General features: G+C 53.4%; 6 protein-coding genes across 16 annotated transcripts in view; 3 read left to right on the top strand and 3 right to left on the bottom strand.

Annotated features, from left to right (window-relative positions):
* The window catches only part of SND1 (staphylococcal nuclease and tudor domain containing 1), a 140,839-nt gene extending 61,593 nt beyond the window's left edge, over positions 1 to 79,246 (bottom strand). Inside the window, exons 1-13 of one of the 2 annotated variants that reach the window (XM_072856477.1) lie at positions 79,084 to 79,245; positions 74,181 to 74,330; positions 72,783 to 72,903; positions 69,440 to 69,518; positions 66,491 to 66,651; positions 66,166 to 66,257; positions 65,097 to 65,255; positions 64,565 to 64,671; positions 64,201 to 64,291; positions 58,046 to 58,159; positions 30,199 to 30,288; positions 15,173 to 15,273; positions 2,790 to 2,900 (exon numbers count right to left, since the gene is read on the bottom strand). In XM_072856477.1, the coding sequence (XP_072712578.1) occupies positions 2,790 to 2,900; positions 15,173 to 15,273; positions 30,199 to 30,288; positions 58,046 to 58,159; positions 64,201 to 64,291; positions 64,565 to 64,671; positions 65,097 to 65,255; positions 66,166 to 66,257; positions 66,491 to 66,651; positions 69,440 to 69,518; positions 72,783 to 72,903; positions 74,181 to 74,330; positions 79,084 to 79,158 (1,451 nt within the window). In that variant the 5' untranslated portion in view covers positions 79,159 to 79,245. Of the gene's footprint in view, positions 1 to 2,789; positions 2,901 to 15,172; positions 15,274 to 30,198; positions 30,289 to 58,045; positions 58,160 to 64,200; positions 64,292 to 64,564; positions 64,672 to 65,096; positions 65,256 to 66,165; positions 66,258 to 66,490; positions 66,652 to 69,439; positions 69,519 to 72,782; positions 72,904 to 74,180; positions 74,331 to 79,083 lie in introns of both variants that reach the window. The other variant, XM_072856487.1, reaches the window with a different exon arrangement.
* A 28,251-nt stretch (positions 79,247 to 107,497) lies between these two features.
* On the bottom strand, positions 107,498 to 111,475 carry ARF5 (ARF GTPase 5). Its single transcript, XM_072862335.1, has 6 exons — positions 111,273 to 111,475; positions 111,088 to 111,168; positions 109,610 to 109,719; positions 109,134 to 109,205; positions 108,203 to 108,328; positions 107,498 to 108,071 (listed from the first exon to the last, which is right to left on the bottom strand). The coding sequence occupies exons 1-6, from the start codon at positions 111,337 to 111,339 to the stop codon at positions 107,985 to 107,987; spliced, it is 543 nt and encodes a 180-aa protein (XP_072718436.1). The 5' UTR covers positions 111,340 to 111,475; the 3' UTR covers positions 107,498 to 107,984.
* A 305-nt stretch (positions 111,476 to 111,780) lies between these two features.
* On the top strand, positions 111,781 to 116,821 carry GCC1 (GRIP and coiled-coil domain containing 1). 2 transcript variants are annotated; one of them, XM_072856400.1, is made up of 3 exons: positions 111,781 to 111,840; positions 112,697 to 113,755; positions 115,116 to 116,821. In XM_072856400.1, the coding sequence occupies exons 2-3, from the start codon at positions 112,709 to 112,711 to the stop codon at positions 116,418 to 116,420; spliced, it is 2,352 nt and encodes a 783-aa protein (XP_072712501.1). In that variant the 5' UTR covers positions 111,781 to 111,840; positions 112,697 to 112,708; the 3' UTR covers positions 116,421 to 116,821. The 2 variants fall into 2 exon arrangements, with proteins under 2 accessions (XP_072712501.1, XP_072712510.1); XM_072856409.1 differs by lacking the exon at positions 111,781 to 111,840 and adding an exon at positions 112,134 to 112,515.
* Positions 116,822 to 116,958: 137 nt separating this feature from the next.
* On the top strand, positions 116,959 to 129,872 carry LOC140649357 (transmembrane protein 116-like). 6 transcript variants are annotated; one of them, XM_072856444.1, is made up of 12 exons: positions 116,959 to 122,861; positions 123,675 to 123,718; positions 124,068 to 124,131; positions 124,423 to 124,563; positions 125,509 to 125,607; positions 125,830 to 125,885; positions 126,008 to 126,148; positions 126,324 to 126,366; positions 126,700 to 126,780; positions 126,890 to 127,029; positions 128,012 to 128,082; positions 128,672 to 129,872. In XM_072856444.1, exons 1-12 carry the CDS (start codon positions 122,817 to 122,819, stop codon positions 129,304 to 129,306), a joined length of 1,560 nt encoding a protein of 519 aa, XP_072712545.1. In that variant the 5' UTR covers positions 116,959 to 122,816; the 3' UTR covers positions 129,307 to 129,872. The 6 variants fall into 6 exon arrangements, with proteins under 6 accessions (XP_072712545.1, XP_072712552.1, XP_072712535.1 ...); XM_072856451.1 differs by having other exon boundaries at positions 116,959 to 123,718; positions 124,454 to 124,563; XM_072856434.1 differs by having other exon boundaries at positions 116,959 to 123,718; positions 128,693 to 129,872.
* Positions 129,873 to 131,916: 2,044 nt separating this feature from the next.
* On the bottom strand, positions 131,917 to 155,834 carry DENND6B (DENN domain containing 6B). The gene is made up of 20 exons (XM_072856386.1): positions 155,659 to 155,834; positions 149,285 to 149,323; positions 149,146 to 149,188; positions 147,666 to 147,778; positions 145,911 to 145,991; positions 143,998 to 144,103; positions 143,368 to 143,447; positions 143,049 to 143,111; positions 142,168 to 142,223; positions 141,433 to 141,555; positions 140,932 to 141,027; positions 140,739 to 140,833; positions 140,104 to 140,169; positions 139,373 to 139,437; positions 138,848 to 138,937; positions 137,840 to 137,893; positions 137,356 to 137,465; positions 135,168 to 135,270; positions 134,216 to 134,290; positions 131,917 to 133,867 (listed from the first exon to the last, which is right to left on the bottom strand). The coding sequence occupies exons 1-20, from the start codon at positions 155,794 to 155,796 to the stop codon at positions 133,745 to 133,747; spliced, it is 1,719 nt and encodes a 572-aa protein (XP_072712487.1). The 5' UTR covers positions 155,797 to 155,834; the 3' UTR covers positions 131,917 to 133,744.
* Positions 155,835 to 162,833: 6,999 nt separating this feature from the next.
* On the top strand, positions 162,834 to 270,143 carry PPP6R2 (protein phosphatase 6 regulatory subunit 2). Of its 4 annotated transcripts, none has more exons than XM_072856358.1 (25): positions 162,834 to 163,033; positions 192,530 to 192,664; positions 197,190 to 197,323; positions 211,417 to 211,662; positions 219,041 to 219,227; positions 219,979 to 220,116; positions 230,430 to 230,495; positions 231,870 to 231,982; positions 236,430 to 236,543; positions 237,773 to 237,899; positions 238,402 to 238,554; positions 239,286 to 239,489; positions 240,145 to 240,209; positions 243,722 to 243,837; positions 245,485 to 245,570; positions 245,909 to 245,989; positions 247,941 to 248,038; positions 250,654 to 250,711; positions 252,197 to 252,324; positions 253,268 to 253,443; positions 254,909 to 255,071; positions 255,488 to 255,576; positions 256,732 to 256,939; positions 268,251 to 268,406; positions 269,972 to 270,143. In XM_072856358.1, the coding sequence occupies exons 4-25, from the start codon at positions 211,436 to 211,438 to the stop codon at positions 270,021 to 270,023; spliced, it is 2,805 nt and encodes a 934-aa protein (XP_072712459.1). In that variant the 5' UTR covers positions 162,834 to 163,033; positions 192,530 to 192,664; positions 197,190 to 197,323; positions 211,417 to 211,435; the 3' UTR covers positions 270,024 to 270,143. The 4 variants fall into 4 exon arrangements, with proteins under 4 accessions (XP_072712459.1, XP_072712467.1, XP_072712450.1 ...); XM_072856366.1 differs by lacking the exon at positions 197,190 to 197,323 and adding an exon at positions 169,057 to 169,134; XM_072856349.1 differs by lacking the exon at positions 197,190 to 197,323.
* The last annotated feature ends 9,988 nt before the right edge of the window (positions 270,144 to 280,131 follow it).

Genomic DNA, 280,131 nt, shown 5'->3' with positions numbered 1-280,131 from the left:
GGATTTTGCAAACCCCAAGCAGCCAACACCCAAACTGCTCAAAGCCCACGTTCACGGGGAGCTCCGGGCCCTGCACCTCGATCTCGTCCCAAATCTCCTGTTCCCCTCGGGAGCTTGCTTCTGCCCCCGGCATCGCCCCGGCGCTGCCAGCTCCTCTGCCCGGTGGCAGGCAGCCAGCCCTGCGCCGGCGCAGCCACCGATCCGGGCTGTGCCACGGCTAACGGCAAGGCTGAGCCGGATCCGCCACCGGCACGACCCCCTCCACCGCAGGCAAGGGCAGCAGCGCTCAGGGCTGAACTGCAGCCCCATGCCTGGGAGTGAGCGGGGACATCTGAGTATCCCCACGTTCGGGATGTCCGAGCATCGGGATATTTGGCACAACCGAACTCGACCCCCCCACCACACCCAGAGCGTGGCTGTGGGCTCCATCCGCTACATCCAACCCCGGCTATCCCGGTGCCCGGCTGGAGAATCGCCCACGCCAGAGTGCTCCGAGATGCTGATTTAATGCCAGGCACATCTGCTTTCTAAAAGGCACATCCCCGTCGCTCAGCAATGAGGCCCCAAGCAATCTGCCGGCCGCCGATCCCACGCCGCGCGAGGTGTGGGGGGGAAAGGGAGCGCGAGAGCCCATTTATCAACCTTCCCCCTCAAAAGCGAGAGGCTTGCAGTAAAACTGAGCACAGTCTTGCACGGCGGACTGGCAGAAACCACGCTGCAACCCCCTCAAAGCTGCTCTCCCCTGCTGTCGGCACAGCGCCGTCAGCCGCTGCCAAAGGCGCTGCTGAGGAGGAGCTGAAATCCCACCGCCCCACTGGGCCCGGCCGTGCCACCGCCTCCGGTGCAGCTGGAGCCGGGCCAGCACCCACAGGGGCAGGGGAGCGGCGGTGGGGTGGGAACCGCAGGGTGGGTGGCAGCTCAGCCGGAGGGGAGCGGAGCCGGGAGAGGAAAGGGGTGCCCGTTGCTCATCCCCGTGCGACCCTTGGGTAGGATGGGACGCGGGAGGAGGGGTGGGGTGCAGCCTGCTCCGGGCTTCTCCCCGCGGAGCAGCACGGCTCGGGCACAGCTCGCCCTGCAGAGACGGGCAGGGACGCAGCCCTGGAGCAGGGGGCACTGGGCTGCAAGGGGGGGTTGAACAATGTGGTCACCCCCTGCAGGGAGCTGGGCCGTGCACAGCTGGACCGTACGTGCCTGGACCGTGCACAGCTGGACTGTGCGTGCCTGGACCGTGCACAGCTGGATCGCATGTGCCTGGGCCATGCGCCCCGGCCCGTGCACAGCTGGACCATGAATGCCTGGACCGCGCACAGCTGGATCACACCCACCTGGAACCATGCACACCTGGACCGTGCACGCCTGGATTGTGCACACCTGGAGCATGCAACCTTGACCACGCAACCTCAACTATGCACAGCTGGCCCATGCACAGCTGGACTGTGCACAGCTGGCCCACGCACAGCTGGCCCATGCATGCCTGGCCCACGCACAGCTGGAGCACACATTCCTGGACCGGGCACGCCTGGACCGTGCAACCACGACTGCGCACACCTGGACCATGCAGTCTCAGCCGTGCACATCTGGAGCACGCACACACCTGGAGCACGCACATCTGGAGCACGCACACCTGGACCGTGCACCCCAGGACAGCGACTTGGGAAGACGGGCACTGCCCAAGGAAGGCACCCCTCCCACCCCAGCGACGTACAAGCACCGGCCGGCTGCGGGGCACCGCCACGACCTGCTCGGGTGCGGTCCCTGCCCGCGCGTGAGGTGCAGGCAGGCGGCAGCGCCGGCAGGGCTGCCCGGTCAGGCAGAAAACGCAGCCCTTTCCGCTCCTCCCAGCTGGCAGAGGAGACGGCAGGCAGCGCGTCCCTGCCTGCATCAGCGTTTCTGCCGCCTCCGCCGAGGACGCGGTGCAGGGAACCATCCACACGCGTTTTTCTCACCACGATAACCTCAACCTAATTACAGGAGGCCAGAATGTGTCTCAAGTCCTTCGGATCGGCTCGGACGTCACGGGGTTTAAATGCAATTACTTCTCCGGCAGACGGGCCGGGGCAGGAAGGCTGCAGCAGTGCTCTGCTGGGCTCGCCGCCCCGAGGAGCGGAGCGGGGCCCTTTGAACCCTGGCGTGATGCACGCAATGGGCCGTGAGACTCCAAACAACCTCCCAGGCGTTTTGCAAATGTTATCTGCCTTCAGCTGCCTACAGGCAGCTCCGGCATTAACATGGAGAACCCGCCACGCAGCGCGATGTTTCCCACTGACTCACGGCGCGCCTGGCCCTCCGCCAGCGCCGAGCCCATCTGCGGCACCAGCGCCGCGCCAGCAGCATGGAGGAGGTCGGGGCTGGGGGGCACACGTAGCCCGGCCCTGCTCGAGGAGGATTTTGGCTGCCGGGGAGTCGGGGGGGGGGCTGGAACCAGGGTGAGCAGAGACCTTGCAGAGCGTGCGGAGGGGAAAAGATGCTCGCCTCGGCCAGGAGGGATGCGGGGCAGGGAGGCCACGCCAAGCAGTGGGGACAGACGGATGGACGGGGCCACCACGGGGATGGGATGGGATGGGATGGGGGGGATGGGATGGGATGGGATGGGGGGATGGGATGGGATGGGATGGGATGGGGGGGATGGGATGGGGGGGATGGGATGGGATGGGATGGGATGGGGGGGATGGGATGGGATGGGATGGGGGGGATGCGGTGCAGCTCTGCACCTCCCTGCGAGACACCCCGAGAGGCAGCACGGGCACCCCGCGGCTGGAGGAGCACCACCACCCCGGCATGGCACTCACCGAGCCTCCGCGGCCAAGAGCTCGTCGTAGTGCGAGGATCTTTGGTCGTCGTCTTGCCGGTAGCGGATGACGGTGGCCAGGCCCTTGCTCACCAGCGCTTCGGCAATGTTGCTGCAAGAGAGAAGAGCAGGGGGCTCAGCACCACCTCCCCCGTCACCCACCATAGCTGGACCCCGTGCATCGCGCCGGTCCCTGACACCGGAGGGGGTCAGACCTGCCGGGGGAGGGGGGGGGGGAGAGGAGCCCCCCACCCTGTTTCATGCCGCTGGCCAAGGGAAGGTGCTTGGAGCAACGTCTCACAGGGAACGGGGACTTCTGGGCATGGCCGAGGGGTCCCCGCGTGAGCGTGCAGGAGCCGGGCCACCATGGTGGGGGATCTCCCGGCAGCACCCCAAAACCCCCGCACCACCCCCCAAAGACACAGGGCTCAGTGCCCCCGGGCTGTGGGAACCTCCTCCTTGATTTTACCTTCTATTGCTTTTTTATCCCTGCCACCCCCTCATCGGAGAGGGGAGGTCGGGGCTGGCCGGGCTCGGGGGCCGGCTGCCAACAGGCGCCGCGTGCCGAGGCGGCGCGGTAAATTGGCTGCCATTACACTCTGCTGCTTTAAACAAATTCATAAATTCTACTTCGCTGAGCGCATCTGTAATTCTCCTCCAATTACACAGGCAGGGCATGGACCGCTAATTCACTACTTTAAAAAATAAAGCATATATATATATATATATATGTACAGGGGGGGCCTGATCCATTCGCAAGCCCCGGGAGCACCCCCTGCCCTGGAGAGGGGGAAGGGCAGAGCCATCACCGGGAGCTGAAAATAGGTCTCGCCTCGGAGCAGGGGAGAAAAAAAAAAAAATAAGGATTCGTAAACGAGGAAATAAGCTGCAGCAGGAGGCAGCTGCAGAGGTAACGCTCGAAATGCCAAGCAACCAGGAATAAGCACCTACAGCTATTTTGGGCACGAACAGGAGGCTGTGCCGGGGGGAGGCGAGCGCAGGGCTGGTGGCACCCGCGGCGTCCCAGCGGCCCCCTGATACCACGCTCTGCCCCGACGGGGGATGTCAAGGTTTGGGGCTGGGCAGAGCTGGGTGCGAGGCTCCGTCCCTGGGTCCCCAGCGCCCTGGGAGCAGCGGGGCACAGCCTGATGGCAACGGGCAAGAGGTGACCCCGTTAGGGACGAGCTGCGGGGACGCCCACCCTGGTCCCCACCCATGAGTTCCATGCAGAGCCACGGGGTGATTTGGAGGCGAGAGGCAGCAGCACCCCGAAGACACACAAATCCGCGAGAGGTGCCCGGTGAGCTCCTGCCCGCCGACGGGTGCTGGTAGATCCGGACCTCCCCAGCAGCTCGGTGCCAGCCTGGCTCTGCCCGTGAGGGCAATGTGTCCCGGCTCCCCCGTGCTGGGACGAGCAGCCGAGGTCGCTGCTGGAGGAAGCCCCCCAAGCGAGCTCTGGTCGGGACGGAGTTTGCAGCCCCCGAGTCGTCTGCGGCCAAGCCGAAGCGGCAAGGAGCTGCAGGACGCGGGGGGCAGCCGCAGCCCGTCTCAGCCATGCTTCCCACCCACCGTCGTGCCTCCGCGCCGTCCCACGGCCCCGAGCATCACTCGGTGCACGAGTGGGGACACGTGTCACCAGGAGACTTTTGCCCAACACGCACTGGGGCCAGAGACTCGGGCAATGGGCGCGCCGGGGAGAGCTGCCCACCCGGCTCCTGCCGCAGCAGCACCCTGTTCTGCGGGTGCTGCGCCCAGAAACGCCACCTCCATCCCACCCCCGTGTCGGGGAGCTGCTGCTGCATCCCCGGAGCAGCACATCTGCAGCACGTCCCCAACCCACTCCGCCAAGGGGACAAGCCCCGCATGGCAATCGTCACCAGCCCCGGGCAGGATGGCTCCTTCCCGTACGGTCGCATCCCACCCAAGCACGGGCTGACAGCCTGGGGCACCCCTTCGTGTCCCAGGTCCCCGCCCCAGCTCTCCAGGCAGCTCTCCAGCCCTGATGGGATTTCCATGCTCCTGCAAAGCCCGGCTGGATCTGGGCTGGGGGTCCCATCGGCCCCCCGGTTTGCAGCCTCCAGAGGAGATGCCCAGCCCTGCCTGCCCTGCACCCTGCACCCTGCACCGGCTGGGCCGCTCCATCCCTACCCATCGCCCGAGCCCCGTTCTGGGGAGGAGAGCAAGGGGGGAGGATCTGGGAAGAGCGAAGGAGATTAAAACCCAACATGGAAAGCATCAGGAAACAACTGTGCTAGCAAGCGCTCCGTCTGCTCGCTAAACGGACAATTTTATTCTGCCCCCAGCACTCGTGAAGTGTTGTAATCTTGTTGCCACCTCTGTTTGATGGCTTCATTTATTCAGCAATATCATGGTTATGGCTTTTTATAAGACAAGCAAAATTGCCAGCGTTTGCTCCCACCGCGCTGCCGGGTCCTAAAGGAGCCGGGACGGGCTGGGGCTGCGCACGGGGAGGGCGGTCGTGCTCCCCCCGGCTTTTCGGTCCCCAACGGGCTCTGGAAGAGGGGACGGACGCAGCCGGCGCAACCACCGATTTGCACCCAAAAGGTGCCGGTCCCGGCCGCTGCCACCCCCGAGCATCAGCCGCGGTGCAGGAGGTGCCCGGCCGGGGGGACCCCTCCTCAGCACCGGTGTCGCCTTCCCCGGGGGCTGCGCTCCCAGCGCGGGGCCACCGAGCCTCCGCTCCTGCTCTGCCGTGGCCCGGCTCCAATTAACGTTTCAGAGACGACGTTCCCAGGGCTGGTGGGGACTGAGAGCAAAAGGGAGGTGCTGGGCAGCCGCAGGGCTTGCGGGGATGCCGCAGTGCCGGCTGCCTCAGCTTACCTTCCCCGAGCACCCTCTCGGGCTGTGCCCCCCCGGGCACCCCTGCCTGCCCCGGCGCTGCCCGTGCTGGGTGCCCAGGCCCCTCTTTTCCCCTGGCAGCAGGTCCCGCAGCCCAGGACCAGCTCTCGCCCACGTTCGTGCTCCTCCAGCGGAAGGAAAAGCCACCTCCACCCCGGGAATGCCAAACCTGGAGCGAGCACATCGGCTCCCCGGCACGATGTGGCGCTTGCAGCGGGTCCCAGGTCGGCACAGCCCGCAGCCGGCCGGGCTGGGACCCCGTCAGGGCATGGGGGATGCCAGGGAGACCCCCCCCATCCCTGCCTCCATCCTCATTAACCTGAGAGCCCAAAGGGGTCTGGCAGGGTCAGAGGTACCCGGGACCTCTGCCTTGTGGGGTGATGGGGAGGAGAGAAGCCGCCTGCACCCCACCCGTGGGGCGAGGGCACCCTTCCTGCACCCTGCTGTGCTGTGCAGCGTAATTCAGGCTCTCACGTTCACCTGCTAGAGAGGAGGATGAGGGAGGACAGACCCCATGGGACCCTGTCCCCCCAGGGGCCATCAGCCCCCTCCCCGACGCACCCGCCCAGCCCGGGGCCCTGTGTCCTGCTCCCCATCCCAGCCGCCCGTCCCCACCCCCGCTCCCTCCCCCCGTGCTTTAATCCCCTCCGCTCCGAGCGGATAAGCAGCTATTCCTGGCACTAGACTCCAGAAGTATCCAATATGCATGAAATCAAAGTTTTCATCATTTCCACCGGTCAAAGGGCAGCAAGTATTAAATCCCAGAATACCGGGATTAATGGAGGGATCATTAAAAATCTAATGTTAAACCACCTCTGCAGCCAGAGCTCCGGGTGAGCCTGCCGTATATCACCGCCTGATGAGAAGGAAACAAATGCCAATTTTGGAGCAGGTTAGCCGAGCCTCCGAACGGGGAGAGCCGCGCATGCCATGGGGAGGGCGGCGGAGGCACCGGGCTCTGCCCCTTCATCCTCGCCGGGGCGGATGGGAGCATAGCGGGATGATGCCGATGGGACTTTATTTGGGAAGTTTGGCTAAATTATGCGAAGATGAGGTTTTTAAGCAGCATTATGTAAACCTGCACAATTTCAAATCAAACCCGCCACCCCAAAGCAAACGGGCTGGGACTGCTGGGCTGCGGCAGGCACCAATGCCTGTTGCCACGCCGGGGCTTGCCGGCTGCAGAGGTCTGCATCCACTGCGGCCGCTCCCCGGCAGCGCGGCAGCCCTTCCCCAGCACGGGCCAGCCATCGCAAGGGACCGGCGGCGGGTTGAACCGGTGGCCCTGTGTCTCTCCGAACCCTCGTGGGCTGCTCCGTGAGCCTCTCCTGGCACAGCAGCAGGCTGGCGCGGCGCTCGTGCCCCCCTGACACGCCGAGCTCTGCTCCTCAAAGGATGCCAGCTCCTTCTCGGTGCACGCACAAGCAGCTCGGCTTCAGCACGCGCCGGCGAGATAAGAGAGGGAGCTTCTCCTCCTCCCCCAGGTTCGACATGCGATCGGTGCAGAACGCGAAACTGCCTGCAGTTCCCTGGCAGCCGCACAGAATCAGCGAGGCGATCTTCCCACCGCCCCGGTCTGCACCAGCGGCAGCGAAATGGCCCGGCGGCTTGCTCTGATCTGGCCAAGGAGCTCACCCCGAGCAAACGTGTAACAACCGGGCTGTTTGCGGCCCAGGCGGAGGCTGGAAAGGTGCTAGGTCTGCTCGGCTGCTGCGGGCAGGGCGAAAGGGCCGGGCTCAGAAGAGGAGAACGGCTCAGCCCGGACCCAGCTGCAGCCTGCAACAGCCACCGGTGCTTTGGGGAGAGGGGAGAGCCCCGAGGAGGACGGGGAGCTTCAGCTTCAGACCCATCAGACGCAGGCCATGCCGCCCTCAGCAGCTTTGCAGCAACAGAACTGCGGGACGGTGCTTCGCCAGTGCTGAGCACAACGTCCTTCAACCCCTCGGTGCAACCAGGGCCCCGGGAGCCCCAGCTCCGGTGCTGGTTCACGCCGTCTCAGCACCGGTGCCTGCAAGAAGGCACTTCAGTCCTTCTGAAGGGACCCCCGGCGTGATCGGGAGCAAAGCCAACCGGGAGCAAACCTCCCCATGCACCGCGGCGTCCAGCCGCCTCCTGCGCCATCCTGCCCTTGGGAACGACAGAAATCTCCCCAGGACTGGCTGTATTGCACCAAAGCCGGGGTGAGGGTCAGGGACGGCAGCACGTGGTTGCACCGTTTAAGGGTGTGAGTGGCTTAACTCCAAGTTCCCGAGCTTGCAGCCGCCCCGCTCCCCGCCCAGCTGGGTCCCTGCCAGCACCCTGCCAGCGCCAGGACAGGCGCCGAGCTCTGCCAGCCCTCAGCCAGCCACCGGCAGCCTCGCAAAGCTCATCCTCCCGGCCGAGCTCCCGGGGACGAGGCTGGCGGCAGACACCTCCTCCCCGTAGGAGGGAGCAGCTTGTAAAGCAGCAGCGAAATCTGGTCCCTTTCCAGAGGCTCGGGCTGCAAAAACCTACACAGCTCCTGGGCGCGAGCCCAGCTTTACCCTGGCACCGCGGCCCACGCAGGTAGCTCGCTGCGCACATGGCTCCGCTGCGAACAGCAAAGTGCTGGCAGACGGTCCCCGCTCCAGCCCCGCGGGACCCCGGGGGGGTAAATACCCTGCGCCGCGCTGCCGGCTCCCCCGGCACGTCTGGCGATGAAGCCGCCCCAGGCTTGCAGCTGCCCCTCGCTCCGGAAAGCCAGGCTGGGTTTCCCGGTGGAGGGGAAAGCATGCGTCCCACGGCTTTTGGCTGCCACCCACCCCGGGGACAGCGTGGAGCTGGCAGCACGGCCACCAGCATCACCTGGCACCAGCAGTCCCCCCGCCTCCCGCTGACCCCTCTGCTTTGCAAAGGCTTTTACCTCCCCGTCACCCGCACAACAGCCCCCGGCTGGGTCCTCTCCCCATCGCTCGGTGGGTCCTTTCCCGAGCTCTGCACCGGTGCACGGGAGCACTTTGCAAAGGGCAGGATCACCACCCGGCTTTTTGGGTGAGGAGAGAGACGTGGGGAGGAACAGCAGCCCCGTGCCCACCCCCATGGCTGCAACCATCCCTCCATCCTGCCTCTTCTTCCCAGTGCTCGCGACCCCGACTCTGCGTGGGCAAGGAACGCCGCAGCTCTCCAGCACGCGGCCTTGATCCGCACGTCCCCGGCCAGGAGAAGGGCAGAGTCCGGCCCTGCAGGGACACGTCTGAGTGCTGTTAGGGGGCTCAGAGAGACGGGAGCGTGCGTATGGAAAAGCCCGTCTTGGAAATGTTCAGACACCCAAACCGGAGCGCCTTGGGCTTCGGCGAGCTGAGCACCATGCACTGCACGGCAAAAAGCCCTGGGATTGCACCAGGCAGGGAAACATCTACAGCCCCCGGTGCCCCCCCGGCTCGGAGCATCGCCTCCACGCCCGGCTCCTGCACAAAATGCTCCCAGGGGCTCAGGTCACGCTCCTCACGTGGCTGCAGCGGGATCCTGTCCCTCTGGAAAGGAGCATGATCCTGTCCCTCTGGGCTCCCCTGCTGTGGGAGCCCGTCCTGCACCCTGCAGCGGGCGGCTGCCCCTGGGCACCCTCATGCGAGCAGCTCCCTGCCTACCCCTGCAGCATCGAGGCCTCCCACCCTTGGCCGAGGACCCGCGTGGCCACGATGCTGCAAAGCCGCCGAGCACCGGGACAGTGGAGCAGCCGGAGCGGGTCAGAGCAGCTCGCCCAGCACCCCGTTCCCAGCGGCGGCAGGGAGCAGGACCGGCCCGTGCCGCTCGCCACCTTGGCCAGGCTGCCCCAGCCTCCAGTAGCCCCCGAACCCCAAACCACAGCTAGGGGAAGCAGTGCCACAGGCTGCATCGGAGAAACCCCTAATCCACCCTCCTGTGCTTCGACCCCAACTCTGAGCAGCTGCCTTGGATGCTCCTGCTTCATTCCTGGAAAGGGGAGTGAAAAAGTGTCCCCTTGTCACCCTCCCTGGGTCACTGGAGAGGCTGGATGCTCTGAGAGCAGCTGCTGGGGCTTGCAGAGCCGTGCCGGCATCCCAGCATCACCAACAGCCCCAGCCACGAAATCCTGAGCCGTGCCGGCATCCCAGCATCACCAACAGCCCCAGCCACGAAATCCTGAGCCGTGCCGGCATCCCAGCATCACCAACAGCCCCAGCCACGAAATCCTGAGCCGTGCCGGCATCCCAGCATCACCAACAGCCCCAGCCACGAAATCCTGAGCCGTGCCGGCATCCCAGCATCACCAACACCCCCAGCCACAAAATCCTGCTGCTTGAGTGTAAACCCCCCCCCCAGGGCTGCAAATCCTGGGAAGACCCCCGATTTTTTTCCAGGTTTAGAGCTTTTAAAGCTCAGAAATCCCAGCCCTGCTCACAGGGGCTTCCTCCCGGCACTCGGCTGGGTGCACCGTGATGGGTTCGCTGCAGCGGGTGCGTTGCAGCGGGTGCACTGAGGAGGGTTCAAGGGTGAGCGGTTCGGCTGCAATGCACCCGTTGCAGCGCACCCGCTGCAGCCACGACGATCCCTCTCCTGCTGCTAGACAGAGGACAGGGAAGAGGGGAGCACGGATAACAGCTTAAAGAAGAAATTTCCTGACCGTGAATTAAATCTCATGCTCCAGCCCCACTCCCTGCTCCTCTCCCCACAGCCCCTGCACGGGGAGGGGGGGGGACGACACCCACAGCCCCCCCGTGCTTCACATAAAAGCATCTGGGGAGAAGAGCTGGAGCTGCTGCACAGAGGGAAGATGCATTCCCCCAGTTAAGCCTAGATTAAAGAATGGGAATACGAAAACGCAGATGAAAAGCTCTTTGCTGTGGAAAAAATCTTATTAGGCCGTGAAATACAGTTTTTGCCACTTAAAGAACGGCAGAGTGAAAAATGGCCATTTGCAAGCTCCCCCCCCCCCCGCCTGCTCCCCCAGCAACACTGAAACTCATTTAAGTTTCCCCCCCCGAAAATCCAAAAAGGAAGTTTTTCAGCGGCGTTTTCACCCACCGAAACCTCTCCGGCTCTCGCTGCCTGGCACAGATTGGCAGTGCCAAAACCAGCCCCGCACGAGCCCCCTCCCCACCGAGCCCAGAGGTGGCACCACCAAAACTCGCCATTTGTGCCAAGTTAGCCCCAAAACGCAGCATCCCAGCCCTGCTGCCTGCAGGGAAAGTATCCCCCCTCCCGCCCCTGGCATGGATTTCTAGCTCAGGGCTTTCCTTAAATTAGTTTTTAATGATTTTTCAGCAGCCTTTTTTCCCAAAACCTTGTGCAATTGTGCGTTTGCATCGCGGCAGCCTCCGATTCCCCCCGGGGAAGGGCTGTGGGGAGGGGACCCCCAGACCAAGACCTGTCTGGGGTGTCGGACGGATCCAGCCCCCCGGAACCCCTAACAGGAGGATAAGGGCCCCCTCGCCGCTCGCTGCGCGGCGACAGCCAGGCTCTGCCTGTGAACCAGCTGAAAATCGGGGTGTAAGCAAAGGGGGTCCGAGGCCACCCCAAGGGACGTCCCCGCAGCAGCGGCCGGCTCCTGCCACGCCACGGCACGGGCTCCCGGCAGGCAGAGGAGAGCCAGCGCTTCCCAACCATCTCATTTAGCAGCCGCCTGTCACACGAGGGGCCGGGAGGGAGCAGGACGCGCTGACCACGGCAGCACGCCCCAGGGCTGCCAGGAGCCGCCGGCCCTGCATCAGTGGCCGCTCCGGCCCCCACCTCCGCGCCCGCAGCCGACCCGAGGACGGGCGACGGCGGCTGCAAAGGCTCAGCCGGGCCCGGTGTCGGGAGGCTGATTACGGGGTGCCTGCACGGCCAGCAGCCCCTGCTGCCCAGTTACAGCCTCGCCGGTGGGCTGGGGACAGCATCCCCTGCCTGCGTCCCAACACGTTCCCCGGGAGGGAGCCGGGCTCTCGGCAGCCTTCTGGGGAGCACCGAGCCCCGCAGCCGGGCACCCCGGGGCTCCCAGCCCACCCCACAGCCAGCACCCGCCATGCCTGCTGCCCACGAGCTGCCAGATGCTGCCGGGTGCCCGGGGATGCTGTGGGATGTGATGGGATGCTGTGGGATGCTGTGGGATGCTGCTGGATGTCATGGGATGCTGTGGGATGTGATGGGATGCTGCAGGATGCTGTGGGATGCTGCTGGATGTGATGGGATGCTGTGGGATGCTGTGGGATGCTGCTGGATGTGATGGGATGCTGTGGGATGCTGTGGGATGCTGCTTGATGCTGCGGGGTGCTGTGGGGCATTGCAGGATGCTGCTTGATGCTGCGGGGTGCTGTGAGGCATTGCAGGATGCTGCGGGATGCTGCGGGATGCTGTGGTTTGCTGCCAGCCACTGCAGGATACTGTGAGATGCAGCGGGATGCCATGGGATGCTGCGGGATGTCATGGAAGGCTGTGGGATGCTGTGGGATAGTCTGGGATGCTGCAGGATGCTATGGGATGCTGTGGGATGTTATGGGATGCTGTGGGATGCTGCAGGATGCTGTGGGACACTGTGGGATGCTGTCGGATGCTGTGGGATGCTGCAGGATGCTGCGGGATGTCATGGAAGGCTGTGGGATGCCGTGGGATAGTCTGGGATGCTGCAGGATGCTGCGGGATGCTGTGGGATGTTATGGGATGCTGTGGGATGCCACAGGCTTCCCAAAGAGCAAAGGCTGGTGTGAACCCAGCACCCTCACATGCACCCACTCCCGTTGGTCACAGCAGACCTGCCCCATCATCCCCGCGTCCTTCTGTCACCGCTTTGCAGGTGCCACCACATTAATCATGCCCGAGGGCACGAGCACCCTCCCGACAGCACCCGTGGTGGGATGAGCTGTCCCTGGGAGCCCAGACCGGCACAGGAGGTGCCCGCGGAGCTCCCGATGTCCCGGCAGCTGCTGCCTTCTCCACCAGCCGCAGCCCCTTCGCCCCATCTGTGTCCGCACAGCTTTGTTGTGACAGCCAAGCACAAACCTCTGACCTTACCTGTGCTCAGCAGGAAAACATGAGCCGGGAAGAGCAGTGCCGGCAGCGGCGGTAAACGCTGACAAGGCACACGGTGCACCAGGCACTGGCGGAGTGGGATGGGGAGGGCTGCGGCACATGGGCACCGGGCAGAGCCTTGCCAGGCAGCGGCACCAGCATTCCCCAGCCAGGGATCAAGCTGAAAACGCTGGGGAGCTGGAAGGGAGAAGCGTGATGGATCCAGCGAGGGCAGCCGGCGCTGCCAGTTTGGAGCCCCTCTGCGGGAGACACCGAGTCGGGCACTGCAGCTGGGGTCGGGCAGGGATACGGGCAGGGATACGGGCAGGGATACGGGCAGGTGAAGCTGGGTTTGTGCTCCAGCTCCCCAGGCTTGCAGTGCAGAGGGACGCACGGCACGGTGTTTGCTCTGAGCTGGAAGCAGGGGAAGCTGCACACCCGGCAGGAGAAGCTGCTCCGCTGCCCTCCACAAACCCACCCAGCACCCTGAGGAGAGCAGATGCTGGGGCACAGGTACCCGTCCCCCTCTGCCCACCGCTGAGGGTGGACCCTTTCCTCCCACCATGCTTGGAGAAGGAGAGGAGCCACCCCAGGGGTGCAGCCGATGGCTGGGCATGGCACCCCCCTGCCCACCCTGCTGCCAGCAGGGGCAGGGGGCTGCACGACCACCGCCTGCCTGCACCAAGAGCAACAACGGCTAGGCAGGAACCAGGGACCCGAAGGCTCCAGGAGTCAGGCAGGGGTTGGCCCCCTGCCCGGGCTGCCCGCCCCAGCGAGCTGCCGAGCAGGCTCAGCCCAGCCCCGGTGCCGAGCGGACAAGCCAGGCTTTCTTCCCCGCTCCATCCCCAGCGCAGCGCGGGCCGGAGGGCACAGACCCCGCTCTGGTACACCCACACCTTCACCGCGGCCGTGGCAGCCAAAGGACCCCGCACCTAGCACCGACCTGCACTGCCGCGGCGGGGCCGCGGGCAGCCAGGAGCGAGGGGGCTGCCCCACGCCATGCCCTGGAGGTTTGCACGCTGCAGAGACGCTCCGGCGCTCGCTCGCAGCGCTCACACGGCTCGCTCCGCTGACGCCTGATTATGGCAATGAAGTCAACGCGAGCAGCGGCCCTGCAAATTCACATCAGGTTTCCTCCCGAAACAGGGATGCGACTCGGGAGCTATTTGAAAGCAATTTGCAGCTGGAGACGCTAAGAGCAGGCGGCAGCACTCGGCAAGATGCTCCCGAGATGGGAAATCCTGCCCCTCCACCACGCCGGGCACGGCACAAGGGCTGCCGGGAGCCTCCCGGGGCCAGCAGCACCACAGCCACCGGACACGGGGAGAGGCCAGTGGGTTTCGCACCGCACGCTCTCCTCCTTGTGCACTGCCCGTGACCCAAGACCTCATTTTCCCACCAACAGCCCTAAAAACGCAACGGCCGGGCTGTCCCTCCCGAAAACCGGGCAAGACACGCTCGGCCGGAGAATGAGCTCCCTGGGGACGCGGTTAAAGCACCACTGAATAAACCGGGTGGGTTTAAAGATGGCGCAGGCAGCGCAGGAGAGCAGGGCTGCTCCGCTGGGCTCCACCGCCCCTGGCATCTCCGTCCAGGCAAGCCCTTTAGGCTTCCGCTGCCACGGTTGCATCCCGGGAGCAGCGTCCCGGCGCGGCCTGGCAGCAACCACGGTGCAGCCCCAGCCCCGGCACGGGCAGGGCTGGATCTCCTTTGCCACTGGAGTGGAAATTAAACCCACTTGTGAGATAAACATCACCGAAGGTCACTCCACGAGCACCTTAATTAGACCGGAGCGGGGTGACAGGAAGCTTTCCGGCTTCCCAGGCAGCACGGATCTGCGTCTCCCCGTGCAGCGTGACGCTCCACAGCTTTCCCAGACCTTGGATTAAGGGGAAGAAAAGCGCAGCGCTGCAGCACTTTGGTTGCTTTCCAAAATAGCTGCTACGGGGCTAAAAAAAAAGAAAAAGCAAGCAAACAACCTATGACAAATCATCCCTACGCAGCTCCTGGAGCTGCTGCCATCCGGACGCACGCCTCGCCGGCACAACCTTTCTATAGGGCCGCACCGGAGGATCCCGGTACCCCCGTGTCCCGGCGGAAAGCCACCGAACCTGCTCGCAGCATGGAAACGGGGGGCAGGGCTGGTGAGGGGGGGCTGCTCTGGCAGAGCCCACACCGCTGCATCACGCCACGGGGAGGGTGATGTTCCTTGGGAAAGGACGGACATCCCGGGGACATACAGCAGAGAGAGACGGTTCCTCCAAAGCAACCCGCTGGCCACGCTGCTCCCCGAGGCGGCCGGCTCGCTGGGGGGTCCTCCAGCTCAGCACCCCCAAACTGCTGGAGCTGGGGGCCGCAAGCGCAGGGGGTGCAGGTCTGTGGGGCTCTGGGCAAAGTGGAACAGCAGGCTCCTGCCATCCAGCCACTGGCACCAGGCAACCCCGCGACAAGGATGAGCCACCCTCCGTCCCCGGTGCCCCCACGGTGCGCGGTAGAACCCCGCGAAGCCCCGGCGAGCGCCAGGCTGGAGCGCTGTGCCCGGTTCCCCAGGGCCGCACTTACATTCCTCCGATGGAGACGGTGGCACACGTGCGCTCGGAGAAGGCGGGCACGGTCTCGGTGGCGCTGCTGGCCGGTCGGATGTAGTCCACCGTCACGTTCACCTAGGCAAGACAGACGGGCAACGGGGTCAGTCCAGCCCGGGGGCTCCCTGCACACCCCCATCCTCCCCCTGCCCAAAAACCCCGCTGCCAGCTGGCCGGGCCCTACACCTCCCCGTGCCCAGGTAAAGGAGCCGTTTGCCAGCCGGCTGCTGGCACCAGTGGTACCGCCAGCGAAGCAACATCTGACACACCAGCGTGCGAGCCAGCGCCGGCACGTTAAACCAGGAGCCTGCCATGGCAGACGAGCTGCCGCCCCGGGCTCCTGGTACAGGCACTTGCACTGCCGGGGGTACCGCGGCTCCTGCCAGGCGTGCCGGCGAGCTCCCCGTATGCTAGAGAGCCACGGCAGGGATCCCGAGCATGCAGCCAGCCCCGATGCCTCCTGGTTTACGGGTAATCGCATTTTGGCCTCTGGTAGGAGAGCTCGCCTGTACCTGCAGGTAGATGAAAGCTCAGCTCCCTGCTAAGCCGTAGCTGTCAGCTGGCATCAGCGTCGCCGGCACTGCGCCGAGCGGAACGCAGAGGCCGGTTTGCAAAACGTTTTGGCGAGGCAGGGAGCAGCCCCGGGCGCCCCAGAAACCCGGCCGTGCACCCAGCACGGAGCTGCACTGTCCCCATGTGCACTGTCCCCATGCCACCGCCACCCGCCCGCCCCACATGGCCCGGCTGGCACTCAGCCGTGCGAGGGACAAGCACCGCCATCGCTCCCGTCCTCGCACAGACAGGGGCAGCCGTGGCATCCGTGCGCATCAGCTAGCGGGGGTCCACCCTGGGGGGGCAATTCCTGCTGGATAACTGCATCTCCTGCTGCACCGAGGCTTGGGACAAGCTGGCGGGTGCAGAGGTGCTGATGGGTGAGATCGTGGCTCAGGTTCCCGGCACCGCGGCCCCAAAGGCATCACCCCCCCAGCAGCTCCTGGGCGTCACATCCCAGCGCCCGTTACAAGCAATGAGCGTTTCCATCCTGCACCGGGCTTTCGGGGTCCGGCTGCACCCCCGGACCAGGCCAGGGAGCTGTGCCGCCATATCCGCCCCCTCCCCAGCTCTCTCGTCCCCAAGAGCAGGGCTCGGTGACCAGGCCAGCGAAGGCCACAGGGGGCTCGCGCCAGCCCACTGCAGCAGCCAGGGCTTTGTCCCAGCAGGCGTGGGGCAGGAGGGCCGCAGAAGCCATCAGCGTTGGAAAGGCAGCGCTGCCCCACCTGCACATCCCGGTCCTCGGCACCGCTCCCTTCCCGGCCGCGCTGCCCACCCTCCTGCCCGCTCCCAGGATTCGGGGATCCCGGCTCCGGTGCGTGTCCTGCAACGCTGCCTGAACCGCTGGCCTCTCTCGCAGCTTCGCCGCCGGGTCGGGATACGCACGGCCGCGGGGCGGCAGCGTGCGGGGCAGAGAGCACCGGGGCTGGAAGCATCGGAAGCACCGGCAGCACCGGCACTTGCCCGCACAGCAACACGGAGCTGCAACTCCCGGCCACGACCATGCAACAAACGGCGGGGAAAAAGAAACCGGCGTGAAAGCCCAAATGCTCGAACACGTAACGCAATCCCACATCTGTATGCGCCGTTTCTATGCAAATCCAACCCAATCCCACCACCTTGCTTCCCCAGAAAAACACCTTCTTCACCGTTTCACCGGCACTTCAGCCGGAGGAGGCTGAGGCTGCCCTGGCCTGGGAGACATGGGGGGACACGGGGGTGACACGGGGCTCCCCGGGGAAGTCCTGGTGCTGCTCTAGCCGCCCCGGCCCAGCCGTGGGGCTGTATTTAGGCACTACAGACTTTTCCCAGGTGTGCCGCCGCACAGCACCGTGCCTGCCCCGTGTCACCGGCTCTCAGCGCCGGCAGCTTGAGTCAAAGGGAGACAGACAGGCTTCCAGCTCGGCGGTGCGAGGGAGCATCCGTAAACCCTTTCAAACTGTCGGCTCTTCCCAAGCCTCGCTTTTTAAATGAGCATAAAAATGCAAAAAAGGTACAATTGCCTGACAAACCCCCGCTGTCAGCTCGCTCACTTCAGCTCGCTCCATCGTACTGCCGAGCTAATCAAGGTTTGCGGCAGCAAAAAGAGGGGGCCCTGGCAGGAAAGAGCCAATTAAAGGGAGAGGTTAAAGCAATTCCTCCCAGCGAAACTATTGTCATAACAACTGTAGGGGAAAAAAAGACGACGATTACTCCGAGAGGCAGGTTAGGAAATTCAAGCTACTATAGGGCTTTTTAAATGTCATCCGGCTCGACAGCGAGGCACGGCTCCGTTTGGGAAACACCTTGCCTGGAATTAGGCAAAGCGTCCGGCAAAAGGCCGGCGAGAGGCCGGTGTCGGCTGGCGAGGAGCTCGCACGCAGCCGGGGGGGATGGGGCACGCGTGACCCCGCAGCTCGGGCTCGGATCCTGCATCGTCACGGGCAGGGGAAGAGCGAGGGGGGATCGGGCTGGGTGCCACACCTGGGCCTGCGGCGGGGAAGCGACGCGTTGCGTTGCATCGCGTTGCCAAGCGTTGCGCCGTGTTGCATCGCGTTGCGTCGCGCTGCGAAGCGTCGCTTTGCGTTGCATTGCCCTGCAAAGCGTTGCGCTGCATTGCACCGCCTCGTCCTGCTACGCGTTGCGTTGTGTCGCACCGCAAAGTGTTGCGTTGCAAAGCGCTGCGTCCCCTGGACAGACGCAGCTGGGGCTTGTTGCGGTGACAAAGCTGGCATGTCCCCCGCCTCGGGATGCCAGCACCGCTGCGTCTGACAAGTCACAAAAGCAAAACTCCCTCCCCCAGGGCAGGACAAGCACACTCGGAGCACCCTATGGCTTCAGCACGAAAGGACGCAAAACTGCCGTGTCCCCGCTGCCACCACCCCGGGCTGAGCGGGACTGTGGGAGGCCGGGATGTGACAGCCCCATCCCCACCTTTCCCAGCAGTGACAGCAAATGCGAGGTCCCCCCGAGGGCTGGTGCCCACAGGGGAGGGCTGGCAGGAGCTGGCCCCACAGACCCACCCAGCAAGAGCCACAGCATGGCGTGGCACGGCATGGCACAGCGCTGGCCACGTGCCCCGGTCCCCATGGGCTGCAGCGTGGCGCGGGCTCTCGCAGAGCTGGCATCTCGTTCTTGGCACCTCCGAGGACCCGCCAGCAGAGACGTGGACCCGGTCGTGCCAAGACTTGGGGTCAGCCTCCGACAGTCCCGTCTCTGCGGGGTGCTGAGCTCTGGCCGCAGCATTTACCCACCTCCTCCCAGGGTGCTCCCGAGATGAAAGGTGCCATGAAAGCACCCATGACCAAGCCCCCGGATATCGAAGGACCCAAACGGGGCTCCGGGAGCCGCCGTCAGCAGCATGACAGCAGCGGGAACCAGCTGCAAACCAGGAATTAAAACCTTCCCAAAATTAGCATCTAGGTCCCTCTCCTGCTAATGCCCCACGGCTCTGGGGCAGAGCTGCCCCCTAAGTGTCCCCTCCACGGCTGCCAGCTCGGAGCGATTACAGGCAGCAAACAGGCAGGAAAGCACACCCAAAGTGCGCATTTTGCTTCCTGCTTCCCTGCTCCTCCTGTCCCAGCAAGAAAAGGGACATCCCCGCCGTGCCAACCTCTGTGCCGTCCCCAGCGCCCGCTGGCAGCAGCTTCGTGCGCTGGCCCTGGGCAGAGAAGGGACACGCAGGGAGCACGGCGCGATCCCAGCTCGCCGCCTGTTCTCCCCCCGACTCAGGTCCCGGGTGTATTTTGCAGCACGTTGACGGAGCTAATGGCACCGTTGACCTGGGAAGGCGGCTTGGTGCATGCAAAGGTGCTCCCGTTCCCCCGTGCTTGCTCTCGGAGGGGTAACGCTCACCTTGGGCATGTTCTTTTCACCAGTGGAAAATCAGCTCCTGAGAGCATCCACAGCCCCGGCTCGGGCACCTCCTGCACCCCCAGCCTCGGCTTAGGCATTTCCTGCACCCCCAGTCCCATCTTGGGCATCTCCTCACCCCCAGCCCCGGCTCGGGCACCTCCTGCAGCCGCACACCCAAGCTCGGGGAGCTGCTCCTCCCAGCCCAGCCCCACTTGACCGCTTTTAGCCATGACAGAGCCAGACCCCCAGCTCAGAAGCACTTTCCAGCTCTGGGGCTCTGTTCCGGGCTCCCACAGCCGCCCCACAGAGCCGCGCTGCGCCCACGCTGAGCCCCGCTTTGTCCCTCTGCCACCCACAGGGACCCGAAGCTGCAGGGAAAGCGCCCTGGGGTGCCGCACCGCAGAGCCGGGTCCGTCCGACGCCGAGCACGCATCTAAGCGGCCATCCCTGCCGCCCTGCAGACCTGCAGCTCAGTCACTATTTCACAGGGGCATAAAAAGCAAAGCAGAAGTTCGGGCACAGAGAGCGATGTGCAGAGCTCCCCGTGGCTGCCAGCACCACTGAAGGGCCGGGAGGGCAGGGGGTGGCCGGCACCGGGGTGGGATGCGAGGTGCCCGGCCAATCATGCAGGGTCCCTGGCTGGCTCCTCCATCCCTCCTGCACCCATGGGACCCGTAGCGGGCTCTCGCTCCCTCCCGACACCAGCCAGCATCGATGGCGGCCGTCTATCGGCGGGTTTCCAAGGTCAGCTGCAGTCAGTGTGAATTAAATCACTCCGCCAGCTCTCCCCCTTGAGGAGATCCAGCCCCGAGAAGAATGGCACTACAGAGATTCACACGCCTTTGTACAGCCAACGCGTTCAATGTCACCCGCCCCGGCTCCCCTGCCACCAGCCGGGGCTGCACCGGACCTGCCAGCCCCTGCCTGCGCTCACCCATCACTGAGGTGCCCGGCGGCCTGGCACGGGGCGAGGGGAAAGGGTGGCCGAGCCAGGGCTGCCGAGCCGTGTCCCTGTCCCCGTCCCCACGTGCCCTATACCTCGCCACCGGCTCTCGTGCGAGGGTGTGCAGGGAGGGCACGGCCTCTGGGAAACGCGTGGCCATCGGTGCCAAAAACCCACGCTCACAGTCACGGCGGGAGGAGGAGGGACGGTGCCCGGGGTGCTGAGCACCGCGTCCTGAGCACTGGTACACGGTCCCCAGCGTGGGGTCACCGGCACGTGGTCCCTGTGATGTGGCCCTCAGCATGTGGTCCCTGGCATGCTGTCCCCAAAACATGGTCCCCAGGATGGGGCCGCCAGCATGTGGTCCCTGGCACATTGTCCCCAGCATCATGGACACACTGAAGTGGTCCCCAGGTTGTGGTCCCCAGGTTGTGGCCCCTGGCACGCTGTCCCCAGCATCACGATCCCACTGATGTGGTGCCCAGCACGCGGTCCCCAGGTTGTGGTCCCCAGCACGTGGTCCCTGGCACGCTGTCCCCAGCATCATGGTCCCAACAGTGTGGTCCCTGGCTCGCTGGCCAGGCTGGTGCTCGCAGGCAGGTTTTGGGAGCATCCTCCCGGCCTCGGAGGCAGGTCGGGGGCGGCCAGCTCCCCTTCACGGCCCTGACACATGGCACGAGCTCGCAGGGGAGGTAAAAATAGTCCCTGCGAGTTTGTGACGAAGAAGGGCTGGGAGATCCGCAGGCGTTTCAGACAGTAATTATAGCAGAGCAAGTCTGGTCTGCCACCCACCCCTGCCATATGCACCCACCCTGCGCCCGCCCGCCACAGCCTGGCCCCCTCCTCCCTGCTGCGCCCTGTGTCCCCGTGGCAGGGGACCGTCCCCTCTGAGCCCCCCAGGCCAGGCTGGAATGAGGGGAGCAGGGAGAGGCATCACCGGCACGGCACGGAGCCTGCCCCTGCACCCCTCCAACCCGCAGGCACCGAAACACGGGTGCTGCCCACGCAGCCCCGCACCCCGCGTCCTGGCCCCCACCTCTGCCCGTCCCTTGCCGGAGGGATGAGCCCCCTGCCTCTGCGGGGACAGAGAGCACCCCCAGGCAGGAGGGGCCCTGCGGACCCCGGGCGGGGAGCAGCTCCAGCTTGGGGAGGGCACCCATGGGTGCAGGCAGACACCCTGCCGGGGGATGCTCCGCCGTGGTCGGTGCCCAGCGCACCGTAACACGCCATTTCTCCCAGCACCAGCAAGGGCTGCTTGAGGGAGCTGGGGCAGTCCCACAGCCCCCATTTTTTGCCTATTTCATTTCTCCTCTCCCCTCCCCGGGGACAAGACCGGGGGCAGCGGGGACGTGGCTGATGCCGCCCGTGAACTGAACCCACATAGTCCATTTGCACCTCAGAGAGCCCAGAACCAGCCGCTCTCTTCCCTGGGGGGTGGGAAAGCATCCCCAGCCCTGACCCACGGCTGGTCCCGCAGCTCGCTCTCCCCTGCCCGGCGGATGCCGGGATGGGGTCCCGAGGCTTGAGCAAAGCTGCAGCCCCCCCACCTCCACGGGAGGGGATGTGCCGGGGACACCCGTGTCCTGCTCGCCCCAGCCTGGCACCAGGACCGACCGTGGGGTGCTGCAACCAGGGAAAACGCCGTGAGGGGAAAGCTCTGCGCCACAGTGCAGGACACGGCGGAGAGGCACCGGTGGACTCGAGACGTGCCACGTTCCGGCACGCCGGGTCCCGGAGCAGAGCGGTGACAGCGTCTGCTGCAAGTGAAGCAAGAGAGAAAGCAAAGCAGCGGGGGAGGCTGGGGCTGGACAGCAGGTCCTACATGCCTGGATGCTCTGCAACCCTCCTCCAGCTCTTCCACCCTGCCAGGCACGAGCCGGGGCCGATCACTCACTCGCAGCCCAACCCTTCCTCGCTGACACTGCTGAGCGGGTCGTGAACGATACCGGAGCAGCCGGCTGCAGCCGGCCGGCCCAAAGGCTCGCCCCATCCCTAACGGAGCCCAGCGGGACCAGCGCTTCCTCCGTGACTTGGCAGGACGCTAAACAGATGCCATGTTGTGGCCTCTCTTAGCAAGAGCTGCCGCCGTGCCCAGCGGAGCTGCAAATCCCGGCGGGGTGAGGGGATGCGGGGGGCACGGTGGGGGCAGCGGGAGCCGCGGGGGAAAGATCCAGCGTCACGTTTTCCCTCTGGACAGGCAGTTTCCTTCCTGAGGGCCGTGTGTGCCGGCTCAGCCCAGACTCACCGCCCGTCCCGCTGCAGGAAGGATGCTTTTTGCTGGGAAGAGCAAGCAGGAGGCAGCTCGGCTTCACCAAGCTCTTCGTTAACCCCCTCCGCCTCTCCTCACCAGATCCTCCCATCGCAGTCCCTCCTAGGAAGGCGTGTAAAGAGCCCGGGATGCGGCACGGGGATGCTCCGAGCCGCCACGCTGCAAAGCAGCCCCTGCGGAGCCTCAACCGTTGCCGAAAGCGGAGTTTGCAGCAGCCACGGGGCTCTGCATTCCCTTCTCCCCACCGGCTCTGGCAGCAGCGGGGCTACCGAGCGAGCCCCCTGGGTTGCAGCCCCGGGCAGCCGAGCCCAGCCGAGCCGAGCCGAGCCGAGCCGAGCCGAGCCGAACAAGCAGCCCCGGGGTAGGACTGACCTTGCTGGGGCAGGCTCTGCCAGGGCCGCAAATGACTCAGGGCTGCAGCCTGGCAATGGAAGTGCCATCTGAGGGACCACGCGAGGTCCCCCCGGGGCAGAGCCATTTGAGGAAGGGTCAGAAGGAGGAAAATAGATGCACGGAGAGGAAACGGCCCCGAATTTCTGGTCATTACGCCAAGAACAACCACATTTGCTCTCTTCACCCTCCCCTGCTGTCAGGGAGCCATTTCAGGCCGCTGCAGCGCCCGGAGCTGAGCGCGCCGACAGACTTCTCCCCCCTTGCTCATCTGCATCTGCATGCACTGTTTATTCCAAGCAGAACGCGGTGGGGAGAAGATCTCTCCTGAGTTCGGCACTGGGGAGCAGCCAGCTCTCCAGAAGGCTTTGAACAGCAAAATCTTCCCCAACTTCACACGCTGGAAAGCAGCGGCGATGACGTAGCACGTTCCCGTGAAGCTCGGGAGCCAGCGCCCTGCAAAGCCTCGCCGGCACCAGCACGCTCCTCGGCACAGGATCCCGGCTCCGGCACACGGCCGGCAAGACCGGGTGCGTGCGGTCGCAGCTTCCCCAGGGCCGGGTGTGGTTGTTTGCGGTGCGGGCGGCAGCGCCTGCATCCCCCCGCCAGCACCGGCAGTGGTTGGGGAGCAGCAGCCACCCCTTGCCGCGCACCGTCCCCATCCCATCCGGCCGCGCCGCTCTGCAGAAAGTGGGACCTTCCAAAAAACCCCCAGCTGCGCCCCGACCATCGCCGCGTGAGGCGGCTGCTACCGTGCTGCGCCGTGCTGCCAGCTCTCCTTGTGTTTGCAGGCTGCCAGTAACACACAGCGAAAATTGCCCGTCAGTGCAAAAATCTGCAAAAGTCTGCAAAAGCCTTCCCTCCTCCAGGGAGAGGGCTGATGCTCCGGGGGGAAACGTTTTCCCCAGTCAAACCCCGTCCCCTTTTTTTTCCAGCTCTGCCGGCGGTGCTGGCACTGGGAATGCTGCTTTGGGTAACCCCAAAAGGAGGGTCCGGGGAAGCATCCCAGCGCCTCTGAGCCACGTTATCGGATCAGACAGAGGCGGATGTACCGGAAAACTGCAGGGAAACCCCCAGCTGCTGCTTTCCAGGTACGCTGGGGGCTCGGGGTCGTACTCGCAGGCTCTCGCAGAGGAGAGGTGTTATCGGTTCGCTGTCAGCCTTCCCTTTGATGAGCCTCTGTCCCTGAGCCGCATCGCTAACAAATCCCCGGGCATTAAAAATAAGCTGAAGCTTTGCAGATAAATGGGCGCAGGCGTGGGGACGGAGGGCGAGGGCAGGCCACCCGCGCACCCCTCTGCCCGGGAGGGGGGAAGATGAGGCACGGCCGCGGTTCAGGCACGTTCCTCCTCCCGTCCCTCGGCATCAGCCACGCGCAGCCCACCGGTCTCCAATTATCGACCTCCCCATTGATCCGGGGACGACCGTGCATGGCACCACGGCAGGATTGCACCCCCTTCCAATCCAGGGACTGGTTACGGCACACACCGGTGAAGCCGCGCACCGCCGGTCCTTGTGCCGCGGGAGCGCCAGGGCCCTCTGTGCCAGCCTGGACCTGAGAGCCCCTTTGCCGCGGCAGGAGCAGGATGCTCGCGACCGTGGTGCCGGGCTTCGGCGCTGGGGCAGCGGCACCGGGCAGTGCTGCCAGGCAGGCACGTCTCCCCGGGGCTGGCTGAACGGGTGAAATTATCCCCGGGGCCAGAGGCATAAAATAAATTATCAGGAGCACGTGGCGGCTTTGGGGGTTCGCCCTGGCCCCGCGCAAGCCTCCGCTCATAGCCGCACGGTGGATGGGGTGCAGCGGGGTGAGAAATGGGCACCCCCGTCTCCAGCCTGGCAGCGGGGGGGCTGCTGCCTGCCTTTGCCCGCCGAAGCTGCCTCCCGCCCGGTGCCCGCTGCAGGGCAGGTAACGGGGTTCGCCCCGGTGTCACCGCCTCCCAGTGTCCCCAGGGACCTTACTGGGTCCCCACCAAACTCGCAGCCCCCGGCACCAAGGCCGGAGGCACCAAACATTGGCAACCCCACAGAGGGGATGGGTGCGGCGGTGCCAGGGATGCGAGGACCCCAGTGCACCGCAGAGCCCCACATCCTTACGGCTGCAGCCCGTCGGGCACCCATGGGTGCTCGGGTACTCCAGGGAGAGCCACCCCTCCGCCTGCCCTCCGCAGAGCAGCCCTTAAGCAAGGGACTGAATCGCTTCCGTGCACAGGGGATATTTTTCCCTGAGTTATCTCGTGCCGTCTCCCTCCACCCGAATGATTAATCCCCCCCAGCTAATTAGAGGAAAGGGCCAAGAGCACCCATTTAGACTCGATTCAATTGCCTGCACGATGGCATAATTAAAAAAAGCTGCTTAACGGCCGTGCATGCCCAGCGCTGAAATCGATGGGCAGTGTCTGTGCAGAGGGAGCCGTCCCCACCCCGACGCGCACCAGAGATTTATTCCACCGCGGGAGACAAATCCATACCGGGGCATGGCAGCCGAACGCCGGCGGGCGCTGTGGCGGGGCCGGGGCCGCGGCAGCCGGTTCATCCCGTGCCACCGGGCAAATTCCACCGCGTTGGGTCACTCCCGCGGCTGCTGGGAGGGTGCAGCTCCCTTGCAGGAGCCAAGGCAGCTCTTGCACTGGGCGCGTGCCGCGGCGGTGCGGGGAGCCGGCATCGGCACAGCGAAAGCCGGCAGAAGAGTCAAGAAAAACAAATCAGGTCTGTTAAAGGGAGAAGCAACGCGCCATAAGAATCCCAGCTTTAGAAACTTGATGCTGCTTTGATGAAAGGGCACGAGAGAAAATATATTATACTCCATCTATCTCCGGGGCCCTGGGAATTCAGATGCGGTTCCCCGCAGCCCGGCTCCTCTCCTAACATGATAAGTGCTGCACGAACCGAAAGCGAAGGGGCCGTGGCGGCCGCGGGGGTATTTCTTCCTCTTCTCCCTTTGGTGCTTTCTCCAGAGGGAGGGGGCACAGAGGGAATTATTTCTGGAAGCAGTCGCAGCGGTTTATTTTTACTGCAGGGGCCCTGGGGGAAGCTATCGCGCTGGCCCTGCGTTTCTGCAGGACAGGCAGCCGGCGGGCAGCGCGGGCAGCTCTGTGCCGTGGCGCGGGCAGGCGGCGCATCGGGGGGGGGACACGCGGTGTTACTGCCACAGGGCTGGTGGGCAGGGAGCGGGGGGCGAGCGGCCGGCGAAGGAGGCAGAAAAGGTGGTGGAAAACGGGCGGCAAGAGCAAAGGCCTCTGTCCGCTGCGCCAGGCTGGCAGCGTCCGGCAGCCCAGTGCCGGCAGCCCGGGGGAGCACGGCCGCCCATTTCCCAGTTTCAGGCTCTCCCAGCCATGAACTGGGGCTTGTGCTGGAGCTGGAAAGCCCTTAGGGACAGCAGGACAGACGGACGGGCGGTGGGACAGGCAGCAGGGTGCCTGGGAGCGCCGGGGGGGCTGGCTGCTCACCCAGCCCAGCAAACTTGCGTCCCTCAAGGCTGCTGCCAGCACCCACGGGCATCGGCGAGAGTCGGGCACGACCGCAGGGCAGGAGACCTGGGCTGCTGCCTGCCGGCTCACCGCAGCCCTTCCCCTGGCCACGGCTGCGCGCACCATCCGGCACCGCAGCCACCCCCTGGCCAAGCCGCCTGCAGGTCCCCGAGCCCCTGCTCCCCTCAAACGCCCACAGACACCCACAAAAGCAGCCGTGGCAAAGCCCGTCCCGCTGCCCACCCAGAGCCAGGGCCAGGCACGGTACCACGCGCCCGTGAGGGCTTCCCTGCCGGGCCCGGCAACGAGAGGGACATGCCACGGGAGCTGCCGTGCAGCCAGGAGCGTGATATACTGGGAGAGCAGTAGACAGCAGTAAGATTTATTAATTTCCAATTAATTTCATCTGCCTGGAGCTGGTAGGGGTGGCGATGACCCCCAAACCGGAGAGGGGATCATGGGACCTCATGGGATGCCATCATGCCAAGATGATGCTTTTGAGGTGTCTGACCCCAAACACGGCCCCTGCTGCCTTCACAGCACCGCTGCCCGCACCGGACGGCACGCTGCCCGCACCGGACGGCACGCTGCCTGCAGCACAGCCAGGGCACACGCACCGGGAGGCGTCAGGACGGGGACAGGAGGGCAGCTGAGGACAGATGGCTCGCTGCAGCTGGAGGACTTTTGTCCTTGCTGGTGAAACGTGTCCCCCCTGTGCCGGGACCGGAGCAGCCAGGGCTGGGCAGGGGCTGCCCTCCTGCATCTTACACACGCGCGTGCAAAGCCCGGCAGGTCCCTACCCGAGCGCACACCGCCCAGGAGCGAGGGATGGCTTGTTCCGACCCCGCTAGGCATCCATGGACCTGCTCCGGGTGGCAAAGGGACCGCGCTGCTGGCGAGGGGCAGGGGACAGCTACGGGGGTGACCAGGCTGCCAGGAGCAGGTCCCGCTCCCTGGAGTGGGTGCCACTTCCCTTGGGATGGGGTGGGATGGGGTGGGGTGGGGGGTACATCCAGCTCCCCAATTCCTAAAGTGCAGCTCCCTCTAGTGTCACACCAGCCCTCCAGAGCTGCCACCGCACACCCGCGAGGCAAGGTCACCGCCGTGCAAGGACAGCACCCACGAGGAGGGTCCCCAGGGTGCGGGGACAGCACCCACGAGGCAAGGTCACCGCCGTGCAAGGACAGCACCCACGAGGAGGGTCCCCAGGGTGCGGGGACAGCACCCACGAGGAGGGTCCCCACGGCACAGGGACAGCACCCACAAGGAGGATCCCCACCATGGAGGGACAGCACCCACAAGGAGAGTCCCCACGGCACAGGGACAGCACCCACGAGGAGGGTCCCCACGGCGCAGCGACAGCACCCATGAGACAAGCCCTAAGCCGCTTCCCGGCAGGCAGCCCCAGGGTGCAGGCAGCGGGCAGGGCACGGCCAAGCCCGACAGACACGCGGTGCTTGCGGCTGAGGAGGCGGCTGATGAAGCACCGGCAGCGAGACCAAAAACTCATCCTGGCCTAATTATTCCTAATATTCAATTCATCAATCTTGAAGGGGATGATCGCGCTCCGCCGGAGCAGCTGCCAGCGGCGATCCCTCCCGGGGCTCGTCACGCCGTCAAGCCGTGCCAGCTCTTCCCAGGCAAAGGAAAGGCAGCGGGAAGGCAGGATGCGGCTCCAAGCCGGGCAGGGGAGCACCGGCCCCGGGGGGACAGGCTGGGGCGGGCGCTGGGGGTGTGCAGGGCAGACCCCAAACCTCAAGTCCCCGCATCCACCGCTCCTTGGGGACGTGCCAGCACGGCCACAGCTGCTGGGCACCCACCACCCACCATGCCCATGCAGGAGAGGGGAGGAGAAGGGGGCCGGAAGGTACCAGCTCAAGGGGCTATGGCGGCACCAGCTCAAGGGGCCACGGCAGCCCACGGGGACTCACAGCCAGGGATGCCAAGAGCGAGGACGGAGGAGTCGGCACCGGTCTGACTACCAGACCTGCCCGAGGATCCGGGAGATCCAGATCTCCCAAGGACCCAGGAGATCAGCCGACCCCAGGGCTCTGCGGGAGGGGACACCCTTTGGAGGGTGGCAGGGCTCCCCGGAACGGGCAGGGCTCACGGGGCAAACACGCACGGAGCCGGAGCCGTGCTGACGCTGCGGGCAGCGCTGCGCATCGGTGCCAGCCCACCCCGTTTGATCTCCCCGCAAGCAGACAGCTCTCAGAAGTCGCTAGCTCCCTGCTGGGGTGGGCTTTAAAAGTATATTAAAAAAGGGGGTGGGAAAAGAGGGATTTTGCCGCAAAGATTGATGCTGACAGCGAGCCGCGAGAAGGCAAGGGCGAGCCACCCCGTGCAAGGCTGTCATTTCAAATCAGAACACGCCGCCAACCTCGAGGGACTGTTTTGATCATTAACGGAAAGGATTTTTTCATCGCTTTCCTCAATCAAATTAATCTGAAGTGAAAAACGTGGAGCTGACAAAGGAAATATTTATAAAGCAAACGAGGCGACATCAAAGGCAAGCGGGCGCCCGGCTCCCAAGGCTACCGAAACGGCGAAGGCAGGAGCCCGGCGCAGGCTGCGCAGCCCCAGCAGCGCGCTGCAAGGTTACGGGGAGCTTTAAACACGGAGGCTGGCGGCAGGCGCAGCCAAATGGCTTTCTGCTTCTATTTCTGGGGGTCACTGGCTCCTGACCAGACACTTTGGGCACGGGGACGGCGGCAGCTGGCTGCTGTCCCGCTTGCCTCCTCCCGCTGCTGACAGCAGTCCAACGGCAGCAGAGCAGCGAGGGTGCGCGCTGCCTGCTCCTGCCTGTCCCTCCGGCTGGCAGGACCCTGCCGCCCACCCCTCCGGGTGCACTGAGCGAGATGCCTCACGCCACAGCACCGTGCTGGGGGTCCCGGGAGGAAGGCAGGACCCTCATCCTCCTCCCCGGCACGGCAGCCTGCGCTGCCCGGACGCGGTGGTGGGGACACAGGGGGTGCAGAGAGCAGCCGCCAGCCTCAGGGACGGCCGGGGACGGCGGCCGCCCCGTATGGGGACAGCCCCCCCAGCACCTCGGGGCTGGGCGTGGGGGACACAGGACCGGCGCAGGCAGCGCCACGAGCACCAAGGGCTCTGGCAGGGCTGACCCCGTCCCCAGCCGCGGTGAGGACCCGGTGACCGGAGCTGGGGACTTTGGCCGGGCGTGCCTCAGCTCCTGCCTGCCAGCGTGCAAGGGTGAATGCAAACAGGTTTGGGGAGAAAAAGGCTGGTTTCGAGCAACAGCCAAGCATGGGAGAGTGGGAGAGAGCAAACCCCGCTCCGCTGCACTGCAGAGCGATGGCGGCTGAAGGAAAACCGGCACCGGTAACCCCTGGGGTGGCCGGCAGCGCTCAGACCGGGACACTGCCGAGGTGCAGCCCGGCACAGGGCCGGGACCCTCCCAGAAATGACTGGGTTTCCATTTCAGAGACTGGAGCTCTCTTCACAAGTCCCAGCAAGATCCTCACAGCCGCTTTTGACTACGACAAGTGACAGACTTCCCATTAGAAAAAGTCTCTCAAGCTGCTATTTTTTCCTTTTCTTTTTTTTTTTTTTTTTTAAATATATAAACAGGGCTCTGAAATGGAAAGATGCAATTAGGCATGGAAATAGTCCTCAATGAGCAGCAGCGAGCAGCCTCGCTATGAAGGAAATTGATTTTATTTGACCATTTTATGAGCATTTGAAAATTGCATCCTGAGCATGTGCTTGAGCAGTTAAGTGCACATTATATTCTTCATTCCCCTGAATTGCTCTAAACCAGCCTAGAAAAATATGCCGGGGAAACAAAGGGAAGTATAAAGTGACGCAGGTACACAGCATTCCTGGGAAACGGGCGCAGCCGAAAGCGTGACTGCAACCCCTCGGAGGGGCCAGCTCAAAGGGTGCTCCAGCTTTGGGTGCACCCCGCAATTCCCCACAGAGAGCCCCCGGGTCACCCATAAGGACCCACACGGCACCATGAGCCCCTCATGAGCCCCCGCCTGCGCCGGGGCCAAGCAAGGACCTCGCCACCGGTCTCGTCCCCTCCGTACCTTCTTCCCGATGAGCTTCTTGCGCAGGAACTCCCGGGCCTCGAACATGTAGGGAATGTCGTAGAGGGGCCTCAGCTTCCTGTTCTTGTCCTGCAGGGGGGGCAGAGAGGGGGACAGGTCAGGGGAGCCCCCCCAAAACCACCCTGTGACGAGCACCCCTGCCCGCTCCAGAGCGGACACCCCAAAGCTGGCGCACCCAGCAGCCCCCGGCTGCTCCCATGGGTGCCCTCCCACTCCTGCACCCCAAGGTGGGCTCCCTGAGCATCGCGGCAGCGCCGGCTGCACCGAAACCCCGAGGGGAGCCCCTGGTCGACACGAGCATCCTCCCACGAGGATGTGCCAGCAGTCACCTGGCAGCGCCAGGCCGAGCATCTCCTCCGAGTTTAAGTGGCAGCTCTATAAGGGGAAGGGATGGAGGGGAATTTGGCGGGGGGGGGAGGTAGCCAGGGTCCCTCCAACGAGCCGACCACCCCCACCGAGCACCCCGGCCTCTCTTGCCAGCCCCCCGGCCCCGCTCACCCCGTGCCAGGCAGCTCAGCACTGCCCGGGGATCTCCGCTCCCAGCGTGAAGCACCAAAGGTCTCGCCTCCCCAAAACGCCGCACACGGCACCCCCTCCCCGTGCCCACCGCCTGCCCTGCCCACGGGAGGGGAAAATAAAGCTCAAAGAGCTCTGTAATTAAGAGAGCCGTGCAAGCCGGGTACACGGCCTCTGCTCACGCAGGCTCCTGCACAAAAGTTGCTCGTTAGACAAGCTCGTTATCAGCCAGTGATTAACAGCACTTGCGGGACGAGATGCCCAGGAAAGGGAACCAGAAGGCATTTGGCTGCTTGCTGCCCATCAGCTGCTCGGGGCCTCCCGCGGCAATAAAATCCCTTCAAAGGCTGGGCAAAAAGGGGATTTTTCCAGTGGAAACGGCAGCGGGGATTTGGGAACGACGCAGGGATGAGACGGGGCTGGGGAAGGGTTCGAGCCGCACGGCACGGCTGCACCTGCGTGAGCTTTGTGGCAAGTCTCATGGAGCAGCATTGGCGGCAGTGAGCCCGGCGAGCTCTATAAGATAATATATAAGATGTACGAGATAATCCATATAGGGGGTATAGATACGGGGCGCTGCTCACCCTCCCCGGGCCACCCTCTGCACCCGGGAGCCCGCGGCATCCTGACGAGCTCCATGGCACGGCACGGCAGCGCATCGCCCGACGGCACGGGCAGGGGCTCGCATCCCAGCCAGAAGAGAGCTGGGGTGGGGACTGAGCTGCCACCAAGGCTGGCAATTCCCCGCTCAGGCGTGCCAGCGGCAGGAACAGCGTCCCCCAACCCCTGGCTTTGCTTAGGAGCTCCAGGCAGGGCTCCGTCCCCCGGTCACCGTCCCCGAGAGCGGCCGAAGCGGGTGCCTCGCAAGAGCACGGGGCAGGCGCGCAGCAGCGTCCCTGGTCGCCCTCCCCGTGACGAGGCTTCGGGGACTGAGCAATCCCCCGGCCAGAGATGGTGTCTTCGGAGCCACCACCCCCAAGGGCCTTGTCCCCCACCCCTGGACGCAGCACGCGGTGTGACGGCACAATGAACCTGGCGTTGAAAGCGACGCCGAGGGGCTGCTGCTGCTCGGCACCATCCCCGGAGGGAGCGACGCAGCCTTCCCCCGCAGATCCTGCTCCCTCGCTGGTGGTGCGCTGGACTTTGGACACGCTCTGTGGTTGGCTGCACCGGCACCGTTACGGTTACGGCACCTTCGGGCCCTGCCAGCACGTGAGGAGAGGAAGGAGGGAGGAGAAGCCAAGCCAACCCAACCCTGGGAGCTCCCCAGCCCACGCCGGTGGAGGATGGCCCTTGGCGCTTCGCTCTGCTCGCCGGCGCGGTTCTGTGAGGAATGGCCCCCCGCACGCCCCACCGAGCCGGGAGGGGAGGAATACACCGAAGAGAGGGAGATAAGGTGAAAGCAGCAGGAAATGAAGGAGAGGAATCAGATGGGAGAGGGAGCAAGCGGACAAAGACACGCCGGCACTCGTGCTCCGTGTTCTTCTGTAATGAATGAGGCTTTGATAGAGTTTATTATGTCCTCGACGCCGTTCCCAGGCTGCTCCTTGGAGCCGTTCCCTCCTCCACCCGCATCGCCGCTCGCCCAGCGCCGCAGCTCCCGCCAGCGCCGGCGATGGGAACGGGCCGGATCCCGTGAGGGCATCCCCACCCGCGGCAGCGAACCGGTGCCGCACCCAGCGCCAAACCCATCCCCGGAGAAGGCGCCTGCTCCCTGCAGCGGCTGAAAAACCCTTTGCAGGCAGGGCGAGGGCAGGTCCCAAGCCTGGCAGGGTGCGGGATCGGCAGAGACGGGATTTCTTTTGGAAACGAGCTTTTACGCTCATCAGGGATCAGCCCGATGTCACTCGTGGCACAGAAAAGCTTCCTGGCACCTAACGGGATGGGTTTGACGAGGCTGACATGGAGCCGTGGCGGGCAGCACGGGACACAGTGCCAGCTAGCCAGCCCCGAAGCCGGTTTTCCGGCAGGGAGAGAGCTTTCTCCTCATCCCATATAAAAGAAAACCGCAGCTGAGTGCATGGGGACTGCGCCCCTGGCCCGAGGGAAGCCCCAGCACGGGGGCTCGGGGAGCATGCTGCTGCCATAGGAAATGCCGGCACTGCTGCCGGCCCCGTCTCAGCCCCACGGTCAGGCTGGCTGCGCCTTGGCATGCCGCAGGACGATGCATTATTCACGCTGCTCCCCTCCCCGGCGAGGCGCGTGGGGACGGAGGTGTCTCCAGTATTTCGCTGGTGCCAGAAAAATTCCCAGCCCCACGCCAGAGCTGGAGTCGAGCCGCGTGATAAATCCTGAGCAGGGCTGCCGGGGGGGCTGCCCGCTCCTCCCGGGGCACCCCCCCACGGACCACGGGCATCCCCCCCGGGGCATCCCCCCAGGGCCCCGCAGCAGCACGCACGCATGAACCCGTCCCCGTCCCCTTGCGGCAGGGCCCCGGCTACGCAGAGCCGGAGGAGCAGAGATGACTAACTCCTCATTTCACAGTCCAGTGCTGCAAAGCGGTGCCATGCAGCCACGGCCGTTGCTTTGCTGAAAAATCACCGCGTGGAGATGGAGAAATAAGCCGAGGGGCTGAGACACGGGGCGGGCTCAGCCCTCTGACATGGCGCGTGCGGATGCTCCCCACCTTGTCACCTCCTGTCCCCCTGCCTGCACCCCAAAGCAGAGACCGGGCTCCGCTCCAGCCCCCGGAGGAGGCAGCGGCGAGGGGCAGCGTGCCGGCACAGCTGCCAGCCGTACGCCGGCAGAGAGGAGCAGGCGGGAGCTGCCGTTGGCCATGCTACCCACCGGCCTCCCCCTCCGCCCCTTCCCAAACACGGCCAAAGCAATGGGGAGCGCAACGCCAGCCCCCCGTCCCTGACTGCCAGCCCCTGCTCCCTGCGGGGCCAGGACGGCCCCCAAAATAAACGCTTGCGCTCAAACGCTGCCTCTCCCGTGCTTGCAAACCCGGGGTTGCTGCTCCCCAGCCCCATCCGCGCAGCTCTGCAATGCAAGGACGCCCGCTTCAGGGTCACGCAGCAGGCTGCTGCCTGCACTCGCTGCCTGCTCTGCCTGCAGGGCTCCCAGAGCATCCCCCGGCACCGAGTCCTCGGGTTGGCTCCCACCCCCAGACCCCGCAGCCAGGAGCGGGCTGAGCTTTCCTCTGCTCGCCTTCGCAAGCGCAGCCGTGGTGGGATCCGATGGGACCCGGGCGACGAGCCTCTCCCAGCCTCGACAAGGTCACGGCGAAGCTTCAAGATAAATAACGCTGCCCGGGCTCCTGTCTGCTGCTTTGCACAGGCAAAGCCCTGCGCAAACACTAATTAATCCTCGCTAACGAACTCGAAATTTATTGCTTATTTAAGTGTCTATCTGGCACAGGCTGTTAAGTCCCTAATCCTGTCCCGCACAGCGCTGGAGCACAGGAAAGGGGGATGGTGGGAGTGAGCAGCAAAGCCCCGGGCGGCCCCGGTATCACCCGGCCCACGGTGCGATGCCGGGGACTCAGGTGCCGGCAGCGATCGCATCGGCGGAGAAGCGACCCGAGAGCGGCTTGGCAGCCTTTGCACGAGGAGGGTTTGTGAGCAAAGATGCCCCAGCTTTGCTTCCAAAGCTCCCACGGGATGCACCCTCCGTCCCACCCGGCACGGCGCTGGCGTGGTGCAGCCATGGGTCCCGGCACGGCGCTGGCGTGAGGCTGGTGCTCTGGCCAGGCTCCTCTGCCACCGCTTAGCCAGGGATTTACCCGGCTCATGTAAAACCCTGCAGCTGCATTAATGCGAAGAGGGGACATGCCTGCCCTGGAAGCAGCGCTCAAGTGCTTAAAAGCCTCTTCTCCGAGCGCGGCGGCGGTGGCTCTCCCCGGCATCGCACAAAAGCAAATGTTTGCCTTGGAAAAAAAAACCAAACCACCAGCAACCTCAGAGCATCTCCCGGGTCTGCAGCCACGTGGGACCACCCCAAAAAGGGGACCACCGGCACAGGCACCCCAGCGATGGCACTGTCCCCGCCGCCAGAGCAGCCGCCCTCCCCGTGCCGTGCCGGGACCCACGGCCGCACCGCGCTGGCCCTGGAGGAGCCGGAGAGGCAGGGGCTGAGCCTTCACCAAGGCCACGTCGTCGTGATGCTGATGAAAAATGCAAACCCTTCTGCAATTCCCAGCGCAAGTAAAACGCAATGGGCTGTGCCAGGAGTCGGAAAATAGAAACGTTTAAGTGTCCAATACATATCGCCTTTAACCGCTGCCCTGTCAGCCACCATTAAATACCGTTTTGCTGGCCTGTAAAAATGATATTTCATATCGGAGGGGAAGCGGCCCAGCAGATGGGTCTGGGAAGCCATTCAAGAACTTGGACACACGTTTGAGGTTTTGCAAATAAACATTAAAAATCAATATAACAGCAAGGATGTTAACTAAATTCTACGACCGTCAAACATCCAGCAATTACAGACACATAGAAAGATATTGCTTTTTTTAAACTACTTTTCAAGCCAAGAGCTCAAACCGCAGCAGCATCCCTCTAAGCCGCCTTCCCTGCCCGTCGCCTTCCCGGACGCGGCATTTCACAGCGCACGGGGAAGCGACGTCCTCGGCCGCATCCTGCCGCGGGAGCGGGATGGGCGAGAGGGATGGCATAGCTCCGCGGGGAGCTGTGGATGCCAAAACACCGGCCCCGGCTTTCCCCAGCTGACAGAGAGAGTCATCAGCCATTCAAAAAATAATTTAAAAAAAAAGCAGCGTATTAGCCTCATTCAATTAAAGGTGTGCGACAAGGAAGTCGTTTTATTAGTGAGAAAGTCAATGCACGGAGCTTCTTCTGCGGGGAGTTGCTGGAGGAGGGGAGGGGGAAACTGCTCGCCCTCCTGGGACGCGGAGACAGGGATTTCAATCCAGAAATCGATGGGAAGATGCTGCTTCCTCGTGGGCTGCCTCCGGATATGTGCCGGGGAGCCCGGGGAAAGAAGCTGGCTTTTTGTTTAAAATGAAACACGGAGCATCTCAAAAGCGGGTGCTGCCCCCGGGGCTGGCACTGGCTGCGCTCCCCGGCAAGGGGCGGTGAGCGCCGGGTGCCGGCAGCCCCCCCCAGCCTCCCTCCTCCTTAAATAACCCCTGTGTGGCTTTAAATACTTAACAGGCCGATTGAATTACAGCTCTCTTGTCAAATTAACATCATTATGCCGTACAGTAGCCAATTAAAGTCTATTTTCAGGAAAGCAGCAGCCCATATCTGCCGCGAAGGATTGCATCCTGCCATGGCGGGGGGTTAAACACCGAGGACCCTCGGTTTCCTGCTGCCCGGGGGTCCCGTTCCCAGCCCCTGGCCCCCTTCCCAGGGACAGAAGATGGGGACGACAATGGATGCGGGCATATTCGGAGCAGCTGGAAATGCTCCAAGACCCTGGCTGGCGAAACGCAGCCCGGCGTGCCGGCGGCACGTCCCGACACCCCACCGGTCCCGGGGCGCTTGCCGGCTTGCAGAGCAGGGGAGAATGGCCCGATCCCCAGGGATGAGCCGTGGCTCCCGGCTCCCTGTGCACAGGATTTTGGGGTTTCTTCCAAGAATCTCGACGTGGGATGCTGTGGGTGCCAGCGCTCACGAGGGGACCCCAGAAGAGCTGAGGGGCCGGGACCCGCAGCCCGGTGGTGCCGCAGGACCGCAGGTGGGGAGAGCTCTCCCCTTCCCCGCCAGCGCAATTAGTGAAGCTTATTATTTGTAAAGCAATTAGCATAGCAAATCAACTCGAAGCGACACGCAAGAATAAGCCGAGGTAGAGACTACCAGCTGCCACCGAAAGCGGCTGGGAGCGGCACCGGCAGCGTGCCCGGCGTCCCCGGGGGCTGGTGGCTGCGGGGCTGCTCGGGGACGCAGCAGCCCCAGAGGGAGCCCAGGGTGGGGGAAATCTGCCCCGTTCAGGGGCTGCCTGGCTTGTACCGGGTGCCGGGGGAAGGATCCGATCGGGAGCAAGCGGGGCTCCCTCCCGCAGGCAGAGGAACCTTCGGGGAGGCAGCGGGGGCGACCGGCGCTGCGTGGTCAACGCCTGGAGTCAGCTCCTGCTCCCCCCCTGCGCGGGGAGCGCGGAGGCGAAGGAGGGAAGGGGAGACGGTTCATTAGCAGCGCCATGCCTGCGGTTCCCAGCCCTCCCGCCCCGGCGCATCCTCGGCTGAACCCGGCACGCTTGGCTCGCCAAGGGATGTGCCGAGTGGGAAATCCAACACGGAGGGCAGTGAGGCGGTGACAGCAAACACGGCGGCGTGCCGTGCTGGTGTAACAAGCAGACCCGGCGCAGGGCTGCAAGAGGAGCCTGCAGCTGGCGAGCAGAAGCGTGCTGCTGCTGAGCGTTCGGGGACGGGCTTTTCCATATCAAAGCCTCTGTAGCGCATCGAAGCTCTTGCTCTGCAAAGCCGGCAAGGCACGCATCTGGTTTAACAGCACGCACGTGGGCGATGCTCTTACAAACGGCATCAGCTCGTTCACGGCTCCGTCCCAGGAGCCGGGCAGCCCTTCTGCAAGGAAGGGGATGACACCAGGAGCAGAAACAGCTACAGGAAAGCAGCGGCCCTGAGGATTGCAGGCACGTGCTGCAGCGAGGAAACAAGGATGAGGGGCTCCCACCGCACCAGAGAAATAAGCAGCATCTCTGCTTGGGCGGCCCCGGCTCGCGCAAGCAGGTGCCGGTTCCTGGATGCACAGCGTGAAGTGCGTATTCAGCTTCTCCAGCGCTCTGCCCGCTCGGCCGCCTGCCCGCTCTCCCGCAGCAGCGTTCTCCGCTCCCTCATTGCCTGCAGAGCACCTCCCTGGCAGCAGGCACTCGATGCCAAGGCACCGCACGCCCCCGAACCACTCGGGTGATAAATGCCGGGTGGCCACGGCGGAGCTGGAGAGGGTTTTTAAATGGTAAGAAGGGAGAGAGCGCACACCCCGAGACCCCGCTGGAGTGACCGAGTGCTGGCTGACAGAGGGGAGGGCAGCCCTGCCCTGCCTTGCCTTGCCCTGCCGCCAGCGAGCCTGCGGCCAGCCCCAGGGGGTTGCACGGGTCGCCGGCCCCACTCGGTTGCATCCTCAGCTGCAGCAATGACCGAGGTGACGCCGCCACAGCCGCGCTCGGCGGGGCGACCGGACCGGCACAGGGATCAGTCGCAGCACGGCCGCGGCCAGGTCTCGGGCAGGGGCCGTGCAGCAGCGGAGTCGTTTGTGGCAGTGGCCGAGGTCTAACGGGTTTGAGGGGTGCAGGCAGACCTGGCAGCCCCCCGGCAGCCCCCCGGCAGCCCCCGGCAGGCTGGGCGAGCAGCTCTTTTCCAGCTGCTCTCGGAGAGGGCACAGGGAAGATCAGAGCATCTCGGCGGCCACTTGGCCAGAGTCACAGCCCTAAGAGGATTAAGGCCAGCGGCCGCTCTGGGAGCTCTCTGATACTCACACAAAGGGATGCCCCTGAACTAATGGGGGTCAGGAAGAAGCTTCCCCTGGCAGCCCGTTATCCTGCGGCTGCTGCTACAGAATGGCTCCCACCTTCTTCTAAATCGCCTGCCTGCGGTGAGAGAGCAGGCAGCTTCAAAAGCCCAGCCTGGTCGCTGCCATCATCCGAGCTCAGCGACACAGGTGCTCCAGCCAGCAGCGCCGGGTGCCCACCCCGATGCCAGCCCAAGGTCACCTTGCACCCATCCGAGTCATCCTTTTGGGCCAGCTCGGCCCAAAGCGGCACTGCCCGGGGGTGCCACGGCACGGGGCAGAGAGCACGGCGGCTCGCACGGCGAGGCAGGAGGGCAGCAGCGCCGGCGCGGTGCTCCCAGCACCAACCGTGCTGGAGCTGGGGGACGATGCCCCAGGGAGCAAGCACCGCGGCTGAATTGACCCCGTCCCGGCACCCTGGGGGTAGAGGGTTTTCCCCAAACCCCTGCTCAGCCCCCGGGTGGTATCAGAGCATCTCAGGCCCAGGAATTACTCAAACATCGCTAGCAGAGTCCAATTAAAGAGAGAAAAACAAACAACTTCTGAGCTGAGCATCCATACCCAAACCGGAAAGAGAGGCCCCCATTTTAATCACTTTCATTATCAAAACGGGCTCCCCGCTGGAGCCTTGTAATTGGAAGTCGACCATTTTAACGCGATTTGCATTGTATCAAAGCGTATTGAGAGGGCTCACAGGAGCGCTCTCCCCTCCGGCCCCCGGCCCTGCACGGCACCGGCACCGAGACCCAGGGTGGGCGCAGCCAGAGATGCCCCCGCACCCCGGCACCTGCTCGGCACTGCGGGTACGATGGTGTCCCCTCGGGAGCGGGGACTTTGCACGGTGGCAGTGACTTTGCCCACGGCGTCTTGGCACTGCAGCGATGCCGGCCGGGCTGAGCTTGCCGGCAGTTGCCCTTCACGGCGCACGCAGACGCGCTGAGCTCCGCGCCGTCCTTCCTTGCTTCCCAACACAACTCGCCGCAGCAGCCGCGCTGAGTCCTCCCCGCTCTGCCAAAGCTCTTCTGCTTCTTCTGCAGCAGCTTCCCCAGCGGCTGAGGGGCTCGGCACACCCAAAGCCAGCTCGGGAAGGCACGGGACAGCCAGGTTTTTGGTGGCCCCAAGCACAACCAGCCCAGCCCCAGTCGCTGGCACACTGCACAGGGCCACCGAAGGCTTTTCTCCGCCATCATCCTCAACACGGAGCCGGGTCTGCAGCCGGACGCGGGGCCAGGCTGAACCACGTACAGCACGGAGCAAGTTTTCCACACCCTCCGGTCCCCTTTCCAAAACCAGCCCAGGGCACGAGAGCAACCCAGAGAGCGCTGCCGGGAGAGGGAAAGGCTGCTCCATCCCAGCCGCTGTCTTTTGCTCTCTTATCCCGTATCCATCCTCCGCCTCCCCCATAAAACCCATCAGAGCCCAACCCTGGTATTGTATTGATGGTGTTGCTGCCGCACGCCGCTCCTGTCTCCTCCCCAGGGCGTCGGGGCTGTGCTCACCGCACGCCTGGGCTCACTCCTGCAGCCTCGCCAGCAACCATCAATCTCCATCAAGCCTGAAGGCACCTATTAATCACGTTAGAGAGAGGCCCTAATTTAAACCTTCTGCCTGCTGCCACTCGCTGCCTGCTCGTCTCCCTCTGCCAGCCCGTTTCAACGGTGAAGAGCGGGAGGACCCGCAGCCCGGGGTGACGGGGAGCATCCTGCAATGGGCCCGGGGTGTCCGTGCCGCTCCCAGCGATGCAGCGGCGAGGAACGGCACGGAGCAGTGGTAGCACCGGGAGGGTGGTGGCGAGAAGAGGTCTCCCACAAAGTGGGGTCCTGCCGAGCCACGGGCGTCCCTGGAGGGACCCTTACCCCAGGTTAAGGGGATCCCAAAGGAGGAACGGAAAGGTTTTCCTCCTCTCTGAACGCACCAGCAGCTGTGGGAGCTGGCAGCCCCTTGCACGGAGCGCAAGTTGGTGGCAGGGTGGATCTGACCCGAAACCCTCCACGTCTCCCTCCAGGAACCCACCGCCTGCTGCGGCAAGGGGCACCCAAGACTGGCACAGGGGAGACGCCGGCGGGTCCGCACGACGCAGGTGCCTCTCAGGATGCGGGCAGCACCGTGGGGCGGCTTTCGGCAGCAGAGACGCTTACCCGCTGCAGTGCTCGGAGCGTGGCACAGCCAGTCCCAGGTGCGCACAGGACAAACGCGGTGCCGTAACCGGTCACCTTGGAGCTCCCTCACCTGATGGAGCAGCAGATGAAGCAGGACACAGCATTTTCCGCAGGAATTTCCATCGCTGCAGTTAGCACCTTCCACCCGGCACATGCTGCAGCAGGTCCCCGGCAGTCCCCAGCCTTGTTCCCCCATCTTTCCACATCCCAGAGGGATGCAGCCGGGGCGTGTGCCGACACGAGAAGCGCACGTCCCACCGCGTGCTCAGCAGCCAGCGCTGCAGCATCCCCGGGGCAAACGGGGCATGCAATGCCGGCAACTCCCGCCTGCACTGGGAAACTGTCCCCGCTCCCTCTTTGGGCTCAAAACCAAGCCCAGGCGCAGCCAAGACCAAATAATTGGTCTTCTAATTGCTTTGCGAGAGCAGAGCCGTATCTCCGGTCGCCGCTGTGCTCAGTGCCTCTAACTCCTCAAAAGCGGGTACAAAAGCACATTTTGTTTGTGGCCCGTCATTCTCTGAAGGCTCCGCACCGGGGCTTTGCTCCTCACCCACAAGAACACGGTTTTATGAAGAGGAATAAAGCCCGCCGTGCCTGCCGGCTCCCCTGCCAGGGCGGCCACGCCGGCCGCAGCCGCTCCAGGCGGAGGATGCTCCATGCCCCCGCAACCCTCCTTTGCACGGCTGCTTGCAATCGCATTAGCAGCGGGCTTAAATTAATAAAGCTGTTTGTCCTGTCAGCATGGGCTACACGTTGAACAAGCACCCTCTCGGGAGCCGCGTTCCCACGGCACAGGGACAAGCCGGATCCTGCCCAGGACGAGCCAGCTCTGCCACCGGCGCTGCCCCATTACAGCATCCCTGCCGCCGCAAGCGGCCCCAGTCTCCTGCCTCCTGACGACCCTCCTCGTCCCCGGGGAGGGAGTTCGATGTCTTCAGCATCACGCAGGAGACCCCAATGTGGGGGCACACACCCCCCCGAGGCACCCCAGAGCGGTTCGCCCTCGGTTCATCGAGGGGCTGCTGCTCTCATGGGGGGTGCTTGCTCCCCGCTCGCTCCAAGACGGCGTTCGCGCGGCCATCAGCGTGGCCGGGGAAGGAGAGCCGGGCAGCATCGAGGACGGGGACGAGGCCAGCAGAAAGTTTGCGACACGCAGCCACGGCAAAGCCTCCGCTGCTCTGGTCTGCAGGGAAATAAAACAGCCCCAGCAGAAAAGCCACAGGACAACTGGAAACCACGCGATCGATACGATCATCATCTTTCTCCCGGCGTGAAAATAAAAAGCGAAGCTGCAGACGCTGTTTCGGCACAAAATATCAGCAGATGAGCACCGGCTCACAGGGCTCGGGGGTGAAACAGGCATTTTTGGGAAGGGCACGGGTAGAGGTGTTGCCCTGCGGGCTGGGGACACGCGCCCAGCGATGCCCCGGAAACCCCGAGGCACCCGGGGCAGCATCCCCTTGCAATCCCCCAAATCTGAGCCCGGAGGGGCATCACCGACAAGTGCCGTGGCCGAAGCACGGCGGTGCCGGCCCCGCAGTCGGGTGCCACGCAGCCCTGCTGCCGACACCAGACCCCCCGGAACCCCCTGCTTCCCTGAATCCCCCCCAAATCACCGGTACCCTTGGAGGTAGCGCTGATCACAGACGCTGAAATCAGCTGATGAAAGTTATTTATGAGGCGATTACCAAGTTGGCTGCGCCAGCGCCGAATTAAGATAATTTGTAATTACGTGCAACGCTTTTAGAATACAGCACGCTTATGTTTTTAGTCACTTGTTTTATTAAATTAAACGCTCAGGCTAATTACAGGCATCCTTTGGATATCTGCCTCTCAAGTCTCGACCCGCGGGAGCCTGTCACCAGCAGATAGCACGTTCATTGCTCCAGTGCGTTCGCTCGCAGAGGACCGGTCGGGGCTGTAATCAGCAATTATAAATTACCTCGTTACAAACGGGATTTACCCTTTGCAAGGAAAGCCTCTGCTTAAACCCATCAAGATTCTTGCGAAAAGTCATTTCTAAGCGATTGAAGTTTTTGTTTCGCCGGCATTAGAGGAGAATATTTCTGGCTGAGGAATATTTGGGGAATAAATCCTTAATTCAGGCTTTGGCGCTGGAGCGAGAGCGTCCGACGGGGCGTTTCACAGCTCCGCTGTAACCTCTGCGCGGCTGCAAACATCTCTGGGCAGCGGCAGGGAAGGCAGCGCCCTTTGCTAGGAACTCATCAGGGAAATCACCCGAGCACGGCGTTACCCGTCACTTCATTAAGCGGCGGCGCTCTGGCGACGCGCACAAAGAGCCACCTCTCCGCGGACGAGGAGATAATGAGGAAATTGAGATGTGTACAAATACTCGGTAATTTCAGAACGGTTTTGGTGTTTGGTTTTTTTTTTTAATTTTACACCACCGCAACGTTTGAATTCTATTGTAAATGAACCTGACTTTCCCCTGACGCCCTTGTCGAGCCAAGGGAGCACCAGAAAAGCAGCCCAGCGCGAGGCGCTCTGAACGTCTCACGGCCGAGACCCCTGGAAAAGCTGACCGAGCCCATTACCACGTTGCACCGTTAGGTGCTGGAGATGCACCAGTGGCGTCAGTGCCCCACGGGGAGCCGACAGCCCCGAGCACGGTCAAGGGCGGCCAGGAGCATCCCTCCCAGAGCACGCTGTTCCAGCCCAGGCTTTCCCTGAAAGGGATGGTTAAACCGGAGACAAGGCGTTTGCTTTCACAGCATTCTTCCTCCCAACACCAGATTTAGTCCACCCACAGCTCGTGAGTCTTCCCCAGGTATGCTTTTGTCCCCAAAAAATGGAGAAATCATACTTTTTAATTTGGTTTTATGCTGAATACCCATCTGCTTGCTGTAACGCAGACTCTCGTAGGGCTTGCGGAACATTTAAAAAAATATTTTCCTCTGTGGTTTCAACCTCTCATCTTTGCCGTAAAGCTCAGCAGCCCCCTGAACAGGCAGAGAGGATGCGCAGCCCCCGCGGGGGTTTCCTCTGCCCACCCACACTCGTGTCTCCAACACGCTGCAGCCACCACCGGAGGGGACGGGATCCGTCCGCTGCCGAGCTGCCACCGCAGGGACCGTGTGCCTCACCCGAGGCAGGGCAAATCCCGCACGCCCCCCGAGTCATCCCCCCCACGCGTCCCCGAGTCCCTGCCCTGCTCAGCTCCCACGGCGGGACACGGCGGTGGAGACCCCGGCCCGCTCCGTGCAGGATGGCAGCAGATAACCGGGCTGGTCCGAGCATCGCCCCGCATCCCCAGGGGCTCCGCTGGGCCAGCCGAGGACCAGCCGCCCACCCAGCAGCGTGCTGGCACCCTCCTGGGGGGCTGTCGGGGCTGCTCTGCCCCATCCGGGGAGTCCCCAGGAGACAGACCCCTGGGGACAGACCCCCGGGGTCCCCACTCTCAGCAATGCCAATGTCAAGTCCTGCCACGACCCAGCCCCAAGCAGAGTGACGCTCGGAGCACCGGACTGGAGCCGACACGGGAGGAGACAGTGCAGGTGCAGTGGCACGGCACGGCATGGCACGGCACGGCTCTCGCCCCGGCAAAGGAGGCCAGCCCTGCCCCTGCCTGCCCGCAAACTGGCAGCAAGGCTCGGTCAGGGCAGACGAGGCAACGTCCCCGTCCCCGCTGCCTGCTGGAGGAAATCTTTGGGATAGAGCGCCCGGCCAGAGCACGCCGACTCCGCTCCTTCCCACGTTGCTCTCCGAGCCAGAGGGAAACGAAGGAAGGGAGCTTGCGGTGCTGGAGGAGCACCCTCGCCAGCCTGGCTCACGTCAGCGATCCCTGGGGATTTGCAGGGGAGGACGATGGCAGCGGCACCCTGCGCCGCATCGCTCGCCCCGGCAGCGGGGCTCTGAGCCAGCCACGGGGTCCCCTCTGCAGGAGAGAACAGCAGCCGCAAAAATCACCCAAACATGGTGCTTTTGTGGAAAGAGACCCACATCTCGGTGCACCGTAGAGCACCCGACTTACCCCGGGCACCCCCCGACACCGTGCCGGGCAGCGGAGCCTGGAGCAGCCTCTTGCAAAGCTGCCCCACGCCAGTGGGCTCTGTGGGACCAACCTGGCTCCCTCCTTGCCGCAGCAGCCATCCCCGCCATGGGTCGCAGTGGGGGACCCCGGGGGTCCCTTCTGCCACCTCTCTGTCACCAAAGCGCTGAAGGGAGGTGGCAGGCACGGGCACAAAGCCGCAGCACCCATCCCACCCAGCCAATCCCACCCAGCCGATCCCAGATGCGTTAACAAGCCCAGAACCCCGGCAGAGCAGCAGCCCCGGCTCCACAAACGCCTCCAATCTGTGCAGAATGGGGCTTTTATATTGTTTTTGACCAAAAAGCAATTTATCATCCAAAACCTCACAGGAAAGTGATTCAATATGCTAATTGTCCGACGGCTGGCACGGCTAGCTCTGCCGGAGGAGGGATTCTTCCCTGCAGCCCTTGCGGGAAGGGGAGGGTGAGTGAAGGACGGACGCCCCCAGCCTGGATAACGCTTGCACCCCCCGACTGCTGGTGTCGCAGACCCCGCGCTGGGATATCCCCACACTGCATTTCCCCCTACACCCCAGCCAAAGCCCGGGGCTACCCTGGAGCATCGAGCCTACCACAGGCAGGGCTGGGGACCGAGCGGAGTTTGACAGATAATGGGCAAAACCATGTCAGTTAAGGAACGGTGATTTTGGGCCACCTCCGAACTAAGCCGGGCAGCCCAGAGGGGCACCCGGGGTCCCCTGTGCTGCCCACGCATCCCCGAGCCCCCCGGTGCTCCCAGCCAGACCCGCATTGCCTCCAGCTCCGCTGTCGCAGCAGCTCCCCGAGGCTCAGCGCTGGCATTTCACACCTTCCCCGGCATTTTGGGTGCAGCGGGTGCGATGCTGTGCCAGCAGCCGGGGACAGAACAGCCGGCAGCGCGTATGGGAGGCTCAGCGGCTTGAAATCCAGCCGAACATGCGTTGGGATGGGGCACCACCGCGGACACCGCACACCGACACCGTGGGGCATCGAGCAAGGGGTTGCGCGGCTTTTAGGTTTCGAGCAGCATTTTGGCTGATCTGCTCACGAGGAGCGTGAAAACAGGGTGACCGATCTCAGAACGGGGCTGATTCGGACCCAAAGCCTGGCTGTGGGACTCTGCAAAGCCGGGAGATCCTTCTGCCTCCGTTCAGCCCGGCCCTAAAACTGTCCCCGAGGTGACAGGGACAGGCTCCGCTCAGAGCGAAAGAGCCAGCAGCTGGTGGCAGGCTCCCCGTCTGGGGCGGCGGCAGCCATTTCAGGACTTAAGGAAAAACCTCCACGCTTTCGACACCATTAACCCAAATTTCACATGATAATTGCAAACCCCAAGGGATGAGTAACGGGGCTGTCGCTCGATGGATCTCACTGCCCTGGCTTTGGGGTCGCACGCCCTTTCGGATCACGGGAAGGGACACACGTGCCTCCCCTTTTGACCGCATCCCTGCTCCTGGGGAATTTAATGTCTGCTAATCCTCCAGCCTATGAATCTCAGCCCCACGATGCTCCGGCAGCCCTGGCTGCCAGGTCGAGGGAGGTGTTTCAAGCCATGGGAGCAGCTCAGAGCCCAGCTCGGAGCCGCTCGCAGAAGCCAGCAGAAGATGAAGCTGTATTCAAGTGCACCGTGCCGAACCCGCACGTGACGGAGGGGAAGAATAGCAGCCAGCGAAAACTAGGACAGCAGCGGCCGGGCCGGGCGGGAGGCAAAAAGCTTTTAAGGATGGAGCTGCCATCCCCTCTGCAGGGCCTGGGAGAGGGGACATCTTGAGCCGTCACTGTCCCCATCACCACCCTGTCCTGCTCGCGGGCCATCCCACGACCCCCTCGCCGGCCCCGGGGAAGCCGCTTCGTGCCAGTGGCTGCCATAAGGCTGGCAGCAGCGCAGGCAGGCAGGGTCCGTGGCGCAGGCAGGGTCCGTGGCGCAGGCAGGGTCCATCCTCAGACCCTGCAGCAGAGGGTCGGGGTAGGAAATGCCGAAGGGGGGCTGTCCTGCACTGTCCCTCGTCCTCGCTCTTTGTCCCTCGCCTAGCACCTTTAGCAGAGGGGGAGGCCGCGGAGCCGAGGCGCCAGGGCTGGCGCCGGCAGACGTCCGTCCAGCCCCACCGCTGCCCTTCATCCAGCACGCCGAGCACGACTCAGCAGCCCTCGGCCCGGCAGCCGGAGCCTCCGTGAAATTTAGCCGGTTCATCCTGCTGCGGACCCCGAGAGGTGGCTGTTTGCAGCAAACGAGGGGTGTGCACGCAGCGTGCAAACTGCCCGTGGGTGACACCCGGGCTACGCCGTGCCAAGGCAGCCCCGCACCGGGAGGGGACAAGCCCTGCCCTGGCACCAAGCCCTGCAGACCCAGGGCAGCTCCTCCATGGGAAGCTTGCTCCCAAGGGGCCCGACGGCTTTGCCCCTTGCACCAGCGATTTCAGGAGGTGCCAAGGCAGGAGCCGTTCACGTACAACGCGTCGGGGCGGTGACAACCACCTGAGCCCTCCTACCGCAGCCAGGCACCGGCAAAGCCTGCCCGTGCGCTGGTGCCCGTTGGGTCTGCACCAAAAGGAGCTCAGTGCAGGGGCAAAGCTTTGTCCCCTCCGCTCTGGGGCGTGGGAACAGGAGTGCAGCGTCCCTTGCAGTCCCCGTGGATGACCAGCACCAGCAAAGATCCACGAACGCATGCTGGAGCATCCCCTCCCTGCAGCCCGCCCGCGGGCAAAGGAGCTGGGTGGGCTGCGGGTGCCAGCGAGGGACGCACACCATCCCTTGCAGCACGTCTTCAAATGTCTAGCGACTAAATAGAGATCTCCAGCAGCCGGTGCTAATGGCAGGAGGAATATTCATGATTACTCGGAGCCAGGAGAGCGTTGCGCAGCGCTGGGAGAGGTGTGTGGAGGGAGGTGTTAACACAGCTGAAACGCCTGAGTGATGCAAGGGGGGCTGGGGGAGGCACCGAGCTCTCCGCTCCAGCAATCCCCCCGCTCTGCAGAGAGGGATGCCTCTGTCATGCTCCCGGCTGGAGGTATAAAAGCTGAGCCCTGACCCGCAGGCAGAAAGCAGGCAGCAGCGCGCTTTGCTGTAACCAGCTCTAAACCAAGCCGAGGGCAGGAGGAGGAGCGAGGCGGCGGGGCGAGGACGCGAGGTCGGTTCTCAGCAGGGGAGATTCCCGCTCCTGCCTCCAGCCCAACGCCGCAGCGGGTCCATGCGGTGATGGAGCTGCTGGTATCCCTTCACCGCCCCAGGGAGCTGGGGGGCAGGAACCCCATCAGCCGGCCGGAGCAAGCCAGCAAAGGCGATGCCAGCTCCGCGGCAGTGCCCTCAAGCCAACGTGTGCCCCAGCCGTGCCCTCCAGCGTCCCCTCGGTCACGCCAAGGCACCGAGGGGTGATCCCAGTGGTCACAGGGCAGGATGCGAGGTGATGCCACGGTGATGCCGGGTGCAGAGGCAGAGCCCTGCCGCAGCCGTGCCGGGCACCGAACTCAACCTCCTTGCAGGACGCGGTGGCTCCCCGCAGAGCCAAGCGCTGCCGGCGGGGACGGCTCTGGCTGCCTCCCAGATGGAGCAGAGAGGCTCCTAAAGCCTTATGCCGCTGGGAAAAAAAAATTAAGCCTTCGCAGAGGCAGGTTCATCACATACCTAAAATCACGGGCTTAAGTTTCCCGAGGCACAAGGGTGCTGTTGCTAGGCAGGACGTTAATTGCACAGTTCAGCAACGTGGCAGAATTGCACAGCTCCTCTCTAATTTAGTGCAATTTAACCATCAATAGAGGATTCACAGTAGCTTCCTGATGAGATCAAAAGGTCAAAGCTTCATTCTCCCATCAGCATTTTCACGCTCACCCAGCAGACCGAGAAACATTCGCCACAGCCTTCGCACGGCGTCAGACCCAGCCGCCCCGAGAAGCCGGGCGGCAGCGCGCGGAGGACGCCAGGTCTGCCCGTTTCTGCTTTAACTCTTCTGGACTGCAGGCGCTGAAGATGATTAAGCCTCTCCGAGCAGAGCAGCTCCCAGAGAGCACGATGCAAAGCCCAGCTGGAGCGTCGTCCTCCTAAATGCGAGCTGGCAGGTGCCTGGATCCTCCTCAAAGCATCGGTGTCAAAACACCAGGCACTTCTGCTGGGTCAGAAGAATTACAACACTGAAATGTAAGTTGTTTGGGAAGTATTTTAGCACAGCCCAATCTTTGGGGCTTATTACTTACACGGCATCGGTAAGACCAAGCACTTAAGCACCGCTGCTATTCCCAGAGCATATGGTTTGGAGCTGCGTCTTCCTCCCGGCTGCATCTTCCTCCCGGCGACACGGGCCCTGGAGCTGCGCTGTGCCAATTAGCTATTGCCTGCGGTCACGGAGCCGTTGCCTCGTAGAGGGGCTGCTCTGTAGTTGCCGGCAAGCTCCTGCCCGTCTCCCCAAACCAGCGTCAGCCACGGCTCCAGGGCCGGCCGGCTGCCCGCAGCCTGTCACCAGCCCGGCCCCGGCTCCTCCACGGTGCTGCTGCCTGCTTTAGTGCTTTGAGTTTTCTTTTCTTTTTTGCTGCTAAGCTTTTGCTCTCTAAGCCGTGAGCAATTTCCCGGGATGCCAGAGGCTGTAATCCATACAGGAACCCGCCTGTGCCAGCTCACAAATTAATCCAACCCGGATCAGGCCTCGTACCTGGCCCCGACAGATCCCCTGGGAGCCAGGCTCTGGCTGTGCCATCGCGTGTCTGTACGTCTGCTTTCAGCCGGGGGAGGAAAACCCTCCTGCGCCAAAGCAGTGGTATTTTACCAGGGGTCTGGATCAGCCCAAAGCCCCCCAAAAGCCCCCACCCCAGAATTTAGCACCCTGTGCTGCCGGGAGCTGTATCTCAGCAATCTGGAGTCCCAGATGAAATGCCAAACAATTGCTTTCCCGCTGTGGAAAGACTCAGGGAGAAGGGAGAGAGAAATGGTGGAGAGAGATGCAAGCTAATCATTTTTACACTAGAAAAAGCATGCTACCCAGAGGGCAGAAAACAGGTTGCAAGAACATGCTGACTTCATATGTCTTCTCCCTGGAAGCTATTGCAGCCCCTATTAAATATTGATCAGGGAACTCCAGTGCCCCCACTTTCTGCTCCCGCCTCTCCTCAGATGCACCTCTTCTCTGCCAATATTTAGAATACATTAAGGCCATATGCCCGAGCACTTAGCATTTTACGCCACGCTGCTCTGCCAGCGCGGCAGGGCTCACCGCACGCCCCATCCACGCCGGCAATCAGTTCTGTTACACAATACATGGATGAGCTACGATGATCCTTGTAACTGTAATTTAGCGGAGATGAGACACTGATGAGTTCATGGGTTTGTTTCTCATTAATCTTTTATGCTTGTTGAGTGCGGAGCACTTTTTGTAGTACAAACCCTGCTCAACAAATAGAGAAACAAGATCCGCTCTCCACGCGGACCCCGCCGCCCTCGCAGACGATCTGTCTGCCGCCGCGGAGCCGTACGGCATCCCTCACCAGGCAGGGCTCATCTCGGCTGCGGTAGCCTTGAATTCAACTCCGGCACAGACATCCCGGCCAGCTGGGCATGACCCGCAAGCTTTGAGCTGCTGCAGACAGGGACCATCCTCCTTGCGCCAACGGGGGACAATGACGACAAGCTGGACATGCCGGGGGAGCTTGGCTGAGCTGGGGGACCCCCAAGGTTCCTCCAAGGCTGGTTGCCTTGGGCCACCCATTACTAGAAGGGTGAAGGTACCAGGAACAGCCCAAAGCGATGGGAGAAGCCAGCAGACGGGCGTTAAGCCAAGGAAATGAGGGATCCTCCTTGGGAAGCGATGGAAACCCCTGCTGAGTTTGGGAGCAGCCTGGATGCCTCCCTGGGATGGACAACGGGAGATGAGTTTGGCACCAGAGACTTGAAGAAGGGACGTCCGACAGCATCAGCCCGGACACACTGCTGCTGCCCTAAAATTACCCAGAAAGGAAAGTCGAGGGCACGCATCCCATGTAATCAGTGCCCTCGGGGAGTCCCAGCATGGCTCCCCTTCCCCGCGGTCCTGTCTCAGCCCTTGGCTCTGGCTACCAGGGGGATTTCCAGGGAGCCAACCAACGAGCCTCCCGCAAGGCCGGCAGAGCCAGGCGCTCCGCCTTCCTTCCCAGCCACCAAATGGTCTTCAAAGACCGCGCTGACGGCCCGGGCAGGCTACAGCAAAGGAACCGCTGCACCGGAGACACCGGTGAGAGCTGCCGCCGCTCTGCCGAGGGCCACACGGGCAGGAGAGGGAAGGAGCGAGGCACAAAATAACCCTGTGGGAAAGGTACCGGAGAAGCCCAGACGGGACGCCGAGCTGTGTCCAAGGGTTTCGGCAGCGCAGGGGAGCTCCCAAGCAGGCAGAGCCCTCCGGACCGCCGGCTCGCCGCTGCCTGTGGCGAAGGACGTGCAGGCAGGGCAGGGCAGGAGGAGACGGCCCTGCCAGAGCTGCCTGTGCGGGATGCACGCTGGCAGGCACAGTGGGAGCCACGGAGGAAAACCACCCCTGCACCCCAGCTCCGGTGCTGCCCCGGGAAAGCTGGAGCTTGGCGGTGGAGCTGCTGCCAGCACCGAAACAGAGAGGGGCCAGAGGCGACAAGCCGGGGGAGCGAGCGGCTCCCCCGTTTTCGGCACCGAACAAGCCTGGGCTGCCGCGCCATCGGCATCATAACTACTGTTATTTGTGCCGTCACCCAAACAGCTCTGGGGGGGGCTTTACAAAGCTAACCGAGCACTTTGCTCGCCGGCCGATGCGCCACGTCCAAGCAGCCTCCACCAAACTCCCAACCGCCCCAGCAGCACAGGGGGGACGCAGCCAGCCGCGCCGTGCCGCAACGCCGCCTCTCCTGGCAGGGGCCACGGTCCCCAGCCCGCGCTCCCCAGAGCCTGCCGAGCCGAGGATGCCAGAAGAGCCTCTGCAGGGACAGGAGGAACCGATCCGCGTTCGCAGATAACGTTCAAACTTCTGCCAAGCCGAGCGCAGCCGCCCTCTCTCCAAAATCCGGCTTGCTGCAGAAAAGCACCAGGCGGACACCTGCAAACCATCTGTCGAGCAGCCCTCGCCTCACCGAGCACGGCACCGACCGCAGGCGGCTCCCACCGAGAGGGGCCGAGCAGGATGAGGCACCCACAGGCACCCGAGGCTCTGCCAGCGAGACCCGCGCACCATCGGGTACCCCAAAATGTCACAACACTGGAAGCAAAAGCTCTTTTCCAGGAATAAAGCAGCTGCGATTGCTAAAAACAAGTGTGACGGATCCTTCCTGAACAGCTCACTTCCCAAATCTCAAACAGAGTTATAAATCCATCCCAAACAGCGTCAAAACCAGCAGCTCGGGGGGAGCGGGCTGCCCTCGACCCCGAGGTCCATCCCCGGGGCCTCCCCAGCCGTGCAGCCCCCGGCAGCTCCTGCTCCAGCGGTGCCGGCCGGGGCTGGCAGCAAGCCGGGCAGGTCGTTTTTACAAAGGGCTTCCAGTTTCACATAAATATCCTGGCAATCAGCGAGCGTCAGGGAAAGGAGCAGAGAGAAAGTACCGCCGTTTGATGGGCTTTGGGTAAAATATGGCTCTTTCTAAAATCTGCTGGAGCGTGGCAGAGTTTGCGGGGCAGAATGATGAGGAGCGGGAGCAGCGGTGCTGCCGGGGGCCGGCGTCCATCACCCGCCCTCATACCGCACGGCCGATGCTCTGCCTTCATCCGGGCATTGCTCGTCGCTGCCCGGCGGCGAGGGGGTGATGAAGGTCACCGGGGTACGCCGCTGGAAGACAGATCGGACGCAAGATTCAAGGCAGACAAAAATCCTTGTCGGGACTTAAATACCGGCACCTCTGGGAGCCGGCGGCTCGCAGTCAAACACCACGTGAGGAGCCGAAGCCCAGCAGAGCTGCGCGGCATCTCCACACGGCTGCCCCGGCACCGACCTTCCGGTGTCATTGCTCTCTGCGGCAAGACACGCCGTGCCCGGCTGGGCGGACAGACGGACCGGGCCACTTGCGTTTTGCCCAGCATCACCCCTGCCATGAGGCGAGAGGGGAGGCGGTATCGTGAGCACCCTGCCCCACGGGACCGAGCCGAGCAGGGATGCTGAGACCACCTGGTGGGTCCAGCCTGATGGAGCCCTCCCCGCCGGCCCCAGTGCAGGGCTGATCCCTGGCCACGACGGTCCCCACCAGCCGGGAACAAGGACCCTTCATGGGTGCCAGCTCCTGCTCTCCGGAGGCTGGCGGGCGCGGGGGCTGGCTAATCCCTCATCTGCTCGCAGCCCAACGGGAGCCAGCAGTTCCCTGCCTTTGGAAACGTATCAGAAAGCCGAGTCACCCGCGCGCAAGCCCATTAGAGAGGGGAAAAAAACCATCCAAGCCCAAATCCGTCTGTTTTTTCTTTTTCTGAAGCCATTTCCAGTTTCCCTGCATTTCCAGCTTTCCACTGCTTTCTGTTTGCGGCAGCGCCTGCTCCTCTAACTTTGCCCGGTGCGGTGACAGCCCTGGCGCTCCTGTCAGCTTTGCAATTAGCTGCCGCCGCGTCAAACACGCTCCCGGCAGACGCGAGGCTTGCCGTCGCTCTGGCAGCCAGCGAACCCTGGCAGCCGGAGCGGGCACAGCGCCGGGGTCCTGCTCCTCCAGAGACCCACCACCCTGCACCCCGGCCGGAACGGGCTGGAGGCACCCAAAGGTGCCCAAGAGCCCTCCCCAGCACCCTACCACTGGCATCGGTGCAGGGCAGGCGGACAGGTGTGAGCCAGCGTCCAGGATAAACAAGAAAAATCAGACAGCTTTGGCTTTGTGTCCTCAGAAAATATGGCTGGAAGGTGCCGCAGGGCCGTCCAGACGATCCTTGAAGAAATCCCCCACCGCCAACGTCAACCTTATCTCCGCTGCACAGGCAGGAGCAGGGACCGTCGAGTCCCGGAGCAGCAGCACAGCCAGGAAAGGAGCCGGGACATCTCCGCTCCCGATTCCCTTTCCGCTCCGGTTCCCAGGGCCAAGGAGGGGCCCCAGCGCTGCCAAAACCCTGAGCCCCCAGCAGCAATCGCATCCCTCCCCGCAGCCCCGCTCTGGCCAGGGGAGACACTGCCCCACTTTCAGACTTCATAAAAACCCAACCCACCACCAGCAGGATGGGTTTTTTTCCCGTTTTTTCTCTTTGAATCAGGGTCCATGTGTTTGACTCCCCCACTCCAAGAGTATCACCAATTAAGATATCAATTTAGATAAATTGGGCGATTGGAGCAGATTTGTACTGTCGTTGCATCAATTGGGCAAATATAGCTTGCTAGAGCACAGAGCCGCTAACGAGATTCTGTAATTTAGCTGTCCAAGGGAATGAATTTCTCATTAAAAAAGCAAAGCTGAAACCTTCCGAACACCAGGAACGGTGGTGACACCGAGACCCAGGAAAGCCCCGGTCCCCGAGCCAGAATCAGCGCTTGCTGCCCGCAGCGGGCAGCGCCTGCACCAGCGGATCGGGCAGGTCAGAGCCGCGCGCAGCCACCGCTCCTCCGCGGGGTTTGCTCTTCCTCCCGTCCCACGGGCACAGACGCCAGCGGCGCTGCCGGACAGGGCTCTGCTGCCGGACAGGGCTCTGCTCCCACGCTCAGCCCGCCCGCCGGCACGCGGGCTGCTCTGCCTTCGGTCGGATCCGACGCACCCGCAACCTGCTTCGGTGGGGCCAAATCCATCAGCGAGGCGGACGGAGCGCAAACCCCACCACGGGCTACGAGGGTTGAGCAGCGCGGGACGCCGGAGCGATGGGCGTCAGCTGCAGCGATGGGGAAGGGCTTCCCTGTGCCCGGAGACGCCTTGCTCACCCCAAAGTTTGGAGCACCCCGCGTTTTGAGCCCCAGATGTGGACCACAGCTGTGAAATGACGTCCTGCTGCAAAACGAGCTCCTGCCTTAAGGCTGCAGGTTTAAACGCGGCAGAAACCGGCCCTGGCTCCAGCCCAGCCAGACAAGGATCAGGCGATTTCACCGGAGGCGAGCGCAGGACCAGCTGCGGTGAGCGCGGCGTACGGCTCGGCCTCCATCCCAGTGAGCCACTACGCCCATGGTGGTGGCAGGACACGGCCTGGGGAAGGATCGCCGGAGATGCTGCCCTGAACCAAGGGGGCTGGGCCGGCAAGGGTCTCCAGAAATCCCGGCAAGGGGGCTCCAGCCGTCCCCGTGCACCATGGCACCGGCACCGCACCTGCAGACCCAGCACCTGGGCAGCGGCAGGAGATGCATCTTCATCCGAATACGTTATGTTCCTCAACAGAGACAAGCGATAGAGATATTAAATGCTATCAGCTCCTGCTCTCAGGATTCATTTCGCGCTGGGTGGTGAAGGCGAGAGATGAAAGGCTGTAGGATTTTATTACGCTGAATTTTCAGTTTGTCATTTCCCATCTACTTGATCAGGTGCCTTGGGACCAATTTGCACTCGCCGGGACGGAGATGGATCTCCCCGGCGGAGCCACGCTAACTACGTGCTACCTGCTACAGTGGGTACACATCCAGCCCCAACCACAGGCAGAGCAGCTCGCAGCCAACGCTGCCGAGACCCGGCGCCCTGCCACGGAGCTGCCAGACCCACACCCAGCACCTCATGGGTAAAACCTTCCAGAACAGCCCCAAATCGACCCTAGTATATACATACGTGCGCGTGCCTTGAGCTCAGACCGCACCTTTGCGAGGGCAGCTAGGATCAGGGTCTCCCACGCTGAGTCCCCCAGTGCGGAAAGCTCCAGATCGTAGGAGCTGGAGCAAGGATTCACAGGGAGCAGCAGCACCCAAGGGTCCCCTGTGGGGCTGGGGATGCTTCCTGCCCCCAAGCTCCCCCCGGCAAGCAGCAAAGCACCGAGTCAGGGACGGGGGAGAGGGGCACGCAGCTGAGCAAGGTGCCCGGTTTGTCAGGATGGGGCTTTTTTTGCTGATTGTTGGTGTTTTTTGATTTTTTTTTCCCCCTTTTTTTTTTTAAACTAATGATCTGGAAGGGGACGGGGGTAAACATTTCATTAATTGCATTCACAGGTAATTAAGCAACCACATAAGCAGAGCCAGAGATGAAAATGCAGAAGGACCTAAAGAAGGACAAAACCCAGAAAGAAATAAATGAGGTTTAACTGGGGCACCCACAAGCCAGGGTGCTTGAACTTGCTCCCACACGGGGCAAGGGCACCCACAAGCAGCACTGGGGAGACCATGAAGGGCAAGGGAGCTCGCACTGGCACCGGGGCCTGAAACCCTCCCGTTTTGGGGATGCCCAAGCAGGAGGCTGGCACGACCGCAGCGAGCCAAGTACCCGAACGGGTATTTTCTGAATCTCATGGCTACAGCCGTCACGGCCCCGAGACCCGGGCAGGACGGGCTCCAGAGCACCGGCTGCCCCAGTTCTTGTAGGAGAAGGAAGGAGAGGAGGAAGGTGGAAGCAGCTCCTGCTCCGCAGCGGTGTTGCATGATCTGGGGTCGTGCCGGCCAGGCCACGCTCATGTGGACGGATAAGTTCACACCACCGGAGGGTCCGGCAGCGGGACCTGGCACCTGCAAACCCTGGATGCAATGTAAAGGTGCGGCTGTTTCCAAATACCGAGCCCACTCCATACAGCGAGCTCCCCAAACGAGAAGCCAGACGCAGACCAGTGACTTGGCTGCGATCCGGCAACTTCGGGGTGCCGGGGCATCTGCAGCGCGCTTGCGAGCGTGACCCCGATACGCTTCCCTGCGCCACTGCATTAAACACGCCCGAGCACGGGGAAAGAGGAGGGCAAACAGTGTGAGGGGCCGCAGCGAGACCCCAGGCTCAGTGGGGGGAAGAGCCCAGGTTCAGGGCAGCCCCTGGGCAGCACCGTGCGTGGCGGTGGGGCTGGCAGCGAACCCGGCAGCTCCCGGCAGGCAGGGAGAAGGCAACCGCCCACATGCCAGGGCCGCAACGCCGAAGCAAGTGAAGGATTTTGCCAAGGGAGCCGGCAGCGCGGTGGGGGGCAGTTGCCTTTCTGCAGTCTCCTTGGAGACCACGACCGCTCCGCAAAGAAACCACGCTCGTCCCGGCAGCACCGCACGGTGCCGGTGGGGCACGAGGGAGCAGGTCCCCCCCACCAGCATGGGTGGCCGCTTTGCAGCCGCCCCGTGCCCTCCCCGCTGTGCGTGCCGTTTAGCTCGCCGTGGCTCCCATCCACCCGGCGCTGACGCCAGAGAAACGGCAGGAGGAAGAGGCTAATCTGGGAAGTTATTCATAATTCAGTGTGTACAAAACAAGGCGGCATCCTAGGAGGGAGGAATTTCCAAATTACCGTTCCCACAGCAACCCGGGCTCTGCCCCTGCGCACACCAACAGCTCGGGGAGCCATGGCACGCGCTGCCATCGCGGCGAGGCCAGCCCGAGCCGGCGCTCAGCGCATCGGTGACGTTCGGGGGAAAAAACAGCCCTGGAAAAGGCGGCTTTCACGTAATCCTGGGTGAAGGCTGGCTTTCTGCTGCAGGCTGGAAAGCCCTCCTCTCGCTCGCGGGCGGGAGCGCTCCTCGCCCTCCCGAGAGGCACTGGATGAGGAGGAGGTTTCCGCTAGGAATAATGTGGGTGCTCGGCGGGTGTCTCTGCAGCTCTCGAGTGCGTCAACCATTAGGGGGGAGAAAAATAAAAGAAAGAAAAAAAAGCAGCAAGCAGATAAATCCCTGCCCTAAGGAGCTTTTGGATGGTTTCAGATCAGTTGCCGCCAGGCGAAGCCGGGAAGTGCCTGGCTCCTGGGCCCACACCGCGGGTCACGGCCCTGCCGGCAGGTACCAGCTGCCCCGCTGCCACCCGCTCTGCGCCGAGAGAGGGGCACGGGGATCAAACCGGCGTCCTGGCCCCCAGCCCAGCACAGGCACTTTGAGCGGAGGTGAAGGGGACTCAGCGTGCGACCCGCAGCCGCGCGGCAGAGCTTATTTTGGGCGCTTTCACGTCACTGCCGAGCGCACGGCTCGAGGTCCAGCGCATGCCGGCTTGCAAGATGCTCAAACGAAGCACAGCGGAGACCAAACTGCGCACGAATAATGCGGCGTTTTCCGAAGACTTCAGTCCCCGGGATTTCTCCATCGGATCCCGACGCTGCAGGTCTCCGCGAGTCAGACCCCAGCATCCATTTGAGCAGAGGAGAGAGGAGCCCGCTCCTCATAGAGGCGGGGAGGAAGGAGGGAAGCGCTCCCCGACCCCGGCCAGCCCCACGGCAGAGGGGAGAGATGTTCGGGGCAGCACGGCCAAACACCTCGCTGAACGACACGGCGGGGAGGAGAAGGAAAACCAAAGGGTTTCGCACATTTTGCATCATCTCCAGCAGCCCTGCAGCCTCCTGCTTCTCCCCCCAGCATCCCACCGCACGCCGTCCACAGCCCCACGCCCTGGAAAAGGGGCTCTCCCGCCTCCCCGGAGCAGAGAGCCGCAATACAGAGGGGGAAACTGAGGCAGGGGACGAGGGAGGCATCGGTCTGCTTACAGCCATCAGAGTGCACGCTCAGAACCTCCCCAAGACCTCCTGCATCCCGCGAGATGAGGCTCCCCCAGGAAGAAAAAGGGGGTACTTTGCAGGGGCGGTCAGGCCAGATAGAAGAGGAGCCTCACGGGGAGGGGACTCCATCCCAGGATGGCCACGGACGCCAGCGACTGCCGCCCAGCAGAGACGCTGCACTGCTGGGGAGCGGAGCAGAGCACCCTCCCCATCTCACCCCGCGGCCACCTCCCCACCGCACGTCCCCACGGTCACCTGCGTGCTGTCCCCCTCCAGCCGGGGGGGTCGAATGCTGGACAGGTGAATGGTTTTGTGGTCCCCAGAGTTCAGTTTCACCACGATGGCATCCGCGTTCAGCACCTGCATCACCTGGGGAGGGAGAGAGGCCGAGGTGAACACCATGCCTGCCGGCAGTGTGGCACCCAGGCGGCACGAGCCCCAGAGCCAGCCACCGCTGCGACACTGCCCAGGCTCTGGCACGGACCCTGACCCACCCCGGCTCCGGCCGCCGGCACAGGGTGAGCAGCTCCAAGCCCATCCCGGGTGCCCGGTGGGTCACTGGAGCGAATGCGGCTCGCCGGCGCGTCCGTGATCCTGCTCTCCGAGCCCGAGGAGCTCAGCGCTCGTCAGAGCCCTGCAAGGTCCCCGAACGGTGATGCCGTGGCACGCCAGCACATCGCCAGCCGTGTGCCATCCTGTGCCAGAGCTCAGCCCCCCAGGGTTTCACTCCAGAAACAAAACCGGAGAGGGGACTGGACCACAGGCATCGATACCGGACGATGGATGGGCGCACGTAGAGGAGGGAGCGAGCACAGCCCGCAGCAGAGACTCTTCCACCCCACGATCATACAACAGCGCGTCCTGGCTGGTGGTTCTCCACGCACCCGGGGAGCAAATTAATTAAAAAAACTGGTGGCAAAGGCAGGCAGGGCTGTGCAGGCAGGCAGAGGACAGCAGGGCTCGGGGCACGCTGTTTTAATCTTCTCAGTTTTCATTAAATGCTGCTCTCCAGCCCGGACCGAGCAGCAGCAGGCAGAGCAGGACAAGGCACCCGGGTATTCCCGCTGGCGGGGCACGTGCCTTCCCCTGCCCGCTCCCAGCACAAACCCAGTCCCCCCAGTCACACCAGGGCAAAAGATTCCTGTTGTTGCTCATCCACGACGAGCCCGGGGAGTGCAGCCCCACGCATCCCCCCAGAGCCGAGCCAGAGCTCGGGGGGAAGCGGAGGGAGGAGGGCACAGGCTTGTCCCCCTCGCAGCACTTTTTGCCCCAGCAAGCACATCAGTCCCTCAAAACGTGCTTAGCCAAAGGGATAACAGGATTATAGGAATTAAAATTAAAGCAGACACCGAGGATTGCTGGGGCTCTTCTCGGCACAGCAAACCCCCCCAGGGGACGTCCCTACCCAGGGACTCTGCCTCTCCCGGGACCCAGATCCCTTGTTTTTCATAGGCAGAACTGAGCCCAGAGCAGTTTGCATGCTAAGTGGAGTAATCAAATCTCATGCTTCAGGGCATCCTCACCGCTGGAGGGGTCAGGACGGGACCCCACGTTGGGTTTCTATCCCTTCCCTCGCACAGAACACTTCAAAAAAGCAAGACGCGAAGATAAGATACTGCAGCCAGGGGAGCTGCAGGTCAGATCCAGGGGCAAATCCTGCGGTACGTGACACATCCATCCCCCCGCTCCGCACTTCCATGTCGGAGCTGCGGTCAGATCTCATTTGTTCTCTGGCAAGAGGCGGCAGCAGGGCAGGTTCCCAAGAGCTCCCGGCACCCCGGCCTCCGGCGCAGCCCGGGTTACATGCAGGAGCTGACGACTGGCACCGGGGACTCGCCGAGCCCCTCCGGCCCCGAGCATCCCCTTCCTGGCAGGAATTAACTTGCAGGGCCCTTCGCCAGGCTGAGCCGGCCGCGATGGGTCTCTGCAGGGGCACGGGACGCCGCAGGACACGGCACCTGGGGCACGCAGGGGCTGCAAGTCCCAGGCAGGACAGGGCAGGGTGGCAGCAGGAGCCGAGGGCGATCCCCGGGTGCCCACCCCTCCTCGGGCACCCACTCCCCTCCTCCAGGCAGGAGCTGCAGCCCCAGCTCAGCAGCATCGCCCCACGCAGGGAAGCGGCAGCATCCACTTTGCAGCCCCCTCCCCAGGGACCCCGCGGGCAGGAGGGGGGCACGGTGACAGAGGTGACAGCAGCAGCAAAGCCAGAGACAGCACAGCCTCAGAGGCTGTGCCGTTCTTCTTGCTAACAATTTCTCAGCTTGCTCTGGCCAGCTTCCTTTATCCAATATTTATTGTGGCTTCACCTGCCTCAGAAAGGCGCTTTGATAAACGGATTGAAAGGATTTTCTTTTTTTTTTTCTTTTAAATCTCTGCAGCTGCTCCTTGCAGAGCCTGCATCCTCTGGTGCCACTTCCCTAAAAACCCCTTGGGACACATGGGGACACAGCCTTCACCCCCCGCCGAGGCTCCTCCAGCCGGGGTGCACGGAGGGGAGGGCTGGGTGATGGTCTTGCGGGCAGATGGGCTCCAGCGACCCACAGCCGAGCCCCGGCCAGGCTTGCCCCCCTCACCCCCACCACTGCTCCCCCGGGGCAAGAAGGTCAGAGCAGCGCCTCGTAAATATTTTTTCATGCGAGTTTTTCTCACTGAGAGCATTGATCCCAACAAGGTTTCCAATTTTCCACCCCAGGGCTTTGCTCGCCCTGCGTGCCTGCCCCTGCCACCGGCTTCGCCCCAGCAGCTCCCCTGGGTGCTCACGGGGCCGAGGACCCCCGTGCCTGGAGACCATGGGCCCATTCCCCAGCTGCCACCGTGCCCCACAGCTCCCCAGGGCAGCCGGCTCCTGCCTGCTGCGCTCCCTGCCCGGGGTAACGAGGGCAGCTCGTTAGATCTTCCGGGAGAGGGCTCAGGGACAGGCTGAGCACGGGGAGCATCGCTGAAGCCGGGAGCGACCTCCTGCACCTTGACCTGGCGTGACAGGGATAGTGGCACTTTGGGAGCCGGTGCCCAGCACGGAGAGAGGGGCCAGTGCTGCCCTCCAAAGAGAAAACTGCTTTTTGAGGGGTTTTGGCAGGGTCTGGCACTCAGCTCAGCAGGAGAGCAGTTCCCGGGCTGGCTTTGGCAGATGCCACTGAGATCTGAGATGATTTGGCCACGATGAAGGCTCCAAGCATTTTGCAAAGGGGGAAAAAAACACACACACACACACAAAAAGACAGAGGCACAGCTCATCCACAACAGCCTCCTCCAGCCTGCAAAGCGCTGGAGCCGGTGCGTGGCAGGAGGCGATGCACAGCCCAGCCAGCGAGCCTGGATGCGGCCGAGGGGCTGCCCAGAGCACCCCCCCAACCCCGAGGGCCTGATCCTGCCCCGCAGCAGGGAGATGGGAGGACACAGCCTCGCACGGCCCTCTGAGCTCCACGTACAAAGCTGTATTATAAACAGCTTTTGGCAGAGGATAGCTTTCAGCGCAATGTATTCAGCTCTAAGCAGCACTGTCCCAAATTCCTGGGTGCTCTAAGACAAGCTGACGTAGGGAATTCAGGAGAAAGCCTCCAGCCTCTTCACATTTTTATTCCACCGCTTTTCTTCTTGCCACTCACAGGCATCAAATCCACAATCGAGGCCAAACCTTAATTTCTCCCCAAACCAACCCCTCCGCTCAAAGCACTGGCAGCTGACCGCAACGGCAGTGGGATGCAAAATTAGCCGGAGCCGATTTACCGCGGTTGCTCAACGGTGCAAAGACAGGTTGGGATCTTCCTCCTCCTCCTCCTCCTCCCCCCACCGCCCCCTGGCAGCTCCTACGTCAGCTCTGCCGCTGCAAACGAGCACCTTGGCATTCTGCCGAGCACAGAGGCGGCTTCGGCACCGGAGCAATCGCTGCCTGCCCCTTGCCTGCCTGCCCGCTGCCTGCAGGTGCCCAGATCCATCTGCAGGGTGCTGGGAGGAGGGGGGGGGGGGCTCACGGGGCCCCTCGGGGAGGCCGGGCACGTGCCCAGCTCTGGGTTCAGCTCTGGCCCTCCGAGGCGTGCGGGCATTTGTCCTGATTTTCCCTGTCGCTTACAATTCCCAGGAAGGGAAAAGACAAAAAATTGACACTGCAAAACCGACAGCGCCCAGGGGGGCTTCGGCTGACAGCTCCCTAAATGCTGATTTGCACGGGCCTGCATAAAGAGCAGGTTTTAACCAAAGGCGGAGAAATTCTGTGTTTTCTCCCCAGGAAGCAGGACAGCACCGTGGTGTTCACTGCGTTTGGGGGCTCTTACTTCAGATCCAGAGCAGCCAAACCACGGCAGAGCGGAGCCCAGGCTGCAGCGAGCCGGGGGGCAAGTGTTCCCAGCCGGGGGGGACCCCAGCAGAGGGAGGGGCTGTGCCCGGATCCAGAGGGCCATCCTGCACGCTCGTCCCCGGGACCCTAAGCGGGATGCAGCCTGCACATCGGGGTCCCCTCTGCCCCACGGCACCGGGGGTGGACGGCTACCCCATGGCAATGCCCAGCACAAGGGCTGGAGACGCTGCTGAGCCCCAAACCTGCCGCAGCCACCTTTGCTGCCGTGCCGGGGGGCTCGGGACGAGAGACCTGCCTGCCGCAGCTCTCTGCCAGCGTCCCAGCCTGCACACGAGCTATTCAACAAAATAACGGGCATCTTCGAAATGCCAGGAGCGTCCACCCGCCCCCTCCACCAGCCCTCTGCAAGCTGCTGAGCAAAGCATGACTAACGGCCCCCGTGCCGGCTCCTGGCGCGGGCTCCGGCGGCAGTCTCTGCCAGCGGCAGGATGGTGCTTCCGAGCGTGCCAGCGCCTTCGCACGGCCATCCCCGTGCCCGCAGGGGCATCTGCCCAGGTGTTATTCCTCACCGCAACAGCAGCGCCTTGGGTGGGGACCAAACACGGTCCTTCTCCCCAAGGACGGGCTCTCACCTCTGGCCTTCTCAGATACCCTCTGGGCTTGGCATTCGGGCACGTTCATGCACCCCTCAAAGAGGAAAAGCCCAGCAAACCCTTCACCACCTGGGAAAGCTGGTGGGAACTTTTTGGGGACCTCCGCTGCCACCAGCCGTATCTGAGCTGACAAACAGGCAGTTGCAGAGAAGGGCACGATCTCGGAGTTAACGCACGAGCCAGCGCCTGCCCAGCCTCATCCCACGGGCCAGGAGCTGCCGCGCAGATCCCAGCGACAGCACCGCACGGATGAGCTAATTAAGCCGGATGCATCACGCGGCTCAGACCAGACCGGCCGCAAGAGCTCCCGGCTTTGCCCTGCCCGGCAGCTCCAGAGCTCCCCCGGCCAGCACCCAGCCAGGCATGCTCTGCCCCAGGTCCCGCTGCTGCGGCCCCCGTCTCCCCCGCAGCCGGCAGCACCGGGGCAGCCAGCGGCCCCCGAGGCGTGCAGGGAAGGAGCAGCCAGGCTCCCTCCCGTGCCCGCAAGGCAGGGATGTCCGGGCACGACCCTGGCAGGGACGGAGCAGCTGGAAGGATGCTCCGGGGCAGGATCCAACCCGGGCACGGGAGGAGCGCAGGGGTTAAGCTGACTTTCCAAGAAATCCGGCTGCTGCGCGTTTCCCAGGGTTTCCACCCGAACCGAAGCCCCCAGCGAGCCAGCAGCACCATCTAGCGGGCTGCTCCCCCCCCCCCCCCCAAGCGGTGCCCGGACCCCCGCAGCCCACCGCTGCTGCCCACCACCGTGCTCCCGGCCAGCGCTGCCCAGGCGAGCTGCTCCTCTGCAGGGATGCCCACCCGGGGCAGGGGCAGTGCCAGGTCAGCCCCACGCAGCTTCCCTCGCGTCCTCCCTTTTGCATGGGCTACGCTCTCCGAATCGTGCCAGGGCGGGGGTAGGCACGGTTTCCATCTGGCAGGAACAGGGGCACCGCTGCGGTGGGGCACCCCTGGAGCTGCTCTCACACGCGTGGGGCTAGCGAGGCCCCGGAGCTGGGCCAGCCGCGGCAGGGAGATGCCGACCACGGGCTCTGCCCCACGGCTGCACACCAGCAACCCCCAGGATCGGGGCAGGGGCTGCCACGGAGCTGCGCCCGACACCGCGCCGGAAATGCGGGCAGGAGAGGGAAGGAAAACTGCACCGAGCCCAAACGGCCCTCGGCAGGCAGGAGAGCAGCAGGCAGGGTGAGAGCATCTCCGCAGCACCCGGCCAGCTGGAGCGAGGCCCCAGGGCACCCACCGGCCCTTCCCCACACGCCGTGGACCCTTCCCCTCCCCTCCGCTTTGCCTTCCCACCCCAGGCCTGCCCGAGATGCCAGCGTGCGCCTGCGCGGTCGTGCATGGTGGCGGGGACGTAGCAGAGGCAAAACCCTTTGGGGTTTGTCCAAGCACATACGGAGGCCAGCAAGGGCAGCCGGGCACCCTGCCCTCCGCCCCCTGCCCCTTCCTTTGCTCTGCCAGCCACTCACCTTGGCTACAAACTGCTTGTCCTTCTGATCCAGGTTTGCTGTGGGGGCCACGTAGTCCCTCCAGATCCTCAGCTTGCGCTCCTTGGCAAACCTGGCGAGGGGGACAGACGTGATGCCCGGGCAGGAAACCCCAGCAGGGTCGGACGTGCCGTATGTTAAATCATCCAGCAAAGCCCCGGCAGAGGCAGTGGGGCTGGTGCAGACTTGCAAGGAGAGATTGCAGCTACCTCCCACCCAGGAGAGCACTGGGGGTGCCCCACATGTGGATGGGGAGATGGGGCTGGAGTCACCCCGGGCACCCCACGGGTGCTGGAAGCGTGCCCACCCCAGCACCCAGACCTGCGGCTCCCGGCGTCGGACTCACCTTTCGGCCGCACGCAGCTTGTCAGCGCCGCGGGTGTAGACAGCGATGGACCAGTCCACACAGCGGGCAAAGCCCTCCTTCAGCAAGAGCTCGGTGATGTTCCCGTTCTGCGGAGAAGGGGACGAGGCGCGCGCTTCAGCTGCGGGGGACGCGGCATCGGCATCCACCCCTGCGCCCCAGGAGAGCTGGCCTGTCCCTGTCCCTGCCCTGCTGCGAGGGGGGACCTCACTCGCCCTGCTCAGCCCCTTGGATGTCACAGGTCCCCAAAGAGCCCTGCAAGGCCTGGCCACAGCGCCGTGTGCCCCCAGGGCTATCGGAGACCACCCCAGCGATACCCACAGGGCTCTGCTCTCCTCGTGGGCTGCTCAGATGGACCATGGTCTCCAACATCCACCAGTAAAGAGCCCACGACTCCCAGCTGCCCCAAGCCCCCACCAGAGGCACCTGGACCTTGCAACCACCTTTAGCATCTCCAGCAAGTGACGACCAACAGTCCGACAGCCCGCCAGGACCCTCTCCCACCCCTACTTGCCGGGTGCAGGATGGTGCCCAGGATGTTCTGGTTGTGGCAGCTCTCCAGGACAATCTGCACGTCCCTCTGCAGCAGCCGTGACTCCGTGAAGAACTTCGCTTCAGCCGCAAACGGCTCGGGGACTTCGGGGGCGTCCGCCTCCCGCTTGAACGTGGGGCACTGCAGCAGAGGGGGGATGATCAGGGCACGGGCTGGCCCCTAAAACCTTGGCAAGGGGGTGGGAAACCTCCCTGGGGAGGAAGGCTGCACCTAGCCCCTGGGCTCCAGCTGTAGCTTCCGGGAGAGACAGACTGGGGGGCTGCACCTACCGATGCTTTCGTGCCATTTTGCACTGATGCAGCCCTTTACCCGCCCCAGCAAACACTGCCGGGAGCAAATCCGGGTACGGGGACCAACTCCCAGGGTAGTCCTGCCTAGGGCGGATCCACCCTGGGTCAGATGGGCAAGGGAAAAAAAAATAAAAAAAATGCTCTGGTGCTCCAGCAAGGGCACCGTGAGAGGGAGCCGAGACAGGAGGCTCCCAGCCCCGCTGGGGTAGCCCCCAGCCCAAGAGCCACCCTCCATGTCAGCCCCCTGCCACACTGGGTGGCCGAGCTCTCCAGCCCACGCGCCAGCAGCCACCCCGATGCCAGCAGAGCGGGGACGACCACTCCCCCGGCAAGCAGGGGATCCTGGCAGGGTGTCTGACAGCCCGCAGCTCGGGCTGCTGCCGGGCCTGGCAGCACAGAGCTGGTACCCACCTAACCCAAAACCTGTTCCCATGCCCGCGGCAACACCCCGCACCGGCACGCACACAACCACAGGCTGCGACCAGCCTGTTACTGGAAGGTGCACACATGCAGGATGACAACAAGGCAGCTGTACCCTGGCCTCCATCCCTCCCTGCCCCGGTCCCGCGAGCCCAGCAGCCGGGGCAGCAGGCAGGTACCGGTGCAACCCCCGCACGCTCGCACCAGTGCCAAAAGGCACCGAGGAGGATGCACAATGAATGACGGTGCAAATTCAAGAGGGAACTTGCTGCAAAGAGGACTGCTGAGCATGCCTGCCGGGGCCAGCAGCTGAGCCTCACCTTGATCCCCGAGAGCATGACGGTGACCAGGTAGTAATCGGGGAGGAGGAGGGCTCTCACCACGCTGCCATCCCGGACGTGCTCTATGATGGCTGCGGAGCAAAAGCAGAGAGGTTGGTCCTGCTGTGGAGGGGCTCGGCGGAAGCCGCGGACCTGGAGCCAGCCCTCCTCCTTCCTCCGCAGAGAGAGGGTGCCAGGAACGGCACCCAAGCAGCGCGGCGCAGGCAGTCGGCCCCTAAGGCCAGGTACAGGCAGGTGGCAGAGGACGGAGGGCAGGGGCGACCCCAGTGCCCAGCAGCGAGGGCCAGAGTCGGTGCCACCTTACCGTTGACCGGCTTCTGGTGCATGGAGTCCACGAAGTGCCGGGGGTTTTCAATCGTGTACTTGAGATCCCGGACGGTGTGGGAGCCTGTCCCCTCACTCCACATCCCCTTCTTGGCACTCTTGGCTTGCTCCTCCAGCTCCGCCAGCCTGCTCTGCTCGGGGCTGCAAGGACAGGACGAGACGGGGTGAGGCCAGGTCTGGGGCAGGCAGGACGCTGCCAGTTCCTGCATGTTTTATCACCGGGAACATCCATCTTCCAGGCACTTTCCTGGATGCTTTAGCAATTTGACCGCTCACATCTAGAAAAAGCACCACCTGGGTGAGCTGGTGAGCAATGCTTCGTGCTGCCGACAGCATCACACAGTCAAAGGAAGTTTCTCCGGCACCATGGCACAGAGGCTGCACCGTCGACATCTGAATACCCACCGCTGGAAGCCCCACCTCGGACAAACCGGGGAGGTTTAGGCCATGCAACCCTTTCAGAGGCTGCTTGGTACCCTGCGATGGAAAGGCAGCCCCGGGGAGACGGGGCAGCGGCAGCCCCAACTCCCGGTGCGGCAGAGCACGCTTTGGGAGAGGAGGGACGGCACGCCCAGGTACGCAGCCCACGTGCCGTACCAAACCACAGATCGTCCCCGGTCCTGCACACACAGGCAGCTGCCTAAGGCAGAGCACAGCAGCAGCCCCCTCCCAACGCCGATGGCCAACCCCGCCACGCGCCGTCCTAACCCGTTAAACAAATTCGGTCTTATTTGTGTTTTAGCATTCTTCAACTCAGGGCAAAGCTGCAACCTGAGGAATCCCGCGTTCACCACAGAAGCACCCGACCTGAGCAGCTGACGAGCGAGTGGCTGAGAGTCACCTCATGCACCCGTTAATTAATGCACCCTTTGAATTAGGAGAGCAAACGCAGAGCAGCGACGCGCTCCAGGTGATATTTAATCGCAGGAAGCTCAATCCTGTGCTAACTGCGCTGCACCAGCCCAGTCGCGCTGGTGATGGAGCTCGTGGCAGCGGCATCGCCCAGCCTGGTGGGCTGCACGTCCTGCTCCCGCACCATCATCGTCAGCCTTCACCAAGCATGCTGCCCGCTGGCTGCCCTCGCAGGAGGAGGTTGAAGGACCAGAACAGCAGACCCTCGTGAGCCCGAAGCCACCAAAAGGTCCCCGTGGGGCTGCCCAGGTCCCCCCAGCAGAAGCAGCGGACAACAGCACCCAACCTGCACCCCGATTTCCTTCCCTCTGGCACAACAGGCCAGTCCAAAAGTGCCTGAAAAGTCTCTGGCAGCAAATGCATGGGGGACCTCGGTCCCCTCTCCAGCCGGTCCCCGAGCAGCAGGCGTGGGGCTGCTCTGCTCTCCTTAGCTGAACCACCACGCAACCGTCCTCCGATGGGATCAGCAGCGCGGCCACAGCCGAGGTGCTCCTGCGGCAGGGAAGGCTGGCTGGAAAGCAGGGACGAGCGCAGAGGAACCAAGTCAGATCCGAGGTCCTGCCCGGCCCATCACCCTGGCTTCCAGGCGCCTGGGGGGAGCAGCAGCCCCGGTGGTCTCCGACGGCCGTCCCCACACCGTGCGAGCACAGCTTCCCACGGGCATCACATGGCCACTAGCCACGAGCGGTGGCAGCCGACACGGCCCAGCTGCTTGCGACCAGCCCCTGCTTGGGCTCACGGGCCCCCTTCGGCACAAGCCACCGCAGGGCCCCCGGGGACATTTCCAATGGGAAGCAGGAGAAAGTCAGCGCAAAAACGCCAGTGGGCTGGCAGGCGGAGGCTTTCCTCCCTCACTCCACCTCTGCAGCTCAAGAGCGATGCAGGAGGTGCAGAACCAGGACAGGGAGGCAAGAGCCGGCTCCGGCTGAACCCCACTCATCCTACGAACGCTGCCGGTCCTTGCCAGGCTCCACCACCGGTGCTGCACCCGCTCTCCTGGCAGCTCCTCACCCCTGGCACCAGCAGCCCCGCAGAGCCTGGCGGCTTCCGCAGCCCCTCCGGCATGGGCGCAGTGGCTTTTGTGCCTCTCCCAGGCATCACCGCCCTGCGGTGGTCCCCGACCGTGCCAAAGCAGAGCCATTGAACACCAGGCCAGCCAACAGCACCAGGCAGGGAGCACGTTCCCCAAGGGCTTGGGACGGGGACTGCGTTCTCAGGCAGGCAGCGAGCAGGACCCACTGGCGCTCAAGGCTTCAGCACTGGCAAGCCCAGGCATAAAATAACCTATCCACACCCTTGGCAATGCACGCTCTATTTACTCCACATACCTGTTTACAGGCTGCACGACCAAAAACACTGGGTGGAAAGCATCCAAGTGTGCCAGGAACAGTTTTAGGAAGCGACACGGGCAAGCTTCCAGCCCAGCAGGCGCGGGGATGGAAATAGCGTCTGACCGGTATTTATAGCAGTGCCACAGAAACAACTCGCACCCCTGGAACACGATAGCTGGGACCCGGGGCTGTGCGGGGGGATGCCGGCACACCGCAGCCGAGACCAGGCTTCTCCCTTGCTCCGGGGCCGCGGCTAAGCATCACCATCGGCTCCAGTCTGCCACCCGGACGTAGGACGAGGGGCAGGAACATCACCTCTCTAGCATGAATTAAAGCACCTCAACTCTCCGCCAGGCGTTGTTATCCAGTGATCAAGAGCTTCAGAAGATTTTCTGCTCTTCAGCCCAGGGCCACAGCTCTGGTGCTTCAGCATCCATGCCAAGGAGACACGCGGCTCCCCCTCCACACCCCTCACCACCCCAACCCTAAAAACGAGGGGTCACCATGCTGGGATACCGATGCCTGTGAAACCCAGGCACCGCAGAGAGCCCTGGAGCAGGGGCACGTGCCCAGCCAAAGCCGAGGAACGCAACAGCTCTGCGTCCGGATAAATAACGGCAGAGAATCGGTGCGGCCACGCAGGACGGGCTCACCGGGGCAGCGCAGGAACGCAGCCGCATACGTACTTGTTGGCTCGGATCCCTTCCCGGCGGGAGGCCAGCCCTTCGGCCACGAGGGACTCGGCAATGTTCTCGCCGCTCGTGTCTGCGGAGAGAGGAGAAGAGGAGTCAGTGAGACGAGTCACCAGCGCACGGGGTGGCCCAGAGGCACACAGATCTCGGTCCTGGAAAGCACTCCCAAGATGATTCCAGCTAGCAAGTGCCAGAGCAACCCAGGAGCAAAAGGCTCCCGTCACCAGCCCAGCGTCCCAGCAGCACATGGCCATCACGATGCATCGAGCGGAGCAGCCCAGGGCTCTCCTGGGGACACCATTTCCCCCAGACCAGGGCTAAGCAAGCGGGAAGGTGGCACATTGCTCTGATGCACTACTGCGCCGCAAGGCTTGCTGTCACCCAGGGCCATCTCTGTGGGAAGGGGACGTCCTCAGCACCCAGGGGAGACAGGCAATGCCCTCCCAGCACCAAAGGGGCTCTCCGGATTTCCAACGAAGGCTGCAGTACCAGCACGACCTGCGACGGCCATCTCTGCACAAAGCATCCTTCCTCTGCAGAAACACGGGGGGGGTTGATGGCTACCGGGAGCCAGAGCCCCCGGGGAGGCAGGGGACAAACGCCAGGGTCCAGGGGGGATCCCAGGCCAGGGAGAGCAGACACACAGGAGGATTTGGGCAGAATCCCCTGGGAGAAACCCTCGGCTGCCCACGCAGAAGGGAGGGCACAGGGCTGCATGGCCCCACGCAGCAGCGTGGATGGCCAGGAAGGGGCCCGAACCCCCACCCTTCCCCAGCACCTCCGCTCCGGCTCGGCCACCAGCAGCGAGCGATGGCAAGCCCCCACCCCTCCAAAGCCCAGAGCCGCAGACAGCTGCTGCATCACTGCCGGGGAAGCTGTCGCAGCGTTTCCATATTAATAGTATTTAAACCTTGACAAACTTCATCAGGAAACATTTTATGCTTCGTTTCTCACCTCCGCTGTGTGACAGGCTGGGATTTAACAATACGGATGACACCTACGCGGGAGGCACGGCATAAAAGTCCTTAATGTGGCAGACAAGAAGGCTGCAGATGACTGAAAGGGAGCACTTTACTGATCGCGGTGTCACCGAACAACAAAACCTCTTTCAAGGTTTATTTGTTGCAGACTGCGTTGTCAGGACCTGCCAGGATTCCTGCTGAAGCACGGCCCGCAGGGTGGGAAAGCGGAGAGCAGCAGCTCTCCAAAACTACGATCCCCCACTCTGCAGGAGGGGATCCCCATCCCAACGGGCTTCCCAGTCCCCCAACCCACAAGCAAACTGGAAGCTCAGGAATGAGCATGGAGGTAACTTCAATATCCAGTTATTCGTGGTATTGGGGTACAGGCTCATCCTGGCAGATCGTAGGGCCCCGTTCCCCTTTCTCGCAGCCTGGGGACCGTGGGGGTCTCACGTTCCCATGCTGGAGGGGGACCCCCATAGGGACATAGGAGATGCTGGCTGGAGCGCACCGGGATGCAGCGGCGATGGGAAGCCAGCCCTGGGTCACCCTCGCAGCAGCTACAAGGTGCTGGTGGAAAGAGGGTCCAGGCAGGGCTATTGCCCACCACGGGCCATGCTGGCCCTGGCCACATCCAGCTGAGCCTGAAAACCTCCGAGGACAGAGCTCCAGCCTCCCTGCGGAGCTGCACGGCTGCGAACGCACCCGCTGATCCTCTGCAGCAGGGAACCAGGAGCCAGCAGTGATGCTGGGCTTTCCGGCCATGCAGCAGAGCTGATGGCTGGCAATCCTCGTCCTGCCCAGCCACAGACACCGGCAACTCCTGCCCCAGACCCAGAGAGAGCCTCTCCCCCAAATCGTGGGGCACCTCCTTTCTCCCTGGGCAAAACCCCGCTTGCTCCATTTGTGCCACGCTGCCTTGGGACAAACCCTGTCTGCGGCAGCAAGTAAGTCCCGGTCATTTGCTGCTCGAGCCAACCTCCCGCTTCCACTGCAGGAAAGGTCCCGAGCACCACAGGGACGTCGGGATGTGCACGTGGAGACAAGGATGCCTCACGGCACCCACTCACCCTCCCCAGTCTGGCCCCGCACGGCTGAGCCCCAGGCAGCAGAGTCCGCAGGGACACGGGGCCGAGAGCACCTGACACCCCAGTCTGTACCGGAGCTACCCCAGGGGACGCACCCCCAAAACTCAGCAGCCCCTGAGCTGCTTTACAGCCCCTTCCACACGCCTGGTCCTTCCCTTCTTCCCCCAACTTCAACGAGTTACGCCGCTGAGCTTCCCATGGGAGACGCTGCCAGGGAGCTCTGGCTGAGCCCGACCCACACCCTGGTTGTATCCCAAATATCCCAGTCGTGGGGCTGTCCTGGCTCCGCACCGACCCTCCGCTGAGCGCAGAGGCGCGTGGTTCACCCGGTGCATCTCCTGCCCCTGTGCCGAGCCAGTGCACCCATCTGCCCCGGTAACCCTGAGCCGGGCGGCACTGGAGGACAAGCTGGGTCCCGGTGAGCACTCGCTTCCCAGGAGCCCACCCACGTCAAGCAGATCTCGTCCCCCTTCTTGAAACCCGAGGGCACGGGAAGTCCAAGCAGGAGCTAAGCCCAGCAGAGCAGAGCGGTGCAGCCCAGAAGCCGGCAGCAGGACACGGTCACCTCTAAGCCACTTTCTCTCTCCATTACTCTCACCAGACCAGGCAACGGCTGAGGGCTAAACCACAGGGAGCAAGAGCCCAAAAACTCATCCACCAGCATGGCTGGACCCAAAATCGGCCAGGGCTGTTGGCAGAGGGGACACAGCACCCAGCAGAGTGCAGTCTGGCATCGTGCTCACCATGAGAAGGGACTTAACCGGAGCCAAAGTCCACCTGCACCAGCACCGAAAAGGCCACCCTGCCCCAAGCTGCTCTGAGCCAGGGAGAGTGCTGCCTGCAGGCACCGCGCAGCATTTGGGCTGGGCAGCTAGGCCAGGCTTCGCTCCCGATGCTCCGCCGCATCCTCAGGGGCCACAGGTAAGCCTTTTGGGCGATTTCCATCGGCCAGAGACGAGCGCAAGATTTATACCGACAAAAAGGATGGCAAGGGAAAACCTATGGGAATTCACCTAGCGCCGTGGCTTGCATCCACACACTGCGGTGCATCAACCAGCGGCTGCAGCTCCAGAGAGCGTGGCCGTGCTCCGGCTCTGCACAGCCCCGCAGGCAGCCGGGACTGCCGCTGGGCATCGCTCCCCTCTAAACAGCTGGAGCTCCACCGAAAAAGCGGGCGTGCATCCTTCTGCTGCCTACACCGCATCCCAAACCACCCTCCTCCGGCACGCTGCGGCTGCCCGCTCCCTACCAGCCCTTTAGGTGCCTGACGGACCCCTTTACACTCACCTTTGCCTAAGTACACCATCCCGTACTCCCGGCCCTGCGGGGTCTTGTACTCCACGGTAAAGCAGACCTCCTTCCCAATGAGCTTCTTCCGCAGGAACTCACGAGCCGGGAACCCCCAGGGCTGGAGGGAAAGAAGTCGACGTGAGCCGATGGGTCAAAAGCAGGAGGAGAAGCCCAGAGCCTCCCCACCCCGGGGGACTCGCGCTCTCCTCCTGTGCTGCGTTAGCCCAGGACCACGCTGGAGGCTGTTTGCAGCCCACGAGCTTGCAGAGGAATCGACCCTGCTACTCTGCAGGAGAAACACCCCCTCTCTCCCTCTCCATCCCCCCCAAAGGGGCCAAGGTTGGTTTTCCAGCCGGCCTCGTGCTCCCCGAGCAGAGCCAGACCCAGCCGGACGAGCCCAGGAAAGCTCCGGGGACAGAGGGAGCAGGGCTGGAGCTACGGCAACGCAGGGGGCTCCTCCGGCTCCTGCCCAAGGCTGCGCAGGTGCCTGTGGCAAAGGAGCAGAGCGGGACCAGCGCGGCGGCGGTGCCTGGCCGGGAGAAGCGGGCTCTCGCATCCCCCCCGGCACCTCCCTGCACCGCGGCACAAATGCACCGGAGCCCCGGCGAGCTCAGCCCCACTCCACCGCAGCGGGTGGGTGGGGAACACGGTCCGGAGGAGAGAACATGACGTGCTCATAAACAATTAGCAAACCTGACAGGCATAATTTTTTAAAAGAGTGACATTTAAAGGCTGAAGCAGTGTTTAGAAGACAAACTCCCCAGGGAGAGCAATTAGCCGCCAGCGCTCTGCACCACCCCCGGGGCTGGGAGGATGGGTGGCCGGGGCTGGGCTCCCTCTGACACAAACCCACCGCTCCCAATCACCGCGCCGCTGCCGGTACAGGCAGCCCTGCCTGCACCCAAGCTGCCAAAGCAACACCCCCGTTGCCTCCCGGGGAAGGCAAAGCCCTGCAGAAGAAGCTTGGAGGCATCACCGGCTTCCCCCGGTCCCGCAGACCTTGCCCAGCCATGCCTGGTCCTCGCTAGCAGACAATGCCTGCCCCGTCCTGGGCACGCGTGCGACCATAGCAGGGCGAGGAAGGAGAAATCCGCCCCAAAATCCACACTGGGGGGGTGGAACAGGGAAAGGATCTCTTAAAGGATGATTGAAGGGACTGTTTCATCCTGCAGCGACAGCAGCCCGCGTGCCCCGAGCTGGGCGAAGAGGGAGCTGCCTGCGCCCCACGGGACAGCAGCAGCAGGCCTGGGAATGGGCAACGCCTCTTGCAACGGCCGAGCCGAGGGTGCTGCGGTCTGCAGGGCTGGGGCAGCAGCCTGGAGGCACCCCGTCCAGCTCAGCCCGCGACCCTCGGGCCAGGGGGGCCGCACGGCACTGCTCACAGGAGGCACCCACCTCATCCGGGGTGTCCTTGGCATCCGGCTGGCCCGCGGCGGCACGGCGGGCGAGGTTCCCGGCACGGATGTTGCTGAGGTTGATCTGGCGCTCGGGGGGTGGCCCGCCTCGGGGCTGCCCACGGACGATGATGGCGCAGCCCGACAGCACCTGCGGGGAGGCAGAGGGGTTACAGGGGGTCCCCGGCCCCGGCAGCCGCTCGGTGGCAGGTGGCAAAGGAGAGCAGCCAGGAGGCTGGGGAGGCAAGAGGTGATGGAGCTGAGCACGCAGGCGAGGTGACGCTGTGAGGACAGACAGACTTCCAGGGATGGATCCTGCCCCAGGCAGGGCATGGGAAATGTGGCACCACAGGGCACAACTTCTCATGGGTCCGGCAAAGCGAGGAGTTGCCCCAGGTTTCCTGCTCGGAGATGCAGGATGGAGCCAAGCTCCGCACCCTGCACCTTCCCGGCAGTACCTGTCCCATCCCCTCCTTCAGAGCGCAGCACAACCACACGCAGGGCGATCTCAGCGTGGTGGATAACACGAAGGACTCGGCAGATCAGGATTTTACTCCCAGTGCTGACCCAATGAGCCCAGCCGGGCCATCGCCCCTGCTGCTTTGGCTGCTCCGAGCCAGGAGCACGGCTCCGCTGGGCAGTCCCACCCCATCCCACCCACCTCCCAGGGCTCTGGCAGCCCCATCGCTCCCCGCTGCCGCAGGGGGACCCCCGTGTTCGGGAGGGCACCGTGCCCACAGCACCCCAAGGGGCTCCGCGCGGCTGCCGGCACGGCACAGGAGGACGCAGGCAGGTAAAAGCTGGCACCAGCACTGCGCCGGGGAAGCCCCCCAGGACAGGGCGCGCAGAGGGGGAACGCGCCCGCAGCGGCCGGCCCAGGAGGACGCTGTTCTCGGCACAAGGGCTTTAACCACCTGGGCTGCGCAGCACAGCCTCGGCGAGGCTTACAGGAGCATTGAGTGAGGAGCAGATGCTTTTACCTACCGTGATGTTAAGACCTTTACTGGGGGATCTGACCCACTGGGAGCGAACGGGCCGCGGGCACTGGCGATGGGCTGGCCGCACCCTGTGCCCATGGCCGGTAACCTCAGCCAAGTGACTGCGTTGAGGTCAGACAAATAAACCCGTATGGGGAAAACGGCTGGGAGAATCCCCCAAAACCACAGAGAGCCAAACTGGACCTCTCCTCCTTGCACCCAACTCGATTACGGTAACCGGCATCATCCTGCCCTGCAAAAACCCCAAGCCACCAAGCTGGGCCCCAGGCCAGGCAGAGCAAGCGTGCCGGGGATCACCCTGTTCCCGTTTGAATCGGCACTGGCTCCCCGCACGCAGGAGCGATGCTGCTGAAGCGCTCGCAAAAAACCTCCGGGTTGGATTTCAGCACGTGCCCTGGCTTGCTGCCCGCCCGAAATCCCCCACCGATACTCACAGCGCATCCCAAAGCCAGAGGACTCTGTCACAGCCAGCCCAACCCAGCGCCAGGGACACCAGCTCGCACCGAGCTTCACCGAAACAAGCCCTGCCGCACCAATCCAAGGGTCTGGTCGCACCACAGCGTCACGCTTGCTGCCCCATGCCGCCTCTTGTGCGCCCGGGCCCACGGCAGACAGCCGTGCTGCGTGAGCTGCTGGGAATCGAGCTTCAAATTAAGCCTGAGCCGCACACAGAGCGATCCCCCGGCAAAGGCTCAGTGCTCGATACTTAAGGACTTAGAGGTTTCATCGCTGTAATTAACCTTAATCTTTAATTTATAGGGCATGGGGAAACAAGTCAGATGCTGTAACTGTTTCATCCAATTACCAACACAAACCCTGGATCCCAGGAAGGGGACGGGTTCATTCCCAGACTCTGTGGGTGCATGCAGCGTTTCGGGGTGGGCACGCAGCCAGTCCCCCCCCCACCGTGTGCCTGTCCGCAGAGCGCCCGTGCCACCTGCCCACCGCTCCCCAGTCGGGGAACCACACGCACCTTTATGGGCAGCAGCTTCTGGCCAGGCTCAGGCAGCGATGGGACCGGGACACTGTCCCAGCATCCGGGCTTCACCCTCCCAAAGGCAGCCCGGGCCCCCGCCTGCCAGCCCAAGCCGTGCCCTCCCGCCCTGCACAGCAGAAGTCAGCCCAGGCAGCCCATCCGCCCTGCCTCGTGCTCCGGCCAGCGGAACCCAGGCTTAAACCGGGCTGCAAAAGCTGTTGCAGGAGTTAGCACAGGCTCAGAGCTGAGCGCGTGATGGATGTGCCATGGCCGGGGCACGGTGGGTCGGACAGAGCCGGCTCCTGCGGCAGAGGCGTCCCCCGAGCGCAGGAGGGGACGGCACCGGGGTCCCGCCAGCAGGGCTGTGGGCCAGACAGTCACATCCAGAGCCGCAACTGCAGGGCACAAAGGGTTAACAACCATCGCAGGAACGGGAAGGAAGGTGATGAAAAGCGAAGGCAGGGTCCCAAGGCACTGGCAAGGAGAAGGGCGGCCAGGGACTCGGCTCTCTGTTTACCTGGAGACTCACCAACGCGGGGCCCCAGCTCAGCTCCAAGCCGGATGTCGCCGTGCTGCTGGCCAGGGCCGTGCCACGCTGTGCCGCGCTCCTTCCAGCCCAGCCACCGACACCGCAGAGAGGAGCCGGACCCCAGCGCGCCCGGCTGCCCTGAGCCCAGCCATATCTTCCCCCCGGGACTCCGCGTGCTCCCCCAGCTCCTCAAGCACCCCAAAGGGAAGGAGCCTGTTGCCGCCCCATCCCACCCCGCGGGGCAGAGCCCCAGCCCGGCTCCTGGTGCCTCTTCCAGCCGGGGGGCACCCGGGGGCTGCAGGGCCCGACCCCCATCGCCTCCCTGCTCCTGCTCTTCCCCCCCATCCCGCTCACTGCACCAGGACCAGCCCCCTCCCCGCTCCCAAACTTTGCAGCCCCGCCGCCCGCCCGCTGCGATTTTGGGGGAAATCGTGCATCAGGAAGGTACAAAAAAAATCCCCAAAACTTTCAAGTTCAAAAAGTTGTGATGGGAACCGCAGCGGAGCACACAGCCAGCACCGCTCCAGCTGGCCTCGGCAGCTCCTGGCTCCGCGGCACCACGAAGCAGAGCAGCGACTGCAGGGAGCTGGGGACCCCCACCTCTCCAGGGAGCCCCCTGGGCAGGGATTTTGGTCCTGGAAAGGGAAGGGGGACCATGGGGCACGCCCCAGGGGGGACGTCCCGTGCAGCAGCCGGGGTGCCCGGCCAGCACCCACCCCCCAGGCACGGGGCACCGGGGCAGCATGTGGCCCCCAGGAGCCGTTGCCCACCGTGCACGGCCGCTTCTCAGCCAGCAGACATCAACCGTCCTGCCCAAAATTGTGCTGCGGATCTGCATCCCCTCGGACAGAGCCAGGCCGACACGAGCGGCCGGGCGAGGTTTTTCCTCAGCATCCCAAAACGTTGGGCACAAGACAGCACGGGGCGGCAGGAACGGTTCCTCACACCACCGGTGAGCTAAAGCACAGGGAAGGCAGCGTCCCCAAACCTCCAGCATCCCCAAACCTCCAGCAGCACCAGCCCTGTCCCCACCGCTGCCGCAGGCTCCGGGGCGAAGTGACGCCCCGAGCGAAGGTCTCGTTCCGAAGGCAGTGGTGGGGTTCGCAGCCAGTGCTGACGCCTGCCCAAGGGGGTCACCTGCAACCTCGAGGGAAAAAAAAACTGTATTTGGGCACGACAAAAACCTGCGTTTGGGCAAGGGGACGACAACGCAGGCACTGGGCACTGCAAGGCACCTTTAGCGGCCAACGGGCTCAAAGATGGGAGCTGGGACTGTGCTGGCGCACGAGCCCGACTCAACGCAGACACGTGGAGAACAGGGTCAGATCCCGGCTCCCGCAAGCGGCACGGCCGGCGAGAGGAGCCGCAGCCTGTGGCCAAATCCTCAGCGGGGCAGGGGGGACACGGCAGGTAACAGGGAGGGACAGAAAAGGCACCAGGAGGGAACATGGGGACCTCGACACGGTGCCAGGGCCCGATCCCAGCGGCAGCTACCGTACCCCGACCTTTGCTCTCCAGGTCTCCGCTACCGGCACACGTGGGGACCCAATCCGGAGGGGCGCAGGGACCCCGTCCCACCGCTCCTTCCCACGGGGACACTGCCGGCACGGGAAGACGAGGAGGGAGAGGAGCAGGTAGGGCACCCCGAGGAATGTCCCAGTCCGCGGTGTCCCCATGGGATGTCCCCGCCGTGAGCTCCCGCGGTGCTGCGGGGACTTTGGGGCCAGTAGCAGAGCCGCACCGCCGCTGGGCAGAGCGGGACCCCCGGCCCCGGGGAGAGCGCTCCCGGGCCAGCCCCGGCACGGGCAGGGGGGCCCGAAAGTTTCTTCTGCCCCTTCCCGGCAGCCGGGGCGGCGCGGCCATGCAGCCCCCGGGGCAGCCTTGCCCCCGGCCCCAGGACGGGGCGAGGAGCCCTGAGCACAGCCCCCTCCGGCACCCCCCGCCTGGGGGGACGCCCGGGGTGCAGCGAGGGGTCCCCGGGCTGCCAGGGAGGGGGCAGCACCTGCTGCGGAGCCGCACCGGGGCTGCGGGGCCGGGGCGGCTGGAAGCCGCGGACAGCGCATGGGGCCCCGGGCACGGGGAAGGGGCCCGGGTGCGGCGGAAGGCGCGGGGTGCGGGGGAGGCGGGGGCCCGGGGGCAGAGCGCGAGGCTGCGGGAGGGGAGGCGGGGAGCGGAGGGGGCCCGGGCACCGGAGGGGGCTGCGTGGGGGGCGGAGACCGCCGTTACCAGAACGGGAGGCAGGGAGCGGCGGGAGGTCCCGGAGGGGGCTGCGGGAGGCGGGGGGGCCCGGAGGGGGCTGCGGCCCCGGGCCGGGCCGGGCCGGCGGGGGCACGAGGCGGCGGGCGGAGCGGAGCGGAGGGAGGCCCGCGGGGAGCGGCGGGCGGGCGGGCAGAGCCCTTACCATCTTGACGATGCCGCGCTGGACGGCGAGGGGCGGCGCGGAGCCGCCCTGCCCGGGGGCGGCCGCGGAGGCCATGGCGGGGCGGGGGCGGCGGACGGGGCGAGCGCGGACGGAGCGGACGGGGCCCGGCGCGAGCGCGGAAGGGAGCCGCGGGGCGGGGCGGCGGGGGGCGGGGCCCGGCCGGGGGGGGGAGGCGGGGCCTCCCCGCCCCGCCGCCCGGCTAACGGCCAACGGGAGGCCGGCCCCGCCGCCCGCTCCGCCCCGCCCCCCCGCGCCCCGGCCAATGGCGGCGCGCGGCGCCGCAGCGCCGGCCCGAGAGGCCGCTGCGGGGGTGACGTCACGGGCGGCTCCGCCCCGCGGCGGGGGGCGGGACTTCCGGGGCACGCGGCGCCAGGGACACGTCGGCAAAGGGCCGCCCGGACTCCCACGTGGCCTCCCGCCGCGCCGCGCCGCGCCGGGGGCGGGGCCGGGCGGGGACACGCCCCCTCTACGTCACCACCCACCCCGCGTGCGTGCAGCGCCGAGCACCGGTGGCGGGGCCGGGGGAAGGGGGGCCCCCAGCAGAGCCCCACCGGGGGAAAGGACCGGGGAAAGGACCGGGGAAGGGGGTCCCCAGCACAGCCCCACCGGGGGACCGGGAGAGGGGGTTCTCCCAGCAGAGCCCCACAGGGGACCGGGGAAAGGGGGTCACCCAGCACAGCACCACCGGGGAAAGGGGGGAGGGGGTCCCCAGCACAGCCCCACCGGGGGAAAGGACCGGGGAAGGGGGGTCCCCAGCACAGCCCCACCGGGGGGACCGGGGGAAAGGACTGGGGAAGGGGGGGTCAGGGGTGGGGGTACCCCCAGGGCATTGGGGGAGAGGGGGTTCCCCTTCCCAGCTCCCTCTTCACTTCCCCATCAGCCGCCCAGGGGTCCCCCACCCCGACTCCCCCTGCCCCCCGGCACCGCCAGCCACGCTCAGGGGGTGCAGGGTCACCCCTCCCCGGTGTCCCCCCCCCGTGCCAAGGCAGAACCCCGGGGCTGCTGGGGGCTCCCAGCACCGCACACGGCCCAGCCACGGGCCCCGGCGGCTCCTGCTGTCTCCTGAGCAGCAGTTTTGGGGTAAAAGGGGAGGAGAACGGGGGACCCCACCTGCAGCCCTGCTCAGCCGCTCCTCCAGGGGTGCTTTTGGCCAGTTTCGGGGTGCGCAGCAGCAGGGCCTGTCCCTGCTGCCCCGTGGGTTGGCTGTGAGCACGGGCCGCCCAGCAGCCTCCTGGCACCCATCCTGCACCCCCTCCCCAAGGCCACCCTCCACCCCTCCCGCTCCGCTGCCCCACGGACACCCGCACCCTACCAGGAGGCTGCAGCGCGTCCACATCCTGCGAGGCGACCGGGGGCACCGGCGCTGCAAGGCACGGTCCGTCAGCCCCGTGGCGTTGGCCATTCGAGGTCACCCATCGTCACCGTGTCCTGGCAGCGGGGACTTGCAGTCCGGCTGCGGCTCCGGGATGTCCTCCCACCGGCGATGGCAGCACGGTGCGGCCACCCTTCTCTCGGACAGGGCTGTGGGTACAGACCTCACATCTTCGGGTGACCCCAGAACCCCCCGTCCAGAGCAGAGGGGCCCAGGGAGTGAGCGCAGGGCTGGGACCTGGGGTCGCTCCTGCTCTGCCCCATCACCCAAGCCGGCGGCTCCGGCAAGTGACCGTCCAGCTGGAGGTTCATGCACGGACAAGCGCTCTGCCCTGCTTGGGAGGCGATTCGGAGATGCCCCCGGTGCTTACCTGGCCAGAGACGCCATCCGTAGCTGTTCCCCAGCTGCAGCTCTGCCCCCAGCACGCCCGTTGCAGCGTTCGGTGGCAGCCCTGCGGCGTGCCCCTCACCGCGGTGCCGGGCTGCGTGGGGCACGGTGCCGGCTCCTCGCACCCTGCCGCAGCCTTCGCTCAGCTCAGCGCTCGCCTCTGCCAGCTCGGAAAGTGCCAGCCCGGTACTGAGTCGTGTCATTTGTGGGTGGTAGAAAATGATGATCCTCTTTTTGAGCGGTCACATAGGGAATCCAGGCAATTGCATCTCTGCAATCCCCGCTCCGGGGAATGGGAACGGAGCGGCAGCAGCTCCCCTCGTCGGGCTGGCGGGAGCAGCTGCCGCCGTTGCTGCTGCTGTGACGGTGGTCCCGTGTCCCACCGAGCAGCCGGACCTCGTTGCACCGCGTGCCGAAGCCCCCGAGCGTGGGAGGGATCCCACCCGCGCTGCCTGGCCAGGATGTCCGAGCTCCTCTTTGGTAGCGTCTCCCTCCCAGCCCCGGGGAGCAGGCACCCTGGGTACCACCGGGGCCACGTTGGTGCTGCGGGGAAGCCCCCCAGCAGAGGTGTGAGCTCATCCCCCCATCCAGGCTCTGCCTCCGGCTGCGAGCTCCCGGCTTTGGCAGCGCTGCGGCACCCAGCGCTCCTGCCTTGGGAGCGGGGACGTGCCAGGCAGGCGATGCCGGATGGCACGGACACCAGTGCCTGGGTGCCCTGTCCGGGCATGGCTGCCACGGGGGGAGAGGCAGCAGGGCCTGCCGGTGCCGGCGTCACCACCCCACAGCCTGACCCCTCACCGGGAAGCGAGTGCACCGAATGCATCGGGGCTCTGCGGGGGCGGCTGGCTCCTGCCTGCGTGTCGGGCCGTCCCGCCGGGGATCGGGGCTGTGCCGCCCTGCTGCATCTTCTACCTGTTCAGGGGACCCTTTGCAACCCTCACGTTAATGATGTTCATTTAATGCAGGGTTTACTTCCTACACGCGAAGCCCGGCGGCGGCACAGCCTTCGGCCCCTCTGCCGGGGCATCCCTGGGGTCCCGCTCCCGGGGATTTCACCCCGACACCGCACTGCCCTTGCCGAAGTCTCCCACCCCCGGCTGGGCTGGGCTGGGCAGGATCCTCCTCCCGGCTCGCTCCCCGCCTGCCGCAGCCCTCCACTGCTTTTAATTCTCTTGCTCCAGCTCATTTTATGATAATTTATTTCTGTTTGTTTTCTCCCCCTTTTCCTTTTTCATGTTTTGCACCGGGGTGAGAGCTCACGTGTGAAGGGCAGGAAATAATCTCCTCTGCCCAAAAGCCTGGTAGAGCTGCTGCATTACCCTGATTTACGGCATTTCTGGGCCCGCTCCTCGCCGTGCCGCTATCCTGGCTTGTGGCTGCATCCCACCGGGCTATGCCGGGAAGGCGAAGGAGCACGGCGTGTGCTCCAGCACTGGCTCTGGCTCTGGTGAAGGCGTCTTCAAGCCCCGAGATTGCCTCTTTTAGCCAGAATATTTTAATAATCATCTTTTTGATCAAAAGAAAAGTTAAAATGTAGGTGGCAATGCTTAGATAAAGTAGGTTTTCTTGGTTGGCTGACTCATCTGGGCTTTTAACTTTCCTGTGTGCTTTCTGGAGGAGAAAAGAAAGGATTTTTTTTCCCAGCCATCCCCGGTGCTCGGTGAGGAACAGGGTCACCTGCTGCGGCGAGAAAGCCCAGCAAGACACAAAACAGCCTCGGACGTTAGAAAGGAGCTACGAAGAGGAGGGGAAAGCTCCTCTCTGTGCCGGGGGATCGCTCTGGGGTAACTGAACCGACCCCAACCTGCCACAGCTCCCAGCTTCAGTCCCACCGTGGGCTGTGAGCTCCCATCCGTCACCGCAGGGTCTCTGTACCACCTGGCTGAGCGGCCACCGCGGTCGGATGAGACCCGGGACCCGCTCTCGCCGGCGCTCAGCCTAGGTGGGAATTTGGGTCCCCTTTGGACCCGCCCTCATCTCTCCTGCCCAGCCATCCCAACGCTGCTGCAGCACCGCACCGATACCCCAGCCCTGCTCCGCGCCCCAGGGCTTCCCGGTGCTGTCACCGTGTCCTTCGCACGCCGGGGGAGCGCCCGGGCTGTATTTCAACGCAGAGCCCATAAATATTTCGTGTCAAGCAGTGACATTTTAATACAACGCAGAGTTACGCATTTTGCAAGTAATTGGGGTGGAGGCGGCATGGCTGAGAGGCACCGAGCCCCGAGGCGGTGGTGCCGGCAGAGCAGGTTGGCACCGCGGGTGCTGGAGCAGGGCTGGCCCGTGCGCAGGGGCACGAGGCTGCGAGAAGGGGCCGGTTGTTGCCCCTGGGCTCCTGTGTGCAAACCCCAGCTGAGCCCCCCGGGGAGCCCCAGCGGCGGACGGGCTGGGCGCATCGCTGTGACGCCGGGTGCCAGAAGGGACCTGGCTGGGACTGTGTGGCCGCGCAGGGGTGGGCACGGGGCGTGAGCTCCCCGAGGAGCCCAGGGGTTTCCAGCCTCCTGGGCAAGCGCGTTGGTGGTCTGAAATGCATCCCCTGCCACGCAGGATGGGCACGTGGGCACGTCCCCGGCTCTAGCAGGAACCGTGCAGGCAAAGGCTGCTCTGCTGCTGGGTACGTGGGGTCTCCCCCTGCCCCCAGCAGTGCCAGGGGCCCTGTGCTGAGCCCCGGGCCAATGCTGCGGTGCACCAATTCCCCGGCCAACCCACCAAGGCAGCCAGCCATCAGCAGGACTGGATGCGAGGCTTCTCCTCTCCTCCCTCCTCTCCCAGGACCGCTTCTCCAGTCCACCCTCATCTCCTGGAAATGCCCGGTGGCTCAAGGTCCCCCATGGCCCTGCCATCCCCCTGCAAGGTCCCCCACGGCCCCGCCATCCTGGGGGAGCTGCACTTCACCCTTCTGCCCCTCTGCTCCTGCCCCGTCCCGGGGCACCCTGGCATTTTGCACAGGACCACGCTGCTGCCACCACCCTCGTTGGCCAGAGAGCACCCACCATGGCGGGCAACGCTCGGCCCCTCCTGGCCGTGTCCCCTGGGACCAGCGCGGAGGTGGCTCTCAGCCCGGCAGCCATGGTTGCCTTATGGGAGCTTATGGCAGGGTGAGGAGGGGGAAAACCAGTAACTGGGTGTCGGAGCACCTTAACGACCCGGTCTCTCTTGACAGGGGTGGCAAGTAATTCTCAAGCGCGCTCCGAAGCCTGTTATCCTGAGCATCGGTACCCCGTGCGCAGCCTCGCGACGGCACTGACGATCTCCTGGTGCTTCGCTCATTTGAACAGGCGGCAGACAGGCTGCGCGGGACGGGGGCTCTGCCCCTCCTGCTCCCTCTCCTGACGGTGGTACCCGGGAATGAAGCGGCTTGCTGAATGCCGGACAAAATCCCGGGCACAAGCAATGGCCATTCAGTAGCGAGTGAACATCTTGCTGCCAGAAATCTTATGTAATAATTGTATTCCCTCTTCTGCTCCCTCTGTGTCCCTGTTCCCATGCAGTGCACTATTAATGACTGCGAGCTCTGCTTGCAGAGAGCTGCTCCCCTCCGTCCTCCCAGCTCCTCGTCCCTTGTCCCTGCAGGGTCCCGTTTACTTTCCCGTGTCCCTTCCCGGCTGCACGCTCTGAGACCCCAAACCCCAGCACATTCCCATTTCCTCGCTGCGAGCCCCGGTACCTGATGGCAGCACGGACCTCCCAGTGCGGGGACAAAGAGGCCGTTGCTCCCCGCTCTGGCTCGTTAGTGCTGACGAGCATCACCCACACTCCCAGGCAGGGAAGCTGCTCATCACCCCCTCCCTGGACCAAGGCTGTCTCCAGCCTGCCGCCAGCTTGCAAAGGAGGAAGAACCTTCCGGACATCTCTGGTGGGATCAAGGATGGGACTCTGGGAGGGGAACTGGTCCCTAAGCCTCTGTTCAGCCCCGGACCCACTGACAGCGGCTCAGACCTGCCACGCAGAGCTGCTCTGCCCCGAGCCGCAGCTGTGCCGGGCAGGGTTGTCTGTCCCCATTCCTCCCACCGGCACAGCACGGGAAACACAGGGAGAGGAGGGCCCCGAAAGCATGTCCTCAAGGCCCCACCGTCATGCACTTTGCTCTCGGGCTGCGTCTCCCCAGGGAGCTCCCCGAGCCCCAGGTCCCAGGACAGGGCAGGACCCTGGCCCTGGCCCCGTGCTCCAGCTGCTGAGCATCCTCTGGTTAAACTCCCCGAATCCGGCTGGCAGGGGCACAGAGGAATCTCCTTCCCGGGTAGGGAGAGCTCGGCAATGCCCAGCTGCCTGCAGTTATGTTTGATTGCAGTTATGGGTTAACGAAGGCTCGTCAGAGCTCAGGTCTGCCCAGAGAGCTCGGGCTTTGGGGTGACCCTTGGGGCTCTGCTTTCTTCACCGTCCCCTGGCCCGTGGCGGTCACCGAGAGCCCTGGTCCCAGGTGCACCCCTTGTCCTCCCCTTTGCCGCACGGGCCACTGGTGTCACCTGGAAATGCCACCGCTCAGAAAATGCAATGCCGGTGGCTGTGGCCGGTGCCCTGGGTCCCGCTGTGCCGCTCTGCTGCGGGCTGGCTCCCCACAAACAGCGTTTCCCGTTAGTCAGAAGCCAGCTTCTCATCTGCCTAACGTGTGCTCGCTTAATTTCACGTAACAAGAGGGTTTTAATCAAACCGTTGTGCCATACTAAGTCAACTGTCTTGAGAACTCCAATTACCCTCTATCAACGTGGGTGTCTTTACCAGCCAGACCTGAAATCTACTTAAAAAAGGAGATGGAGATGAAGACGAAGACAACAGATCTGCTGGGCTGGACCCCCGTCCTGTGCAAACACCCCGACACCCCAGCAGCCATGGTGGACACCGCCTCGCTGCTGAGCTGGTGCCAAACCAGCACCTCAGCACCTTGCCAGGGACATGCCCTTCCTTTGGGACATCTGAAGTATTGCGCTCACCTCCGCAGCCCCCAGTGCCCCCGACATGCCGGTGGTGGCAGCAGGGACTGGGTGCTGGTGGGTGCTCCCCTGGGGCAGGAGAGCCAGGCGCCGGCTCGCCGCAGGCAGCGGAGCCGTCCTGCGTGCCAGCGAGCTGGACTCTGCCCGGTGCCACCTCTGAGAGGGGATCCCTCGGGACACGGCAGCCCTGGGGCTCTGACAGCCCCGGGAGGCTGGAGGGGGCTGCTGGAGAGACAGCGGCTTTGGGGAGAGGTCCACAGCCCGGTGAGCTCCCAGGGTCTCCGGTGGGGCTGTGGGCAGCCGAGAGCTCACCGGCAGCTCCTCTGCAGCCTGGGCAGGTCTCCTGCCTGCAAAGCCGCTCAGTGTTGCCCCGTGTCCAGCAGCGTGCCGGCACAGACCTGGAGCTGCTCTTCCACCTCAGGGCCCTGGGGAGAAGTGGGGAGCTGTGGGGAGACCCGAGCTCTGCTCTGGGGTGCAGCAGCTTGCAGGGATGGGGCATGACTGCCAGAAAGCAGAAATTACCCCTCCTCTGCCCTTTAGGAAGGACGGGCAGGGGAGACGAGGAGGGGGTGTCACCCTCTATGCCAATGACCAGCTGGAGTGCATGGAGCTCTGCCTGGGGATGGGTGAGGAGCCGAGAGCTCATGGGTCAGGATTAAAGGGAGGGCAGGGACAGGTGACATTACAGTGGGGGTCTGCTACAGGCCACCCGAGCAGGAAGACGGAGCGGATGAGGCTTTCTATAGACGGACGGGAGCAGCCCCACGTTCACAAGCCCTGGTCCTCAAGGGGGACTTCAGCCACCCCGATGTCTGTTGGAGGGACAACACAGCAGGGCATGAGCAATCTGGGAGGTTCCTGAAATGCGTTGATAGTAACTGTCTTCTCCAAGTGACAGAGGAGCCAACGAGGAGAGGTGCTATGCTGGACCTCATTCTCACCAACAAGGAGGGGACTGGTGGGGAACGTGAAGCTCAAGGGCAGCCTTGGCTGCAGTGACTGTGAAATGGTGGAGGTCAAGATCCTTCGGGCACCGAGGAGGGTGCACAGCAAGCTCACTGCCCTGGACCTCAGGAGAGCAGACTTTGGCCTCTTCTGGGATCTGCTTGGTAGAGTACCATGAGATAAAGCCCTGGCGGGAAGACGGGCCGAAGAAAGCTGGTTAATATTCCAGGATCAGCTCCTCCAAGCTCAGGAGCGATGCATCCCAACAAAGAGGAAGTCAGGCGAAAACACCAGGAGACCTGCATGGATGAGCAAGGAGCTCCTGGACAAACTCAGACACAAAAAGGAAGCCTACAGAGAGTGGAAGCAAGGCCAGGGAGCCTGGGAGGAATACAGAGAAACTGGCCAAGCAGCCAGGGATCAGGTTAGGAAAGCTAAAGCCCTGATAGAATTAAATCTGACCAGGGACGTCAAGGGCAACAAGAAAAGCTTCTGTAGGTACATCGGTGATAAAAGGAAGACTAGGGAAAACGTGGGCCCTCTCCAGAAGGAAACAGGAGACCCGCTTACCTGGGATATGGAGAAGGCTGAGGTACTCAACAACTTTTTTGCCTCAGTCTTCACCTGCAAGTGCTCAAGCCACACCGCCCGAGTCGCAGAAGGCAAAGGCAGGGACTGGGAGAATGAAGAACCACCCACTGCAGAAGATCAGGTTCGAGACCATCTAAGGAACCTGAAGGTGCACAAGTCCATGGGACCTGATGAGATGCATCCGTGGGTCCTGAGGGAACTGGCAGATGAAGCTGCTAAGCCACTATCCATCATATTTGAGAAGTCGTGGCAGTGCGGTGAACTTCCCACTGACTGGAAAAGGGGAAACAACCCCCATTTTTAAAAAGGGAAAAAAGGAAGACCCAGGGAGCTACAGGCCAGTCCGTCTCACCTCTGTGCCTGGCAAGACCATGGAGCAGATCCTCCTCGAAATTGTGCTAAGGCACATGGAAAATCAGGAGGTGATTGGTGACAGCCAACATGGCTTCACTAATGGCAAATTGTGCCTGAAAAATTTGGTGGCCTTCTACGATGGGGTTACAGTGTTGGTGGATAACGGAAGAGCAACTGACATCATCTACCTGGACTTGTGCAAAGCATTTGACACCGTCCCGCACGACATCCTTGTTTCTAAATTGGTGAGGCATGGATTTGACGGATGGACCACTCAGTGGATGAGGAATTGGCTGGATGGTTGCACTCAAAGAGTTGCGGCCAGTGGCTCGATGTCCAAGTGGAGTCCAGTGACGAGTGGTGTTCCTCAGGGGTCGGGGTCTTGGGACCGGCACTGTGTAACAGCTTTGTGGGCGACACGGACAGTGGGATTGAGTGCACCCTCAGCAAGTTTGCCGATGCCACCAAGCTGTGTGGTGCAGTCAACATGCTGGAGGGAAGGGATGCCATCCAGAGGGACCTTGACAGGCTTGAGAGGTGGGCCCATGAGAACCTCATGAAGTTCAAGGCCAAGTGCAAGGTCCTGTACAGGGGTTGGGGCAATCCCAAGCACAAATACAGGCTGGGCGGAGAATGGATTGAGAGCAGCCCTGAGGAGAAGGACTTGGGGGTATTGGTGGATGAGAAGCTCACCATGGCCCGGCAATGTGCGCTCACAGCCCACAAAGCCAACGTATCCTGGGCTGCATCAAAAGCAGCGTGAGCAGCAGGTTGAGGGAGGGGATTCTGCCCCTCTGCTCTGCTCTGGTGAGACTCCCCCTGCAGTACTGCCTCCAGCTCTGGGGCCCCCAACATAAGAAGGACATGGACCTGTTGGAGCAAGTCCAGAGGAGGGCCACGAAGATGATCCAAGGGCTGGAGCACCTCCCCTATGAGGACAGGCTGAGAGAGCTGGGGCTGTTCAGCCTGGAGAAGAGAAGGCTCGGGGGAGACCTTCTAGCAGCCTCCAGTACCTGAAGGGGCCTACAGGAAAGATGGGGAGGGACTTTTTACAAGGGCAGGTAGTGACAGGACAAGGGGTAATGGCTTTAAACGGAAAGAGGGAAGATTTAGGTTAGATATAAGGAAGGAATTCTTCGCTATGAGGGTGCTGAGGCACTGGCACAGGTTGCCCGGAGAAGCTGCGGACGCCCCATCCCTGGCAGTGTTCAAGGCCAGGTTGGACGGGGCTCTGAGGAACCTGGTCTGGTGGAAGGTGTCCCTGCCATGGCAGGGGGGTTGGACTGGATGAGCTTTAAGGTCCCTTCCAACCCAAACCCTTCTGTGAGTCTATGATTCTAGGAATATTGTGCCACTGCTTACATGGTATGAAAATACCCAACAATATCCTCTCTCCTGGGTTTCCTACATCTGAATTCCTTCTTTCATGCCTTCCTTCCTTCCTTTCTTCCTTTCTTCCTGCCTTCTCACCTTTTGCCTCCCCTTCCCTTCCCTTCCCTTCCCTTCCCTTCCCTTCCCTTCCCTTCCCTTCCCTTCCCTTCCCTTCCCTTCCCTTCCCTTCCCTTCCCTTCCCTTCCCTTCCCTTCCCTTCCCTTCCCTTCCCTCCCCTTCCCTTCCCTCCCTCCCCTCCCCTCCCTCCCCTCCCCTCCCTCCCTCCCCTCCCTCCCTCCTCCTCCCCTTCCTTCCCTCCTCCCTCCCCTCCCCTCCCCTTCCCTTCCCTCCCCTTCCCTTCCCTTCCCTCCCTTCCCTTCCCTTCCCTTCCCTTCCCTTCCCTTCCCTTCCCTTCCCTTCCCTTCCCTTCCCTTCCCTTCCTTCCCCTCCCTCCCTTCCCTTCCCTTCCCTCCCCTCCCTCCTCCCTCCCTCCCCTCCCCTCCCCTCCCCTCCCCTCCTCCCCTTCCCTCTGCACTAAGCAGCACCTCGGGCACAGCTCACCCTAAAGACCTGCAGTATTTGCCTTCAAGGGACAGGGTGCTCTCACAGAGAGTGCCTTGCCACGCTCATGCCACGCTCATGCCACGCTCATGCCATGCTTGCACATAGTGTGAAGCAGCAGCAAATTCCCCCTCTCCCCCCAACACGTCTCAGCCCTGACCGCAGATGCCGGCCAGCCCCTGCGCGCCCTCACTGCTGCACCCAGTCCTGTCCTGCACCCACCCCACGTCCCTCCTCCCTGCAGCGAGGCCCAAAGCGAAGGCGGGGAAGGGGGTGCCGTGCTCCCAGCCGGGGCTGGCCTGGCTGCTGCAGCTCTGCCCTGGGGCTCCTGGCAGCTGGGCTGATCAGGAGCTGGTGAGAGGGGACACCGATGTCCACCAGCCACCACGGTATGTGAGAGCACGTACAGGCAGGAGGCGATCAGCCAGCAAGGTCCCCAGGCCACTGGGCCAGTGCCACTATGTGCCAGCTGCTGAAAACCCAGGCAGCCCAACATCCTTGTCCTGCCCCTGGGAAGCACAGCATCCCCATCCTGCCCCTGGGATGCTCAGCATCCCCATCCTGCCCCTGCGATGCTCAGCATCCCCATCCTGCCCCTGCGATGCTCAGCATCCCCATCCTGCCCCTGCGATGCTCAGCATCCCCATCCTGCCCCTGCGATGTTCAGCATCCCCATCCTGCCCCTGGGATGCTCAGCATCCCCATCCTGCCCCTGCGATGCTCAGCATCCCCATCCTGCCCCTGCGATGCTCAGCATCCCCATCCTGCCCCTGCCATGCTCAGCATCCCCATCCTGCCCCTGGGATGCTCAGCATCTCCGTCCTTCCCCTGGGAAGCACAGCATCCCTATCCTGCCCCAGCAAGCACAGCATCCCCGTCCTGCCCCTGGGATGTGCAGCATCCCTGTCCTGTCCCAGAACAGCACCCAATCCCTCTCCTGGGGTGCACAGCACCCCCAGGCTTCCCCAGGACACCCCAGCATCCCTCCCTTTCCCCAGGTAGCACTCCGTCCTCCCGCCCCTCCCCAGGCATTCCCATTTACACTCCCTGTGGTGTGAAGGTGCTGCCCAAATGCTGCTGGCGCTGGCTGCGGCCAGGGCACTGCCCGAGTCCCGGCTGCCAGGGGCAGAGCCCCAGCCGGAGGCCCGGTCACGGCAGCGCACATCTGGGGGAGCAGAAGCCCAGCTCAATGGCTCATGGCTCCTGCCACCGGTGGGGCTGCCAGGGCCTCTTCCACTTGCTCTGCACCAGGGATGCTCTGCACCAGGGATGGTCCTTCGGGCAGGTGGGGGCGGGCGGGGGGGAGCTGCCGTAAATCCCTCGCCCGTGCCGGCAGAGATGCATCCGCCGAGCACCCACAAGCAGCACCCTTAAACCCTCTCCCTCCCCGGGCGCTCCCCCTCTGCCACGTAGGGGCAAATTCGTGAAGTCAGATCCAAAGCAAAGCCGAGGTCCTGGGATCAGCGTCGGGGGCCAGGCTGAAGCGAGCCGTGTTCTGCTTTGAAATGAAGCACCGGCTTGGAGAAACAGTAATTACACCGCGATGATGAACAGCAGAGCCCGTGACACAGCCAAACTCACCGGGAGGAACAGCGCTTCAGCCCGCCACCCACGGCTAACATGGAGGCACAAAGGTGCAAAAGCCGCCCCAGGCTTTCTGGAGTGGGTCCTTGAGGCACGGGGCGGCTCTGGGCGTTCGTGTGGCACTTCCTGAGCTCTGGTCACAGCATGGGGAGGCCCGCGGGGCCCCGGAGCAGGGGACGTGCAGAGCCTGACCCAAGGCCCCCGTGCACCGTCGGGAGGTGCCTGCCCAGGCCCAGGGAAAGGCGGGAGGGGAGCGACCGGCACCCTCCCCGGCTCCTGCCCAACCCCATCCCGCCACGTCCCGGCCCTGCCCCAGAGCACCCCGTTGTGCTGCACAGAAGCCCTGGCTGCGCTTCCCCCCCGTGACAGAAATGGCTGCAAAAAGCTCTTCCCTGAGGTGCGGAGGAAGGTGGATGGGAGGAGATGTGCAAGCGAGCAGGAAATGCAGATGACACGGTGGGACCTGGAGCGCCTCTCCACCTCTCCACTTCTCCATCTCTCCATCTCTCCACCTCCCCATCTCTCCGTCTCTCCCCCTCTCTGTCTTTCCACCTCTCCATGTCTCTGTCTCCACCTCTCCACTTCTCCATCTCTCCACCTTTCCACCTCTCCACCTCTCCATCTCTCCATCTCTCCATCTCTTCACCTCTCCATGTTTCTGTCTCCACCTCTCCACCTCTCCACCTCTCTACCTCTCCGCCTCTCTGCCTCTCCACCTCTCCGCCTCTCTGCCTCTCCAGCTGGCTCTCCATTTCTCCACCTCTCCATCTCTCCATGTCTCTGTCTCCACCTCTCCACCTCTCCACCTCTCCACTTCTCCATCTCTCCATCTCTCCACCTCTCCACCTCTCCATCTCTTCACCTCTCCATGTCTCTGTCTCCATCTCTCCATTTCTCCATCTCTCCATCTCTCCATCTCTCCATCTCTCCATCTCTCCATGTCTCTGTCTCCACCTCTCCACCTCTCCATGTCTCTGTCTCCACCTCTCCATCTCTCCACCTCTCCATGTCTCTGTCTCCACCTCTCCACCTCTCCACCTCTCCATCTCTCCATCTCCCCATCTCTCCATCTCTCCATGTCTCTGTCTCCACCTCTCCACTTCTCCATCTCTCCACCTCTCCACCTCTCCGCCTCTCCACCTCTCCGCCTCTCTGCCTCTCCAGCTGGCTCTCCATTTCTCCACCTCTCCATCTCTCCATGTCTCTGTCTCCACCTCTCCACCTCTCCACCTCTCCACTTCTCCATCTCTCCATCTCTCCACCTCTCCATGTCTCTGTCTCCATCTCTCCATCTCTCCACCTCTCCATGTCTCTATCTCCATCTCTCCATCTCTCCATCTCTCCATCTCTCCACCTCTCCATGTCTCTGTCTCCATCTCTCCATCTCTCCATCTCTCCATCTCTCCATCTCTCCACCTCTCCATGTCTCTGTCTCCACCTTGCCATCTCTCCATCTCTCCATCTCTCCACCTCTCCATCTCTCCACCTCTCCATCTCTCCACCTCTCCATGTCTCTGTCTCCATCTCTCCATCTCTCCATCTCTCCACCTCTCCATCTTTCCACTCCTCCGCCTCCCCGTCTCTCCACCTCGCCATCTCCCCCACTCCCCACCTCTCCTCCCCTCGCCCCCCCGACTCCCCCCCGCGCGCCCGCCCTGCCCCTTCCCCGCTGCCCGGTGCCGCTCCGGCCGCTGCGCCCGAGCCGCGCCGAGGACGCGCCGCCCGCCGCCCGCCGCCCCCGCTTTCCCCGGGCCCGCGGGGCTCCGCCGGCCGCCCCGGGCTCCGGGCGGCTCCGCGGGCCCCTCCCGCCGCCGGGGCAGCGGCCGGGCCCGCTCTGCCCCGCCGCGCCGGCCCGTGCGCCGCGCCGCTCCCCCGCCCGCCGCCGGCGCGCCCGGCCCCGGTGCGCGCAGCCCCGGGGGGCCGCGCTCGGCGCTCCCGGGCCCGCGCGGCCCCGCGCCGCCCGCCGCCCCCCGCCCCGCCCCGCCCGCCGCCCGGCTCGGCCCGGCCCGGTGGGGGAGCGGCGGGGCCGGTCAGCCGCCCCCGGGCCCCCCGCCGCGGGCCGAGCCCCGCGCCCCGCGCCCGGCGCCGCGTTACGCACGGGGCTCGCCCGGCCCGGGGCTCCGCCGGGGCTCCCCGGCGGCCGGGGCGGAGCGGGGGCCCGGCCCCGGCTGCCGGCGCTCCCCGCGCCGCCGGCAGCCCGGCCCCGGCTCCCGCGGGCGGGCCCGGGGGGGGGGACGGCCGGGGCGCCCCGGGGGTGGCGGGGGGGCGGCGCGGCGGCTCGCCGGGGGCCGGGGCCGGGGCCGGGCCCCGCGGGGCCGTGGTTAATGTGTAATTCGGAGCATATGGTATTTTGCAAAGGCGGGCGGTTGTGCGCGGAGCGCGGGGGCCGGGAGCGGGGTGCTAATAACGCTCAATTACTCGCGGGGCCGGGCGCGGAGGGCCGCGGTGCAGGGCTCCTCGCTGGCTAATATTTGCTCTTCAAATATTTTACTTGAAAGGTTTACAACGTGTTTTTTATCTCCCAAGAGGGGGGCCATCTGTGCCGGGCCCTCGGGTTGCACAGCGGGGCAGTCCCCGCCGGTGCCCATCCACCCCGGGCCGCCTTCTATTTGTTCAACACCAAAAAAAAAAAAAAAAAAATTAAATAAATGTAATAAAACCGAATCTGGAGTTCGGATTGAATCCCAAGCGCTTTACCATCTGGCAGCTCTGGCTGTCCCTGTTTGCTTTGCGGGAGACGGCGGGAGCGAAGCCCCCCGGGGAGGCTCCGTCGGGGGTTACCGGGGATGCTCGGGGCGGCGGGATGCGGCGGGGCGTGTGCTGTCCACCGGGCGCTAGTGCTGAAATACCGGAGGCAACAGCGGGCCCGACGCACTGCCCGGCCCGGGGGGCTCCGTCGGGGCTCGGGGCCGGCTCGGGGCCACCGGCCCCGAGCCGGCCCCGAGCCCCGACGGAGCCCCCCGGGCCGGGCGTGTGCTGGGCGCGGCCGCTCGTTTCCCCATCGGGCCGCCCCTTCCTCCCCATCCTCCTCTTCCTCCTGCCCCGTGACATCACGGCCCCGCTCCCTCATCAGCCGCCCCGCACGACACCGGCACACGGCAGCACCCGCTCGTCTCCGAGGACGAGCCGGTTCAGCTCCTCCGTGGTTCCACAGGTACCCCCTCGCACCCCGCCGGGCACCCCTGCTCTCAGTCATGTGCGTACAGACACGCGTGCACGAATACACGCGCGTATACGCGTGCGCAGCGGCGTGGGCGCGTGCAAAAGTGCGGGCGCGCGCGGGCGCGGCTGGGCACGGGGAGAAAGGAGCGTGTGGGTGGGCGTAGGTGCGCTCAGATGCGCGTGCGAGGCGTGGATGCGTGTGCACGGACGTCCACCCGCGCTTGCACGCGCGGGGGGTGTAGCACGGGGCAAGCTCGGGCGCGGGAGGGCTGCTCTGGGGCCAGGGGGTTGTGATTTCTCGTCCTGCGCAGCCACGGGAAGCAATTTCCAGTAGCAATTGGGTGGTGAAGGTGCCTTAACGCCGGGAAGGTTTTGGGCTTCCTCCAGGAATGATCCGCTCTGGTCTAGCCTAGTCGAGTCCCGGCTCTCTTCCTCCTCTCCTCGCCTCTGCGTGCTGCACAAAGGCCAACTCACCACCCCTCCGAGATCCCTCAGCAGGACCCGAGCGGGACCGTGGGCTCACATCTCACTTGGCTTTCCCAGTGCATCCGTTTCTCTGTGGGGAAAGAAATCCCTGTGTCTCCTCCCGGCACAGCACAGGCCAAGCCCTCGGCTCGGGTAAAGCCGGGGAACGGCAGTGGGGGCTTTGCTGGCCCCCGAGGGGACACGCGTCCTGCCGGTACCGCTTGTTCCCTCCTTCCCGGAGCAGCCTCGTGTGCTTTGCCCCAGGGTGACCCATCCCTTTCCTGAAGAGAGGGAGATTGGGTGCTCCGCACATTCACTTTTCACCTGCGGGAAATCTGCCGAGTCGTCCCCGTCATTGGATTTATTTTGCTTTTCTTGAATTTCACAGTCAGGGTCAGTGTCTCCAAACAACATTCTCAAGCTGTGCAGGGAAGCAGTGCCAAGGCTGCCGGGGGATTTGGGGACTGTGGCAGGGAAAGCCCCACGCTGGGGGTGTCCAGGAGTTTTCAGGGTGTTTCAGGTGAAATCCCAGGTTAACCAGGGGTGCCAGCCAGGCTGCCCAGGCTTTGGCAAGGCAGCGGTGGCAGCAGCAGCCGTCGGTCTGCGTGGCACCTCTGTGGCTCAGCGTGCTGCTCATTAATTACCACGAGTGTTTCTGCCTGAGCAGACAGCAAGGGGAGCGGGGTTTTCCTTGAGAGAAGGGCTGGCACCAGCATCCCTGTGGAAATGTCCCCTCTCCCCCATTTCACGGGGCAGGGTGCTTCCCCGGCCCCCGCAGCACCCCTCGCTGATGCCTGGCGCTCAGAGCTGCACTGCCTTTCCTCCCACTTCCACGGGGCTGAGACCTCCTGTGTCTCCGGTGACACCAGGGACGAGCCGGTGGTGACCGGCCCCTCCCGCCCTGGTTCGCGCCGGGGCCATCTCCTCCAGGAGGAATGGCTGCTCTCACCCCGTCGTGGTCCCAGGTGGTCTCAGAGGCACCACCGGGACTTGGCAAAGTGTCTCTCTGCAGGTGTCCTGCGGGACCCGCTGCCGTTGCATTCCCAGCTGCCGGTAAATCCCCAGGGTGGGAGGAGGTGGCATTCACCCCGCAGACCCCGGGGAGCAGCGGGAGAGCTGTAGGGCAGGACGGGCAGGGCAGCAGGAATGTGGGGCAGCGCTTGCTCCAGGGGTGCTGGGTGCGGTGGTGGTGTCCCACAGCTGAGGCATCGGCGTCTAAATCCGTGGGGACGCCTTAGGTCGGGATCTGGAGCGAGGGAAGGTGCGTGGGGGGCAGACAGAAGTGCTGGGGAGGGGGAAACGCGCAGGGGCTCTGGGAGTGCGTGGGCATGCGTGTGGGGAAACCCAGCCTTGATCTTCTGAACTGGCAGAGGAGGTGGCAGAGCGGCAGAGCGTCTCCAGCCAAAGGAGGGGAGGCTCCTGTTAACCCGGTTATCGCTTGCCAGGCTCTCCTTGGCTGCGTTTGGCTCTCGGTGCTGCAAACCCAGCCCCATGCCATCGTCCGCAGCTGAGCCGCTCTGGATTTATAGCGGGGCAATGGGAGCGCGGGGCCAGACCCTCCCTCTGAAATAAATACGCCGAGAGACAGCAATGCTGCCGGTGAGGACCCGATGGGGAAGCGGTGATCCCGTGCACAGGCGCTTGTGCCTGGAGCCACTGGCGAGGCAGCAGGGAAGGGTTAAGCGGGTGATAAACGGCCCATGAAGCAGCACGGAAGCTGTTGCGCACAAACCCAGAGCTCCCGATCCTGTCACTTCCTCTGCTCCTGCCACCTCCTGCCCCCTGTCACCCCGACACCCTGCAGGTCCCCGGCGCTCCGTCCCCTGTGGCTCGTCCAAAGGAGTGCATGCAGGCACTGGGACATGGCTCAGCCAAGCCAGCCCCGTTGCATGCCAGTGGCTGCTAGGTACAGGCAGCGCAGGCAGCGTTCCCAGCGTCTCCCCAGCCACTTCAGAGCCAGAGTGCCTCTTGCAGCCCTCTGAGCACTTTAAAGCCCGGGTCCCTTTGATCTGCTGTGCCTGGAGTGCAATGATTTCCCAAGCAGTCAGATGCTCTCAAGCGTTTCCATCCTCTGCTCGGTATTTCTGCCCTTGCTCCCCCTTCTTCTCACAGGAGGGTGGGTGGGCAGGGGACGTGGCTGAGCCCTGGACACCGTCACTGATTTATCCGGCCTCACGACAGCAACCGTCTCCTCTTGGCAATTCCCAGGCACCGAAAGCCCTGTGAAGCCTCACCATGCAACACCGAGGTGAGCGATGCTGCTGCACCGGGGCGGCTCAGGGAGCGCGGTCCCGGCGTCCGCAGTCCTGGGGGAATCGGGGAGGTGCTGTGTCGGCCCCTGCTCCATCACACATGAGGCTGCTTTTCCCCCACGAAGCCTGCATTGGGTGCTGGTAGCTGATAGACCTGTGCCTCTGCAGAGTCCTCCTGGCCCCCCGATGATGTCCAGTGCTTCCCTGCCCCCCCAGCCTGTCACCCCCCGTTGCAGCTGCCTTCCCCTGCTGCCTCTGCCTGGAGGAACCTCCTTCTCCCCGTGCTCCTCCATGGGGTATTTTTTCTGCCAGCATCACCTGGGCTGGGCCCCCTGTTCCCTGCCTGCTTCTGCCACACGCTGCCTGCACCCGCACCCCAGCAAACAAGCCCCGCGTTGCTCCAAGCTCCAAGTCCTCCTGCCCAGCCCCCTCCAAACCCCCACTCAATGCACAGGGTCCCTGGCGCTGCCGGTCCTTCACCCTGCAAAGCCTCAGGCCCCAGTGCTCTCCCGGAGAGCCAGGGAGGGAAGGGCAGGCAGCGTCCCCGCTCATGGCAAGCCCCGTCCCCCCTCACCGGCTGCCTGGCCTCTCCCCAGGGCCCAGCGGCGTGAACCAGCTGGGGGGTCTCTTCGTGAACGGCCGCCCCCTCCCCGCCTGCAAGAGGAAGAGGATCATCGAGCTGGCGGCATGCGGCGTCCGGACCTCGGACATCTCCCGCAGCCTCAAGGTGCGCCTGGGTCAGGGATTCTCCTCCAGATCCTTTTCCTGCTGAGCCTCTGCCCCAGCCGCCCCGTCCGCAGGTGTCCAACGGCTGCGTCAGCAAGATCCTGGGCCACTACTATCGGACGGGGGCCGTGGAGCCCAAGGCCATCGGGGGCAGCAAGCCCCGCATGGCCACCCCCGAGGTGGTGGCCAGGATCGCTCAGCTGAAGCTGGAGCAGCCCTCCCTCTTCGCCTGGGAGATCCGCCGGCAGCTGCACACCGAGGGCGTCTGCGCCAGCAACAGGACCCCCAGCGTGAGTCCCTGCCGGGGAGAGCCGCGGGGGGCTGCGGGGACACCGGGGCCAGGCACTGCACGGGGGTTCGACCCCACGGCTGGGGTGCTGCGGGGTGGGGTCCCTCGCTGGGGCGGGCGGGGGGCAACGGGGAGGATGCGCAGGGAAGGGCTCGGTGCTTGGCGAGACAGCGGAGGGAGAAGCAGGCAGGGAGGGGAAGGCAAACAGCTCCCTCCCATCTAAAGCAGAGCCCCGCCGGCCATCCCCAGCAAGCCTGGCTGTTGTCTCGGATATCGGGACACTTGTGGGGGGTCTGTTACAAGTGCCGCTGGTCGGCAGAGACAATAAAATGCAATCTGCAGCGTCAGCGCGGAGAGCTGTACTTCCTAATGACAGACCCACCCCTATAAATCTCACGGTCTCCAGCCCCGAGGTGCAGATTGCCTCACATTAAATATTGTTAGTCCACCGAAATTAAAGGGTTGCCTGTATCAACAAACAGCGGAGCAGATGGGCAAGGCCCCGGCACGGAGAATCCCTGGCACGTGCTCAGGCGTGGCTGCAGGAGAGCACCTCGGAGAGGAGCTTTGGGGCATCAGCCTCGATTCCTCCCCGCCTCGGTGCTGCCCGAGCACGTCTCCGGCTCCTGCAGTGAGCGGAGGGATGCCCACCGCAGGCGGGGGCTTTGCCCAGACCCTCCTGCTCCCACCCTTGTGGGCCCTGCACCCCCTGCCCGTGGCGCAGCCCCGTCTCTCCCTGCCCAGGTCTCCTCCATCAACCGGGTGCTGAGGAACCTGCCCAGCGACCTGCGGCTGGTGGCTGAGCGGGGTTTTGCGAGGGACCCGCTGCCACGGGGTGAGCCTTGCTGGGGGTGACGCCCCGGGGAGCAGGGGCTGGGAGTGGGTGCACCCCATGGGAGAGACCTGCTCCGAGCGGGCAGAGAGCTCCTGCCACCACCGGCCTCCCGGCTGCACGCACAGCCACGTGTGCGTGCACACACGCGTGCACACACACACACACACACGTGCATGCGCACAGCTCCTCCGCACACTCCTGCACTGACCCTGTGCCCCCAAAGCAAAGGGGCTCGTCGGCCCTCCCTGGCCCTTCCCAGCCCCTTCCGGGGAGCCCCCAGGGCTGGGCTCCCCCCACTTTCTGCCTTTCTGTCCCTGCAGTGTCCCCTCTCGCCGCCCCCTCCGCCCCACATCCCCTGGGCTGCCACTCACCTGCCGAAGCCAGTGCCACCGTCTCCCCGGGGACCCAGCACCCTCCACGGGGCTCCGTGTCTGGCCGACGGCTCCCGCTGAACACCCGGCACAGGAACAGAACAGTCTTCTCCAGCCAGCAGTCGGAGGCCCTGGAGAAAGGTGCGGCTCCCACGGGACGCTGGCCGAGGCCGAGGCATTCAGCGTGCCAGCCCCGAGCTGCCGCAGGGTGCCGGGATGGAGCAGGGCCATTCCCAGGGGAGGGTATTGCCGCTTTCTGGATGGGCTCCTGCCCCTTTGAATGGCACGGCCATCGCTGAGGGGCCCCAAACCACTCCGAATTGCGGGCACCGGCGCCCGGCGATGGACCGTCTGCAGCCACGCATCCCGGCGTCGCCCACCAAGGCGCCGGGAAGGTGGCTGCGCTGGGCAGGCTAATCTCACCCCAGTCCCCCTTGCAGAGTTTCAGAGGGGACACTACCCGGACACTGTCACCCGGGAGAGACTGGCCGCAGCCACCCAGCTGCCCGACACAACCATCAGGGTAAGAGGAGACCTGCCACGCTGCCGCTCTCCGGCCAGGAGCACGCCTGGCCTGATCCTGTCGGCCACGGCATCCCAGCCGGGGCGCTGGGCTCGGGGCTGCCCAGCCTGCCAGCAGGGGGGGGACAGGGTCCCCCCCGGCATGCAGGGACATCTCCAAACCGTGACACTACTGCTGGCCGTGGTGGCAGAGGTGGGAACAGGCTCAGGCGGGCAGCGTGCGTGCAACGGACAAGGCGGGGGTGACCCCCGAGAGCAGGTTTCGTCCCCAGCTCAGGGGTCTCTACCCTCTGGTGGCTGGGCACGGGCAGGAGCGGGGCAGGGCTGGCTCCGTCGGGACGTGCCAGTCTCTCATGCTGCCGGGGCACGGCCGGGGCGAGGGGAGCGGGACCCTCAGGGCTCTCCTCAGCAGTGGCCCCTGTGCCCCTGCTGCCAGAGGCAACGCACCCCTGCGCTGCACAGCCGCGAGCGGCTGCGTGCCCTGTCCCAGTGCAGCCACCGCTCCGGCCCTGCTCCTGGCCTCTGCCGTCCCCGGCTCTGCCCCGCCGCAGGGCTGGCACAGGGCCTGGGAGGTTGTGGCGACACTGCTGCACCCCAGGATGGTGCCACAGGGCAGGGGTGCAGGGGCGGACAGCACAGCACTGCAGAGCCGTGGCATGCTGCATGGCACGCTGCATGGCACGCTCTGTGGCACACTCCATGGCACACTCCCTGGCACGCACCGTGGCACGCTCCGTGGCACGCTCCCTGGCACGCACCCCTCAAACACGCATCCAGGGCACACTCGGTAGCGGCAGGCAGACATCCCTGTGCTGCTGGCAAACCTTCACGGGCTCGTGGCAGCCCCTTCCCCTCCCAGCCACAGACCATCGCCCGCCGTCTCGGTGCCCCAGGTAGTGACAGCAGCGAGTCCCCCCCTCTGCCAGGGCAGGGCTGCCCGTGCACGGGGTCACCCCACGCTGTGGCAAGGCACACGTATGCACACGCATCTCCCATGCCCTGTGCTGGAGAAGCACCTCGGAGCCCGGCATGTGCTTGCAGCCTGACAGGGTGGGGAAGACGCAGGATCAAACCCCTTCCTCTGCCCATGCCCATGCCCATGCCCATGCCCATGCCCGGGGGTGTGTGAAGAGCCTGTGTCCTGGGGGGAAGAGCGGTGCCAAGGAGCCGGAGCACTGCCCGGTACGCGGGTGCCGCGAGGCGGGGGGCGGCAGCCTCAGCCCCTTCCCTCTTCCCCAGGTCTGGTTCTCAAACCGACGAGCAAAATGGAGACGCGAGGCCAAGCAGAAGCTGGAGGCTGGCGGTGCAGGTGACAGCCCAGGGGTGGAGGGGACAGGATGGGGTCCAGGGGCCACCCTGGGAGGGAGCGCAGCTGAAATTTGGCACCGAGCACTGGGATGCCTGGGTTCAGTTCTCCAAAATCAGGGCTGGGGACCAGCATGGTCCCAAGCCGGCACGCTGCCCTCCCCACCTCTCCCCGCACAGGCTCCTGGTGCGACTGGATGCTGCCCCGTGGGGCGGCTGTGGCCGCTTTCCTCCCCCACACCGTGACAGCCGCCGGCTCTGCACAGGTAGGAGATGGCCGGGGGTGATGGGGAGGCCTCGCCGGCACCCCAGCCAGCTCCGGGCACCCTCTGGAGCCTGCGCTCCCATTGCCCAGCCGCTCTGAGCTCTCTGGGTGCTGCCCTCCCCAGGGAGCTGTTTCCGGAGCCGCCCCAGAGGGTGACACTTTGCAGGTCCCCTTTGGGGTGGTCTGGTCCCGATGCCACCCCACAGATGCCCTGTGCCATCCTGCTCTCTCGTTCCTGCACAGCACCTCCCGGCTGCCCCCGCCAGCTCGCCGCAGCCCCTCTGCAGTCATGGTCACGGTCACAGCCATGGCCTCACCGCCTACGCTGGTACCCCAGCCCCGCTGCACCTCTGCACCTCCGGCCCCTGCGCCTGGGACGACGCTTGCTGCGGTAAAAGGGCTGGGAGGGGGGGCTGGGACCCCCAGGCACGGCCAGGGTGGGAGCCGGTGGCGGGGTGCGGGACCCCGCAGGGTGCTGGAGGGTGCGGGGAGCCGGTCCCCCTCCCCAGCTGGCCCCGGCCCTGCAGCAATGGGGGGTGGTTGCTGTGGGGTGGGTGTCCCCAGCCCCATGGCAGAGCAGGGCTGGGGGCAAGGGCGATGCTCCCCAGCCCCATGCGCTGCCTGAGCCCCGTTTCCATCCCGCAGGCCTGGCCCCCGGCGGCAGCCCCCCTCCGGCTCCATGGCAGCCCCTGGAGGGCCCCCCCTTCACCCTGCTGCCCCCCCGGGCTCACCTGCACCCTGCTGCCAGCCTGCTGCCCGGACCCCCACTGAGCCCCCCGGCACCACCGCTCCACGCCAGCTTGCCGGAGCCCCTCGCCCGCCTCCACGCACCGGGGTGCCCCTGGCTCTGAGGGTCCCTGGTGAGGCGGGGAGCTCCAACACACCCTCCGGTGCAATGAGTCGAGGATGTCTGTGCATGGGCACCTGCCGGTGACAGCCAGGCCACTGTCACCTCACCGCCTGCCCCCTCCAAACCGGGATTCCCCATCACCCTCCCGGGAGCTCAGCCCCGCGGGGTCCAGCGGGACAGAGGGGGTGGGTGCTCGGGAGAAAGCGTCCTGCCGTGCCAAACCCTTGCGGGCACGCGGGGGGATGAGCGTACCCCTTCCCGGCTGGGCGAGGGGCTTATCCCGGTGCTACCGGCTGCGGCACAGCCCTGCCAGCCTGCAGAGCCGTAACTTGTCCTGCAAGGCTTTGCGTGGGACGATGCCTTGCAGCTCACCCAGGAGCTGCCGGACTGCCAGCGGACTGTTGTTGGCCCTGCAGGGTCCCCACAGCCACCCCATGCACTCCTCATGCTTCTCCTGGGCCACCCCCATCTCCCGTGGCACCCCCCCAACCCGTCCCGCAGGCCCTGCAGCCCCCCTCCCCTCTCCCCTGCCCCAGACCCCCTCTGATCCCAGCCGGTGTTTTCAGCCTGGCTCCGACCGGGGCACAGCATGGCCGGGAGAGCCCCCGGCAGCTCCCCAAGCCGCACGCCCGCAGTGGGGTGATGTCCGCCTGCATCCGTCCCAGCGGGAGTTTTGCCACCCCAAGGCAGGAAAGCTTCATGCTGGGCTTTGCCCGGCCACCGGCCTCTTCCTCAGCAGCCTTGGGCGGCTTGTGGAGACCAGGACCATAAGCAGATCCCTGGGGCTGTGGTTGGGGTCAGGCAGTGGCAGCCGAGCGCCTCGGGGAGCCCCTCGTCACGCTGGAGCGTTTGTCACCATCCCCAGTGCTGTGTCCCTGTCCCAGCCGCTGGGACGCAGCAGAAGGGTGGACAGTGTCACTGCCCCGCTCCGCTGCTGCATCCCCCGATTAGCATCCCTCCGTCCACTCCAAGCTTTCCCCCTCCTATTTACGATACCATCAAATTACCCTGGGAAAAGTTAATTAACTGCGTGAGGAGGGATCGTCAATGCCCACGCTCCCATCCACGCTGCTGCGAGCGCCGAGGCACGACACCACCGCAACAGGCACCGGCTTCTGCCCAGCCGTCGGGGCAGCACCGGTGAGCAGAGCCGGGGCTCGGCCCCAAGCAGACGCTGCCTGGCCCCCCGAGGCAGCCAGCCGGAGCGGCCCCCAAGTCCCTCGTCCCTGCAGAGCCCCCGTGTCCCCGCTGCCAATGCGGGGTGCGTCACTGCCGCGAGCACCTCTGCTCTGGGTGCCGGGGTGCTGCCCGGAGAGGGGTGCACAGGAGGATGCAGAGCAGCGGGGGCAGCAGCGGGGGACCCCAGCCAGGGACCCCTTCTCCTGCCTGCCAGGCTCACGCAGCATCCCTGCCGCAGCACCGTGAATCACCGGCTACTGAGCGGGGCTGGTGGAAACAAGGGACACCCTGCTGTTAAATGGGGACCTTTCCTGGCACCTCCGGAGAAACCTCTAGCCCCGAGGGAGCTCTCCTAACCAGAAAGCCGGGGAGTCTCCGGAGCCGGGGAACAGGGGCTGTGTGGGATGGGAAAGCAGGAAAAAAACTCGCTGTCGCTGTTGTGCCCCCCTGGCAATTGCCCATGGCGGCTGGCAAGCCCCCGAGCTGCGGTATCGCTTCAGCAGACCCCAGTACGGAGACAGGAGGTCGGTGGGCAGGACCCCACGGCACAGCCAGGACCAGCTCCAGCCGTCCCGGATCCCACACTGGTCCCTCCACCGTGAGCTTGCAGAGCCCACAGGCCCCAGCCGCGTGGCAGATCCTTGATCTAAATAAAAAGGTTTGGGTTTCTGGTTGTTTAGCAATGGAATTTAACGGTGGAGCCAGGGTAAAGGCGCCCATCGCTGGCGCAGAGCACTGCTGCAGGCTGAAGAAACGGTTTTATGTGAAGGAAAATGATTGTTGCCTTCAGCCAAAGGAAACCAGCTGGGGGGGGCTCAGCCCGAGCTGGGCGCTTTCCCCATTTGCAGGGCCTGGGCAGGGACGCTGCGCAGCCGTCACCGTCCCCACGCGCCCACGGCCCCCGGGCACACGGGGGGCCCACGGCCCCTTCCAGAGCACACCGCTCCGAGGGCAGCCTGGGCAGCCCCGGGGGGGCCCTCTCTCCCCCAGGACAACGTCAGGCTCCAAGCTCCAAATTAGTTTGTGTCTTGTTAAGCAAGAAAAAAAATAATTTCTATAAGAGAAAAGTGTTCTACAGGTTTCTCTAAGTGAAAAAACCATCCCAGGAGTACGCAGCCATGTCACCCCGATTGTTCAATCTTGGGGGACGCTGACGGCGTCTCTGAGGACGCCACTGAAGGCTTTTGCCTTCATCTGCACCCACGATGCAGCGGCTGCACCAGCTCCAGCCCCGTCTTGGCCGTCTGTCTGTCCTGGCTACCCGGCTGAGCTGTGGCAGCATCCCGGGACCGGGGCAGCACGCTGCTGCCCATGGAGAAGTGGGCTGAGACCTGCCAAACTCATGGCATGTATTACTGACCAGCTTATGGGGAAAGCCTTATGGGAAGGGGGACATCTCTGATGTCTGAGCAGACTCATAAGATGGAGGTGAGCAAGGATGCCCTGGGCCACCCCAAGCCCCTGGCACCCTTGGGCTCCAGTTCCACCGAGCGGCTCCCTCTGCCCCTGTGCGATGCCGTGGGCTGCCGAGCAGCCAGCACAGCCGGGGCTGCGAACGGCCGGCACAGCCCCACGACACTCATGGAGCCCACGGCAGTGGGATTTCAACCGTGTTCAGCCCCAGGGACAGGGATGGGGACAGGATGGGTGGCACTGCCGCGATGGCAGCAGGCCGGGACTGTGCACAGCAGCCGCCACCGTGCCCCAGCGATACCCGAAGCTGCAGCCGCTCCCTGCCGCGGCTGGGCGGTGGGAGGCTGTGGAACGTCCGCTTGAGTCTGGGACCTCCAAATGCTCCACGGCCGCTCCGAAGGAGCCTTTTCCTTCCAGAAACATGGAGTTTCTGGAAGGAAACATATTTTTCTGGGGCTGGAGGACATTCTGGAAACATATTTTTCAGGGGCTGGAGGAGGCCGGCTGCCGCAGTCACCGGCACCCAGGCCCTGTGGCACCACTCAGCAGCAGAGCCACGATTCATACCCAGCCCTTCAAAAACATTTAAAACCAAAATTGCTGGACCCACTAGAAGAGACCTCAGCAGGGGCTGGTGGCTGGCGTGGGACGCTGCTGCCGACGTGCCCGTTCCCAGGGTGTAGGACCTTGTTCGCAGGGGCCGGCCGGGCAGGCGGGTCTGCAGGTGCCCTCCTGGGGCACCCGAAATGCTGCGGGGAGCTGTGGGGACCCAGCCCTCGGGGTGCCTTGCCACGGGGAGGGGGTGCAGGACAGGAACCCCCCAGCCCTTCAGCAGCTCATACGAAGGCGCTGTCCCACAGAGCCCTCACCGGCAGCCGTGGTGTGGTGGGGGGCTCCTTCCCCGGCTCGGGGTGCAGCTCACCCCCCCTGCCCTTTGCTGTGACCGTGCAATGCCCTGGGCACAGGCAAGTTTTGCAAACCCTTCCTGGAGAAGCAAGCGGGCAGCAAGCTCTCCTGCCTGTTCTCCTGCCTCCAGGCTCCTGCAGCACCGACAGCGCCGAGCGAACCGGGGACCTCAGCGTGGCCAAGGGGATGTGTCACGGCCACACCGCTGGAGGAGAGGGGACTCCGGCATGGCCGGGCACCCGCCGGTGGCTGGGGCCGTGGGGAACTGGCAGCGCTGGAAGCGGCCAGGGCAGAGCGGGCAGCAAACGGGCAGGGCTGCAAAATGCATCACAGCACGTGCGCTCCTGGGCTGCCGGCTTGGAGGTGGCAGTGGTCAGGTGCCAAAGGGACGCCCTCGGCCCTAGACCTGGCATTTTCAGGGCCTTTCATCTCGGCCTGAGGGTGATGGCCAGGCCAGGCTGGAGGAACTGGTGCTAAATGGGGCATTAAATTATGCGCAATGAGTGGCTGTCCTTTTGTTCCCCTGCTCTCCGAGAGCGGGGCGAGCAGGGCTCCAGCCCCACAGTCCACCGCGCTGCCGGGCGCAGGGGGCTTGCACGTGTTGGACATAGAGCTGAGTCCCCCCGGGCTGCTGCTCCGGGCTGTCCCCAGGGAGACGGGGGGACACAGCTGTCCCCAGTGGCAGCAGGACCGTCCATGACCCAGGGGAGGGACCCTGGCACCCCCCGTCCCATCCTGTCCCCCCACTTTTCTCCACCAAAGGCAACAACCTGCATCAGCTCCGGTGGCAGAGTCGGGGCTCTGGGGCAGCAGCAACGAGCCCTGGGAACCCGCGAGCTCTGCCCCCGGGCTCCGGCTGCCCCGAGGGAAGGGGCGTGCAGAGGGCCAGCCCCAAGTCTGCCACCAAGGGCAGGTGGGTCTGGGTCCCCCCTTCCCCTTGGCTCCCTGGGCTGCAAAAGGACCCAGCTCCAGGCCCCGGCCCCCGCTCCCTGGCCAGGCTGGGGGAAGCCCCCCAGCAGGATGGGTGCTGGTGCACTGAGCACCCACCCGGGCCGTTACAGGGGGACGGCCAGGACAACCCTGCGGGGACAGCCAGGACAACCCTGCAGGGACAGCCTGGGGGGCACAGCCAGCGCACGGCTCAGCTCCGTGCAGGGAGCGTGTTTTTGCAGGGCACGCAGCTTGCCGGTGCACCTTGCTGGTGCCCGCAGCCCGGCGTGGCCCTGCTGCGGCCAGTCCCCACGGGATGGTCCATGCCCGTTGCCTCCCACCGGCCACCCCTGGGCTTTTCGGAGGCAGCCCCCAGGACGAGCCTGCTCCCCCTTCTCCCAGCGCCCGTGGCTCAGCCCCTCGCTGCCAGAGTGCGGCCGCCGTTGGGTTTGGCTTTGCCCAGTCCCACTAATTACAACCCAATTAGCACTCCTGCAGCACACGGCCTGAGCTGACCCCACAGGGCTTTCCCCCGGTGTGGCCCCAGCCCCCCGGGGCTGGTAGCCAGCACCGTGCGGAGGTAAGCGCCGACCCCAACAGCACCCCGGGGCAGCTATAAACCAGGTCAGACCCCCTCCTGGCACCAGGGGACGAGGACACGAGCTTGCAAACGCATCTCGGAGTCTCTGCCCACCTCCTCTGCGTCCCAGCGTAGCGCACGCAGGGTTTTATTAAGGCCCAGAGCCCCGTGCCAAATGCTCGTGGAAGATGCACGTTGGGGAGCGAGGTTCTAAGGCAGCACTCGCAGCCAGCCAGAAATGCGCCGGGCACAGGGTACGAAGTGGTGGTGTTTAATTACTCGATATACAACAGCACGTTACGCAGCCATACGCCCCCTCCCCGAGAGAAAGAGAACTATAAAGTTTATCGAAGGATAAAAAGGAGGATCCTTCCTGTCCCGCAGTGGCAGGGCTGCCTCCCAGCCAAGCTCAGACCCCACCGCCAGCTCCGGGCGAGGAGCGGGGACACCTGGGGACATGCCACCCCGGCAGGTCCGGGCAAGCTCTCGCAGACGGCACATGCAGGTGGGGAGGGTGGCCAGCACGCAGCACTGCCGGGGCGAAGGCAGGACACTGCGAAGTGGAGCTGCCCGAAGAGTCCTTGAGGTTCAAGTCCTACCAGAGAAACACACAGAGACGAGGCCACGCTGGGGAGAAAGGAAAAACACCCCCCCCCAAATAAAACAAAGAAAACCAAACAAAACAGCAGTTGGAAGAGACGTCCACGGCTCATCCGGTCCCTGTGCCGCCGGCCCAGCTAGCGCTTGGAGAGCTCATGCGATAGCCAGTCCAGCCCATCGTAGAGCCCCGTGCCCTGGGTCGCACACGTTGCCTGCACGTACCACTGCAAAACAGAGGGAGACGGAGAAAAGGGCTCCGGGCTCTGCAGATCGCCAGCCCGGTGCTCCTCGGGAGCAGCCCTGCGGCCCCACGGGTCCCTGCCGCAGGGACAGGGACGGCACCCTGGCCACTCACGGTCCTGCTGCGCAGCGTCTGCAGCCCCAGCTTGTCGGTCAGCTCGCTCACCGCCATGGCGTTGGGCATATCCTGCTTGTTGGCAAACACCAGCAAGACGGCGTCCCGCAGCTCGTCCTCCTGCAGCTGTGGAGAGAGCGGGGACGGCTGAGCCGGGTGCTGCCGGAGGGCGGCTCTCGGTGAGCCCTCAGTGAGTCTCTGCAGCGCTGGCACCCCGGCAAGCGAGAGCCGGCTTGGACAGACCCAAAGAGCTGGTATCTCGGCTGCCCTCCTGCCCCCATCGTTGCCCGGAGGTCTCAGTGGCACCGGGATGCTCTTCCAGAAGCACCCGTGCCCTTCACAGAGGGGACACCCACGTTGGAGCGTGGGGCTGCAAGGGCGGGGGCACAGCGACCGCCGTGGGGGCAACACAAGAGAGCGAGCACGATGCTCTCCGAACAACGGCAAGCAGGCAGCAGGCATCTGCCCGTCCCTTCTCCCCGCTCTCAGCTGCGACACGCTCCGCTCTGCGCCAGCTTCCCTCCCCAAGGACGCTCTGCTCCCCGCAGGCAGCCGTGCCAAGGAGTAAACGACCCCCACCTCACAGGCTGGCTTTCGGACGTTGTCTCTGGACGCTGCCTCCCCTCCCTGTGTGCCCTGGGCACTCGGCTAGCAAAGCCTTGACTAAGTGAAGCCTAGAACTGAGGTTTTTTGGCCATTTTCCCCTTGCGATTGCTGCTGATCCCTGCAGGTCCAGCCTCTGCCTGGCAGACGAGTTGCTGTCAGGCCCCCAAGCCCGTCTCTGGACGGACGCCCCTGGCTCCGCGTCGTGGGCAGAGCAGAGCCAGGTCTCATCTCGCACCCACCCAGGCGCTGCTGCAGAGCTGGGCAGAGGGCGGAGGGGTGGGGGCCACCCACCTCCCTGCCAGACCGAATCCCCCCCATCGCTCACCATCTTCTGCAGCTCGTCAGCAGACTCCTGCACTCGCTCTCGGTCGTTGCTGTCCACCACAAAGATGAGACCCTGTGGGAGAAACCAGGCTGCAGTGGGCAGCTTGCGCAGAGAAGAGGGAGACATCCCAGGTGGGCTGCAGGCACCCCCGACCAAGGGGGAGAGCGGCCCCTCTGCCCACCCGGGCCCCTCCATGCATCCCTCGCAGACCAGAGCACCCTGGGGAGGGTGCTGCTCCCCTCGCCCCTCACCTGCTCCTCCACCGGACCCCTCTGCCTCGCTCCCCTCCCATGGGGTGATGGAGCAAACACCCACACGAGGTCCCAGCGCTCCCAGCTGGGCCACCACACCGGGGACCGGGACGCATTCCCTGCCGCCACTCACATGCCCCGCTCAGGCAGGATCAGGCCACAAGCCCCAGGGAACCCCGGGCCAGCCCCGCCGCAGCTGATGAAGTTTCTCCCAGCCCCGCGTACCTGCGTGTTTTGGAAGTAGTGCCTCCAGAGGGGTCGGATTTTGTCCTGGCCGCCCACGTCCCAGACGGTGAAGCAAATGTTCTTGTACTCCACCGTCTCCACGTTGAACCCTGCAGGGGGGCAGGAGGGACACGGGGAGAGGGTACAGCTGAGGAGAGCCTGGCTCCGTCTTCTTCACTCCCCCGGGAGAGATCTACACACACGGATGAGATCTCCCCGAGCCATCTTTTCTCCAGGCTGAGCAGCCCCAGCTCTCCCAGCCTCTCCCCGTATGAGAGATGCTCCAGTCCCCTCGTCGTCATCGTGGCTCTGCGCTGGACTCGCTCCGGTATGTCCCTGTCTCTCCTGCACCGGGGACCCCAGCACCGGACCCAGCACCCCGAGTTGTCCCAGCAGAGCTGAGCAGAGGGGCAGGAGCTCCTCTCCCGACCCACTCTCAGTGCTCTGCCCAGAGCAGCCCAGGGTCTGGTGGCCCCAAGCCACAAGGGCACGCGCCTGGTGCTCGCTCACGTTGCTTCCTGCCAGGACCTTCTCTCCCCAGAGCTGCTCTCCAACAGGTACCAGTGCCTGGGGTTGTTCCTCTCCAAGGGCAGGACTTGGCATGCCCCTGCTTGAACTCCATCAGGTTCCTCTGCTCATTTCTGCAGCCTGCCCAGATCCCCCCGGCCGGCAGCACGACCCTCCGGTGTATAACCACTCCTCCTAGCTCGGGACCGTCCGCAAGCTTGCCGAGGGTGCTCTCTCCCCATCACCCGGGTCACTAATGAAGATGTTCAGCAGCAGCGGTACACCACGGGTGACCAGCCTCCCTGACCCCCCGGCTCAGCCCGTTCCCAGTCCACTCCATCGGCTTGTGGGAGATGCTATGGGAGATGGTGCTGAGCACCCCGCCGAAGGCTTTGCACCCAGGATCTGGCAGGACAGCAGCCGGCTCGGGCAGACCGGACCCACGCGGGCCGAGCGACCTCCTGCCCACGAAAGCACCGTTGCGCTCTCCGGATCGGAGCCAGACCACACCGGCGTAACAGCTCCGGCTCCACGTTCGGCACCGCGGGGCAGGCGGAGGGCAGCAAACCGGGGTGGCAAATTCGGGTTCGCACCCGCTGCGCTGCGCAGGTTGGGGCGGGTGGGCCGTGCCGATGCCCATGCCGGGGACCGCAAGGGGCATTTTGGGGTGCGAGCCAGGATCCCCACCGGGCACCACCCAGCCAGGCACGGGATAACGGGAGGGTAACGGCTGGGCGGCCGGGGCACCGGGGTGTCATGTGGCACATCTCACCCCACGCAGCCCCCAGCTGCTTGGGGTGCACCAGGGCTCGGCCCGGGGGACCCACGCGAAAGCGGTACGCGGGTGGGCGGCATGGCCTGCAGGATGTGGCGGGGGGGCCCTGCCCGGTGCCGCTGTCGGAGGCAGGGTGGGGGGCCCTGCCCCATACCCGGTGCTCGATGCGGGCCCTGCCCGGTGCCGGGGCACTCACCGATGGTGGGGATGGTGGTGACGATCTCACCCAGCTTCAGCTTGTAGAGGATGGTTGTCTTGCCGGCGGCGTCCAGCCCCACTGCAACGAAGAGGCGGTGTTACCGGCGCCGGTACCGGTACGTGCCCGGGCCCCATCCCATCCCCATCCCCCGCCCGGCCCTGCTCCGCCGCCCCCGCGCTCACCCATCAGGATCCGCATCTGCTTCTTGCCGAAGATGCGGGAGAAGATGGCGGAGACCGTGAGGCCCATGGCGGCGGCGGCGGCGGGAGGGTCGGGTCGGGTCGGGTCGGGACGGGTCGGGTCGGGACGGGACGGGACGGGCCGGGCCGGCCGCGCTGCCACCCCGCTGCCTCCGCGCTCCGCCGCGCCGCAGGCCCCGCCCCCCGCACCGGGCCCCGCCCCCGCGCACCGGGCCCCGCCCCCGACCCGCCCCCACGGCTGCCGCCCCGTTCCCGCACTGTCAGGCCACGCCCCTCACGACCAAGCTCCGCCCCCCCGGGCGACGCCGCACCTCGCGGGGACCCCCGCATCGCCCCGCCCTGCTGTGGAGCCCCGCCCCTTCCGGCACACCTTCTGATGGCTGGCCCCTCCTTCATTGTTTATAGCCCCGCCCCGCTGGCCACACCCCTTCCCGTGGGCCTGCCGCCCTGTCCGTGCCCCGCGGAGGCGCGTGCGCAGTGCGCGTCGGCGGCTAGGGGGCGGAAGTGGCGCGCGGCGCTCTGCGCGTGCGCGGCGGGTGCCGGCGCGGAGGTAAGGCCTGCGGCGACGCGGGGGTTGCCCTGGAGACGCCCCCGCCCCCCCCGGGACCCCCACGGCTCCACGGCCACCCGTGACCCCCCCCCGGGCCCTCCGCCACGGCCCCGCGGCCTCCCCAGCCTCTCCGCCGCTGCCCTCCTCTGCCCCCCCCCCCCGGTCCCCCAGCCCCTCCTGCCCTCCGCGGCCCCTCTGCCGCTGCGCCGCGGCCCCTTTGCCTCAGCGACTGCCCCCAGTCCCTCCCCGCAGCTTGTCCCCCTGAACCCCACCGCGTCCCTGTCCCACCCGCCCACGCTCCCCTCCCGTGACTTCTCCGGCCCCTGGTGCTGACCCCCCACGGCTCCGTGGCAGTCCCTCTGCAGCAGAACGCTCCCCCCTCCCCATGGCAGAAGCTGGGAGGGCTGGGCCCCCCACCCAGCGCTGGCAGCGGCTTGACTACCTTCACAGCGGGCAGCTGTGCTGCCAAGGGACAGGCCAAGGGGCTGTTTCTCTTGAAAAATAAAAATCGAGCCGTTTATAGATGTAAACCCCTCTGACTGACCTGAGGGGGAGCGGCTGCAGTGGCAGATACTGCTGTACGAGGCGTTCAGGCTTTTTCTCTCGCTCTGGCCGAGAAGCTTGAGGCATCCGAGTCCTAGCACGAGGTGTCTCCCCTCAGAGCACTCGCTACCTGTACGCTGAGCCCTGGGGCACGCGGGCGCTTTGCAGGGTTCAGTGCATGGTGACAGATGCATTGCAGAGCCGTTAACGGTGCGGTGTCCTGGGGGGGTTCAGGATGGTGGTCCTGCTTAGCTGCGTGCTCCTGCAAATGTGTCTTTGCTGCTCGTTTAGCCTTTGTGCTGTTTCCTTTCAGGTTGCATGAATCATGGAGAAGTTTGGCATGAACTTTGGAGGTGGCCCGAGTAAAAAAGATCTTCTAGAGACTATTGAATCGCAGAAGAAGCAGCTTCTTCAGTACCAGGTTCGGCTGAAGGATGTCGTCAGAGCCTACAAGAGCCTACTCAAAGAGAAGGAAGCCTTGGAAGCCAGCTTGAAAGTATTGTCCGTGACTCACGAGGCAGATATTGGCCTGAGCGGTGCTCAGCCTGCGTCTGTGGCTAGCTCCAGCTCTTCCTTTGCCGATTCTGCTGATGACAGGAGCTCAGTTCACAGCGAAGATAGCGTGGGGACAGCTACCAGTGCAGACACTGCTGCCAGCCTGGCCAGTACCAAGGGTGAACCAGGGCCTGAAGATGATAAGCCTGCGGCCGCTGCTTCCTCTCTTAAATCAGAAGAGACGAGCGGTTCAGAGAGCGGCATCAGCACGAGCAGCGGGGATGTGTCATCTGCTGCTAGTGAGGCCGATAAAAGAGCGCTCCAGCTGAAGACCCAGCTGGCCACCTTGACCAGTGCTCTGTCAACAGTCACGCAGGAGAAGTCCCGCATGGAAGCCTCCTACCAAGCAGACAAGAAGAAGATGAAGCAGGACCTGGATGATGCCATTAAGAAAGCAGAGCATGAGACTGAGAAGCTGGAGACAGAGCTGAAGTCTGTCCAGGAACAGCTAGCCGAGACCAAAGCTCGTCTGATCACGCAGCAGCACGACCGAGCCCAAGAACAGGGTGACCATGCTGTTATGCTGCGAGAGCTACAGAAGCTGCTGCAGAACGAGAGGACTTTGCGTCAGGATGCAGAGCTGAAGCTGGAGGAGACCAGGGAAGCGTTGGCCGGCAGGGCGTGCATGGCTGACCGTGCAGAGGGGTATGAGCTGCAGATCAAGCAGCTGAGCCAGGAGGTGGAAGACCTGAAGAGAGAGCTGCGAGCTGTTCAGGAGGAGAACAACAAGCCAGACCCCCGGATACAGGATCTGCAGGAGGAGATGGCCAGCCTTAAGAACCACTTCCAAGTGCAGCTGCTGCAAGAGATGAGGAAGGTAATTCCCTGTCTGGGCCCTGGAGCAGCTCACTCTGTGGGATGTCTCGGCAGTGACTGGGGCAGGGTTTGAGGCTGAGATTCCCCTTCCCAATCCTGCAGAGTCCGAGAGGTTTGAAATAAATGAGAGCATCATGGCTTTGATGGGATGATAGTCCCTGAGGAAAATAAAAGCTGTTTGTGATACAGCGTATAAGGCATTAATCAGGGGGTGGTGACCATTGGATTTGGGAGCAACCTTTGAGGTGATTACATGGTGACTGTCCTCCACAGTGTCATTTGGTTCTGAACATGTTACCGTCTGGTGTGACAGTGGCTGGGCTTGGGAGGAGACATCTTTGCTCTGACCCACTACGGCAATGAGCGTGGTCTTGTCTCATAAAGTATGTAAGGGCAATGCAAGGTGCACTTACAGGAGCTCATAAAAAGGAAATACCTTCTAACTTCACTTCTTCAGTGAAGCTTGGTGTGCTCTAGGGAAAGAAGAAAGGTCAATACAGGAGAAAGGCTCTAGCCTGTGTGCATGCAGGGGGAGAGCGAAGAGCTAGAAAGAGGGATGTGGTGGAAAAGAGGAACGTGTGTAACTCAGCGGGTTGTGGGGCAATGTTCTCAGGGGTTGGCATCGGGGGCTTGGCACCAGCAACCGAATTTGCATCTGGAAACGCTCTGGAATGGGATCTTCCTCGTCTCCTTGCACTCTAGAACAAGTTTTCTTCTTTCTAATCTGAAGCATCAGGCTGATCTAATGCAATTTGCCCCTTTTTTGGGAGTGGTCTCTAACAGCTGCTCTCTGACAGAGGTGAAGGTGACCTGACTCTGGCTGTGTTTTAGTTCACGATGGTGATCGTCAGGCGCTGCCATTGTCCAGAGTACTTATTAGTCAGTTGGATCTCGATAGCTGTAAAAACTGTGAACTCCAGGTGTTTGCTGTAGCTCCTCAGAAACCACTGAATTATATTAATATATCAGTGCAACAAAGCATAGCATTTAAGTAAATTGCGGTTAGATGTATGAAGGTTTTAGAGCACACACGCGTTTTAAAAAAGTCCTGTAGCAGATTGTGATGTGAGTTTGTGCGGGGAGTGGGAAGCAGCACCTACAGCAATGCAGATAGTGCTGGTAACAGGAACTCTGCAGAGCGGGGAACAAAAACAAAAAGGCTTTTAGTTTAATTTATCCCAAAATAAACAAATACCCAAAAAGGCAACTCAGTGTGGTGGCTTGCATAAGGTTCTAGGGGAAGGGATGGCCCTGCACTTGTTTGGAGTTCAGCAGAGCAGAATTAAGCCCCCGTGTAAACCGCAGACCTCCTGCCCAGAGTGTTGAGCTAATCTAACCCTGCCGTGTCTCTCCGCTCTCAGACTGCACAGGCAGAGGAGCAGCTCCGCCAGCACGCCCAGATGGAGGAGCGGCGAGTGGCCGACTTGGAGGGCCAAGTCTCCGAAGTGTCAGAACTACTTGGCACTTACGAAAAAGCCAAGCAGAAAGACCAAGTGGTCATTCAGAAGCTAAAGGACCGCATCGTACAGTTGGACCTGGAGAACAAAACCCTGGCCATCGCTGCCTCCAGCCGCTCCCCTGTTGATATTCACATAGAAGAAGCCAATCTGGATGTTAATGTTCTAAAGGATAAAATGGAGAAGCTGAAGAAGCTCTTGCAGGCGGCAGCTAAGAAGAGTCAACCCACTCTGGACATCGACAAGCTGTGTGAGCTGGAGCTGCCGAAGGGCACTGAGGCTGGGGATGGTGAGAAGGCCACTGCTTTGTACTACCAGCAGGAGCTGAAGCAGCTGAAGGAAGAGTTTGAAAGGTACAAAGTGAGGGCACAGGTGGTTCTCAAGAACAAGTCGGCCAAAGATGGCAATCTGGCTAAAGAACTGGAGGAAGCTCAAGAGCAGCTGGCTGACCTGAAAGAGAAATACATTGTGCTTCAGCTGTCCTCTGATGAAATGGAGAAGCAGCACCAGCAAGACATGGAAGCCAAGAAGCAAGAGTTGTCCCAGCTGCAGCAAATTCATAGGCAGGAATTAGAGCGATGCCAGCTGGACTACAGGGAACGGGCACTGAAGCTGGAGGAGGAGATGCACAAACAGCGGGACCGAGCACTGGCGGTGCTGGCAGAAAAGGACCAAGAGCTGGAGCAGCTGAGATCTGTCATGTTGCCTTATGGGCTTCAAGGATCCAAAAACTACCTAGCGTCAGGGACTGATGTTACTAGCAGTGACTCATCAGGTAACGATTCCTCAGAGATTCTCCCCCAGGCTCTTCATCTCTCCGCCACCAGTGAGCCCACCTTCTTCTTGTACGCAGAGCAGCTGGCTCGCAAGGAAGTGGAAATTGTAGCGCTGAGGAAGCAGAAGCACAAGCTGGAAATGCAAGTTCACCAGCTCCAGGAGAAAATCTTGGTTGAGGAGGAGAAGCACCGGGAAGAGGTATCCGCACTTCAAAGCGAAATCGAGAAGAATTTCAGAGATAAGAGCAGAGAGGGAGCCAACCTGGAATACCTCAAGAACATTGTCTATAGATTTTTGACACTGCCAGATTCTCTTGGGCGCCAGCAGACTCTAACTGCCATATTGACTATTCTGCATTTCAGCCCAGAAGAAAAGCAAACTATTACAAAACAGTCGGCTTACAGCAGCTGGTGGCTTTCTGGGAAGAGATGAGATGGTAGCTTTTATTCCTAACTGCTTTTGCATAGTCACACGTTTCTGATTATTAACTAAGACCACTTCACTTGTGGTGTAACCTCTTTCCAACCGTGCGATGGAGCAGGGACCTTCCAGCAAAGAATTGGGCTTAAACTAGTGCCTTTAGCACTAAAGTAGAATTGTGCCAACTATTCCAGTAGGATCACAGTGCTCTCTTGCTCTCTGGTGTGAGAATTTGCTCTGAGTTGGAACTTGATTTAAAAAAAAAAAAAAATTGAAGATACTGATGCTTTTTTAAACACAATTTTTAAAAAAATCCCTACCCGTCAGGTGTGGGGTGAGGAGCTCTATTAGAGTGGAACTTGGATCTTCAAACACCAGACAGGCTTGTGACTGCAAAGATTTAAAGGCAGGGGGGAAGCACTTAATGCGGTGCTAAAATAACATAAGACAAAGAGCTGAAAGCCTGCAAGAAGGATGAGTCTTAACTACCAGCATCATCCAAATGCAGAAAATCTTGAGCAATTTCTCAAAAGGCTTTTTTTTACCTAGAGCCAAATTTATACCAGTGGATACAGCAGCTCCTCGTAGCCCTGGGGGCCATCCGATGGCACGGCGTGTTACGGTGTGCTCTCGTCACTGACCAGGGATTCTCTCTACAGTTATCAGTGTTTCCCAGGGAGGAGGAGAGATATCCTAAGTATTTAACGGTTTGAACCCTTGTAGCTGCAGTGGTGTGAGCAGTGACTCCCCACCAGTGTCAACCCAGCAGGTGCTATGTAGCAGTTCTTTTAGAGCAGATACCTGAGCTTCCTGACCCCATTTGAGATGGGAACCAGGGTCTTGCAGAGAGCAATCTGAGGAAAGGCTGAAACAGGCACATTGACCCTTCAGCAGTCATTTTCTGAGCATTTGGGAGTTTTGGTGAAGTTTTGGATGTTCTGAAATGTTGTTTTTGGAAGCAAGGCATTGCTCCTGCTGGGATAGGAGCAGGCAGCAGTGAGGGGCAGGAGATAACAGCTCTGGGGGCAATGTGTGCCCTGGACTTGCAGTAAACGCTGTGTGAGGATGAAGATCTGGCCTGCTGCTGCATGGACCTGGAGGCTCTTGCGTAACTTCCTTGCGAATCGGTGAGCATGGCAGGAAGGAAGCCAAAACATTTTGAAACACCTCTGGCTTTGGTGGACCGCTGTCAGCTCCCCGCTGGCATGCCTGCGTTTTGCAGTTGTGCTCCGCGTCTGCCGGCTCCTGACTGCTTAGACCCAGAACGACTGAGCTGAAAGCCCTGGCTCGCTGGGCAGATGGCTGTAATAGGCCTTTTGTGAACGGTTGCAAGACTAAAACCGGAGCGTGTGTTTTGAATATTAGTGGACTGTGCGAGAAGGGTCAGGGCCTCGGGGAGCTGCGGCGTGCGGCTGTGAGCGTGCTGCTCCCCCAGCCAGGGAGGAGGGCCGGCAGGCTCTGTGCGAGGCCAGCACTGGCATGAGCAAACTCCTCTCCCCTCTGCGGCGGTAGGAATCTGACTTTCCTTTAGCTGTTTGAGCTCTGCGCTCGGGCGCCTCGAGAGCCGACAGGCTGGAGAAGGGGAACACGCTGTTTCACCCTCAAAGCCCGTGTTTTCACCGGTTGAAGGGCTAGGGCAGCGGCTGGCTTTACCCTGTTGCCTTCCCTTCCCCTGCCGGGTTGACGGTTGAGACAAGGGAAGCACCCACCTGACTGGGTCCCTGGGGATCTCCCCAGGCGATCACCTGGGTGCTGGGGCCACTAGAGGGCACCCACCAGTTGCCCAGTCCCCAGGGACAGGGACCCTAGGGTGCAGCATCCCTCCTGCTGCAGCCACTCCCGGCGCTTCCAGGGCCTGTTTCCCTGGGACGGGACCTGGCTTGAAAAGTGACACGCAAGGACAGGAGCAAGTGGCATGAGAGGGCTCAGTGACCGCAGCCAAGCCTGGGTCCTGGCTGGTCCGCGTGGCCGGGGGGGCAATGCTGTATCTCAGGGCAGCTCGCACGGGGGCTTCGGGCTCCACAGGTGGGAGAGGTTCTGCGGGGTCAGCAGGGTGGGTTTCTCTGTCCGAAATGTTGGCTGCTGCAGTGAACTCCTCCTGAGGTCTGGGGCAGGGTGCCGACGCTTTCTGTAACGAAGGCTATGCAAGGTCAGGAGAAAAAAATGAGCACGCCAGCTATTGTGTGTCCAGTGCTGCCTGTTGGCGTTAAGTTATCCGAAATGGGAAGGAGCATCGCTGTGAGGCCGGAAGAGCTGTGCTGGCTGGATCTCCTGGAAGAGTGCCCATCAGGAAGTGTTTGTGCTGATATTTAAATGGCCACTACTCTCTTAAAACCAGGGAGGGATGTTTTGCTTCCAGAGAGGTTGGGTGGTTGCCTGCAGCCCTGGGAACCGGCTACTCCTGACTGTGCTTTTACTGAAGCTTCTAGAGCTTTCTCATCTGCGTAGGCAAAATCTCACTTGAGTTTTGTTGTCATGCACCTGCTTTGGTTTTAATTAAAGCTTGGCTACTAAAGCACAACTTCCCAGTCCCAGAGTACAGGGAAAGTGTTTGTAAACACTGGCATTAAGTCTTGTTTTAACAATCCCCAGGCCTCTCGCGAGTCCTGGAGCCGAGTTAACAAACAGGTTAGAGCAGCTCTCGATGCCGTGCTGCCCGGGGAGGCCTTGGCACACCGCACAGCCTGGGCAGCTCTTCGGGAGGGAGCTGCTGCGCCTCTGGGCAGCGCCGGTGCCTTGGCAGCTCACGCCGGCTCAGCCGGGTTGATGAGCCGTTGCCGCTCCAGCCGGACAAGCCCCGCTGCTCAGCGTGGGGTCTGTGCTGCTCGCGCTGGGATCTGAGCGCACGGTCCTTGCATGGCTGCAGCTTTGCAGCTGCTGCTGCTCTGTTACCGGAGCGTGTCCTGCACACGTGATGAGGCCAGCACCGCGCGTGCTGGTTTTCTCGTAGAGGAAGTGGGCTCTGCCAAGCTGCAGGAGCCGAGCGGGGCTCCCCACCACCGCACCCTTCCCCGCCTCGCAGCATCTCAGCACAGGGACCCTCTGCAATTCAAGTGCCCGGGATGCGCAGAGAGCTTTAGCAGCTGAGCAGGATGGAGTCCTTTCCCTTCTCAGTGCTGTGTCCTGTCAGTGGCCAAGTTCCCTGGAGTTCATTCCACAAATCCCACCTTGCTGAAGGCAAGGGCAGTGCTCCAGCTCATGCAACCCTTGGTGCCAACTTCTCCTCAAAAAATCCTCAGGGAAAACACGCCCCAGGCAGAACCTGGACCTGCTGGAGGGCTTGGGCAGGCATGGCAAAGCCAAGCAGTCAGCAGTTCCTCGTGCTAGCATGGACACTGCCTCTGCGCAGAGGCCAGGCTGAGAGCATCGGCAGTTGGTCCCGCGCAGGATCCACACGCTGCTCTGATGGAGGCAACTGGGTAGAAATTGGAGAGTTTGTTCCAGGGAGTGTTTGGTCTTGGGCTCCTCGGCTTTGAAGCAGTTGTCAATGATACGAGTGTTGGCTCAGCCAAGAGATCTGCTGAGAAGAGCCCGAATCTGCTGGAAAGCTTGAATCAAGTGGTGCCTCTGAAACCACAGGCATGGCTCAGAATCTTACCCCGTGGGAGTGGGAGCCATTCCCACAACAGGTGAGGGTGGTGATGCTTCCTCCTGCTTCGGCTTCGCTGCACAGGCTGGGAGGGGACCCCTGTTCTTCCTCTGCCTCCTGCTCCTCTGGAAGAGCCTCTGCCTGAAGAATGAAGTAACCCAGAGGAGATGCCAAGTGGCGGTGGGTTTTGTGACGGTTGTCGGATGCAGCAGGACCGACTCTGCTGTCCCAGGAGCACTGTGAGATGGCTCTTCCCCACCCACAGGTCTGGGTTCCTCCTGTGGTCCTGGGCAGGAAAAATTGCCAGCCAAGCTGGAGAGAGACTGGCCGGCGGGGAGGTTGCAGCAGCAGCAGGGATGGTGAGGAGGGGAATAAAACGGGGTCCAGCTGGGACCAGGCGGAGCCGCTGCTCAGGGGCCAGCAGGGTTTAAGGAGCATTTCCTCACCTGACGGAGGAGAAAGGGAGCAGCTACAAGGGAGGCGGCTGGGAGCTGCGGGGGAGCAGCTCCAGGAGCTGCCAAAGCAAGGTCCTCTGTGTCACTGTCAACCTTGTGCAGCTCTCCCAGTGCAATTCCTTCCTCTGTTCCCCCACAGCCCCTATCCCTACTCCTTCTTCCCTCCGACCTTCCCCCACATCCCTCCCTCTTTCCTCTCTTCATTCAGCCAATACCCTCCGAAATAAAACAAAAAACCTGTTTGAAGTATAACTCTGCCGTTTGGTGACCTGTGGTTTAAGTGGTGAGCTGTGCGTGGGCTGGCTGCCGGCGTGTGCTGACGCAGCACTTTGCCCCCAGCCTCCCTCGGCACGCTGCCACAACCGTCAGGGCTCGGTGCTGCCGCGCTTTGCCGGACTGCAGAGCCTCTTGCCACGCTGCTGGCGTCTGACAGAGCCACCAGCCCTGGCTGCTGACTGCACAGCCCAGCTGTGGTGTTCTTGTTGCCTGGTGTTGCAAAAACTGTGCTTGAACAGATGTAAAAACCTACATTTTTTGGCTTGTGATTTGACCTGTTCTTGCTGTTAGAGCATCAGGAAACGTCAGCGTCTCTGGAGGTGCACGTGCGGCACCGTGGCGGGGTACGAAACCCCTCTCTGCCTTAGGGACAGTATTAGGTGACAGCCTGTGATGGACAGAGATGCTGCGTTCAAGCATAAAGAAAACGTCGTAGAGAGAAGGTTGGGTTTTCTGGGTTTCGGTGATCCTTGTCCGCACGCTTGAGTGAAAAACATTTTACGGCAGGATGGTTACTGTGAGGACCTGGTGGGTCTTGGCTGGGCCTGGACGGTACTGGGCATTGCCTGGCCCAGGGGGATGTTTGCTGGCTTATCAGAAAACCCTTGATTTCAAAATTATCAAAAAATTACCAAACCCCTTGATTTCCTGAAGTCCCTGTGAGTACGGGAATGCAAATGCTTCATTCCTGCACCTTCCGTCCCGTTTCTGTGCCTGTGAGTGGATGTAGGGGAGTTTGGCACTGGGAGCTGCCCGGCTCTGCCCCCACGCCCCCCGAAGCTGCTCGGGCTCCGGCGGTCAGGGGCGAGGTAGTGCCACCGCAGAGGGGGTCAGACCCCCTTCTCTCGGGTGGTGCTGCGCCCTCACAGCACCGTGCAAACAGCGGTGTGTTACATTTGCTGCTGGTGTGTAAGAAAAGCCCTTCCCTCTCCCTCTGAGGAGGTTTGGGTGAGCTGCCCGGGGTGGAGGGATGGGGTGGTGCAGGCTGCGGCCCTGGGGCAGCGAGCTCAGCCCCGCTCCCTGGGGAGCCCGGCTCGGCTCGGTGTCACACGAGCACCCTTTCCCCGCGCTGGGCACGTTTTTACCAGCGTTTCATGCGTGTCTATGCAGTCGTGTGCCGACTCCTGCCAAGTGCAGCCCTCTCGATAAAGGTGCAGCCCGTTCCTTTGCACCATGTCTGAACCCCTGGTGTCACCGGGGACCACGGCCGCGGTTGCCCTCCCCGACGTGGCGGCAGCCTGGGAGGTGGCTGTCCTGGCTGGCACCTCTCTCCCCTCCAGCAGCCTTTCTGCTGCTCTTGGTCTGCTGTGCACGCGTGGGCTTTCCCTCCCAGAGCTTCCTGCTGCAAGCAACCGGTGGGGCCACGTCATGGCCACATCCTGCAGAGCCACCTGCGCCAAGCCCTCCTGTCGCCCCGTCCCCGCTCGTGCCCGGCCTCCTGGTGTTGGCAGAGCGGCCCTCCCGCAGCACGCTGGCATCATCTGCAGTCTCGGCACTGGCCGGGGTACTGGGCTCGAGGACTCACCTTGCACAGGCTTCCTCTGCCCTGCTGACCCTTTTCCTGTGCCTCAGTTTCCCCTTTTAGCAAGAAGTCTGCCTGCACCTGTAGCAGCAGATGTGGGGATGCCCATCCCTGCCCGCGCATGCTGGTTCGCAGCAGACGCCCAAGCAGCCGGGAGGTGCAGGGGACGGAGAAGGGCCATGCTCGCGTCTGTGCCCCCGGCGCCTGCGGGGAGCTGCATCTCTTGCCGCGTTCTCCCTCCCCAGCGTGCAAGAGGGAGGTGCGAAGGAGGCTGCCGCGCGTTCGCCTGGGCTCCGCGAGCACGAGGGGCTGATCCCCTCCCTGCTCGCAGGGCTTGCACGTAGCAGCCTGCACATCCGTGGGGAAGCTCCTGCTGCCCCGGCTGGGCAGGTTCCTCCGGCTGTGCCGCGCAGGCAGAGCCGCGGCCGTGTCCCCGCAGACGAGGTGTGGAGCGAGCCCAGCCGGCAGCGGCTGAGGGAGCTGCTCTGGTGCAGCCGACTGGACCCCAGGCTGTGCCCGGTGGCAGAGAGGAGACGGGAAGGCTCTCGGCTCCGAGCTGCCCGGCCATGGCGAACGAGGAGGAACACCCGTCGGCTCTCTCGGATAACCAGGTAAAGGCGTGTGCGTGCGGGAAACCTTCTGCAGAGACCTGGGAAAGCCGCTGCCAAATGCTGCAGACCCTGTTCAGGCCTCCTCCGCGGGCCCTGGCCGAGGGGGCTTCCCTCACGCCGGAGATGGGGGGCAGCACTCTGGGGGTGCTGCAAAAGGCACCCACGGCTGCCAGCAAAGGGGTCCAGCCGCCCGGCCCAGAGCTTTGCAGGCTTGTGCTCGCTGGGCCCTGAGCAGCGTTTCCCGGGGCGGCTGCTCCTGCTCTGCCGTCTCTGCGTGACTCACCGGGCCCTGGGAGCCGTCCGGCTCCAGCAGTCTCGCCGGTTCCTCCTCCGCAGCCCCACGCTGCGCTGCCTGGGACCCACGCTCGGCAGCACGGCCCGGAGCAGGACGCGGCTCCTCGGCACTCCCCAGCCCCGGGCGAGGGAAACCCAGACGCAAGCTCAGGAGGATGCAGCAGGGCATCCCCCTCGTGCAGCCACCGCCGAGGGGCCCGGCCCATGCAGCAGCACTGCGGGGCTGGCAAGGAACCGGCCGCCGGCCCCTCCGCTTTGCCCACCACCAGCGAAGGGATCCAGCCCCCGGGCACAGCCTCTCGGGGAAGACACCTCTTTTGCCTCGGCTCTGCCCTCTCCGCGGTGACACGCAGGCACCAGGCATCTGCTGCTGCTCCTTCGGCCGGGGATGCCGGAGGGAGCGAGTCTGGCCCTGCCTGGGGCTCCGTGCCCTCCCGCGCCGTGGGGCAGCCGAGGCTCCGGCTGTGGCCCCGCTGCAGGATGCCTGAGCCCACGCTCCTCTCAATCGCTCTCTCTCAGGTCTTCGTGCTGACGTGCATCTACCTGCCGGCCTCGCTGCTGAGGTGGGTCCTGCCCCCTGGCCCTTCGGCCACGGCCGGGCCCTGCGGTGCTGGGGGGAGGCAGCGGCCGTAGCCCTGCCTGCACGTGGCCTCTTGTCTTACCTGCAGCCCGCTCGGTCCCCGAACCTGGGGCGTGGGGATCTGGCCTCGCACCATCCCGTGTCTCTGCCCCGTCCCATTGCCTTTACAAAGGGGACCCCCCGCCCCCCCATACCTGTGCCAGCCCCTGCCCGTCTCGGGGGAGGCTGAGTACAGGATCTCTGCCGGGACGGGTTCAGCGGGAAGCCACCACGCTGAGGCACCAACAGCTCTGCTCTGCCGGGACGTTAACCACCAGCCCCGTCTCTTCCAGCCTCCTGGGCAGTGGATCGGTCCTCGCTGTCACCTCCCGGCGGAGGCGATGCTGCCACATCCAGGTGAGTGCCGCCGGCTCCCAGGGACACAGGGACGGGTTTTGGCCCCAGCTAAGCCCGAGACAGAGCCGGGCCAGCACCGTTGCGGCAGGGCTTAATGCACAGTGGGACTGGAGCGGGGCAGGAGATGCAGGACACCGGCACCAGCCTCCCCTGAGAGTAGCCGGTCCCAGCTCCGCTCCTGGCCAGCCTGGGGAGGGATGTGGCCACGACAGCTCTGCAGAGCCAGGGAGAGGCTGCCGTGGCCGGGGCGGTGCCGCCAGCCAGAGCTAACGCTGTGTCCCATCCCCCCAGCTTCGCCCCCTTTTCCTCCTCGCCCTGGCAGATTTCCTGGCCGCCGCTGTGCTGCTGAGCACAGCCACCATCCAGCTGCTGCCAGCCCCGCTCTTCATCCCAGCGTACGCTGCCTGCCCCTACGGACTGATGCTGGCCACGGTAAGGGGGTCAGCTCGCACCACAGCCCACACCAGAGCTGAGACCTGGCTGCGGGCTGGAGTGTCCCTGGGGAAGTCCTTGGCGGGGGAACTCTTTCTCCTACTGAGACATGGCTCCTGTTCCCTGTGTCGCTCTCCTGAGCCACCAAGGCTGGTTCCTTGGGGAAACGTGCCCAGCGTTTCTCCCCAGCCCCAGTCTGGCAAGCACCGCGTCCCCCCCGCAGCGTCCCACTCACCCCCGCCGTGCCCAGCCGCCAGCTCTGGGATGGTGAACCCGAATGCAGCAGCTCACGTGCGCCAGAGCAAAGCAGAGCACGGCTCTCCCCGGTGCAGACGTGCTCTCCCATTCATGCCCAAACTCACCTAGCGTCTGCAGCTCCACCAGCTCCTCTCTGCCCTGCCTGGTGCACGGACCCCACAGCGGGCAGCGCCGCTTCCCTCCTGCCCCCAGGCTCATTCTGCTGGCGACAGGGCCTTTGCCTCAGCCACGCATGGGGACAGGGACCAGGAGGGGCTCAGCACGGCGGGGCCAGCTTTGCTCCGCTTTGCACGTATCAGCCTGCCTGGTTGCATAGTGCACAGGGCAACCATCGCCGTGGTCGCAGGCCCGCTGACAGGGCACAGGGGCAGAGCCCTGTTTGTGCCACCTAGAGCCCAGCATGGACAGATGGACCCGGCTGGTCAGTGCTGCCTGCAGCCGCCTGCCCTGATAAAGCCGCTGGCCAGAGAGGCCACCCGGTCCCCCTCCGCGGGGTGGGCGCAGGGACAGCACGCAGCCATTTGCCGCGTGTCTCAGAGAGCTGCTCCCTTGTTGCGTGGCTGCTCCTGGCGCAGCTCTGCGGGGGGGACGGCAGGACGTCGGGGTGTGGAGCACGAGGAGGGAAGGGGGAAGATGCCTTCGGGGCGCTGGGCTCAGCAGCATCCTGCTCTCCCTCTCCTCTCCCAGACCTTCTACGCGGCCTCGTTCCTGATGGTTGTTGTCTACGCGTACGAAGCCTACCGCACCGTCCACGGCTGGAGAGCCCGGCACGTGGCAGCTCTGCAGGTCGGTGGCCCCCAGCCGTGGTGCAGCCGAGTATCGCCCTTCCCACACACGGCCACTCCGGCCCCATGAGGACCCGGGGAGCAGCGGGGGGATCCGAGGGGAGCCCCTTTCCCTGGGCATTAGTGGCTTCCCCTGCACCCTGCATCCCAGCAGAGCGGGGCTGGAGCCTCAAGCTGCTGCGGGACCTGCAGCCCCGGGTCACCGGTGGTTTCGTCTCTGCAGGAGAGGAGCGGGTGCCTGGAGAGCGCGTGGCAGGGGCTGCCCTACATCCTGGCCTGGTAGGTGCCAGCCGCCGGCCCCGGCCCCCTCTCCACCCCGAGCAGGGCTGCAGCACGGCGCCTGCCCTCCTGGCTCTGCCCAGGACGGGACGGACACGCTCACCTTCACCTCTCCCTGCAAGGCTGGTGCCGGCGCTCACACTCCTGGGACAGCTGATCGCCCGCGGCACCTCCCTCACCGACATCGCACCCAGACCCATCGAGCCCGTCGTGCCGTGGCGAGGAAACCGCTCCCACGAGACCTACAGCCTTTACTGCTCCAGGTACACGCTGTCCTGCCACCCTGCCCAGGAGCCCCCCTGCCTTCCCAATGGGCTTGGGCACGCCGCAGCCCCTGCAAGGGGTGAAGGCTTGGGGGTGGGGGAAGAAGTCCAAAAATGCGCCAGGGCCGATGCTGGGGCATTAGGGGACCGCCACCAGCATCCTCTGTCCTTTCAGCTGCCTGCTCCTCATCCACCGTGCCCAGGATATCTGCTACAAGGTGAGCGCGGGTGGGTGCCCGTCTGTCCCACCCCATGTTCCCTTTCCCCATCTAGCAGACACCGCTGCCCAACGCTGCCGAGGACGGGTGGCTCAGAAGGGCACTGGGAAGGCAGCGGGTCTGCGGAGCGTGGGCAGATGCTGCCAGAGGGATGGGGCGGGGGTGTCCCTGCTCAAGCAGAGGCAGAGGGGCAGCTCCCAGCTCCGGCAGTGCCCCGGCACTGGCTGCTCCCACGCCGTGGGGCTGGTGGCACGGCTCAGCCCTGCCCCTGTGGAAGGAGCCGCTCGGGACAGGGCTGGCTCGTGGCCCCGCTGATTTCCCGTTGCCTCTCAGTACGTAGGTAGGAAGGACGTGGGCCTGGAGGGGAAAATCATCTTCTTCTTGTACCTGCTGCTGGTGCTCAGCTGCTGCACGGTAAGCCAGCGGCCCAGCGCGGCGCAGCGGGGCGAGTGCAGGGTCCGGCCGCAGCAGCCAGCACGCCCCGGCTGACGCCGCTCCCCGCCACCCAGCTCCTGTACCGCAGGGTGAAGCTCTGGTGCCGGAGGAATGCCGCGGCGCCCTTGCTGACCCTGGAGAAGGACGGCTTTGCGGGCAGGAGCATCCGCAGCGTCAGCAAAGTCTCTCACTACTTCCAGCTGGTTTTCCTGCTCTGCTGGGCGCCAGGCAAGTCAGAGTGGGGATGCCCCGCAGCTCCCGCAGCCCTGGCAGGCAAAAGCCACCGCAACTCCTGCGCCAGCCCCTTTATTCCGGGGCTGAGATTGCACCCAGGTCCAAGACAAGAGGCTCAGACTGAATAACTGCAAAGCCTCTGGGTGTCTGTAGGACCCCGTGGCTGGGCAGACTCGGAATGAGAGGACAGCCAGCCCCGATCACCGCCGTTGAGTCTGACCAGCGGCTGGTTTAGCCCACCCTGCTCCTACAATGACAGGTTTTTCCAGTGGCATTTCCTGAGCTGGAGGGTGGATCGTGTTTGATGGACCTGCTTTTTAGCAATAGCTCATCCCTTTGGAGGCCCCTTTACACTTTCAGCCCTACAGAAACCTGTGGCAATGAGTTCCCCAAGGTCCTCGGGCAGCACTTTGGGAAGGACCTTGTTGTACTGCTGTAGGAAAACAACGAGGGAACGAGAGAGGAACAAAAACCCAGGGGAAAAAAAAAACAGTGATACAACCGCTCCCCACCCGCCGACCAATGCCCAGCCCGTCCCCGAGCAGCAATCGCTGCCCCCAGCCAACTCCCCCCAGTTTCTATACCGAGCGTGATGTCCTGTGGTATGGACTAGCCCTCTGGGCAGTTTGGCCGTGCCCCCTCCCAATTTCTCGTGCCCCTGGCAGAGCAGGGGAAGCTGAAAAGTCCTTGACCAGCGTAAACACCACTTAGCAACAGCCAAAACATCAGCATATCAATATTATTCTCATACTAAAATCCAAAACAAGCACTAGACCAGCTACTAGGAAGAAAATTAACTCTATCCCAGCCGAAACCAGGCCATGTACACATACGTGCTTGTCCTATGTAGACCCCTGTGCCGTGGGAAATAGGCTGTGATGGGGAAGGGCATTTGCCGCTTGGAGAGGGAAACTCCAGATGAAGCATTATCAGAGAGAGGGAGACCAAGGAGTGTCCTTTTGTCTTCCATCTGCAGCCTTCCTCCTCACCCTCCTCTCCTTCACCAGTATCAAACCTGCCTCAGTCTTTGTCCTCTACGTTGCTACAGTAAGTAAAAACCCGTTTCCTGGGCTCCAGAGCTGGGACATTTGTTCCCATCAGGCGTGTGAGTGGTGATGGGGTGGGGGGCTCCGCTGAGACGGGGGGGCTGTGAGAGCTGTGCTGCCACCGTGCTGCAGCAGCGGGGCTGCGGGAGCCAGGCAAGGGGAGCGGGAGCACACCGGTCCCCACCGACCAGAGCGACGCCTCCCCGGGCAGGGTGAGCCTTGCGGGTGCTGCCAGCCCGCGCTGGTGCCACCCGACCAGGTGCCACCCGGGATGGGCCCAGGGCAAAGGCGCCAGGGTGCTGGTGGCAGCCCTGGTCCCAGCCCGGCTCTGCCAGGGCTCTTCCCCTGGTTTGGTGGTTGGTGTTGCGCTCCTCAGCTCTGCCCAGGTGTTTCCCTTGTTCTAGTTGACCACACCAAGAGGAAGGCCACCTCCTGCGTCCCTGTGTCACCCTGCCTGTGCACCCACGCGGGCTGATCCCACGTGGCTCCTCTCGGGCGTGCAGAGGGCAATGGGGTTTGCAGCGCTCCTGCAGCGCGGGCGGCCCAGGGGCAGGTAAAGGCAGCGCTCGCCGCTGCCCTCTCTCTCGCAGGCCTTGACCGTCTCCCTCCAGGGCTTCCTGCACAGTTTGGTCTACGGCTGGCTGAGGCAAAACTTCCGTCAGGAGGCGGTGGGCAAGAGACCCTCCCTGCAGCACCACCGGGGCCTCAAGGCTTTCTACGACGAGTCCCTGGGGGCCGTTCCCTAGGTTGCCACCTCATCCCGGTGCCTCCGGGCTGCCCCAAGCCTCAGCAGGGTTTGCACGTCCCCGGCAGTTCCCCGCAGCCCGTCCGTAGCCGGGCAGGATCTCTCTGGACTTGGCCCTTCGTGCCTGGAAAGGTTCAAGCAAGGCGCAGGCAGCGCTGGGCAGGTTTCCGACAGCAGTGGGGGCTGCAGTGGCTCTGCCCCGGTGGGAAGCCCACCCGCAGCCCTCGCTGCTGGAGGCAGCCCGACTTCCCACCGCCTGCACCCTGCAGACAGCAAAACCACGAGCAGTCGCTGCACAGGAGATGGAGCACGGGAGATGGGACAGGAGCTCTCTGGAAGAAGGATGCCCCTGTTTGCACCACGAACGACTCGGCTGTTGGCAGCAGCAGGGCTCTGCAGGCTCATGAGCATTCAGGTGCCGTGGGAGGAGGCTGGTGGCACGCAGACAATTTGGCAATCCCTAGACCTCCCAGGAACTGAACATCGACTGCGACTACCCCAGGGAAGGTGGCAGTTCTTTCTGTTTTGTTTGGTCTTGTTTCAGTGTTACGCTTTCTGCCAGAGAGCAATCCAAATTCCTCCACAGGGCTCGGGAGAAGGTGCTTACAAATAAAGGTATTACGGTTGAGGTGCTCCTGGGCTTTGCTGCTGTTAGATAAGTAACAGAAACAGGCAGCGAGCCAGGCGGCTCATGCCTCCTTCCTGCCTCAGAGGAAGGTTCCTGGCCAAGGCCACGTCAACGGAGATGAAGAAGCCACGGCTGGGGATGATTCTGCCCCTACAGCCTCCTGCCAGGCCCCAGCTTCTCCACCATCAAGTTAAAATTGGCCCAAACGCTTGCTCAGACCTCATCTACTTCCGAGGCTGCGCGCACTCAAGCACCATCACCCGTGCAAAGACAAACCCTCGGGGGGGGATGTCGGTGGGGCCACGCTCACCCCACGCACCATCAGCTAGCACAGACACGTAAAGAGCATTGGGAGCCCTCAGGCCCAGGGAAAAAAGCTCAGGGCAAGAGCCAGGAGTGCCGTCGAAAGCTGCTGAGGCTGGGGATGGGGACGGTGCTGAGGTGGGCTCGAGTACCCATGAGCAGAGGGGTGTGACAGCCCACCAGGGCTGCGGTGGGGTGATGGGGGGGGGGAACCACGGGGGAGCGACCGCACAGGGGAGGTGGGAGCACGGCCTGAGCGGGTGCTGGCTTGGCAGTGGCTCCTTCCGGTGCGTCTGCTGGCGGTATGCCATCGGCCACCCAGCAGCATGCTGTTTGGTGGTCACTGGGCCTCCTGGGCCACCAGAAATGGAGGTGAGGAGCAGGGTGAGGACTCAGAGTCATTTAAGAGCTGGTTATTACCAGCAGCACAATGCAGATGTTGCTGGGGGAGGACAGGGACGAGGTCCCAGGCTCTTAACAGAGGCACGTGAACCAGGACTTACGAGCAGGGCAGAGCAGAAAAGCCTGTTAGAGGACAAGGGGGGTAGAGAGAAAAATGGCTGGTGCGTAGAAGCCTAGGTAGGAACGTGAAAAGGCTAATAATGGGTAGATTTGCAGGGAATAGGGTCTGACCTCCTTGGGAGGAATGCACAGCTGAAAATACACAGTCACGAGGAACAACACCTGGAGGAGGATGTTTGGGCTGTTGAGGAACAGCTACAAGACGACGGGAAGATGAGCCAGCGGCTGCTGAGCGCTGCACAAGATAAGGGCGCGTGCTCACGCACCGACCCAGCTCGGGGCGCACCCTCTGGCCCCCGGGGCCGAACAACCTGTATTGGTACAGAAGAAGACGCAGCAAGGAAGACAAACGATTCGTTCGGTGTCAGGGCGGGACAGCGCACCCGTGTAGGACGTGAGGGATGAATCACGGCCAGGCAGTACAACCCGCTGTTTGCTTTGGCGTGACACGAGTCATAAGGCTGTGAGGCAGCGAGCACCCAGGGCTTCCTCCTGCGGGCACCAGGTGAGCGCCAGAAGTGTTTGTGGCATGACCCTCTCCCACGTGGTTGTTAGGAGAGAAAATAATTGGGTTGAGGCTTGCTAGGAGAAACAGGAACAAACCCACTGCTAGGGCTGCAGGGGTGGCAAAGGCTCTGCAAGTCAAAATGGGAGCGAATGGGCGGGGGAGCAGGGGAGGAGGTGCACAGCGATGGGGAGGACAAGTTGGGTCGACCTCGGATCCCACTCCAGGAGATTCCCAGAGGAAAGGAAGGGCTGGAAAAGAGTAAGGAGGTTGGGGGAGCAGAAGACAGACAAACTACAAGACTATGAAAACAAGGGTGACTCTCCCCATCTCTTCAGTAGTGCCACGTTTCTGTGAAAATACTGTTGGAGAAGTGTGGGGCAGGCCCACAGCCAATGCCGCAGGTTGGGCACCATCAGGGCATGCAGCGGCAGGGCCACAACGATTCCAACCCCGTGAAAGGGAAGGAGACAAACCAGCACCTACGGAGGGCATTAAAAGGAAGAGCAGTCGGCCGGGATGACGAAAAGCCAAACATCAATAACCAAATAGAAAGAGGTGAAGAGCTGGATCCAGGAGTGCCGGTGTCTGGAGTACCAAAACCAGCCAAGGGCAAACCCCTCCTGGAAGGAGCGGTGACAGAGCTGGGGGGGAAGAAAACAGCGTAGACAACGGCAGCAACCAGCGCACAAGAGCCAAAAGGACTCAACTGGGTACAAAGAGGGGGAAAAGACAGCAGCCTGAAGTGAACCTGAACTGGGAGGTCTGTGGCAAGGGGATTCGTCTGCCCCAGCAGCTGAGGCGGGCAGCCGGTCCCAAGGCTTCCGGCCGCAGGACCCTCCGCCCCACGCAGCGTTTGCGTGGGACGTGCCGTGGGTAGGGCAGAGCGCCGCGCCGCAGCAGGCGGGTGCGAGTCGCCCTTGGCAGGGCTGGGCTTAGCGAACCCTATGGAGAAGTCTGCCGGAGGGGACGGGAGCCTCCGTGCTGACCAAGAGCCCCGGACAGACGTCTCACGGAGACTGAGAAGACACGGTGCTGAGGGCCATGAGCGGCCAACTCAACAGCACCTCTGCAGAGAAACCCCATTCCTAAACAAATAAATCTCCAGAGACAGACCCAAAACAGGAGACAACTTGGCTTAATGTTTTTTTTTTTAAACTAATATTTTCTACTATACATTAGTGCTTCGGTCCACCACAGTCACTGCAGAGCTATTGCACGGACACACACACAAACTCTATATACAGAATATACACTGTACAGGCAGGGCTGCCACGACGGAGTATCGTACAGAATTCGTTGCTACGGGGAGGTATGGCCGTGTCTCCTCACTTGGCCGTTTCCAGGCTGGAGGCGGTGGGAAACCGAGCAGCCTCCCGCTGTTCCTGCACCGTCCGTGCCTGGCTCTGGAGGGGAAAATGCAGGAAGGGTTCAGCCACCTCTGAGACTCTCTGACATCTCCCCAGCTCCGAGACAGTGCAGCAACAGGCAGAGACTGCTAGTGAAACAGCCCAACTTCCACCCCATGAGCACTGGGCACTGCCGACAGCTTTGCGCAGGTCTCGGCCAGAATGCCGAACTCTCCTGCCACGTGCAAAGGTACGCTCCGGGGCTTCTTACAGAACAGGAGCGCATCAGGCTGCCAGACCCATCCTAAAATCCGTTCTTAAGGCAAACGTTCAGACCCTGGCCAGACAGGCAGACGGTGAAATGCAATTACAGTAGCAGCAATCAACCCTGGGGTTACAGTAAATCCATTTCCAAGGCAGCGGGCAGAAAGACTGCTCTCTCAGGCAGAGGGCAACTGCCTCCAAAGCCGTAGCAGAGCCTCCAGTCTTTCCAACATTCAGCCCAGAAGCACACACATCTCTCTCTTTCCCAAGAGGTGAGTGGGAGCAGAATGACCGAGCTGGAAGCTGGGCTGCGGTAAGAACAAGCTGTGGAGAGAGCTGGAGAGGTTGCTCCCCACTGACCTCAGCACAGGGCGAGCACGCACCTCTCACAGCGGGGCCCGTGCACCCAGGCAAGGGCCCCTCTGTGAGCTCCCACTTGGCAAGGCTGCCACAGGCTGTAAAAATCAGATTCTCCAACATGTTTTATCGGCAAGTGGGCTGACCACATTAGATACCTCATTGCCCAAGGCAGAGCTCCAGCTGTCTTGTACATTATGAGAGCACACAAACCTGATTTTTCAAGCAGAATAGATTACATTTGGAGGCCAGCTCCTCTCTGTGGAGCTGCAGTAGCTGCTCCCATTCACACAGCACCCAGCCGTGATCTCTGGAGAGGTCTGGTCCTTGCAGATGCACCAGCCCCTTCTTCTCTGTCTCTGCCTTGGGAGAAAAAACAACAGCATTCCACGTCCAGCAATTCATCCTCCCATTCCCATCACAGCTGAAGCTCTTGCCGGCACGAGCCAGGCTACTGAATGGGCAGGGACAATTTTTTCACATCATTTGTATGTGGGGGACTAGCATCTCTCTCATGATCATCTGGAGCTGTCCCGAAAACAACTCCCCCCCTGCAGGGCTGGTCCTGCTTCTTCCAGGCAGGATGATGGCGTTGAAGTTTTGAGAGCCCAAGCACTAGACAAAGATGGATGTGTATATATGGGCAACACGTGTTTTGCACAGCCTATCACATGCTGCCGGAAGCCTGGCTGTCACTTTCTGACCTACTAACAGCCACACAGGGAACAGTTTCTCGTTTACAGTCCCCTAATCCAGCTCCTCAAAGCAGGACGAGACGGGGAATAGCGCACACAGTTCCCCATTTCTGCTACAGTTCTGGCCCGCGTGCTCACATGCTCAAGACCATACACAGTTGTGAGCAAGGTCCAGGTCAGGTCATGCTGGCTGGATCAGGGAAGGAGTTCCCTTTCCAAATGCAACTGCAGCTGCCAGCCGCTCGGAGCAGGGTGGGAGGGCCCTTCCTTCTCCAGCAGAGTCCCTTCACCGTGCTCAGTGGTGGTGCAGCACAGTCTGGAGATCCTCCGGCAAGGAGCCAATGATGGTCTCAATATACAGGCCGACCCGCTGCAGAGTTTCCTCCTTCACGGGGAGGTGCTGGCACCTGGCTCTTACCTACGGGGAGAGAGAGGAGAGAAACAGAGGACATTTATAATAGCTTCAAAGTTCCTCTTTCCGCTTCGCCATTGACTGAGCAAACTTCGTTGTCTCTTTATTTCAGGGTACGAGACAACAGACAGGAAGCTGTCACCTGAGCCTCAGGGAGATGAAAAGAGTCAGAACTTTGAATCCTTTTCTACACGAACACTAAAGTTTCATGACTGTCCCATTTGCCAGTTCTCCAAATCAGGGAGCGAGAACAAGTTTTCTCAGCAACAAGTGTGAGCCGTGCCCCTGGTCTCCCCCTGCCACAGAAATACAGACAGAAAGGAATGAGTGCAGGAAGAAGGGAGGAAATCTTACCAGCTTCTCACGAAGTTTTAGCACCAGGTCTACAATCTCCACCTCAGACTTGTCCTTCATCCAGGCCACAATGTTCTAAAGAGAAAGAACAGCTTTCTTCAGGGACATTTCTTCTTTACAGAAGCTCTTCTCAAAGAGATACCCCTAAGCAAAGCCTGAAATAAAAGCGAGGAGGAGGTTTCTCATCCTCTTTCACAACTCTGCTCGCAGCACTTAAGCCTAAATGAGCAAGACAGAGCTCTCCCCACTTTTCTGACCGTGACAGCATCAAGCTCTTGCCTGCAAGAGAAGAATCAAGGAAAGATGCAGCAATACGCAGGCAGTGGAGGGCTCCCCTCCTCCAGTCAGCACCATGAATCTTGTGCTGTGCTCAGAATTTAAATCTATTTGCCAGAGTCAGGCCCGTTAAAAAAAGACGACAGCTTTGGCATTCCCCACACCATGCTCAAGGACCTGCACTGCTGAACAGTGAAGCAAGCGCTGCAGCTGAAGACGCACCTGGGTAGGATGCCAGAGCTCCTGGGACTACCCCAGCAGCTGCTCAGTTTAAGAAATTGTACCAGCAGTCACTACGAAAAATCCTACCTATTTTCATTAGGCATTAAGGAAGCCAGCAACAGATGACGCTTCCAGTCTGGCACTCTGTTGGCTTGGGAAGGGCCTGATGAATGAAAAATAGTTGATAGAAGCAGCCAGAGCAGGACCTGCACTGGCTAACAAAGTAGGGGAGCTGAGCTGCTCGTGTTCTTGTCCCCCACACGTGCTGCTATTCCTGTGCTCTGACAGACGTGAGGCAGAACTGTGACTCCCAAGGGCACACAGCACTGTCCCCCATCCATCGGTGCAGAATTGCGATGCGTCCATAAGCGTCCAAGGTAGCAGTGCCCTCAGCTCCCAGGTTTCAGGCCTGAGAAGTCTGGTGTTGGTTTTAATACCTGCAGCTGGAACATACCGCTTCACAGATTGCCTCCAAGTGAAGGGCCTCCAGCTTCTGGGTCATTTCCTTGTGCCTCTGACGGTACCAGCCATCAAAGTTGGGAGACTTGAAGAAACGCCTGCAGAAAGAGAGGTGACATTGAGAAGGGGACAGAGGGGGATCCAGAGAAGCACGCTGGCTCCATTGCACAGATTCCCCCTCCTACTGCAGCAGACACAGATATGAGAGGAAAAGACATTCTGATTCACAGTGTCGTTAGGGATGGTACCCGATTATCAGCTAATACGCTCTTTTCATATCTTGTCCACTCCAGAGGCTTCTCTTCTGTCGGGCATTAACACGATACAGCTGAGCAGCTTTAGCAGATTGTCACCAACGAGAGGGGCAGTCCTGCCAGCCTCACACCTTCCTTTGCATCAGCTCAAGCCTCACCAATGCAGGAAGCGGTGCCCTTTGCCCTTCTGTAGCCTTATTTTGGCCCACTTTTCCTTTGGAGTTATGATAGCTGGGATGGTTCAACATGGGAAGAAATTCACGTTCCTCTGCAGTATCTTGCTTAATTCCTCTCCTTTCCTGATATTTAAAGCTTTCAACCATTTGCTAGCATGGACCTAAGCCCCATATAATTGGTGATTTACATCTCTCCCACACAAACAGGGTCTCATCTAGGCTATGACAAAGGATGTGCAATTTACACCTCTCCAGTGCAGTACAGCAATAAACCTCCGTTTTTCCTGAGCTACGCAGGAAAATGAACAGGGGGCAGCACAATACCTGTTTTTATCTCAGAGTGTTATAGAACTTTAGATCAAATTCAAAATGGGATTGAAAAGTGACTAACTGAAAGACAAGGGTTGTGGCAGCAGAGAAAGAAAAAGATGAGAAAGTTTAAGATGCCATATAGAGCTGAGTAACAGCCACTTTAGCAGCACATTCTTTGCAACTCTTTCACGAACAGTCGGGGTATCTCAGATGCTGTATTTCAGCATTTTCCTCTATTAAGAGTGGCCCACTTAGTGTCTCTTCAAGCTACTTCCTCAGGCTTCCTGCAGAGAGCACTTCACCAGCAGAACTCAGCTGATGTTTGTACAGTTTCTTGTTGCAACTTCAAGGAGCCTTGCTCTCGTGCGCTCTCCCCAGCACAGTGGAGTCCTAAACCCAGCCAACATCTCGGGATGCCACTGTGGTACAGACAGACTTATTTTTTAATCAAGCATTTGCCTTAGGAACACAAGAAACAGTATATGCACAAAATCTCACACAGTTAAGAACCCTGGAATGTGTAAACTTCTGCATGTACATCAGTTGCCTGCAAGCCTCAATCAGTTTATTGAAACAGCTTGTTGTCTGTTACTATTTCTCAAAATATTAGATATCCAAAATTAAATCTGTCTACCACACCCACACCGTAAGGAGTGGAACTGCTTGTTTTCTGCTAAATACATTAAAGCACAAAATGGTACAAACTTCATCACAGCAACAAAACATACTAATCCAGGATTATTGTCTCTGCTCACTTTCTGGAATTTTTTCCCTTCTCCATATCCATACATCCCCCATTTTCCTTCCCATTGGGTATCCGATTTCTGGATTTTTCCTACTCATATTGTCTTCTCCATCCCATTTATAACTAATTAACCTTTACGAAAGCTATGGACAAACTCTCCTGCATGGTCTCTTAAATTCTACCCTGAAGAAACTACGTCCTTCTATGTTCTAACAGCATTGCCATCATGCAGTAAAAATGAAATGGCCATTGTCCTGAATGCTGTACAAACACATAAAACCCCTACTGGATGAAGACCTACACGTCTTTATGCTCCATCTGCCCAGGACCAGACAGGTCAAAAAGAAAGATGCCCTGGAGGACAATAAATGACGTAGCTGATGTCAGAGATGAGTCCCCTTCTTCTCCAGCAGTGAGGACTTCGTTTAAGTTCCTGAAGGTCAAGGGTTGACAGCTTCTAAACCCGACTGTATCAGCTCATTTAAGAGATTGTGTAAAACACAGGATTGATTCTGCCCTGCATTTGCTCTTCCTGACCCTTATTAGTTAATCAACTCTTCACAGGCATGAGTTGTTCAGGGGACCAGTCTCTGTCCTGGAATTCCCTTTTTGCTCCCAATTCCACCAGGATTTGATGTTCATGATAACCTGCACCAGCTGTTAAGGGGATAAAGCAAGTAATTACCGAACTCTTACCTGTAGAGGCCTAACCAGTCACCCTTAAGTACACAGGTAAGTTGGGGACCAGCATGCTCAAGGGTCTTCATGAAATCTTCCTGTCGGAAAGGACGAATCTGTGGAGGATTCTGCACAACAGAAAGACCGTCTTACATGGCACCCAAAAGAAATCGGGGGAAAATTAGGTCTATATTTACAATGGAAGAGGCTGCACAAGGCAGACTCAATAACTATGAGAACAAAAAATGCATGAACGTCTTAACCAGCCTTGCTAGTAAAATTCAAATTAGATTCACAATAGCTGAGCTTACTGCAAAACAGGAAGCATCTGTCCCAATGTTTGTTTCAACTTTTTTTTTTTTTTTTTAAGGGAGTAATAACCCTCTTCTTTCAACGAGGGAAATTCACACAGAGTATCAGAGTATGTGATCAGCATACAGCATAACTCTTCCCAATCCCCGCAGTCAAAGGAAAGCAGAAGTGATTGGAAAATTGAACGTACCTTCCACGGAGTAATGGCCCTCTGCAGAGGCATCAGACTTGCAATGTAATGCTCCTAAGAAGAAATTTAAAAAAAAAAAGAAATTTAAAAAAAAAGGTACAACAATCGAGGAGCCTCTTGCGTGGTCACTGAGTGTGACGGTCTTCTCCAATGCATCACAGGCACAATCAACAGCTTCCTACTGTCTCTGGTTTTTCCTTCATAGTTGCATTTTACATGAGCCTAAGTGTTCCAGCTTGTTTCCCACCAGGGGCTAGGTCACAAAACTATGCTGCAAGAATCCTAAGCACACCATGTGAGAAAAGGTCAGGTGGGAAGAAGTTGGCAGGAGGGACTAGAATCTGAGAAGGAGATTCAATCTGTTCTCCCATGTACTACCTCCTAAGACGATGTAGAAAAGAAAGTGGAGGAGCCAAACTTGGCCAAGTGGACGGTCACCAAAAAAGCACCAATAGCTTTCTAGGGGAACTAGACAGGGAAGGCCTTGAAAGAAAGCATTCGCTAAAATCTGCCTAGGGGTGGCGATCACCACGTGAACAGGCCTCTTCAGCTCTGCACCAAAGCTTCCCAAAGGCAGAAGGGAGGGTTTCGCACTGGCAATGGGTGTGGCTCCAGTGTTAGAGGGGAAGAGGAATGTTTTGGGCTCCCGTCCCTTCCCTATGTACCTGCTTTGACTACCTGTTGAAACGAGCCAAGAGTTGGCATTAGAATCAAATAACATGGAACACCTATTCCTACATTGCAGGAAACAGTGTTCTGCCTTTACACCCAGCGTGCTGAATATCCAACCTGCAGACTTTTATGCTAATTACTGAAATTTGCATTCAAGAGACATTTAGTTCCTTTCCATGGAGTAAAACATGTCTATAGAGTGCCACATCCTGAATCTATTACAGATGCTCAGCTACGGGTGAATAAAAGAGGACAAGTGCAAACTTGTCACCCCAGCGTCTCCTCTTCACCTCCCCTCACCTTTACACCACTCTGACAAGTCTCTGCTCAACTCACCAGGGGAATAATGAAACTCTGGGTGAGCTCCAGGAGGTGCCGCCTCAAAAGGGCACTTTGGACTTCAGACGGGCGTTTCCGCTGAATCCCCTGCAAGCACAAGCAGCGCATTCACCAAGGTGCTGTTCTCTCTTATGCAGACAGACGGAGAATTTGCAAACACCGCAGCTATAAGCAACCCGTCCAGAGTAGCCTGGGAAACTGTACCGCCCAAAATACATATTCCACTCTCTAGTTAAACATATCACTCACATTTCACTACACAGAATCTGTTTTTTCAGACTCTTTTTTTTTGATAACGATTGTTCTCACTTAGGTTATCATTAGTGCCAGCATTTAATCCATAATTTTAAGTGAAAAATTTTAAAACTGGCATGATAAACATGTCCAAGTATACTTGACTAAATCATTACACGCTGTAAAAAGTCTCTTCCTTTTGGAGAGTTTTGTCTGTTTAAACCAAGCTGTTAGCACGGTTTTCCCATAATGACATACAGGATGTAGGATAGAGTGGAAACTGCTTACCTTTAGTAATCTTTTTATCAGGGTTTTGTCTTTGTGAAGAAATGTTTTATAAGAAGTATAGATTCCTAGATTGAAAAAAAAAAAACAACAAACCCAGAAAAAAGCAGAAGTTAAAAACAAAACTTTGCCCACGTATCTAGAGGAGGCTCTAGATTATCTGTTATTATGTAGTGCACGGATAACAGAACTGAAATTCCTAGCACTAAAATTATAAAAGAATAATTACAAAAATTACAAAATTGCTAATGCAGCCAGTACTCGCAGCAGGATTAAAGGACACTGAACTATCTCAAGGACCTTCTTATGCTAAGCTTATGGTGAGATAACTTACTGGAGTCAGTTATGGCTAGGCCTGAGCTGAACAGTTAGTTAAGCGACAGATAGCTGTATCTAGGTAAGCAAGATCCTTTGACTTCCATCGCATCTAAAAAGCAGATATGATATATAAAATAAAATCAAGAAAATCAGAAGTTCTCCCGACACTGAAACGATTTGTTCCGTTGGCTTTTTCAGTCTCAGAACAAAGATGTACAGTTTTTCTGTATTAGATGGGGGATGCCACTACAGAGAACCGAGTGCCACATCGAGTATGGGAAGATGATAACACCAAAATGTTCATTTGCTGAGATACAAAGAATAACGTATGCAATGTTCACATGCCTGCAAAGCCTGCAAAATCCCCCATGTGGAAGGGTAAATAAAATTAAATGATGTCTGACAAGAGGACTTACCTGGTTTTGTGTCTAGAGTTTTTAGTTTAGCTAGTTTCTTCACCTTAACCTGCTTGGGCAAGTCTCCTGTGGAAAGACATCAAATGACTAGTTCGGGCTCTGAATCTGCTCTCACAGCCACAGCAGCACACGCGAGACTTTGCACTCGAGAACATCCAGTCCTACACTTGTATATCCTAAGTCACATCCTCCCTTAACTCCACCCTCACATAACCCTTCTCATCTGCTAACTTTCCCACTCAAATTTTGGAACAGGAACGTGTTAAGGAGGCATTGCAAAACCCCCCACCCCGCAACCTAGAGCTTTTCTTGGCTTCATAGATAATAATCAGAGTCTCTCTCTCCACCTCTCTGTTCTTCTCTATGCAATTTTTCCTTTCCTGCCCAGGAAGGGCTTTTCCCTTTCTTAATGCTTCTGAAGAAAACCACAGCAAGTTATCCTCTCAACGATTTGTCTTCACCATCGTTTGCGCTCATCCTGCACATCAACTGAATCTGAGTCTAGACTTCCCTTTGGTTTCCCGCTCTCTCAGGAATGAAGATGGGTAAAATGACGGCTAGCACTGCAACTGTCAGCTCACCACTAGCCTCTGACAAGGTCTACCAGCACAACAGGATTTTGGTTCCACCCTTACCTGACATTCTGAGCTCCCCAATCCGAAGAATGTGTGGCCAGTGCTGGAGAGTTTTGATAAAGAAAGGGTTTGTGACTCCCACAACAATGTTTGGCCTAGAAAGGGGGGGAAAAAAAGCAGAACAACCTTAACCTCAGGGTTTCCTTCACACAGACAGTGGCAAGTGGGTAGCAAGGGTCTACTGGCTACTTACGGAGCTTGTGTCCTGGTGGTATACTCTTTAAATTCACTGTCGTGGATAGTAAAATAGGGGCGGTAGTCACAACAGTACCTCAGAGGAGCAAGGCAGCTGTAACAATAGAGAGCATAGTTGCCATATAAACTTCACAGAGGAGGAATGTGTGTTTACATCAGGTTTATGTCCTAGAGCAGTGTTTTGTCCTGCCAGAGGTAACACTTTGGAGGAGTTCCAGGCTTTTTTTTTTTTTTCCTAAAGCAGAGTCCAAAGCTGGGGAGACAAAGTTCCTCGGGGCTATGAACCATCAAGTCTCCCAACACGGGAGATTCACTTTTACTCTTCTCTGTCACTGGTGGAATATGAGCAAGACTCTCTTGCTATGCTATTTGTCTTACATGCTTTCATAGGCAAACTAAATCTAAAAGAACTGACTCAGCAGAAGAGTGGATCTGAAAGAGAAAAACCGCCAGAATTTACTATTATCGTTACCTGTATCTCAGAATTTGAAGGCGTTACCTGGTAAGTGCCAGAACCATTTCCGAAGAAACGGTAGGGGATGGTGCCATTACAACAACTGGCTCTCCTAGTAACATCAGCTCCCACAACATCTGGATGTGAATTAGCACTGGCTGGAAACACCTGTCAGTGAAGGGAAGAATGAGGTTAGAAATGCAGTTCAGAAAAGGCCAGACACAGTTACTGCATATAAGCCTATCCAGATGTGCTTCTATCTGGGAATTTGAAATCTAGGAATGATTTTTAGTATCCCACAACAGACTGCCATGTGTCTTTACACATGCTGTTGCTCAACCATTTTATACATGTTTAAAGGAAATGCTTTCAGCAACGTAAAGGGACCTGATCATATTGCTCTCAGTAAGTCTTTTCATCTAAGCAAAGTAAAACGCATGTGGATTAGGGCAGATGTACGTCTATCAGAATAGCACCTATAATGCTGAAAAGTTTAGTTCAGACACATAACGTGTATGCTTCAGAGCTTAAGCTGATCACCAGCTGAGGTCAAGAAAAGAAACCCTCCTCTAACCAGGATACAGGGGGTTGTGTTAAGGGCAGCGCACACAGGTTTAAACACTGCACAAGCTCTGCAAGCCCAGTATGCTAAATGACACTCTGCAAAGCAGTAATTTTTGATTCCTCGTTTGGTATCTTCATTATACCTATGATTTATAGGATATTATGAGCAGGAAAAGCAGATGGAAAGGAGAGGGTTGCAGGGATGGTGGCTCTCACCTGAAGAGATCCAGTTCATGAATACTGGGGAGTACCAGTGGGGCTGGTAACAGATTCTAAATGAGGAAGGGGGGGAAAAAAAAAAAAAAAAAAAAAATCAAACAAACCCCAAACTGTTAGTAAATGGAAGCATCCTGACTGACATGCCATCTACACTGACCACATCAATCACAAAGTAGCTCCCTCTACAATAAGCGTAAAAAGAAGAGAACAAGGTTAACGCTTAGAGATACAAGCCAGGAACAGATCTGGATTGAGCGTTCAAGGTCCAAATGGATTTCCTTTGCTAGAAGATAGCCAAGAATCCCTTCTTTTCAAGATGTGAAAGACTTCCTGTGTCTGCTCCTTTATTTTCTAGAGTTTCCTCTGGTGCAAGGCAGAGCTTAAGATACAGATAGAGACAATAAGGGTTGGTAATATGGGTACCAAAAGTTGTGAAATACAACAATATTATTCAAAGGAGAGAAAAAGGGGGGGGAAAAAATCAAATTAACAAGAATCAAAATCAAAGCTGAATAAAAGCAGTAAAGATGCTCAGACAGCAAATGCTGCAAAACAACACAGAAGACTAAGGCAGGGTCTCGTGGAGACCTGCCTATGCATGAATTCCCAGAAAACGCAAGATGAACAAAAACGGTGAGAACAACGCACATACATAACTTGAAGCACACAAATTCTGTGCAGAGAGGCCTGTTTTGAAAGACACAGGCATGAGAGCGTGCAGTTTGAACGAGATGGGTAGCTTAAACTACGTTAATCCCAGGCCAAGATTGTTTCAAATAGGGTAAAGCTGAAAGAGTTCCAGTTCTTCTCCACCCTCCTTCCTTAGTAGTCTAGATTCTGCTCATCACTGGCTTGTGTCATGCCACACTTCATCTCACCTCTTGATTGAACTGCTTCACTGGGCTTGATCCTGGCTTATCCACCCTTGATGGGATTCTCACCTAGATTACAAATGAGAACAGACAGATTATCCAGGGAGACGGAATCAGTTAGCATGCACACACACTTTCTTCCCTAACAACCATCCACGTGAGAAAGCTTCCGCAATTATCAATTCTAATCGTACAGAGGTTAGGAATAAAGGGAAAGAATCCAGAGTAAACAGCGATTCTAACATCCAGAAGAAAAGGGGATACATGTTCCACTTCCCAGTTTGCCTCAGTCTGCTGCTGAGTACAGATCACCAGCAACAAGTACCTGAATGACAACTCCCATCACTGGAAGGTTCAGAGTCTGTCCTGGCACAGGCGACGGCCACTGATCAATCTCATTGCACACTGCAGGGACACAGGTAAAGAAAAAAGTTTAATCTGAAGGTCAATACAGCTAATTCAGCTGGTCCTATGAGTTCTGCCAAGTCAGTTATCGCTCACTCCTAGTTCACGTGTCCCCCTGGCTAGTTGCAAACAAACACTATATCAAATAATTATGCAAGTTTAGGTCAGACACCAGACTTATGTCTGCACCACTGCTTCTAGTGCAGGCCCAGCAGCACTATACTGTTGATAAATCATGATTAAGTTGAATAGTGCAGTAAAGACCTAGACAGAGATGTAGCATTAGCATTTTTTTCCTCTCTCTGGGAATACACCGTATGCAAAACTGACAGCACCATCTATTAAGGTTGTCAGACGTTTCCCATTAATGCATTCTTTACAGCTGTTTATAATTTTTTCAAGCCAACCACTTGGATGAAAGTTTTTCCTGTTGGAATTTGTTCCAGAATGAACTAATTTGGAACATTTCAGCTGTCTTTCAGGAACCTCCTAATAAAACCTCTGAAAGATTTCACTATGCAAACCCTCCCTCCTAGATCTGACTGCTCACCTGCCTCCAGGCATGGCTCCAGCTTGTCAAAGTATTCCGGAGCAATCAGCTGCAGCAATGACTGGAACAAGTTCACATACGGAAGGCGTGACACCAGCACCAAAGACTGAAAAAAGGTACATTTAAGAGTCAGAGACCCCCCGACATGATCATTTCTAGCACTGCGTATACTTATACTGCTTACAAGAGGGCTGCACTTAAAAGCCAACATCAAAACATGCAAGAGCGCAAAAGCAGCACTTTTGCCGGTGGAATTCTTGCTAGCTACCTAGTTGTTGAACCCTCAGGCTTTGGAAGATCCTGGGTATCCACATAGGGAAGGATTTTTTTGTTTAATGAATAAGCACAGCTGGCAGCTTCTACCAGGGAGCCACCACAACTAAGAGGGCTGAGTTTGTGACCTAGCAAAAGACCATCTGGAAGAAAAACAAAAGCAAATTGCCAATAGGTTCAAAGCTACCATTTCAGATGGAGAAGTGCAAAGGAGCAGACCCTTGAAACTGAAATTAGGTAGATAAACAAAATAAAGGAATTATGGGGAAGAAGAAACAAAGTAACTTGAAATAAGGCTGATTTGTTTCCAGCAATGCCTTTTTTTGTTGTTGTTTTGGCTTCTTTCTAATGCTTCTTTATGAAATGTATCACTGTTCTTTACAACTTTTCCAACTCAGTCCCACCAGGGGTTTTCATTACTATGCTGATTTTTCTCTTCCTCTAATCATTAATGAATACATTAATTAGGATCTAGTGAAAATTTCTGCAAAAGTCATTTAAACACCTCCTTTCCAACCCAAAACTTTGCCATTTGAAATTAAAAAACCCATCCAAGCATGACAATATACTTCACTGAGGAATTCAATGTGCCCACTACTTTTGTAAGTCTACCAAAGAGCAAGCACATTAGCCTGGTATAAATATCTGTTCAGCAGGTCCCCATGTTGTCCAGTTTCTCTACTCCTCCAACTTTCTGAGTGATCAATCCACCACTTCAGCGGAGATGAAGAAACTCCTTTCTGTATTAGCATGTCTCTTTGAAAGAAACTCCACGTCACTGCCTAGAGGTGGAGGAGAGAAAGCACAGCAGGCCAAGTACCTGCTGGGACAGAATGGTGTCCCCACCTTCCAGCACGTTACCAGACTGACCTGCTATGAAGCACTGCTCTTTGAAGAGCAGGTGTTCAAAGTTAATTTGTTTGAGAGGATGGCCTTTTATCTTTTGATGTGAACAAACACTACTGAAAGAGTAATTCCATGGATCCATGGAGAAAAATGGATCTTAGGGTCAAAGTAAAATATTTTCCTTCTCTAGAAGTCTGAAAGTGCACTCTCTTTGAGGCAGTGACCATAACTATCTGTCTGAATAATACAAAGCACTTCGCATATTTATGCTGAAATAAACATGCCGTTTATATTATTTTTTCCAGTGCCTGTGTCAAAGGGATTTATGATAAGAGACAAGGTTGGTGAGGCACCAGCAGTGTCACTGCTGCTAGTTAGAAGCAATCAGCCCAGCAGGAAATCCATTCCCAGATGGCTACTAGGAAGAAGAAAGATTAAAGCAACAATAAGAGCAGGGTTAAGGTATAACTAGCACAGACTGCAATAACGGAGTATATCCTCTCACTATCTGTGACACTGGAGTACATACTGAAGCAAATGTTTGAGTACTTCAGGATCTCATGATTCAGACTGCAGGTCACTGCTCATGTGATTAACGCACCATGGCAACGGCATCCAGGTTTGTTTGGAATTACACCTTCCACATATTCCTGTTCTCCGTGACCTTTGCTGTTTCCTGCAGAAACACTGTGGGTGTCACGTAGGAAGTGGTGCTATTTTACAGCTATGGATAGGTGCCTTTTTACAGCTACGTACCAGCTGAGAGTAGCAAGCTATCTGGTTTCAGTACTCACCTTCTGAAAATAACCTCTCTTCATCGAGCTGTCCTTGACTTGCCTGAAGTATACATAACCAAAGTAATGAGCAGACTCCCGCTGCAAGAGAGACCAACAATGCTGTTATTGAGAAACGGATTACTGCTATCGCCAACCTCCCTCCAGCCGCTGACCAAACAACATACCTCCTCCTGCTATGATACAATTACAGCGCTCCCTCCTATTCACCAAAGTTATCCATGCTTAGCTATCTGCGAGAGTTTACCAAATGGGAAGATAGAGAGGAGATACAAACAACTAAATTCACAAAAAATTACAGCCTCCAGGTGGCACCTTTCACTAGCCCCTTTCTGCAGCACCTTCAGGGCCATCATCTAAAGGGTTAATTGAGGTTTCCACTAATACCACCAGCTGAGCCAACCCACTGAGCTCATCCTGGCACCCCATGCTGCCACTGATGTGCTCTGACTGTCAGTTTTCTTTGCCAGCTAGAAGATAATCTATTGTTCAGGAAGGAATACATCATCTTCTGAGAGGAGGAAATGTCCCCTACCACACCCGTTGCATTCCTCTTTAGTCAGGCATTTAAGGCAGTACCAGTCAAACGTTGCTCAGGATGAAGCACAAAGCTGAATGACAATTCCTTCACAGCATCCATGAAAACTAACAGATTTAGTACAAATCCCCAGCGATCATTTCAAACACGCTATGCCTTCTAAGTTCCCACAGACATCAAGGAGGAAGAATAGTTATCAGTGTCAAACACAATGACCATCCTTAATATCATTTTTGAAGCCCCACAGGCCCCGCAGTTTAAGGCACCTTTCTCTTCCCAAATATTGTTTTTCCACAACAGAATCCAGTACTTTGGCAGTTTTACTTCCCTTACTTCTTTAAAGCTGGGTGAATCTGTGAGGCAGTGTCCAATTGCTACAAAGCAGTAAAGATGTATGCAAGCTGAAAAATCTCTAGACCAGAATTTAGGAAAAGAAATCCTCCTACTCCCTCTCAGACCAGCAATCCATTTCTGGATTGCATATCACAAAAGCGTATCACAGAAAGACTGCAGAAGTGTTAAAAAGGCACATGCACAGGAAGCATCATCTCAAAGGAGAAAGCAGAAGAGGACAAGTTGATCTGATGGCCATCTGCTCAATTAAAAGAAGCAACAGTGCTCAGCACATCCCTTCTCTGCATGAAATGGACAGACAGCTCACTGACAGAAAACCCACAACTAACAGACACTCCCGATATTAGTGCTTGGGTATGGTTAAACCAGCCCACTGAAGTGTGGATCTGTGGCATGCCAATTATTCCGGCTGTTTTTATACACATAGATCCTGCAACAAATGACAAGAACTGTCATTCCTCAACAAAAGAGGTAAACATCTCATTTACCACGGACAAGGATATTCTTGTCTTGCCTCGTGGAAGTGTGCACAGGTAGCCGTGCACTCTGCTGGATGTCACCTGTGAGCCACCATTTATCTTTTCGCTGTAGCCAGACATGACCATTGCTCTAATCTGGGGTCCCCCTGATTCATTTCCACCTCTCAGAGTAGCTGGGATTCTCATCACGGCCCTCTGTGAGTATTAACGTGGAAGTAAGTCCCTGTGCTGAAAGCTTCCTCCTTTTCTGAGTATTCCCATGGCCAGAGAAAATGAGTATTTTATGTATAGAAAACAAACAAATCAAAAGCATATTTGGCTTTTAACCCAATAACACTACTGTTTGCTTAGCAGGTATAAGTAGTGCACTGAAATGCAACTGACCTGCAGCGTTAGGGGTGCTTCTCTATTGTACTCGCCGTCGTCCTCGTAATGAGTGGTCCTCTGTCCCCCAGACTGACGAAGGCGGAAGCTAAATTGAGTATCCCCCAGGCCACCTGAGACAGAGAAGATCACAAACGCCCAGGAAGAAGTTTCAGTAAAGAGAAAGCTGGAAATTGGTTAAATCTGAAATGCTGACATAAACAGGGATGCTGATTAACAAAGAACTCCAAAACTGAAAACGAAGTGGAGAGTAACAGCATATTGAAACCCCAAAACCCAGTGCAAGGCAGGAAGAACACATAGCTGAACACAACAACTGGCATCATTAAGCTAAACCTTGCCAGGCCATTGCTGGGAAGCTTACAGACATTGGCCAGTATCATCAATCCCGAGTAGCTGCAGCCACCACTTCTTATCCACCGTACTGAAAAAATGTACAAACAGCCTTAATCCAAGACCACACAAACACTGATTTTAACGACAATCCCCTGCACAATAGCTCTAGCAAATGACCTAGACAAGCACCACGGCCGGGCACCTCCCACGTCACACTATACTGCTCACCCCCTACCAAGCATACTTTGTGCAGCAGGAAAAAAAGAAGCATGAAGTCCTCAGGAGGTTTCATCAATTGGATGGGCAGAAGGACTAGGGCCGAGTACATACAAAGAGGTCAGTTATGAGGAAAGAGTTAAATGCACTAAGCTCACCGAACAAAAACCCCAGCTAAACAGACCTAGGCGCTACAGCGGGGTAGGAGGACATACGCCTTCCCGCTGTTTGCAGATGCTGTGCTCCGAAGAAGAGTAAAGACTGGTGCGTGTGTTACGAAGATATTACTATTAGTAAATAATTTACTTTATTAAAGGGACATCTAGCCTGAGTGTTCACTAAGCTCTGAGAAACTAGTGAAAGTACATCCTTAAAAAATTTTAAAACTACACTGGGCAAAGCTGCAGAAAACTAAGTCAGGAACCAGTCTTAAAGAAACAGGTACTGGGATGAATTAACGTGCTTATTTCTTATTGCCACCTTTCCGATTTCTAAATACAAGTTTTGGGGATAGTTCTGCTGTGAAAGCATCCTCTCCCCATCTATTTCTCTTCACTGAGCACTTCACTCACAAACACAGAAACGCTGACAGTCGACAGCTGCAAACCTCAGGGAACCTACCCTTCGTCACTTTTTTATATTTTATGGGCAGGGGTGAAGCGTGAGTGTGCAAGCTTATCAAGAAATTGTCCTGTCGCCCACTAGATCACAGGTTCTATATCCAGAGAGCAATCAAAATGACAAGAAGGCTCTTTGTTCAGACCCAAGGGCTGGGTGCTCCTTGATGTCACAGTTCTAGAAGATACAGCCCATCAGTCTCTGCTGCATTAGAGGCGATGACTCACTCTTCCCATCATGAACCCATTTCTTTCATAATGGCAACGAACCATCCTGCAGGCTGCAGGCAAGGCCAACAGATGCTACCTACCTGAGTAGGAGTCTGGGAAGGACAAGTAGCAGATACTAGTTTTCTGCAACAAACAAAACCACACGGTAAGAAAACCTCCATCACCACTGCTCAGTATCTTTAAAACCAGGAATAAAAAGGAAAAAAAATTAGTTATTACCTCTTTCTCTGTTAGTCTAAAGTCATAAGGATACACCAACTGCAAAAGAGACAAGAGTCAGTAGGGCAATCGCTCTGTTCCCCCGTGACTTCCACACAGATCTATAAACATTGCTTCCATACAGTAAGTGCCTTATTTCTCCCCAAGTAACATATCCTACAAGAAGGTGCATCTACCCATTTAAAATCTGACTGTCAGGAGCCCACTGCACTGAACTTGTCGCAGAATCTGTATTTATTCTAGCAGATCTGGAGACAGAGCGAATAGCTTGTATTTTACTTGGATTTTAACTTGGGAGGTGATAGCTCGGTGAAGAAACAGCCCCACCACCCCGTTGGTAACTTCTCTGTACAGACTCCTGATGTGCAAACATCTGTTTTCTCTAAAGCAGGCAGGAAAGGACTATTCCAATGCTGCTTGAAATTATGTTAATGTATACTTACTCTCCAAGCTCCAAGCCTGGAAAGCGTTAATACTCAATTTTGCACCTAAATACAAGTTTAAAAATTGCCCAAAATAATGTCCTATGTAGAAAGTTTTGGACTTTGTGTATTTGTAGTTGTTGTTTGGAGGAGGGTCACTTTTTATTTTGATTTTTTAAATCTTGCTAAAAAGTCACTTACAACTCACTAAAGCCACCAAATATTCTGAAGGAGTGAGGAAGGCTGGCATCATGAGCTGCTGAAAGGTAAAAACAGATTTCACAGCAATGACATGAGAAGACAGACAGTAGGGACAAAGAACGGCTTTAAACATGAAGCTCTGCGTAGATGCGATGAGGTACGGAAAGAAGAGCCACTGGAGGATGGCACAGGGAGTGTTAACAGCTGTGGCTGAGGAAACAACCTTTGCAGCAGCATTCTGCAAAGATACGGGCAGGGTAAGATTGCTGTCCTCGAGGGCAGAGGAAAGGATGTAGCCATAATCAAGAGTGAGACAATGCTAGTCTGGACAAAGGTTCTACCTGTACGAAGGGATTAGAAAACAATATATCCTACATACACTAAACAATATGAAGTCTGGTGTTAGACACAGACTTGGGTATAGATCCTAGCCTCCAGGGTGACAACGCTTATTTAACAGTCCTGAGTGACCAGCTAAAGACGCTGTTGACAGTGACCAAAAAACAGAAAATGGGCAGCAGGAGAAGTTTGAGAGGATTTGGAGCTCTGGTTTAGCCTCCCTGATTTGATCTGTTATTAGAAAGACAAGCCAAGGTTTATTTTGTACAGAAAAAGGTGGGTCTGGCACAGGCTTGAAGATTCATGCTTTGTCAGCATACCAGTGACAGCCGAATTGCGTTACACCCAATTTATCATCGAGCATTTCAGATAAGAGAGATCATCAAGAATTTTAAAGCATCTCGTTAAAGACTCTAGCTTTGCAGCTGAACTATGTAAATGCTGATAACACTCTTTCTGCATTTACTGTAACCCAATAAAAGAGAACTCAACGCAAGACGTCTCAGGTCAGGGCTGAGGGCAAGATACACCAGCAAGATCCACTACGGAAACAATCGCACTGAGAAGTGCGAAATGACACAGCTACAGCAATAATGAGTTTCACGTCACTGGGCAGAGAATGGAAACCAAAGCACTTACAAATCTGTAGAAGTAATCTACACGCCTTTATAGCACCTAATGATCAGGAAATGCAGAAATTGGAGGTGGCTTTAAATAAGCGGATGAGAAAGAAACTAGCACTGAATGACTTGAAAAATGGAGATCTGCTCATCAGACTTCTGCAGCTCCCGGGCAGTAACTCTGCTTCAGGTCAGTGTGCGAGTCATCTGGTACTCAAATCAGGAGCTCTCTTCAGTGCTTGACTCTTCTTACAAGTCTATAAATAGCAGAGGTGGCACCACGCCAGAGCGCTGGCAGTTCACTGAGCTAGCTCGCTTCGCTCTAACAATTCCCCACTGATTCCTTGGCAAGGTCATCTAATCAGCTTCAGAGAGTGAGCCAAATTAACAATTAAAAATTACGCTGATTAGCCTTCGGTTAAAGCTTCTCTGAAAGACAAAAGCTACAAAAATACAGGAGCAAAATTATCACATACAAGCTACAGCGATGAGGCAGCACATTAAGGCATGACTAGAGAATGAAGGCTTTTTAGATGCTGAAGCATGAAGGGATGCATTACAACTACGCCACAGGAGGAGACACACTGCTCTACTTGCTATATTTTTGCATGAGGCGACTGAATAAATTCTTGTGGTTATGACTTATTTAACGATCATACAAACATTTATTTTGTTAATTCCCACATAATAATGGATAGACCAGGAACAGAGACCTGGACATCTGACGCCGATTCATCAAGAAGCTCGGGAATCTCACAGCATCGTGCTTTCTGCAGTGCTTGCTGATGATCTAAACTTCAGTTCAAGAGTCAAGACAGACTTCTAATTCTTCTGCTGCCTTTTCTGGGGGGTCTTTCTGCAAGTAAATCAGACCAGAAGTGGATACTGATGGCTCCTAGCTGCTTTGTGGGTCCAAGTTTAAGATATGCTAAGCGTATGCTTCACTTGGAGATGTGTGCTCAGCATTTTGGGGGAAAAACAGAAGATGAAAACAGAAGAGGAAAAAAGATCAGGCTCAAATGCTTCTGACCGAGCATAGAAGCACGATGGACCCAAAAATTCAGATATCATGTTTTTGAAAAATAGGGCTTATCTTCTGCATCTTTGCTTCCCCTTCAGCTTAACAGTCTGACATGTACTTCTGCCTTTGAGATGGGGGGAAATCACTGAATATTTACCAGCTTAAAAACCCAATCTAAAATAGTAAGAATAGTAAGAAAAGATCACTAAAACTTTTCAAAAGCAAGAAGACAGTAAACAAAAAGGAGCTTTTTATTTGTAAAAGTCCCTGGATATCTCAGAAGTAGCCCAAAAGGGCTTAAATTATGTCACAACTTGTGATGTAGCTCTCTCTCCCTTTAATACTGACTTAACAAGCGTGGAGGTGACACATGTTGTTGAAAACAGATCCTTGCACTAAAGCTTTGCTGTTGATACCGGCACGGGTGCCAAGTACTCTGCTGCTGTCATAGCAACACGGAGAACATCCCAGAAAATGACTTCTGGTGACTCTGAAGTAACCGAGCTTCACAAAGTGCCTGTGTTTGGAAAAGCTCGAGGAGGGAGGAGCCAGTGCCGTTGTGAAAAGGGATATTTCAGAACCACGGGGATGAATTTTCAGCGTTTCTATGACAGCGGCACCAGCGAAGTCGGACGGCCAAGAGCTGGTGGGGAGGGCTGCTCCTGCAGGACGCAGACTGCTAGCCGGACAGGATCGTCTCAGAAACATGTCTTCTCTCTCCCTGGTATTTTTGCTGTCTGTAGTTGACTATTTGAAGAAATGTAAATTGATGGATGAGTCAGAAACAGTAATTATACCCAATTTCTGCATTAACCTATGTTTTCCTTTGTAACACCTTTTCTACTGTATATTTAAATAGCAGCAGAGTGGGACTCGCTGAATTTCAGGCCGATGGTATATCTACACTGCGAGACGACTGCACCGAACACACATCACGCAATATGCAGAAACCTGAGGAGACCCTAAACAAGCTCTTGGCTGCAAAGTTGTATCCACAGAGCCTACCCCATTCCAGGGGTAATTTTGCCTTTCTACTCAGTGTTGCTGAAGGACAGACGACACACACTGAGCAGGCTTCAACAATGTGGCTTCTGCGTAGATTTGGGCAGCAAGGGAAGAAAAGAGATGTTTTATCTGGAAAGAATCCTACACTGGGGAAAAAGTAATCTTCAGGAAAGGATGGCAAGGTTTCAGCACAGAAACCCTGACTGAGACAGGCCTGCTCCTAAAGCAGAACTGCAGGGGACATCCTAAGGTTGGACTAGGGACGCCTGCATCTTCACACGCTGATTTACAGAGATGATGCAAAAGTATGGTGCAACCTCCAGAACGGGAGGTTTCCCTTCCTTCTGACTCACTTTGCTGTAAGCATGCAAGGTAGCGCAAGTTACTCCAAGTATTTGTAGCCTGTCACTCTGTGTAATCCTTGGGTGCGTGAACAGCCTCTGTGCATAAATCACTTTTTAGGGGAGTATACGTACATCCACAAAACCGCAGCGAGCTCTGTCAAGATCTAATCTCAGACAGCTACACTGATCTGGTAACATCTATGGCAAACTTCCCATGCAAACTCAGCCAGGACTGAAGTCCCACAGGGCTGGGTGCCACAGACGCATTTTTTTAACCCAGAAACTTGCAGTCCAGAGCCCAAATCATAAAACTCCCTCTTCTTGGCTGCAGAAATCAGCCTGCTTGGAGACAAGCCGCAGGATCTGGACCCAATCTAAAACAAGCAAGGCAACAGATGGAAATAGGGAATAAGCAGGAAGGTAATGACACCATTTGACTACTGGCAATAGTGATCTTTACACTTTTTCAAAATTTTGAAATAATTTTACTTGGAATTCCCCTGTAAGACAGTAACAGCTTGAGCTTATTTTATTTTCCCAACCCCATCAAGAATGGAACATGGGATCTTTATCTCACAGCTTCTCCTCTGCCTGGCTTCCTTTCTGGGCGTCTTACCCAACACAGACCCCTGTTCCCTGCCCAAACCCTTCGCTCCCAGGCAGAAATCCACAACGGACAAGCCAAAGGAAAAGTGACGGTGGGGCTGTGTCATCACTCAGTCTACATGCTGACATGTTCCCAGTCTTCTTGGTCATTTATGCCACATGAGAAACATTTTTCCCATCAATACTTATACAGGCAAAGGAGGAAAAGGGAGAAAAGGAAGGAAAAGAAGAAAAAATACCTTTCCAGGGATGAACAAACCACATTACTGCATACCGCGATCACAAAGTCCCCTCCTTATAATGCTAGACAGGTAATAAAACCAGTAAGAAAGCACCTTTGTAGCTACATATTAAAACAGACCTATAAAGCATTAAATTGTAAATGCTAATTATTATCGCAGTATTCATATCCTTTGCAGGGTACACCAGGTCTGGTTTTGCAGGAAAGACCATAGAGCATGGGAAACTCAGGTCTAAAGCAGATTTTTTTATTTATTTTCAGGCTTCATGGAAAGAAACATAGTCAAGTATTTAAGCAAACAGAGCAGCAATAGGCTAACTGGATCTCTACCACTTTCCCTCAGAAGCTTCAGCATGACTTTAAAAATGGAAAGTCTCAATCCTCTGAAAAACAGTGTTAACCTCCTTAAACAAAGGCAAAGTGAGGAGTACTTCCCACAATTACACAACAAATATCAAGGAATTTGAGATAATGCCTTAGGTTCAGCATAATCCAGACATATCTGGTCCCCGTATGTTGCATTTACTTAGAACACAAACCAGCTCTTGCCTTCAGTGACGTTACAAGGTTAGGTATCTAACTCCCTTCAAATCCTCTTTAAGAGGCAAACCACGCAATCTCCCAGGGAATAGGGAAAAAATGTTCCATCCCTTTCACTCCCAGTTCATCCTCTCTGGCCCCCCCAATGACCCCCACAGGCCTATCAGACCTCCTGGGAAGCCTTCGACACTGTGGGTCCTCAGGCCGACAGAGCCGCCTCAGCTCCCCGGTTCCACTGTGCCCATTATCTCCCCATCGCTCCCCCACTTTCCACCCAGCTCCTAACTCCTTCCCTGTCCTGCGACACTCACCTCAGCCCCTCCTTAGTGCCTTGCTGACCCCACACATCACATCTGTATTTCCAAGCAAGATTCACCCCTACCCCTGCTCCCTAACCCGAGGCCTTCCTGCCTCCATGGGCTGTTTTCCTCCACAGCCTTCTTCCCACCACCCTCCTCCCTCCACAGGCTGCTCCCCCTCCTCGGCACTTCTGCAGCCCGCTGCCCGCCTCGGTCACCCCCTCCCTAGCCTCCCCGGCCCCTACACACACACGTCGGCATCCGGACTGCCCTGGCTCCTCTTGGCCCTGCACCCCCAGGCCCTGTCCTGCCCAGTCCCCCGAGCCTCCCTGCCCCCTCCTGCCTTGCACACACACCGCCTAGCCCCCCGCACACAGCCTCACCCCCCTCCCTGGCTCCGGCACTAATTCTGCCCTGTCTTCCCACACACAGGCCCTTCTCCGGCCCTGCCCGTTCCCCACCACCACCCCCTTGGCCTGCTCTCTCTCCCCTGCCTCCCCATCCCACCCTGCCTGCTCCCCACCTCCATCCACCCCAGCTCTGCCCTGTCGCCCTCACACCCTCACCTCTGCTCTGCCCCCACCCTCCCCTGCCTGTCGGCTGCCCCACACAAAGCCCCTTCTCCCCCACACCCTGCCTGTCCCCGCTTCTCCACAGCTCCCGGCCCTGCCCGGGCCCAGATCTCCCCCACGCTCCCCGGCCCCACACCCCTCAGGCCCCCCGGCCCTGCCCGCACCTCCATGGCCTGTCCCAGCTCCAGATCGAAGGTGACCACGCAGACACAGTCCAGCCAGGCGGAGAAGCGGGCCCAGGGCAGCGGGGAGGCGGCGGCGGGCCGGCGGGGCCGGGGCTCGGCCCGGCACAGCGCGTCCATGGCAGCGCCCGCTCCGCCCGGCCCGGCCCGGCCCGGCCCCGCCGCCCCCCGGCCCCGCCCCGCCGCGCCGCGCCCCCCGGCGGCCCGGAGGTCCCGCGCCCGCCGCCCCCACCATCGAGACGGCTCCGGCCGCGCAGAGCGGCGCGGGGCTGGGTGTCATGGCGGGCGCGGCCGTGGCCGGGGGGACGGGCGGGCGGGCGGCCCCTGCCCCGCAGGGCCCGGCGGCGGCCGAAGCACGGGGGGACGTGGCCGCCGCTAAACCCACCTCACCCTGCCCCGCTCCTGCGCCCCGCCGGGGTCTGCTGCTGCTCAGAGCTTCGCCCTTCCGCCCCCTGCTCGCCCCGGGCCGCAGCTGCAGCCCCGGGGCCTGACTGGGCCGGGCCCGGCCGGCCTGGGCCTCCCCGGCCTGCACCGCCGGGGCAGCTGCCCAGGCCCCCTGCCCGCGGCTGGGCCCGGCCCGTGGGCTCATGCAGGCTGGGAACGGTGCCGGCGGCAGGGAGGGCGGCCCGAGCGTGCTGACCGCCGAGGGGGCCGGAGGGGTGTCCAGCAGAGCCGTGCTTGGCACAGGGTGGACATTATCCAAAGTAAATGGCAAAGGGTGAATTGGGACCTTAACGTGCTCGTTTTTGTTAGAGCTGAGGCACGTGAACTCTGCGGCACGAGCTGCTTTCTTCTCGCATTTATTCAGCGCTTGGGGTGGGAGGACGGTGACATCTAGGAACTGCTAAATTATCAGTGATAAATAGCAGTTTCATGGCAGATTTCCTGAGGCGCTGGCTAAAACCCATTCGCGTTTTTTTTTTCTTTTTTTTTCTTATTGCTAGGCTACTGTTCAGCCAGATTCAATCATGGAGCAGATAAGTGCTAGGGCCACTGTAAAGAGAAAGCCCGAGAAGAAGGAGTTTGCAGCAGCACCCACTTAGGCTCATACTGACTTACTGAGTGTCCCACCTGGGCCCCATGCCTCCGAGAGAACTTCTCTGCTGAGCCATGGGATGGAGAAGCTGGTTTTCACTCACACGAGCAGTAACCTCAGTCCTAGCATGAGCCATGTGAGCTTGGCCGTAAAGCCTCTCTTTGGGCTAAAACAAAGTTTTGTTGTCTGATCTTGTGGGAAGAGATGTGCACGTTTCTGTGTGCTTCCTTGATAAACTGCATCACAACCCAAAGGTACAAATTGTGGGTAATTCTGTCAAAACCGATAGAGTTGTTTCGGATTTACATGATTTTAGAGGAGAATCTGCCTTACTATAACTAGTGGATAGAGAGAGAGAGCCTTTCACCACTGTGGGTGACTTTGTGTCCTTTCCTTTGGCTATATGTCCAACGTACGGATAAATTTAAAACTCATTTTAGGATTCCAGTGCTTGCTATCCTGCAATATGACTCTTGGAAATTGCCTCTGAGAAGAGAGAAATAGAGATCTTGGATCTGTGCTGACTTTGTGCCTATGATAGATTCCTGTTCAGAGTAAGGGTGTGTGTTTCAATATTTCAAACCAATCTTTCAGCTATTGGTTTGATACTTCTCAGGTGTTATAAGTACTTTCATTACCCTTTTTATTCACAGTAAATTTTCTCCCGCTTGGCAAGCCAGTAATGTATGTGTGGCTGCAGTGAGATCAGCTATATGAGACCCCTTGGAAATAAGATTAAGGGTGATTTTTATCATGAGACAAAGGATGCCAGGCAAAAAATGTCAGTTTTTTTTTCTTCAGGTTATTTTTCTTATATTTTCATCATGCCCCTTCTCTGGCAAGAAGCAGCTATAAGCTTGGTGGGGTTTTTGTCCCTTGTTTTCTTTGATAACTTGTCCTACACATTTAGTAAGGAAGAAAAATGTATTAGGATTTTCTGAGGTTGTAAGTAGGACCAAAGCAGATGTGTCTCTTATGCTGGACTTCTGTAGAGACCTCCCCAACATTTCATACGTTCGTGGTGGCGAAATTGGCTGATGAAGAAAGTCCTCAACAATAGGAAGACTAAAGAGCGTGTTCTCCTTACATGTATGTGTTGTGACAGCTATATGACTGGACATAACATTAGTATCAAACAAGTAATGTAGCTTATCGTAACAACAATTCTTTAGATACAGTATGCCGAGAGCCTATAATAAATAATAATGTTACTTTACAGTTAATATTACAATGCATTGTTTGTGCTAGTGTAGCACCTCTGCACCCTAATAATGGGCCACAGCTACGTTTAGCAAGCTGCAGTACGGTCCTGATGAGGAGATTGCGTGGCTTAAGCATGAAGAAACAGCACATTGAGGTAATCAAAGCGCAAAAAAAGTAAGAAGACAAGGGGATGATGCTGGTTAGCACAATATGTGATGGTCCTACCACATCATTAGCCTAACCATGGTATGACTGCATTGCGTTGTGCTCCTGTTTGGAAAACAATTTCTGACCACGTGTAGCTGCTGTGTCATAACACACACAGGATATCTGAGGGAAGGCCTGGCATTTGATCTTTACTTTGATATCTCCTGACAATTTACACAAGCTGAGGACATGCCCCAGAGTAATTTTTGTTCAGTGTTGTCTAAACACAAGAGCTTTTATAATTAATTTCCTCAGCTTGTCTTGAAACAACAACAGGGAAGACTTTAAGCCCTGATAGGTATCTGGCTCTGCAGCCCTTTTGCAAGGGGTGGGGAGGATGCTGGTCTGGTGCTCCTCCGACTTCTGCAGAGAAAGCTGCAAAGTGGTATTTTCTCCAAGAGAAGAATTTAATCTGCCCAGCGTGGAGGGCTGGGCCTTCTGAGCTTTTGGTCTCTACGAAACAGCTAATCACAGGCCTGCAATTTCTAGCCTTTTAAGCGCCTATATGCTCCTGGACCATATTTGGGCAATAAGGGTTCTGCAGAACTCGAGAACGCTGCAGATCTGATCCTCTCCAAAGCTCCGGCCTCGCCGGAGATACTGTGCTGCACGGGGCCAGCATGTCGTTTTTGCACGGCTCCTAAGCAACCTGAGTAAATAGAACATTTCGCAACCTTAACCACAGCGGTTGCTACACTTTCATCTATAATTATCTTTTGCATCAGAGCTCTCAAGAGCAACCGGCCTACCAGATTTTGCAGGATATTTTGCATTCAGCTTCAGTTTGTCTGCCTTTGCTCTTGCATTGCCAGTCAGGATAATATTCCCCAGACAAGAGGAGAAACATAAATACCCTGCAGACTAGAGGAACGTGCAATACACTGTAAGCCAAGAAATGTTAGCTCGCCAGCCTCGCTTCTGATTGCTGTTTATATTCTGCACACTTCAGAGCTTTGTTATTTGAACAAGGCCTTATAACTTGCCCCAAAAGGCAGCCAAATATAATTCTTGGTGTTTGGAAAACCTAACACACAAATTATATTTAGGAAAAGAGCCTATGACTCCAGCAGAATGAACTCTTCCCCTCCCTTCAGTGTTTCTCAGAATTAATGTCAAAATTGTAGCTTGGCGATCCTGATATAATGTCTGTTCTAGGCACTAGATCACACTTCATTTCTAAGCCAATAATAGAGCCCAGCATTCTTCATCATCGACATTCTCTTTCTGGTTGTGCAGCCTCCTGGCAAAACGTGGGCCTCATCCCGCTCTAGGTGTGAACCTTCAGCGAGGCTCAGGCTCCTTCCTCCAGTTCCAGAACTGGAGAGCTGTGCTCAGGGTGCGAAATCCGGAATGCTCACTGTGCTGCGGGTCTGAAGACACAAGCATCCGTGCTCTGCCCAAGTCTTCGCTGCAGTGATCGTTGGATTTCTGACAAAAATTCTGGTTTTTATGCTTTTTCACCAAACTTCAAGCTCAGAATCAAAACTTCCTTAGAAAGGTGTTCCGCACCGCAAAGAAACGAACAAACCCTCGCTAGCTAGTTGTACAGCAAGTCACACAACAAGACACGATTTAATACGTCCTGACTGCTTGATGTGTAAATCAAGTTATTTGAGTTAAAGAGCGGCAGCTTTTCAAGTTCAGAGGTGCATGTTAACGACACAGTTTTGGTTGTGAAATACATGCTCGGTGCGTAGAAAAAAAAGTGAGACTGTTCACCAGCCTTGTAGTCCGAAGACTGAAAATTTGCATACAGGACAAAGATGCAATTACGCATGCTAATACCTGGGGTGCAAGCCCGATGAAAGCAGGGCTAACCGCCCCGGGACTGGACGTGGTGTTGGTTTGAAGCCGTGGCTTTAGGTGCGGGCCTGCAACAGTGCAGGTAATGAAAGCACGGTGAGAGGCTGTCCTCGTCGGGAGCAGCGGGGCGAATTCTTATTGTGCCCCTCGAGTATCTGTTCGGCCGCCTGTGAGAATGAGTTTTACACGTTGTGTGCTTACACAATTCGGATTGTTTCTAAATTGTCCGTATCCATTATTGTTAGCGTCAACGCTATGCTAAATGACATACAACTTGGCACGATGACAACTCTGCTATCTGAGAGAGCTTACGGCCGAGCTGCTGTTCCACAAGAGTCTTTGACACGGCACAACGGCAGGCAGGCTCGGCTGCCTAATCTCTCTGCAGGACAGGGAGAACTGAGGTCACTGGCCAGAATAGCGGCTCCGTCCCCGCGCTTGAGTTACTGTTAATTTAAGCAGGGCTGGCACTGTTGTACCTTGCTCCTTCTTTCTGTTTGTTCTGTGTGACTTTCGAAACGATCGGTGGGGAAACCAGGCTGATAGAAAACACCGTGTAAACAGCAAAGCTGTTTCTTATTCACAGGCATTAGGATTTAAAAGTAAATTCGCGTTTTTATAACCTGGTGAGGTCATAACCTGGTTTTTATGACCTGGTGAGGTCACTGTACTAGTTTAGTACGCAATGGTAAAAATCCTTAGGCATTTTACTGTAAAACTGTGAAAGAGGCAGTCCTTTTCTGAATGTATTTTTGCTGTATTGGAAACTAAATAATCATAAGATTGTTCAAGATGCGTGTTTTTAAGTATGCATCGGACTGAATATGGACAGCGTGAATTTCAATAAACAATTGCCCTGGAAATGCTAAAACCGTTGGCGGAAGGACACTAAATGATCAGCTTCTTCCTGTTTAGGAAAGCTGAAACATCAGTGAGAGGACAATAACATGATAATATTTTTCATTACTTACATCCTGGTGTGGATTTTAACAACAGCAAAGGATGTGAAACCTAAAATTACTGCATTTTCCTATGCGCACAAGTAGGCAAACACTGATTTTTGTATCTGTTTGAACAGGCAAGAGGTCACACCTGTATTCAGCACCTGCATGTCGGCACGAGTAGCCACAGGAGCGACCGACAGTTTGTTCACAGTAGAATAGAGCTGCCCTTGTAAAACAACCAGGGGCTCAGACCCGCGGGTTGTTTTCCCTATTTCAGTAGCTCTCCCCGTTCTTGTACCTGCCTGCGTCCTGGCCGGGAGAGGTGAGCTGGCAGCCCGAGCCTGTGCTCGCTGCCAAGCCCGGATAGTTCAGCTGTATTTTAGTGCATTTCAGAGGGCTGGAGGAGAAAAGAAGGAAGCTGTTCCAAGACTGGTACTCTAGCAATGAGCTGGAGAAGACAGGGTCGGCAGCCCCGGCCCTCCTGCGCTACATGGGGAAATGAACACGCTCCGGGGATGGCTGGAAGACTCGGGAATTTGCTTGGATAGTCGTCGTCGTGTCCCCGGAAGCCACAAGCAGCCACAAAAAATGCTTTATAATCTCATTACCCTCCAATAGACAAAATAGAGAAATGAAACTTCTGAGGTTGTACTATTTTTTTTTCTTTATTAATGGCCAACAAAGTGTTAATTACCATACTAGGTACCATATAAACTCTTGGAGCCCTTGCCTTCAAGCCCGTATGGTGAAAAAACAGGCACAAACTAGAAATTTTGCCCATTTAGTCATGGGTGACATTTTTGGTGGTGTTTCTGTGGCAACAACCCGAACCCTATCGTGTAAACAGGGCAGTATAAAACTTGTTTATTTTTTTCACATGCCTTGCTGGCAAAATCCACATTTTCCCTCGTCGTCATCTCCATCCGCCGGGCACGTTTGGCACCATGGCGGTTCCAGCAGGCACTTCCACGGCAGAGCTGTCCGTAGGTTCTGAAGCAGACACGTACGCGTGAAATTTTAACCGTGTGTATTAATATTTGCAGGGTCAAGGCCTAAATGAGAGTAGCGAAGAAGGCAAGACATAGTGGTAAATCTGATGGCAGGAATTCACTTTGGAATTAAGAGAAGAATTGGATCCGTTCCTGTTGGGTTCCTGGATGATGCTGGCACTTGGAAAGCAGTTTGTTCACGTACGAAGACAAATCTGGGCAAGGCAACAATGAAACCTACTTAGCCCCGCAAGCCAGCATGACTAAGAGGGATCCTTCTCCCGGTACTGTTTTCTTCTGTCTTTTGGGTCATCCCTTTTTCCTTCTTCTCCTCTTTTTCCCCTCTCGCTCCCTCCCTTCTCCTCCACACTGATCCCCACCTCGCAGGACGCGGTGCACCGTGTCACCCCAGCGTTAACCCCCCCGCAGCCCGTCTCCGCTGTCTCCCCGCTCCTCCCGGACGTTATTCCCGGGGACCCCGGGGCCGTCCCCACCGCTGCTGGGTGGGGAACAGGGGCCTTCCCCCTCCCGCCGCTTCTGCCTCCCGTTACTCGAAGGCAGCGGCCACAGAAGGGCTCCCGCTGTCCCCACGTCCCCCCGGCCCCGGGGTCCTGCCCTCCTCCCGGCCTGCGCCTGTGTCCCCCGAGGCCACGAGCCACCACCCGGGGGCTGCCCGCCCGTCACGACGAGCCACCCCGGGGCCGCAGCTCGCCCACCCGGGCGGCCCGCGGCCCGTCCCCGTGCCGCAGAGCGCTGTCCCGGGCGGTGACCCGTCCCCTTGCCTCAACCCGGTCCCCGCCGTGGGGCCGCCCCCCCGGCCCCGGCCCCGGCCCCGCGCGCTGCCCCGCCCGCCCCGCCCCGCCCCGCCCTCGCCCCCGGCCCAGATGCCGCCCCCGGCGCGCGGCCCCGCCCGCGCCCCGCCCCGCCCGCCCCGCCCCCGCGCGGCCCCGCCCTCCCGCCCCCGCGCGGCGCTGGGCAGCAGCGGGGCCGCCGCCATTTTGGAGGCAGCCGGAGCGCCCGCAGCTCGCCGCCTCGCCGCCCGCTGTCAGCGCAGCCCCGGCCGCCGCGCCCCGCCTCGGACGCGGCCCATGCCCGCCGGGCTGCCGGCCCTCGCAGCCAGGCAGCGCGCCAGCGGCCTCGCCGCGGGGCGGAGGGCAGGCCCGGACCCCCAGCAGGTGAGACCCGCGGGCGGGCCCGCCGCCCGCGCCGCCGCCGCCGCCGCCGAGCTGTCACCGCCGCCCGCCCTCCCGCCGCCACCTGCCGCCGCGCCGGGGCCGGGGCCGGCCGGGCCGCGGGCTGCGCCCCGCCGCGGGCCGCTTCCGCCTTCCTGCGCCGGGGCCGGGGCGCTGGGCCCGGCGGGCCGCGGAGGCGGTGCGCGGCCTGCCGCCCCGCCAGCCCCTCCGGCCCGCCGCCTCCTTCCCCCGCCGCCGCCGCCTCCGCTTCGGCCTCCCCGGCCGCAGCGACACCCCCTTCCCACCCCCCGGAGCGCCGGCAGGAGCCGGTCCCCGGTCCCGTAGCGCTGCCCGGGCTGCAGGGCCGCGTCCAGCTGCCCCTGGCTTGGTTTTTCCCAGTTTTTGGGTTTTTTCAGCAGCCCGTAGCCCCCGGGGTGGCCGCGCCGCCCCGCCCGCAGCTCTGATGGCAGAGGTCCGTTTTTGAGCCCTTGCTCTCGGCCGTGCTGGAGTCCCCCCCTGTCGTTCCGTGCGATATCTGGGTTAAACCCGACTTTCTGCGCGTGTAAGAGAGATCAGAGTTTGCTTTCTCTTTTTTTTTTTTTTTTTTTTTTTTCCTGGGGGGGGGGGGGGTGTCGACCTGGTGGGGTTGGGTGATGAGAACGCGGGGATCCAGGTTTTCGTGACTCACGCCTGGCCAGTGGGTAATTGCTGAAGCTGTCGGGAGAGGTGGCGTTGGCAAGGTCAGCGGCGAGGGTCAGCCTCCTGGGGACCCGCTGGCTTCGAGTGTGCAGGGCCCGGAGCCCTTGCGAGGGACCCCGCCGGCTTCGCGTGTGCAGCGTGTGAAAATAAATGTCACCGTGCTGGTATTATTAACGTACAGCAACTGGGGTAGGAGTTGTAGTCACAAATGGAATCACTACAACACGTAATCTTACAGAAGGATGACTTCTTGATGAGTCTAACCAGGGCTCCCTTCCGAATTTGAAGGCCTTGTTTTGCACTAGTTTAAAAAAAAAAAAAACAAACCAAAAAAACAAAACTAGGAAGTGAAAAAGAGAAACTGAGAGAACTTGGAGGGACCTGAGGTATTTTTCATATCTTGATCTCCCACTTTAAAATTAATATTTTAAAAACAGAAGCTTGTTTTCATCATGTACTTTATTTTCTCTCTCGAAAAACAAAGGAGAAAGTTGTGATTCCAGTCCTGTCCAGAGCTACATGTTTGAAGCCAAGCATGTAATCACTTCCTAGCAGATTTTTGTTATAAAGCACTGTTTTAAGAATGATGGGAGAATAAACATTTATGATTTCTCTCATTACTCTGACACTTAAAAGCAAACAGTCTGCCAAAATACTTCAATGGTAAAAAAATCTGGTGGATGGTAGTATAGCAATTTCCATAGCAACCAATGGTGATATCATGGTAAGCAAAGTTACATTTTGGAAGGTGCAGTAGGAACACCTAATGATCTGTACTGGTTTGAGGGATACTGATAAACATTTGCCCAGGAGAAGATGACTGAGGATTGGGTAAGAACAAAATGGTTTGAAATTGAAGGCTTGCTTTGTTTTTCGTGTATTCGATATGCAGACGTTTCTGGTGACTTTTGTACTTTCTTTGTATTATGTTGCAAATCCAGGGACCTAGGACAACGTCCTGGCTAGAAATCATGGTGAATTTGTGGGGCTGCAGCAGGTTTCTGGGAAGAGCTCGGTCTGTAGCAGAGTGGTATCAGACAGGTGGTGCAGAAGACAGCACTGAGGTTTTGGGAGGTTCCTGCAAACCTCAGACTGTGAGAGAACGACTGATGTCGAGCATTTGTTCTGGGGATGGCACTGAAGCATCCTCCTCCTGAACCTGGTATTCAGCGAAGTCTTGGTTGTGTTGTAGGAGGGACGGGTTTTCCTGTCCCAGTTCAGAAATTGGAGACCGTCAAAAATGAATAACAAAGAGAAAACTATCTTTAAGAACTTCTGTTTTGGGGTTTTTTTCCTAGTAAGCAAGCATCCTCAGTCTGTGGGCTTAAACTAATTTGAGAAAACGCCAGGCCGCTGTCACGAGCAGCGTAGCCTGTTTTGCAGTGCTTCCTTGCAGGGGAAGGCGAAAGCCCTCGCAGCCCCCTTCCGCAGAGGGGTGCCGGTGGAGCTGTTGCGGGCCGGCAGGGCTTCTGAGCGGGGCTCCCCCCACCCCTGACTCGCAGTTTGCTGGTTGGACTGGGGGTCAGCTGGAGTGAATTAAATTCTCACTGTCCCCAGATAGTGCGATCCTGAGCTAGAAGGAGGAATCATTTAGTTACGCTTCCCCTCCTCTTTGGTAGGGAGATATCCCAGGCGTAGCTGATCGTGTTTTTCCATGCTCTGTGGAAGGAACTCCTCATTCGTGTTCTCCCCTGAGTTTACTGGCTATCAGCTAAGGTGTCAAAAGGAAACCAAAACTGTTTTCTTCCCTGAGATGCAGTAGGGCATTAGTGGAACAGAAGAATTTCAGCAAAGAAAGGCATTACGTTTGAGAGCTCGGGGCGGGGGGAACAGGATGAGCTTTCTTACTCTGTGTTTCTGATAATAAGGTGTGTAGAAGTGTAAGTGTAAAAGCTGTAGATGATATGTTAGGGAAAATGACTTCACATACATAATCGAGTAGTATGTTTTCTTAACACAGTGGCTTGGAGTCTGAAGTGTTAGTGCCTGAAGGGCAATAGCTAGAACAGTGTAATAAGCTCAGCCATAAAAATGGGCGAACTGGAATGCCAAGAAATAGAAGAGTATCTTGTTATAGTAAATGTTTCTGAAACAATAGTAGAATGACAAGAATAACTGGGAAACTTGGGTGTAAATGACACAGGAAAAACGGATGAGGTCAGTGAGTTGAGAGCAAAGCAGGAGCTGAGTGGTTGACAGAACTTTTGAGAACTTTATAGGGAGGGATACTTGTGGGAGGTCTTGTTGTTTTGCTAGATGTAAAATTATTGAAAAACTAATGGAGGAGAGCAGAGTTAATAGACTGTATTAATGAATGATGTCAGCTCTCTGTCTCGGCAGTCAAATATGGAGCCACAGTTCAGAGCAGCAGTCTTTTACTCTTAGCCCTATTTATAGGGTAACGCAGTTCTGTTCTTAATTATGTTTTATGGGCTGGGGAATCGGTTTGACTGTTTGTTACCTCCTTTTCACAGAAAATCTACAGATGTCAGTGGGTTTATATAAGGATCAGGGAAAGAATGTGGCCTCTGTGTGACCAATAGTAGCAACAAAGGAACTTAAGTGTCGTCTTTGATTCAATATTATTAGAAGCAAAAGTATGTTGTCTTTTCTGTCCGCTGCTATGTTTCGAGGGCGCTTGTTTCTTTAATTGTGCTTTTCTCTTTCCCTCTCTGTGTCTATATTCCTCCCACCCTCCTGCCCTCCCCCTGTGATGGACTTCTCTGCTCCTTGTTTTGATCTGCTAAAACAGTCAGCACTGCAATAACCAATATTGGCATTATTATTACATGCCTTGGTTATTTTTACCTGCATGTTGACTCTGGTATGGGGGGAAACAGGGGCAAATAAATATTAGTTATCTCGGGAAATGAAGCTTTCATAGCCAAGGTTAAAAATCTCAAACTAAAAAAGCTCGGATTTTTGTGGAATTTGAATGCCACACACATTGCGTACATGGTGTTCAGATCAGGTCTGCAAATGGGAAGTTTGACATGACTGGCTGAATCAACAGTGACGTTCTATCTTTTTGCTTATTAATGCCATTTAGTCCTAGATAAAGCTGAGACAGTGCAAGTATTTACCATAATAAATGGCTGCATCGCAGTGCCTAAAGCCTAACTAAAATTGTCATCTTTGGCAGGGGTCGCTTCAAACTAAACACCATGTGGCACTGAGCTTTGGAAAGGGGCTTGTCAGCAAAATTAGGATGAGCTAGCTTAGGAGAACCTAATGGCAAAAGAAGGAAGTTAAAATCATTAGCCTGAGCGTGGAAGCTCTGCAGCTGTTGAGTTGTGACTGCTGACTGCGACTGATTTTCCCTCTCAATGTCTCTGTCTTTGTGTCTACCTGTTTTCTCATTCCGTGTGCGGATTGTAAGCTCTCCGGGGCGGTGGCCATGCCTTAGGCGTGCGTGGTGCCAGGGACAGGGGCAGCCTGTCCCTCAAGTGGTGCCTCTGGATGTCACTGCCAATACCAAATTTCTTACCCTTGTGTCAATGTCGCGTGCTTAAGGACACAATCTTATCTGGACAGAAGGGGGAACCGGAAGGAATGAGAAAATAACATTATGGTTAAATGGCAGAGTTCAATAAGTTATTTGCACCAAACAGGCAGAGCTCGGAACTGTTTCCTTAGCTGGGCAAAATAAGAAACTTTCCCCAGCTTTTATTTTGCTGGGTGGCATGGTAGGCAATCTACATGGTTTGCAAAGAAAGCTTTCCAAACAGATTGATTGCTTGAATTCAAGGTTCACGTTCAGTTGGCAAATGTCTCTGCTTTTCTTTCCAGTATGCCTATGCTAGCTGTCTTGTCTTTTTTTTTTTTTTTAATTTTATTTCAGTTCTGCAGTTTGCCGCTCTTCAGAGCATTGCGGCCTGCAGTGACACTGATAACTGTTAAGTCACTTTGATTCTGATTTTTGTTGGGCAGAATTAGGAGCAATAGCAGCAAAGCAGAGACTGGCACTGCTTACTGGCAGAAAGACAAAAAAATGCAGACTACAGTAGTGGAGATGGTCTTTCTTGCTGCAACCTACAGGAAGCAAGAAGGAAATAAAACACAAGATACTTCAGTTTCAGTTTTGTCTTTGATTTTTCTATGGTAGACTTAATTGTGTTAGCTGAGAAAATGCAGGATGGGTATGCCTTGACATTTTGTGATAAGCAAATTAGATTCTCTTCTGCATAGCAATCTCTTCCATTCTTTTTATTCCTTGTAGTCTTGCAAAACCTACGGATTGTTTCAGCTTCTTACTTTCATGTGCAGCAGGGTGGGATGAGAAAGGTTGTGTTCAATTACAATTCTTTTCTGTTAAGATGGATTTCTTCTTTTTTTAGAAGGATAATTGAGACTATAAGCTAACAGGTTGAAAACTGTATCCTGTCTCCCCGCGCCAGAGGACTAGGGGTGCAGTTCCACAGCGACATCAACGGGCCCGAGTCCAGGTTGCCATGTGTTGGCATGCATATTTGTGTAACCGTGTGGTATGCCGCCTCGGAGAGCTGAGCGGGCTGAAGGCTAACCCTGCTTGGAGGGAGTAGCTTTCAGCTGGATCAGCTCCCTCAACCAGCTGGCTGTGTGGTTGCATAAACAGCGCTGACACAAGGGAGGATGCAGGAACGTGTGACCCAGGAAGGAGAAGAGCAAAAAGAGCAGGTCTCTGGCCGTCTGGATTTCAGTAGGGTGTGGTTCGACGTCACTAATCTGAGTTTGCAGCGCAACATCTTCCTGGTTTGTCCCTGTGTGTTAGTGCTGGTCCCATACTCACAGGGAGCCGGTCTGTCAGAAGACTACCCGCCCTTCCCCTGTTCATTTTCTGCTGGTTTATTTTATTCAACAGGCATGGTAGGAACAGATGAGCACTGCTGCTGGGCCGTTTGCTGGACAGTTTAAATGTGAAGGGGTTGGGAATAGTGGGGCTGCAGCAGTGTTGACAAAAGCCATGACTCCATGTTAGATTAAATCGAACTAAGCCTAGTGAATAGAATATCCAGGTCATCCTCAGAGTCCCAGGACCTGAGCTCCTGAGCCAGAGTACCCGATTAATGGTTGACAGATGCTCAATCAGCACTCTATTTAACAAATTGGAAAATACTAACTGATGGATTTCAAACTTAGTTCTACTGCATGTTATCCTTTTTTTTTAATATGGAAGATTGTTTTTCTTAGTGCTCGGTTGTTTTTTACTACTTCTGCATTCTCCCAGTCCTTTACTATATTACTTTTTAACATTACATTGTCCGCTTTATATCCTTTTGTCTTTTATCTTTTTTATTTTCTTCCATGACTTTCTAAGCCTTTTTTTTCCCCTTAACATTGTGTTTCAGACTCTGCCTTCACTTTCAAGGGGCTGGAGACCTCTCACTGAAGTTCACGTATCTATGATGTAAATGCCTACATCTGAGGTAATCATTTAGGATTCCTTTTTTAGGCAATGGAGAGAAACAGATGCTTATTTTCTTTTGATGCAGAAATCTAAAATAGAGATGAGTTTTGCTGTAGAAGTGCTCATTTCTCTCCTACTGCAAAGGGAGTCTGGGTGACTAATTCAGATTAGTCATCCATAGTATAAATATCTACACGTTGGGTGAGACGGATTCTATTGCAGAAGACTCAACTTGCTAGGCAAAGATTCTGGTGGGGACCTCCCCATCTCAGTGAGGTTGCCTTCTTGCCCTTGATGGATTGTAAGATGAGACATTGGATGTGTTTTGCAACATGCCATGTCCTTAGCTCTGCTTGATCAATCTTCTTCCTCTTTCATAGCTGACTGGTAAGTTTGAGGTTGAAAGCAGTGTCTATAAATGATTCAGGATCATATAGTTATCTAAGACCAACGCAATAAAACAAACTTAAGTTTTTGTCAGACATGTGACCAGCCCAGTTGGTTTTCCAGATTCTGTTTGAGAGGTACAGGTGCTAGCCAGAGGAGTAGCTATACGTCGTGATCGTCTGCCTAGTTTGGGTCATAAATAAGCAGTAAGCTCCATGGTGCAGAAGACAGGATTTCTCCATGTTTCTTCAGTGCTTAGCATGAAGAGGACCCTAAGTTGAAAAGAAGTTTATCACTGTTTTAGTAAATGTAAATATTGATTCTCTCTCCCCGCCTCCCCCCACCTTGTACTTTCTCTAAAGACTGTTTAATTGTGACCGGTCCTAGAGACTGCTACATGTGTCTGATTTTTGTGAAGACTCAAGAGTGAAGTAGCAGAGTAGTTTACAGAAATACGAAGGGGCTTGAGGATGCCAAATTTTGCAGAAAGGCGCGTAATGTTTTAGGGATGCAGTGCCAGGAATAAATGCATATTCGATTTCATTGATGTTACACTGTACCCACTGTTTCCTCTTACAAAATAGGCAGCTAATTTCATTACTTCTGTTCTCCTGTTACTTTTGTCATCTTTGTTCTTAGCTAACTGTAGTCCCTATAAAATAACTCTTACAAGTAATTAGTGTTAATATCTGTAGCGCTTTCAGTGTGGCACTTTTCATCCAGTGTGTCCATGGCCTCCCCAGTCCTGTTTTTCCCCTCCATTTTAAGTAGCAGTGCTGCTAAAGAATGTTGTGTTTTGCAGAAAAAAACCTCACCGCTTTGACTTCATTTTTCATGAGTGAAATTTTTTACTCAATTGAAGTGAGCTTCTAAGTGCTGTTTTTTTAAAATACCTGGAAGAAAATGTTGGAAAGAAGTGGTGCAGTTCCCAAGAACAAAACTATTTAATTATTTTTAGTCTTAGAAGAGAACAGCCAAGTAAAAACATTTAGTGTATACTTGGGGTTTGGATATATGCTTGAGTTTTTACAAGGAACGGTGAAGTGAAACTGGATCACCTAGTAGTCACAGTAGACATTTGCCGTGTGAGGCAAATGCTGTTGCATAATCACGGTTTGTTGTTAGAGCTGGTGGACTGTGCCCTGGTGATAAATACATTACGTTGGGAAAAGCAGAAACTTTCCCAAATCGCTAACAATGAAACAGCAGACCTTGTGATTGGAGAAACAGGAGGATCTCAAAGGCCCTTGATAAAAAGAAACAGTCTTCTGCTGACCTACGTGTTTAAGTTTTAATACATGAAAAGCAATCCTTGCTGGAAGGAAATCATTACAATTTATGTGTGTTGGCTGGTTTACACTCTGGCTGCCTCATGGGGAAGGGATGGGGGAAGACCAGGCAGTGTTGATGGAAGGTCTGTGAAAATTCATCTCAGTGTGTGAAGTAATAAGCCAAAATAACATTGAAAGTATAATTATCGGAATGGATGCTATGCCTGAAAATGGCAAAAATATTATGCGTGTTAGTGTTAGAGACAATTTTGAGGTATGTGATTAAAGAAAATAGCAGGGCAGAGAAGATAAAAACCATACTGGGTAATGTGCTATATTTAAAAAAAGCAAGGGGAAGTCCGATGAGACGTGTGGAATTCTAAATGTATTTCTCGTTCACAATTTTTGGCGTCTGTACAACTTGTCAAGCTCGATGTCAGGGCTATTGATTAGGCCACGAGTTAGTGTGGGTGTTTCACCTGTTAAAAGGGGAAAACATTTGTTTGTGTAATGCTGAACACCACCTTAATATGCTGGGAAGTACACTGGTGGAATTGAGGGAAGACCCTCCTTCTGCGTTTTCTCTTATTCTTCAGCACATTATGCTGCTGTAGTCCCACACCATTTTTTCTGTGTCTAATTCCGAGGCAGCTGATGCCGCCTGCTTTCAGGGACGGAATGCCACAATATAATGTTTCTCTATAATGATGTTTCTTACTTGAAACCCAGGATGCTTCCCTTTCCCTTAGCACTTCTTTGTTCTTACTTGGACTGTTACATGCAGCAGTGGAGGGGAATTTAGCTTAGGCTCCCGAGGTTACATCTGTACCGTGCGGCTGAACGCGATGCAGAGGGATCTGTGGACGAGCTGTAGGGCTGGTCCCATTGCATCACCTCCAGCTCAGTGCGGGGCTGATGTGCCTCCTCTGTTTTCAAAACTCGAGCTGGTGTCTGTACAGCATTGTATTGCACATGTAGATGTACCAGCTTGCTAAATTGGGAGGGGCATCTCTTAATATGGTGCTTTATCGTGCTATTCAGACACAGAAGCAACGAGAACATTATTTCAAATGTCACTATAGTATTTTCCAGCTGAGAAAAAAACCACACCTTGCCTCCGGAATTTGTAGAAAGCAAAAGGAACTCTCATCTTTAGAAGGGACTGATAGTCTTCTGTATTCTTCATAGTTTGAGAAGTCAGGTTTTAAGTTACCTGGAAGAGATTTCACTCAAGCCGAGTTGCTTGAGGTCCGCTGAGGTGCTGGGTGCTCTTAGGAAAGTGTCGGTGGCGAGTGCTCTCGGCACTGGGGAGAATGCTTGTCTGCAGCAGCGGGGCAAACGTTTCTGTTGCTTATAGTGTGCTTTGCTTGAAACTGAATTTCTGACTTGGGAATTGTTACTCAAACAGGCTTTGAGTGTTATCCGCAAATTAATATCTTAAGGATGACTCCTTGTAACTGACTATTTAGCTGCAACAGCAAGCAAGCTTGAATACAAGGTTTTGTGATAGTTAGAGATGATCACCAAGATGATACTCTGTTCCTCCAGCTATCATAATTTTCATTCTCTGAAGTATTTATAGAGACCAAGAGTACTTACTGATGATCTTTTGTGCAAGGGTGATGTTAGTTTATTTTCCCAAAGTTCATACAATCCCTAGAATTCTTCATTAAACTTGGAAAAATAAATGTCAACCTTTTCAGTCATTTGAAATCTTCACCTTTTCTGTTACAAATTCTGTGCTTTTTATTAGTGTTTTTGGTTATGATTAAGGCTATTTAGTTACAGTGTGAATGACTTCTTAGCATTTATTCTTCAAGCCATAGTTTGACATGGCATTTAAGCCGGCACTACCCCTGGAGAGCTGTCCCTTCTTGCTGCTCGTACCCGCTCTTTGCCACTTCTCTACCCTCCCTCCTTGCTGGCACAAGCATTTGTGCAGCTGCGCTGTGAACCTCTTCGGGGGACTGATCCAGCTGATATTTTTTTTCTGCTAATACTGCACGGAAAAGAAAAACAGTTTTGTTTGGGTTTTTTTTTTTTTCCAGCAGTGCAGGTTTAAATACATGGCAAACTATGGCCTAACATCATCAATGCATAATCCTGGTTTGTGATTTCAAGAGCAGCCTGAGCTTTAATGTTTATTTGTCCAGGTAAAGCCCGTTGAACTCCAAAGGGTGGGTCTGAGATTTCCAAATGATTGTTTTCCTTTCAAGATGTTTCATGACGAAGGAAGCTTAGCCCATAAATATCGTTTAAGTGGTGCCGTGAAGGGAAAACAGGCTGGTGGTCCATTGTCATGTATAAGGTTTTTCTTCGGAAGTGTCTCAATATCTATTTTAACTGTAGAACTACATCAGCTTTGTGTGGACTGTGTCTATATGATGTCCTGAAAGATTAAGGAAATTGAGATGCATTTTTTCTTTAATAGCCTGATGTCAGGTGCTGGTTTGGTGCGGTTTTGGCAAAGCAATGTTGTGCCTTGTTTCCACGTAGCTTGGTTGGTAGAACAGCGCAATGGCAGAATATTCTGGTAAAAACTGCAGCATGCAAAAAATGTAGATAGAGGCACAAATGCAGTCTGGAAGCTTTGAACTTGTATAAAGGACCATTGAAGGAATGCAAGCAGTTGTTTTTCTTGCTCATTCGAGGACATCGCGGTACTGATAAAATAGGTGTATCTGAAGCATACAGCTCTTGATCTTCTTGTAAAGTGCAACAGGAAATCTTAGTTTGCAAATGCTGCTGCTTCGCTATTGAAGAGTCTGAGCGGTATGATGTTTCTTTTGTAGTACTGTCTTACTCTGCGTGTGCAGCAAAAAAAAAAACATCCAGGGTCCAGAGATCAATGTGGTAATGACTGTGACAAACTGGGTTTTCTGAAAAACGCTGCTTGTGTGCCCCAGTAAGTACCAGCATCTCACTTCTGAGATAATAGTCTAATTAATAATAATTATTTGTGAAGGGTTTAACTGTGGTGATCCAGGAAAAATTTAATTTGTGCTTAAACAACATGTAGTAAACAGTCTAAGTGGCATCAAAGCCCTTGTTTATTAACGTATGCAGTGCAAGTGCAGGAGGAGTGGAGTGGGGAGACCTGCGAGAGGGGTGAATCGACACTTAAAAACCCCCATGATTTTGTTTTGCTTGTTTTAACAATGATTGTGTGCTAGCTTTTTAATATTCAAACCAAGTTGCAAATCTTACACTTAAAGGTTAATCTTCAAAGTGAAGCACAGAAATCCCCCCCGGGGTTCCTGTAGATGCTGCCGATGCCTGCTTCCATGGGGCAGAGGGACTCTGGAGCTGCATAAACAGGGAGAGGAGTAGCTGAAAATGGTCGACTGTTAATCTTCTTGAATTATTAGTGATAGAGTGAAGTACAGGTTAAAAATTTTGATATGACTATGCCCTCCTAGACAACTTGAAGCTGGTAGGCTGTGGAGTTTAATTCTTTGGGGTGTGTTTAGCTCCATATGCTTTCGTCTGACCTAGAAAAAAAAGACCTTTTTTGTGCAATTATGTTCACAGCGCGTTTGGTATATTTTTCTGGCCAGCTTTTTCCTGCATTTTTTGAAGCACTGCAGTTTCTTCAGTGTCTGGGTGTGTTGAATTTAATTAAAAATATAACATTTAAATAAAGAAGCTGTGCAAATTTTGTCCTTAGCATGGGGTAGGGCGTCAATTAGAAGGCTGTTTAACTAGATACTAGATGAGGATAAAGTTGATCATCAAGACAAAGTACTTCTTGATATCATCTCTTTATTAGGGAACTTCAGAAGCATAGAATAATTAGAAGTAGCTCTTAATTTTGTGTGCATATTTGTACTACAGACAGGCCTTCATCATTTTTTGCCTGCAGCAGTTTTTTATTAAAAGAAAAAAACCCCAGCACAACCCCTTGCTGTGCTGGTATACCAGCCTCTCTCCTGCAGGACTTGTGCTTTACTGTTTGTGTCCAAGGAATGTAAACGTAGATGACTCTTTCATCTGTCAGTTAGATGTTAAGAAAAAATGAAGACATTCATATCGCTAGGTCAGAAGAGGAAAACAAAAGGAGGCTCTTGGCTAACTGGTGAAAGGCTGTTTTGGTTATGAGTAAATTCTATCTGAGAATTATAAGTGTATCTAAGTGTTTCCAAATCAACAGCTTGGGCTAAGCAATCTCTTGAGAAGCTGAAACACATCTTTAGTTATATGGTAACATTTGAAGATTAACAGAATCCTCTGTTCAGTGTTTCCATCTTCTTCTTCGCACATTCGCTGCGGCCGTGGAGCGGCGTGAGTGCCTCCTGTAGTACGGGTGCCCTGGGAGGTTGTACACAGTTTCTGAGCAGACTGGGATTTGGGACAGAGATTTTCCTCTACTGTTTTCTGCTGCTGGGGTGGGAGAGAGTCACAAGGCAAACCCTGAACACTGTGGCAGGAGAATGCTGTGCCAGAACGCTGCAAAGAAGAGGTTAGGGGAGAAGGAGCTGCAGAGCCGGTACCGGGGCAAGAGGAAGCGTGTGAGCGAAGAGCCGGCTGGTGCTGCTGGGCTGCAGGGTGGGTTTCAGCACTGCTGCGTAAGGCACAGGTCTCTCCACGTTGGGAGGTGTAGCTGTGGCCGAGTATGCAGTGCTGGATTCGGTAGTACTGAAATACTAAAATTCAGGTACTGAATCTTTGCTGAAAATGGCATGAATAAAGTGTATTGTGACCGCTGCCTAATTGGTACCATGGGGTTGGGATACCAGGTTGATGTAATGTGAAAAACTTCCGTTGGGAGATTTGACTCTTCTTGTTCTTCAGGAGGTATTTGCCCGTGCCTGGCGGGATGATAACCTCTCCTTGCCTTTTCTGAAGCAGCCGAAGCTGGGAAGGTAGAAGCAGATGCCTGCACTGGCGTTCAGGGGTGCGCTCACTAGAGGAAGCTGTTTCCACTGCACAAGACCTCGACAAACCATTCCGCCATTCAGGCAAAGCTTTGCTGGCCTTCTGCTCTGAAAGTGGCCTACAGGCAAAATACTCTCCCCCTTCCCCCCCGGCACATCCTTCACCTGTACAAAACAGAAGCTTCTGACTGTTTGACTGTTCACCTCTGAAGGTTACGAGACACTGAGAGGGTGGAAGGAAGATGGAGTAATGAAACAATGATAAACTAAGTCCATTTTTTTTTTACTAAGACTGAGACATGGTATAAGATATTAGTTGTCGCAGGTTTTAAGTATTTAAGTTATCCCAATACTATGATAATAGCTAACTACAAAGCTAGCTGAGTACAATAGAGACAATTTATAATTTTGTATGCTCGGTTGTAGGAGGAATAAAGGCTATAATTCATTTCTGTGTTTTATGTTCTTGAGACTTTGATGTGTACATGTGCAGTCAGAGCTTGGCAGAAATTGCTGAGATCGTAAGAGTTTGCCCAGTGGGGCGCATGTGCTAACTGGGGTGTATGTGGACAGTTGCTGGAACCATCGTTGCCTCCGAGGACTCTAGTCTATCCTGCTTTGCCTTTTGTTCAGAGTTTATAAAAAAGAATCGGGCAAATGGGTGAGGGAAGGGAACAAAGAGAATAGTGACGAATAAGAATATATTTGTGTAAAATTCTGATGTCAAAATAGTTGTTTTATTCATGTCCTGCAACTTCTAAAGGTGTCCTGAAACTGCAGTGATGCCTCTTGCAGAGTTTCGTAGAGAACCCTTCATAGCTAATGTCCCTTGGCTTTATTTTCACTAAACCTACAGCTAGCTGTTTCGAACGAGGATAGGCTCATTGCATGGTCTTAATTTGGGAACAGGGAAGGCTGGTTGGGACTCAGGCTTCTGTATTAAGGACAGCTGCTCATTTCATCGTAGTTCCTTAACTTACTGCAGCTATTGCTTGTAAAATTGTGTTCTTACACCTAAGGCCTACTTTGGTTTGCTATGTGAACTGTTATTTATTTCACAGGCTGTAACCAAAACCTTGGTTTCTGTTTTTCTCGTGGCTTTGTGCTCAGTCTTTCACTGTAGTATTAAGCTACAGTTTTAGCGTGGCACCAAAATTGGAACAGATTTGCCTAAATGTTTGATCTTGGGAGATTAAGGCTCTGTATACCAGTAGAAGACAGATTTGTATCTTGCTGTTTTCCTCTTATGCTTTGGGCTTTATTGCTTGCAACAGACTGTACTTAAAATAATGCCTAGCCATGGTAGCATTACTTGTGAAAGCATGTGGAGCATGTCAGATAACACTCCATAACGTCTATTTTTGTTGTTGTTGGGTTGATGTGACACTCTTACACTTGGGAAGGGACTGACATAAAGCCTGCCAGGGCTTGGCTTCCAAAGGGTGTCTGCAGGAGGTTTCTAAAGAGAAAAAGATTCTTCCAGGTAAGAGAGGCTCCTCTGTAATAAGGTTGAATTTTCGATTACAGTCAAAGATAGCGTGACTACCAAGGGCGGACATGATACCAATTTGAATTTGGAGCAGTGCGTATTAATGAAGTCTAAGTCCTTCCAAATTACAGACTAGGTGTGCTAGAAAGAAGTAGAAGGTTGGTGAAGAGGCGTTCTGTATTTCCTGCCTTTAACTTTCTATTTTTTATTTTGCCTTCTTTGTGGCTCCATGGACAGCTACTTCCCAGGAGAAGCGTAGCTGGTAGGAAGGAGGTACGTGACTGCCTGAAAGACGGTTCTCCATATAGTGGTGGGCTTCAGCAGCTCCAATGCTTGTTAGATACGGCAGTAAATCCCCAGTACTGCTTTAGTTTGTCTGGAGAACCACAGAGCTCTCAGGTATAATTTCATAATAATCTGGAAAAAAAAAATCTCTCTTCTTGAGTTATAGTATTTATTTACATAGCAAGCTTTTCCTTTTCTCTGTTGAGGTTTGTCACCATTCTTCATGCTTTGTGTGAATGTGAGAGGAGTCAATACAGATCTTTGATTTAATCTTGGCCATGTTATAAGATGAATGAGGAAATTTATCAGTGTTGTTTTGTCTTGGAAACAAGCACCGAGTGCATTCCTGAAGAGTCTGAAGGAGGATCCTAAAGAGATTGAGAGTGAGCTCTAGAAATGATTAAGTAGTTCATGATTCTCTTCCCCTGCCAGGCTGAAATGTAGATTTTGAGCGTTTTGAACCCAAAGAAGAGTAGACTGCTGTAAGTCACCTGTTACCTGCATTGGGGGTGTACTTCAACAGCAAGTCATGGTGCGGATCCAGGCTCTGCCAGACCGGGGCTTGTACTGTACTGTGCCATCTCCACCTGTAATAGGCTTCTGGCTGTACTGAGTGGTGGGAGAAGTTCAGTTGACAGTGGTGGGGTCATGGAGCTGGAAGATGCGGGCAGGATGGTGATGGGGCTGGAGGTATTGGTCGTGATGGACTGCGGAGGCAGTTAGAGGCAACAAATAACAGCCAGTAACCTTGGACTGGGGACAGCAATTGCAGTGCTTGATTGAAGGGATGGCAGCCTGGGGTGTGGATGTGCAAAGAAGCAGCACAGCATTGATGCTTCAGTACTAAAAGGTTGGAAGTTGTGTAACACAGAATACTGTAATACAGGTAGTCTGTGTATTGCAAGCAGTTGTCTTTTGACAGGTCACTGCAGTTAAATCCTCGAGAAACCAAAGTTTCTTCTGCAACAGCAGAAGAAAAGAAATAGTTGAGTGCTGTTAGTGCACAGGGCCTTGGCAGCAAGAGGGAGCCTGAGGCAAAAAAATACCTTCAGAAGATGCTAACATTCATGCTGTATGCAGCGTCGGTTAAAACGTCATCAAGATTTCCATCAGTCTAACCAGGCTAAAATCCCTTCAAACACAACAGCTGGTGGTTGGTAGGAGCTGGAGAAAGAGTTATTTCAAAGAGATTGTTATGTGTCTGGAGTATACTTTTCAGTTGTTTTGAACAGGTTCACTAACCACTCTTTCCTTGTTTCTGCTCGTAAATGCATAATGCTGTTCTGGTCACCTCCAATGCAGACCTGCAGTTGTGAAGTACTTGCATCTTCAAAAGCTTGATTCTTCCGTTTTTGAATGATGCACACTTACCTGTCCCTTGACAAATAGCAGCATATCTTCTGAAGGGTTGAAATAAAGCACATCTGGGATGCACTATATGGCACAAAACTGGGAGGAGTGCTTAATAGACCTCTGCTGCTGTACAGAGGGACCTCAGCAGGCTGGGGAAATGAGCCAGTAGCAGTCTCATGAAGTTCAGCCAAGGGAGATTCCAAGCCCTGCCCCTGGGGAGGGATAACCCCATGCACCAGTGCAGGCTGGGGCTGAGCAGCTGGAAAGCAGCTCTGCAGTGAGTGACCTCGGGGTCTTGGTGGACACAAGGCTGGCCAGGAGCCAGCAATGTTCCCTTGCTGCAAAAGTGACCAGCAGCCTTCTGGGCTGCAACGTGCAGAGCGTTGCCAGCAGGTCAAGGGAGATGATCCTTCCCATCTGCCCAGCACTGGTGGGGTCACATCTGGAGTTCTGAGCCCAGTGCTGGGCTCCGCAGGACGAGACACACATGGACATAGTGGAGAGAGTCCAGCAAAGAGCCACCAAGTTGATTAATTGGAGCATTTGCCATGTGAGGAGAGCTAGGGCTGTTCATCCTGGGGGAGAGGTGGCTTGGGGGGATCTTGTCAATGTGTTACATCCCTCATGGGGGAGTAAAGAAGATGGAGCCAGGCTCTCAGCTGTACCCAGTGACAGGACAAGAGGCAGCGGACAAACTGAAACGTGGTGAACTGAACGGAAGAAAACACGTTTTTACTCTGAGTGGTTGAACACAGGCAGAGGCTGCCCAGGGACATGGTGGAGGTCTCCATCCTTGGAGACGTTCAAAACCTGCCTGGATGCAGTCCTGGGCAGCCAGCTCCAGCTGACCCCGCTTTGAAAAGCAGCGGGTTGGACTGGATGATCCCAGAGATACCCTTCTATCTCCTCCATTCTGTGACTGTTGCTGTTACAGGAAACTGCTGGCTCATATCCTCATTAAGGTAAAAGCTGCTAAACTGTAAACGGTGCTGTGCACAACTGTCCTTAATTTGCATGAAGCTGCCACGTCTTTACTTTGTCTTAAGGAGCCTCTCAAACCCTATCGTACAGGGCAGCAAGCACTTGAGGATCGTTGCATGCCCCGAGACTGCCGTCGGGCTGTAGTCCTCAACAGGAACAGGCCATTGACTTTATTTGCATTGTTGTATTTTGGCATAGGAGTCCACAGTGCTTCTGGAGCACGTGTGTTGTGTCTCCTATGGCAGCGCGAGCCCTGGCACCCGCTGAGGATGGTCTGTGAACTGGTCGGTGTGGCTCTCAAGCCCAGGGTTACACAAGCGTCAGGCTAAAAGCATCCAGTTCTGTGGGACACACCACAGCCCATAAAACGACGCAGTTGCTCATTACTTATATCTGCTTGTTCAAAACGGTCTGAATCATTCTTGCGGTGTGTTGCCAGTGGGTACGTGCCAGTTCCAGAGATCACAGTCAGTACGGCAGAGTGTGGTTGATGGTATTTTTGCTTTTTATTTCCTGGCTTTTGCAGAGTTAGCTTTAGCTGTACTGTCGTTTGCCAATTAACTTTGTATCAGTTTCAGTTTTGGACGACATTTAATGGAGCGGTTCTATGATAGTCCACGTGCTTGCTGATTTTCTTTTAAGCTGGGGGAATACTCTTCCCAGAAACGGGGGAATCGAGTTTTCTATCTGAACGTGCCCTGACCTGACCATCAGAGGGAAGGGGAAGAAAACGAGAATGTTGAAAATGAGAATGAGCAGGATGGACCCTTCACCCAGAAGCACCTTCGAATCGGCGTGCCGTTTGTCTGGGTTGGTGGTGGTCACTTGTGCATCTACAAGTAGCAATCGTGTTTGGCCTCTCTGCGTCAGCCCTGTCATGTGAGGTGGTGGAGGATGTTTTGCGGTGCTGGGCAAGGTCTGGGCTCGGCGCCTTTCTCAGTCTTCCTAAGGCTACGCGCAGCGTGGCGGTGCTGCTGGTGTGGAAGCGTGCTCTGTGGCTGCTGCAGGCTGGCGTAGATGCTTTGAAATTATTCTCTGAGATGTTACAAAAATTTCTAAATAGAACTTGCTTCCAGCAGGAGAATGTGGTTTAAAATACTGCTGGAAGCAAGTGGAAAAGAGCCTTAAAGAAGGCTCTGAATGCTCAAGGAAGAATGTCACATTTCTGTAGAAACTGAGTGTGTTCAGGAGACCCGGGGGGAACGTAACGAACCTTCGCCTTCCACGCGCCAGCCATGGTACCGGCTCAGTTTCCCTTGCAAACAAAATGGAAACTCACCCACTGTCCCTGTCCCCCCTGTCCTCTGCCCCTTAACCTGAAGCACCCGTTTGGGTAACATGGAGACTTTCTTCAGGAAGGGAAACTTTCTGGTCACCGGACAATTTTTCCTCTTCAGAGCTGTTAGGTGGTGTGGGGGTGATGTTGCTGCAGTGATCTTTTTCAGTTGAGAAAGGCTTTTTAAAATAAATGATAATAAAAGAATGGGGTGAAGCAAAAATGAGACCAGCCATCTTTCTAGCTGGTAAATTTACTTACTGCTGATTCCTTCTGGCAAGTTAGGCTTATGTGGAAGACTGCCCAGGAGATCTGGAGCCTTTTTGTTGGTGCAAAACATGTTACTGTCGGAGCTCGCCAGACACATTTCTTCTGGCTGGTTGGCCAGTAACTCTCTTAATAGGTACCAAACAACTTAGCAGTGCTCCTTTTTTTTTCTTTTTTTTTTTTTTTTTCCTCCCAGCTTCCCATGGACCCGAGGCCTAGGAGTGTGCTACTTGTCAGCAGTGTGCTGCCAAAGCCGCCTTGGAGGACTTGGAACCAGACGCTTTTTCCATTTACTCTGCAAAGTTGTTTCTCTGGTAGTACAAAAAGAAATGTTCTCAGAGCTCTTGTTATGCAAGTTGAATTTCAGAGAAAACAGCACGCAAATAGTGATCAGTAGAATTGGGAAGCTCCTTTTTTAAAAAAAATCATTAAGTTGATGTTAGGTGGTAGTGCACATCAGGAGCCTTGCTTGCAGTTCACTAATTTCAGAAAGAGCATTGCTCTTGCCACACACACAGCTGACATGCCGTAAAAGTAAGACTTCTGGAAAGAGTGTGTTTCTCTTTTTTTTGTGGGGGGGTTTTTTTTGGTGTGTTTTTTTTTTGTTTGGTTGGGTTTTTTGTTTGTTTTGATTTGTTTTATTTTTGTTTTGTGTTCCTGTTTGCAACATGATTTCTGTGCGTATTCTTTATGGGATTTTTGTAATTTCGGTACTATGCATGTATCGTACACGGGGTCATCGGTTCAGATAGCATCCTAAAATGCTTATATAGAAGTAAGACAGACATTCTTGCATCTTTCTGTTCAAGTCTTAGCAATAAAACCAAGCAAGAACAAGGATGATATTCTAGAGGTGTAAACAGCATGGCATGTTTTTTTACTCTGAGGAGTTTTTGCCTTTCTCTTGAAGGAATGCCCTTCGCAGCAGTTCATGGGGGTAAGGTGCTGGAAGCACCTTTCCAGGCAGCGCTCAGCAGTTCCTGGTGTGCCCAGTGAGGTTTATTTCCTTCTGGCTGCAGGTTTGATCACTCAATTAGCACATGCTGTGCCCTGTAAATGCACTTCTGGGGAGGAGTGAAGAGTCTTGAAAACTGACAATGCATTCTGCGTTCCCGCGTGCAGCCGTGATGCAAGTGCACTGAACAGGCTTAAGATCTGGCTTAAGGAGGCAGAGGCTATGTGTTTTTGTAAGTCCAGCCATGAGTCTTAAAAGACTGGGGAAGTTAAGTTGAGCAGTCTTCAGAGTTGTTTGGTTGCTGTCTACGAAATCAATGCTGGATTGCGATGTTCAGATTGCATTGTCTGTGGGTGAATATAGAAAAATGATGTGACTGTAGTTTGGTGTCCATGCACGTGATTAGACTGAGTGTGGTTTCACAGCAGTTCGCACCTTTCTGGCACAGTTTTTCTTGTGAACGCTTGGTGAGGTCCTGGACACTAAATTGGTCAAAACAGCCCCCAGCCTGTGCTGTTTATTGCCTCGCTGGGTTTTTCCTGCCGCTTGGCACCCGAGGCTGGCACGCCAAGGGCTTGGGCGAGCAGTGGTGTTAGTCCGAGGGAAGAGACGTGGCAGTGTGAATTCAGAGATTGGCTTGAGCTGTTGTAGAGCTGCAATTCAGAAGCGCTCGTTTTGGTTGGGGCAAATAACTGATACAGGATTGAATTATTTCTCACGTGCCTTTTTCCTCTCGCTGTGACGAATGTAAGGCATTGCATGTGCTATTGAACAAATAGATGGAAACCACTGACAACCCTGTTTGGTGGTGTGTTGTTTTTTTTTTGAAAGTGATGGGAAAGGTGAAAATCGAGGTGAAGAGACCCTGACCGCTCCTGGCAGCAAGGCCTGAAGTGTGGCAGATGCGTGAGGGATTATGGTGAAGCGTACAGAAGCTTCAGTACTTGCAGGTGTTCTTGGAATTACTTCTAGACTGCCTCGTTGTGCCATGTTCTTAAAACTGCACGTTTCCATTGAAATTGATTCTTTTTGTGCCTTGAATCAGGAGCATGATAAGGTTTAGGTAGTATTTTTATACAGTTGTGTGTCCTCTAGAAGTAGATGCTGTCAGCCCTGGGCTCTGTGTGATTTTTTTTTTTTCCCTAGCACGGTGTGCTGTGTACGGTGTGCTGACAGTCTTCATTCTGCCCCCACGCCCCTCCCCGTGGCCTGTGCATAGGTGTGTTTGTCACGGTGTACCTGAAGAGTTTAGCAGCCTTGGGTTTTAGCATTGCAGGATATGAACAAGTGTTAGTTCTTAATTCATTGTGGAACGTGTATGTTAAAACTAAAAATTTAAATTATTTTTAAGTAGAATGAGTTTAATCTGCTTGCTTTTCCTTACCAGCTATGATGCTGTGTGTCTGCCTGGCGCAATGCTAGTGACTGTACTTAACCGTGGATTGAGATTTGTTGTAATTTCACCTCAGCTTTCTTTGATCGCTCCGAGAAGCAGCACGGCAGCGTGCGAGGGGAAGGAGGCAGGCTGTTCTGCCGGAGCAGCAGTGAATGGGTTCCCACCATGGAGCTTTGCACTAGTGGAACAGACGTTGGTTTCGATTACGTTACTGAAGTGCAGTTATAGCTCATCCGTTGTTTTAATTCTTGGTTGAGTTTAAATCGTTTTTTGTTCAGAATAGAGTAGTTTGCAGACTTACGGTTTTCTGGAACGAGAGCTTGGATAAACAAGGGTGATTCTCAAGAGTGTCCTCTGCCTTTTTTGATGTGAACTGGGTCCAGGGTGATGGCTTTCTGTCTACTTTCTCCAGTATTCACAGGAGGAAGACTTTCAGATGTGTCTGCAGACTTTGGCACGGATGACTTGAGACGTTATAGTGTCCTCTGAATTTTGGAGGGTATTTACTTAACTCTTCTGGGAAGTTGGGCCCTTTTTGGGCAACTTAAGTTGTGCAGTCAAAAAATCTTGATAACCCAAATTATCAAATTTCTTGGGAAGATGTTGGTGATAAAAATACTGAAAATGTAAATTCCTGTGAGGTAACAGCGTGGTGTTATGTATTAAACTGGCAACTTTCCTCAGCTTGTTTAGTTGCTGGGTGGCTTGACAGATTCTTAAAATGGATTATAGCTGACTTAAAGTATCAGCTTGGGAGTGTGAAAGAGCAGTACACTGCAATGGCAGTAGAAGAAAAATTGGTTGAAATGACACTGTCCCCTGCCTTGTGAATCACTGGGCTTTGGTGTGACAGTTCTGTTGTTATTAATGCTAGGTAGGGAACAGTAGGATGTTTTCTGGGGGCTTTCCAGACTCCTGCAGGTGATTTATCCCAGACTCCAGCTTCTTTCCAGCTGGCACATTTGACAATAAAACACTGTCCTTGATTTCCTTCTCTGCTACAGCTCTGGTGCCTTTTGGCAGTTTATTGCCATAAATAACTGCACTAGATAACTAAAAGCAAACTGAAGATTATCTGGTTATGCCTGACCTTGCAGATGGGGTCTTCTACCTTCTGTATTTGTCTGACTCAAAAAACCATGATGCCTTCACATTCATCCTGCGTTGTACTTCACAGTTTTGAAAAGATTTCATGCAAGCTTGGTCACCATAACACGCTGTTTTTGTGGATGGGTCAGCTTCTGTGAAAGATATTCACAGTGCTCAGCCAAAAGTTTAAAATAGTAACTGGTCTCGGTTACTTCTATAATTACCAGTATCATTTCATGTATCTCATGATTTGCATATCATTTTGCAAATGTCCAGATGGAGAGGAAAATAAGTTTGCAGTCTCTCTGAACCTGAATTTCTAAAGGGTGTGTTTTAAACTGGTATTTGCTGTTAAGAGCGTGTGTGTGAACTCTGAGAAATGGATTGCAGAGGCCGGGAACAGAAATCAGCATTTGGGTGGAGAGGAGCAGGCTGGCTGCTCTTACAGTTAGGATAGAAACTGACTTCCAGGGGGAGGGGAAAAAGGCAAATATAATATAGTCTCTTGAAATGTGAGGGTCTATACCTACAGTAATTATTTAAAGGAATTCTTCTGTTATCAGAAAAGTACAATAATATTAAACTGTTAATCTAAGGTTAAACTAGTTGCTGACTCTTTAAATGGTATTTCATACCCTTTATGTGACTGAAGGACTACGGTAAAATAGCTGAGAGTGGCTTCCAGACAGTACTGTTGCTGCAGAAATACTGTCAATACTGCAAATTATCCTAAGGGGCTGATAAAACCTAAAATTACTATTTTGCTGTCTGTGGGAAGTATTAAAACCAAACCAAATCTTTGCATGAGACGCCAGGCAGGCTTCATTATTGTCTGAGAGAAACGTGAAGATACAGGCCCCTCGGATCTTATGCTGTGAGTTTGCAGCCTGTGAAAACGCAGGAAGATGCAACTGGCCTTGTTTCATCTCTTTCCAAAACTGCCATGAATTACTTCGAATTCAGCAAGGACAGCATTTAGTCTTCAGTAAGACATGAACCTTTGTTTCAAAGCATACAGCATTAAAAAGGGGGGTAGATCCGTTTGGTTTTGTCTGCAAATAAAATTTTGTTTCTTGTTTTTTTTCAATTTCAGCAATTTCTGTAAAATTTTAAGTGCTCTGAAAATGTGCAGGGAGCCAAATTCTCCTCTGAAAATGATGTGAAGTGGCAATGGAAGTTGGAGGAGGATTCCCTATAACTTTGTTTACAGCATAGTTTCTGAAAAAATAGCACCATGCATAATGTTTGATGTACACTAATAAATGCCAGAAGCATCCATTAACTGTACAGTGGTTCATTTGTGTAAGCTGCTGTATTTATTTACTGTTATAACTAGTGACTATGGGAATATTTAACTTCCCATATTACGGTTGAGTCTCAGAAGAGTTGGTGGATGGATGTTTTGTTTTCTTTTTTAATTATTTATTTTTTTAAATTTTTGTTGGGAAATGAGGAAGTGGAAAAGACCAAACACCATCTGAGTGATCTCGGGGCTCTGTGTAGGTCAGTAGCAGGATGCAGGATTCTGTGGACTAAAATTAGTCTGGAATATCTGGAGTAATAATCTCAGTCGTTTGATGGTTGTTTTAACTTTGCAGGTCTAACTGAGGATTAGTGTGGTACCCATGCTCAGCAGAATACTGCCAGGGGGTCTTTTCCTTAGTGCCTATGAATTAATTTCCAAATTAGATACAATATGACGTATGAGGCCACAGCTTTGTCAAACTGTCTTGATGCCTGAGCACCTGCGGGCCAGTGCAGGCACCAGAGCTGATGGCAACGTCTTGAAGACCCGAGGACAAATTACTCTCTTTTGTGGAGGGTGAACTCGACAGCTTTCTAGAAGACATAAAAAGTATCCTGACTTTGCACCCAGGTTTTGGAAATAATCAATAAGGGGTTTTTTTGTTATTCTCCATGACAATTTTACAGCTGTTACACCCTTTTATCCCTGAATTCCTAGCAGCATTATCTTGGCAGAAGTAAGGTTAGGAAAGAGTTGATGATCTCAAAGAAGCCCAACTTCAGAAACTTGGTGCAAGTGTTGGTGGTGTAAAATCCCATGAATGGGCAAGCCTCCGGACTGTCTTAAATAGTACTTGCATTTCTCACTTGTTGCACCGGAGAGGAAAAGATGGAAAGGATGACTTTATACTGCTTTGTACTGGCCTTTTTTTGCCTTTGGATTATGGTCTTTTTTTTGTGACTGCTCTTAAAGCAGGTGGGAAGTGGCTGGATGAATTCCAAAATACATGCAAGTGGAGATAAAGTTGACTAGAGAATTGTTTGTGGCTGTTATTGTTTTTATGTAAGCTACCTGTTTGTTTGTTTGGCTCTTTAATTGCAATGGAGATACCCTGTCGAAATGCTTTTTTTTTTCTTTTTCTTAGTCTGGAAACTAAAATTCTAACTTTACTAATAAAGTCTTGAGGGACATCATATCTTATATAAAAAGTTGAATTTAGTTAATCTTGCTTGATAGTTCTGATCAACCACGTGAAAGTAACTAAGGGAGTGTGAAGACTTTAAATTTATTTTAAAATAGCTGCTTTTTATATATAGTATTATCAAAACACACACATCCTTTTTTCACATGCTTACATCCTGCTCCTGACTACTGTGAGGGGCTGCCAGTGCATCTGGGGAAGGCAAGAGTCTTGTTTTTCTCTTGCTGTGCCCAAGCCATTAGAATAGCTAGCCAGAGAGGCTCTTTTTTAAGAGTTAAATATACCTTTTGATGATTTTTATTTAGGAATTTTCATTCTCCTCAATATTTTCCTCTTCCAATGCCTTTTCCAGATAAAAGGTCCTCCTGTACTAGTAGTTAATGGAAGTTGTACGTCTGGATTCACTGCAGGGAAGCAGCGTTCCAGCCTCTGGGTGCCTTGGTGCAGTTCCATTGCTTCTCCCTGCTTCCCCCATAGCAGCAGGGACCAAAGCAGGAGGAGCCCAAGTGGAGTTCTCTGCTTACTAACGACTTCCTTACGTGTGCTCTCTTTTTAATGTCTTGCTTTTTTTAAGCAGCAGAGCACTGCAAGGAGCATCCGAGCTCTCCTGGCACCCATGCTGCAGGCATGCTGCTGTCTTGGTTGGGTTCAGGCTGACTTCTGCAGGCTCACGGGGTTGGGTCTGAATCGCCCGTCTCTAGCAGAGATGTCGGGGAGCCTGCTGCCTCAGGCCCGGGCTATTTCTGTGCGCTTGTGCAGCCCTCGGGAGCCTGGGGAGACGGGCACGGCCGGGGGGATGCTGGGCTAGAACTGCCCCACTGCTGGACCCAGGTCGGCTCCTGGCAGAGGCACTGAGCTGCGGGTGTGTAGTGCCAGTCCTTCCTGTATAGTGCCTACACTGTCTCTGGCTTTCCATGATTATATACATTGTCTTGGCATATGCTACCCAAAGTAATAGAGGGGTACATATAATAGGTTGTGCAGATCCTTCAGCAAGTCTCTTTTCAGGTGGAAATTTCCTGAAGAGGGCTCAGAAGGTAGTTGAGAAGCTGGGATATTTTAAGCTTTTTTTTTCCTTGACTTGCTAAAGCGTAAATGCTCTTTCAAAGGCATTGTAGAGGTTTGTATAGTGGATTTTAGACTGCTTGTTAATGAGCTTTTCTTAGTTATCTGAGTGGATTCTGTAAAAAGGCTGTGGAATCTCTCTCAAAACCCCACTGTCTTAAGGACTGTAAGAAGAAGCAGTGGTAGGGAAGATAGGCTCGACTTGCAGGATGGTTGAGGAGAAAGGTGTGGAAAAGCTGCAACACACTTTAGTTCCATATTGACTTAGAAGTAAACTATATACAAACTGGACTTTCACTTTTGCTATTTTAATTTGCATCTTCGAGTTAATATGTTTGGAGTCATGTCTTGCTATATGAAAGACACACAGCTATTTTTAGTTATTCTGGATATTTGGAAACAAATGCTATCTAACGAAAGGAGCTGTGAATCGGCAGTCCCTTGGATTCCTTTGGATTTTGCTCACACTAAACTTGGGGCAAGTTACTTGGGCATTTTGCCAGCGTTCTTTCATAAAGTGAAAGTGCTTCAATTTTTTTCTGCCTTGTTAGTTCTAACGACTATTTGAAAGGTTTGGCTGGTGTGTGACTACTTTGAAGCTGGAAATCATGAAGTAATTCTGAATAGTAGATTTATCAGCATCTAATTCTTTGTATAACAACTTCACCAGTCACTTGTGTAACTCAGAGTATTCCGTTTTTTCAGGGATATATGATTACAAGACAGGTAATGATGACAAAGTCAGGATGCCACATGGTGCATGAAGTGCTGAGCTCGTCAGGGAGGTGGTGGTGTGCAGGTATGTGGTAGTCAGTGGTGCTCGGCCCTTGGAGGCTCTTCGGGGCGGTGCTGGGGCTTTCCTGCGGCAGGACGTGAAAGCAGGTTCTGTGCCGTGCCCGCGGATGAGGATGCAGAGGAGCACAGGGGTTACTAGGATTTATCAGGCTGGAAGTGTTTATGCCCCCTCTTGGGTAGTGACTTGTGAAAAACTTTTTCTTTGTGGAATGCAAAGCTAACTTAAAAGAACAAGACAACTCCTCCCAAGCCCAAACCCCACCATGAACCCCTCTCCCCCAGTCAGCTACTTGAGGACAGCCGCTGAGCAGCTGGCTTGTTCTGTACGTTGTGAGGATTTGTTTGTTCTTTCAAAGTGTTTCCATCTGCATCTTTGAGCTGTCCAAAGCTTCGTTATCCGTTTAAACCAGAGATCTGCAGAATTTTACAAAACTCTCAGCTTTTATGGCATGGCAGTGAATTCTGTTGATTGTCATTTAAAATCATCGGTTTCCTATCGCTTGTTTTCAGGCGTGTTGCCTTACCAGTGAGTACGTTCACTGCACGCTTAATCTGGGACGCCTGTGCTGGAGGCCTGAAGAACAGGAGCAGGTCTAGCATGATGGCATTTACAAACATTTGATTTCCAAAGAATCAAAAATGTGCTGTTAGAATAAGGAGGGTAGTCCGCTCAAATTTAACCTAATTCAAATTTGTTTCTCCCCAGACTAAAAAGCGGTATCTTACTGTTGGAGTACAGTGGCACTAACCCCTATTTAGGTGTTTCAGTGAAGTGATGTGTTTTCCCAAAGCCAAGAGCTCCTGTGACACCAGTAAGACTTGGGGTGGTTCTGCATTTCTGAAGCCACACATACTTAATTATTTCATTGTGGAACCTAGGAATGCTTCTGTCTCCATACAGATGCCTTTAAAAAGAATTTGCTAATAGCTGTCCATTCATCTTGCTACTACTGTGTCTGTACTGTAGGGAATCATGGCGTGCTCTGTTTGGAGGATATTTTGAAAGTCATAGCCTAAGTTAGATCACATTTCCTCTAAAATCTCGGAGTATGGGAAGGATGTTTGATCTACTGGGTTTATTCTCTCTACCTATTTCAGGAAATCACTGGAGATAGGAGTTGTTATTTTGAGGTGGATGATTTCTCCTGTTAGAAATGAGATGCTTTGTTTTTGACAACGTAGAAACCTGTGCGTGGTTGGACTTCAAAACTGAACTTCTATATGGATAGACTATGCTAAATTTTGTAACATGTCTGTGTATGTAGCTGGTTAACATGCAGTGAGTTTAGCAAAAAAAATTAAAATCACTAGGAGAGAAGGTAGAAAATATAAACTCTTACTTACTTTAACTATTGTGCTTTGTTTCAAATCGCTTGTCAGATAAAATAAAGTATGTCTCAGAAGTGAGTAAGGCTGAAATCTCAGCAGTATGTGTTCAGAATGGAACAAAGTAATTAACCACATCATCCAAATCTGTTTCAGCTATGTTGAAATACAGCAGATCCAGTTGTCCTACCGCTCTTCTTTGGAAATTCATTCAGTTACTATTTCAATTAAAAAATAATTGAAGAAATTGAAGAAAAATTGAGATAAATGTAGCATAAAGACTAAAGATGCCAGATCTAACTGAGGCTGATGTCAGTCACTTGAAATGTTAGAGATTAAATTCTTACTCGTTTTCAGGTTAGTCAGACAATGTCACGTAGGCTTGTTTCTGTCTTTCCATAATCCGGGAAGGCCGTTTCGGTAAGGTGCGGCTTCACCGTGTCCTTAAGGTATACTGCTGCAAATGCACTTGCAGTAAGAACAAGATGGGTACTTGTTCCTCTTCTTCGTGGGTCTCGCTATATGGACTCGGTGTTAAAGAAAGCGTCAAGGGAGTGTGGGGTACACTGTACACGGAGGCGGTTTGCTGTGGCCGACCACCTTCACGTGGATTATGTAAAGTTGTAAGCACGTGCCTGGTCTTTGGGCTCGCTAAGTCCAACAGGACTGCTCGTTGTGCTGGATTTAAGCACAAGCTTAACAGAATTGGGGCTGAAGTAATACTGCCTGTCTTCCAGAGCTGTGAAGTGTGGTTTATCTTGACCACAAGCACAACAAACAAAAGTGTCAGAATGGTGCAGATGTTTTGAATTTCCATAATAAAGTAGCTTCTAAAGAATAATTACACTCTGCCAAACTTAAAGTCATTATTCAGAGGTTTTCTTCTCATCCTTTGCTTTTAAGTAGAAATACAGCAAATATCCACAACTACAAATTAATTTCCAAAATGGAGTTTGACTTTTAAGGGGATACGTAGAATCAGAAAGCGTAGCTTTTTCTCAAGCTCTGTCTTGAGGTATTCTTGCTGTGTTCTGACTACATCTGAGGTGTATGGCGGTTTCCCTGGAAAACAATTCAGGCTGGTTTTGGAGCAGTACTTTGGGCCTCAGGTTATGATTTTAAATCTGTGCTGCACTGTTTTATGTTCAGTTTATCATTTATGATGTTTGAAAGACTTTTCAAAGTAGGACAAGTGCTTGGAAAAAAGAAGGCATCAAATTTACAGACCTTAAATATGCACAATAATATCGTGTACGCTGTCCGTTTAATTACTTCAGTTTTGGGTGAATATTGTACCTCCAATGAAGTGATTACTGATAAGAAGATGAGAAAATACGCTGTTCTGTCTGCTGGTGCTCTCTTATGCTGTCATGCCTTCTCTGGGTTCTGACATTGAGGTTTGCAAGGCTGTTTAGGTGCGTGGAATATTTGCCGGAATAATGTGAGTGTACTCTTTTATTGGGGTAGCGTGGGAACGTTATCATCCCATGTAGGGACTGATGGCTGTTACTCTCCATTTGGTCATAACCCCGCAGTACAAAAGGAATACCTGGATTGGGAGAGGGGCTTGGTTAAAACCGAGCTCTGTCGGTTGTGGGGAGAGCCCAGCAGGCTAAGCCAAGCTTAGTTCTCTTGCCCGTTTCCCCTCTGTGAATCCCCTCCTGAAACCGCTGTGCCCTCTCTTCTGGAGGCGAGTGCCTCGCCGCCTCCTTAAGGTGCTGGGGCCCCAGACCTAGTGTGAAGTACGTGTATTGTTGCTGCAGTTATTCTTGGAACAAGTGAAAATGACTGTTAGGTTTCCTTGGCAACCCATAACTTTCTTTTGAAGTGATGTCAAGAAAACAAACGTGTTCTTGAAGGAGGTACAAGTCTCACAGCTGAGCGCGAGGGCTGTGAAGGGGAAGGGGCTGTTAACCCCTCTGCTGTCACACTGGATATGAAGGTGCATGTTTGCCCAGTGCTACAGAAGGGGTGGGTAGCCAAAAGGAGTGTGTCTGGCATGGCGGTGGTGACGGCCTCGCAAAGAGTCCCAGTCACTACCGTCTTGCTGAAATTTTTCTTTGGGCTGAAAGGTTATGTGGAAGTTTGTTTAGGGGGGAAAAAAGCTTTGGCCCTCAGTTACCTTTGGTTAATAGTAACTTTTTAAAATGTTTTCCAGGATAGGAAGCTTGAGAAAAAGAATTCACACTGGATGAAAATAATTTTCTGAAGCTGGGTATATTCCAGGAACTGTAACCCAAATGTTTCTCTGTCCGTGGAGAAGATTTCACGTTTGAAATAACTTCTACTGAAGGTATGCACATCTACCTTTCCTTTTTAAGCTCAGTGATGACAGCGTGCTTTATAATACTATATTATGTGTTCTGGTGGTTGCTAGCGAGATCGTTCTTGATATTTAATACCTGGAGGCATTTGAGGGGGAACTGTAGTGTCACTGGGATGGTCCTGCTTCTGAGTTTCAGAGCTGGTTACATACAGCTGAGAAGCTCAGTTCTCTGCTGTTGTTGAGTCTGCAGTCTAGTCATGGTATGTTGGTCAGGTTACTCCCTAAAACCAGGTTTAACTGGTAAGTGCTTCTCAAAACTGGAGCTCTAATTTAATGTACATAATTGATGGGAAGAAGATGGAATGTCTTTTTTCTTTCTGGTGGCTGTCTATACTTCTGGGAACTGCTTGTGGCTGTTCTGAGAAGTGACAATATAGAGATGACACGCAGTATGTTTTGTCATTGGGGTAGTGAAGGTGAATAGGCCGTGATTACTCAGCGGTTTTCATAAGGTGAGAAATTGGAAGCATCCAACAAAGTTATCAAGCAGGCAGTTTAAAGCAAACAAGAGGAACTACCCTCTCATGCAGCATGTAATCACATTGGGGATTCACTGCCTTAGGATTATTTGGAGCTGGACGGGCTGCCTGCAGCTGCGCTGTGATCCTTCCCGGTGCCGGCAGCGGAGCTGGCCGACTTGGTCATTTTCCTATCGGTAATTCAGTTAGGAAAAGCTTTCTTAATGCTATGAAGGCAAGAGATTTTACATAAAGCAAGCTTTCCCAGGGGTATAGGTTATGAATTAAAGGCATTCTTAAAGCTCCTAGGAGAAGGAGGAGACCCTAAGTTTTGTTGCAGAAAAGTGGCAGGTTTTAGGTGAGCTGTAAACAGAGATGCTACTGCTGATGGAGCTGGTCATAGTTACGTTGCGTGTCAGACCTGATGGCTTGAAACTGGTGAAAATTGTTCTGGAAGCCACCCAGGAACTAGAGCACGTGGATGGTACCCAGACATTTGTAGATATCTATGCCAGTGAGATATATAGAAATAAAAACCAGCTGATGTAGCCCAGTCTGACACACGGCAGTCAGCCTTGAGGTCCAGCTGGCTCGGGACTGCCGATACCCGCTCCTGCTAGCGATGTACTTGGGGGAAGTTTAGAACAGTACAAATGTAGGGTAGGCACTCCCGCTTTCTGACAGTAACCCAGGTTAGTGATTTTTCTGAAACAGCAGTGGCTGTAAAACATTTGAGGGTCCTTTATAAACCTGGTTTTTATGAGCTGGTGTAACCAGCTGAGTTTTTGAGCTCAGTTGAGCTTTTGGACTCCATAACGATCTATGGCAGTAAGTTCCACAGGGTTTCTTCTTCCCGTGCAGAACACAATAGTTTCCTTCTGCCTGTTCTTGAGTTGGCTGCTTGATAACTTTGTGAGGTGTCCCCATTCTTGGGTTTATAGGAAGCTGTAAATAACTGTCTGTTCACCTCCTTAATGCCATTCATGCCTTTCTCTGTATCTGTTGTTTTTCTGAGCTGTAGTCATGTATCAAGTCAAGTTTAATGCATCTTCCAGTAAAAGCTCTGCTGTTTCTTGTTCTGCTCAATCTCTTTTAAGAGAAGCTAATCAGACCAGCTGTACTTGTTGGAGCTCTACTGTCTCTTCTGAGAAGCTAACCAGACCAGCACTCGAGATGCAAACACACGATAGTCAAATGATGTCAAGCCTTCTGTTTACTTGCTTATTCTTCTTGTAATAACTTTTGACATTACTTTTACCTCTTTGGCTGCCGCTCTGTATTGAGATCCTTGAACGGCAGCTCCAAGATCATTTCCAAATGGCTGTAACAAACAGGCTCTGTTCTATTTGCATGTTAAAATGTCACATTTCTTCAAAAGGATTGATGTGCATCACAGACGAAGGCTGCTTGTTTGCTTTGTCCTGGCTGTGGCACTCAGGTCAGGCAAAGCCCTCCGGAAGGAGGGAGATGGCTCCTTCCTGGGATCATCTGAGCATGCTTGGGGGAAGAGTTCCCGGAACGTGGGATGGGGCAGGCAGAAGAGTGTGAGTGTGTGAAAGTTCAGCAGGAAAGAAACTTGGCGCGCAGGAGAGCGTGGGATACATCTCAGATGAGCAAGGGGCAGATGGACAGCCTGGCTTCAGAACTGATGGAGAATGGGAGACTTCCTGAGGATCCAGAGGACACTGCAGACGTTGGCTGGTCCCAGAAGGCTCCTGGGTTAGACTGAACCAAGCCCAGAGGAAAGGATTTGCCGGTCAGGACATAGTGGACGGAGGCAAATTGCCTATCCCCTGCTTGTCCTCTTTTCGAAAAGACAAGTTCACCTAAAGTGATGCAGTTGCGGCCCAAATACCTGTTGGTGATGTTTATAAACCCTGCAAGTATTTATTTTCCTAGCGTGCCCATAATAAAGATTTGGGCACTTCTGTCTAACGTACTGGATGGCCACAGGTCCCTGAGCGGAGTGGTGTTAACTAACTGAGCGGTTGTTGTTCAGTGTTGTTCACTTTGCTTTTGTCAGCACTGAGTTAAATCTGCAACTTCATTGTCTGGCTGCTTATTAATATGAAAGCATTCTGCAGCTGTTTGTGACAGCTTTGGGAGGTTTAAGCTAAATAATTTTTCTATCACTAGTAAATGTTGCTACCTTGCTATTCATCTTTCTTCTGATATCATGTATAAATACATTGAGCAGCACTGTTTCTTTTGGCACCCCACTTGCTGCCTTTTTCTGTTTTTTTTATTAGCTTTTCATTTCTTTCTTATGTTTTAACCAGCTGCTGATTCACAAAAGAAAGTGAGCTTTTCTTTAAAGTTGTTTGGAGAAGCCCATGCAAAATACTTCTGTGGGAATTCAGATGAACTATTGATCGTACTGTCCTTGTCCATCTGGATGTTTTCGTTGTGGGGTTTTTAAATTGTGTAACAGTTTGTTTAAAAAGCAAGCTGGTTTAGGCTTCAAGTTCACCAGGTTAAATAAAGTGATACTTTATTTCCTGCAATTAGTTGTTCGGTAGCTGCATTTTAAAGGTGTACGGCTCTTGGGTGAATGCCATCTAGTCCTGGTGGTCTGTTACCATCCGACTTGCAGGTGTGTTCTAAGACTTTCTCAGATACTGCAATTTGAGAGAATTATCTAGATCTTTTTTCTTTTGCTCTGTGTAGCAAAGCTTAAAATTATTTATGCGTATAGAGGAAATAAAGGAGATTTTGTATTAAAACTTAACCTTAAAATTCACATCAGGAATCGATGCCTGTCGAGACTAAAGAGACAGACTGTGAATTAAATAGGACCTAGGAAGACTCTTCAGCTGTGACATAGCTGCTGAAGTTATGTTTGTCCTTTGTATTTTTATAACAGAAAGGATGTTACAGGAAAGTCAGAAGTATTAAAAAATACTTTCTTTTTTGGAAACAAGTAAGATAATGTACTTCTCTCAGCATTTCCATGTGTTTCCACTTAGTTACTAAGTGGAAAATCTTAAATGTTGTATTTTGTCAGGAACGGGTTTAAATAGGCTTAAATAAAAAAATCAGTAAATCTTGGTAATTTCCTTCCAGTTTCCAGAAGGAGTTGCCTGTGGTGATTACTGGCCCTCCATGTTCGTTTTTACTGGTCTTGGAGTACTGGGAGCATTCTAAAAGGCTGGAAAATGCTGTGGGTCTTTTGTAGGTGTGCCCGAATTCAGGAAGGCTCGGGGTAGCCTTTGGTAACTGCGGAACTGACTGCAGTAATAATCCTGGGCAAAATAACGCAAACACAGAATTCGGATAATAACGAGTAAGACAAATTCACCCGAAGTGTTAGGGGAAGTAGAAGATGCAGTGTATTTTTTGTATGGTAGCCAAAGAAGCGTTGCCAGATGCTGTAAGCTTTGTGATACGTAGAACTACTAGTCTTTCAGCCGGTGAATTTTAATCACCTATTATTTTTGCAGACCCCTTCTGACATTTTCTAGAAAAGGTAGAGGCCTTCTGCCAAACTTAATGGTACTTGGGTGAAGACTTTAAAAAGATCCCCCCCGCCCCCACAGAACTGTTAACTAAAATCAAATCCAGGCCCCAGAGTGGAAATGGCTGGTAAGGGGAAGGATGAGATGAAGTGAGACAAAAGGGGTGAAACAGTCATTGCAGGCCTCACGGAGGAGAAGGGAGGCTTGACATTCTGCCTGTATAAGGAACAAGGCAAAAAGTCGTGATTACTTTGAAACATACATAGTAAGAGGAAATTTTTTTTTTAATTTTATGTTTTTAAACCTCTCCCCCAGAATCTGTGTGCAGCCAGGGATTGCTTTGTGTGTTCTTCTCCTTCTTGACTGAAGCCTCTGCATACCTTCTAAATATTAAAAAATTCCTGCAGTGTATTGTTGGCAAATAGCAGGTGTTTGAATGACAGTTTAATTCTACATGTATCAAATTTAGAAATGCTCTCCATAAAGCAGTTAATCCTCAAAAATGGCAGCATATAGTTACAGAAAACTTGTTTCCTTAAATCATGATGTTTTTTCCTTTGACTAAATACTCCACTTCAGAAATAATATGAGCAACTTTGAAGGGCTTTGAGATGTCCGCCTGGAAAAGCAGAAGATCTTTCTAGTTTGCTGTTGACATAGGTGACCTAAACTAAAGTACTCGGACCTGAGATGTGGCAGACGTCAGGAGTAAGGTACTTTCTGTAGCTACGTGTTTGGGCCTCATCTGGATTAAAACCTGAATGTACCAGTGCTGTAGCGCAGTAGGATGGTTTTGAATACATACAGTTAAGTCATTTTAATAATAAAATGGACAGGTTGTGATATTTAACTTCTTCAGAAGAGTGCAATTCTGTATAGGAACAGGGAGATTTAATATTTCCTACAAGACATACACAACTCTGAGGAGGCAGGGTTGGTTAATTATATTTCCTGCCCACAAAACCCGAGGAGGACGAAGGGGTGTATTACTGATTTGAGCGCACTGAGGAGAGCCAGCGTTGCTGACTGAACTGTCTTTCCCTGGCTCACACAGGTCAGCACTGGTACAGACTAGGTTTAAAGATGAGTTTACAAAAAGTTGCAACAATTAATCTACTTACTGTTTAAAAATATCAAACAAGGAACACCTTTTGCCACCTCTGTTGTGTTCAGGTTTTTTTCTCTTGTTCTCCATCTGCTTAGTAGCCTAGGTTTTTTTCTTTGGGGTTTTTTTTTTTTTATACTACCTAGAGCAAGGATGGTCCTCCTCCCTGTGTGTGGGAAGCACCTGCCTTCCTTAAAAGCTGTTAATTATCATAAATAAATCAAATCTGTCTTCTATATGAAATGTTTTGAACCTGACATGTTTCTTGCTGGGAATTGTAACATGAAATTTGTCCTTTTTTTTTTTTTTAATGGCACCACTTGTCGGAGCTGCCTGCTGGTGGGAGCCTTCAGTGAAATGGCTTGTTGCTTCAACGTGGTAGAGTGCACCTAGCTTTCCAAAAGTCTTATTTTTGCAGCTCCAAGAAAGAACAGAAGAAAGCTAACAAATCAGGGGATTAAACTGTGAATTTTGTTTTGACACCACAGATGATGGTCATAGGACAGCGAAGCACATGATAAGTTGTAAGACCGGTTCTCCCTACTACTAGTTTTGCAGTCTGCAGCTTGCTCCTGCTGAGACCAGGTTGTCAGACCCTCCTCTCTTGCTCCGTAGCTGTCTTTCAATAAAAGTTTTGTAGTACGCTGTGGTATAACAGTGTCAAAGGTGCAGAGGACAGGGAAAGTGCTACTTATGCATAAAAACTGAAAATATACCTAGGTTATTTTGGGTGTAAATCAAAATACGATCTTAAGGAAGCTGTCCAGTAGATGGGTTGCCCAGATAAAATTACCTGCAACTGGGTATGAACTGTGCCGCTGTGATTGAGTGAACTGCTTGAAAATAGGCAACTTGCATCTTTTATTTTACATCTATTAAAAAAAGCCTGAATCAAAAGCTAAGGGTGAACAACAGTGGTTCTGTGATGTAATTTGGAGACAAATGGGAAGTGTTAAAGGTCAGTACCAGTAATTGCTTCAAGCTGATTAAAGCACTTGGGAAAAGGAAGGCCTCAAGTCCCTTACAAACCAGCATGAACAGCATGTCGTAGCTGATGGGGAGGCGGAATTGCTCGATGGCCTTCTGTCAGCTCCTTCCATGTTACTCGGAGCCGTACCTCCATAGAGATGTCTGATCACCATGGATGGAGCAGTCCATACAAAACCCAGCTGGGCTTCCAAGCCTGCGGAGCAGTCCCGGCTCCTGCTGCGACGGGGAGACCTTTCGCTTCTGCATTTGCTAGATGTGAGCAGCGTACGTTGTTTCTTGCTGCCTTCTCCACTGCTGAAGAAAACTTGCAGACTGGACAAGTGTCATTGTAGCAGTTATAATGGGTACATTTGAATTTTTCCCCCAAATATAAGAGCTAGAAGCAGCTTTAAAAGAAAATTGGCAGGAGTTCTCTTGAGTAGCAAGAATGTGAACCTTGACCCTAACATGTTTAGCCTCATGTTCTCATCTTCTGATTTAGCTCTTTTTTGCTTGTTGTTTAAGGAAGGAAAGTGACACTTGAGAAGCTGTGTAAGGGGGATTGTTTTGAATATCTACATGGCTGTAAGCAGCCCGTTGGTATCTCAAACAAACTTTGCCGCAGCTACAAATAAAGCCAGGCCGGTGGTGGGGAATAACAGCTTGGTGAAGAAATACCCAGTTATGGAAAGCTTATTTTAAGCTGTTCACAGCTGTTAATCTCTATAACATCCTTGTGCAGCTCAGGACTTCCCCGGTTTTACAAAACTGGAAACTTAAATATGGGGAGAATAAGTGAACCATGGTAGATGGCAGGAACGAGCTTTCTGTAGTATGAGGTTAGGTGAAAGAAGGACAACTAAATAGTTGAAAAGGAATATTGTTAGTGAAATTAGAAAATCCAAATTCATTTTGAATGGTAACTATTTAGTTGTGGTCCAGAAAGCACTTACGTCTCTATTCTCTTCCTTGAGTTTATCCAAGGAACTTATCCATCATCTTTAAGAAAAAGTTACCACTTTTACCAAATGCTCCTGTTTGTTTGCACCCTTTCGTTTTGAAATAATTTTTATAAAGATACTATTTTAGTGTAGAGATCAGATTAAAACAAAGATGGAGACTTTAACTTCTTATGTACAGAAAAAACTATATTGTAGCTTTCCAATTTCATATTTCCTAAAAATCACCTTACAGAGCAGCTTTCTCTTAATTCATCTGCTGTATACAGCTTGGAGTTTTATCCTGCTCCTTAACTTGTACAATCCTCATGCACTTCTTAAACAATTTTGACTTAAAGCAATGATTTTAATGCATACACTGTAGTCACTGTAGACAGATAAAACTTTTATTTTACTGCACTCTACCCTTGTGATCAATGTTGTCTTTATACTTTTGCTTTACTCCCTTCTTCTGCTTTTAATAGAAGATTACTTTTTCAGAACTGACTGGTGTGGAACAGTTTGTATTCCCTTCCATGTCTGAGAGATGGTATGGAGAAAGTGAACGTGAGGCAGTTGTATTTTATGGGTGGGAGGGGGAATGATACACAGTGAGTTCAAAACAGCTGGTTTAAAAAGTACTTTTCCAAACAGTTGGAAACTTTGGTATGGTTTAAGGTCAGAGAACACTCTTGATTGCAAGCCCAAATGGGTTTTAAAAGATCAGGCATATCCATAGGATGTATTCACTGATAATTATCAAACACGAGATTTCAGGTGTGACTTAAGATTACCTGTGAAGACGTGATAACAGAAGGTTGAAGCAGTTTACCAGAAAAAGATCACTCTTACCTTGCTTTCCAGCGTTCAGGTCCTGTACTTCTGGGAGGGGGCTGTTCTCATTGCAGACTGACACAGCGTATTGCTTCCTGTGTTGATAAGGCTTCTCAGTGCTGATTTAGGCCTACTTTGAGGCACTGCTTTGCTTTTTCTGAGAAGATCCAAGAACTGAAGAAATCCTGACCAAAGAAGTTACTGTATTCAAGAAAATCATAAAAGCCTCTTTATTTACAGAAGGGGAGATTGTCATCAGCCAGAGGCTGATGGTGGAAGCTGAGGCTTGGGTTCTCTTCGGCTGCTTGCCTACTGGGTTAATAAACGCTTCCCTTTCCTTCTCAGCCCTGTATTGAGGGTAGGAAAAAACAAAGATGCATCCAGTGTGCCTGGAAACCGAAGCCTCCATTTCTGGAGTCAGTTGGTGCACAGTAGTTGTAGTTTTAAAGTAGGGTAAGCAAACACTTTGCAAAAGGATAGTTGGGGAACTCTGACAGTACTTGAAGATGCTTTCAGCACTGGAGAGGCATTCTTGAAGCAGTATCAAAGGCTGAGTCGAAAGTCCACCCCAAACTTTTATATAATGGCAACTTGGGGGGGAAATGGGCATTCTTCATTTGACAAACCTTTCCCTCCTACTTAACGCCAGAATGGAAAGCTCTTTCAAGATGAGAACTACTGTACTGCTATCCATGTCAGAGCAGGCTATTTCATCATCTAGACCTACGGAAAAGCAGTTTGCTGAAAGGTAACAGTTTGAAGGATTTTGTTCCTATTAAAGATACTTATAAAAACCAATTCCTGAGTATGTTCTCATCCCTTTAGCACTCTAGGGTAGGCTGCTGCTTCTGACCCTCCTGCATTTGGCCTTGTTACTTACTGTTATATCCCTGAAACTCCCAGCACATTGGAGTCTCATTGTATTACACTCTAATGCTTTTCTGGACATGGAATAAATAACCTTAAATACTGAGAAGGCTTAATGAAGGGCAGTAGTATCTGTTACGTAACCATATATGAGTTGGAATATGTTTGTGTAGCAGGCTTTTAGAAACCTTAGGGAAATGTTTTTCTATACTGCTTTCTGATGTGTCTTAGTGTTCAGTCTGCATCTCCTGACTTTTCTGGCTTTTGTGGAAAGCATCGCTCAGAGATTGCTCAAGACCTGAAGCCCAAGTCGTCTTCACTTAGAGATGAAGGTGAAATAGTTCAGCAGTTACAGTCAAAAAGGGAGAGAAGTAGGATGATCCGATGATGACAGAGATGCAGTATCTGCTGTTGACGAAGCAGTTATTCTGTTCCTGTCTGGTTTAACTGTCACTTGTGCCAGGAAGGTGTACGGGAGGCTAGTGATTATCAGGGAAAGAAGGCAGGAGACATCATGCAACTGTATGGATACGCTAGATTGCTTTTCTGATCAGAAATGTCAATACCAGATCTTGTTAGAATCTGCTAGAGCTGTACAGCAAGCCTTCCCTTGAGTGGGGACCTAATCAAAGTTTAATAAATTTTGAGTCCTCTTAGCAGACTTTAATGCTTCTTAGTTGTTTTGTATCTGGATAACTGAAACTATCCATGAGATGATACCACATCAATAAGGCATAAGACTGAGAGTCAATGTTGTGGAAAAAGTGTGTTTTCTTTGGAGAAGAGAGACATTTATCAGCCTTTTTACAGAAGTACATGTTAAAGTCAGTGTGCCTGGCTAAATTGCTCTTTCCAATCTCCGAGCACCACAATGCCCTAAAAGGTCCTGCAGAAGCATGGGAAAAGAGTTCAAATTCCTGCTGGTGGAGGGACAGCTGGTTGTGCTTACCTCCTTTGTAGGGTTCCCTCCTCTTTGCTGCTGTACAGATACAGGTGGCTTGGATGTGGTAGCTTGCTGGACGTTGAACATGGTCATGATATTCTCATTGGTACGTTTTTGGAAATACCGAGAGACCACTGAGGCCCTACTACTCTGAGGACTGGGACCTCCTCGACAAGAATGAAGGAATGAATGCAGAAAGCAGTTCCCACTTAAAGGACATAAAGACCAAGCTGAGCTCTCTAACAAGATTCAACAATTCTGCAAGAGGAAACAATGCAGACCACAAAATTATTCAGCATAGATAGGATGTTCCTTCTCCTGCTCTGAAAGGGCAAGTAGTGCCTTAGCCGTTGGGGAAGAGGCACAGGCTCTGGAGAGGGCCTCTTCTGCTTTTGTCCTCATTCAGTTACGACTGCGCACCATCAGCTTTGATAGCGACCGATTGCTTGTGGTGAACAGAGTATACTTCATTTCCTAACCTCTTATTACTGACCTCTCTACACGGGTCTGTTTAATGCTACCGTTTCCAAAACCAGCTTTTGCAGTAGGGAGTAAAATGTGCCTTTCAGCTTCAGGGAGCCCTCTCATTCATGCTGGGTGAAAAGGCCTGAGAGAGCCTTGCTTTGTTAGATCCCTCGGAAATTGCGTTAACCACGCCCACCAGAGCCGAAAACTAGAGAACAGAACTCTGTTTAATGCTTAATGATTGGAAATGTTTAAAGTTGGCGGTTAGCATCCTCTTCTTTGTGGTCTTTTGTCCTGGAAATCTGCAAATTTTTTATTTTTTGCCATCAAATGCCTAAGATGCCCCTGATTTGATTTAATTTCCTGGTTTTTTTCTTTATCGGGGTGTGCAATGCCACGAATTGCTAGAGAAAGCAGGATACTCTTTCATATTCCTGTTTTTTCATCTACCTCTTCTGCTGTACAGTTACCTTGTATTCCTTAACTTTATTAGTTATTTCTAGTGTTTAATATTTTAGTATTTAGAAGTTCCTCAAGTTTAAGTAGGTGTCTTAAAGACGGCATAAACAGGAAACGGTGTTGAAACTTTGTAAGTCATGTATCACAAGAAGAAATTGTATTTACCATTTTTTGGGCTCAATAATACTCAGCAAGTCTCTAGCTGTTTTCAGTTTCTCTTAGCCCATTTCCTGTTATTCAGTAGGTGTTTTTTCTTAGCAGCATTTTGGAAGGAGGAGAAGTGCGCTTTTTGAGTTACAGAAAAAAGGTTGATTTATATCCTAATGCCAAAAGAAAGGGCTTGCTCATTCTGGGCTCCTGGCTCTGCAAGGCAATGCCATCATTTCGGCAGGTGGATTACTCTGGTTTTGGTTTCCTGTGGTAGGTCCCGTTAGATGAACTGCAGTTTGGTGATCAGTGCTGCTGAAGTTTGTCACGGTAGCTCAGGTTCTCTATGGGGAGATGCCATTTCTGATGAGTGCTTCTCTTCAAGCTCTCCATAGCTCGTAGAGAACAAGTGCCTTGTGAGTTATGATGGCTTACCTACAGTGAAGCAGATTAAAGAAAATTAATTAGCTAATCAGTGCAGAATGGGACAGTTACTTTTCTAGATTATCAGGTTTTTTTTTCAAGTAATCACAAACATTTGTTATCATGTTATAGACATACTAGATTGTTTCTTGATACAACTCAAAATGGAGCATTCATAGGGGTGTAACTTTCGTCATGTAGAACTCTTTTCTGGTCCTCTGTCCTGTGTTTTTTTAATATATTTTCATGTGCTTCAGCAGTTATGTTGCATATTGTAGCAGACTGCATGTGCTTCATGCAAAAATATGCATACTGAAACCAGCATGCGTGTTGTACGCATGCACATGTGTATGTGTATGTATCCTGCTGCTTCCACAAATGGGATAGCTGGGTTTCATCAAGAGCTCCCCTCTTCTGTCTTGTTGGTGCTGCCTGGGTATGGTAATGGCGTGCACACTGTCTGTTGGCTGCAGACATCCTGGTGTTGGATATGTTGATGTTTGTGTGGAAAGTTCTTCTGGACCATTCAAGTCTGCAAAGTCTCAATGAATTGGCAAGGGATGCGAAGCATAATAAGAAGGGCTTCCACAGGTACATTGGCCAGAAAAGGAATATTGAAGGAAATCCACAGCTGCTCCCTAGTAAGACAGGAGAACTGGTCACAACTGATACGGAGAAGGCTGGGGTACTCAACAGTTTTTCTGCCTCAGTTTTCAATGGCAATCACTCTTCCCACATCTCTCAAGCCCCTCAAGGCTGCTGAACCTCGCATTGTAAGTGAAGATCAGGTTTGAGACCACCGGAGGAACATACATAAGTCCATGGGACCCAACAAACTCCGTTGCATGATCCTGAGGGAATTGGCTGATGTAGTTGCCAAGCCACTCTCCATCATATTTGAAAAGTTGAGGCAGTTGGGTGAAGTCCCCAGTGGCTGGAAAAGGGGAAACATCATGCCCATTTTTAAAAGGGGTGAAAAAGAGGACCCTGGGAACTACTGACCAGTGTCAGCCTCATCTCTGTGCCCGTTACCAGGCAGAGATCATGGAGCAGATCCTCCTGGAAGATGTAGAAACATATGGAAGACAGGGAGGTGATTAGAGACAGCCAACATAGCTTCACCAAGGGCAAACTGTGCCTGAGTAATCTAGTGGCCTTCTACAATGGAGTGACACTATCAGTGGACAAGGGAAGAGCTACGGATGTCATCTACCTGAACTTCTGTAAAGCCTTTGATATGTTCCTACACAAGATTCTGGCCACTAAATTGGGGAGATATGGGTTTGATGGGTGGACTGTTAGATGAGTAAGAAATTGGCTGGATGGTTGCGTCCAAAGAGTTACAGTCAATGGCTCGGTGTCCAAGTGTAAACGAGTGGTAACAAGTGGTGTTCCTCAAGGGTCCACACTGGGACCAATACTATTTAATATCTTCATCAGCGACAGTGGGATTTAGTGCACCCTCACCATGTTTGCAGATGACACTAAGCTGAGTGGTGCAGTTGATTTGCTAAAGGGAAGGGATGCCATTGAGAGGGACCTTCCCAGGCTTGAGGAGCGGGCCCGTGTGAACCTCATGAAGTTCAACAAGGCCAAGTGCAAGGTCCTGCACCTGGGTCGGGGCAATCCCCAGTATCAATACAGACTGGGGGATGAATGGATTGAGAGCAGCCCTGTGGAGAAGGACTTGGGGATACTGGTGGATGAAAAATTGGACAAGAGCCAGCAATGTGCACTCACGGTCCAGAAAGCCAACGTATGCTGGGCTGCATCAAAAGAAGTGTGGCCAGCAGGTCGAGGGAGGTGATTCTGCCCCTCTACTCTGCTCTGGTGAGACCCCACCTGCGGTAGTGTCCAGCTCTGGGATCCCCAGTACAAGAAAGATATGGACCTGTTGGAGCAGGTCCAGAGGAGGCCATGGCAATGGTCAGAGGGCTGGAACACCTCTCCCATGAAGAAAGGCTGAGAGAGTTGGGTTTTTTCAGCCCGTAGAAGAGAAGGTTCTGGGGAGACCTTATTGCGGCCTTGCAATATACAAAGGGGGCTTATAAGACAGACTGAGTGAGACTTTTCACCAAGGCCTGTAGTGACAGGACAAGGGGCAATGGTTTTAAACTGAAAGAGGGCAGGTTTAGATTGGACAGAAGGAGGAAATATTTTATGATGGTGATGGCAATGGTGAGACTCTGGCACAGGTTGCCCGGAGAAGCTGTGGATGCCCCATCCCTGGCAGTGTTCAAGGCCAGGTTGGACGGGGCTTTGAGCAACCTGGTCTGGTGGAAGATGTCCCTGCCCATGGCAGGGGGGTTGGACTGGATGAGCTTTAAAGGCCCCTCCCAAACCCAAACCGTTCTGTGACTCTGTGAACTCACTAGCGCTAGGAGCTGCTTGTTCAACCTTTGCTGTACTTCTCTGTGTCCAGAGGCACCGTAGTTCAGAGCCTATGGACAGCGTTACAGCAGAGTATTGTCTCTCTTGTGCCCGGCTTGTGGCCTTCCAGGACAGTTCATCTGGCTCCCGTAGGTCGTGACTCATTCTGCTGGTCCTTAAGTGGCGTGTACGTCTCTCCGCGTTTTTTTGTGTGTGGTACCATTCCACTTTTAAGCTTGCAGAGATGTTACATGGATTACAAAACCTCACTTCCTTGCCTGGACACCTGCTTTGGCCTAACTGTCTGGGTTCAGTATGCCATGAACAATCATTTCCAAATCTCGCTTGCTGCACTTTACTGAGTAGCCCGTAAGAGCACTGTAGCTAAAAGAGCTTTTTTTGGCTGGAGTGAGGGCAAAGAAGAGTCATCTCGTGTTGTTGCACATGCCTCGGGCAACGTGGTGGGAGAGTAAGTGGTGCAGGGCAGCCTCCCTTCCCAGTTGCCTGCAGCTGCACCCAGTCCCGGGACGCTGGGAATTGCATCAGTGTCTCCCAGAGGCCTGGTTCCGCCAGCGAGGACCGGGAGAGGCCAAACTCCCCAGCAATTCTCAACTTTTGTTTTAAGAAGGAGGTTGGGAAGGGGATCTGCCTGCTCTGTGCTGAGAAAAGAGCTGGCTTCCTTTCCTAAGGGCAGCTTACCAGCGTGCCTCCTATAGGTCAGGCAGCTTTTCCTATAGACAGATAAAAAGTTTTGAAAAACTGTAAATTGGCAGATTTGTAATGGGTTTGAATTTGAAAAGTGAGATTTACGTGTGTATTCCACGTATGTATGGAATATATATGTATTTGGGTTAACTGTGCACCCAAACATTCTTAATTTAAGGCCTTTTGTGCCAGCTTTTCACTCGGTGAATTTATAACTAAGCATAGTTAGTTAAAAATATCTGAAGAACAGTTTGTAACGAACACACTATACAGCCAAACAGCATTACTGTCACAGAAATGTCACGTAGGTTGAAAATTCAGATGTCTGTTCCTAACTCAGAAATTCAGTTGCTTGAGTGCATTTTCAGTAGCTGAATGGACGGATGCAGAAGCTCTTGGTTGGTGCTGTAATGTTAAAAGTTAACTTTTTTCTTTTAATTTCAATATACTGTTGATTTAAGCGGCTCAAATTGGAAACTGCTTCTCACTCTGCTTTATTTTGTGCTATTTTTGGTGGGGGACTAGTTCCCAAAAGACTAGGATCAACCTAAACTAACTAATCTGGCAGTTTGGAAGGTTGTTAGGAAACGGCAGTGGATGGGCCATGGGGGAGGTCTGGGTAAGCTTTTGTTCGGGACAGCTTCCCCCACTTCCTTCCCAGTAACTCTGAGCTTGGGCCCATCACGCATAAAGGCTAGAGCCTTGATATTCGTAGGCAGCTTTACAAGAGACACGGTGCTGGAGGTTCGACTGGAAGTGGTTGACACCTGATGTTTAAAGGAACGTTGTAAGTATAAAGTGGTCTTCTAGATGCGATGCTTGATCAGGATCTCAGTTCGGTTTCTGCTGGCTCAAGGCCGTATGCTTCCCCATAACGTGTATGTGAGCTCTACCTCAAGATGCTGAAAGTCCGAAGCCAGCGAGTAAACGTGGCGTACAGGAGCGCCGTGGGAGGACAGAGCTATAAGGAGGCTGTTCTTGGGATGGCTTGGTAGTTCATAGCTTAAATGTTCCCTTTATAATCAAGCCTTGCAACACCGATACATTCAAACAGGGCTTCAGCGTATCAGCAGTGCTGTCACAAAAGACAAACTTGCAAAGATTTTCTTGATTTCTTCTAAATCTCTTGAGATAAAGGCATTAAAAGGAAAAATTACGTTGACATGGAAAAAAGCTCTCTGAAGTAGAAAATATCTGTGACAAATTTTGAAGCACCGAGTGGAGCTCCACAGAGTTTGTTATCAAATATTCTGGGTAAGAGAGTTATTCCAAGGAAAAATAGCCTTAATTTCATAAGGTAATCCTTTTTCTTTTAGAGATCCTTAGGCACATACATGCACACATGAAGAATCCTTGAACTGAGGTAGGGCAGAAGGTGCGCATCAGTAACTTGATTGGTAAAAATAAATAAAAAATTAGAGGTTTTTTAACATGTTTCATTTAGTAGTTCCTATAAGCCTTTCAGTTGGAGGTTCAGTGTGAAAGATACACTGCAAGGGACCCAGATACTTAAACATGTAATTAAAAGATTTGGCTCTTTACATAGCCCTTTAAATTGCCCAGCTGTGGTAACTGGAAAGCAGTGCCCCCCTTCTTCAGTAAACCTTCCCGGAGGGAAAAAGGATTGTTTTCTGTTTGTTTTTTAAAAAGGATAATTTCAAAATTCTGTCTTGGATGTAGTTAGGCAAGCAGTGGAACTGGCAAAAGATCAGGCGTGGTAACATTTTTGGATGCTGGAAAAAGCAAAATGAGTGGTTTGAGCAAGTGTTCCTGCTGCTGCGGAAATAGTAATGTGGGTTAGGTTAAAAAAAGCGCTGTGATCTTGTTGTATAAAATCACATGCTTAGATACAGATGATCTGGGACTGTAGCACTGACATCTCCCATCCAATTGACTTTGTTTTATAAAATGTGTTTTAGCTTAATGATATTATTACACAGAACGTTTATCTCGTTTGAGCTATGCTTATCACCTTTGTCAATGGGCAGTAACAGTTGTTCTCTTACTTAATGTTAATGATTGATGATTTCTTGAATCATCTTTGATCCCCATGGCCTACAACACGACGCCGTCTCTTCGTGGTCTCTCGTTGCGCCTGATCTTCTGCATAGCATACAGACCCAGGGGTGGAATGGCTCTTCCTGCGCAGGGCTCCTTCCTTTGGAAGCTCTTTTCTTCCTTCCGTTAGGCTTCTGTACGTGTAGCAGAGCCATGGGGTTTGAGTGAGGATGAGACAGTGTCTGGGTGAGAATTTAGGCTGAAACACCCAACGGGAGCCAGAAATGAAAGGCTGTACTCAGATTCTCAGGTAGTTAAATGACTTGGCTGCTTTTTGAAGTACAAACGTCTACTGGTGAGGAATTGGAGTTACCTTGTACTCTCTGAAGATACTGAAAGTGTTACTGGGGAAGAATTAAGATTACTCCTTATTTGCTCCCTGTAGGGAACAATAAAAGATACGACAATGCAAAATGAAATGAAAACCAGCAATTTAAATTGTGCCAAACTAATCTGAGCTCTTTCTTTGGCAGCTGATACTCTAAATAAAAGAAATTCAGTAAATCTTGTTTCTTTGTGGAGATCATTAAGATACTTGGTATGATAGTCAGAGCAGGACTGGGAAACGTTATGGCTCGTCGAGGAATCGTGGTGAATTAGCCAGATCCTGAGGTGAGATGGTAAAGGGCAGAATTATAAGAGAAAATATTAAGCAAGAAGACGACCACTGGAAGAGTTTCTTAGCGATAGTCTGAACACTGTCTTATTTTGATATAATTAATGGCTATTCTAAAAGTTGAAGTGTATTGGGGAAGCTAACTGGAAAAAGATAATTAATAGAGCTCACATAGAGAAAAATCAGGATAACACAAAAGGAAAGAAAGCGTTTGGGGTAGGAGTAGGATGAAAATGAGTAATACAAAGTGCAGTGCTCTATATTTAGCTAAAACTGTTTGAAGGGGAATATTCTTACTAATACATGGCAATAGTGAAACCTCATCTGAAAGGCAGTGTATGATTCTGGTCACACACTGAAGACTCTGCAAAGTGCAGCTGCTACAGAGAGGGGATGTCAGAGGGGACGATCTGAGCCATCGCGAGCGGGTTCGAGGGAACCCTGCTCGGGCAGGGGGTCCCCGAGCGCTGCCGGGGAGACTTGGAGGGGGCAACAGATGCAGCCGGGCAGGGTTTGATCACCGTTTGTGACAGGTAACTTACTGTGTCTGTGTGGGTCTAGGCTCCAGCTCGAGTCGGTCTTTAGTAGTTTGTCATTCGTTGTTACGTGCAGTATCTCAGTTTTACCGCTTTGCAGAGAACTGTATCAATTTTTTTTTAATTTAGTTGGGATGATATAAAATGTCCATGTGAAGCTTCCTGTGAAGGCAGGTGATGGTGATGAGGGTTTCCTTTCAGCAAGTACTTACAAGGACTTGAGATCCAGAACATGTAGGAAAAGGAGGCCATGCCTTCAGTTTCTATTTGTGGCTTTGATTTATAGTATCCTTTTGCCATTTCTGTTACTGGTAGACATCTGCGAGTCCCAGGTCATCGTAAAATGTGCGGACCCTGGTTAAGAGGTGAGTGTGTGGAGATTAAGTATCGTCTGTTTTAGAATGGTCAAGAACAGAATTTGGGCGTTATCGTACAGACCAAATTTTAGCTGCCCAGCCGTACACCCTTTAGGTAATATAAAGCACTAGTCTCTAAGCCGTACTTTTTCCCCCAGTAAGGTTAGAGTTCAGAATTTTGGAACTTTCTGCTAACGGTGCGGTCCAGTGAACGGCTCTGTACATTCCTGACAGCGTGTGCTCGGCTTCTCCCAGTTAATGGTCCCGCTGGCACCAGCTCTGGAGCTGCAGATCTTACAGTTGCGGATTGTACACACACACACACACACACTCTTTTATATGTATAAAACCAAAATACACTCTTCTGCCCCACAAAAGAGCACTCACAGTTTTACACTTCTATGATGCCTATGAGAATAGTAGCATATTCTAGTGTTCCACCAGGTTTATATTTATTAGTTCAGCTCTGGGTTGGCTGATGTTCTTATCGCTCGCAGTGTCCGGTAGGTTTTTTTTAATACTTTCCAATTATGGTCTGTCTCTGTTTAGTTCTTGCTGTTATGTATACATTGGAGGCCTTTCTTCCACTTACATAAATCATTGATTGTTGCAGTTTTGGCTGATGAGTGTGACTCTGAAATACAAATAATACAAAAAAGGCCCAAACCCTTTAATGCAAACTGCTTATAGTGCTGTGGTGTGGTTTCCCTGTCTGTGGCCAGCCTTGACTCAAATCCAGCAAAGCATTTCTGTGTATGAACATAAACTTTGATTTTTAGTTCAAGCTATTTGCAGTTAAAGTTAATTCATGCATATATTGTGTCCATTGTTGATATTATAGAGCTATAATCTAAGTCGTGTTAGTTTTCTGGTGTGAAGTTGTTAATTTTGTTTACAGAATTTAACAGATTTTTACAAGCTGGCTGGCAGCTGCATTAGGGTATTCTGCTCAGAATTATAATGGAGGCATAAATAGCGAACATGGAAGATTAACTCATATTCCTTTGCGTTACAGCTAGTTGTGTCCCATCAACATGTTCTGGAAGTTTGATTTGAACACAACATCACATGTGGACAAGCTGCTGGATAAAGAAGATGTGACACTTCACGAGCTGATGGATGAAGATGACATCTTACAGGAGTGCAAGGCTCAGAACCGCAAGCTGCTGGACTTCCTTTGCCAGCAGCACTGCATGGAGGAGCTGGTCAACCTCATCACCCATGAGCCCCCTGTGGATATGGACGAGAAGGTCCGCTTCAAGTAGGTATTTGTTTTCTGTCCTATATGAAGAAGACTGGATGAGACGTCTTGATGTTGGAAATGCTCTGGTGCGAGATGGGTGTAATCTCTTCAGTCTTGGGAAAAAGGCTTCCGAGTACTGTGAAATATTTCACAGCGTTTTGTTATTTGTAGTGAATTTTCAGAAGCTTGTTTCTTTATTTTTAATGGTTTAACATTGAGCTTGTCTAAAAAAAGATTTCTTGCTGTTTGTTCAAAACTTTGCAAGCAAAATAATCAGCATCTCAAAAGTACCTTTAGTACGCTTTTATCAAAATTGCAAGCAAAGAGCATTCTGCTTTGAGTTATACATTCCTGAACCTGATTGGTTTTCAGTAGTCAAGCCCACAAAAGAAGTGAGCTGTACAGTGAATAAAAGATGAAATATTTTCAGTGTGCTGCCTATGCAAAAACTGCCGCTTTCAGTGATCATCTGGTTAGGGAGAGGGCCTAGCTCTGTAAAGAGCCTCTTTCTTAGGATGGTGAACTCTAGATGTGTTCGGTTCTCATCAAGCTGTGTTTATACATTTCTAACTAAATGTATACTTGAAAATATTTACATTTTGGATTTGGGAAGTTTGTTTTTGCTAAGTTTATGTAAAAATAAAAGGCTGCTCTGTGTATAAATAAATAAATAAAAATGGGTGAGTTTGTCACTGTGGGAATGGTTCGGTGTTGGTTATTGCTGTTGTTGCTTGAAATCCACAGAAGAAATGGTAGCGTTGTTTAGGCGTATTGTTAGGTGAGCTAGTTGATCAACTAGCTTTAGGTGACTCTTTCCAGGCAAGTGAATGCCGGGAAATACATTATGTAGTAACTTTGAATATTATATGGCTGTTTTTGCAAGGCTTCTGCTATAAAAGGTGAATTACCAGAAGGAACCAGGAGTACTAGTTTTATACTATTGTCCTACAAATGCAAATTTTGTACAGATTTAAACCAGGGACATGGCACACAACAGTCTTTGGACTTTTTGCATTTCCTGTCTCATAGCAGAATAACTGGCTTTCCATGGGGTGACTGGCTTTGTGCTTACTGCAGCACCTTATCCATGTTGTTTGCACAGCTAACCTGAGACAAACTCAAACCCAAAGTGTCTGGTTGAAGAAGATGGGCAATACTGTCCTTAGCGCTGAGAGTTAATGATCAGAGGAAGTGTTGAACAGTGCGAGACTTGCGGCCTTCGCTGGCATCTGGGTATATTTTGCTGGAGGAGAGGATGAGGGATATCAGTACCATGCCAGTACTAATTCATACATTGTCTGTACCACTGCAGAATACTACTTCAGTTAACCAGGCCATACTTTTAAGTCCTGTTCTTCTTGAGATTTTTGTGGCTGCCGTCAGAAGATGGTTTATATCTCTGATCCTGCATGCTGAAGGGTGGAAGTGGAAACCTTCTCCTATTGTAACCAAACAGACTGAGAATAAGGAAAGGTGGGGACAAATGGAAATTTCTCAAGAAGCAAAATCCTTAATGCAAACCAAAATGAAGAGGGAAGCTCAGCATGAGAGTGTTTACTCGCAGGCATCCTTGAATTTCACGTGCAGGATTATATGCCTTTTCATCAGCTTTTGAAGGTAGTGTGTGGTTCAGGCAGCTCAAGGCCAGGCTGGCTGATGAGGAGGCACAGACAAAGGAGACGGTGGTGGGAGGAGGTCAGCCTCCAGCGCTGCAGTCCCCTGTGCTGGCAAGACAGAAGAAAGTCTTGTGTTGGGAAGGCCTCAAGCGAGCAGTCTCATTGACCGATCTCTTCATCAGATGATGGCATTGTATCCTCTTCCTCTTCTACGAGCGGTCTGTAAGGTGCCTGCTCAAAAAGCAGGTATAGTGGTGGGAAGCGTGGTTATACACCGTAGACAGATAAGCGAGTCTTTGATGGCAACAAGAACTGTCTAGTGACCTGCTTGCCAGGACAAATAGAGCTGATCTTTATGAAGTATTTTTTTGGAAATGCTTCCAGTACCATATGTAGACCAGGCCGAGAAGCATTTTCAAACCATGATGAGGCACTGGAGAGGGGAAAGAGGGTTTAAGCTTATTAGAAACTGGGGAAGCTTTTGGAATAAATAAAGGCTAAGCAGGAAGAATGGACTCTGTCTAAATCCAAATGGAATCCAATTTTTGGCTCTTAAGAAAAGGTTGTGAAAGTTTTTAAACTGGAACAGGGGAGAAACTTGATAGGTTTGGAAGGACATGCAGCTCAGAATGATGCATGCTGTGGGAAATGGAATCATCAGAATGCTTTAGTCTTGAAACGTCGGTAGGATGGAAGTTCAGAAAGGAAACTGCAAAGAGGAAAACTCGTCAGTAAATCCCCATCTAAGCATAGCATGCAAAACTGAGCAACCAGATGAAGACCTGTAGCAATCGAAGTGTATAAACTATTTGAACTGTAATGTCTATTTATAATGAACTTGTTGATGTACTGGGGTGTCTCAAAAACCTGTTGAGACCATGTGATGAGAGTACAGCTTATAGGAAAGGCAGAGTGGACTCTGCTAGCGTAAGAGTGGGCTGTAGGGGATAGAGAGCTGAGTGTCAAGTGAGATAAGTTAGGGGCAGTGTGGAAACCTTCCGGGTTGGGAGGCCATGCCTAAATAGAAAGGGTGAAGTATTAGATCTGACTCTGAAACTTGGGGTCTGTAAAGGCTGCAAGAGCAGGACGTGCTATAACAGTGAGAGGTTTCATTTATTCCCCTGTTGACAGGATATATGTCACAGGGAGGCACGGTGCATGAATTTGTAGGAATCATGAATGCCTTTTGCATGGAGCAATGAGCCAGAAAAAGGAGAAATAACTCTTCATATACCCTTGGGGGCTCTAAGAAATATAACTGTTGTAAAATCACTTTGTAATAGTAACCATAATGTACTCAGATTTAACATCCTTGTAGGAGCAAAAAAGACATAAACAGCATTATCAAGGGCTGGGAGTTTGTTTTTCTAACTTTTAGGAATGGAACTACATAAATATGAGGAGGCTAGTTAGGAAGTAAATGGTACCGTGAAAGGGCAAAAAGCTCACAGCTGGCCTGGAAACGTTTTAGAGGCTCATGGTAAATGCAGACCTTGTATTACAAAGATTTTTAAAAAATCCTAATGTAGAAACCTGGCTTGGTTAAAAAACAATAATCCCTTAGAGGTAGAAGTACATCCTCACAAAAGGGAAGTTGTGTCCAGATATGGGAAAAGGATATTGTGGCTAGTTAATCTGTGAGACTGAACGAAGGGATTTTGAGAAGCAGTTTGCTGAAGGCAAAACCACTAATACTCTAAACCCACCAAAATAAGGAAGCTTCTCTGAGAATGTGTAGGGCAGATGGGTGGTCCAAGCGTAAAGAGGAAGATAGGACCACAGCAGAAAATCTAACTGAACTGCGTGTGTTGGTGCTCACTTCAGAGTCTTCTCAGGAGATTCCCAAGTGGTGTCTTTCTTTACAGGGGAATAGTCTGAGGAACTGTCGCAAATTGGAGCATCCATGGAACAAAATCGGTCGGATAATTGTTCGGACTGGCTGGTATTCACCCGAGCGATTTAAAGGAATTAAAATATGAAATTGCTCACCTGGTCAACCTTAAAACCAGTGGAATGGAAGTGGCAGATAGGACACCGGTTCTTAAGAAGAGTCTGTGAGCCAGTACGTGTGGCTTCAGCATTGTGCACATTGAAAAATTTATGGTATAGCATTACGATTCATAGACACCTCTCTAAATGCAGGCTCTCGGCCATCGCACAGTGCTGCTTCTGTAGAGGGAAGTCAGGCTTCAGTTCAGGAGCTGAGTTTGATGGAGTCAGTGAAACACATGGATAATGGTGATATGCCTAATGTGGCATAAGTAAGAGTCCTGAAAAGATAAGGTCCCTTATCAAAGACTGTTGGAAACAAGCTGTCATGGGATAACAGAGAAGGGTTCTGTCATCAATTAATAACCGTTTAAAGAAAAGAAATGTAGATGAGGGAAAAAGGGCCAGTTCTACCTTTCTGGTTTTGCACTACTGAGTCCTGTGCGGTTTGATATAGTCACGCATGAAATAAAGGGAGGTGAATTATAAATGTAGGAAGTTGATAATGCAAAATTACTTAGGTTAGTTAAAAGGTAGAAGGATTTCATGATGTTACATGGCCAAGCAGTAATAAAGCAAATACAGTCAGTGCTGATTGTGTAATGACTGATGGCCTAAGGTACATGCGCACATTGGCGGGCTTCAAATTAGCTTTTACGTCTTGGGGAAGGCTTTGGAGTCCTCGTGGGCAGCATGCTGGAAATACTCGATAAACAGCGAATGTGAGTGTCTGTTCATGAGCAAAAGCACAAGGCTCTACACAAAGCAATGCAGTGTACGTACTGGAAAAGTTATTGCCATCCTGTAACGCTTGTCTTCACCCTCTATATACTGCCAGGACAAGAAGTATTTTCCTTGTAGAGAACCAAATGGAACTGTGATGAGCAAAGTAAGGCTTAAGTTAGGAAGGTTGAGGTGTGGAATTTCTTCCAAAATAAAAATTCTATTCAATTAATATAACAAAACCAAACCAGTAAAGCTGGGCATAGAGCGATGCACTCGAAAGCATAGTAACTGAAAGGAAGCTCCAGCTTGAGCTGTGAATTGGAAAGAGCCAAGGGCCAGCAGAGCATCCTGCCAGTTAAGGCACGTGTACAACACTGGGATGAAAGCCACACGTACGTAACTGCTGGGTACAGCCGAGGCAAACCCATGGGAAGAACGGGCAAGTGGACAGTCAGCTGAAGAAAGAGCTGCAGGTCTCTTCACAGAAGAGGTGCAAATGCCAAGAACAGCCATGTGGGATCAAATGAAAAGATCTTCCTTTCCTGGTGCCCGGTCCCTGACGGTGGTCCTAGCAATGTCTTTATACGATGGCATGCTCGAACATGCTGTACTTGAGATACGGGCATACTGTGAATTCACGTAATGACACACTGTTTTTCCTATGTGTTCCTGTTGTATGATTTCCAGCAATCCGTGTGTCCATCTTGTCACTCCAAGAGCTGAGCTGAAATTTCCCAAGACCTACAATAATTCTGCTCTTCCTTCCCTGATAGGTGGCCCTTAGCTTAGGGGACGTTGCCAGCTGCGTGAAATGTGCTGTGTCTGGGGAGGTGGGAGATCAAAGCTCAGAGCGGAGGGTCCCACTTTCAGGTTCGGGAGGGTCTGTTAAGATTTCTTCTTGAGTTTCTGTTAATGAGGTTTAGAGCAGAAATCTAACTTCAACTAAGAGAGAAAAACACAGCAGATAAGTGCTGCAACCCAGATTCTGTTACACGCTCACAGGCCTTGCGGCAGAGGTGGCAGAGATGTGAGGTACCTAGCTGTTGCTGCAGCTTGTTTCTGTGTGGTTTTCTTCCTTTGAGATTGAGGCTAGGAAAAACAAAATCTTGCTGTGTATTGCAAGATTGTTTCAGCTTCACTGGTGTACAAAAGTGAAGGTATTCCCTTTGTGGTGTAGAAACAGTCATATTATTGCAGGAGTGTTTTCTGTTGATCTTGGAGTTGGCTTGTGTGTACAGTTACAAAAAGTGGTAAGCCTTGTATAATTCCTGAAGGTGGGAAATCTGTTGGGCTTGTGTCTCATGGAATGGCACGATTTTTATTTGGAAGGTGAATGCACTAAAAGAATGAACGTGCGTTTGCAGCATGGTGGGTTTTTTAATGTTGCTATTAATTTAGTTGGCCGTTATTAAAATACGTAGTAAATTTTCTTTTTGCTTTTGGGAAAAAAAAAAGATAACCAGCTCTGCTTGCAGAGAGAAAATGCTCAAACTGTGAAGGACAGGTTTTATTTTTAATCTGTATCACTTGCTAACAAATCAGAACCACTTTAGGAAGCGTGGGTAAGAACTGGCACTCAGCGGGAGGTTTGGTGTTCAGAATTGCTGCTTTGTGCTCAGCACTGCTGCACTGCTCCAGCACGCCCTGTCAGAGTCTTTAAAGAATTAGTGGGGTAAGAGTAAATCATGGTTTAAAAATAAAGTCCAGCTGCCTTTTGACTCTAGGATCATATATATCATTGAAACTGTGAAAATAGCGTTAAAGTTCAGTGCTAGGTTGGGTTTCACAGCACTAACGAAGTGCTGTTTCTGACTCCAGTAACCTGTGAGTAGGTCTTTGTCGAAGGGCTTCTCTTAAGCCCTTTTTATAGATGGACAGGAGCTAGAATATGGACTTAAGACACTCATCTAACAATGAAACGCTGAAATGAGGTTTTAAAAAAACCAAAAACTAGCTGGATGAATTTCAGTGTTGTGGTGCGCATGCAAGACAGCCTCCCATCCCCTGCTTAATTCCTTCTTTGCATGAGTAATGGAGAGTCTGAATCGGTGAAGTGTTTGCAAAACAGTGCCAGGTAGCTCTACGTTACAGCTGGCTTTTAATGTAGGATCTCAACCCGAAGAAACTTCGTCGTTTAGCAAAATTAACAGCCCCCCAAAAGTGGCTTTTTGTGTTGACTTAGGTTATTGTTTGGTATGTATGCACGTTGATATTTGAGCCTTTGTCTAATTATAAACAGAATGTTAATTGTAAGCATGTTATTACCTTTTCGGATCATAAATGTGACCTATTTCTAAAAGCATGACCTGGAAGAGCAAGAAACAAGGTCAGGGAAAAAAAAGGATTTCATTAGCTGTCAAATATGATTTCATATTCTGATTTAAGTGAGCAAAATTATCTAAACCAGGCACAGTAATATTTTCTGAAAAGTTAATTTTATGGAAGATTGTAGACATTACTGAAAAATTGAAACTCGGAAGGTTGGCTATGAACTGCTTGCTCTCGTACATAGTGTATGCTCATTTGTTAGGGGTTTTGTGTTAGATCTGATGTTCTGTCTCTAAATTGTAGTCTTCTCGATTTAAAAAAAAAAAAAAGCAATGCTTATTTATTTATTATTTACTTCAGCTCCAGTAGTGGAAAGAATAATTTTTCAGAAGCATTACAGAAACCTGCTAAAATATGCATTCTTCAAATCAACCTTCAATTTTTGGGTTAATTTTAGTTGTGCAAATGGATTTGTGTGAAAGGATTTTAAGAGATTGTAGGTGCATTGACACTGATTAAGCATTGCATCACTTTTGAAAATCAGAAATAACTGCAATTTGAAGGCGGCTGAGATGCATAATTCAGTGGTTAAAAAAACCACGTGATGTGCTACAGGAAATAGGGTTTCCTTAAAATGTGCCATTAATGTAGATGGCCCTTGTTTCTCATGTGGGTTTTTTTTTCCCCTGTCTCCAGGAAGGGCAATCCTCCTACTCTTTACTTTATAACTTTAATACGGGAAGATTTTCTTGAGAGTTTTCATTTCACCTTTAGTTGCTCTGGTTCTGTCCCTCCAGATATCCAAACACAGCCTGTGAACTGCTGACCTCGGATGTGCCGCAGATCAACGACAAGCTAGGAGGGGATGAAACTCTGCTGAATATCCTCTATGACTTCTTGGATCACGAGCCTCCTTTGAACCCTTTGCTTGCCAGTTTCTTCAGTAAGACTATTGGGAATCTCATTGCAAGAAAAACGGAACAGGTAGTGATTAGATTTGTCCTGATACGTAAGCACATATTAATTCCCTGACATTGGTTGTGTTGTATGGTGGTATCATTGCTACCCTCGTGATCTCGTATTCTTAAAGTTGAAAAATAGCTCGCCATACTCTTTGAGATGGGAGTTGAAATGTAGGCTTTGAAAAGTTCTTCGGATTCCTCAGTTGGGGGAGTTGCTGGCTCATTTAGACACCTTTGCATCGTTTTGCTTTCAGATCTGCAGTAGCTGGGATATTCCTGTACCACAGCTAAAGCTTTATTTTCCGTACACGGGCTTATTGATGCATCCTTTGATCATTGCCCAGAATCATCTCGTTACATGAACAATGCCTCAGTCTCATGCCTGTAAAAGGGGTGCTGGGAACATGAGCTGAACAGTGCTTTAGGAATACATGCGTTCCAATTCAAAATTGATTTTTTAAATGAAGGCTGTCAGAGAGCCTTAGTGGAATGAAAAGTTCTCCAGCTTCACCAGCTTCTTGACACTCTTATTTCTGTGGGCTTGGGTTTCTTTGTGGCATAGAGGAAAGATGAGATAGCTGAAAATATTTGATTCAGTATTGCCTTGAAATGAGAATGTTATTCTCTTCTCTCGTTCTCTGGAGAATTTCTCAACCTAGTAGCTGTTTTGCATCAAGATTGGTTGGTTGAGACAAGAAGGTGAAGTACAGGAAGTTCTGTGTGCCATGTCTGTATGTTGTACTAGCAACTGATGATGACACTTTTATTTTTAGGTGATTGCATTTTTAAGGAAAAAAGACAAATTTATTAGCCTGGTGCTAAAGCATATAGATACATCAGCAATGATGGACCTCCTGCTTCGTCTAATCAGCTGTGTGGAGCCCGCGACTCTACGGCAGGAAGTACTGAATGTGAGAATTTACTACTTTGTTTCTTTACTAGATTGGGAACGAGGGTCTTGGTTTGTTTGTGTCTTAAAGAAATGGAATTCTTCTTGTCATTTATTATGGGAGCAGATCCACTCTTCTGAAAACTACTTTTCTCAGCACTAGAGTCTGCACGTTGGTTACTGTGGGTACTTCAGCCTGTTTGTGGCTTGCACGGTTCAGCCACTGGCAGTAAAGCATTTTCAACTCATTTTTCCATATAGCAACCACTATTTACTCTAGCTGTTTTTGCTGTAGAGCTTTGACAAAGGAAATTTGTAATCTTTCCCAGTGTTCAGAATTTTAGACTGATAGTTTGGGACAGTAATTTGTTTAATTCCTGGCCGTGTTCAAGGGTGTATGTGATTTTGGAGATGATATCTCATGCCTCCTCCTTCCCCTTCCTCTTTAATAGGCAGCCTGATAAAATACCTCATTGAGACGCTTAGTTTGCTTTACAGGTAGGACAAGTTTTTCTCCCTGCATAGCCCAGTCTGGGTGAGGCTGCGTCATCCCCCCTTTAGTGGGCAGATGTGCAGGATTGGAGGGAAGAAACCTACTTTAGCTCCTGCTCAGTAAACCAGAAGAGCAGTGTTCCTTGTGGAAAACGCACTTGAGTCCCTGAAGCCCACACCAGGATTTATAAGTTTGGCAGGCTTTGCTGCTTAAGTCGTCTGTGTCCGGAGCATTGACCCCACCATAGCTGAGCAGGTAAATGTTCTTGTGGAGACTCACGATAGATGCTTTGATCGATCATCATGCTTTGATAGATCATTGTTCGATTCCTCCTCTCAGCCTTAGGGTGCATCGTGCAGTACACCCGCTGTTACAGAGAAGGAAAAAAATACAGGCACAAATCAATCCTTACAGGCCTGTATGGACATTCACCCATGAAGGGAAGTCGTCATTTTTGGACAGGGAAGTCAGCAATTCAATTGGTTAGACATCAAATAGTAACACCAAGACAGGAGATGGGAGGAAAAAGCCTTCAAGAGATGGGCTGACGGAGGACAGTGATGACGGAGGATTCACTGGAAGAGAAAGCAGCTTTGCAGAAAAGGCCCAACCACATCCCCGGCCATGACGGCCCGAGGGCAGCCATGGGGGTGAGGGCAGGGATTGCTCCGCTCTGCTCAGCGCCGGTGAGACCCATCAAGATACTGGGGCCAGGCTGGGGCTCACCAGCGCAGGACAGACATTGCAATAGTGCAGTGTAATATTACCAAGATAAATGCAATTATTTTTTCTTCTGATGTTAAAATGACATTTTAACTGAGTAGTGGTTTTCCTGGATGGATGGCTTCCGTCCAGGAAACTTCCAAATATCCAGGTTTCCAAATATCAACCATCCATAAACAGGCAGATCTGGATGGGATATATTTTAACCCCACCCTATCAGGTTAATTCTACCTGTTAAAGATTTCACACAGTCAAAAAAAAAGAAAACAAAGTGAAGATACCAAGCGGCACTGGAGGTGCACCTGAAGTTGTGGGGGTTTTTTGGGGTTGGGTTTTTTTTTCAAATACTCTTAATGTAAGGATTATCCTCAAGCATTTAAAAATCTGATGGCTTAAGGACTTCTCAGAAAAACAGAAAGTAGTAGCAATATTGAAATTTGGGATTGAATGTTTAGAGAAGCTACTTATCAGCAATTTTGGCAATCTATTCAGAAACTTCAGTCTCCAGAAAAGTTAATTTGCAATCTTGATTTTTGGTAGGTATTAGAAATAAAAGTTGTACTTCATGGACTGCTTTAGCTTTTCATCACATCCGGAAGAAAATACTGTCGGCTAGTAGCTAGAACGGTTGCAAATTGTTTGCTGTCTCAAAGCAGTCTTCATATTTCTTTGGGATGCTGGACATCTCAGGTATCAGACGCTTTTGAGTTTTAGCAAGAGGAAAAGTATTATTATTACTTTTTCAGGAACTCATACAGCTGCAGTTGGCTGATCTTCCCAGGGTCTCGCTCCTGCTTAGCCACTCTTCTCCCACTCCTCACTGCTGAAATGCAGAACGTGGTCCATCGAGCAGCCTGTTAGATGGTCACCGTAAGGGCGTGCACCCATTATCAAACAGCACAGCGGAGTCCATCTGTCTCGTGATCTGGATCTGAGCTGCACTTTTTCATTTGTCTGCCTTTAATTAACTTCTTATATATTGTGTGATAGATTCCTGTGTGTTGTCATCTGCTGTTAAACAGTTTCCAGTTGATCGATTGCTCTGTCCATACATTGGACCTGCATGCAGCATGGCATGTTTACAATATGTCTTTAAATGCCATATTCAGGGTTTTTTCCCTGTTTGCACATCTTCCTCCACGCAGCAGCTAGTGTTTTGGATAGACATCCTGTGCCATAGATTTTTGTTAGCTGTTTATCAATTACTTTGATAACACAGTGACAGCAATTAAACTTTGTACTTTAAGACTTCCCTAGTATTGATGTACCCTGCTGCTGGATGGTATCTAAGGAGGTCTAACAATACATCAGGGTCTCCAGTTTACGCTGCAGCTGCTTCCCAAGTAGAATATGAATGTTACCGGAACAACAAAATGCCTTCTACTTTGCACTGGTGTGACTTAGCAAAAGCTGAAAACTTTGATAGCCAAGTAAAGTTTGAGGAGCACAGTTTTTCAGTAGAAAGTGCTGCTGTCGAGGGTACATCGCTTAGGGGTGTGAAAAGACCACCTCTCCACTTGACATTGCTATGCTGGCAAAATCTTTCTGTGAACTTTAGTTGGTTCGTTGTGTGTTTTTTGCTGTCTGGAAAGGTAGTGTTTTACAGTGTCAGATTTATGAAGAAGATATCTTAAGTTTTCAGTTAAACAGAATTATATGCTGCATAACAAGTCCCACAGTACCTCTCCTTAGGGATTTGATGTCCACATTGTCGCTTTGACCTGGCAAGTCAGAGACTCCCTGATAATCGCACAAGAGTCTAATTCTCTGGCCTTCCATTTTAGAGATCCTTAGGCTGTGATAGCTGGACAGTGCTGGTGGCTCCATTCTCTGCTCTGTTTTCTACTGCATGGACCTTCTAAAGTGTGTGCTTGAAGTTGCCTTGTCTACCCCTTGCTCAGATGATGTTAGCCAGGGTGGAGGTTCTCACTGTCCTAGTGCAAGCGTTTGACTTCCAGTGCCGAGTGAAGCTGGGCCAGCAATTCCACGAGCGCTCTAAGTTGGCATTGCCACAGAAAGAGGCAGTCCTGCTTTCACCTTACTGCTTGTTCTGCCCATCCAGCTCCTCTTGAGTCTTTGCCAGCTGAAGTATTCATGTGGTTGTAAGGCGACATGGACTAGGGAATTGATCCAACTGAAAACACCTCTCTTTTATTGCTATTTTTTGCCAGGATTGTTTTCAGCCAGCTCAATTCCTTGAGTTGGGTTGGTTTGGCTTTTTTTTGGATGGACTTGTGCAATGATAAGGGAGGAGAAAGGAGCAGAAGATAAGTGGATGAGTATGAGCAGAGGGAAGGTGGCAGTGTCATTTTATATGTTCTTAAACTGTTCGTGGTGTTTTTTCCCTTTCTCTTCCTTGATGGCCTACGATTACCATGCAAATATGATCATTCTTTATCTATTTCCTTCTGTTCATGCATAACAGAGGAATGCTTTGTTCGTGTAGCCCGGATTTTGTTGTTTTGGAGAGCTGTGCCATCAGGAAAAAAACCTGGCTAGCACATGCTGTTCCTCCCTGCTTCTGTCCCCAGTTTGACAGAAGCACCACTGTACAAGGAAGCCTCCAGATTCAGCAGCCCATGGGTAGGTGCAAAGTAAGTGAAATAATCTCTTGTCTACATTGCATCTGTACAGCCCTGTCTCCTCCCTCTTTCTGGACTCTCACAATTGAAAATACTAGAAGAGTCTTCATCAGAAACCTCTGAGGAGGTCCTTCCAGCAGGCTTGTCTTTCAGGCACCTACATTTTGGTATCCTTGGGCAAATCTGGCATCGTACAGGTGGATGACAGCGTATTCTCTTTGATCGCTGTCATTTGATCCTGGAATGTCTCTGTGGGTTTGTGAAAGAAATAATACTGACTTTAAATAATTTACTTCTTGTGCAGCAAGAAAGCTTGGATATGGGTTGCATCTTGAAGCAAGATAAGCAGCATCAAAGAAGTCTGTCCTCTGTCTGCGTGTTACTAGTATAAAATCTTACCTAGAAAAATGCAGAGGGACAATTGCTGTGAGAAGACTCCACATCCGATTTTGCTGGCAAGTACTAGGAATTTATGTGAAGCAGATCCAGTTATTGTGGATATCTCTTCTGCACTTCATCTTCTCATGCTTGCCTTGGTGACAAAAAGTACAGCTTCTGTTGTATAGTCTTTACTGATGAGAATTAGCCTGTCCTCCTGATTCAGGCCTGGAGGAGAAAACCCGCTATGGCTCGGCTGGAGCAGGGCGAGTCACTGGGATCTCACTGCAAAACCCCACCTTTGGGCTGCAGAGCGGGCTACACCATTCGACATACCTGACACGGTTTCCTTGGTGATCAGAACGTGATCTCTGTTACTCTGAAGAGAAATCTGCTTGTCCTGGCTGGATCCCTCTCTTCTCCCTGGCTACTGGTGAAGAGCGCCCAGGCGCGGACCATGGCTTCTGCAGAAACCCCTCACAAGCTCAGTACCTCTGTGGTTGAACCGATCTTCCAGTTTTCACCTCTTGTAGCCAGGGCATCGTGTACCCTTTTTGTCAGTCTAACATGGATAGTGATCATAGCACAGGGAAAAAACCCTCCTGCACGTTGTCCTGCTTTTTTCTGTTGCAGGTAACAAACGGCAAGAATAAAAAGGGTGTATTCTTCCTGCCGTCTTTACCCTAAAGAAACGGTAGCTCCCAGAGGTAGATTAGACTAATGCAGATATCTTTCTCTTGTAACAAAAACTGTCCTACTGCAAGATCAGTCCTCAGCTGAGGAAAGTTTAATGTGAATACTTCAGTGAAGTGACTATTGATGTTGTGATCCTTGAAAGATCAGACAACTTGGTCTGCTGATTGTTGCAGAGTCCCTTGTTTGACTACCATCTTAAGGTATGAACTTTCTTTTACTGTGGCTGATTAGGAACATCCAAGCCAAAGTCGCGCTGTTATTAGGTATATTTTCATCAGGCTTTAGAAAACAAAGTTTTGTTGAAGTCCTGTTATAACAGACTTTCTTAAGCATTGACTCTGCAAGACCTGAAAGATCCATTCATAGCATAATGCAGGTTGGGAGGCCCCCAGGAAGGTCCCATTGCCTCCCCAGAGCAGGTCTCATTGAAGCAGATTGCTCAAGGCCTTATCCAGATGAGTGTTCAGTGTCTCCAGGAGTGGAGATCTGCCTGGGCTCTCTTCCAGTGTTTGATCACCCTCAAGTGGAGGGGTTTTTTTCCTAATATCCGGTTGGAATTTCCCTTGTTGCATGTCATGCCTCTCATCCCATCATGCCACCTCCGAGAGCATCCTGGCTCACTCATCTCTCCCCACCCCGCTAAGCAGTCACAGACCGCAACAGGATCTCCCCTTCGCCTTCTCCTTCTCCTCTCCAGGCTGAGCAAACTCCACTCAGCCTCTCCTCTGACCTCATGTGCTCCAGCCCCAGCCATCTCGGTGGCCTCCACAGGACCTGCTGCACTATTGCAATGTCTGTCCTGCACTGGTGAGCCCCAGCCTGGCCCCAGTATCTTGATGGGTCTCACCGGTGCTGAATGGAGGGGAGCAATCCCTGCCCTCACCTCTGTGGCTGCCCTCGGGCCGTCATGGCCGGGGACGTGGTTGGGCTTTCTTTGCTGCAGGGGTAAAACACTGACTCCTGGACCACTAAGGGCCCTCTTGGCCTTTTCCGCAAGCTGTTCCTGGCTGATTGACCCCCACCCCGTCCTGCTGCGTGGGGTTATTCCATCTCCCATGCAGGACTTTGCATTTTGCCTTATTTGAACTTCTGAGGTTCCTCCCAGGCCATTTCTCCAGCACGTCTAGGTTTCTCCCCTCCTGCATATCAGCTGCTGCCCCCCAATGTGGTATTGTTCACAAACTTGCTATGGGTGCGTTTTTTCCCATTTTCCAAGTCTTTAATGAAAACACTGAGCAGTACTGGTCGCCAGTGTCTGCTGTTAGGCCAGCCTCGTCCTTGAGCCTAGTAGCAGGTTATGTGGGAGGGAAGTCATCGCAGAGAAAGATAAGAGTTAGTACTTAAGCAAAACGATCCATCCCGATGTGCAGAACGTCAAGCAAGCGTGGGAGAAGGTCCGCATGGGTGAGCAGGGCACTCCTGCCTGAGCTCCCGCACACGCAGACAGCGCTGAGATGGTGGAGTGGAGATGGAGCACTCGGGAGTGGCGGTGAGAGGCTGCCCGAGAAGGCAGGGATGTTGTTAGGAAAGCCAAAGCTCAGCCAGAGTTGAACCTGGCAAAGGATGTGATGGGCAGCACAGGAACTTCTCCAGGGCTTCACCCTAGCAGGGCCCTGTAGTTACTCGTGATACACCTGAGATGTCCCTTGGCAGTGGTATCGGCGCGCACATGGCGTCAGGAGGAAGGAGCGGTCGTCCAAGGGCTGGATGAGCCTTGGCAGTCTCCCCACACGCTGGGGGGTCTGAGCTGCTGGCAAGCAGCATGCTTGTTGAAACAGCAAACCTGGCTGGTGAGTGGGTTCTTCGTTCCCTGTGGAAGGGAGTCTCCAGCCACGCTCATCTGCCGCCGCCTCTTTTGTTGGTGTGAGTTTCAGGCTCTGATGACTCCCTTGAGGAAACCTGTTCCTCCTCGCCTGTTACCGCCAGGCCATTACGCCTGTTCTGTAAGTGCGCATCTCCTGGTGGTGAAAGAGCTTTTCCCATCTTGCCAGCTTCCAGCCACTCCCGCCTTAGGAATCTCCATCCTCTAATTCCTGTGTAGTCTCTGGCTATCCCTTCTTCCGTGCAAAATTGGGGTCCAGAAAACCCTGACTGTTTCCATGGTCTCTATAAAAAAACCCCTGTTGAAATTCTTTTCATCCAGAATATACTATTACATTGTCTTCTCGCCTCCGCCCATAACTCCCATCACTTGGCAGCGCAGCACCTTTATGAGAGTGCATCCGCAGTGGGTGAGGACCATTTTGGCCACCAAGGAGAAGCATCAGGCATGCCCTGCAGCTTGGGACCTGGTTGGCCGTGCCCTCTCTCAGGAGCTCCACGTGGGTTGAGGCCTCCCATGTGCCAAATATAGTTGCCCCAGGTGGTGGTGGGGACCGTGCCCTCTTGTGTGTCACCACTGTGGTTGCGCCGATCTTGCAGTCCCATGCAGCCTTGAGCAGCACCTCCACACTCCCTTCCATGCCCGCTGCCTCATTAACTGCTGAGTGCCAGTTTGCCTGGACCAGTTTGCCATGTCCCACTTGTTTGGAGGTGCCTGAGCATACGTGATACAGGTGCTCCCCAGCAGCAGTTGAGCAGAAGCCCAACGCTCCCTAATCAGGAGGCAGCAAACAGGAGCCCAGGTTGTTTGCAGACAACAAACAACTGCTACATCAGCCGCCTCCTGCTTGCTGCTCCTGCATCTTGCAGTCTTCCTTTTCCTGTAGAATAATTCAAGTTGCACATAGGTGCAAGTTTTCTGGCCGTGAATTCCTTATGAGTGTGTCATTTATCAGTGAGACAAACACGCCGCTGGTCAGAATAGTTTGTGTTTCAGGTGTGACTCTTAAGGGAGACGCTGAGGGTAACGCTATTGCACTTCAGTCTAGGTAGGTAAGTCCTGCAAGTGTCAGCGTTCGTTTGAGGAGTCAGTTACAGAGAGTATTCCTTTTCTTGTGAATGTCAAAGTCCATCTCTTCGACAACAGCCTCCAGGCAGAGGAACTGATCTCTTCCAGGTTTACTAGGTGCTGCTTAATTCACCAAATTTTGATATTGCTCTCTGATCTTAACAGATTATTTCAGTTGGGTTTTTTTTGCTTTTGAATTTCATTTTCTGTGTCCCTCAGTTCCCAGGAACAGTAATTCCTTTGTTCAGATGAGTGATGATGCTTCTCTCCCTTCAGTACTTCTCTCTGTGGCCACCCAACTCCCCCGAGCCCATTATTATGGCAGTCCAGGCAAAAAGAGCAAACCTTCTTATCCTTGCTTACTGTGTCACTCCCATTTTTAATTAATAAGGCCCACAGGCTCAACCGATGTGGAACTGGGGGAGGATGTTGATACAGAATAGAGCTGAAACTACAATGGAGGGCTGGGATTTAACTTGCTGTGCTCTGCAAGGGAAAGAAAACACATTTAATGCGGGAGTGTTAATTAGTTTTCTTCTGGGCTGTGGAAGGCGTAAGGGTAGATGGAACTTTGATAGGTAAAACTTCTTCCTCTGCTGACACGTATTGGGAGGTAGGTCCTGCATGAAGCAACAAACAGGCTGAAACACCCACTGTGCTATATCTATGGAGCTTATTATTTGAAGAAAGGAAACGTGCAGGTAAAAATTGATGTAAGGTTTTTTTATTGAAGTTGTGCAATGTGTTAATACTGTGGGAATACCGAGAGATTGCAGCCAAAATGTGGGCTCGTAATCATGGTGCTGTGCAAACGTGGGGCGTGTAACTGATGATGCAAAATGAAACATGCAAATACAGCACAGAGCAAGGGAGAGGAGAGAGGGGTAATTTTATTGTTACAGAGACTGCCAGTAGGCATAAGTGATAGATTTGAGCGGCTGTTTTTTAGAAGATATAAATGAGGAGAATTTCATTAATCTTGATGAAGCTGTTTTGGTAAATTGCCAATTGACAGCTACCTGAGCTGTCGTCAGAAGACTGTGTCTTAGGATTTGAAAGAAGGATTTCAGTAGTCACATCCAAGCACAGGGAAATGAGAAAAGATGCTTGCGGGCTAACTGAGCAGGGAGGGAATGGGCAGTTGCTTTGCTAGTGGAATGGAGGTGGCAAGACTGACGCATTAAGGCAGAGCAGGGATCAACTGTACTGTGATGGTCTTGAGAAGAAGGTTCAGGAGTTTAATTTTCATGCTGAAAAACTAGAAACCAGTGGAAGAATCTGAAGAGATGGGTTGGTAGAGAGATTGGTGAGGAAAAATATCTTAGGAACCCAGTTTTTTGAACTTTTGGGTAAACTGGATGTTGGGAAGAAGAAATTACAGAAACCAGATCTGAAAATACGGTCTTGAATGAAACACTTGGTTTTGCAGCTGTATGCTGGGTAGATTTTTGGACAGCATTAGTATTTTTGCAATAATAAGGTACACCAGAAAGGACACAAAGTCAGACATTTCAAACTTATTAGGAAAACAGCAGTCTTATTCATGGGAAAAGTCACTAAAAATGGTGATCTGGAATTTTGTTTTAAGTCAGACATACATCGTACTCAACATGGAATCGTAGAGGACAGGACGAGATCTGTAGGAAGGTTATTAGAGCAAAGCTGGTAAAGAGTCAACATAAGGATTATAGTTGAAGTAAGGTAGATAACATAAAAATGAGCATTCAAAGGGAGAAGATAACGCATAGAGCCTTCTTGTAAAGAAGTGGAAGGCAGGAGACTGTTCATTTTCCCCATGACTCATCTGAAGAGTGATGGAAGATCATACCATTGCAGAAACCTCCCAGGTCTTTTTCCTTTTAATTAATGCTTGGTCAGTTATTTCAAAAGCAACTGAGAACGCATTCGTTTGCCTGATTTGACTCATTGGTTTGATGAATGTTACACATCTAGCAGTTCGCCTGGAGTGAAAACCATAGAAATTTGAGGGAAAATGGATGGGTGGCAATAAGACGTTGAGCTTGCAGATGAAGCTGGGAAGGGAGAAACTGGAAGGTACCGCTTGCAGACGGCGTGCTTGGTTTGCATGCGGTCAGGAAAGGGAGATAAAGTGATGGCTTGCACTAGGAAAAGGAAGTAGTCTGAAGTTGGCATAGAGCAAGGAGACGAGGTATAACAGCAGCATTGTTAGGTCACCTCAAAGCCTGAGAAATTATTTAGTGTAAACAGTGGTAAGACTGTAAGAATAGGAAATGTTAGGAGAAAAACATGTTGATAATTATGCTAGTGCTGCTTCAGATGAGGTGGTGTTTATGGCTGATCTGTTCCATGTTTTCCAAAGGTGTTTGGGTTTTTAGCTCCACGGGCAGGGCGCACATATGGATGCAAATTTAAATGCATCTCTATCCGTGCCTAGGGGAGTTGGTACATTGCCTGTGGCTTTGATTATGAGATAGAAGGAAAGGGTTTCCTTCTTGAAAAGCCTGTGTTATGCAAAGCTTCGCGAAGATCCTCTTGGTTTGAATTCTGTGATACCAAACAAGGATTTTCTTTTCCCCTTCCTTTCCCTCCAGTGGCTTAATGAAGCAAAGATTATTCAGAGACTTGTGGAACTGATCCATTCAAGCCAGGATGAGGATGTGAGTATGACAAGACTAAGTTTTGTCTTTGTGGGTCCTGTAAGGTCCAGAAGAATCTCTCTGTCTCTTCGGTAATGCCCAGGTGACTTATGGAAGGAGATACCCTGTATGGATGGACATCCTGTCCTTTGGTTGCCAAGCGCAATACCAAAATGTTTTGTTGTATTTTTGATCTGGTTTTGACTGACTTTACTACCAATTTCTTAGTTCATTCTGCTGCTGCATCGGTTTGTCTCAGTATCTGCAGTCAGTTGTAACTTACTTGGTTTTAAGTAGGAACCTGCTATTTGAAACAAGCTGTTGAAAAACTTTTAAAATTAACCAGTTCGCTGTAACTTTCAATTCTTTTTAGACCATAAGTAAGTAGGTATTCAGTTACAAAATCTACAAGATGCAATTCTCTAAGCCCATGAAAAAGACATGCTGAGTATCAAATTTTAGGCGTGCTTTCTTCTTCTTCTTCTTCTTCTTTTTTTTTCCCCCCTTTTTTTCTTTCCATAATTTTCACAAAACATCCATGCCAGGAGCTCTAGGTCTGGATTTCGGTTTCCTGCACTATCATTTCACATTTAGGTGTTGACTGCCATCCCTGCTGCTGAGCAGGAAAAGCCCAAGAGGTGTGTCGATCTCCAGCTGGCCTGCTTGCACTGCCATGGGGATGGGGGCACTTGTGAAGAGTCCTGCGGGGGTCAGCAGCAAAGCGAACTGGATGGCACAGGGTTCTTTTGGTGTAGCATTAATGCGACAATATGATTCCCTCATCTCATCACAGCAAATATTGCCCCTTCTGAGAGAAAAAACGGGGAGTAACATGCTGATTTGTATGGCTTCAGCAGTGCTATCTTATGGGTGAATGCTGAATTACAGCGTAAGATCTTACACATACAGTAGCTACAGAGTCTTCGATTGATAGCCAGAATGAGATGATTAATTTATCAAAATACTACTTTAAAGCCTTTTAATACATAGTAGCTAAATTGTAAAGGGTTTTATCAAGCCATTTATTTTTCTTTATGCAGGAAACCTCCTGAGTAGTGAGAAGTAAGAATGAAATACTCGTATTTGAAATTTGCAAGTTAACACACTTGGTCAGGAAGATAAAAAAAGAATCCTCAGTTTCTGAAATCTTTAACTGCATTTAATTGTTAAGTTCAGGAAGACCTGCTTTTTGATTTTAAAATCTGTTAATGCTTCTAGTAATTCACATCAACATTATATTTACCAGATGAATAATCTAGAGCTGGTAGCACTTGTTCTGAAAAATTGATTTATTCAGTTTCTTGCATTCCTAGCTATGATAAATTTTCTCTGATGGCCAGAATGAACCAAGTTGAGACGTTAGCACTGAAATGTGCTCTATGTCATTGTTTACAGAGGCAATCAAATGCTTCCCAGACCCTGTGTGATATCATAAGATTGAGCAGAGACCAGAGCAATCAACTCCAGGATATACCTGAGCCTGATCCACTTCTCACAGCACTGGAATCGTAAGTACTGTTGCTAAACTAATTGCTACTAATATTGTCACTTCCTGATAGCTCTCTAGAGACACAAACTATGCATGTCAAACCTTTGCTTAACTCTTGACATTTGTGCCAACCATTTAATACTGCTTTTAAGTTGTAGCATCACTTAACCGCCTCTGTTGAGATTTCTGGGTTTTGTAGCTCTGTCTGAAGGCAGGAGATTGGGGTTAAGGATCCCCAAAGCTCACAATCTAATTCAAGACAAGGCAATACTCGTGAGTGTGTTAAAACACTCATAGTGAATTTGGAGAAGGGTGAACTGCAGTGGCGATAGTTGAGGGAGATCCCACAAAGACAAATCTTAAAATTCCCATGTTGACGGTGTTCCTTGGTGCCAAGTGTGACTTTAGGTGCAAGGCTTCAGTCATACTTGGCCAGTCAGTGGCTCTTATTCCCCGCTGGTAATCATGTTGCACCGTATAGATGGATTGCAGATCATCAAGTTGCTGTTCTTCAAAACTGGGAAGAAAATGCTGTGACAACAGAGGGAGTTCTCTCACCGCAGTAGCTCGTATGTCACCACACGCTTTGTACGGGGCATCATCAGCTTGCCTTCCAACCTTTGCTGAGGTCTCCTTACACACGCTGCGTGTCCTCTGGCGTGCCATTTTTGGCTCCTGAGTCAAATGTCAGTTGTAGATTTCTTAACTGAATGTGAACCTTGGGTTGCATGCACTTCCACAGAGATAAGGTGATGCTGAGATACTGCCTGATACATCTCACCGAGGATTGTCCGCCTGCCTGTTACTTAGACTGAATCATTAATCTCCCTGGTGTTATTCTCCAAATTTGGTTGAACGCTGAGAGAATTAAGCCTGCACACTTTAAATGTGTCCCTAGCCCTCCCTCATCATTCAGAAAGTCACTCCATTTATTTGTGGCGTTGAGGCTAGACGGTGACAATTCAGATCTCCTTTCTCTATACAGTTCCTGTAGATCCCTTGATACATTAGAGTTAGTGTCAGCTACTTCTGTTTCCTCAAAGTCCTGTCACCTGCGACCATCATGAGATCTCATCGTGTCTCAGAAACATTGTGCAATACTTTAATTAGAGATGACATGTCACAATGCAGATACATAATTGGTTTACTCATTTTCAACCTTCTGGTTGATAAACGTTGCAGACAAGATTTGTAAATAGAGATATTATTCTCTTTTATTAGCCCTGGTAGCTTGACTGGAAAAGTAGAAAAGCTGTTTTGGTTCCTAAGTGTTTTGTCATGTTTGCAGATGGTCTTGTGTAACTTACTTGAAGGTAGTCTGTCACTAAAATCATTGTGGGGAGTGGGGGGGAATCTAGTGAATTCCATCATTTGGAAGCTGTTGGGGTGTGTTGGGTTGTTCTAAAGATGTAATCTAGTGGTAAAATGGCACTAGTGTATAGTCGGCAGAAGAAGCAATTGTAGTATTTCAGGTTTTTTAAGTTGCATTTGATAGAAGGTGTCCTCTTGAAAAAAGGATGTAAGGATGCTTGTGATCCCAGCTAGCGGTGCTCAGCACTTCTTTTCAGAACCTGCGGTTGTGTGTCTGGGCAACTTGCAGTGAACCTTGGAAGAATTTTTTTCATTTGAAGTTTGTTTTGGGATTTTTTTTTTTTTAAATCCAGAGCTAACTCCTCTAATATTACTGAGGGAATATATTGATGAGAAACTTGCACTTTCAAAGAGTATTTTTATTAGGAGTTATTTCCCAAATAATGTTAAGTATGGGTTGTGTACCAGAAAATGTTGATTTTTCAAGTTTAGTCTGTTCCCTTGGCATTGTTTCTTTGCTCTTTATAATGTAGCTTTAAATTACTCGCGTTAGCATGTTTACCGCTTTGTATGTTTGCTTCAAACCTAAAAACATTTACTGGAGCTTCAACATGAGATTAAAACCAAAAAAGACTCTCTTAGGCCTAACGGTGCCATTTTGACAGAGAAGGGATGAAACGAGACTTGCAGTGAATGATACAGCATCTGTAACTAGGGCTTGAAATTCCTCTTTTACATGTTTTTGTCAACTCAGAGCTTCTTAATTTCTCTGACATTGCTGTTATTTTCTCCTGATTTCTCCTATTTTCTCCTGAACTGGAAGTTCATACACGAATATCAGGGCCATCTGTTGGGACAGGAGCTGATGTGTGTAGGTGAAAACAGGACATGAGTCGTGCTGCACACAAGCACTGAAAAGTCGTGGTGTCTGCAGGGGTGCTCAGGATCGTCCCTGGGCTTGACATGTAACTCTGCCCCTGCAAGGAAATGCTCTTTCTTAAATGCTTCATTTCCTTTACCGCGCCAGCAGAAAGAAGGCAGGTCTGGCCTTTTGTCCCGTGCCCTACCACAGTATTTTCTTATCAAATAGCATGATGGTGGATTTTCAGTGCCGATTGCATCCCCGGTTGTGGAGCCTTCAGCATCTCATCAAGTCTGTATCAGTTTTGAGCCCTTTAAAGTTTGGAGGTGAGCCTCCAGCTTGGTCATTTCACCTGGAAAGCCCAGGAACTTGAGTGAGAGTCGTGGGCGGTGTGGTGGGCCATGGAGAACGCGGTACTTTCAGACTTTCTGAGTACTTTCAGACTTTCTCAGTACTTTTAGACTTTCTCGGTTGTTTCAGAGAGGGATGTGGAACCCTGCTGGGTGTGGGGCAGAAGATCGCTGCCTGTGGTCTTGCGCGAGAGCCTCTGTGACACCAGTGGTAGAATTTAAGCACGTTTCCTTGACTATACAAGGAATTATACAAAGCTGGAATTTGAAGTTTCGCTCGTACTTTACTCAGATGGTCTTTAGCTTCTTCCCCCTCTTCCTGCGCTCTCCCTCCCAGCCGCCCTCACTTCCCTGGCATTCTCTGTGTATGCACTTCGCATGTTTTCAAGCACTACCTGTAACTTCCATGAGATAAATAAAAATGGTTTTGCACTTTGAAAAAGCATTTGTAAAAAGTCATTATACCACTTCACTGTTTAGAAGAAAAAATGTTTTGAACAAAAGTGATTTTTTGCACAACCTACCTTTCTGCTGAAGGTCACATATCTCATTACTTCTCTTGGCCGATTTTTCCGAGCATTACTGGTAACCTTTTTGATCTTTGGATAACTTTTTTTAATCTATGAATCGTGAATTAATGATCAGCTAGTACAGCAAGAAAGAGCCGTGATCAGGGTTACGGAATAAATATCAAATCTAGATTTTCAATAACTGCTGGCTGTATGCAATAAAAGTGAATTCAGTTAATCACGGTAAACTGTTACTTCTTTTTCCTGACTCTCTCTCTTGTGCTTGTGCTGATGGAGTGTATTTAGATGCTCCCTATTAAAATAATTCTCTCTCATGCATTATTCATGCATTTTACATTTTTATCTCATATTTTATTTATACAAATGTAAATGAGATTTTTTCAAATGTTGGAAAATAGGAAAAAATTAGACTGTGAACTTGAGTAATACTGTTTTTAGCTGGACATGTGACTTAGCAAGTCAAGAAAGGCACTTGCTGAGTGCTGGGTTTTGGAGAACTGTCATTAACAGCCGCAGAATCAGCATGGGAAAGAATCGGAATACAGAGGTGGAAGCAGGCACTGCTGCAGTCAAGTAACTGCAGATGAGTAAGTGCCAGCCTGGGCCTCGTCTTCCTCCCATCTGTTATTCATTTGGCAAGCGTGGCAAGTAGTAGAGAGAGAAATGGGTTGTTACCTTTGTGCTAATTATTCTTCAATTCTAAGGCCATGCTCGAGTGTCTGAATAATTTTTAATGCTAGGAAGGACCAGTGTCATTATCCAGTCTGACTCCAGCAGTCTTCGACACTTGGTCATCCCTCCACCTGGCCCCAAATCCATCAGTACTTGGGAGGCACCTTATCTTCATTTAAGGGCTCAAAGAGATGGTGAATTGATTAAAGTATTTCCAGGGGATAATAGCTAAGACTACTAAAAGTGTGCGTATTATTTACAGTTTGCATTCGTTGGCCTCTGTTTCTAGGTCCTGGATCATCTTCTGCCAGTGGCAAACGATAAGGGTCAACTTCCACTGTTTGTTGTCTGTCTTCTGCGATTCTGGTGGATAATTTTAGACTATCAGCTAATAGCTACATATTGTCTTTAATAAATTCAATTGACTGAGTTAACGCTTCAGCTGTCTTCCAGTTTATAACTAAGAGGTATACCCTGTTGATAAAGGAGAATGACAATTTGGTTTGGACTCTAGGTGGTTATAACCAGGTCTTGCCTTAGTGGTGAGTAAGCAAGTTCAGAAACCTGGCGTAGAACCATTCTTGTCATATGAGACTTTAGAGAGGAATGTCTTCATTCTTTCTCAAAAAAAAAAAGCAACCTTTTTCCCCAGAAAACCCAGGAGTGGATTTTTTTGTGATTAAAGCAACTGCCAAATATTTCTAATTCTTATGCTGCTAATGTGTGTGTGTTGATCAACAGGCAGGAATGTGTGGAGCAACTCCTGAAGAATATGTTTGACGGAGAACAGACTGAAAATTGCATAGTGAATGGAACACAAGTTCTTCTAACGTTGCTGGAAACAAGGCGCTCTGGGTAAGTTAGCACTTTCTTCCCTAGCAAGAACAATTTTAGGAACTCTGGTCTAGTTTTGCTTAAGCAAAAAAGGAATTTTTTTGGCCTGGTGTGAAGCGCTGTCTAGAAATGAGTACAAGAAGAGCTGTTTGGTTGTTTTGGTGCAGTAGCTGTACCTCACGGCAGTTGTACCAGTTGGCAGCTGGGCCCTTCGGCGGGCTCTTCGAGTTCTCTTGCGCACGTATAGCAGAGATCTTGCAGCAGAATGTATGCAGAGTGGGGGAGGAAATGGTACATCATGCGTAATCTATGTGGTGATGTATATATCTATATATGGCTGTGTAGTTTTAATTGTGTTTTTTAAGATTATATCCCCCTTCTATTTCTTTTTATGGAGATAGAGGAGAGAAAAGGCAAAAGAGAGTTCTGGGGAGGAGGTGAGACATTGAAAATCTCAATTTCTAAAAAAGGAGAAAATAAGGAAGAGTGAAGGAGATAATGGAACGTTAGGAAGAAGGACTGAAGCGAAGGACAGAAGATGGCACTGGGCAAACAAGCTGCTAGTCAGAAAGTCACGTGCCGAGTTAAAACTGAAAAGTTGGGATGCTGATTGTGCTGTGTCGTGTGCCCAGCATCTCTGAGGAGTTATGAGTTGGAGGCTTAGGGGTTCCTCTCTAGCCCATTCCTGCCTTGCCGGAATTGCATTTCGTTACTGAAATGAAAGCGTTCCTTTTATTCCTACGTCAGACTCTGCTCTTGGAAGGGGCTAGACATAGTTCTGGTAATTCGCTGCTTGCCTATGAAGAGGTACGATGATGAGCACAGCTACATGCCTGCTCAAGGTTTTCATCAGCTAGTATATTTATGGACTTATTTTTGAACATTTGTGGAAGGGCTATAGTTTTTAACAAATGTGTATAGTTAACTCTTGCAGAATTAATTTACTTTTCAAATGTTTGGGAAGTTTTAAAAACCAGGAAGCACGTCAGTAATTTCTCTTTGTCAGCTCTGCAGACAGCTTATTGTCTGTCTTCCTACTCATCTCATTCACGGTTTTGATTATGTGAATATCGTCTTGTAAATGATATATTAATGTAGTGTAGTTATGTAAATATATTCAGTAGCTGGAAATCATTATTTTTCATATTCATAGTTATTTTTCAAGAGAAAATGACCAACATGGACAGTGTGACTGGAGACCATTTTAAGATTTTGTCGAATCTTAACTGGTGTGCTTTTCTTCTTGACAGAGTGGAAGGACTGATGGACTCATACACTCAGGGATTTGAAAGGTCTTACACTGTCAATAGCAGCATCTTACATGGTATTGAACCCAGGCTAAAGGATTTCCACCAGCTGCTGCTCAGCCCTCCCAAGGTAAAGCGTCTCAGCCTCTCTCAGGAGCAGATGGCTCCTCACCTGCATTTCAGGCTTTCCCTTTCCTTACACACAGACTTCCTGCATATTTTCTGAAAGCGCCATGTGCTGCAACAGGCAAACGTCCTTTGAAGAAAAATTTACGCTTAAAGTTTATAATTCAGGTGCTTAGGGACTAGGCAGTAGGAATTTTGAAAGCCACTGTATTCGAGTAAAACCAAGAAGTAGAGATATGCTGGGACTGGTGGCTTATGTAAAGATGGTGGGGGTGAAGAGAAAGGAACTTTTAGTTAGTGGATATTTTGATTTTAATCTGCAGTTTTGGAAGTATACGTCTCTCAGTGGTCACACGACACTGTCCTCCGTGTGGGAACATGGTTTAGGTTTACCTGCAGAGAGTATTTATGGAATGAACTAGTTATGTTTAGTCAAATCATCGTGCACGTACACCCAAGGAAATGCTGGTCTTTGTCGAGGTACTCATCATCCGTTTCTCTGATAGAAAACAGCAATCCTAACTACAATTGGTGTCTTGGAGGAGCCACTGGGGAATGCTCGTCTTCATGGATCTCGTCTAATAGCTGCTCTGCTTCACACAAACACTCCCAGTATTAATCAGGAACTATGCAGACTCAGTACCATGAATTTATTACTTGTGAGTAATCTAGTGTGACACTGTGAACGGGGAGAGGGGGAATAACTTTAAACTGGGAACGTTTTTGCTTTCCCTTTCATCTGTGCAGTGCAAGGTAGTTTGTCTTGTGTGCCAGTGTCTAATTATTTTTCTAATCTGCTGAAAGTAGGAACATCCATCCTCAGAATAGCTTTTGTAATACAAATACAGTTGCTTAGTATTTTGAACTGAACCTCGTGCTTCAAATTTATTGTTACAGTAGTTTAGTAGTGTGTATGCAGAATAGTCTGGTTAGTGAGAAAGCTTGGGTGTGTTGTCTGTATCGGCTCTCATTCTACTGAGAGCTGATCTTTTCGTCTAGCTGTGAACAGGGACATGTTCTGAAAACTGCCAATATAACCAGGACAGTCTCTCCAAAAGTTATTTTTATACTTAGAAATTATTTAGTTAATATTTTTCTTATGATTAATTCAGCCACAGAACAGATAACATTTTTTTCAGTGCGTCTGTGCTGTGAGCCCTAGCTGTGTACGAGAGTGTTTCCAATGTGCTCAGTTTATAGGAAAGTATACAGTAGAGCAGAGCGAACAGAGCACATTCAACTCTAAGTGGCTACTGAGGCATATAAGTAACATTGTTTTAGTGGAATTGCTGATTAAACAACTAGTCGGGCAGTGTTCTAATACCATTCGATTGTTAAGAATGGGAAGATGTATCTAGAGTGAGTTCTTCTGTTTCTGATTTCTTTCCAGGACTTATTTTTTAAATACACATGGAATAACTTTTTGCATTTCCAAGTGGAATTGTCCATAGCAGCTATTCTCTCACACTCTGTGCAAGAGGGAAAAACTACTACTAGTGACCTAGAAAGCAAAGAAGAGGTGCTGAATGGAAATGTGGCCACAGAGAACTTAGAGACTCCAGAAAACAATACTGAGAATATCATGGTTACTCATGTAAGTCTGGTCACGTCACCTGAGAATTTTAGACTGATTGATTCAGCCTGAATATGTATTAACAAGAAAATGGTAGGACGAACTGTTCAAGAGCATGGAGTTTATTTAAAAGTGTCTAGATACAACTTGGTTCTGTCAGTTCTGGATGGAAGTGTATTTGCTTTTGTACATTTGTTTTTAGCATCCAATTACAAAATAAACATACCACCCATCTCATTTAATGGGCTTGTGAATCCATTTTTATTTAATTTTTTTAGTAAAGATGCACCTAAACTTTGGACAAAAAAAAATAATAATAACTACAACTAGCTAACTACATTTTAGCTTCTGCATCGTGGCCCTAATGATGAAAATTTTTTGTTGTGTGTGTAAAATGACAACATTCTTCCTTGCTGCTCATGTGAAGCCCAAAAGCAGGCTGAAGATATTTATAGGTATTGCTGTTTTCCCTGGATCCTCTGAGAAAAAATTTGAGAAAGAAGAAACTTGAGCTCTTGGGAAAGATAAGTGCTGAACTTTAAGTTCTTGTTCAGTAGGAGTGAAGGAATGAACAAAAGTAACTGTAGTTCAGTACAGACTTCCTAAGGCGTGAGTCTTACTTTGGCAAACTTTTGAAATGTTCTTCCTATCTCTTTTTTTTTGTTTGTTCCTCTAGCTGTTCCAGAAATGCTGCCTAGTGCAAAGGATATTGGATGCCTGGGAAGCCAATGACAAGATACAGTAAGGGATTTTGGGTTCAGCAGGCCCTTGTTCTAGGGCTGCAGATTCAGAATATTGCCTTGAAGTATTATTTCGTTTATTTGGATAATTTACAATTTAATGGTGTCTAAAATGATTTGGATTTAGATTGTGATTTGGAATTAGGATTATTTGCATGTTAAAAAGCAAATTCATCAAATAGGCATATAATTTGAAAGCATGATTTTTTTTAAATGCTTATAACATCTCTACCCAAATACACAATATGGTTTGTTCTTGCTTTCTCAGGAAATTACGTAGCATATTAATGACATAGAACATTAACATTTTTTTTTAAACTGCATAATTACGTTCTCCCTAGAGTGAGCAACTGTATGGAAACTGAGGTGGGCAAGCATTATTCCCCAGATTTGCCCCGCATTTAATATTCTAACTATATAAAACACTTGGATTTCATGCTGATTGCAGTGATTATAAGAGCTACATAATTAAAAAAACCTAAAACATGCCGAAGTGAAAATATTATCCAGGCTTCTGTTTCTTTGTCCATCTAAATGTTTTGGTCCTCCCTCACTATTTTGAGCTCTTTATGGCTTCAAAGTGCTTGGTAGTTATTTTAGGCTTACTGTCAGGCCATAATTGTTGGGTTGGGTTTTGGTTTGGTTGTTTTTTTCCCTCTTGCAAATCCTTGGGCTGCTGATAACAAATTCTCCTGATAGTTTCATTGCACAACTATCATTGTGCACAGTTTTGTAGGTAACAGAAATGTCTGTGGTTGCTGCTTAAGAGTTTTCCTAATTAAATTAGATAGGAACTAGAGCTCATAAATATTTCATGCCAAACTGTTCCAGTCACCACATTGGAAAGAATTTGAATGGCAAGAAAAAAATACTGACATCTCAGATGGTGTGCTTTAAGAAGTTTGAGTTTATAAGAAGATTATTGTATGCACTCAGTGAGGAGATGGAGTCAAGCACTGGGAGCCCCAGGGTCAGAGGTTCCAAATTGAGAGCTTGGGAATTATTTCTTAAAAACCATCAGCAAGAATGGTGGCAATATATTTTCCTGTTGGAACATGGAATTTCTCCTTGGGTTCTCTTAGTTTTAGTTATTCCACATGTTGTTGAGAAAGGACTTTGTAACTACTAGAATTTAACTTCTAGGTAACCCACATAACTCTCTTACGCAGTGCATTTGATCTGCCTAGGTAATTAGAATTTAAAATAAAGTAAGCCTGGTCAGCAATGTGAGATTATAGGAAACATCAGTTTACTGTAGCATATCTTAGTTTGCCTTCCATTCATGTAAATGTAGTAACCACCAATTGTGGCATGGTTGATAAAAAGCATTTGAAAGTGTTGAAATAAAAGTTAATTTTCCATGCTTGCTGCCTGCATTCCAGCAGTGTGTTAAGGACTGCTCAACTCAGAAGAAATGTTGGGTTGGTCCTCCCAGGGTATACAACTGAAGAAGACAGGTACAGCACTGCTGTACACTGCTTTTATCACCGTACACTTCAAATTTTTGAGAAAGCTGAGCTTTGCAAGTTTGCTGAAAACCACACATTTTTATAGAGAGCAGTAGGACAGTGCTGCTGGTCGTGTCGGGGCTGTGCCCCTTCGCCCCATCTACCCACGGGTTTTGTCCTCCAGAGCTCTTGTGCAGCTCTTTTGCAGGGCCCTGCTGAAGCGCTGCTGTATCCCGTCTCTTGGCGTGCCTGCGTGGTCCCGTGGGTACGTGGGTACCCCGCGTTTCCAGCTGCCTGGCGCAGACGGGCTCCAACCTGAGACCGGTGCTGCCGGCGGGTGGCTCTGGGCTCGCAGCAGGACTGGTGCAGCCGGGGCACTCAGCAGTGCCCTGCATCTGGGCTGGGGCTGTTTGCTCTCCCCTTGGTTTGGGCTGCGAAAGAAATTGCCACGAGCCTGTGTGCAAAAGGCTGTAGCTTAGCACTGGGAAGTCATTTCCAGGTGTTCGTTTTATGTGAATAGTTCTAAACCCTGAATTTGGGGTTAGCGTGCTGTCCTCACTATCGGACATGTACAGATACAGTTTGCATTGGCTTTGTACTCTGCTTTTTGGTACGGGAACATGTGGAGGGGTAAGGTGGTTTTTTTCCCAAACCATCTACTCTCCTCACCTGCATATGTTCAGCTCCAACATTAGGAGAAAGCCTGAGATAATTTCAGCATAAACTTACCCTTCTTAGAGATGCAGGAGGTGATGATTACACTTTTCAAGGGGTGTGGGGGTCATAAAAAAAGCTTTAAAATGTAGCTGTAAGTGCATGGGATCAGGAGAGCTGATGACTTTGCTGTATTCGACCTGTCAGCTTAGACTGCTGCACACAAATCCCCCCAAGGGTAGAGAAGATTTTACACAAGCACTGCATGCCAGCTCAAAATTAACTCTGATGTATTTAGTGTCTTCCTCCCTCCCAAGGAAGAATGGAAGTCTTCATTATGCACTGGCTCTGTTAGCATCTCGGAAAGAAACCTTTGTTTTACAGCTGGAGACTTAGCAACATGAGGTGGAAACTTCTTGTCACCCTGTTTGTAAGGGTTTTATTTTCATTTACTTTGATTCTGACCCACCAATTCTATTTGTGGTGGCTTGAGTCAACCTTGCGTGCTCCTTGTGCTACATCAAGAAGTAATAATTTCTCAATTTGACTTCAGGATTTGGGATACTTTAGCGCGCACAATGTTACAATGGATAATAGCATTGTATGTTAGAGTTTTGCTTGGGCTTATTTTCAGCACCTGCCAGTTTAAAGGCAGAAATGCTGTTTCTAAACACGGTACTGTGACATTTCTTACCGGGAATCTGCCACTAGGGTTTATGTTTTTCTTCCCAAATCTCATCAGTCCTTCTTTGGGTACTGTGGAAAGCAGAATTATTTCGGGCTCTTCATCCCTGATTTTTAGATTGCTTCTTTGCTATCCAGTGAAGGAGAACCAATGAAGATTCAAAGAAAAGTGACTTAGAGACTGCTTGGGCTTAGCATTGGCTTCTATTTTTTTGTAAGGGGTTGTAGATTAGTGTCTTTTGTTCTCTTGAATTCATCTGCTAAATACTTCAATTGCAAGTAAAACTCTAAAGCTTTTTCAGTAGCAGTGATGCAAATTCTTATTGCTATGAGTTTTCTTCAGTGGAAATATAACCAGATTACTTAGTTCTGCACTGCTCTTTCTATGTCCCCGATTAGCTTACTCTTTGTAACCAGCTTAAGTTTTATCTAGTGCATTCAAACTGGATGAGCGATCTCCTCCCTCTCACTACATGAAAAAATGCAGAAAGGTTCATTTGTTCTGGGTAAACCCGTCCTGTGCCCTGCCTGCACGAGCAGAGAGCGTTCCTGCTGCTCCTCTGCTGCATCTTCTATACTAACCCTGCTTGGAGTAATGGGTGCATATGTCAGACCAGTGCAACGGCGGGGAACGCGTAGCACGTCTAGGTTACGACAGCGGTTGTGACTGTGACCCTGTGATTCTTGGTGCCTGGCTATGTTGCTACTGGCTGTTTTCTCTTTTCAGGGCAGAAGGTGGAATGAGGCGAGGCAATATGGGCCACCTCACCCGGATAGCCAATGCTGTAGTACAGAATATGGAGAAGGGCCCCATGCAGACTCAGATCAGTGAGTTCATTAAAGGTACATGCTCCTTTTGCTCCTTTCTCCAGTCTTTTTTTTTTTTTCCCCCTTGATTCAATAACCTTTGCACGCCTTTTGGAAAGACATTGCATGTATTTTGTGAGGGTCTCTTTTATAATGAAAAGAATTTCCAGTTAAATATTGCAATTTCCCATAACTTAAAAAAATGTCTAGACCAAATTTGGTTGCTCTTTGTTTTCATACAATTACATTGAAATTGTTGGAACTTTGTTTTTGCAGCTGGAGGCTGAAGGGTATCCTTTTTGTGCTAAAGAACGCTTATTTTCATCCCGATCTATGTGTACGCTTACAGTGCTTATTTACGGCATTCTAGGGTGGTGTTAATGAATGGTGTTTCTATACTTCCTTATCCTTATACCTGTCCAAGAGGAGAGAGACACCAGAGTAAACGATCGCAGAGGCCCTACATCTCCGCTTTGTTGGAGATACTCACATTGCCAGGCTTTGTCCGTCATGTCTTCCTCGGACTTTATTTTGAGAACTAGTTCTGTCTGACATTTTTGTGTGAGAGGAACTAAGATTTTCCGTCTGCATCTATTAAGGGAAACAATGAGCACAAATATGACTTGAGTTCCCATTTTTGGCATCTAACGAACATATCAAATGATAATATAGTAGCTTGGTGTGTTGTCATATCTACATGAAAATGGAGAAGTCATAAATATATTGGTAAAGACTGAAAGTTTCACAAGTCACAGTTATTTCTCTCAGTTGTTTTACTGTACTGGGTCTGGCTGGGATGAAGATAACTGTATTCATAGCAGCCGTGCGGTGCTGTGTTTCGGATTTGTGACTAAAACGGCGTTGGTAACTCACCGCTGTTTTAGCTGTTGCTGAGCAGTGCTTGCACAGCGCCAACGCTTTCTCTTTTACCCACTCTGTCCCCACCCCGGGGGGGGACAAGAGGCTGGGAGGGGGCACAGCCGGATAGCTGACCTGGACTGACTGAAGGGATATTCCGCGCCAGGTACTCAGCAGTAGGAACTGGGGGACAGTCTTTCCAAAGTAGCTCCTGCTCAGAGACTGGCTGAGCATCAGTCTGCTGGTGGGAGGTGGTGAGTGAGGGCCTTTGCATCACTCGGTTTGGTTTTTTTTTCTTCTTTCCTCCACTTATAAACTTTCTTTATCTCGACCCATGAGTTTTTCTCGCTTTTGGTCTTCCAGTTCTCTCCCCCATCCTGCTGTGGGGTGGAGTGAGTGAGCAGCTGGGTGGGTGCTTAGTTGCTGGCTGGCATCAACCTACCACAATCACCACGAAAGAAAAGGAAGAAAAAAGTAAAGCTTAGTTCACATGTATGCTGGTTTTCAGAATGTTGTAGTAGAAGTGTTGTATCTTTAGCCCACTGTAATTCCACAAGCGAGTTAAGATGGTTAAGGCCAGTAATACCTTACTGGTTGGCCTAATGAAAGACATTCCTTTCTCTGCAGAATTTACCATTTTTAGAAAATCAGAAATAAAATGTAATTCACTTCACAGAGCACTTGCAGAATGCATGCATTACTTAGCTCAGGTGCAGGCATATGTGTCTGCTCAAAAACTTCCAGGTAACCAGTGGGGGTAAATGACTGGCTTTGATCCCTTCTCGCTGAGGTGTGGTAATCTTTATGGTGACCTCTTTATTACAGAGCTACCTGAAGATTGTAGAGGGAGATGGGAGAGTTTTGTAGAAGAGACGCTGACAGAAACAAACAGGAGGAATACAGTGGATTTGGTGAGAACAGTGATATTGTGCATATTTCAGATAGGCCTGCTATCTTCTGGACTTTTAACTAAAAACAAGTGATATTGCTGGGGTTTTTTTCTTCATTTGCTTGTTTTTATGAAGTAGGTGTACAAGGGCAGAGTGTTTGTAGAAAACATATTCCATAAGAGTTCTTGAAGCAGCAGCAGCTCTGATATATGGTGGTAAACTCTAGTCCATGTTTCTGTGTTATTCATTGGGACAGTTTCTGCCTTCTGAGGAGTTTGGTCTTTGATCGTATGTGTGGAACGAAAGTATTTGAGCTTTCTCAGAATTCACTGGTGCTTATTTCTTTGTACTTTTTTCAGGTGAGCACTCACCATCTGCACTCTTCCAGTGAGGATGAAGACATTGAGAGTGCTTTTCCCAATGAACTTTCTCTCCAACAGGTGAGTTGACAACGTGCTCTTCACTATTCCTGGGAAGCTTGCTTCTCTGATTTGCCCTTAATCCATCCTAGTATAGAGCAGCTTCCTGAATTTTACTCTTAGTCAGTGTGTTCAGCTCTTGTGTGTTTTTCCAGTAGAGTTACTTACGTGGTCTAGACTCCAGTTGGGAATAAATTTGGCTCAGACTGCATGCCCGTCCCGGATACACGATGTGTCCCGCATTTCTGAGGCACTGCATAGTTCTTTCTCTTTCCCTGGTTCCCTCCGCACTGCGGGGCTGGGTGGTCCTGATGTCGCAGACCAGCTGCAGTGAGTTGCTGTATTTCCCAGCCAACAAGGTGGTGTGCATCACCTCCCTGCAGCGGAGCTGGAGCTGGTAGAGGGGTTCTGCTTCCTCTTGGGCTATGCAGACTGCTATTACAAAGTGAGAGAGGCATACTAAAATGTTAGCAATAAAGAGCAGTAAACAGTAGCCGTAAGAGCAGTAAAAAGGCTCGACTTAGGAAGAAACTGAGGTAATTAAGAGTTCACTTGCATTTAGCAAAGGTCTCGGGATCCTCAGAATCTGAGGTACTCTGCTAAAGCTCCATCAAACATATGGAAGCTGCTTTTCAGGATGAAATATTTAGACAAGTTCTTCCAACCTTTTTTGATGCTAAGAACATTAAGAGCATTAGCAGAACATATGAATTTCAGCCTATTTAGTAGAAAGCTACCTATGGGGAGTAAAAGACGATCTCAGTCTGAAATCTAGTTAAGGGTGAAAATGAGCTGAAAATAGTTTATAGTTATTCTTTTGTCCAAATACTCTAACTGGCTACTCTGACATCACAAATACCTTTCTTTTCCTCAGCTGATACTTAGAAAGCACATTAAAAAAGGAAATGCATTGTCTTTGTAAAAAAAAAAAAAGTTTTGTCTTTTACTGTGACAAGTATCAATAGAAATATTGACAGGAGCCCGCAGAACTCCTCAGGGAGGAACACAGGTGCCTCATATCACCTGCAGTGGAGTCACGACAAGGTGCAGCTGCAGAGATGCATGTTTGCATTACTTAGCTGTAGCTGGAGTGGGCTACCTACCAGCATTCAGAATTATCCTCCAAATAGGAGAAAGGACCTGAAAAAAACTGCAGTGCGTAAGAGCAAGTGTGAGGTTCTGTTTGGAGGCAGAAGCAATCCTTTTCATAAATGAGGCATGGATGAGTAGGCAAGAATGTGACCAAAAGCATAGCTGGGCAATTATCCTGAGGAGCGAGCTGAAGAATAGAAGACCCAAGCTGCTGCGGGAGCCCAAACGTATGATAGGCGGGAGTGTTGTCTCAAAGATATATAGAGTCATTTTTCCATTCTCCTTGGTGAATGTCCAGTTGGAGGCAGTGAGCTTCAAAAGTTATTTGTATTAGCAAAAGGTAAACTAGAGGATAGTAATGAGAATGATCCGAGGTGTAGAACATGACATAGGAAGGAAAGTTGAAAGAATTTGGTCCACTTGGCTAAGAGGAGACAAGGTTATGTGGAGACATATGCCTCACCCTACAAGGAAGAGGGATTTAGAGGAAGTGAGAAGTACCTTCTTGATGTCCGTGGTGGCTTTAAGTTGCAGCAAGGTAAATTTCATATTGCATCAGGGGAAAACAAACACATTAAGAAAACCCAATACAACGTTCTAATAGAAGAATGAAGCCAAGAAATGGTTTCCTGGTAAAATTCGTAACTCTCTGTGGAAGAAGTTAAGAGCAGATCAGAGAAGCATCTGTCCAGGACTTGCAGAAGTCTGAGAGCAGTCTGTTTGCGATCCTGCTTTGAGAAAGGGGGTTGGAGTAGGTGATTTCTCAAAGTTCATCAGTTTTCTACGATTTTAATGCTTTTTAGAATATGTGTTTTCAGCCAGCTTAATCGAATATCTTTGGACACCTTAATGATAGCTCTTTTTGGGTTCCGTTGCTCAGGCCTTCTCCGAGTACCAGATCCAGCAGATGACAGCTAACTTTGTGGATCAGTTTGGCTTTAACGATGAGGAGTTTGCAGACCAGGATGATAATATCAAGTAAGTTTATAAAACTTCAAGAGGCTTATATTTAGCATTTAAGCCTCTTTGCATCTAATCTTTCTTCTTCTGGTTCAGGTTTTAAAATGAACCTCACTGTGTACCTCTTTTGGTTTGAAACAAACAGAAGACTGATCAGTGGCTTGGAAGACAGCTGACCTTTTTTTCTTTTTATAGGAGTCTCCCCCCGATCTCCAAAGACAGTTGTAGAACCAAGGAAAAGTATTTCTTCATTTTGAAGAGAAACATTTTAAATAAAACATGCAACTATTATCCAGCCATATTCTACAATAAATTTTATTGCACAGAAAGCAAAGCATTAGAGCTAACTCTAGGCAATTACACAGATACTCTCCAGTGGCATTAAGTCCTTATTGAAATTAGGAGTAGAAAGAATAGTGTTCTGATGAAGTCCGCAGAAAAATTCAGCCATTTTCTCTCTTAGGAATAAGGAAACGTAGATAAGGCGGGAGCAAATAACAGTTCAGAGAAGGCAGATATAGGTGGATTTAATGTGACACGACTTTCTGAATTAGTGTTCAGAAGTGGTGCTGCTTTTATAGAACTACCATAATCTAATTAGAACTGCAGCTCATCTTCTGACCGTAAAAATTGTAGCTAAGAAAATCACTGGGACTGTAATTATCCCGCTTGTCCATAATGGTTCAGAAATTGTAACCGTTTAGTACACATTTATTGACAGAAAAGCGCTTCAGGAGGACACCCAGCATGTTTCCTGCTCATCGATTTTGCCCATTCGCTTTCATCTTGTGGCAATGTTCATCTCAATCAAAGGAATTATTTGCCATCCAAGGTGACAGGGAGCGTATGTGGCAGTGCCTGCTGTACGTACCGTCCTAGGGCTGATACGTTGGGTCTGCTCTGCGAAGGCTCGCAGGATCCCGGTGTCCTGGAATCCTGACAGAAATGGGGAGCTTTTAGCCCAGAAAGCTCTGGGCATGCCACATCGCTCCGACTCTTTGGCTGCTCCAGATCTGATTTATTGAGGATTCTTTTGCTGGTTCTGCTCAGACCATGTTTTTAGCAACTGCTGGGCTCCATGAAGTATCATAAATGAAATGACAATGTGGAAATAGTTTGGCTGCTTCAGAGTTCCTTTCAAGCATGAATCAAAGTAGAGAGTCATAAGATCCCCGGGGTCATAGGAACTCTATTAAGGTGTTTGCCAAGTAGTTTGGAGCTGTATTCTAACATGGAGAAAGATTTTGGAGTCCAGCTTTCCTGTCTTTTTTTTCTGAGCATTGTAGATGTCCAGAACTTTAATAAGGCCAAAAAGCTCCAGACCAGAATGAGAGTTTAACTAAACATGGATTACTTAGTTCTACACTTTTTTAAAAAATAAAATACGCTTTTAACTTCTTATCAGGTAGCAGTAAATACTGAACTCGTGTGTGTGTGGGTGGAGGGGAAGAGTTAACTTACGTGAGGAGCTGCTGAAGGTAGCTAATGTCCATTTTAAAATGAACATGAAACTGCACAAAATCTGTACCTGGGATGTGCTAGCCTTCTCTGTATTTCTGATTACAAAAGGAGGAATATACTACAAAGCTGTTCTGGCATTGAACGTTCTGGGAGCGGTGCTCCCTGTCTGTTTTCTAGCTGTTGAAAACTGTTGCAGATATGAATTTGAATATTTTAAGAAGTATTAATCATGTTTCAATGTCCTGGTGGTTTGCATGATAGTATTTTTTACTAACTGAACAGTCTTCTTTAAAAGAAAATAACACTGCCCAAAGTAGAGATACGGTGAAAAAATACTGCGCTGCCCCGGGCTGTGCTGGTCGGCTGGAGTCCTTTGGCCTGTAGCACCCTCTGCTGCTCTTACAATAGACGCTCTTGGGCCCAAATCAGAAATGGGGCTCTTTAATGGGTTTTGCAGCATTCATGTCTCAGTAATGCATTGGGGTTGTTGAGCCGCTGGTACAGTAGGATTCCCTGAAGTTACTGAGCTTGTATTAAAGCGGGCAGGTGCAATCCCGTCTGGATATTTGTGGATATATATGCCCGCCGTGCGGGAGTCAGTCTCTCTGGGTCTTGTCTCATGCTGAGGAACCCACTGGAATTCTTGGGTGAACGTAGGACTGGAAGCCCAGAGCAGCTGGGTGCAGCTCCTTCTCTTTTTAATCAATTGTGACTTTTTGACATAATTGACATATCAATTATGGTTTTTTTCTATAAGATCTGGTTCAGCTGGAGAGACCTGGTGAAAAAAATTAAGAGAGCCTTTATGCTGCATAGGTACCGTGAGAGTTGCAAAATAACAGCCAGACATTGCTGTGGTTGCCACGAAGCCTCAAAATACCGTACCAACGAGATAATGACAAAGGTTGTTCACTCGGGTATTGAATCAGACCCCAGAATGAAAATCCTACGTATTTTTTCAAATATTCAAAAATACAAAATAATCTTTCCTCTCAAAGAGAGGAAGCCGTTGCACGTCATGCGGAAGTGAATATTCAGGGAACAAACGCAGGCGGCGTTGAGGGGTCATACAAAGTGTCTCTGGTTAGCTGTCCTCTGGTCTTGTGTTGGGGCTGCGAAAGTGCTTTGTTACTCCGCGCCGTCACTGAAGTTTCTTTCCCTTCTTTTTGCAGTGCTCCCTTTGACAGGATCGCAGAGATAAACTTCAATATAGATGCTGATGATGACAGTGTAAGTGGGTATTTGGGGACATTTATTTAATAGGACAGATTCCAGCAAGTTAGTTCATGCTTGAATTAGCTGTTGTCATTTTGAAAGAAAAAAGATTTGGTATGTTATTTTGGTAAATGAAAACTGGTAACTGGACCCGTAGGTGAGTCCAGTTAAGGAACTCGGGGCATTACGTGTTGCCTCGGAGAACCTCCCTGCATTTTATTGCACTGTTGAGGATCTTCAGAAGTAGTACTCTTTACATTGGAGGAATCTTTCCCTCTCTCTCTCTCTCTCTCTCTCTCTGCAGTGTGAATCTATTGTCCTTATTTTCACTTTGATAATCTTTCCAAAGGAAAAAATGCAAACAGGGAGGATTGGGTTTCTTATGGGTCTAAATATTGCCATGCCGTGCCTTGCCTTTTCTGTTTTATTGACCTGAATCAATACTCATTGAGGAAGCTGGACAGTGGCTTAAGAGGCGGTTCTGAGCTCATCTCCTGACTGAGGCTTATTTCAGTCAATACTAAGACTTAGCTTTCCTTAGTCTTAAAATACTTTCTTTTTCAGTGAAACAATACTACGAAGAGTATTTTTTTTCTCTCTCTTCTGGCTGCTCTAGACAGTGCTCTGTAGATAGAGAAAATTTGTTTTCTTTTTGAATCTGCCAGCTAAGTCTGCAGCCACCGAGAGCTGTTTATGTGCTTATCTTAACTTGTTTTTTTCCTGCGTAGACAGCTTTTGTGTGCGATGGAATTCTAATGCAGCTGTTGGTTGGGACTGTGCACTACCTGGAAGACAGCACTTAGTCAGTCTTTTAACTGAGAGATCCCAGACCGCTCAAATAGGCAGATCATTTGTATATTGACAGGGTTACCTCACTTCACCAGCGCCTGAAAGCTCATTTCCAGAGCGGAGGGTTGTACGTTCTGAAGGGGGGGTGTGCACATGAGTTCAGTATTACCATATGTGCTTAGAAGCTCCCTGCAGTTCTGTCAGGGAGAACGCAGCCACTGAAAGCAATTGCGCTCTGGGTCGTTAGTCCAAGCGGGACAGTTTGCATACGTGGCATCGCTTTATTCTCCAAGTCCAAGCTGGTCAGTTTGCAAATGTATTCTTAAGGGAATTGTTTCCAGCCCTCTTCTACAGTGACTTTATATCCCTACCTCTTATGAGGGATGCAGAGAGGGTCGTGTAACAGAACGGCTGTGAAGCAGCGTGCAGGAGTTCCTGCTCTCTTGGAAGCAGTGTAGGCTGAGCTACTGTTGTGTTTCTTTCTTGATCTATCATGGGCTTGCTGCTTCTGAGCATCCTGCGCTATTACTGCTCTCCCACAGCAGAACGTCGCTTGTTGCACAGCTTGGGATGTAAAATGAAATAAATGCAAACACCTTCATGGTACTAGTTGTGTACAAATGCTGTTCTATGAACTTCCTCATCAGTGAAGTTCTTGTTTCTGTCTCCAAAGAATGAATGGAATTTGATTTCTTTTTAATATTATTTTAGCCCAATGCTTCCCTCTTTGAAGCCTGCTGCAATGAACGGATCCAACAATTTGATGATAACGACGAGGAAGAAGATATCTGGGAAGAGAAGGAGATAACCTATGCAACCCAAGTTAAATCAAGAACACGGTAAGGTGAAAACAAAAAATCCATTTTTTTTTCCCTAAATGCTATGAAACTGTACATTTTAGTTAAGTGCATGCTTCATTGTTTGTTATTCATGCGCTGTGAGGCCTTTTTCTGGCCTGAAACAGAGCGCTTTACATGTCACACTTCTGCAGAAAGAGGTGGTGGTTTGTCTTGCATGTGAAACAAAGATCCAATTTGAGAGAATGCAATAATGGTGGAAACACCTAATTACCGAGTCTATGATCAAAGATATTAAAAAAACCACCCTTAGCGTGAAATACTTGGAACTTATTCCTTTCCTCATATTTGGAGAGGAGGAGATTGAAAGAATTGTAAGACTGAGGGTAGTAGACAGAATATTCTTTTTCAAAATGTTAAAAGAAGAAAAGTAACGTTTTGCATGAGAATGAGCGACCTCCCATGGTGCATCTCTGGCATGGCAAATCATTTACAATTTTCCATCCCTTTGATGTCGTCAGTTATTTAATAAAGTTACTTCTATAATTCTAAGTCTGAAAATATGATCAAGTGAGACAGGAAAAATGGCCAAGACCTTAGTGTTTATTTGCCCAGCACCAATAACCTGATTGTCTTGTTCATACGCAGAATCGATACCTCACTCGTGTTCCCCTTGTTTGCTGCCGTTTTGTCTGCTCGTATCAGTCTCCAGCCCTGAATAGGTCACTGCAACATATTCCCCGTTACAGCTCTGCAGATGCATTTTGACAAGTGAAGCACTTAGGGACTTTAGCGGAAGTATCTAGAGGAGTGCCCGCTGTTGCCTGTCTGAGCTTTGTATCTTTTGGGGAAATAAGCCCTGTAAAAGGCATTCAGCACCACTTGGTCAGTTCGCAATTTGTGCTTTCTCCCTGGGGGAGAAAGCAGGTGAGGGATGAACTGGCTGCTGTAAGGGTTTTTCTGATTCTGAGTTCTGCGATTTTAGATTTGGAGCGTCTCAGACCTCAGAGAGTTCGTCAAAAAGTGATCTTGAGAATGGAGATCATGATGGTAGTGTGGACTCCGAAGAAGAGGAGGAAACAGAACAGCAGCCACCTCCTTCCTCGGCAAACAACAACAAGAATAATATTTCTGAGCAGAAAGACTCTGACTCCTCGGAAGGTAAAGAGTTTAAAACAGCATCATGCCATTTGAAATGAGATCTGTAATCATCTCGGCAGAATAGCACTTTGCAAATTGCCAGGTTTCTGTGGCTATTCTGTAATTCCACCTGTGCAGATGAGAAGTGTGAATTTCAGTCTTCATTTTTTGCCTCTGAAATATTAGTGAGATTGAGCCCTGCCCAGCTTCAGAATAGCGGTGTGATGCTTCAGTCATGCTAAGACAACCACACAGGTACGAGTTCAATAATACTCCCAGCTCCTTTAGTACAAATACTAATGAACAAAATATTAGTGGAGGATTATGACATGAACTCCTTACATTATATTATAAGAGTTTTATGCAGACCCCTGCCAAGTATCTCCACACTCCATGTATCTGCCTTTTCTGCCTAATTGCCTTTCTAGTTTTAGTTTGCATATTGCAAACCCATTCTTACAATGCCCAGAGGAAGACTGTAAAGGGACAGGGTTTTCCCAGATGACAATGCAAATAATGCTGTGTGAGTTCATGAGGCACACAGTCTTGTCAGCAGAACAAATTCAGTCGGCTGAAATAAAGGGACGAAAATGTTAACGTCCGTTCCTTGTTTGGTGCAAGCATTTTCAGTTCAAAAATGTTTCTTTTTCTAGGTGATGTCTTTGTACTGTGACTGTGAGCATAATGCATATTTATTGCAGTAATCCGCTCTCTACACCCGTTTGGTAGTGTCAGATTTCAATTCCTGTTAGGAAGAACCGGTATAAACAACACAAATGGTGACCTGTGGATAGCGTACGTCAGTTTAGTTACCCTTCTAGAGACTCTGGTTCAATTTTTGGTTCCATTTTTATGTGAGTGTAGATGTGATGGATCCCTCCTACTCTCAGTTTTGTTGCGTGCAAATCCGTTTGCACAACAGACCTCTGCAATCCTTTCTCTTTCTCGAGAAAAGGTAATGAAAAATGCTTTTTGAAAACTTGTGATTCGTAGGAATAGAAGTGTGTTCTAATGAATGAGGAGTAGGCTGGGACTGTAAAAAACAAATTATGTTCTTAGTTTTGCTCAAGATCACTTCTGTGATCTTAAATGTTTTAATCCATATGTCAATTCCTTACCTGTAACTGCCAAAATAAAACAGTTAGTGATTGAAATGGTTGAAAGCCATGCCACTTAGCTCGTGACAGGAAACTAAGGTACTTAGAGTTCCGCTGAAAATCACTGGCTCAAAGAATGAAGACATTCATAATGTCATTTTTCTTAATTGATGCTCCTCTCTTGTGGATAACATCAGTATTTATCAGAAGAGGGATTTTCAAGCTGATTGTCTATAACGCGTGAGACGGGCAGCTTCCTGTAGATTTCGAAGGAGTGCCATTGGGTGGTCTTTCTTTTTTTGTCTCTGGGATCACTTTGGAATATCTTTGGGATGGCCAAAGGTTCTGAAGACTCGTAGGAATTCCAGTCCGTTGTTCTGTGTCTCCAGGCTCTGGCTGGACAGCTGTGTTCGAGCCCGTGAACTCGAAGCCCCCCACACCCTGTGTGGCCATGGACGTTGGATCGAGCGTATGGGATTCAGCGGCCCCAGAGAACACCACGCCAGAGGAGAAAGGATGGGCAAAGTTTACAGACTTCCAGCCTTTCTGTTGGTAAGAGGGGCACGCGTTCTTTCAATTTCTTTATAACTTCTGAATGAAAGAATATTTGAAATACGGTTTGATGGAGTACATTGACTGTAATCTTTTCTTCTTCCCTTTCCCTTCCCCTTGCTACCCCTTTTATTTTTTAATATTGTCTGAGTGTTCTGGATCAGGGCTTCATACTTCCCTTTGCCTTCCAGTGCTTTAACTGGTGTTAGCATTCATGTCTTACAATACAGGAATACTTTATGTATCATCGCTGCTGCTATACTAAGAGTATCAAGTAAATTAATAAGTTTTTTAGAAGTTAAAAATATTTATGTAAAGAAAGAGTAAGCCCTAATGATTTCTTCTGTTGGGGATATTTAGAAGCACAACCAAGATATCTGCACTTCATTCTCAAGGCTTTCCCCCCCCTCCTTTAGCTCAGAATCAGGTCCACGATGCAGTTCTCCTGTCGACACAGAAAGCAATGATTCCGATGGAAACCCGAAGCAGAGTCAGGACAAGAACTGTAAGTGAGAATGTTACAAGACAAAACAGACGTATTATTTAAGCTGTTTGAAATTCTGCATAGTGTACCAGAACTTCCCTCTGGTGTCATCTGCCTTATCTTACTTGAAGGCTCTCTTTCGTACAGAGATCAATCTATTAAAATAGTAACTCAGAAATCCTGAATGTTTGTTGGGTTGATACTATTCAGCAAGAAAAGGATGACATTTAAGTTAGTAAGAGTTGATGTGACAGAGACGATTCATTTATAAACTGTTCAAAAGTCCTAGCTGAACTGTATGCTTGATTATAAAATTCCTTGCCAAAAATTAAAAGGATAGGGTAAGTTATACTTTTGGCAGTTGTGCCGAGCCAGTTGGTTAGGTTCAGTCTGATTTATTTCCCTCCTCCTTTCTGAGCAAGGAAAAATAAAATTTAACAAAGGACTTGATGGAACTAAATTAAACTTTTGTCTGTAGTAACCACTGAAAGGTGGATAATACTGGCGGGGTAGCACGGCACCCTTTTCTGCCATCTGCATTTTCTGGTGTACTCTCCCCGCGGAGCTGGAGATCCAGTTCGGTAGAGCCCAGACCGCACGCGATGACTGCTTTATGTACGCACCTTGTTTAAGTCTACCCAGGTGGTGATCTTCAGTCAGGCACTGTGCGTTACATCAAGTTGTGTGAGCAGGTACCAGCTCTGGGAGGAAAAACACTTTCTGAGACTGCAACGCTTCTCTGCCACTTTTGTGAGAGGCTTTCCTTGCATGTGAAATGGAAACCAATGAACACTTCAAAAAGTATAGCTGCTTAAATTATGCCACATCAAGTTCTCAGAGCTAGGCCACAGTCAGCAGGGACCACAGGGACTGCCTTAGTCCTCCGTTCAGAGTTACCACCATTCAACAAGTGAAGGAAATAGTCTCCTCTGCTGTTTGTATTAAACACAGACGTGAGGTGGCAGGTGGAGAACACTGATTTGTGGGGTTGGGTTTTTTCCCTTACTTTTAAAAATAATATTGCATGCTGTGGGATCTGCACAGAAACTATCATCTCAAAATTTGCAATAGTTGGAAGCACTCCATTTTACACCACCCTACTTACTTGGGTCGTACCTGGGGAGTTGTTCCTGTGGTTTTGTTCATTTTGCAATGTGAATTATTTACTTTTCTCAGTCAGCACTGCCTCTCCCTGTGTTTGGAACGTCTGTGTCACGAGGAAAGCGCCGCTGGTTGCCTCAGACAGCAGCTCCTCTGGAGGCTCTGACAGCGACGAGGAGGAGGATAAAGCTGATATCGTCACAGAAACCATCAGCACAGGCTCAGGCCAGGAAACCATCAAGCTGACTATGGATGCTAAGAACGAGAAGGCTGTTTTCACCAGGTGCGAAAGGAATCTCCTTGGGCTGGGGTCCTGCTCTGCCCTGGTTTTAGCCCCTTGTGTGGCAAGGGGTTAATGTATTACTTTTCCCTTTTAGACACCATGGTTCCAAATGTCCTGTGCGAGGGTGTCTAACAGCTTTCTTGTCACAGGGGTTTTGTTTTAAGAAAATACTTAGAACACGTTTATTTTAAGAAACGTGTGTGGCTCATTTTAGCCCCTGAGCCATGTCACAGAGGCATCGCCCGTCTGGCTGGCTGGCTGCACAAGAGATCTGGGCTTGGGCTCATGGCAGGGGTGCCAGGTCAGATCGCACAGAAGAGCCGAGCAAAGCCTGGCGTGATGGCAAGTGCAAGGGCTGACATGGAATCAGTGTACGGTCTTGCAGGGGGACTATTTAAATGCCTCAAGCTATCATTTTCCCCTCATTGTCAAAGTAGTCCATTATAAACAGTAAATGATAAAAAATGAAAAATGCCAGAAAAAGATGTAGCAGATCCTGAGATTCATTAGCTTTTGGACAGCAATTTGGTGGGAATTGCATGGGCTCGAATCTAGCCTACTCTAATCATTTGAGAGGGGAAGCTGCTTTTCAAAACAGTAAGCATCTAGTTCACTTTGGTGCATCCAGAATCATAGAATCAGTAAGGTTGGAAAAGACCTCTAAGATCATCTAGTCCAACCATCAACCCAACACCTCCATGCCTACTAAACCATGTCCTGAAGGGCCACATCTACATGTTTTTTGAACTCCTTCAGGGATGGTGACTCCACCACTTCCCTGGGCAGCCTGTTCCAATGCTGGACAACCCTTTCAGTGAAGACATTTTTCCTAATATCCAGTCTAAACCTCCCCTGGCGCAACTGGAGGCCATTTCCTCTCGTTCTATCACTCGTTACCTGGGAGAAGAGACCGACCCCACCTCTCTACACCCTCCTGTCAGGCAGTTGTAGAGAGCGAGGAGGTCTCCCCTCAGCCTCCTTTTCTCCAGGCTGAACAACCCCAGGTCCCTCAGCTGCTCCCCATCAGCCTTGTGCTCCAGACCCTTCCCCAGCTCCGTTGCCCTTCTCTGGACACGCTCCAGCCCCTCCATGTCTCTCTGGGAGTGAGGGGCCCAACACTGAACACAGCATTCGAGGTGAAGTCTCAATTACCCAATTGTGGGTAATATTGGGAAGTATTACCCAATTTAGAGATATTTGGTTTTTTTCCTCCTATTCCTTACAGGTATGTAGGATATGATTTAACTAGTTGGAGTCACTGCATTTTTTGCATCTGACTCAGGAACAGGTATTTATTTTTTATAATGTTGTGGTTATGTGACTTTTTTGGATAGTCACCATGAGCTTCTTGGCATCTGTACACACTCCAGCAAATAGCTACATAGAGTGAAAAAGCAGTGGCTCAGAAAACAAGTGGGATTACAGGACTAGGGAAAATTATGGGAGGAAGTTAACCAAGGGTGTGCTTGGTTAGGCAACTCTGAATTGAGTTTTTAATAACGTGACTGTTTTTTATTTTGGATGTCCACCTCAGATGGCCTTTACTCTCCATACTTGAAATGAGTGAGATGCCTGACATTGCTTTGCTTGCGGTGATTGCATCTGAAGGGCAGTTTTGATAAATTGGGTTAGTTCGTATGCATAGGGATGGCATGGCCAAGCAGACTGGCTTCACAAAAAATGGAAGATGAGGAAAATAAGAATACTGCCTGCTGTGCTAAAAGCAGCATCTCCTTTTCCAGTTTTCATTGCACTTGAATTATATCTAATTAAATCCATTGGCATGTGTAGCTAAACCAAACTGTGCTCCAGGTGTTTTTCCTCTCTGAATGCATGGTGTTTGTGAGCAGAGTAGTATTGCACGTGTGACTGTCTTGATTCAAAGTAGCAGTGTAAATCTTATTTGGCCTGTTGTTATGTCTGCCATTTATTTCCGAGCAGGTAGGGAATTTTTTTTTCTGATTTGGCTGGTTAGATGATGTGGGCTATGCTGCTGTTTCAAGCAGTGTAATTTTGAATGTGTTTTTCTCCCTAAATAAGTGTATATATCTCGAGCACTTTCAGTAAGGACAAGGCTTCCAGAACCTGCTTGGTTTTGCGTGACTGCCATTCCACAAAATTAATTCCATTTTGGCAAAGAAAGTAAATACTTGAATAACCACAGTCTCCACTTCAAAGGTGTCTGTAGCTTTCCACAACTGTAACCGTAGCCAAAAATCAAAATAGAAGCTGTGGGAAGACAGAAACCTGTTACCTAGATGGCGATTTCAGCTGCTCCAGGTCTGTTTAGTAGCCAGGTTTCTCCCAGTGTATGAATTGCCATATTGACCAGTGACGATAATGGAAGCTTCCTGGTATCCTCAGCTCTCCCAAACCAGTCTGCCTTCTGTTGGAACAGATGCAGTTAAACTCAATTGGCCGGTAGTGAATATATTAATTTCTTACCGAGTTCCTTAATGGTTCCAAGGAAATGAACTACACTCAACGTTTAAGAATTTTCAGATTGAATATGTGGTTCGTGATGACTTTCCACAAGCTCTTCCCCAGAAGTCCTAAACTTTTACCTGTTTCTGTCAAAATGGGTCTTCCCTCTCCTTTTTTCCCCTCCCTGCAATACTGAAATCTACAGTGGAGATCTTTAATACTCCTTGGAGCTACACAAGGACTCTGTAGATTGTACCATCACTAGGGTCATGAGAGCTCCAGCTGGTACAGTACATGCCTCTCATACCCTCCATGATCATCAGCTTAACTGCTGATGCTTCTCTGCCCATCCTGCCCCAGAATTTAAACTCTGGAAAGTTAAGTATTTGTCCTTGCATGGCTTAGTAGAATGTCCCTCACGGCAGTTCTGCTTAAAGTAGCCATATTAGTAGTTTAAAAATCATACACAAAGCAGGTGTTTCAGATGTATTTAGGTAACTTCTCTACTTTAAATCTATTCAGCTAACTTCCTTTCCCATCTCTAATTCTATATGGTAGTTTCTTGTGGAAAAAATAAGTAGTTTTGCAGAAGTTCTCTGACTAAAGAGCTTCCAGTATTGCCAAGTCTCGTTCTTTGATAACTTCAGAATGTGTGTGCTAGGCTTGAGAAGGATGTTTTTTACGGTGTACTGAATCTTCTGCTTTTTTGTATATTGATCTGAATTTTATGTGGAAAATGCCGTGTTCAGTGATTGTACTCTTTGAAATAGCTTTTAAAATGTTCCTGCACATTCTCCTGGCAGGAACACCGCTTGAGGATACGGTTGCAAAGTTAACTCTTTTGTCTGTTTTTTCAGCAATCTTTACTGTTGTCTTTTTCTTCCTTTCTTTGCTTTCTTTCCATTTCTGCCTCTGTTGCTGCCTTTCTCTCTTGCTGTGGGTATTGCTCAGAGTATTTAGACCTGCAGTCAGAGGGTATGTATGACGGTGACCTTCTCAGGGTTCCAAACATCCACCTGACAAGTAGTTTCTCCCATTAGTTACTTCATACTCGGCTGGAAAAAGAGCTGTTGGACCGCTGGACTGGGAAAGCTCAGCTTTTCACAATCAGTTAAAACAGATCCTAGAAATTATATTTCCAAAACCTGCATTTGAGGTTGCGTATAGGCCTCTGTGAAAGTATGCGCACAGTCAACGTAGCCATTGATGAACCATTAAAAAGCAAATGCGGTGTTTGTGGTTCCATGCATCGTGTCCTTGCGCTTCTGCCATTCCACCTGTTTGTGAGCTCTTTCTGCAAATAGGAATTCTTTTATTATTTTAAAAGGAAAGTTCATGCTCTGGTCAGGAAGACTATAGGAAAGCCTTGCTGCTGCAGTTTGCTAACGCACGCACTCCTGGAATTGCTGCCTGTGTTAGATGGGGTAGTGGTCAAGTCTCTTGAGACTTTCTCGCAACAGCACTAACAAATATTTTACTTGTATGCTGTAATACGCCATGAAATAATGGTTGGTGTGTTTTCCAAAGGCTTTTTTTTTTTTTTACAAAATACTCTTTTTTTTTCCCCAAAAAGTTTTCTTTCTGTTTTAAATTGTGGGGTTTTGCTAATTATTTTCTAGAATTCATCCATTTCAGTGAATTTTCCCAGTCACTGTGCAAGCTGGCAAGACTTTGCTGTAATTTCTGCATGAGATCAGAGACAAAAAGAGAAATCCGCTGCAATAAGCATGTCTCATAACTGTTTCGGCTGAAGAGGAGTATGTTACAGCAAACATGTAAACTTTCATATCCAGAAAGGACAGTTACCCCATGAACAGAAGCACCGTCCTGACTTCTCTGAGCAGGAGGTTCAGGAAATGTAGCTCAGCATGTGCCTGCAGTCGCCAGAGACTAAAGGCTTTCAGAATTGTAAGCTGGGTGGTATTTTAAAATAGTTGTAATTGCGACATGTGCTTACTTAACTTACTATTTCAATAATTGACAATGCCATTTCAACAAAGTTTTGAAAGTTTTCTGCCTCTTTCATAAGTAGGCGAGTGCGTATTGCATTTATCTCACAGTACGTGCTATCGGGCTGTCCTTTTTGCCAGAAAAATGTAGTAATATTCAAGCTGTTAACGAGTGACCCGAGAGGTGTAGTCCCTGCCAGTGTTTGGCTGGACGAGCGTTCTCGAAGCTGGTCAGAGGCAGCGCAAGCTGTGAAGGTCTCGGAAGTTTCTGCAAGGCTTTGCTGAAGTTGCAGAAGCAATCGATGAACGAGCCGGGTGAAGCGCGCGGGCTCCGCAGCGGCGTTAGCCCGGGCAGCTCCACGCTGCTCCTGTTTGTCGATCTGCGCTAGCAGAACAAACAGTCATGAGACTTGCATTTGATGGGGAAAGCAGAATAATGGATGCACAAGTGTACGCAGTGTGAGCAGTACTTTCTGTGGGAAATGCCTCGCATTTCCGTGTCTGTGTGCTTAATTTTTAACTGTATGATATTAACCCGAGCTTTTGCATTTCTTCTTCATGATTTTCAAAAGCTATCAGAAGTATTTTGCTGCTGAACTGTTCAAATAAGGTTTCTAAGCAGCTCCTTAAAAGATGAGCTGCACTTAAAAATAATAATAAAAAAGTCCAGCTTTTGCTGTGTATGGTGATAGTGGGCTTGGGATGTTTATAAATTTTAATTTCGCTTTCAGTTTATTAACATTATCTTTACCTGAAATGCTTTTTTCCCTTTAATCTTTTCTTTTTTTTCTTTTTTTTTTTAAATGGTTGGACATGTTTACTGTCCCTTTCTCCCTAGGGCCTCCTCACCCGACTAGCTTGGATAAGCAACTGTAAAAGAAAGTTTAGAGGGGAGGCTGGCATCCATCTGAACAATAGTGGTTGCTGTCTGTCACAAACAAATATATTTCTTCTGTGTCTGTATGATACCAACTTTCACGTAGTACATTCTTCAGCTTTGGAGGCAGACGCTGTAGGTGCTGCAGCGGTTTCCTTAGACGTGAGGTGAAAATGAGACAACACTAGCAATTTCTGCATTTTGCAGAAATTTCTGCATTACCGTTTCTGTAAAATCACTGTAAAAGTCTCCTCTTGTTTCTGATCATACACGGTTCTGGGATGAAAGTACTTAACTTCCGTTCTAACAGCAGTGACAACCCTAAATTGCTGAAATAGCTCAGAAATAGCAGCTGGCAGTGGTTCCTCCCGTTGCTCTGGGCATGGGGGCCGGGGCTCCGCACCGCACGGGGGTCCCTGGGGCCCGGGCCAGGCGCTTGCGCAGGGCGGCCAGTGGCGTTGGCTGTTACTGAGCAAGGAGTTACGGTGCAGCATCCGCTTACATGCAGTAGAGAAAATAATCCTCCAGTTTCCCAAGCTGAGTGGAGTGACGTTGTCACAGTGGATGTTTTGAGCTCTCCCATCTTGGGATATGTTTTTCTTTTCTGTGCCTGCCGACTGTTCGTCTTGCATGACGTTCGGATTCGCCATTGCACGTGACGAGCATGAAGCATCAGCACGAGACACGGTTGTCTTGGTGTGTCTCGTTTTGCTGCCTAACTGCAACGGGTTGCTGGAATGCTTGGAGCAGGTGGTGAGGGGAAGCGAGCATGCTGTGGGAAACGGGGCATGGAGCATGACACCACCATGTTTGTAAAATTTGGCTGCGTATCAGCGTACATTTATTCAGAAAGAAACATAAAAGTGACTAATCTGAGGTCCCATTTCACCAGAAAACTTTTCCAAAGGTGACACTTAGTGCAATAACTGGCGTAGATGGGATCTTCTACGCTGACATGTGTTGGCCTTTTTAATGGAAGAACGCATGTAAATCTGGAAGCCAGACCTCCCATGTTGTGTGACTTTGTCTAATTAACAGCCAACAAACAATTTTCCAGTGTGTTGAGAAGTATGTGTGTAGCATGGCTGCCCTTGCATCTCTTACTTTGTCCTGTGGTTGGTCGTTGCAGAGCCTGGCTTTTAAGGACTTGCTTGTGGGCTCAGCATGACACTTGTGTTTAGCTACACTCTTTATACACGTCTCGCTTCTTTGTTTATAGTGCCACTGTTTTTCCTAGTGCGTCTTCACAGTGTTTTGTTGTCTATGGTACTAATTGTTTACCAGAGAGACTAGAGGATATCTAAAGTGTATCCCAGGAGCCACAGTAGTGAGCTTCAGAGGTGGGTAGAATTGAACTCTAAGGCTGTTTCATTCAGTGTCAAATCCTTCTTTCCTGAAATACGTAAAGCTCTTCGATCGTTTGGGACTACAGCCTGAATTCTTTACCGACCCCTTGGCAATGAGATGTAGGTCAGTATTGCGCTTGGCGTCAGGAGGAGCTGCATTAGGTGCTGTAGCATGTGGATTTCCATCTGGCAGGGCAATTCAGGGTCAGTTTGGCTTATTTTGAACCACCAGCAAAGCTGTTCTAGCTTAATTTGTCTTGCTAGATCGGAGGGGCTCTCAGTAAACAGACCAGTGGCAAGACAGGGTGAGAGCAGGATGCGTTTTGCAGTAGTGCTGTCGAAATGGCTGTTAAAAATAAGTTTGCATAATGCAACCGGGCAAGAGAGAGGTGTTCAAAAAAATGGCAATGCTAAAGCACTTTCTCTGTAAAGCTGGTGGAAATCTACAGGAGGAACTGAATTGTTGTCACGAGTTAAGTGAGCTCCTGACGTTTTCATCTTCATAAATAGAACAGCACATCACTTTATTTTAACTGGGTATCAGTTTTGATACGGAATAGTTTTATGACAATTTGGTAATTATCAAGTGTGAACTTTGTTGAATGCTGTTTTTCTAAGAAGAAATTGCACTTCAGGGAAAACAGTTGTATTGTTAGTTTGAGGAAGCTTTGCATTTGCAGGATTTGGGCATTAGAGCAAAAAAGAATGAGCAACCATTTCGTAGCACCTAAGGTCTGGAAGGAGGATATATAATATTTCTTATTTACATGTATTACATTCCATGTAGTAAAAGCCAAGAACTCCATGCTGTCTTTGTGGCAGATTTTTCTCGAAGAAGTTGATGGAGTTGAAACTCACTACCTGAGAGAGCTGCAAGTTTCCAGGAGCGTGTGAAAAGCAAATCTCTGGAAAGCATTCACAGGAGTGCGGGATGAGCCAGTCCTACACCCTGGGCGGGCTCGTCCCTCCTGGGCTTCCAGCAGAAGGTGAAGCCTTCCCCAGAGGCAGCTAGAAGCCAGAGTTCACCTTCCCGAGTCCCTTGTCTACAGCAACGCGTGGGCATTTGGGAAAGGTCACTGGAAGGTTCTTGAAACCAGATGTAATACTGCCACGGCTTTCCATGACTACCTTCTCTTCTGGGTGCTGGTGTGAACAGAAAGCCTGTCCACGTTTCCCAGTGGCGGGGCAGTATATGTGTGTGTATGTGTGGGCATATATTTTGCACAGACACCAGCGGCTTTGACCCAGAAGTGTTTCAGTAGTTTAATACGCTTAATACATGTACACATCAGTTAACATAAAATAACAGCTTTTGAACAAGTAGTGTTTTGACTACTCCTTAGCTTAAAATTATTATTGTAGTTTATCAGATAATTATTCTAAGTGAAATCCAAGTGCTTGGCAGTACGCATCACCCAGAGGAGATGTGACGGTACCTGCCTCAAGGAACTTGCTGCCTTAAAAGAAAAGCATAGGTGATGTTTAAGCTATGAAATACATCAGGTAACGAACACATCAGGAAGAGTAAACGAGAACGACTGACTCGTTTCCCTTTCACTCCCTTTACAATCCCCTGCCATGCTTCAGAGCAGCCTGTGAAGCGTGCCATTGGAGGGTAGTCCTCAGTTCCTCACCCCCACGTGACTATGGCCAAGGCTCACCAGATTCCACGTTCTGAAGTTGGAGCCGGCAGGAGGTGTTCCTTGCCAGTGTCTGTAGTAGCACACAGGTATTTACGCCTCCTGGAGATTCCCAGCTGATTAATTGCCTGCTTTCTTCACTTTGCTGGACACCAGGCAGTAATAATAGTCCACTGCTGCCACAAAGTTTCTTCTGTCTCTAGACCCCCAGATTATCTTCTTGCAGTTCTCCTGCAGAAGCCCTGTTGCATAAAGGTCAAGCAGAGACTGTCGTGTTCGGGACGCTTTGAGCTCAGCTGCGTTATACCTACGGTGAAGCAAACTTGATCAGCTCTGCTAAGCCCGATACTCACCAAGCACGCAGGTGAGGAGAACACCACCAGACCATGCCAGGGCTGTCCCAAAGCAACCAGCCAGGGGTTAGGAGGAGACATCTCCAACTTATTTTATGCAAACTCTGTTCTAACCTTCTAGAGGGCAAGATGACTGGGCCTAATAATGCAGGTCATATTTTCTAGACTTATTTTCTGATAAGACTGAAGAGTTTGGGCATTCAGCTTGTGCAGTGGGGGTGGTGAGAGATCTCGGAAAGCATTGCAGTGCTTGTAGAAAGAGAAGAGTCTCTGTTACAAGTGACCTCCAGAGTGGTGTTTACAAACTTGGTGGTTAAGTTGCAGAATTTGGCTATGATGTTGAACTCGGTGAACATAAAGGAAAATTGTCCTGGCTCTTGTGTTGGAAAGCCCAGTGGGCATGGCTGTAGGTGGCATTCACAAGTTGTTTGTGCTGAGTGCTTGTCCGTTGTGAAAAAAGACCCAGTTCTGGACAGACTTACGCTTGCTGTCAGAAAATTTGTACAAGTGGCGGCTTTGAATTAGAGCTTAAAAATTCCTAATTCTTTCTGGAGTGGGAAGTATGAGAGAGATGTTTGCAGAGCTTAACTAAGAAGAGTCTACGGGAGATACAGACATGGTTGCTGATAACTCTTCTTCCTGAGCCTGCCTTAACCAGCCTCGCGAGAGCAGAGTTCTGTTCTTTGCCGGTAACGTGCTCCCTGCCCCTGCCCTCAGCCCGGTCGGGGTTTGGCGACGTGGAGGTGGACCATTTGTTGACTGCAATGGCAGCAGGGTTGTACCAGCCGGGCATTTAAGGGACACAGCGAGCTGCTCAAAATAAGCTGACCAGAGGAATACTAATGCAAAATATTTATAGGTACTAGAGTTTATTCTAGGCTAGAATTTAATATTGTTATTAACCCTCCTGCATGGGTCATAGTATTCTGTGTTCCACACAAACTCCTTGGTTTGTTTTACCCCGTTAGCTTGGCCTGTAAGTGTCCTTCTGCAGAGGTTTGCGTGTCCAGCTTTGCTTTTCCGTGAGCCTGTTGACGAGAGATGAATTTCCATGCCCCCTTTGTGGTCAGGTAACCCCAGGACTTCATAACATCGGAATCTTTGTGTCATGGAAATTTTAGTGATTGAATTTAAGAAGTTTATCTTTGAGCAATTTAAATCTCATGAGCTCCGGTTTCTTGTGTGGGAAGTAATTTTCTGATGACATTTCTGGCAATGTAGTTCAGTTCTCTGCTGTCTCATCTATCCCCTGCAGTTTCTCTAAGGTATATTTTTGTACTTGCAGTATTTCTTTCTAAGAGCATGTTAGCCCTTTAGGAAGATAAATGTTTTGATCTCATTATTCCTCATTTTTTATGTATTTTTTTCAAGAGCACACAGAAAAGTAGCTACAGAAATAGAACCTTGATCTCAAAATCTCTGTCACATGTCTTAATTACCAGACTGTGATTATATGTACGCATTATAAACTCCCCCGGCAGCTGGTGACAGGGTTCCAGCTCAGTCATCTACTGAGCTTTCCTTCCATTTTTGTAGGCGTGCTCTCTGAAAGAAGGAGAAGAAATCATTCTTGAAACTGGGGCTGGGTTAAAACTGTGAGGAAGATCATTCACATGCAAGCTTGTCCTCTGCCTTAGAAGGCAAAAAATAAAGATGTTCACAGAAATAACTTCTCCAGTTAGAAATACGGGTCTTTTTAATACAAATGTAGAAGATTTGGAGGTTTTGTGCTAGCAGTTTTTTTCCTTTTTCAGGATTTGAGCTTCTGTTTTGTTGTAGGGAGACATCATTGGAAGTGTTATCCCTCAGGCATGGGAATCTGTCATCCCATGTGTTACTGAAAGCAAGTTAATTTAACCGTGTTTGGCTTCTGAAGATACCACTCATGAACATCCAATCAGGTTTTTTTTCTTCCTCAGGATTTTAGTTCTGCACTTAAATTTAGGTCTTTTCTAGGTGCACACAAAAGTATCAGGTGCCACTTGGGAAAAATCTGCGGAGTAGAGCAGCGTAGGTGCCTGTATTAGATCAGAAACACACTTTGCCAAAACCGGCAGTTTAAGGAGCTGGGAAATCTGCTTGGTGGTGGTGGCCAACAGAGGGCAATTCCAGGAGAGGTGAACTCCTCTAGGCTGCCTTTCCCACGAAAGGCTGGACCGGGGGGTCTCCTGAAGTTCCTTCCAGCGCGGGCTGTTCTGTGCCCCTGGGTACTGGTGCTGACAGTCTCCGGTTACCGCCGGGGCAAGCAGTCTGCTTTTGGTTTGTTGCTCCCAGTGGTAAACTTGACTTTCTGGACTCTCTAAACTTGCAGAGTCTTGGCCGAATGTACTTCCCCGTTTGCATCCTTCTACTGTTTGTTCTCTGTGTTTGTCCGTAGGAGAGCGCACCAGCAGAGGTAGCTGCGGAGGGTGGTGAAATGTCTGGTTTGCAGGCGATGGGGATACATGGGGAACTCTTAGGCCGGAGTTTGCTGCAGGAAATGGGAATGCCTTTCTTGAGGAGCTGTCGTTCTTGTGCGTATTTGGTGTCTTGTTGATTTTTAGGAAGCATAGCCTCCAGGATGCGTACGCTGCTTTTTAATTCCAGTTTATTTTCAGTTCTTATTTCTTTATGGGATTTTTGTGTCCTGTGCTAGGAGAGGAGGAGGAATATTTTTTTGTCCATTGGCATTTAAGCCCCATTAATTGGCATTTTAACACGAACTTGAATTCTCCCCACACAGTGATGCAGACTGCATGGTTATTGATAAGCTGGCCATCACTGACATCGGAACGACAAAAGCATCCAAGCCCCTGAACAACGTGGCCCAGCACTCGGAGGAGCACCAGAACACCGCCGCTGTTGTCACAGCTGTCACAGAAACGGCCACAAAAGACAGGTGAGATAGTCAAAGCTCTCCTTTACCAGCCTGTGACAGAGAATTGGTTTTTACCACGTCACTGAATGCGGTTATTCTACCATGAGTGTACGGTCAAAGTTACACAGCTAGCACATCTGGGGTGTCTTGGAGTGCGTTATACTGCAGGTAGTGTAGAGCTATTACTGCGATACATTGCACATATCTTCCAGTTTCCCAGAAGTGCTGTCAGATCATCTGTTTTATTAAAATAATGGACTTCTAATTTCTTACTCATGCATAACAAGTAGATAGTATAGGTTTGTACATTCAGGGGAACGTATAGACATTTAAAATATTATGAGGAAATGTGGGAATGTGTTTTGATAACTGAAACCGGAGGTAATCTCAAGGAGAAATGGTATTAATAATTTTTTGTGAATGTGACAGTTTAGGTCTTTTTAAACATGGAAACCAATCCTTCTGCATGCCTAGTGCTATCACCTCCCTAGCTTTGCTCTGGCTCCTGGTTTTGGCCAGAGAGGTACGTCTCAATAACGAGGTGCTTCTGCTCTTCTTGAGCTCAGACAGCGTCTCTTGGGTGTCTCAATCCTCCTGGAGCGAGCTTGTTGTTAGATTGAATCTCAGACGATGGTGCTTAGCTGAAGCCAGACGTCTGGGCCATCCTACGGGAACTTCTTCTGTTGGGTACTTGTGGTGAGAGAAAGAAGCTCTAACCAGCACTTTGAGCTTCACGCAGCCGATCCACTCAACTCCACTCCATTAAAATCCATCCTGGCTATCGGCACTATCGCTTCTTACGTCTCCCCGGTACAGCTACTGCCTAGCATTTGAGCCCACAATTTACAGCCAGTCTCACACAAATTCTAGGGCTAGTGTAACTCGTACTGGGGAGGAAGCCGAGTATCCCATCGGGGCGTTGTTCTCACCACCGCACCCCAGGTACTGTCAGGGCCCTGAGTGCAGCAGCGGGCAGGGGGAGCTGACCCGGGACCGGAGGGTGACAGCAAAGTGGGGGGCAAGAACCTTGCAGACGAGGTGCCCAGTCCCATGGGACCCCCTCCAGTGATCGCCATTCATGTCCTCGTGCTGGGATGAGGCAGGTCCCTGGACAAGCCATGGAGTCAAGTCAGCAGGTCTGCGGCAGGAAGGTGCAAAGCCACGTGTACGGCGTAGCTCCGGCAAAGACCTAAATCCAGCTCCCAGGCTGATGGCGGAGGGTGCCTGGGGGGGAGGCCCCAGACGAGGCTGGTCAGGTCAGGGCCTTCTGGTGGACTCAGGACCCTGACGGTCATGTTCCAAACTTCTGGTTCAATAAATTAATTACTGTTGTGTAATCAGCGGTCAAAGCTGACTTCTCCGTTTCTGTTTTGAATTTTAAATGTAGTATTTTGTAAAGGACTTGGAGGAGGTTCTCATTAGGAAGCTAATAATGTTTTAGCAGGCAGAAGAAACAAAAATAGAGGAAGGATGGCTCAGATACTACTGAGGAGGAAAGTTTCCAACCAGGATGAAAGTAAGCTTTAGGAGCGAGTATGTTCCAGTAGTTATATTTCTCTAATATTACTCTTTGGGTTTCTCTTTAGGAAAGAAGAAGTCTTGCCATGTGCTGAAGCCACATTAAATGGCCCTGCTTGATGAAACAGATGCAATGGGATGTGTGTGATCCAGGCCAGGCTGCTACCTGGTGATGCAATTTGTCAATTTTTTTTTTTCTTTTTAATTTTATTTTTTAATAAATGCTGCATTGATGAGAGAGCTGGCATTCAGGACCAGACACGCAGTTTCAACACCAACAATCTGTTCTGAAAGACACTTGCATTGTCTAAATGTAGCATTGATCAGTTAGTCATCACAGGAATGATGGGGTTCTTCCCAAGCAAGCCTTCTGCCTAATTTTAGTTCCTTGTCCCCTTCCCTCTCTCCCTTGTTTTTGTTTTGTATTTGGGGTTCAGTCCTATTTTCTTAGTGTTATTGCACACAGTATTCAGCTTCTCTTCAGAAAGGTAGCAGGTCTAACGCTGGGACTTGGACAGTGCACAAGAGTCCCGCAGTCGTGTGACCAAAGTTCCTGATGGAGCTGTCTTTGGGCAGCATTTGCACCGCTTTTGTATAGCAATAAAGCCTTATCGGAAACATTTCATAGGAGGAAAAGATGCAAACACTTTAAATGGGATGAAGCAGGGAGGGATTTTATTTTACATTTTTGTGGGGTGGGAGGGAAGTCATTGACATTGTCCCAAGCCAGAGGCCGAGTAGCTAACTTGCTGTAATGCTGAACTGTCTTGAGAAACGGGAAGTCTCTGCATTCCAGTGAATTGCTCAGTGCTCTCTCCTCTGGAGACGTGACAGTTCACTGCAGGATCTTGGGTTGGTTAGCAATTGGTCTCTTCTGTCCGAGCCATCAAAACTCAACTTCCCGGATGTCATCCTCCGTTGGCTGGAGAGTATGCAAAGAAGGTAGCGTGGTGTTTGCCAGCTAAGAGGATAATGATCCACTGGACTGCTGCCATGCAGGAACGAGAGCAGATATGGCACAAACAGGTTATCAGGTGTTTGCTGGCTTTTTGGAGACTGATGTATTTTCAAATTATTATGGAAATCCTTTTCTGTTTGTTTTGTTCTGTTTTTAAAGTTTTTAATGGATGCAGGAACAGCAACACTTTTGCACTTTGTACCTAGTGACAACATTGGAGAGTGAAATGGCCCCAGCACAGGACTCCTGCTGTTACTCCCCAGGTAGTCGGTCACGGAGAAGTTTGGGTGGGGGGGGGAACACGTACCGCTGCCTTGGGATGGTAGAGTAAAACAGTATGGAGAAATGAACTGCGCTTCAGACTGCCTGGGAGCGAGGTCAGTTGAAGGTGTGTACTTGACTCTGGAACACAGGATCTTCTGCGTAGGCTGAAGGACCTACTCCTGTAAAGACTGTACCAGTTTCAGACACGGGTCTGCACTGAGTGGTGCTGGCCTCTGCTTTGAGCTTGTTCCCAGACTGGACTTGTGCACATAGATCATACGGGTGTAGATGTTGGGCCACTTGCAGAAGCAGGCTCGGGCTGGTGACAGCAGATCGCCACGACCAGTGCTCCAGTGCTTATTCTCTACCCCTGTAGTCTAGATACAGAGCTGGGCCTGCTTTTGTGTGTAAGCTGTATGCTGAAATTCACCTGTCAAATGTTAAATGCCGCTTATTTTATTAGTCCAAGACCTAAGCTGGAAAATCATTCACTTTGGAATAAAAGCATGAAGCTTGACACATAGGTAGCCAAATAGCTTATTTTCAGATATATTCTCACTTGTGCATAACGAGGGACTTTACCCTGTGAGTATGAAAAAGTACCTCACACAGATCTGTTGTTATGAGCAAAGGTATCCTAGCCAGACTTCAGTCTTCTTAAAGAATACTTTATTTTTAACTGTGATATGTATGTAGTGCATATGAAATTTTCTTAACTGTATTGCGAGGTGGTGTGGGGGGGGAGTGAGATGAACAAAACGCTTTCGCTGTTAGAGTCAGTCTGTTCTGCTGGATCAGTATCCGACGGTGACGTACCCGCAGCACGAGGTTATCCTTCTGTGCCCAAAGATAACATATTTTCATTTTTGCTCTTAGGGAAAATTGAGGATTTGCTTTGCTGGAATACCAGATATGGAGGTTGCAGTGCAGAAAGCAGGATGAGATTGCTGTGTGCATCTTGGAAGTTGTGTGCTAGGGTTGTGGGCCACTTGTATGCTGCTGACATAGCTGTGATTTCTCTCAGCTGCAATTACTCGGTAAGCAGGTGCTTTCATGGCACAGTACTGTTGTTCTGGAAGTCTTCTCACTCACTCCTTGTAATTTAAAATAAATAATTTAAAGTTACATTGTGCTGGGAGGAAAAATCTCACTTTCTGCTTCGGTTACCCTGCTTGCTATTTGGAGATCAATCCCACTCTTAGCCAGGATTATCAGAAATGATTAGTAGTTTTGAGTTCCTAATTGGAGACACATTAAAGTCTTAACTTTCAGAGGATTGGTGCTAGAGGTGTTCTGAAAATCAGGTTCTCTTCGGGCATTCTTTAAACACCCAAAACCGATAACTATGACAACTGAAAAATCATTCATGTAATACAGCATCAGTGCAGCTTATTCCAGCAGCTGGTTGAAGACCATGATTGGGCTTCAGTCCCGTTAGATGCCAGGTGATGGCAATAGTTCTCTTCCAGTCTGTTCTCTGACCGTGGTGCTTGCAGGTTCCACCACGCTACAATTATGACCAAGTCCGTGTAGGATCGAGAGGTTTCGGGGAAATGTCCATAGCAGGCACAATTTGACCATCCTTCTGGCTTGATACATTTTCAGCCACCTTGTTAAACAGATTAATGATCTTTGCGTTGGGTTACGTCATAGACAGGGGTCACCTTACATCACCTCGAGCCGTGCTGGCCGATGTTGCAAGAATACTGATCAGCTGTACCTGCCTGGTCTGTTCATGAAGCCTTGGTTAGGGGAGCAGTAACCTCCACCTGAGAAGAGGCACGGAACAGCTGGCGGCAGTAACACCCTGAAACGTTTTGGAGAGATACGCGAGGACGCGTCTGTCTGTGCCTTCCGTTGCAGATTCTGAACTTGTCATTCGTTAGCTTTTGGCTTTGAGTCTATAAATTTAAATGAAAGCTTTAATAATATATTTAAACATATCCAGTAAGCAGATCTGAAAACACAGTTTAGTTACTGAGGGGCTCGTTATCTAAGGTTATTAATTTGATTACTCGTGTCCAGTTACTGTTGTGATAAGACATTTTGCCGGTAGTTAAATAGATTTGTAGAAATGCACAAGCTCTCTTGCTTTTGTGACGGTGAATGATTCCTCCACGTTTGGGATTTAAGCTCTGAATTATACCTCATCGCTCCCACACCAGCCAACAAGCTGATCTAGAAAAAGTTCCTCATCCTTGGTATGGTGGAGTTTGCAGTTCAGAACAGATCCAGAGTCGGGTGATGGTTTCCTTGCCTGGCTCAAATAATTTTAAGGGTAAACCGTGCGTAAATTTCTTTCTCGTTGTAAGTTTGAGCTTCCCATCGACCTGGAGTCACAGTGGCTATGGAGAGGTTGGAGGGTCCCGCTGCCTGTAGTCTGTGGCCTCTCTCGGTCCCCGTGCTTGGCTGAGCTGGCTCCCTCGCTGTCCCGGGCTGCTGCCCAAGGCTCTGCAGGGCAGCTGGGCTCTGCGACTGCTTTCTGCTTTCAGGTGACCGTAAGGCATAGCACGCAGTGACTTGATCGAGCCCTTCCCGCAGGTCAGGCCGTGTCACGTGCGGTGCCAGCGCTGTGTCTCCGTGGCAGTTGTTCATGGTGGCATCTCGGGGCACGCTGACTGCTGGAGAGCTGTGTTCCCTTCTCAGCGGGTGAGCCCCTCGGGTGGTACCCGAGGTTGGGGCGGGATGTATTGTCTACTGAAAATGGAATTACTTCACCCAGCTGTACCCTTTAAAAACCCCCTCGGCTTGCTTAGATACTTGGTCAGAAAGCAATGAAGACTCAGTAGAAGTTATGTTCAGCACTGTCCTTCCTCATTTATATGCAGTATTTTGAATCTGTCCATATCGATATGGTATATATAATTTTAGATTTGAGTATGTATACTGATGAGTGTGTATATAGATATATATTTGCAATATGTATTATTCCATGTATATTTATACACACACAGTTGGATATTGTGAGAAACCTGGTGAAGCAGAGACTCAGAGCACAATGAGCCTAACTTTTATATCTATGTACAGCTCCGTGATCAATAGCAAGTCATCGACAAACATTCGTTGTATAAGACCAAAACCAGCAAGGCATACCTTACTGGGGGGAAATGGTTCTGCTGGAACATTCTAGTTCAACGGTTCTACCCAGCTGGGCATTGATACGGCGGATTACAAGAGAGCAGCGGCTGGTCCAGGGGCCCCGCTGTTGTTCCTGACGTCCCTGCTGCTGCGGAGCCTTGCCCGCGTGCTTTCACGCTGGGAGAGGAGGGCGCCTTTTCCGCACAATTAGCAGTTAAAAAGTGATCAGCCCACGCTAAATAATTCTTGAATCGTAGCACGTTTGTCTCTGGCTGGTTGGATTGTGGGAATATGCTCCTTTGGATGATACGGCCGTTCAGGAGTGCTGCCATCATGGCATCAGATGGCTCTTTTCAGGCATCCAAACTCCTGTGTTCAGTATGTGGGTATTAAACGGGGGGGGGAGAGCACAGCTGTAGGGCTTGCAGTCAGAAAAACCCTATGCCGCAGAAAAATCAAGCGTAACTAGTTTGGAGCCATGGAGATGTGATCCGATAGCAGATAAAAACTCAAGTGGTTTGGGTTAATTATTCCTGTTGCTCACCTACACGTCTTTAATGCTGGGTGCAGGGCCGACAGCACTATGAGCAGGCGGGTGGTTACGTACCCTCTTCAAACCGGGGGAGACCTGGAGTTGGGTTCATGGGTTTGAATTCCCTTGCTGTCCCAAAGAGGCGAGGTCCTCTCTAAAGTTGTATCCACCAGCTTCAAGTTAAAGTTCAGGTGAGATAGTCCTTTGAAGGAAAGTGATCGAGGAACCCGATTGTACTTTATTCAACAGTTTCACCAGTCTTCTAACAAAATTTTCCCATGCACAAATACAATTTATTGCTTCTTCTCTTGAGTCATAACAGTTGTGTCAGACAAAATCCCAGTTAGTCATCTGGATAAGATGTCCTCAGCAAAACCGGGTAGAAATTTCGTGAGCGTCCCAAGGCTTTGCTGCCCTTACTGCTTTTTAGAGAGCTGCAGCTGGCAAGCAGAATGGAACACCAGTGGGTACACAAATTAAAAACAAACCAAAAAAAAGGGCAGAAGAAGAAAAACAACAACAACAAACCACAGTGTTCCCCTCAGCATCTATTCAAAAAGACTCAGGCATCCCAGTTTGTCAGCAGAAAGGTTTTGGGTAAGTGTGCGAGGTGGATGGAAGCTAAGGGGCATTCCTAAATAACATATCTCAAGGAGAACATTTGAAATGGCTTTATTCTTGTCTAGTGGCATCCCAAAATTATTTTTCCAAAAACTAGCCAGCGAGCTGTAATCGAAATCCTTATTTATCAGTGGCACAACTTAGAGCAAATCTTACTGCCAGTCACTAAAGGTTTACACCACGGTGTATGCTCCTTAGACTCGGCTTAATCCTTCCAGCCACGAAGCGCCTTGATTTTCCTCCTGCCCAGTTAGAGCTGGGCCTGAGAACACAGCCTGGGGCTCTACAGCCCCATGCTAGGGCTTTTTGGTTTTTACACCTCTTTCCTTGCACTTCTTTTCTGACACTCTTAATCGTCTTCTGTAGTATTTTTGTCAGCGTTCACTAGTAAGGTGTTTGGTTTTTTTAGACTTCACCTTCTGTTGTGCTAAGCGCTGTCTTGTTGCAATGATAATCACAGTGAAGCTGGGAGAGCCTCATTTTCTTCAGTAGTTCAGTTTATCTGGTAGGGGAAACAGCTGCTGTGTGGCAGAGTCCCCCGATTTCTGCAGATGTTAAAGACCAAAGGGGTTTGCCAGTCGCGGTGGAAGAGGTGCAACAGCTTCTTGCAAGTACTCTGATAGTGGCCATGCGATCTGATGTCTCCTGAGACTTCATGAGAGAGGAAAGTCCTGCATCCTGGCTGCCAGATCAATTATATTGATAAATAAGATCGTTTGATAGTTTTGCAATGTAATACTTGACTCTTTTGATGCCATATAGCAGCTTATCTTCCAATTTTCAATCATTTAAAGAACAGGTTTTCTTCTCCTCTTGCTCTTCGCAAAGCAGTGATCTCACCCTGAATCATGTTCAGAAATTATAAACGATTTATTTTGTTGTTACAAGAGGATTTGTTGTCATTAGAAAAAAGAGACAAAATGAAACCTGCTGTTCAGAATGGCATGCTAATTTTCTTTGTTTGGTTTGGGTTTTTTTTTTTACCCAGCATCAGTTCTCCCTGAAACCCTCTTCTGCCACATACTCTTGTTCTGAACGCATCTGCATCTCCGGTTGCGAGTTCCCACAAGGCAAGCGTAATGCACTTACGTGCTCTTTTGCCAACCCCAGCTTTAAAATAAAACATTTTTAGATGCTTCTCCCCGAAGTGAAATTCAATTTCTTAATCTCATCCCGGTCCCTTGATGTTCGGGGAGAGCACTCAGTAGGGGAAAACACTGAAGGGGTTGTGCGGTACGATGCTGGTTCATGATTCAGGAGTGCGGCTGTGGGCCTGCGGTGCGGTGGGGTTTTTGCTCTGGTTTGGACATCACAGGCCATTAAAAACCAAACAAACAGGTGAAAGATACCCCCTTGTTCTGGGAAGATCTTACAGCTTGCTGTTCAGATTGCATGGGATGGGGGCTTTACTTTAAAAAAAAAAAAAAAGTTTGATGCATAGGAAAGAGCTGAAGGAAAACAGAGCGCTGCACTCGGGTGGATCCGTCTTCACGACGTCGTGTCGTTCGGGGGCTTACCATTAATTGGCTTAAACTAGGACACGTTGCATTCAGTACTGTACACAGAAAATTCCCAGTAGCCTCATAACTGTAAATTGATGATGCCGCACACTTCAGAGTGGTTTTAGAAAAGCTATTACTTTCACTGCAGAGTGCATTTCACATTACTGTTAGCTTCTGGCTCCTTAACGCGTGTTGTGCTACTGCTTCTTTCTTTTCTAGGCTTGTCCTAACTTGCATGGTTTCCCTAATCGCGGTGTAAAAGGATTTGCTTAAGCCTTGTTACTCAAACCACCATGTAATCCAGACTATGGTTGTGTATAATATGGTTAATGCTAGGCTTGGAAGGATTTAGTTTTATTTTCAAGAGCAACGTGGGCCAGGAAGAGCTGAAGGCTCTCTGAAGCTAATTAAACTAAAACCTTGGCTTTGGAGGCTATCAAGTGTGTTGACATTGAGTGCAGCAGTGTGTATCTTTAAAAAATCTAGGGCTTAGGTATTTGTTTGTAACTGTTCTCTATTTGATTCAATACCTAACTAATCAGGTTGCAGCAGGATTTTTTCCTTTGTAAGACAGGCTAAGACTGACTTTATGCAAGTGTTTTTTCCCCTTTTCTTAATAAATGTGTCATCTTGGCAGTTTTTGTTTTGTGGGTAGAAGATACCTACGTACTTAGTTTCCCCATCAAAGCAAGAAACGTTTTTTGAGCAAAAGAGAGTCCCAAACTCGAGAACAACCCAAACCCACTTGTAACTCATTGAATCTTAGACATTTGGTATTAAATATTTCTTGGTAAGGTTGCACCAGCGGGTTCACCGAGTCAGAACAGAGCGCCCTATCTCAGACTTGGGCATTGTAAGCTCATAAGCACATGATTTCCATTATTACTAAATTTTAAAATAACTTGGGATAAAGTTTGAAGTAATAATTTTACCTTTGCATGACAACTTGCAAAAAAGAAATCCTTCTGGTCAGGAGAACCGTGCGGTTTTAGTTTCATGACGGACAGTGCCTTAGCTTGTTTCCAGAATTATGGATCGTTAATTATTTTTATAGGTCTTAGGTAGTGGAAATGGACCCCTTAGAGGTACTTCACGTATTAGACCATTTTTAAAATTCAGTTCAGTGAAAGTTTAAGATTCTTTGAAAATGGGTTTGGTACAATTCCTCTTGATTTCATACTGGCTAAAGTTTCCAACTTCGTAGGGAATGCTGGTTCGTTTGGGGTGAGAAAGTGATTTTTGATAGTGGTTTCCCTCAGTGGTAGCTGCTGACAAAATGCCAGCTGATAGGAAGCTCCCAGTAAACCTGAGCAGGCATTTTCTGCGTACATTTATATACAAACTTCCTGGCAGATTGGAATGCAGAAAATAAACAATTTGGCTCCTATATGTTAGCTTATCTCATCCAAAACTCACTTACCTCATTACCAGAAGGGCATTGCGGTGACCGGTCCGACCTCCCTCTTCGTTTTTGTACAAAAATTAACTATTTCCTAGTGACTGTTATCTGTCACCTTTCACAGCATAACTATAGAAATCTTAGTGAAATACGCCTATATGTAAAAAGTATTTTTATATTTGATGCTGATCAGGAGAGAAGAATCCTTCTTCTCTCCCTGAAGTTGGGGGGCTTTTATAAAGGACAGATCCTTCCCCATCTATTTTTTATTTTCTCAAATTGTTTGGACAGATGTAAACTACTAAAAATCTTTTATCATGTAATTTTGATGCTCATAGCTAGTTTTTCAGAACTTTATAGGAATTCTAGAAACGCTGTAGAGGATTTCCCACTGTTGGTGGATTTTGAGTAAGCTTCTCTTCTGCAGTAAAGCGTGCCATTGCAGACACTGCAGAAGTGTCTCCTAGGCTAGATCGTTAACGGAACTAAACTTGAAAAGTAATTAGCCAGAGGCACAGCAAATGCTAACTGAAAACTTCTCGTTGTGTACAGCGTGGAACTATTTCTCACTCATCGGTAAGCCCGTGGAAATCCTTTGCCAAAATGCCGAAGGTTGCGTCGGAGCCAGCCAGAGCTGAGTTGCCGGCAGCGAGGTCCTGGTCTTGCTCTGTCCTCGTCTAAAGCACGGACTAGAGTGTGCGTAGCCAGGTCTCTCGGGTGCTGCATCCGCGCGGGCTTTGATTTACAAAGCAGGGAGTGGAGAATCACCTGCGGTCTCATTTGCACTGGAGCCTGCGTGAGAGGAGGGTTGTGCTTCTCTGTTGCCAGGAGCCCTGAGCTGGCACCGTGGTGGCATGTTCGGTGGTCCTCGCATTCAGTGGTCCGCTCGGCGTGGCGGTGACTTTGCACTGAAACTTTAACTCTTTTCCTGCTCATCTCATCTTCAGACTAAGGCTTAAACGTGAAACCATGACTGACTTGCCAGGACAATCTGGAAAAATGGCTTTATGCAGAAAATCGCCTCCTCTCGCCCGCGGTGAGACGACATCCGTCTCCTGCGCAGCAGCGCGTGCTCTCTGTCCGGGCTCTCCCTGCGTATCACCGCTCTCCGGGTGTGTCTGCTCAAACCGTTCAAAGGGTGAACAGGCAAAATGGCTTTTCTTCTCCGTGGCACCTTGTGCAGCAGGGACAGACCCTTTTCCGGGGATTTGTCGGTTATCTGAAACACGCCGCTGTCGGTTAGGATAACACAGGGCACTAAACTTGCCTTAAAGTGCATCGATCGCGTGTAATTTAAAGTTCTGCATTCTTACTCTTTCAGAATCAAATAACATAAAACCATTAATTACCTCATGCTATAAATGTATGTAAATTTTGACTGTAACGTATGGATCACATGAAAATATGCATGTTACATGAAAATATTAGAAGTTAAAAAAAGGAAGTATTTAGTAAATCACACAGGGAGTTGTAATAGTTAATTTGGTGTTCAGTTCCTATACGTGATCTGAAATAGAAACATTACCTTTGTAACGAGTATCTTCTCAGTCATTTTCGAAGCACCATTTCCTTTTTGTCTGAGACTTTGAACAGACTTTTCTTTCTTTCTTTTTTTCTTTCTTAAAATAAATTGGCCAAAGCACGGGGTGGGAGAGTTCAAAGTACTGGGGACTCCTTTGTTTCCTTCCAGAAACTTCTCTTCATGGGACTTGTATCCTATTCATTTGTACTTAACCTCCATTTACTGCATCACATCATTCCTGCTATTTCCCTTGTAAACCTCTGACCAGCTCCTCTCCCTCCGTCAGTGTGTCTGCTGAAACTTTACCAAGAAAAGGCATTTGTGCTCGCTTAGATACTTACCAGCTCCTCGC

This window comes from Ciconia boyciana, chromosome 1 (genome assembly GCF_034638445.1).
Source record: "Ciconia boyciana chromosome 1, ASM3463844v1, whole genome shotgun sequence".
NCBI classification, from domain to species: Eukaryota; Metazoa; Chordata; class Aves; order Ciconiiformes; family Ciconiidae; genus Ciconia; species Ciconia boyciana.
Note: the sequence above shows the minus strand (reverse complement) of the source record. Positions and strands in the feature narration are given on the sequence as shown.

Excerpts from the sequence above, each read along its gene's own strand:
- ARF5 (XM_072862335.1), bottom strand. The coding sequence starts at position 111,339 with ATGGGCCTCACGGTCTCCGCCATCTTCTCCCGCATCTTCGGCAAGAAG. Across the intron at positions 109,720-111,087 it reads CACCACCATCCCCACCATCG|GGTTCAACGTGGAGACGGTG; the intron begins GTGAGTGCCCCG and ends GCCCCCCTGCAG. Across the intron at positions 108,329-109,133 it reads CTGACGAGCTGCAGAAGATG|CTGCAGGAGGACGAGCTGCG; the intron begins GTGAGCGATGGG and ends CTCTCTCCACAG.
- GCC1 (XM_072856400.1), top strand. The coding sequence starts at position 112,709 with ATGGAGAAGTTTGGCATGAACTTTGGAGGTGGCCCGAGTAAAAAAGAT. Across the intron at positions 113,756-115,115 it reads TGCTGCAAGAGATGAGGAAG|ACTGCACAGGCAGAGGAGCA; the intron begins GTAATTCCCTGT and ends CTCCGCTCTCAG.
- LOC140649357 (XM_072856423.1), top strand. The coding sequence starts at position 123,360 with ATGCAGCAGCACTGCGGGGCTGGCAAGGAACCGGCCGCCGGCCCCTCC. Across the intron at positions 126,781-126,889 it reads TGGTGCTCAGCTGCTGCACG|GGTGAAGCTCTGGTGCCGGA; the intron begins GTAAGCCAGCGG and ends CCTGTACCGCAG. Across the intron at positions 127,030-128,011 it reads CCTGCTCTGCTGGGCGCCAG|CCTTCCTCCTCACCCTCCTC; the intron begins GCAAGTCAGAGT and ends TTCCATCTGCAG.
- DENND6B (XM_072856386.1), bottom strand. The coding sequence starts at position 155,796 with ATGGACGCGCTGTGCCGGGCCGAGCCCCGGCCCCGCCGGCCCGCCGCC. Across the intron at positions 145,992-147,665 it reads AAGCACCCCTAACGCTGCAG|CGGGAGTCTGCTCATTACTT; the intron begins GTCAGTTGCATT and ends TCTCTCTTGCAG. Across the intron at positions 142,224-143,048 it reads TGAAGCAGTTCAATCAAGAG|AATCTGTTACCAGCCCCACT; the intron begins GTGAGATGAAGT and ends TTCCTCATTTAG.
- PPP6R2 (XM_072856372.1), top strand. The coding sequence starts at position 211,436 with ATGTTCTGGAAGTTTGATTTGAACACAACATCACATGTGGACAAGCTG. Across the intron at positions 236,544-237,772 it reads CTGGAAACAAGGCGCTCTGG|AGTGGAAGGACTGATGGACT; the intron begins GTAAGTTAGCAC and ends TCTTCTTGACAG. Across the intron at positions 245,990-247,940 it reads ATGAACTTTCTCTCCAACAG|GCCTTCTCCGAGTACCAGAT; the intron begins GTGAGTTGACAA and ends TCCGTTGCTCAG.